This window comes from Phascolarctos cinereus, unplaced genomic scaffold, assembly GCF_003287225.1.
Source record: "Phascolarctos cinereus isolate Bilbo 61053 unplaced genomic scaffold, phaCin_HiC Scaffold_726;HRSCAF=1367, whole genome shotgun sequence".
Lineage (NCBI taxonomy): Eukaryota > Metazoa > Chordata > Mammalia > Diprotodontia > Phascolarctidae > Phascolarctos > Phascolarctos cinereus.
The window spans coordinates 44,135,100-44,423,457 of record NW_027556098.1 but is presented as its reverse complement, the minus strand read 5'-3'; the positions used below and the strand labels follow the sequence as shown (position 1 = coordinate 44,423,457).

The following is a 288,358-nucleotide window of genomic DNA, read 5'->3' as shown; positions in this document are numbered from 1 at the left end:
TTTTCTCTAAAAGAATTTTTCCTCTTTCCTCTGTGAATATAATATTTAATCCCCTCATTTATTTTTAGCTTGATCTACTTAAAGGTATGCCTTTTCCTATGAGATTTCTTTTTCTACTCTCAAGTCCTTCCCTCCCCAATTTGTTACTCCTTTCCTTAGTTTTGGAGTTTTGTTAACTTATTAGTTCCTTATTTTTCCTTCTTTTTAACGTAATTTAGCATCCCCCCCTTTTTTCCTTCTCAGTTGCATAATCAAGTAAAATCCTTCTTATCTCCCCCGCAAATTGTTTTTTTCTTTAGTTTTTAAAAATGTCATTTTCTGTATTTTTTTAAAAATAATTTCTTTCCTTCATTCTTTTCTTTTTTTGTCTTGTCTTTTCCATCCATTCTAGATTTTTATTCTTTGATTCCTAGCCCTTTACTTAATTAGTTGTTCTTTAGTCTCTGTATTCTCCAGGGAATTAAAACTATTACGGTTTCAAGGTTGTTTTTCTTTTGTTTATTTTTTTGTTTGTTTTTGTCTCCTCTTCTAAATAGTTTCTTTGTAAGGCAACATTCTTATAAATCTTGCCTCCTGACCTCCCCTTTTCTGTTGTATCTCCCTCACAGATATAACAATTCTTACATGTGTAAGAGAATATATTGCCCCATTATAGCAACTGTCTTATCTTCCTAATAGTTAAGGTTATCATTAACCCTCATTCACATGACCATGGTTCCCTGCTCCCATTTACCATAAGAGCTCCTTCCTGGGTCCAAGTCCTCCCACTCTTTTGGGTATCAGTTGCCCCAGGAGCTCTGATTGCTATTCTAAGATATGATGAATTCTGTCTAAGTACCAAATCCCAGAAGCATATACATTCCTCATCTCCCTTCATAGAATATCTCTTTTCCTCCATGAAAGTGTTGATCAGTTTTACCCCTCTCAAAAATGAAATAAGATTTCTCTCTCTCTTTTACTTCTCACTCATACTCCAATAGTATCTCTTCTTCCTCAGAGGCTGCAGGAGTTATTTTCCCTTCATTGTTAACCTTTGATTTAATTATACTATCTGCTTCTTTCCATCTCCACTTTAATATGTACTCCCATTCTGTAATTTAATCCTACAAAAAAAAAAACCCTGCTTATAAAGTGTTGTGACATTTAGTCCATAATGTTTTAAGCTCTTACTTTACCATCACATTGTGTTTGCCTTCTGCTTTCACCTTTGTCTCCCTGTGTACTTTTAGAAAGAAAACTTTAATTATGCTGTTGCTTTGTTATTGCTGTCTTTGGTTTCTGTATTTGTTTAACTTTCTTATTTCTGTATCTGGGGTATTTGAGAAGGAAATAATTTGTTTAGTTCTCATTTTTATTCTATGAATTCTTCTAAATAATTTTTAATTGAATGTATTACTTTTTTGATTTTTTTAATACAAGTCTTTTTATTCTAACACCAGTGTTTAATCCACTGCATAACACTGCCTTTATTTAAAACACAGAACAATTGATTTGCAAGTACAGTTATGGCTAACTTTCATAAAACAAATAATAAAATTTTCTTTTCATTTTTAAGTATTTCCCCCCTCTTTGTGTTTTTTTTAAACTGAGAAATGTGGATGTGTTCATGATTGCTGTTCTAGCCCTCTGTTAAATCTTTCCTCAAAAAGCTGAGATTCCCTTTAAAGGTGTCATATGAGGAAACAGAATTGAAGAAACATATACCCTAAAAAGATTGGGCAGTTGAGCTGGCATTGAGTATACTATTGCTTTTCTGTTGTTTGTCATTGAAGAAGAATTTGGTCATCAAAAATGAGACTTTTATTATTATTATTTTTTAATTTTTATATATATATAAAATTATAATTTTAATTTTTAAAAATTTATTTTTAGTTTTCAACATTCACTTCCACAAAATTTTGAATTCCAAATTTTCTCCCCATCTCATCCTTTCCCCCACCCTAAGACAGTATTCAGAGTTGAATACACTTTCCCCTCATCTGCCCTCACTTCTATCTATCCCCCCTTCTATTATCCCCTCCTCCTTCTCTTTTCCTGCAGGGCAGGATTGATTTCTATACCCCATTGCCTGTATATCTTATTTCCCAGTTGCATGTAAAAACAGTTTGTACTATTTGTTTTTAAAACTTTGGGTTCCAAATTCTTTCCCTTCCTCCCTGCCCACCCGCCCTCATTAAGAGGGCAAGCAACTCCAGACACATTATACATGTTTAGTCATGCAAAACACTTCTGTAATTACCATGTTGTGAAAAACTAACTATATTTTCCTTCATCTTATCTCACCCCCATTTATTCTATTCTCTCCTTTGACTCTGTCCCTTCTCAAAAGTATTTGCTTCTCATTACCCCTTCCCCCAATCTGCCTTCCCTTCTATCACCCCCCTTATCACTTTCCCCACTATTTTCCTGTAGGGCAAGACAGATTTCCATACCCAGTTGAGTGTGTATGTTATTCCCCTCCTTAAGCCAAATCCAATGAGAGTAAGATTCATTCAATGCCTCTAATGAATATATCATTTTTTTACAATAATGGTTAAGCCCAGGTTTGCAGGGAATGTTATCTTGGGTTTCATCTTGAGCTATTTTGCTCTTTAGAACACATTATTCCATTTCCTTCTGCCATTCCTGGTGAGTCTTTTGCTATTTGGATTTCCTTTTCTTTGTTTTTCAATTGCTTTCTCAGAACAATTGCAGAATTCTTTTTTTTTTTTGATCAGTAAAATTGTTAGATTTAACCACTAGTTTCCTGTGAACTTATAGCACAGGATTATTTTTTTTTCTGGAGGTGAGCTTTAGATTTTTTTAAAAAATTATCTTATATTCTGAAGTTCTGGATGATTTTTCTGTATTGTTTATTGAATTATGGTGTTTATCTTTTTTGATTTATGTTTTTTTCTGGGAGAATAATCCTAATCTTGTCTGTATGCATCTTATCTTTGAGGTCAATATGTTTTGCTTGTATGGAAATAATCCTTCCAAAATATATATTATTTTTTACTTCTCTTCTTCTAGATTTTCCTTCACTTCTGCTTTTTTTTTTACATCCCCAATCAATAATTTTCACTTTTGTTTTGTTGGTGAAACTTTCCAGCTTGGAAAGAAAATATTTTCTGTTCTGCCATTTGTTACTGCTGTGCAGGCCATAAATTCTGCTTTCACAATATTTAATTCTTTTTTAAATGATTCAGAAACATGCTGCTGTAGTTCTACATTCTCCACAAAACCCATAGGTTCCTCTGCCTTATCAGGTGTTGGTTTGTTTTCCTTTGTCTTGTAATATTTATTCATAGATATCTGAACTTTTACTTGATCTGGAATCCGTGTTCTCCACTGTTTTTAATATCATTCTTGTTCATCTACTTGTGCCAAAGGTCTTTAAATTTTCTTTCTCCTGACAACTTTGGTAATTTTTTTAAATTGTTCGTTTTCTCACTTGTACCTCTTTGTTTGGGATTTCCTTGGGGGCTGTGCTTGAAAGCCTCTCCTAGTATTCTTCCACACTGGGCAAATCATGTTTCACTGGCCTAAGTGACTTGTGGGCACGGGATAGATTTGGCTCCATAGGTATTCTGGGCTCCTATTAAGCTTAGTGGAATGCTACACAACTGCATATATGTGCCCTTCCCAGTTCTCTCTCTTCCTCAATTTTCTGATTGAGTTCTGTTGCAGCACAGAACAATGACACTCTGTTGTTACAGGCAGGACAAAGTTCTTTCTGACTTTTGGTTTTCAATGGCAGTGGGAGGAGGCAGGCAGGTAGGATTGAATTCTGTTGCAGGTCTAGTTCAGCTTGTGTAGCCCTATTTGAGTAAAGTTGTTGCTGAGTGAGAGTAGTAGGGGTTAGGAATTAGTCTTCTTTGATGGTAGTTCATTAGATTATTACCTTATAAAAATTCTTAGTGCCCTAAACCGTGGAAGAAGCTGAAATTGCTTTATCTCTTGTGCATACTTTCTATTTTGGAGAGATTAGAGACACCATGAGTATCAGAAAAAAAGTCTTGTCTTCTATCTTGTTGGTCACATGACCTGGAAGTTCCACATTGCAAAATTTCCATCTGCCCAAAGCTGTCTGAACTTCCCCAGCTCCTGACCTTACTTTCAATCTGAGTAATCCAGCTGTGGGCTTTTGCCTTATTGGAACCTCAGTACTCTTCTGTTGGCCCAGACTCTGTCAGTTAGACAGAAGGCTCTTCAAATTCAAAGCAATAGAATAGTAGGTGTCCCTACCCCTTGAACTCCCTTCCCTACTTCCTCCCTTTCCCCACTCCCTTTCCTACTCACTTAGCTACAGACCTTGGACTGTCCTGAAGATTGAATCTGGGACCTTGTTCTGGGGTCAGAGGCATTCAACTACTGCTCTTCTTTTCCTGCTCCTTGTCCAGTACATAGCCTAGGACCTAGGATGTCTCTTGCTATGATGTAGCCACAAATTGGCCACCTCTATGTTCATTTCTAGTATATGTCAGAGTTAAGACTTAAATCCAAGTCTTCTTGACTCATAAGCTTCATCTCTAGTCATTATTCCATACTGTCATAAAAAAGCAAAATACAATTTAATCTGTCTGATTTCATCTGAATGATTTTGTAACATCACCATAGTTTATTAATAATGCCTGACACTATTTAAAAAGTATATTGTCTATAATATATTTGGGAAAGTAATTAGGTATTATGAAACATCATCCTCATTCATCTTATTCTTGAGCCAATTTTTTTTTCCATATGCTTTTGAGTTGAAAAATTTTCTCCCTTTTTCTCCCCCCCACCCTCCCCAAGACGGCGCACAATCTGACATAGGCTTTATATTTACATACCCATTAAACATATTTTCACATTAGTGAAGTTGTAAGTAAAAATTAAAACCAATAGGAGGAACCATCAGAAAGATCCTCAACAGAAGGTAAAAATAAGTGATAGCGATTCGACTTCCATAGTTCTTTCTTTGAATGTGGACAGCATTTTCCATCCCGAGGCCTCCGGAGATGTCTTAGATCCTCTTAATGCTGAGAAGGGTTCAGTTTAACATTCTTAGTCATTGCATAACATGGCTGCTATTGTGTACAAAGTCTTCTTGGTTCTGCTCACTTCACTCAGCATCAGAACCCATAAGTCTTCCCAGGTTTTTCTGAAGTCAGTCTGTTCATCATTTCTTATAGCACAATAGTATTCCATTACATTCATATACCACAACTTGCTCAGCCATTCCCCAATTGATGGGCATCCTCTCAATTTCCAATTCTTTGCCACCACAAAAAGAGCTGCTATGAATATTTTTGTACATGTGGGTCCTTTTCCCATTTGTTTGATCTCTTTGGGATATAGCCCTAGAAGTGCTATTGCTGGATCAAAGGGTATGCACATTTTTGTAGCCCTTTGGGCATAGTTCCAAATTGTTCTCCAAAATGGTTGGATCATTTCACAACTCCACCAACAATGTATTAGCATTCCAATTTTCCCACATCCTCTCCAACATTTATCATTTTCCTGTTTTGTCATGTTGGCCAATCTGATAGGTGTGATGTGGTACCTCAGAGTTGTTTTGATTTGCATTTCTCTAATCAATTTAGATTTAGAGCATTTTTTCATATGACTATAGATGGCTTTAATTTCTTCATCTGAGAACTGTCTGTTCATATCCTTTGACCATTTATCAATTGGGGAATGGCTTGTGTTCTTATAAATTTGTCTTAATTCTCTATATATTTTAGAAATGAGGCCTTTATCAGAGAGACTGGTTGTAAAAATTCTTTCCCAATTTTCTACCTTCCTTCTAATCTTAGTTGCATTGGCTTTGTTTGTGCAAAAACTTTTCAATTTAATGTAATCAAAATTATCCATTTTGCTTTTCATAATGTTCTCTATCTCCTGTTTGGTCATGAATTCTTCTGTTCTCCATAGATCTGATAGGTAAACTATTCCTTGTTCTCCCAGTTTACTTATGTATCAGCCTTTATATCTAATCATGAACCCATTTTGACTTTATTTTGGTATATGGTGTGAGATTTGGGTCTATGCCTAGTTTCTGCCATACTCTTTTCCAGTTTTCCCAGCAGTTTTTTTCAAAGAGTGGGTTCTTATCCCAGAAGCTGGGGTCTTTGGGTTTATCAAATAATAGATTACTATAGTCATTGACTACTGTGTCTTGCATATTTAACCTATTCCACTGATCCACCTCCCTATTTCTTAGCCAGTACCAAGCAGTTTTGATGACTGCTGCTTTATAATACAAGATCTGGAATTGCTAAGCCACCTTCCCGTGCATTTCTTTTCATTAGTTCCTTTGATATTCTGGACCTTTTGTTTTTCCAAATGAATCTTGTTATTATTTTTTCTAACTCTATAAAATAATTTTTTGATAGTTTGATTGGTATGGCACTGAATAAGTAAATTAGCTTAGGTAGGATTGTCATTTTTATTATATTAGCTCGGCCTACCCATGAGCAACTGATGTTTTTCCAATTATTTAGATCTGATTTTATTTGTGTGAAAAGTGTTTTGTAATTGTGTTCATAGAGTTCCTGGGTTTGTTTTGGGAGGTAGACTCCTAAATATTTTATAATGTCTACAGTAAGTTTAAATGGGATTTCTCTTTCTATCTCTTGCTGTTGGGCTTTGTTGGTAATATATAGAAATGCTGATGATTTATGTGGGTTTATTTTATAGCCTGCAACTTTGCTAAAGTTGTTTATTATTTCAAGTAGTTTTTTACTTGATTCTCTAGGATTCTTAAGTATATCATCATGTCATCTGCAAAGAATGATAGCTTTGTTTCTTCTTTGCCTATTCTAATGCCTTCAATTTCTTTTTTTTCTCTTATTGCTAAAGCTAAGGTTTCCAGTACAATATTGAATAACAGTGGTGATAATGGACATCCTTGTTTCACCCCTGATCTTATTGGAAATGCTTCTAGCCTGTCCCCATTACATATAATGCTTGCTGAAGGTTTTAGATAGATGCTATTTATTATTTTAAGGAAGACTCCATTTATACCTATGCTTTCTAGTGTTTTTAATAGGAATGGGTGTTGTATTTTATCAAAAGCTTTTTCTGCATCTATTGAGATGATCATGTGGTTTCTGTTGTTGTTGATATGCTCAATGATGCTGATAGTTTCCTAATATTGAACCAACCCTGCATTCCTGTATAAATCCTACCTGGTCATAGTGTATTATTCTTGTGATAAGTTGCTGTAATCTACTTGCTAATATTTTAAAATTTTTTGCATCTATATTCATTAGAGAAATTGGTCTATAATTTTCTTTCTCTATTTTGACTCTTCCTGGTTTAGGTATCAACACCATATTTGTATCATAAAAAGAATTTGGTAAGACTCCTTCTTCACCTATTTTCCCAAATAGTCTATATAGTATTGGAATTAATTGTTCTTTAAATGTTTGATAGAATTCGCATGTAAATCCATCTGGCCCTGGAGATTTTTTCCTAGGGAGTTCATCAATGGCTTGTTCAATTTCTTTTTCTGAGATGGGGTTATTTAAGTATTTTACTTCCTCTTCGGTTAATCTGGGCAATTTATATTTTTGTAAATATGTATCCATTTCACTAAGATTGTCAAATTTGTTGGCATATAGTTGGGCAAAATAATTCCTAATTATTGTTTTAATTTCCTCTTCTTTGGTGGTAGCTTGCCCTTTTCATTCTTGATACTAGTAATTTGGTTTTCTTCTTTCTTTTTTTTAATTAAATTAACCAAAGGCTTATCTATTTTATTGTTTTTTCATAAAACCAGCTCTTAGTTTTATTTATTAGTTCAATAGTTTTCTTAATTTCAATTTTTTAATTTTTCCTTTGGTTTTCAATATTTCTAATTTGGTGTTTAGTTGAGGATTTTTAATTTGTTCTTTTTCTAGTTTTTTTAGTTGTATGCCCAATTCATTAATCTCCTCTTTTTCTATTTTATTTATGTAAGCATTTAGAGATATAAAACTTCCCCTAAGAACTGCTTTCGCTGCATCCCATAGGTTTTGGTATGTTGTCTCATTATTGTCATTCTCTTGAATGAAATTATTGATTGTTTCTATGATTTGTTGTTTGACCCAATCATTTTTTAGGATTAGATTATTTAGTTTCCAATTATTTTTTAGTCTATCTTTCCATGGCCCTTTATTACATATAATTTTTATTGCATCATGATCTGAAAAGGATGCATTTAATATTTCTGCCTTTCTGCATTGGATTGTGAGGTTTTTATGCCCTAGTACATGGTCAATTTTTGTGTATGTGCCATGTACTGAGAAAAAAGTATATTCCTTTCTATCCCCATTCAGTTTTCTCCAGAGGTCTATCATACCTAACTTTTCTAATGTTCTATTCACCTCCTTAACTTCTTTCTTGTTTATTTTGTGGTTAGACTTATCTAGTGCAAGAGGGGAGGTTCAGGTCCCCCACTAGTATAGTTTTGCTGTCTATTTCTTCCTGTAACTCCCTGAACTTCTCCTGTAAGAATTTGGATGCTATACCATTTGGTGCATATATGTTTAGTAATGATATTACTTCATTGTCTATGGTGCCTTTTAGCAGGATGTAGTTTCCTTCCTTCTCTCTTTTGATTAGATCTATTTTTGCTTTTGCTTTGTCTGAGATCAGGATTGCTACCCCTGCTTTTTTACTTCAGCTGAGCATAATATATTCTGCTCCAGCCTTTTACCTTTACCCTGTATGTGTCACTCTTTTTCAAATGTGTTTCCTGTAAACAACATATTGTAGGATTATGGTTTTTAATCCATTCTGCAATCCATTTCTGTTTTTATGGGAGAGTTCATCCCATTCACATTCACAGTTATGATTACTATCTGTGTCTTTTTCTCCATCCTTTCCCCCCATTTATGCTTTTCTTTCTCCTTTTTCCTTTCTCCCTTCACTAGTGTTTTGCTTTTGACCACGCCTCCTTCAGTCCCTTCCCCCTTTTATTATCCCTTTCCCTTTTCTTCCCCTTTAGTCTTACTGCTGCTTCCCTCCCTTCTTTCCCCCCTCCCTTTTCTTTCCCCTTTTCCCTCCTACTGCCTATAGGGCAAGTTAGATTTCTATACCTGATTATATTATGCCCTTCTTGAGCCAAATCTGATGAGAGTAAGGTTCAAACAATGCTCCCCCCCTTCTTTCCCTCTGCTGTAATAGGATTTTGTGTCTTTTCCTGTAATGTAATTTACCCTTGTCTGCCTCCTCCTTTCTCAGTACTTTTCTAAGATAAGATTGATCCACTTATTTGGATCCATTTAACCCACTTGATTAGATTTTTTTTTATCATTACATCAAAGTCAACTAATATCCACCCTCTTTATGTATACTCCTTTAACAAGGTGTAATAACAATACAGTTCTCAAGGGTTGCAAGTCTCATATTCCCTTGTAGGGGTTTAAACACCCCCCCCTTATTAACAACATATTGTATCCTTCTGTCCCATTTACCTTTTTAAGTCCTTCTTGAGTCCTGTACTTGAAGATCAAATTTTTTGTTGAGCTCTGGTTTTTATCAGGAAAGTTTGGAAGTCTCCTATTTCGTTGAATATCCACCTCGCCCCTGGAAAAATGATGCTCATTTTTGCTGGGTAATTGATCCTTGGCTGCATTCCAAGCTCCTTTGCCTTACGGAATATCATGTTCCATGCCCTGCGTCTTTTAATGTAGAAGCTGCAAGGTCCTGTGTAATCCTGACTGTGGTTCCATGATATTTAAATTCTTTCTTTCTGGCTGCTTGCAGCACCTTCTCTTTCATCTGGTAATTTTGGAATTTTGCTATTATATTCTTGGCATTGTCAATTTGGGATCTCTTTCAGGTGGTGATCGGTGGATTCTTTCTATGGTTATTTTCCCTTCTGGTTCTAGGACTTCTGGGCAGTTTTCCTTTATGATTTCCTGAAAGATACTGTCCAGGCTCTTTTTTTCATCATGATTTTCAGGTAGTCCAATAATTTTTAAATTGTCTCTCCTGAGTCGATTTTCCAGGTGGTTGTTTTACTGATGAGGTATTTTACATTTTCATCATTTTTTCATTTTTTTGTTTCTGTTTGACTGATTCTTGCTCTCTCATAGAGAAATTAGTTTCCATTTGTCCAATTCTAGTTTTTAACAGATTGTTTTCTTCTGTTAGCTTTTGTACTCCCTTCTTCAATTGACCAATTATGTTTTTGATGGACTTGTTTTCTTCAGCATACTCTTCTGTTAGTTTTTGTACTTCCTTCTTCAACTGGCCAATTGTGTTTTTTAGGGACTTGTTTCTTCAGTGTACTCTTCTGTTAGTTTTTGTCCTTCCTTCTTCAATTGGCCAATTGTGTTTTTTAGGGACTTGTTTTCTTCAGTGTATTTTTTTTCCAACTGGCCAATTGTATTTTTGAAGGACTCTTTTACCTCTCTCATTTGACTATTAAAATCCTTCTTGAGCTCTTCTAAGAAGGCTTTTTGGGCTTCAGACCAGTTCATATTCCCTTTTGTTGTTGCAGATGTGGGTTTGTTGACAATGTTGTCCTCTTCAGAATTTCTGTCTTGATCTTCACTCTTCTCATAATATGAATCTATGGTACATTTCTTTTTACTCATGGTGTTTCTTTATTCCCTGGCCTTTAAAGAGATTGAGCTCTCCTGCTGGGGAACAGAGGGTACTGACCCAAGCTTCTTGTGTTGGGAGCCTAGGTCTTGGTCACTGGCTTTGTGTCTGGGGCCTCTTATGCTGGGAATTGGAGGCTGTAGGTTTCTGGCAGCTTACCTTGTGTTGGGCTGGAATCAGCAAGGCTGGAACTTTCAGGCAATTCTAGGTTGCCTGCTTTTCCTTTCCTTTAGCTTTCTTCAGCTCCTTTTAGATGGCTGCTGCAGGATGTTTATCTGCCTGGGGCCCCCTGCAGTGTTGTCTCCCTCGTTTCTGCTAATGCACCGGGAGATTCCTTTGTGGTGGATTGCCTAGACTCCTGGTGGTTTTCTGAGCTTGTTTCCATCGGTTCCCCCCGCCCTCACTGAGGTACTCAGAGGTCCAGGTGTTGGTGTTTGCTTGCTCTACCACCTTGGCTTCAGGATCTCTTCACAATTGGGGGCTTCAGTGCTCCTACAGCTTACCTGGTGTTGGGTTGGAATCAGCAAGGTCGGGGCTTTAGGAAGCCTTTAGGTTGTTTTCTTCACCTCCTTTCAGATGAATGTGTCAGGGTACTTATCCGCCTGGGGCCCCTTGTTTTTGCTGAGGCACTGGGAAACCCGTTTGCTGGGTTACTGCACTGCTGCTCCTTGTCTTTCTTCTAGTTCAGGTGTTCCAGTGTTTTTTTTTTTCTGGGGTGATATTTTCTGGGTTTTCAGAGGTTGATAGGGGAGAGTGAGAGCGACTACCTTTTCACTCCACCATCTTGGCTCCCGGAAGCGTAACTCCTCTTGAGCCAATTTTTTATAACAGTTACTAGATATATAAAGTTAATACATGCAGATGTTTCATATTGTTTTGTGTTAATCACCTCAGAAGCAGTATTTTTTATATCAAAGAGCTATACTGGAAGAACCCATATTCTAGGAATATCATGCTTACAAAAATTAAATGAGAAATGCTCTACATTTCTAAAAACAGACTGCCATTGACTAGTAAGAGGAGAAATAATAATGGAGGAAGAGGAGCAGTAGAAATCTGCACAAAAATATTAACATGAGAGAACTCAAATAGAAGTTTAATACTTATTAAGCAAACTCTTTATTCAAAGAAGTTATGTACTCAACCATTGAAAAGAATAAAAAGGCAAAATGTCTAATCTATACATGACACAAATTATAATTACAGAAAATGAAATTTAGGAAGATGAGTGCATGCTTTGTTTTCTTCTTTTCTCAAACTATTTAATGGGGAAAATTAGTTTTCTGGAGCCAGTAGTTCAATAATGGCATTCTGGAAATTTAAAACAAAAAATGGTTAGTAAAAGACAGATAGAAATCAAGGATAATAAATTATGAGCACAGGCCCCATTTAAATCTTCTAAGTAGTTTGATTTTTTGAAGACTATAATTATTCTTACATGCAATAAAGCAAAATTTTCTCTTGATGGTTCACTTTCATCAACCAGTTGTTCAGTGACATACATTTTACAGGTGGAATTTAGTCATAGATGAACTATCTAACGAATTTCTGGAGTGCAGTTATGATAATGCCATTTAATTATAGTCATGGTCCCTCCCTCCACCCAGAAAAAGTTTTTTTTAAAAAATAAATAGCCTCTTGTATACTATTTCTGAATTTAAAAAATAAGATGAACAGTAACTTTAAATAGACATGCCCCAATATACATCGAAGAAGAAAAATTGACTGAGGGAGAAATTAATCTGGGGGGTTTGAAGGCAACAGGCATAGTTTCATTATTTCAGATCTAAAACTGTCTACACTTTGCTAAGTTACTAAATTATTAGAGAAATATCTTGTTGTTATACTTAGCTAAGTCAATAATAATGGTAATAACTATTATAATATTAGCTAGTATTTATTGAGTGCTTACTATGTGCCAGGTACTGTGCTAAGTGCTTTATAAATGTCTCATTTAATCCTCACAACAACTCTGGGAGGTATGTACTATTGTTATCCCTATTCTATAGGTCAGGAAAATGAAGCAGACATAGGTTAAGTGTTTTGCTTAAGATCACAGAGCTAATAAGCATCTAAGGCTAAATTTGAGCTTGGATCTTTCTTTCTCTAAGTCCAGTGTTCGATCCAAAACACAGGATAAAACAAGAGAGCACAATATAATATGTATTTGGATGGACTAGTCCATCTACATATCTATCTTGCAGAGACACTTCAACTGTGTGATATACTGGTCCCAGAATTGAACAAGAGGAGGAGTCATGTACTGAGAGGAAGAGATATTTGATGGACAGCACACATACTTTACTGACATGCATAATATGCCAAGATGTCTTAAGTTAAGATCCGCAGAATATTGAGTGGCATTATCCCTATGGAGGATTTATGGGAGGATATGAACAAATCACAAAAGATGCGATGGATTGTAATCTGTGTTTATGGCAGGAGTATTCACATTGAGGAGGCCAATAAAAGTATGGAAACTTCTTTCCTTACAAAAGAAGGTTGGGAGTGAGTATAGCATACAACATATATATATATATATATGTATGTCAGCTACCCTCTGGGAACCCAATATGCCTGTGGGAGTTGGAAAAGTGAAGCTACAAAGCATGATATATGCACATCCAGGGCAATTCAGGATCATTTATATCAGACAAAATCAAAACATCCCTCCCACTGCTATATAAGTCAAATGCCTGTAGGCAGAATTGGCCTCATTGGAAATAATGTTGGGTGATATTTATGTTTTATTTGAAATATGGAATCATAAATTAAGACAAAAATTTAAGCTAACATACCATAGCTTAACCATATAAAAGGTTTCCTTCAAAGAATTCTTTTTGGGAAGTCATCCTAATGCTCATTCCAATGATGTTGCCACTGATTTTTTTCCTTGAGAGTTGCATGTAGAGATATCTTATGAGCCACACACACACACAAAATTGGGTTCTTTGTCTTATAATGAGTCCTTACTATCTTACCTTAATTGTGTGCCTCATTTTAGATTTTGTGAATTGTATTGCCCAGATAAATCACCCACTATACATGAGACTTGGTCAGGATGACTTTTCAATTTTTCCAAAAATCAGATCAACCTTCAAAGGACAATGATTTGTAGCCATTGAGAATATTCAAAAAATTTAGCTGCAGGCATATATTTACATAGGGTTAAAAAAGAACACCAGGATGAATGAATAAGAAAACAAGCAAATACTCTTAGTATAACTGCAGGCATTGGTATCAGTAAAGCACTACTTCCATTCTTCACTAGCCCCAGCCTATCTAGTCAAGTCATTTTGTTAAAACCCTGAGATTTTTAGGTTTGCTTGGTATGTATGCATATACACATATGCATACACACACACATACATACATACATACATACATACATACATACATATATTACCATTTACAGGAAGAGGATGGAAGCACCAGGGTACTCCATGGATCTGATCATCAAAGCAGCATGCACGGGCTTCGCATGTCTCCGAGGATATTCCTGGATACCCACAATTCACTCTTGCCGCTACTTCCATGATACACTTTTCAGATTCTTTGGAAATTTGATTAAAAGAATGATAAAGAAACTTAATTAGATTAGGAATCTATTCGTTTATTCTGGGATCATCCTAGGTTTGGGAAGTTGGAACAAGTCATTATAGCTAAAAGTACTGTCCTTTGTTTCAGAACGTTATACAAATTGTAATTTGTCTTCAATATATTTTTATCTTTCTTAAGGCTATTGTTACTATTTGACAATAAGTGCATTTTCTCATTGCTAGGAGAAAACTAAAGCTGGATTAGGCATCCATAGAGAGATTTTCATTGCCAGGACAGATATAAGATAGAGAGATAGTTATATTCCCTTTGAGAATATAACTGAGGATCTATGAATGTGACTGAGTTGCAAGTACTTCTAACTATAATCATCAAGCATAAATATCTATATCTATATCTATATCTATGTATGTACAATTGGCATAAATTTCATTTGTTCATATTAGCACCAATAAATTGATGATAACCTTCCATCACAAAAATTTTAAGAATAGTAAATTCTAATTTTCCTAATTTATTAAGAATTCAGTTCAACCAAGCCAAGTTATATAATAGTAGTACCATGTAAACTGGTTACATTAACCTTTGGAGGCTTTTCATAATTCATAGAGCTGGATAAGTAACTTTGAGATTTTTTAAAGGGGCAAATAGTAGTAAGTTATTAAGCAAATAAACCCCTAATTGAATGAATCAAAGTTATCTGATATACACATGTTACCTGTGGCACACAATTCTGTTTTGTGAAAATCTGTAAATCAGAGTTTAAAAAATGGAAACCATGCTATGTTCTGAGAACCTGTCTACCTTATGATCAGTTTTTATATATTTCAGCTGAGTGTAAAGAGACATGGCCATGCTTTGTGGGACTATGCGGCTTACTTTCCCTTGGCAGAGGAGTGAAACACCAAGGAACTCCAAAGACCTGAGTATCAAAACAACATCCAGAAGCAAAGCATTCTTCGCTAGAAATTCCTGGAAAACCACAATTCTTTCTGCTCTTTGGTTCCATCCTTGAACACTGGCATGCAGCTGTATGAAACAAAAGTTAAGTTTTCACTCAGCTCTTTGAACTATTTTTGCGTAAATTAAAAAAAAATCAAACTCTAACTTCTATTTGTAGGCTGACTGATGTCTTCATAGATCTTATCAATTTGAAGATAAAATCCATTGCTATAGGAGCTGTCATATTTGCTACAGGAGCTCATAATCCTGACACAATATTCATAGGTTCAGGGTAGTAGATTGTTGGGTTTTTATTTATTAATTTTTTGGTCTTGACTTGTCTATTATACTGCTCCAATGAGTGAACACTCTTTGCCTCCAGTAAGATACGGAGATGTCCCACTATTTAACTTTACTTTTACTTCCTTGCACACTACTTAAATTCTTTTAATGTTTAATTAATGTGAAGAAAAGGAACGATGGAGAAACTCAAGTCAACCAGAGGTTTATTTAGGGCCTTCTTTCTCACCTTCCACTTGGAGTCATCATAGGACATGTGGCTGGAAGCTACATGAGAATGGGTCATGAAAACCATATCTTCCAGTAGCTAGGTAGCCATATCTTAGGATATTTTTCATCAAGGCAGTTTGAATTAACTTCTTAATGTTCATTTCCCCTTCCTTTTAAAAGAGAAACAGGAGTAACAGCCATACAAATTAATAGCACCACAAAAAGGGACCCATTAAAATGCATTTACATGACTTTCAGTCAGTCAGCCCACAAGAACTTATTAAGTAGTCACCACGTACTGGGTCCTATGTTAACCTTTGTTAAAATCAACTTTCTACTTCCATGGCTTTTCCCCTCCAGCCACGGTGCACAAGCCTATGATAAAAAGAATCACCAGGAACCAAGGACTCTGAGGTTCCATCTTAGGTGCTTAGTCTTCACACGCCAAAGGAGAAAGTGGGTCCTGTGACTGTAAATTTCTTGCACATATTTTTTTTAATATATATACAATCTCCCTTGTGTTTGCTCAGGAAGCTCAGATAACCTTATTTCTTTCTCCTACTCCACTAAAGCTAAAATTTCTTTGTTTGAGAATAGAATTCAGATAGGCATGCCTAACAAGACATGGCAATGAGAAACTGAGATCAAAGGCTTTGGTGAAAGTGAAATTTCCTATTTAGGGTGATGAGTCACCAACTAATCATCTAAGCAGCACATAAATTAGTTAAGGAAAAAAAGTGCGATGAAAACATAACAGAATTAAGCCAGTACCAGAGGCAGAAAATTTACACACACGCATAACATAGTATATGTTGTTCAACGCTAGCTAAGAAAAGTTAAACATTTATGATAAAGTTTGGAAAGGGAGGGAAGTTACTTGTTGAAAAAGGCAAGCTGGGGAAAATAGAAAAGGGCAGCTATTTTTAATCTTATTTAATATTTTATTTCCCAATTACATTTTAAAACAATTTTAACATTCTTTTTTTTTTTCAAATTTTGAGTTTCAAATTCTCTCCCTCCCTCCCTTCCCCCTCCCCACTGAGAAGGCAAGCAATTTGACATGTTATACACATGTAGTCATGCAAAACACATTTCCACATAAGTCATTCTGTGAAAGAAAACCAAGAAAGAAAAAGAAAAGAAAAGAAAAATAAAGAAAGTAAAGAAAAAGTATCTTTGATTTGCATTCAGGCTCTGCCAGTTCTTTCTCTGGAGATGGAAAGCACCTTTCATCATAAGTCCTAAAGAATTGTCTTGGATCATTTTATTGCTGAGAATAGCTAAGTTATTCATAGTAGATCATCATACAATGTTGCTGTTACTGTGTACAATGTTCTGGTTCTGCTCATTTCACTGTGCATCACTGCATGTCTCTTTCCATGTTTTTCTGGACCATCCTTCTCATCATTTCTTAAAGCACAATAGTATTCCATCACAATCATGTACAACAGCTTGTTCAGCCATTCCCCAATTGGTGGACATCTCTTCAATTTCTAATTCTTTGCCACCACCAAAAGAGCTGCTATAAATATTTTTTGTACACATAGGTCTTTTTTTCTTTTAATTTTTTTCTTTCTCTTTAGGATACAGACGTAGTAGTGATATTACTTGGTCAAAGGGTATGCATGGTTTTATATACCTTTGGGCATAGTTCTAAATTGCTCTCCAGAATGGTTGAATCAGTATACAATTTAACTAACAGTGCATTAATATCTCAATCTTCCTAAATCCTCTGCAACATTTGTCATTTTCCTTTTCTGTCATATTAGCCAACCTGACAGGTTTAAAGTGGTACCTTAAAATTGTTTTCATTTGCATTTCTCTCATTAATAATGATTACAGCATTTTTTTTCATATGACAATAGATGGCTTTGATTATTTTTTCTGGAAACTGCCTGCTCATATCTTTTGGCCATTTATCAATTGAGAAATGGCTTTTATTTCTAATAATTTGATTCCATTTTCTATATATTTGAGAAATGAAGTCTGTATGAGAGAAACTCACTATAAAAATTTTTTTTCATAGTAATAATTAACAACTGTGTATTTCCCTCCATCTTATTTTCCCTGTTCACCCTACTCTCCTCTCTCTCTCTCTCTCTCTCTCTCTCTCTCTCTCTCTCTCTCTCTTCCCTTTTACCCTGTCCATTCTCAAAAGTGTTTTATTCCTGACATTTACTCCCCCAAATTGCCCTGACTTTTATCAGCTCCCTACCCCCTTCTCTTACCCCCTTTCCTTCCTACTTTCCTATATGGTTACAGATTTCTGCATCCAACTGAGTGTGCATATTATTTTCTCTTTGAGCTAGTTCTAAAGAAAGTAAGATTCATGTGCTACCCTCCCTGCTTCCTCCATTTTCCCTGTACTATAAAATCTCTTTCAGACCTCTTTTATGTCAGATAATTAATTCCATTAATTCCTATAATATTCTTGGGAGATTTCATTATGGGTTCACTTTCAGGAGGTGATTGGTGGATTCTTTCAATGTCTATTTCACTCTCTGGTTCTAGAATATCAGGGAAATCTTCCTTGATAATTTCTTGAAAGATGATGTCTAGGCTCTTTTTTTGATCATGACTTTCAGACAGTAGAATAATTCTTAAATTATCTATTTTCCAGGTTAGTTGTTTTTCCAATGAGATATTTTACATTTTCTTCTATTATTTTCATTCTTCTGATTTTGTTTGACTTATTCTTGATGTCTTATAAAGTCAATAGCTTTTCCCTTCTCCCAGTGCATTCTTCTTTCTCATCATTCAATTTTTTTTTTAGATAATCATATCATCACATTGAACACACACCTCTGCTTTCTGTCTATGTATATGCCTTCTAATTGCCCTAATAATGGAAAAATTTTTAGGAGTTCTAAATATAATTTTCCCATGTAGGAAATAAACAGTTTAACCTTATCAGTTTCCTTTAGATTTCTCTTTTCTATTTACCTTTTTATGCTTCTTTTGCATCTCATATTTGAAAGTCATATTTTCTACTCAGCTCTGATCTTTTTATCAGGAATGCTTGAAAGTCCTCTATTTCATTGTATATTTATTTTTCCCCTAAAGGATTATACTCAGTTTTGCAAGGTAAGTGATTCTTGGTTGTAATGGTAGCTCTTTTGCCTCTCTGAATATCATATTCCAAGCCCTCTATTCCTTTAATGTAGAAGCTGCTAAATCTTTTTTATCTTGACTGTGGCTCCATGATATATGAATTGTTTCTTTTTGGCTGCTTGCAATATATACTCCTTGACTTGGGAGCTCTGGAATTTGCTTATAATATTATTGGGAGATTTCATTTTGGGATCACTTTCAGGAAGTGATTGGTGGATTCTTTTTTTTTTTTGGCAATTGGGTTAAGTGACTTGCCCAGGGTCACACAGCTAGTAAGTGTCAAGTGTTTGATCTGAGTCTGGATTTGAACTCAAGTACTCCTGACTTCAGGGCCAGTGCTCTATCCACTGTGCCACCTAGCTGTCCCCGGTGGATTCTTTCAATATTTATTTTGCTCACTGGTTCTAGAATATCAGGGCAATCTTCCTTGATAATTTCTTGAAAGATGATGTCTAGGCTCTTTTTTTGATCATGACTTTCAGATAGTTGAATAATTCTTAAATTATCTATTTTCCAGGTCAGTTGTTTTTCCAATGAGATATTTTACATTTTCTTCTATTTTTTTTCATTCTTCTGATTTTGTTTGGCTGATTCTTGATGTCTCATAAAGTCAATAGCTTCCACTTGTCCAATTCTAACTTTTAAGGAATTATTTTCTTCAGTGAGCTTTTGTACCTCCTCTTCCATTTGGCCACGTCTACTTTTGAAGGAGTTCTTCTCTTCAGTAAATTTTTGTATATCTTTTTCCATTTGGCCAATTCTGCTTTTAAAGGCATTTTCCTCTTCATTGATTTTTTGTGCCTCTTTTACTATTTGGCTTATTCTGTTTTTTAAGGTGTTATTTAGAATTTTTTTGTTTCTTGTTTACCAAGCTGCTGACTCTTTTTTATTATTTTCTTGCAGTACTATCATTTTTCCTCTACTTCTCTTACTTGATTTTTAAAATCCTATTTTGAGCTCTTCCAAGGCCTGAGACCAATTACATTTTTCTTGGAGGCTTTGGATACAGGAATTTTGACTTTGTTTTCTTCTTCTGAGTGTATGTTTTGATCTTCCTTGATACCACAGAAACTGTCCATGGTCAGAAATCTTTTTCTTATTTGCTCATTTTCCAGCCTATTTCTTGACTTTTAACACTATGCTAAAGTGGGGCTCTACTTCCAAAGTGGAGGTGACAATATCTGAAGCTTCAGGGTTTTTTCTTTGTGCAGCTTTTTTTTTTTAGAGGTAGTTCTGGGGACCTGTATGTTTTCAGTTCTTCCAAGGTGGTATGATCTAGGGAGAGGTGCATCTACTATTCCCCTGTACTGTGCACTGGTTTGTGAGTGACCACAAGCAGTCTTTTAAACCTGGAACTGTGACCAGGGTCCCTGCTCCCCTATGGCTCCAAACTCCATTATGCTAGTGGTTCTCCTCACACTGGGACTAAGACCCAAGACTGCAACTCAGATCCATAGGCAATGCAACATAGTTCTGCCCCTAGTAACAACAAAGGGATTCCCTGTAAATCTTGGAAAGGCCAAGTGTTAATACAAAGAAGGGCAACCCTACTCTGTGCTCACTACGACCCATCCCCATCTTTGGGAATCTTATTCAAAAAACAACAACAGGATTTACACATACTAAGGAGAAACAATAGGGTATATAAGTTTAAAAGTAACCAATTGTGGAGTTAGGAAGAGTACGGTTCAAATCTTGCTTCTGAAACATGTTAGCTGTATGATCTTGGCTATATGACTCAGGCTATATGACTCATTTATCTTTTCCATGTTTATACAAAAGATGTTGATCTACATCAATGGGAGTTTCTATATGAGATCTCCCACATTGATGAAATCCAAGGTCTTGATTTTTTGAAATGAAAAGTCTGCTAATAATCACTGGGAAAAAAGCCAATCTACTAAGAATCATTGGACTATAGGAGGTAGATCTAGTATTAGGAAGGGACTTCAGAAGCCATAAATTCTATCTCACTTACTTTACACATAAAGAAACTGAGGCCCATGGAGGTAGAGTGACTTTCCCATGGCTACATAGGCAGTCTGAAGATGGATCACATGGGAGAATCCCTGTTTTTAGTCCTTACTTTACACATGATATTGTATAGTCTCTAGAACAATCGCTAAATTTCAGTTTCTCCTTCTGCAAAATAAGCATATTGACATCAAATTCAAAGTATAAAGAATGTTGTGAAGTAAAATGAATTTTTGTATGGGGAATCTCTTTTAGTATTGTTGTTACTGAAGCAGCTTTGGTTTTAAGAAAGCACAAATTCTACATTAGCAATTCTTCCCTTTGTGGTAAAAGATACACAATAATTCCTTAATCAGACATTATCAAGGAAAGAAGTTATTCTCATAATTGAAATTTCACATAGCTGAAACCTACCTCCTTTACGTAACTATTTTTTGAAAAGAAACTATTTAATATTTTAATTTCTAGAAGGCAACAAGCTGAAGTGTGTGTTGAATAAAATAAAAAAAGAATGAATAAGGCAGAAATGGCATCAGGTGCAGAGTGAGGAGATGTGAATTTGAGCCCTTTTCTATCACTAACTATCAAGATGAACTTAGGCAAGCCATTTACTTTTGCTTAGCTTCATCTATAAAAAGGAAACAACTGTACTGGCACAAACATATCACAGCATTGTTCTAGTGAAGGAGTTTTGTAAAACACATAACATTATTACATTAATGTTACCTATTATTATTAATGGGAACATTTCAAAGAGCAGATATCAAAAGTTGGAAGTGTTATACATAAAGCAAAAGTATATGAGCAAAGGCCTTGAAGGAAATACAGGCATTTATTTCATAAGGTTTTGATACCCAGAGGCCATTTACACTTGTTTTCTGGGTCTCAACTGTGTCCTAAATAGTGAAGATTGATAGATAAATGACTATCTTAAAAGTAAAATGAAACAACATACCAAAATAATAATGAATCAACATATCAAAATTTAGGGTATGCAGTGAAAGCAGTCTTCAGGGGGAAAGCGTATCTTTATGAACATACATTAAGAAAACAGAAAAAGAAAAGATTAATCAACTGAATATTACTTAAAATAAAAATTACTTATTAAAATACTATTATTAAAATATTACTTTAAATACTTAAAAACCAAAAAGTTAAAACAAATTAAACTAGGACTATAGGGGAGATGTTAAAAATTAGAGGTCAAATAGATAAACTGGAAACTAAAAATACCACAGAAATAATAAATAGAACTAAAACCTGTTTTTTAATTAATTTTTCATTTTCAACAATCACTTCCATAAGCTTTAGTCTTAAATTTTCTCCTTCTCCCTCTTTATTTCTCTCCCCAAGACTGTGTGCAATCTGATATAGATTCTGCATATACATTCCTATTAAACATATTTTTACATTAGTCATGTTGTAAAGAAGAATTAGAACCAATAGGAGGAAACACAAGAAAGAAGAAACAAAACAAAACAGAAGAAAAAAAGAGCAAATAGTATGCTTCAACCTGCATTCAAACTCCGTAGTTCTTTCTCTGAGTGTGGATAGCATTTTCCATCATGAGACTTATGGAGATGTCTTAGATCCTTGCATTGCTGAGAAGAGTTAAGTCTATCAAAGTTAGTCATTACACAATGTGACTGCTACTGTGTACAATTTTCTCCTGGTTCTGCTCACTTCACTCAGCATCAGTCCATACAAGTTTTTCCAGGCTTTTCTGAAATTTGCCTGCTCATCATTTCTTATAGCACAATAGTATTCCATTACATTCATATACCACAACTTGTTCAATCATTCCTCAATTGATGGGTATCTCTTCAATTTCCAATTCTTTGCCACCACAAAAAGAGCTACTGTAAATATTTTTGTACATGTGGGTCCTTTATCCATTTTTATGATCTCTTTGGGATACAGACCTAGAAGTGGTATTGCTGGGTCGAAGGTTATGCACAATTGTATAGCCCTTTGGGCATAGTTCCAAATTGCTGTCCAGATTGGTTTGATCAGTTCACAACTCCAGCAACAATGCATTAATGTTCCAATTTTCCCACATCTTCCCCAACGTTTATCATTTTCCTGTTTTGTCATGTTAGCCAATCTGATTGGTATGAGTTGTTTTAATTTGCACTTCTCTAATCAATAGTGATTAGGAGCATAAAATCTGTTTTCTTCTAAAAGACTAATAAAACTGATAAACATTTAAACCAACTGATTAAAAGGAAGAGGACACAAAATCAGATCAAGTAAATAACAAATGAACAAGGTGAAAGCATAACAAAAACAGATATAATGAAAAGATTTATTCATACAGTTATATGCTAACAAAATTGACAACACAAACTAACTCACACTAATTGAAGTCCAAATAGAACTCTTCAACAATCCAACCTCAATAGCTATATGGGAAATATGAAAGGAAAAACAAAAACTCCTGGTCCTGTTGGATTTACAGAACAATTCTACCAAACTTTTGAAGAACAGTTTACTACTACTTTTCACTGCCAATACTGCACAAATTAATCTCAAAAGTTGAGAAAGTACTGTGCCAGATTCCTTTTATTATGCAAATATAGTTATAGTACATAAACTGAGGAAGGATAAAATATAGAAAGGGACTTCTAGAATAATAATATTAATGAATATCAATTCAAAAGTTTAGAATGAAGCCCCTTCAAACTATAGTAATTCATTTAAAAAAATTCATCATGACCATGACCATGGGGTACAAGGATGATTCAATATTAGGAAAATAATCAACCTAATTAATCATATTAAAAACAAAAATATCCCAAACTATATGATTATATTAAATGAAAAGTTTTTGACAACAATAGCGTTCATTTATACTAAAAATACTACCAAATATAGAAAGAGCTTTTTTAATATCCTAAAAGTATCTATTTAAAGTCAATAGTATCATATGCAATGGAGATATATCAATCAATCAATAAATAAACATTTCTTAATGTTTATATGCCAGGCATTGTGCTAAGCACACGGGACACAAAAAACTTAAAGATATTCCCTGCCCTCAAGGAACTTACAATCTAAGGGGGTAGCATACAAAAAATTCATACAGAGGAAGTCATATACAGAATAAATGGAAAATAATTGACAAAGGGAAGTGACTAGAATTAAGAGGAGTTGGGAAAGGCTTCCTATAAAATATGTCAAACATCATAACTTTTCCCAATAAAAACAGAAATCCTTACTTCTGGATTTCCACTATCCTCACTATAATTTAATGTAATTCTGGAAATAAGTAAGAGTAATTAGATAAGAAAAAAATTAAAGAGTAAATATCAGTAAAGAGGAGATTTAAAACATCCATATTTGCTAATGATAAGAAGGTTTACCTGGAAAATCTATTTTGCTTCATCAAAGTTACAGACTACAAAATAAACCCTCAAAAATTTATATGGTATAAAAATAATTATAATACCTCTTTTTGTTGGAGAAAAGAATTGGAATCTGAGAGAGTAATTGTTGATTGGAGGATAGCTGAACAAGTTATCTTGTATGAAAGAGTGAATGTCATTGTGTTGTATGAAGTGATAAAAGAGATTGTTTTTAGAAAAACCAGGGAAGATTTATATGAATTAATATGAAGTGAAATGAGCAGAAACAGGAAAACAATTTATGCAATGACAATATTATTATAAAAACAAAAACTTTCAAAGACCTAGAAACTTTGATTAACACAATGGAATGAACTACAATTCTAGAGAAGTTGTGAGGAAATATGCTATCCAGCTCCAGATAGTGAGGTAATATGGATTCAGAGTAAAGAGTGATACACACATATGCACCAGGAGAGAGAGACACAGAGAAAGAGAGAGAGAGAGAGAGAGAGAGAGAGAGAGAGAGAGAGAGAGAGAGAGAGAGCACAGTAATGTCGGAATTTGCTTGACTAAACATATTTGTAATGGATTTTACACACGTGTGTGTACATATCACAAAAGCCATTTTATAATAGCTAAGTGATCAAAGGATATGGATGAAAAACATTTCTCAAAGAAAGAGTTAATATTATTAGGAACTTATTAAAGAATGCTCCAGATGATAGTAATTAGATAAATGAAGATGAAACCAATCCTGAGGTTTCAACTCATTTACTGAAAATTGGGAAAGATGACAAAAGATGAGAATACTCAGGGTTGAAGTAGTTAAAGATAGACACACTATTGCATTGTTGCACTTTGGAAAGCAATTTAGAATCTGTAAATAAAATGACTAAAGTTTCCATTCCCTTTGACCCAGAGATTACATTATTAGATTTATACCCCAAGGAGGCAATTGATTGAAAGAAAATCATCATGTACACCAAAATATTTATAGCAGCACTTTTTGTGATAGCAAAGAATTGGAAACAAAGTTGATGCCCATCAATTGAGGAGTGGTTAAACAAGTTTTGATATATGAATTTAGTGGTACAATATTGCTGTGCTGTAAGAAAATAATGAATTCGATGAATACAAAGATGAACTAATTCAGAGTGAGTTAAGCAGAACCAAGAAAATAATAAACAAAAAGTCTGTAATAGATTAAGTGGAAAAAAGACACCAGCAAGAAAAATGTCAAAAATGAATGTTGTAAAACTATAAAGGACAACATAGGAAATGACACTATACTTCCCCCTTTTGTATTAATTGGTTAAGCTGATTCTTCCTTTTTGTCTTTAGAAATATCATTTTTATATAGGATGGCTTAAGGGGGAAGAATACTGGAAAAGTTTATAATTTTTCAAAAAGATGATAATTTTTTATAAAGTAGCCAGTACTAAGAAAAACAAAAGTGGATCTTTAAAATTGAAGTTGGGGGAGGGGGGCGGAGCCAAGATGGTGGAGTGAAAGCAGTGACTTACTTCAGCTCTCCCCCAAACCCCGCCAAATACTCATAAAAAATGGCTCTAAACAAACTCTGAAGCAGCAGAACCCACAAAAAGACAGAGTGAAACAAATTTCCAGCCCAAGACAACCTGAATGATTGATCAGAAAGGTGTATTACATTGGGCTGGGAGCACAGCTCAGCGTGGTGTGGGCGTGCAGGCCTCAGCAAAACTGGAGCAGGCCTCAGAGGACTGAATATCGGGCTGCTGTGGAGGTTTCCAGACTCCTCAATCCACCAATGCCAAAGACAACTTAGAAGGTCAGTGGGAAAAGTCTGTTTCTACAGTGTTGAGAGAGGAAGGTGGAGTTTCAGCTCCATTCCCCAAGAGCATGGCCCTGTTGGGGGGCAGCTGCTTCCCCAGCTTCCAGCCCACAGACTGAGGGGGAATCCAGTGCCTGATCAGAGAGGGATTGCGGGGATCTCTTGCTTTGCCCGTGTTTGGATCTGGGTCACAGTTCTGGGCAGCAGTGATGGGGTGAGGAGGAGCGCTGGAGTGGAGGAGCTTGTAGTGGCTGTGGAGAGTAACCCCTCCTCACAGTTACAGGACAGAAAGGAGTACCTGTGGTCACAGGCCAGGAAAGAAGTAAACACCTCCCCTTATCATACCACCTTGCAAGAACTGAAAATTTACAGGTCCCTACAAGTATCCCTGAAAACAGCTGTACAAACCCCCAAAGCTTGGGACAGTACATTCTCCACATTGGAAGCAGACCTTAACAAAGAGTTTAAAACTGAAGTAATTGGCCGGGATCATGAGCAAGCAGCACAAAAAGAGTCAGACTAAATTATCTTAGTTTGGTGACAAAGAAGATGAAAATAGACAACCAGAAGACAACAGCAAAGTTGGAGCTCCTACATCCAAAGCCTCCAAGAAAAATATGAATCAGTCCCAGGCCTTGGAAGAGCTCAAAATGGATTTTGAGAAGCAAGTAAGGGAAGTAGAGAAAAAACTGGGAAGAGAAATGAGAGTGATGCAAGAAAATCATGAAAAACAAGTCAAGAGCTTGCTAAAGGAGACCCAAAAAAATACTGAAGAGAATAACACCTTAAAAAATAAAAAAAAATTAAAAATTAAAATTAAAATTAAAGATTAAAAAATTAAAAAATTAAATTAAAGTTAGGGGAAAATTCCCATATCCTTGTCTATTGATAGACCAAAAATCTATTAGTGAGACACAACTTCCACTGTCTTAATACCATCTTAGTATTTTCTTCAAATAAGGTGCCCAGTCTACGGAATAAACAACCAACAGCTACAAAAGTTATTCATTAAGTCAATCTTTAAAAATAGAATTATTGATTTGATAGATGCAAGTAAACTATGCTCAAAATGAAAAAAAAATGTATAATGTTTAAATCTGTTGCCTTTAGTCAGTTTTCTTTTTTTTTATTTATTTTATTAATTTATTTTGATTTATCAACAATCACTTCCATATGCTTTTGAATTTAAAATTTTTCTCCCTTCCCCTCCAACCCTCCCCAAGACAGCACACACTCTGGTATAGGCTATACATTTGCCTTCCTATTAAACATATTTTCACATTAGTGAAGTTGTAAGTAAAAATTAAAACCAATAGGAGGAACTATCAGAAAGAGGAAACAAAACTCAACAGAAGAGGGGAAAAAAAAGACAGTGATTCAACTTCCATAGTTCTTCCTTTGGATGTGAATAGCATTTTCCATCACTAGAACTCTAGAGACGTCTTAGATCCAAGAGTGGATTCTTATCCCAGAAGGTGGGATCTTTGAGTTTATCAAATAATAGATAACAACACATTGTAGGATTATGGTTTTTAATCCATTCTGCTATCCGCTTCTGTTTTATGGAAGAGTTCATGCCATTCACACTCACAGTTATGATTACTGTGTCTTTTTCTCCATCCTTTTCCCCCCCCCCGTTTATGCTTTTCTTTCTCCTTCCTCCTTTCCCCCCTCACTAGTATTTTGCTTTTGACCACCGCCTCCTTCAGTCTCTCCTCCCTTCTATTATCCCTTTCCCTTTTCTTACTGCTTCTTCCCTCCCTTTTATCCCCCCTCCCTTTTCTTTCCCCTTTTCCCTCCTACTGCCTATAGGGCAAGTTAGATTTCTATACCTAACTGATTATGTTATTCCCTTCTTGAGCCAAATCTGATGAGAGTAAGATTCAAACAATGCTCACCCTCCTCCCTTCTTTCCCTCTGCTGTAATAGGATTTTCTGTCTTTTCCTCTAATGCAGTTTGCCCTTCTCTGCCTCCTCCTTTTTCAGCACATTTTCTAAGATCAGACTAATCCACTTATTTGGATCCATTTAACCCACTTGATTAGATTTTTTTTTATCATGACATCAAAGTCAATTAATATCCACCCCCTTTATGTACACTCCTTTAACACGGTGTAATAACAATACAGTTCTCAAGAGTTGCAAGTGTCATCTTGACTTGTAGGGATGTAAACAGTCCACCTTTATTAACAACGTTTTGTATCTTTCTGTCCCATTTATCTTTTTATGTCTTTCTTGAATCTTGTACTTGAAGATCAAATTTTTTGTTGAGCTCTGGTCTTTTTATCAGGAAGGTTTGGAAGTCCCCTATTTCATTGAATATCCACCTCCTCCCTTGAAAAATCATGCTCATTTTTGCAGGGTAATTGATCCTTGGCTGCAATCCAGTTCCTTTGCCTTATGGAATATCATGTTCCACACCCTGCAGTCTTTTAATGTAGAAGCTGCAAGGTCCTGTGTAATCCTGACTGTGGTTCCATGATATTTAAATTGTTTCTTTCTGGCTGCTTGCAGCACCTTCTCTTTCATCTGGTAATTTTGGAATTTTGCTATTATATTCCTTGGCATCGTCAATTTGGGATCTCTTTCAGGTGGTGAGCAGTTATATTCTTTCTATGGTTATTTTACCTTCTGGTTCCAGGACTTCCAGGCAGTTTTCCTTTATGATTTCCTGAAAGATACTGTCCACACTCCTTTTTTCATCATGATTTTCAGGTAGTCCAGTGATTTTTAAATTGTCTCTCCTGGATCAATTTTCCAGGTCGGTTGTTTTACCAATGAGGTATTTTACATTTTCATCTACTTTTTCATTTTTTTGTTTCTCTTTGACTGATTCTTGCTCTCTCATAGAGTCATTAGCTTCCATTTGTCCAATTCTAGTTTTTAGCAGATTGTTTTCTTCTGTTAGTTTTTGTACTTCCTTCTCCAATTGGCCAATTGTATTTTTAAGGGATTTGTTTTCTTCAGTGTACTTTTTTTCTAGTTTGTCAATTGTGTTTTTTAGGGACTTGTTTTCTGCAGTGTACTTTTTTTCCAATTGGCCAATTGTATTTTTTGAGGATTCTTCTACCTCTCTCATTAGACTTTTAAAATCCTTCTTGAGCTCTTCTAAGAAGGCTTTTTGGGCTTCAGACGAGTTCATATTCCCTTTTGATGTTGCAGATATGGGTTTGTTGAAAATGTTGTCCTCTTCAGAATTTCACTCTTCTCATAATATGAAGTTATGGTATGTTTATTTTTACTCATGGTTTCTTTATTCCCTGGCTTTTAAAGGGATTGAGCTCTCCTGCTGGGGAAAAGAGGGCACTGACCCAAGCCTCTTGTGTTGGGAGCCTAGGTCTTGGTCACTGGCTTTGTGTGCTGGGGCCTCTTATATTGTCAGTTGGAGGCTGTAGGGTTTTGGCATCTTACCTGGTGTTGGGCTGGAATCAGCAAGGCTGGGACATTCAGGCAATTCTAGGTTGCCTGCTTTTCCTTTCCTTTAGCTTTCTTCAGCTCCTTTTAGATGGGTGCTGCAGGGTGTTTATCTGCCTAGGGCCCCTTGCAATGCTGCCTCCCTCATTTCTGCTAATGTACTGGGAGATTCCTTTGTGGTAGAGTGCTGAGGCACCTGGTAGTTTTCTGAGCTGGCTTCCATCAGTTCCCCCCACACTCACTGAGGCACTCTGAGGTCCAGGTGTTGGTGTTTGCTGGCTTTACCACCTGGGCTTCAGGATCTCCTCCTGGTTGACAGTTGGAGGCTGTAGGGTCCTGACAGCTTACCTGGTGTTGGGTTGGAATCAGCAAGGCTGGAACTTTAGGAAGACTCTAGGTTGCTTTCTTCAACTCCTTTCAGATAAACGCTGCAGTGTGCTTATCCTTCTGGGACCCTTTGCAGTGCTGCTTCCCTTGTTTTTGCTGAGGCACTGGGAGACCGTTTGCTGGGCTGCTGCACTGCTGTTCCCCATCTTTCTTCCAGTTCAGCTGCTCCAGGGTTTTTTTTTTCTTGGGTGATATTTTCTGGGTTTTCAGAGGTTTATAGGGGAGCATGAGAGGGACTCCCTTTTTACTCCACCATCTTGGTTCCTGGAAGCTGAAGTTGTCAATTTTCTCTACTCAGTATGGTCACTTAATATCACACAATTCAACTTAGAATGGTACAGACTAGAAGCCTACTCAGGATAGCATTTGTCAGAGAGGAACTGTTAGCAAATGTATCAATTAGGATTCTGGTTCCATTTCAGGTTCCAACTATAATCAATTGTTTAAATCTTAATCTAGAGATTTTGACCCTTAGTTGTGATTCTCATTATTCTTACATAGTAAGAGAAAAGGTGCTTGAAGTCTCTTCATCCATCTATGCCTCAATTTCCCCACTTTAGAAATGGTGATAACCATGTTTGTTTTACCCCCAAAGAATTCTCCACAATGGCAGCAAGTGGAACAGGGTGCATTCAAGAGTTTGGACACTGAAATAGAAAGAGCTATCATTCAGTATGCTTTAAAAAGAATTGCTCCACTCAGTGGTACTCTCTAGAATGTGTGGTATGGAACTGTTTCTCTGAGTCTCCCCATTATAAAGGGAAAAGGGGGAAGGACACTTTCCACCACCTCCTAGAACTTATGGAAGACACATACACTACCTAGGTTAGTTTGAGCCTTGACCTTGGGCTCTTGCTACCTTCCCCCTTCAAAAAAAAAATCTGAAAATCCAACTATTTTAAAATTTTGATTTAAACACCAAAATAGAAATTCTGAAAAATCAAAGCAATTACAAAAATGAAAGTAAATCATTTAATTAATAAAAACTGAGGGTTCTCTATTTTTGAAGAGAAATGTCTATTATGATCATGGGAAATAAAAAGAGTTCACAACAGATGAAGACAGAATCTTCTGCTTCTGGGAGTGAAGATAGCAGAGTAAGAATTAAGTTGCTCTTACCCTCCCTTACCAACTCTGAAAGCCCAGAAAATAAAGCCCCAGGAAAAGGCACAAAAACCTATTACAGCAGAGGGAAAGAAGGGAGGAAGGCAAGCATTGTTTGAACCTTACTCTCAGCAGATTTGGCTCAAGAAGGGAATAACATAATCAGTTAGGTGTAGAAATCTAACTTGCCCTATAGGCAGTAGGAGGGAAAAGGGGAAAGAAAAGGAAGAGGGGATAGAAAGGAAGGAAAAAGTAGTAAGGGTAAAGGGGAAAACAAGAGAAGGGGTTAATAGAAGGGAGTCAGGACTGAGGGAGGTGGTGGTTAAAAACAAAACACTAGTGAGGAGGGAAAAGGAGAAAAGAAAAAGAAAAGCATAAACTGAGCAGGGGGAAAGGATGGAGAGAAAGACACAGATAGTAATCATAACTGTGAATGTGAATGTGATAAACTCTCCCATAAAACAGAAGCTGAGAGCAGAATAATCCTACAATGTGTTGTTTACAGGAGACATACTTGAAAAAAGAGTGACACACTTAAAGGTAAAATGCTGGAGCAGAATATATTATGCTTCAGCTGAAGTAAAAAAAAAAAAGCACTGATCTCAGGCAAAGCGAAAACAAAAATAGATCTTATCAAAAGAGATAAAAAAGGAAACTACATCCTGCTAAAAAGCACCATAGACAATGAAGTAATGCAATTACTAAACATATATGTGCCAAATGGTATAGCATCCAAATTCTTAGAGTAGAAGTTCAGGGAGCTACAGGAGGAAATAGACAACTAAACTATACTAGTGGGAGACCTTGACCTCCCCCTCTCTGAACTAGGTAAGTTTAACCAAAAAATAAACAAGAAAGAAGTTAAGGAGGTGAATAGAATATTAGAAAAGTTAGATGTGGTAGAACTCTGGAGAAAACTGAATGTGGATAGAAAGGAATATACTTTTTTTCTCAGCAGTACATGGCACATACACAAAAATTGACCATGTACTAGGGCATAAAAACCTCACAATCCAATGCAGAAAGGCAGAAATATTAAATGCATCCTTTTCAGATCATGATGCAATAAAAATTATATGTAATAAAGGGCCATGGAAAGATAGACCAAAAAATAATTGGAAACTAAATAATCTAATCCTAAAAAATGATTAGGTCAAACAACAAATCATAGAAACAATCAATAACTTCATTCAAGAGAATGACAATAATGAGACAACATACCAAAACTTATGGGATGCAGTGAAAGCAGTTCTTAGTGAAAGTTTTATATCTCTAAACGCTTCCATGAATAAAATCATACAACTAAAAAAAACTAGGAAAAAAAAAACAAATTAAAAATCCTCAAGTAGAAATATTGAAAACCAAAGGAAAAATTAAGAAAATAGAAATTAAGAAAACTATTGAACTAATAAATAAAACTAAGAGCTGGTTTTATGAAAAAACAATAAAATAGATAAACCTTTGGTTAATTTAATTAAAAAAAGAAAGAAGAAAACCAAATTACTAGTATCAAGAATGAAAGGGTGAAGCTACCACCAAGGAAGAGGAAATTAAAAAATAATAGGAAATTTTGCCCAACTATATGCCAAGAAATTTGATAATCTTAGTGAAATGGATAAATATTTACAAAAATATAAATTGCTCAGATTGACAGAAGAGGAAGTAAAATACTTAAATAATCCTGTCTCAGAAAAAGAAATTGAACAAGCCATTGATGAACACCCTAGCAAAAAATCTCCAGGGCCAGATGGATTTACATGAATTCTATAAAACATTTAAAGAACAATTAATTCCAATACTATATAGACTATTTGGGAAAATAGGTGAAGAAGGAGTCTTACCAAATTCTTTTTATGATACAAATATGGTGTGATACCTAAACCAGGAAGAGTCAAAACAGAGAAAGAAAATTATAGACCAATTTCTCTAATGAATATAGATGCAAAAATTTTAAAAAAATATTAGCAAATAGATTACAGCAACTTATCACAATAACAATACACTATGACCAGGTAGGATTTATACCAGGAATGCAGGGTTGGTTCAATATTAGGAAAACTATCAGCATCATTGAGCATATCAACACAAAACCAACAGAAACCACATGATCATCTCAATAGATGCAGAAAAAGCTTTTGATAAAATACAACACCCATTCCTATTAAAAACACTAGAAAGCATAGGTATAAATGGAGTCTTCCTTAAAATAATAAATAGCATCTATCTAAAACCTTCAGCAAGCATTATATGTAATGGACAGCTAGAAGCATTTCCAATAAGATCGGGGTGAAACAAGGATGTCCATTATCACCACTGTTATTCAATATTGTACTGGAAATGTTAGCTTTAGCAATAAGAGAAGAAAAAGAAGTTGAAGGCATTAGAATAGGCAAAGAAGACAAAAAGCTATCACTCTTTGCAGATGACATGATGATATACTTAGAGAATCCTAGAGAATCAAGTAAAAACTACTTGAAATAATAAACAACTTTAGCAAAGTTGCAGGCTATAAAATAAACCCACATAAATCATCAGCATTTCTATATATTACCAACAAAGCCCAACAGCAAGAGATAGAAAGAGAAATCCATTTAAACTTACTGTAGACATTATAAAATATTTAGGAGTCTACCTCCCAAAAAAACCCAGGAACTCTATGAACACAATTACAAAATTTTCACACAAATAAAATCAGATCTAAATAATTGGAAAAACATCAGTTGCTCATGGGTAGGCCAGCTAATATAATAAAAATGACAATCCTACCTAAGCTAATTTACTTATTCAGTGCCATACCAATCAAACTACCAAAAATTATTTTATAGAGTTAGAAAAATAATAACAAGATTCATTTGGAAAAAACAAAAGGTCTAGAAATATAAGGAATAATGAAAAGAAATGCAGGGAAGGTGCCTAGCAATTCCAGATCTTAAATTGTATTATAAAGCAGCAATCATCAAAACTGCTTGGTACTGGCTAAGAAATAGAGTGGTGGATCAGTGGAATAGGTTAAATATGCAAGACACAGTAGTCAATGACTATAGTAATCTATTATTTGATAAACCCAAAGACCCCAGCTTCTGGGATAAGAACCCACTCTTTGAAAAAACTGCTGGGAAAACTGGAAAAGAGTATGGCAGAAACTAGGCATAGACAAATCTCACACCTATACCAAAATAAAGTCAAAATGGGTTCATGATTAGATATAAAGGCTGATACCATAAGCAAACTGGGAGAACAAGGAATAGTTTACCTATCAGATCTATGGAGAACAGAAGAATTCATGACCAAAGGAGATAGAGAACATTATGAAAAAAAATGGATAATTTTGATTACATTAAATTGAAAAGTTTTTGCACAAACAAACCAATGCAACTAAGATTAGAAGGAAGGTAGAAAATTGGGAAAGAATTTTTACAACCAGTCTCTCTGATAAGGGCCTCATTTCTAAAATACATAGAGAATTAAGACAAATTTATAAGAACACAAGCCATTCCCCAATTGATAAATGGTCAAAGGATATGAACAGGCAGTTCTCAGATGAAGAAATTAAAGCCATCTATAATCACATGAAAATATGCTCTAAATCATTATTTATTAGATAAATGCAAATCAAAACAACTCTGAGGTACCACCTCACACCTATCAGATTGGCCAACATGAAAAAAGAGGAAAACAATAAATGTTGGAGAAGATGTGGGAAAATTGGAACACTAATTCATTGTTGGTGGAGTTGTGAAATGATTCAATCATTTTGGAGAGCAATTTGGAACTGTGCACAAAGGGCTATGAAAATTTGCATCCCCTTTGACCCAGCCATACCACTTCTAGGGCTATATCCCAAAGAGATCATACAAGTGGGAAAAGGTACCACATGTGTGAAAATATTAATAGCAACTTTTTGTGGTGGCAAAGATTTGGAAATTGAGGGCATGCCCATCAACTGGGGAATGGCTGAACAAGTTGTGGTGTATGAATGTAATGGAATACTATTGTGCTATAAGAAATGGTGAGCAGGCAGACTTCAGAAAAATCTGGAAGGACTTGTATGGTCTGATGCTGAGTGAAGTGAGCAGAGCCAGGAGAATGTTGTACACAGTAACAGCCACGTTGTGCGAGGACTAATATTGATAGATTTAACCCTTTTCAGCAATACAAGGATCTAAGACATCTCCAAAGGCCTCATGATGGAAAATGCTATCCACAAAGAAAAAAGAACTATGGAGTTTGAATGCAGATTGAAACATACTACTTGCTATTTTTTTATTCGATTGTTAATCATTCAAAATAAATTAATTTTAAAAATGAAGACATTAAAATCATTAGAAAATATTTTCCTTAATTACATCTCAATAAAGGACAAAGCGTAAATGAAACGATGAATAATAAGAGAAGTTTAAAATACCCTGGTTACAGAATAAGAAGTACAGAATTTAAATAACCCAATCTCAGAAAAAGAAATTGAATAACCCATAATCTCCCAAAAGAAAAAAATACAACTCCAGGGTTCCAATATTACATAAACTTTTTTTCAGAAAAAAAGAGAGATGAAAAAGACCTATCAATTTCTTTCTATGATATAAATATGGTTTGGGTAACTAATCAGGCCAAGCCAAAAAAAGAGAAATAAAAGAACAGACTAGTACGACAAAAACATTTTTAGGAAAACATTGTTAAAAAGGCTACAACAACATATCACAAAGATTATATGCTATGACCAAGTTGAATTTAAAACAGGAAGACAAGATTGGTTAAATGTTAGGAAAAGTATTGACATAATAGTCAGCATTAGGTATAAATTCAACCAAAAAAACCATATAGCTTTATTAGGAGATGCATAAAAAACTTTTGAAAAGATGTTACATTCATTACAGTTTAAACACTGGAAAAGAGTTATAAATGGACCTGTTGAAAATGTGCTGTGTAGCTTCTGTCTAAAACCGAGACCCAATTTATAATTAATGGGGAAAACTTGAGTCTTTTCAAAAAGTTAAGGGAAGAGGCAAGGATGTTGGTCATCAGCACTGTTATTTGATATATATAGTGCTACAAATATGAGGTAAGGTGAAAAATCAAGGCAAAGAAATTGAGGAAATAAGCTTAGGCAAAGAAGAAATGAAATTTTTGCTTTTTTCACAGAATGATAGTTTACATAGATAGTCCTAGAGAATCAACTAAAATTAATTTTAAAAAATAACTTCATTATTAACATTTCTGTATATTACCAATAAAACCCAGTAAGAAGAGATTTAAAAAAAGAAATTCCATTTAAATTTAATATAGAATGTATTAAATACTTGAGGGTAGGATCCATGCAAGACCTATATGAATATATAAAAACTCTCCTCTTAGAAGCAAAAAAGGGCTTAACAAATGGAGTTTTGTAGTACCCAAACTTAAATATATATGATAAAAAGTAATAATCAAAACAAGTTAGTACATTTGTACATATGTTATGAGAGAGAGAGAGAGAGAGAGAGAGAGAGAGAGAGAGAGAGAGAGAGAGAGAGAAATGGAGGGAGGGAGAGAGGGAAAGAGAGAGAGTCTTTCTAGGCACATAATTGTCTTTCTCTAAGAGAATATAACTTCCTTGAGGACTCTTTTTACTATTTCATTTTTGTATTGTATCCCTGGTATCTAGCATGCAATAAGTACCTAATAAATTAACTTTCCATTGAAATGATATTACTTTATCACCTTGTGAGCTATTGCACAAGTGAGAGTCACACATGCTTCCCTCAGTATGATTAGGCAGAAATTGCCAGTAGGTAAATTGGCTCAGAAGTTTTTCCCTTATAGTAGACTATGGCTATGTAACAGGTCATTGAAACTACTGACACTCATAGGCAACTTATCAATGAGCTGTTGGCTTTGTTAGGCAACTTTATCTCTCCAGTTTAATTTTTTCCACCCATTGACGTCTATGGAGTTGTACATAGTTCAAGGATTGTAGGATTGAGCCTCAGAAGAAAGAATGAGCTAGTCATTTAAAACAACAATCATATCAAACCCTTTCCTACTTTGCTTTATGATTCAGAAAACCTCAGGAGCAAGTCAAGAAATAGTGAACTAAAAAAGTGCTTCTTTTTTTGAAAAATTAATTGTGACCTACCAAAGTTTACTGAAGGAAGAAAGGTAGGAAGTTAGTGAGTTAAGAGGAAGCATCTTGCACAAAATCTTATTCTCTAAAGGAGTAAGATAACTTGAAGAAATAAAAAGACTTGCCTGAAATCATATTGTGAGTTACTGCTCAAAGAATTCAGTTTTAAAGTAAGTGTTTTTTCTACTAAATCGAAGGGTGGGGTGGGGGGGTTATTTCTTATGCATAGAATCTGAGGAAATAATATCTCAAGTGAGGAATAAGGATATTTTGCTCATTATTTTATATTTCTCCTTGATAACAGAGTGGCAGGAGCTTCAGGCTTATACTTAGAGACAGAGTCCTAGTTAACCTTCTCCAGAATCAGGTCTTTTAAGCAGCTGCTACTTACTGTTAGCAAACTGACTGTCTCCTTTCTGCAGCCCACTAATGGTCTCATTCTCCCAAAGAAAAACAGGACACATCTCTTCTCTGCTAAGGCCAAAGATTTTGACCCAGAATCATATTGTGTAGCATGCAAGTTAACATACATGCAATCAGTTGTATGTGTACTATCCTCCTCAAATGCAATACTCTGTTCTGAGCTAACCATAACTGTACCAGCTTCTCCCTGAAAGAAGGGAATTTATCCTCACAAACAGCAAATTGGCAAGAAGACAAAAGATGGAAATAGAAAATATTGTAGGGGTTGTGAAAGCATTGTTGGTGGAGCTGTGGATTAAAATATATATATATAGAAAATAGAAAGAGAGGTAGCATGACTTGGTGGATAGAGAGTCAGCCTCAGAGCCATGAAGGCCTGGGGTTCAAATTCACCTCTGTCACATCCTTGCAATCTTTGGGCAAGCTACTTAATCTTTCTGTGCTCTGACCAATTCTCTAATACTAAAAGTTTAAGAGAAAGTGTTCTCTTGCCTTGGTAAACTTACCTAGAAGATCACTTCAAGAATGATATTAAATTCTGAATTATCCTAATAAAATAACTAAAATACCTATCTCCTTTGAACCAGTGTTCTAGGCACATAACTCAATAAGATCAAGGACAAAAAAATTTTAAGGGGTCCATATATGCTAAAATATTTTCATGGTAACAAGGAACTGGAAATAAAACATGCCTATCATTTGAGGAATGCCTAACCAATTTGTGATACATGAATGTCATGGAATATTACTGTCCTGTAAAAACTGATGAAAATGATGAATACAGAGAATCATGCAACAACTTATAGTAACTGTTGCAAAATGAATTAAGTAGAACCAGTTAAATGGTATATATAACTTCAACAATCTAAGTGGAAAGAATAGGAACAAAACAGTTAAAACTGAATGTTGCAAATCATAATGACCAAGCTTGGCTGCAAAGAAAAGATATGAAAAGTCAATTTCTCCAATTCTGTCACATGAGTTGGCTTCTATGGCTATGGAATATTACAACATCTGACTTTTTCAATATGTTGATTGGTTTTGATGAACTTGTTTCTTTTCTCTTTTTTAAAAATTTTTTGTTATATGTGATGGCTATCTAGGAAGGGAATGAGGAGAGACATAGAAGACATCATTGATATCTATTTGAATTAAAGATTTAAGTGATATCTGTAATACAAATTATTGCTAATTATCTAGGTTAGAAACTGGTGGAATAAAATGAATCTATAGTACCTGTAGGCCATATAAGTGACCTCCTTACCCTTGAGACATTGTATATCAGACTAGATAATCTAGTACCTCTGACAGATCCTGCTAATCTCAACATGGGCCATCTGTTCATAGCTGGTACTTCCTCTGCCCCTTCCCACTCTGAAATCATAAGGATCTATGGACAGTCTAGGATGTGACATTTTTATTCTATGCATACTGATGTTTGGTTGAAAACCATGACTACTCACTGATCTTATATTTTAGAATTTTAGAGGAAAGGATAAATCTAAAGACTTATGATCAGCACACCACTCAACTATGTGAAAATTGAGTAAAGCCTACGGCCTAGTGTTAGCTCAGAAGAGCACAGAGAGAAAAAAAAAAGCAGTATAATGCTTATGTTCACTGTTAGGAACTTTGTGCAGAGACCTTATAGAAAACCATCCCCACATTAAATAGTTAAGAGACCTGGCCCCGTCACAAAGTACCAATCTGGGAACTCAGCCTAGAAAGGAAAAGGAGACAGAAGAAAAAGAAAAAGGAGAAGGAGGAAAGAATGAAAGAGAAAAGAAAAAACAAAAGAAGGAAAAAAATGAGTTATGACGCGATCAGTTAAAAATTACTTGACCACAAAGACTAGAACAGTAGCTAGAAGAAATGATGCAGGCACTTAAAAAGGAAATTAGAATTGGAATAAGAACTTCGGAGGAAAAAATTGGAAAAGGTTGCTGTGAGAATCAAATGAGATATTTATGAAGTGCTTAGCACAGTGCCTGGTATAAAGTAGGTACTTTAATAAATGTTGCTTTTTAACATGGACAATCAAAGATTATATTCTACAACCAACTTGGAATTAAACTAAGAATGCAGTATTGATTTTATTTTAGAAAACCCTAAATAACTAACTAATAATAATAATAATAAATGCAACAAAATATAAATCATATTAATAATTGTATTGATGATAATATTGTTAATATATAATATGCATAATATAATAATTGTATATTGTAAAAATAATTTTAAAAATCATTACCCATTTCTGTTTAAAAACACTAGGAAACACTAATAGATGGACTTTTCCTTAAAATTATTTTTTAAAAATATTGTATATCTGAAACTAAGAACCTGATAGAGTGAAGTAAGCAGAAACAGGACAATTTATACTATACGTCAATATTTTTAAAACTTTTATAAACTGCTGAAGAATACCCCAAGATACTGAATGCATTTGTTACTTTATTTCTTGTTATGTCCATTTTTCCTTTTTTGTTACTAATATATAGAAATTAGCTAATGCATCTTGATACTTCGCTGAAATATTTATTATTGCCACAATTTTATATTGATTCCTTAATCTTTTGTAAATAAAGTCACATTGTTTATAACTACAGGTATCTTAGCCACTTTTCCCCCTAAACTTACTCTTTTTGTTTCTTTTTCTTTTTAAAAAAATTTTATTAATTTATATTGATTTCTCAACAATCACTTCCACATGCTTTTGAGTTGAAAATTTTTCTCCCCCTTCCTTCCCCCCACCCTCCCCAAGATGGCACACAATTTGATATAGATTTTACATTTATATACCCATTAAACATATTTTCACATTAGTGAAGTTGTAAGTAAAAATCAAAACCAATAGGAGGAACCATCAGAAAGATGAAACAAAACTCAACAGAAGCTAAAAATAAGTGATAGCGATTCGACTTCCATAGTTCTTTCTTTGAATGTGGACAGCATTTTCCATCCCGAGGCCTCTGGAGGTGTCTTAGATCCTCTTAATGCTGAGAAGGGTTCAGTTAAACAATTTTAGTCATTGCATAACATGGCTGCTATTGTGTACAAAGTCCTCTTGGTTCTGCTCACTTCACTCGGGCATCAGACCATATAAGTCTTTCCAGGTTTTTCTGAAGTCAGTGTTCATCCTTTCTTATAGCGCAATAGTATTCCATTACACTCATATACCACAACTTGCTCAGCCATTTCCCCAATGGATGGGCAATTTCCAATTCTTTGCCACCACAAAAAGAGCTGCTATGAATATTTTTGTACATGTGGGTCCTTTTCCCATTTGTTTGATCTCTTTGGGATATAGCCCTAGAAGTCCAATTGCTGGATCAAAGGGTATGCACATTTTTGTAGTCCTTTGGGCATAGTTCCAAATTGTTCTCCAAAATGGTTGGATCATTTCACAACTCCACCAACAATGCATTAGTGTTCCAATTTTCCTACATCCTCTCCAACATTTATTATTTTCCTGTTTTGTCATGTTGGCCAATCTGATAGGTGTTTTTTGTTTCTTTTTCAATGAGTTATCTTAGAGTTTTTAGTACTAAGTCAAATACTAACGATGACAAGGATCAAACCTGTTTCTATCCTAATTTTACTGAAAGAGCTGTATAATTTCTCTATTACAACTAACATTTATTTAGTTTAGATCAGAGGTTTTTCATCTCTTTTTTTTGGATGTCATGGACTGTTTTGGCAGTCTGGTGAAATGTATAAACCACTTCTTACAAAAACATTTGAGGCATTTAGGTGGTGCAGTGGATAAAATCCTAGCAAGTCACTTGCCCTCTATGTCCCTCAGTTTCTGCAACCATAAAATGAGGATAACAATAGCACATCCCTCCCCAGGTTGTGGTGAGGATCAAATGAGATTTTATTTGTAAAGTGACTGGCATTTATCTACTAGGGTGGGTGTTATATAAATGCTAGCTGTTAAGATGGTGATGATTTCAACTTCATAAAATACATATGATTATAAAAGAAACTATATTGAAATACAGTAATCATTTTTTGAAGTTCATTGGCCTCAGGTAAAGAACCCCAGTGTTAGATTATTCTAAAAATCGAAGTGATTTTTACAAAAATGTTTTTCAGCATTTATTTTTAATATAAGTAGGTGCCATACTTTATTGAAGGTCACTTGCATTTATTAATATTGCTACATTTTGGCTTTTGTTATTAATTTTATTTATTTTGCTCTTTGGTTTTGTGATGTTACAAAATTTTTACATTCCTTCTATGAATTATATGAATAGTTTTTTGGATGTGTTGTTATAGTTTCTTTGACAGTTCTTTATTTAGTATTATAAAACATATCCATTAATAATATGGGCTAAGAATATCTGTCTCTACATTAATGTTCCCTGAGTTATCAGGAAAATATTTGTCTCATAAAAGAAGCTGGGTTGAATGCCTTCTTTCTCCATCTTTGAAGATAATTTATGTATGATAGGGATTTTTTTAAACATTGGATAAATTAATTTTTAAAACTGTCAGATACTAGAGCATTTTTCAGGGGTAGTTCACTTATGGGTTTCTCGATGTCTTTTTGTGAGATTACATTGTTTTGGTTGTCTGTTTTTTGTGTTGTTAATCTGAGTATTTATGTTACATAGATATATGTCTATTTAACTTATAGATATTCATTAGCATTTAATTGCACATCCCATTCCACAGCAATCCACTTACATAGGCCATCTTCCTAATAGCCTGCCACCACTACTACCTACACACTCCCTCCTTCCCCTTCTGTTTCTTCTCTGGGCAGAGTGATCAGATCAGTGGAATCATTGCTTCTAAAAAGAGCACATTAATTCACTGGCCCATAAATGAACTACAATCATTGTTACTGTCTAGAATAAAATTCTCCCCACAGCCTATAATTCCCCATATATGTTTTTCTCTTTTTTTGGAATGTAAATTAGGGGAAGAATGATTGTTACTTTTATATTTGTATCTCCAGTGCTTCACACAGTGGCTAGCAAGAGTTTAGTAACTTTTTCATGAATTCATTCATTTAAACTTTTCAGGACTTGAGGAATATAATTAGATATAATGGTTTCTAATCATTATGCTGTATGGGTGTTCTCCGTTCATTTTTATTTTCTCTCCTAATTTTTATTGTGGTAATATGGTTTTCCACATTCTCTTTTTATGTTTTTAAAAATAAAATTGACAGGCTATCAATGATGTTCTTTAAGAAGAGATCTTGTTTTATTAATTTAAACTTTTAAAAATTCTATTTATCTCACCTTTAATTCATAAAATTTCCTTTATGAGCTTGTTTTAGAGTAATTAAACTTTTGGTTTACTAGTTTTTAAAAACTACATGCTCAGTTTATTGGTCCACTCTTTCTCTTTTGTTAATAAACACCTAGGGATATAAATTTGCCATCCCAAACTTTTTTTAAAAATCCCATATGTTCTGCCATGTTTTATCATTATTAACATCATAGCTAATAGAATATTGAATTGTTCTATAATTTGGCTTTTGGCCCAATCATTATTTAGGATATAATGCTTTCTTATCCATTTAGATCTGAATCATTTTTTTCATATTTTATTTCTCAATTAGTATTTTTATTGCACTTTGGTCTTTTAAAATGTAGGTAAGATATATAACTTCATTTTGTTGTGAATGTTTTTGTTTTCTCTAATTACCATGATTGGAACTCTTCCCTTTTGGACTCACCTGATATCTAGAAAATTTCATTTTAGCCTCTCATTTTTATCTGTGTAGGTCTTTGTGTTTTAGGGTTGCTTTTTACAAGCAATGGCTTTTGAGTTTTTCTTTTCTTACACAATTTCTGCTTTTTTGTTTTGTTGGATTATTTAATCTATTTCAACTTAAAATTATTAGAATTAGAGTCATATTCTTCCACTTCTATTTTTTTCAAATTAGGATTTTTTTTTCTTCCTTAAAAACAGTATTTGGTCCCTTCAGTTACTTTTACTGCATCTACTTTAAGGCAATGCTATTCCTAAAGGCTCTCAACCCCCTCTCATTTGCTACTCTTTTCCCTAGTTTGGGGGTTTTACCTTACTTTTTAATTCCTTTTGCATTCTTCCCCCTATTTGACACTACTTCTTCTCTCAAATAAGTAAACTACTTTTCCTCTCCCCACTTTTCAACTTCTTTTATTAGTTTTATTTTAATTTTCTGTGCTTTTCCCCTTAAATAAAAGAGATTACTTTCTTTATTAATTAGCTTTCCTTTCTGTCTATTCTAAATTTTTATTCTGTAATTCGTGGCCCTCATCCTTATTTCTTCTTTTTTTAGGCTCTGTGTCTTCATGGGATTAAAGCTCCTAAAGTATCTACATTGAATTTCCTCTTTAAAACTTTTGTTATGTTATTGCCTTTTAAATCTTTCCCTTCCTCCTCAATTCATACAGAATATTGAGAGGATAGAAGTAATGCCTTATGGTAAGTATTTTCCTGTGTCCCTGAATGTTCAGTCCATTTATGGTGAACTAAAACACTCCCTGCCTTCCCCATGATTATTTTCTTTCCCATTTGCAGTGAAATATCTTTCCTGGGTCATGTACTTTCACCCTTTTGGATGTCTGTTACCCCTAGGATCCCTGACTCTTTTCCTCCTGAGACAAGATGGTATCCATGGATGCACAGGTGCAACCCTCTCTCAGAGGTACTGGTATTTCTGGGCACAAAATCCATATTGATTATATCCATTTTAAGGTCCCCATCTCCTGTTATAGGCTGTATCTCTCCCTGTGGGAGTATTCTTTTCTTTTTTTTGGTTAGGCAATGGGGTTAAGTGACTTGCCCAGGGTCACACAGCTAGTAGGTGTTATGTGTCTGAGGCCAGATTTGAACTAAGGTCCTCCTGGATCCAGGGCCAGTGCTCTATCCACTGTGCCACCTAGATGACCCCCTGTGGGAGTATTCTGCAGTAGAACTTCTCATTACTGAGTTAAGATCATCCCTTTTCTCCCCATTTCAATCTCTCTCATTGACATCTTATCCATTCTAACATAGCCCCTCTTGATAGTTATTTTCCCTTCAAAATACTTCTTGTTATTGAGAGTTATTTTCTTTTCATTGTTTACCAATGACTTGATCAGAGCACAGCATAATCCCCCCATCCTTTCTCCCCTTTTATGTGTTCTTCCATTCAGCAGTTTATGATCCCAAAAAAACATTGATTTGCCTATAAGTTAGGGGTGTTGGGAAATTTACTACATGGTGTTTGAACTATGTTCCTCCACAATCACATCTCCTTTTAAGTTCTACTTTCATATTTTTGTATGTTTGAAAAGGAAATACCATAATAGCCCCTCCATTGTTATTTTAAACTTTTAATTTTTTTTTTTACTTTCTAATTTTCCCCTTTTCTTCTGAGGTAATTTATTTCATTACTTGCATTTGGTTTGGTAGCTCTATTTATCTTTTTTTTGTATTTTTGTTGTCTGAGGTGTTTGTAAACAAATAATTTGTTTGCAATCTACTTTTGAATACTTTAAATGACTTTCTTTTGTTGAATGTCCATTTTCCAATGATGACTAGGCTCAGATTTTCAAAGTATGTTACCTTGAATTGTAGCTTGAACTTGTACAATTTTAAAGCTGCCATTCATGATTAAATCTAGTTTAGCATCATTTTGTCACTCAATTTTTTTTTACAGACACTGACATCAGTCACTGCTGCTCAGTGCACATTGCTGTTAATGCCAATGGGAAGCCCAAACCTTATGACCTTTCCAAATTCACAAGGCAAATAAGGAAAATATAACACTTTTTCAGGGCTCACTTCCCCTTCCCCCTGACTGCTGTCTGATATTGTGATTTACCTCCTCAAGTTGCTCTGAAGCTTGCCTAACTTCCTACTTGAATCCTTCCATTTGTATGTGTATGTGTGTGTGTGTGTGTGTGTGTGTGTGCATGTATGTATATACTTGGAGGTTTGTGAAATTCTTTCAACCAATCTGGTTACACTACTTATGTGGTATTATCTGATTCCATTCAATAGCTAAAATATTTCACTCTTCCCAACTGATCAAGGATTTATTTGTGCCTGATTTACACCATGACTCAATTTGAAAGTTTGAGCTCTTGGCTTCCACATTAATTGGAATGGAATAGGCTGCTGAGCCCTTTTCAGGACCACTTCCCATCTTTGGTGTCCACCTGATCCATCTAAGTCTTACCTGTGGCTCCAAGAAACTATAGCATGCACAGCAGTCCCCAGTAAACCATTTTGGCAGATGGGCTAAAACCAGGTTGAAGGAAATCAAACAAATTGGTGATTGGGCGGGGGGGGGGGTGTCTTCCCCAAGCATCTGAAGACTTCCCCTGGTGGAATGGGCAGATAAGAACAATTTGTCCCAACAGCCATGAAGGCAGCTGAAGCAGGTGTTGTGGAGCACTTAGAGCTTGGTTAGACATCAAAGATGCCAAGGTCATCCACTGCATCTTGATCCATCACCAGTTGTCTTTATTCTGTCCTTCCACTGGACTGTGATGACTCTGGAGGAGACAGTGAGGCCAACGACTTCATGCAACTCTGCCTCACTTAAATCCAATCAACACATGAATCAAAGGTTATCACCCATACCATTTTACCTATCTCAAAGTCCTGTGGCAACAGGCAGGTGACAAAGCAGCAGGTGTGACTACACTGGAGCTGTAGTCACAATCACGTACACAGGCAGCCCAGGCCATAGGGTCATTTGTCACCGGAAGCAGTAGTGGGATTAAGCAGCTTCCTGGGTGTCTGAACAGCCTTTTAAGGATCACACTGCTCACCTCCTAGTGTGAGGAAAGGGCTGGAAAATGTGCTCTAAAAATTGTCAGCTTACCTAACCCTGGCCTGATTACCATGGCAGGCAAGGAATCCTGCTCTGTGGTTGAAACACAAAAAAATGTACAAAAATGTCTACAAAGATGATTCCACTCACCATCGGCATGTGCACACACTTCTAAACAACACAAAATCCAATAGACCTGAAAGATGAATAGCTCTTGTTGCAAGAGAACACAGTAGGTATCATATCCAAATAGCAGCCATGAGTGAAACAAGGCTGGCAAATGAAGGTCAGCTTACTGAAATTGGAGCTGGATACATGTTTTTCTAGAGTGGCTGCAGTGAAGGGGAGCACCTTGAAGCCGGTGTGAATTTTGCAATCAAAACTAATTTAGTCGACAAACTTGTATGCCTACCAAAAGGAATCAATGACAGGCTCATGACAACGCAATTGCCACTTGCAGGAAACTGTCATGCCACCATCATCAGTGCCTATGCTCCCACCATGACAAACCTTGATGAGGTTAAAGAAAAATTTTATGAAAACGTGGAGACCCTTATCATCAATGTCCAAAAGAGGACAAGCTTATAATTCTGATGACTTTAAAGCTAGAGTATGATCAGACTGCCAGCAAGCAGTTCTAGGGAGGAATGGAGTTGGCCTCTTACTACTGAAGACTTGTGCATCTTATGACCTTCTTATCACCAATACTGTCTTCCATTTACCTAAATGCTATAAAACTCCATGGATGCACCCTCGCAGCAACCACTGGCATTTAATAGACTATGTGGTTGTAAGGAGAAGAGGCAGATAGGATGTAAGAGTGATGAAGGCAATATGTGGTATAGAGTGCTAGACCAATCATAGACTTATCCTTTCCAAGTTAAATATTTTCATTCAACAAAAGCAGTGTCCCTAAGGCAAAATGACTACCAGAAGAATTAATGTCAATAGATTAGAGCTCTTCTTTGAGTGGAAACAGTTTGTTGGTAACTTGGAGGGAAAGTTGAGCCAACACACAGTTGGCAGCAGTACATCAGAAAAGGAGTGGGAAGCTTTCAGAGATTTGGTGTATAGCACTGCATTTGCTCATCTGGGTCAGAACACTTGCAAACATCAAGACTGGTTTGATGAAAATGATGGGGAAATTCAGAAGCTACTAAATGAAAAATGAGAACTCCACAGGGTTTACCTGCAGGATAATTCATCCATCTCTAAGAAGATAGTATTTAATTCCATCAAAAGTAAAGTACAAGCAAAGTTTAGAGAGATGCAGGATTCTTGGCTCAGGAAGAAGGCAGATGAAATTCAATTTTATGCTGATAGTAACAGTCTAAAGTGCTTTTTTGATGCCCTGAAGGCTATTTATGAGCCATAGACCTGTGGTGTATCTCAACTACTAAGTGCTGATGGAGCCACATTGATCAGTCATAAGGAAAAGATCCTAGAGAGATGGGCTGAACATTTCCATAATGTTCTCAACAGACCATCATCAATCAATGCTGAAGCCATTGACTGTTTACCTGAAGTTGGAGTTAATCTCTCCTTAGCTGAAGTTCCAACCGAAGAAGAGATTTTGAATGCCATTAGGCTCCTTTCTTGTGGCAAAGCAACAGGTGCTCCATCAGCCACCACCACACTATCCATACATGAAACTATCAGTTACAGCAAATGGAGAAGTTTTGAATGCTGTGAATAAGTTCACTTACCTTGATAGTGTACTTTCCAGGGATGTACACATTGATAATGAGGAAGATGCCAGATCTATTGACAGATCTAGCTCAGTGTTCGGGGGGCTCCAAAGGAAAGTATGGGAGAGGAGAGATATTAGACCAACTAACAAGCTGGAGGTCTATGGAGCCATTGTGCTGACCTCGTTATTATATGCCTGTGAAACCTAGACAGTGTACCAGCGCCAAGCCAGGAAATTGAATCACTTCTACCTGAATTGTCTTAGGAAGATTCTGAAGATCACCTGGTAAGATAAGATACCGGACACTGAGGTCCTTTCTTGAACTAAATGGTGGCATTCAAACTCTGCTTCAGAGAGTGCAACCCCAATGGCCTGGCCATGTTGTTCAAAATGTAAAACGCATGTTTGCCAAAAAGACCATTTTATAGAGAACTCACACAGGGCAAGCGTCCACATAGTGGTCAGAAGAAACAATACAAGGACACTCTCAAGGTCTCTCTTAAGAACTTTGGAACTGATTGTGTGACATGGGGGATACTGGCACAGGACCCCTCAGCATGGTGTGCTCACATCAGAAAAGGTGCTGTGCTCTATGAGCAAAGCAGAATTATAATAGCTCAAAAGAAACACAAGATACACAAACTTAGAGAATCTACCTCAAAGGTTCACATGGACTATTTGTGTGTAACCTGTGGTAGAACATTCTGAGCTTGTATTGGTCTGTTCAGCCACAGCTGGACACACTGAAACTTGACTCAACATAGTGATGTCATTTTGGTCCTCTTTGAAAACAAAGGACAACAACAACAACAACAACAGCTTGAACTCCTTTGCTCTTTTGAACATTATTTCGTTCCCTTCTACAACAACTTTTGGGTACAGAGTAGTCTTGCTTTATTTGACTTTCCTTTTTCATGTTGAAACGTCTTTCTCCTGAATGCTTTCAGATTTTGCTATTTATCATTGGAATTGCTAAATTTGTCCACATATGTCTTAAAGCTTGGAGCATAGTTCCTCTCTCCCCTTATCCTTGGAGGTGATTGGTGCATCTTTTTGATTAGAATTTTATTATCAATATTCAGAAGTTCAGGGAAGGGGGTGGAGCCAAAATGGCAGAGTGAAAGAAGTTCAGGGAAGTTTTCATGTGTTAAATCGTGCTGTATGATACTCAGGGTTTTTTTTTTTTAACTCATTATGTTCTTTTGGGAGATCTTTGACTCTTAAGTTGTCTTCACACATCCTGTCTTCAAAAGGAATACATTTACCTATTTATACATCATATTTTCTTTTAACCTCGTTTCTTTTTTATTTCTCTTCTTCAACATTTCTACATATTTGTCTTTCTTATCCATTGTTTTCTCTTTTACTTCTTTGGTGAAATTTTCCTCAATGGATTCAAGTCTGTTCTATTTTGTCAATTATTTCTGTTATGTGTGCCATAAATTCCGTTTCCATAATTCTTATTTGTCTCTTGATCTGAATGGAATATCTTGTTGCATTTACATGGTCTCTTTGAAATCAAGAGGTGCCTCTGTCTTTTCACATGCTGATTGCTTTGTTTTGCAATATTTATTCAGAGATGTTTGAAATGGAATGGAATAAGCACTAATAAGTACCTACTATGTGTCAGGCACTGTGCCAAGTACTTTACAAAATATTTATCTCATTTGATTTGTTCTTGTCTCTATCTGCCCTGGTATTAACAATACACTTTATTTTAATACATCTGCTTGCATTCAAGGTTTTTAAACTGTTATCTTTCTTCTGAGATCTTTGCCAATTTTAATCTTTTTCTCTTTATATTTCTCCACCATTCACATTCTGAATCCTTTACCATAGATGATAGGTTACCAAGACTGTACCTCAAAGCTATCTCTTCCTCTTTCCATGTTATGGAATTCATTTCCACCCTGCCTCCCACTCTATTTTAAATGTTTTTAGGGGTGAATAGAGCAGAACTATCCTCATCTGGGTGCCAGACCCTCTTCCTTCAGGCTTTATGCAGCTATATTCATACTCTGGTATGCCTCTATTCTTTATTTCTCTGTCTAAGAAATGCTATAGCAATGTGCTGCCACTCCAGACAGAATATACTTCTGATTTACTACACTTCCACCTCCTCCTCACACTTTTTTTGGGGTGGGCAGGGTTGATTTCTGCTACTTCTTGTACTACAGAGTGGTAGGCTGAGGGCAAGAGCACTGTAGTAGTAGAGACTATAGTAGAAAAAATGAAATTGCTAAATGGGTTCCAGAGCACAAGCCCGTGATTCCTGTTATGCTGTCCTGACAAAATCTAGGACAATGTTGAGTCAGGCTGTTAGGAATTAGCCTTCTGTGCAATTAATTCATCCAGCTGTTACCTCATGAGACTTGGTATCTTGACCTGTGGAGAGACACTTGCAATTAATTTGCTCCTTGCATATAATTTATATTTGGGGGCTTTTGAGAATTTGAGAGGATTAGAAAAAAATCTAGTCCTTCATTTTGCTGGTCACTTGACCTGGAATTCTAAATATGCCATTTTTAAACATTTTAAGGTCATGCTTCCTCTCCATTTTTCTTCCTGCTTTGTTACCCCTCTCTTTTAAAATTTTCTTCAATATATACTCATTGTACAAAATGTCCTCTACCAGCCAAAGCCAAAGAATAATCCAGAAATGATAAATCCTCACACTCCAACTTTGCTCTGCACTCATTCATTAGCCTATTGATAGGTATGTTTCTAGGGTCATTGCTTCTATCTCCATGAATTTCCTGTTCCATTTTTGTCTTTTTAATCCCTAGAGCCTTGCATGATACCCAAGATTATAAGGGGTGTTTGGTGATTGGTTGAGAACAAATGACATTCATATAGCACTTTAAAACTGATATAACACTTTCCTCATTATAATCCTGTGAGTTAGGTAGCTATTATCCCTGATTTGTGAATGTTTGGACTGAGGCTCGGATAAGTTAAGTGACTTGCCCATTATCATATCACACAGGTACTCAGCATTAGGATTTAATTTTCTTTCCCTTAAGTAAAAGCCTTAGTGTTCAACAAGAAGCAAACTCAAGAGGAAGTCTTTATTTTGAGCAACTAGTGAATAGCATTTAAAATGGGACAGAGGCTAGAGCCAGGAAGCAAAGAACTTGGGCCCAACTCATGGTATATTGAATTTGAAGCAACTGAAAGTAAGAAACAAATTGTGGTGCCCCATGTAAAGGAAAAGAGTTATTGGCCTCAGTTGGAAAAATTGATATTGGCTAGAAAAACTGCAAAATAAATGGTGGCTTTGTATCAATAGCCAATTAAGTATCAATAGCCAATTTTATTAAGTTTCAGAAGTGTTCATCACATTTTAGATTTATACTATTTAGGGCCTTAAAGTTTATGTTATTAGTGCTACCACTTGCTGCTGCTGCTGCTGCTGCTGCTGCTGCTGCTGCTGCTGCTGCTGCTGCTGCTGCTGCTGCTTTATAACCAGCCTGCTCAGCTGAGAAAATCTCATACCATGGGTATACTAGTGCCCTGAGCTTTCTGTCTCCTGCTGAGCATGGTATGTTCCCTGAGGAAATGTTGCTAAAGGCCATACCTTTCATAAGCCCCAAATCAACCACTTCCATCTGTACAGCATAAGGCATCTTCCATCTCCTGCTGTAAGCCCAATCTCCCAGCTGAGATTTAGAGAACCTCCAATGCAAAGAATATCTCCTGTTGTACCTGTCCTTTGAGGGTGGAGAAGTGGTGCCCCAACTCAATGATGAACATTCACATATCTAGTCATACCCTTCTCATCTCAGTGACTCTGATCATTATCTAACCCCTACTGTATACCCCCAACAACCCAATTCCTCATTCCCATCCCTCTCAACCCTCCCACATCAAAGTTTCATCCTAACTCCATCCAGCCCTGCCACTGTGCCTTCTGGAATGCTTATTCCACAGATAACAAACATTCTTCCTCTTAAATCTTTCTGTCTCCCACTCCTTTTGATTACTAACTCTCACTGAAACTTGATTTTCCCTGATGATGCAGCTTCCAGTACTGTTTGCACCTTCATGTATTTTCCTCAGTTTACTGGGAGGCAGAGAAAATTGAATATGCCTTGCTCCCCATTGACATTTCTAGGTTCTCCTATTTCCTTCTTCATTCGGTAACTTCTCTTTCTTAAGATTCATGCTATTCATAACTTTGTTGTTCAGTCATTTCAGTTTTTCCTGACTCTTCATGACCCCATTTGGGGTTTTCTTGGCAAAGATACTGGAGTGATTTGCCATGTTTTTTTCCAGCTCATTTTACAGATGAGGAAACTGAAGGAAAAAGAAAATCACACAAGTGTTCTGACTGGGTCGACTGCAAATTATGGAAGAGGATCCAGCAAAGAGACAATCTCAAATAGGCCTTTACTGTTGCTAGGCAATCCTACTAAATTTCTCTTAACTCATGATCCCACTCTTCACAGAAGCTCTTCCAAACCCTTTCATCTTCCCTCAAGCCTCCCATGGCTCCCCCTTCCCTGTTCCCTCAGCTGAGAACCTTGCCTCATATTTTACAGAAAAAATTGAGGCCATTCACTATGAACCCTCTTCCCCCTCCCTTCTTCATCTCCTGTCACTGAAATACCTTCTGCCATTATTTCTTCCTTCACCCCTGTCCCACATGATTAAATAGCCTTACTCTTCATGAAGGCTAATCCCTCTTTTTATTCAAATGATCTCAATTCATCATGTCTTCTCCAGCAGATCACCCACTCTGTCCTTCCCACTCTTTCACTTATTTTCAATCTCTCCTTCTTTCCTGGCTCAGTTCATATAGTCTCTCCTATTCTGGAAAAAAAAAACCCTCATTTGATCCTTCCATTCTTCTTATCATCCTATTTCTCTTCTGCCTGTCATAGCCAAACTCCTCAAAAAGCCATCTACAATAGGTACCTCCACTTTCTTTCCTCTCACTGTCTTCATAACACCTTACAATCTGGCTTTGGACCTTAGCATTCCACAGAAATTTTTCTCTTCAAAGTTACTAATCAACTTGTAGTTGCTAAATCCAATGGTTTTTTCTCAATACCCATTCTCCTTGACTTCTGCAGCCCTGACACTGTTGATTGCTGTCTTCTCTCCATGATACTCTCTTCTTTCTGGGATTTTGGGACATCAGTCTCTCCTGGTTTTCCTCCTATCTATGTGACCACTCCTTGTCTATCTGGATCCTCTTTCAGATCATGGCCTCTAACCACAGGTGTTCCTCAGAGTTCTGGCCTGTCTGTTCTTCCTCTATACTATTTCACTTAGTGAAGCTCCTGTGGATTTAATTATCATCTCTATGATGATGATTCTCAAATTTACCTTTCTTGCCCCAATTTCTCTTCTGACCTCCAATCTAGCATTTTCAACCACCTTTCAGATACCTCAAACTGGATGTCTAATAGACATCTTAAATTCAATAGGTTCAAAACACAACTCATCTATTTCCCTGAACTGCCTCACTTTCCATATTATTGTAGTGCAGACAACACCATCCTCCCCATAACTCAGGCATGTAACCTAAAAGACACCCTGGATTCTTCACTATTTCTCACTATCTACCCCCCCCCATATCCAAGCTTTTTCTAAGACCTGTCAACAACTTTGCAATATCCTCACATATGTGCCCTTCTCCCCTATGAAACTTCCAACACTCTAGTGCAGGTCCTCATCACTTCAAGCTTTGATTGCTGCAATAGGCTACTGGTGGGTCTACATACCTGAAGTCTCTCTCCACTTCAATCCATACTCCATTTATGAAGCCATGAAGTTGATTTGCCTAAAACCCAGGTCTGATCATATTTCCCAACCCCCATTCAATAATTCCTGGGACTTCCTATTGCTTCTAGGAGCAGATACAAAATATTCTGTCATTCAAAGCCCTTGATAACCTCACCTTCTCCTACCATTCCAGTCTTCTTACACCCTATTCCCCAACACGCATTCTTTGATACAGTGATACTGACCTCCTAGGTGTTTCACCAACAAGATACTTCATCTGCTTGACCTGAGCATTTTCTCTGGCTCTCCCTCAAGCCTGGAACATTATCTTTCATCCAGTCTGGCTATTGACCTTTATGACTTCTTTTAAGTCCCAACCAAAATCCCATCTTCTACAAGAAGCATTCCCCAATCCCTCTTCTTTTTGTTTGTTTTTTTGTTTTGTTTTTTTTAGGCAGTTGGGGTTAAGTGACTTGCCCATGGTCACACAGCTAGTAAGTGTCAAGTGTTTGGTCTGAGGCCAGATTTGAACTCAGGTCCTCCTGACTTCAGGGCCGGTGCTCTATCCACTGCACCACCTAGCTGCCCCCCCAATCCCTCTTAATTCCAGTGTTTTTCCTCTTAAATATTTCCTAGTTTTTTCCCTGTATATAGCTTACTTTGTATATATTTGTTTGCATGTTGTCTCCCCCATTAATTTAAGTTTTTTCAAGTTGAGGACTGTCTTTTGCCTCTTTTCACCTCCCCAACACTTAGCACAGTGCCTGGCACATACCAGGCAATTAACAAGTGTTTATTGAATTAATAAATTATTATAGCTATCTAAAAAAACTGGAGTGCCATTCTGTGTCTACCTCTTTATGGTACCCATCTCAGATCCTATGCTAGGAACCGATTTGAAAATAAATATTAAAATTCTCTATTTCTCAAGAAGTAAAATAATTTTAGATATTTTTAAAGAATTAAAGGACAGCTAGGTGGTGCAGTAGATAGAGCACTGGCCCTGGAGTCAGGAGGACCTGAGTTCAAATCTGGTCTCAGACCAGACATTTGACATTTACTAGCTATGTGACCCTGGGCAAATCACTTTACCCCAATTGCCTCGCAAAAAAAAAAAAAGAAGAAGAAGAAGAAGAAAGAAAGAAAGAATTGAGAAACATTTGTAAAACTTTTAATCTTTTTTTTTTTAATTTTAAGTCCAAATTATATGTTAGCTATCAGAGAAGTATTTGAATAGAAGTGGTGAATTGTGTCACTGAAAATATAAAATTAAAATTGACACACACCCATGACAAAGTTATAGGAAAAAAAAGTTACAGTAAAAGCTACAAACATCTCCCATTGCCATAAAGTAAGGTTTCCACTGGATGAAGCAAGCAAGGTCCTGCAGTAAGAGTTCTTTAAATGACGCATTCTAAAAGACAAAAAATATAATTTTGTTAGTGAAAATAAACATTGTTGCTATTTGGAAAAAACAAAATTATTTCAATGAGGTTTAATTCAAACTTAGTTCTATAAGAACCATTAACTAATTTTCCCCACATTAACAACCAATCTTTCTCCTGAAGCAAAGTAGTTAAAAAGCAAACCAAATGGATGGTTGATCATCTGTCAAAATCGTGTGGTGAAAGTGACTATACAATTGTCTATACCTTTTTACCCAGAAATACCAGTACTACTAAAAATATGAAAGAAACAGGAAAAGGACATACATGTAACAAATATTTATAGCTGCCCTTTTTGTGGTGGCAAAGAATTGGGAAGAAAGAGTTGAACAAGTTATTGTATATGATTGCAATGAAATACTATTGTGCTATAAGAAATTATTGAGGGGGGAGTAGTTTAAGAAAGACTTGGCAAGATCTATGCAAAGTGAAGTGAGGAGAACCAGGAGATCACTGTACATAGCAATATTGTAATGATAATAAACTGTGAAAGACTGATTAATATAATGATCCAAGACAATTCTGAATGGTTCATGATGAAAAATGCTACCCGACTACAGAGAGAGAATTGATAAACTCTGAGTACAAATTGAAGTAGATTTTTTTTCACTTTGTTTTTCTGGCTTTTTTGCAACATGGTTACTATGGAAATAGGCTTTGACTGATTTCACATTTATGATTGCTATCATATTGCTTGCCTTCTCAATAAAAAAAGGGGTGGGAGGAAGGGGAAAAAATTGGAACTCATTTTTTAAAAAGTGTTAAAGATATATAGAAAATTTTGAAAGCTTGTTGAAAAACTTCTATGAAAAGCCAATGATGACCTTTTAGGAAAAACCAGTGACAGAGATCAAAGTACTGAGCACCAGCATGATAAATTGTCTACTCTTTCCAAGTTTGGTTTCTTCCTTCTTTTTAAATTCTGATTCCTGGGCATATCACTGACCACTTTTTAGTTATAGATCACTTTCTCTCAGCACTTATTTGGCTCTTCTATGTAAAAATCTAATCTTTGTGTCAGTAAGGAAAACTTTTATTGCCTAATTACCAATTTCCTATCTTAAATATTTTAATAGATCTACAATTTCATTGGTGTGAATACTTTCTCCATTGATGTAGATTTTTGACCCCTTTATGTGCTAGTAAATATTTTCATGCATTGCCAAAAACATTGATAACCTGGTACCTAAGCTTCTGATGATGAGCCTGTCCCACCTTATTGAGTCTGATCTTTATCCAACAACATGCAAATTATCTCAAAGCTTGTACCAAATCTTTCCAACTTTGTTGTTGTTTCAGTCACATATGACTCTTTGTGACCCCTTTTGGAGTTTTCTTGGCAGAGCTGCTGGAGTGGTTTGCCGTTTCCTTCTCCTGCTCATTTCACAGATGCAGTAACTGAGGCAAACAAGGGTAAGTGACTTGACCAGGGTCATATACCTGGTAAGTGTCTGAGTCCAGATTTGAACTCAGGGCCCAGCACTCTATCCACTGTGCCACCTAGCTGCCCCTTCAAACTTTGTAGGACCTACCAAAGCTTGCACTTCACTGACATAATCTTCCAAAAAGGTATACAAATAGTTTCACCATAGAGAAGAATGAAGATTGTGTGTGGTTGTATGAAGAAACAAACTAGCATAAGGTCATGAATCCTGATATCCTGATAAACCAATGATCAAGTTTTTATTAATTTTGCTGATGGTTAAACAATATTTTTTCAACTTCTTTTTGTTTAGAGATAGTTATATTAACCTAGGATTTATGAAAATTTAAAAAATATTTGATAACTTTATTTTTATGTGGTTGATTTCTTTTTTAATACTAAATGTTTTGTTTTATACATTTAAGATATTATTCTGAAAAGGGTTCCATAACCTTCACCAGACTGCCAAAGGCATCTACAGTACTCAAAAAAATATTAAAAACTCCTGCTTTGGAATATTTTAGGGGAAGTATGTGAGCTGAAATTCTTTGTTAAATTATTTTTATCTAAAAAACTGCAATTTACCTTTCCATTCAATATATTTCCTATCACAGACCCTTTCTCTACCATATGTTATTTATGCTTTAAGTCTTAAATGAAATTTGTTATCTTTCTTTGTATCTAAATATATAATTGTATTCAACTTTGATTTCTAGGATCATCTATGTAATATTGAGATATCAGAGTAGGACTTCATGACAATAGGTTTTCTATCTGAAAAGAAATATTATACATCATGTAATCCAATCTCTTGATTTACTGTAAGCATGAAGTCATTGTAATAACTTTCCAAAGATACATACCGTCTTCAGTATCTGTAGACTGAGGGGAGAAGCACCAAGCAGCTTCTACAATACTGTCATCAAAGCAACAACTTCTTGCTTGACATTCTTCTTTTGTGACACCAGGCCAACCACAATTAACTCTTTGCTTTGCCGCCACATTACATGAATCTGAAAATACGCAAGATAAAATTAAAAGTAAACAAGTCATGTAGCATCAGATAGCTCGATCCATTGAATAATATTCACCCCAGGATATCAGCTAGAAATTATCTCAGAAATGGTCTAGCCAGATCCCCTTTTTTTGGGGGGGGGGGAATAATGAAGTGAGAATCTGGACCTATGACTTCCTCAATGTGGGTAACCCCTAGCATGGAAAATACCTACACTGAAACCACTCAGTAACTCACATCTATTACTTATATTCTTATACAGTGTCCTGTCCAAGTGTTACTTAGAGGTTTAGTGATTTACCCATGGTCATGCAGCCAATATGGTTCAGATGCAGTGTTTGAACTTATTTATTTTCAATGCCAAGTTTGATCCTCTATTTACTAGGGCATGCAGCTTCCTGGTCCAACCCATACTTGAACAAAAATAATAATAACCTTTAAAAATAATTTACATATATTATCTCATTTGATATTCACAACATTCCTGTTAGGCAAGCATTTTTATGCTAATTTTACAAATGAGAAAACTAAGGTTCAAAGAGGTTAAGTGGCAATAATTGTGTACTTAGTGAGTACACCGGAATTAGCCTTGCTTATTTCAAGTTTCATTTTTATTTCCATTATGCTGTTTTTAAACAATAATATTGTCAATGAAATACCCAAATGATCCTTTTCCTAGTGAAAAGAAACCTACAACCTTCTGAAAGCCCTATTTATTTTTGGAGAACTTTAATTATTGGAAGGTTTTCCTCATATTAAAATTATATTTGTCTCTTTGCAACATTCACCATTGTTTCTGGTTCTATCCCCTGAGCCAAGCCAAATGAATGTGATTTCTATTTCACAGTGAAGTATTTCAAGTACTTTAAGACATTTATTCTGAGGTTGGCTGAATCTAAGGAGATTATATTGAATCAGGGTAGAAGTAAAGTTTTTAAATTTTGGCTCAAAATATCAATTTCATAAGGACAAGATAGTAGTGGTTAGATATGTTTGTCTGAAATAGAACAGGTTATTCTATTGAACTGCAGCCTCAATGTGAATCAGCAATACATGAGCCAAAAAAAAGAAAAAAGAAAAAAAAAGCTAATGTATTTTTATGCTGTCTTCAGGCTAAGTCTTTCCTTTAAGCTAAACATCTTCAGTTGATTAAGAAAAGTGCTTCACCATCTTGGTTGTTCAATCTGTTGAAGGAATAATATCCTTCTTTAACCATGGAACTGAGAATTTACTACAATAATACTATGCTTTAACCAAGGAAGAATATAGTAGAATTATCAGCATCTTGTTTCCCAACATTTTGCTTCTTTTAAGTCAGCTTAAGAATACATTTTTTTTTCTGGCTTACATATCATATTGTTAATTCACGTTGAGCTTATAGACCAACAGAATAGGCTGTTCTACTTCAGACAAACTCTTATCTAACAACTCCTCTTCTGTCTCATACTTGTAAAGTAGATATTTTGAGGCCAAATGTAAAAACTATATCTATACCTGTTCAATAATATTTTAGATTCAGCCAAGCCTTTATTGAGATCATTTTTGGACTCTATTTTCAAACATCCCTGATAACTTTATGTCTTCATCAAAATTAATAAACATGCTATTTCATGCCCTTAAATCACTGAGAAAAATATTAAATAGCATAAAGAGAAGATCAGATATTTGAAAGACTAGGCCAGGTACCTCCTTCAAACCGGCATAAAATCACTGAACTATTCTCAGTCAAGTCATTCAACCAGTTCCAAAAGGACCTTCTTGTGGCATTGTCTGTCTCATACCTTTCCATACAAATAATGAGCAACTTGTCAAATTATTTTCTAAAATGAGGATAAGATACATAAAGCATTCTACTGACATGCTTGTCAAAAAAGAAAAGGAACAGAGCTTAGCTTGGCATAGCTGTTGATAAAGAATAGTGTTGGTTCATTGTCTTAATGACAGCTAGGGGCAGATAGGTGGCCCTGTGGATTGAGTATTGGGCCTAGTGTCAGGAAGATCTGAATTCAAATTAAGTCTCAATTACTAGCTGTGCGACCCTGGGCCAGACATTTAACATCTGCCTAAATTCCCTTTACTGTAGAATGGGGATAATACCATTTACCTTTCAGGCTTGCTGTGGTGATCAAATCAGATAATATTGATAAATGCTTAGCACAGTGTACAGCACATAGCAGGTACTTAAATGAATGCTTTCCTTAATGTTTGATAGCCATCCCTTTAATATTTTTTGGAATTTTGCCATTCTATTCCCTGTTTTGAAAACAGGGAAATTTGTTTTCCTGTAATCCTGTAACATCTTTTCTGATCTCCCAGTCACTCATTCATAGATGCCTAGACTTTAAGTTGGAAGGGATCTCAGGAACCCCGGTCCAGTCCCTACCCACATCATGAATATCATCTACAAAATCACCAAGTGATCATCCAGCATCTTATTTTTAATATCTCAATGAAGAGGTCTAATTGCTAGGAAGATTTTCTTAATGTTCATCTGAAATCTATCAGCTTATTATTTTCCTCCATAGTTCCTACTTTTGCCCTCTGGGCTCAACAATATAGCTCTTGCTGTAACTCTTTATGTAACTCTTAGCCAAGCCACTAGGCTTATCAGTGCTCCTTTTGTATCCTATACAAAATATCTTCTCAGAAACATCTTAATTCTCATAGTAGTAGTAGTGGTGGTGGTGGTGGTGGTGGTGATGATGATGATTAATCTACTGCCAGTAATGATTTGGGGGGAAATGTGCTAACAGGAAATTGTATTGTACATTTTTGTGCTATGTGTATTTTGCCTTTTATCTGAGACATTGCCTCCTACCTGCCCCTACCTTACAACTTAAAATGGAGAATAGATTACTTTTCAAAGTGGCAAAACTATGGTATCTACTCTATTACTTCTGGAGCTTCAGCATAGCACACAAAAAATAAGTTTGTCTTACCAGAGACTTCCTCGGTCATCACACTGAGCCCCAGCATCAGAGTGATCATCAGTGTGCAAAACACCTTGTACTCCATTCTAGTTTTCTGTCTTCTTTCTCTGAGGCCAAAAGAAGAATTTGTGTCAAGGATGAGAGTCAGCCTAAATTTTTTATTATATAGACCCAGGTATATTTGCTTAAAGAGTTTTAGATAACATTTACCCAAGGAGGGTCTGGCAGCCCTCAGCTTAAAATAATCTCTGTTGATTAAAAGGTGTTTTTTAAACCTACTAAAAGCCAACTGAGAAGTTTGCTGATAGAGGAAAATGCCATTTTGTGTAGTCATGTTGTTACATGGTTTTACAGTAAAGATAGTCTCCCTTATCCTATGGGAGTATCCCCTGACTTGCCCATGATCCATTTCATATCAGTTAAGGGGCTTTTCTGGAAAGTTAAAACTCTTTTAATAAAAAGTGACTCATAGTAAAAGATGGAGCAAAGAAGGGTGCAGTTGTGTTACTAGTGTTTTCATTGGTTTTCATTTTCTCTTCTATGGTGGGACAAAGAAGATGATTTTAGCTCAGCCGAATGATATGTACTTTCCCCAATTAGTGCCTCCTCAGATTTTGTGGGATTTCAGAATTCATTGAACAGCAACCACAGGGACAGAAATGACTGATCAAGGGTAGGGAACCTGTGGCCTCGAAGCCACATGTGGCCATCTAAGTCCTCAAGTGAGGCTCTTTGATGAAATCCAAACTTCACAGAACAAATCCCCTTAATAAGAGGGATAATAATAAGATAAGAGTCCAAACTTTGGACTCTGTCAAAAGGCCACACCCAAGGACCTAGATGTCCGCATATGGCCTCAAGGCCATAGGTTTCCTGCCCCTGGATTAGATCATAAGTCTACAAGACAAAGTGTCCTTCCAAGAGAATGTTGAAAGTGGGAGGGAGAGTCCCTCCCTGTCCTCCTCCTGACTCACCGCTGTTGGCTCTCACTGAGGGATAAGTCAGTCAGGAAGCCGCTCCACTGCCATGGCATTTAAAGACACCAGCAAAACTCTTGCGGAGCCCGAAGTGGCCATTCACTGGATTCGAAACACCCTCACCAGCCACAATGTGAAATCCCTCAAGAAAGTGTGCTGACCTAATTAGAGGAGCCAAAGAAAAGAACTTGAAAGTGTAGGGACCTGTTCAAATGCCCACTAAGACACTTCGAATCACAACTAGAGAAACTCCTTGCGGTGAAGGTTCAAAGACTTGGGATCAGTTCCAGATGAGAATCCACAATCGCCTTACTGATTTGCACAGTCCTTCGGAAATTGCTAAACAGATCGCTTCCATCAGCATTGAACCAGGTGTAGAAGTTGAAGTCGCCATTGCAGATGCCTAAACAATCATGTCTTTTAATAAATTGATTGCAACTATTAAAAAGAAAGTGGGAGGGAAAAGAATTTCTTTGATCAAATTAATATTTCTTCAAATAGCCATTTCCTTTAGTTCCTATTAGATATCATTATTTTCATCTAATACAACAGTAACTTTGAACTTATATGAGCAAAGCAAAGACAGTTACTTCCTGTCTGATCTTAGCAATAGTTATATAATTGTCATATTATATTGTGGTCACAGTTATATAGTGTTTGCAGAGGAAAGACAGGGACTCACTTGAGCTGTCCTCCAAATCCCTCCAAATACCTATAAAAAAAATGACTGTAAACAAATTCTAGAGCAGCAGAACCCACAAAGACAGAGTGGAAAAAATTTCCAGCCCAAGACAACCTGGAAGGTCAATAGGAAAAGTCTGTTGCACAAGGCTGTGAAAGGAGTGCAGTCCAGTGCAAGGTGCCAGCACAGAGTGGCCCCTAGCAAACCCAGAACAGGCCTCAGGGGACTGAATCACAGGCAGCTATGGCAGTTTCCAGACTTCTCAACTCACAAACATCAATGACAACTTAGAAAGTCAGTAGGAAAGGTCTGTCAAATCTGGGTGAGAAAGGAGCACATTTCAGCCCTAGCACCAGAACAACCCAACAGTGCAGCAGTGGTGGTGGAAGCAGCAGGACAGCAACAGCTGCTTTCAGAACTTTCAGCCCACAGAAAGGAAGGAGATTGAACAACTGATCAGAAGAAGATTACATGGGACTCTTTGCTGGCACTGGGGCAGGATTCTGTTGCTTTGTCCATACTTGGATCTGAGTGACAGTCCTGGGTGATGGTCCTGGGGACAGGAGGAGCACTGGCATAGCAGAACTTGTGGCAGCAGTGCAGAGAGAGCCCTCCTCGCAGTTCCAGGGCAGAAAAGAGAGCTTGTTGTCACTCACAGACCAGAACACAGGTCAGGAGAGGAGCAAACACCTCTCCTTAGATCATACCACCTTGGATGAACTGAAAACTTACAGGTCCCTGAAAACACCTGTACAAAACCCCTAAAGCTTGGGACAGTATGCCCTATACACTGGAAGCAGAGCCCTACCTTAACAATGATTTAAAAAGTCAAATAATTGGCTGGGGAAATGAACAAACAGTGGGAAAAAAAAACTCAGACTATAGAAACTCTTGTAACAAGGAAGATCAAAACATATACCCAGAAGACAACAAAGTCAAAGCTCCTATATCCAAAACCTCCAAGAAAACTATGGTCAAAAAGCATTTTGAAAATTAAATAAGAGGGGTATGGCCAAGATGGTGGAGTAAAAGTAGTGACTTGTTTGAGCTGTCCCCCAAACTCCTCCAAATACCTATAAAAAATGACCCTAAACAAATTCGAGAGCAGCAGAACCCACAAAAAGTCATAGTGAAACAAATTTCCAGCCCAAGACAATATGGATACTTGATGGGATAGGTCTGTTGCACCAGGCTGGGAGAGGAGTGAAGTTTAACGTGGGCCACAAAGGCAAAGTCAGGGACCCATCTAACCTGGAGCAGGCCTCAGGGGACTGAATCACAGGCAGCAATGACGGGTTCCAGACTTCTTAATCCACAAATGCCAAAGAAAACTTAGAACGTCAATGGGAAAGGTCTGTGGGACCCGGGTGAGAGAGAAGTGTGGTCCAGCACCAGCCCTGGCACAGCCCTGGGGTGGCAGTAGCTGCTTCTGGAGCTCTCAGCGCACACACTGTGGGGGTATCGAGTGGCTGATCAGAGGTGGATTGCAGGGATCTCTTTGCTGGCACTGAGTCATAATTCTCTTGCTTCGCCTGTGCTTGGATGTGTGTTGTAGTCCTGGGACACCCAATGGTCCTGGGGCAAAGAGGATCATTGACAGCGATGAAGGGAAAATCCTCCTCACAGTTCCAAGGCAGAAAAGAGTGCTTGTGGTCACTCATAGACCTGAGCACAGGCCAGGAGAGGAGTAAACACCTCTCCTTAGATCATACTGCCTTGGAAGAACTGAAAACTTATAGGTCTCTAGAAATATATCTGAAAACAGCTGCACAAAGCCCCTGAAGCTTGGGACAGTACACCTTCCACATTGGATGCAGATCCTACCTTAACGAAGAGTTAAAAAGTCATCTTCCCAAGGCTAGGAAGATGAGCAAACAATGGAAAAAACTCAGACTATAGAATCTTACTTTGGTGACAAGGAAGATCAAAGCATACAATCAGAAGAAGACAACAAAGTCAAAGCTCCTACATCCAAAGCCTCCAAGAAAAATATGAATTAGTCTCAGGCCATGGAAGATCTCAAAAAGGATTTTGAAAAGCAAGTAAGAGAAGTAGAGGAAAAACAAAAAAGATCTTCTTTTCCTCCTTCCCCCTCCCCCAGTAATATTCTTTTTCCTTTTTGAAGAGAAAATACTCTATGTAGCTGCTTTAGGGTGACGGGGCCCATATTTTTGTTAGGTCCATAGATTCTTATGGTCCATAAGGTCCATTAGTTCAAATAAATAAATATATATTTATTCTGGTGTTGCATTTATTCCGGTATTGCATATGTGTCAATTGGCTTTTAAATGTTCTTCTCTTTCACACTTTCATTTCAAGAAGCCAGCAAATGTCTTAATGTATTCAGCCATAGCTTTTTATTCATACCTTTTTGCTTGATGAGTTTTCCCTGAAGAATATTGGTCATATTTTTATACATTTAGTCTTCTTGACCTCCACATTCAAATCCAAAGTCTTCAGTCTCTATCCTTCTTCTGAATATATTAAGAATTTCAAACTTATTGAGTCCAACTGGCATTTTATATTACTGGTGAAATTCCACAAGGTAAAGAAGTTGTTTGATATTATTTGGAGGAGCCTTACTTGATATCATCCCTGTACATTCAATGATTAACACGATGTTTCGCTATGATTTCTTCATTACATTAGAGGCCATACTCATTTTTATCTTGGGAAGTCTCTAATGGGTTTAAGGCTAGATAGAACCATAAAGAGTGTTAACTGTCTTCCTAGAAAATATATGGCTTTGTAGCAATAATTTACAAAATTAATCTATTATTGCTAGGTTTCTATATAAATGGTCAGCTATGTGGCATAGTAGATAGAGCATCAGGCTTGGAGTCATGAAAACTCATCTTCCTGAGTTCAAATCTGCCCTCAGACACTTACTGGCTGTGTGAACCTGGGCAAGTCATTTAACTCTGTTTGCATGAGTTCCCTCACAGGTAAAATGAGTTGCAAAAGAAAATGGCAAACCACTCCAGTATCCTTGCCAAAAAAGCTCCAAATGGAGTCATGAAGGCTCAGATGTTACTAAAAGCAACTTCTATGAAATATATCAAATGCTCTAACATTATTACCAGACTTGGATGTACTTTATATACAATCTACGAATGTGCACCTGAGCTAAAGATTTTGCAACAATCAATAAAGGTATTATATTGCTAAAATTCAGGAAAAGTTTCTTCCTTTAAAAAAGCCTCAGAAAAAAAATTTAACTAATCAACAAAACTAGTTGAAGGGAAAAAGAAGAAAGAGAATTTTGCTTGCCCACTTAATAGAGAGGGAAGAAAATGAGGGGAAGAATTAAATAACTAGAAAAATAAATTATTTATTAATATTTATCAATGATAATTATATTATAATAATGCATTTATATATTATGAATTAAAATTGAATATATTAATTGTAATATAATTCGTTATTGCTATAATTATTTTTTCTAAAAGTAAGTTAAGCAAAACTAGAATAAGGGGTAAAAAAAAAACTCTATAGTGAGAAGAGCAGATTAAACAAAAATACCAGAAGAGACATAATATTGTACTTCCAGAAGAAGAGAGGGAAAATCCTAATTTGGAAAAAACAATACTACAGACAAATTGAAAAAAATATATGAATTTACCTCATAACTTTAAATGTGAGTGGACTAAACATCTAATCTAAAGAATGACAGATGGAATAAGAAAATAAAACCACATGATCTGTTGCTTATAAGAAACACATCTAAAAATTGAAGGCACACACAAAATTAAAATAACAGACTGGTAAAAATTGTTTTGCTTTATATTAATCTAGAAAACAGTAGTTACAATTATTTCATCAGACAAAACAAAACCAAACATTCACAACATAAAAAGGAATAAACAAGAAAGCTATGCTATTCTGAAAGGAACTATGGACAACAAACTGACAGCAGTATTAAATGTATGCTCCAAATGACTCAGTATCTAAATTGATAAAATAAACATTTACTGAACTACAAGAAGACAACATAGTAGTTGCAAGGATTTAAATATACCTTTCTTAGTTTTTGATAAATCTAAAAGAAAGATAGAGGGAAAAGCATAGAATGAAACAAATCATTGGATAAACTAAAGCTGAAAGGCTTATGGCATCTTCTAAATGGGACTGCTAAAGAACATATGACATAGCATGACATAGAGCTTTTACAAAAATTGACCATGGATTAAGGCACAGAGATACTGCAAACAAATACTTACAAGGCAGAAAAAATAAATATATCAGGGGCAGCTAGGTGACACAGTGGATAGAGCTCTGGCTTTGGAGTCAGGAAGATCTGAATTCAAATCCGGCCTCAGACACTTGATACTTACTGGCTCTGTGATCCTGGACAAGTCACTTAACCTCAATTGCCTTACCGAAAAAGCAAAAATAAATAAATATATATATATCCTTATAGACAAGAGTCATTTAATTGGTTCAATTAATACCAGATTGATGATGAACTATTTTTTATATGCTTACACTTTTTGGCACAAACGTTCTGCAATCAGCTTTGTGTAAAATATATGAATACAAACTTGTCATATATTTGAAGCATCTACTCATCATCTTTACTATTATCATTATTATATTGTTATTATCTTGCTCAGTACGTTTCAGATAGAAACTGTCCTGATATTGTCCTTTTATATTTAATGCTTTAGGGATCCCACACTATCACAGTCTTTAACAATTGAAAAATAGCAACCGGATATCAGTTTAACTGCTATGGCCTTATGGAATCTGAGTGACTTTTTCTTCTTGGACGGTATGAAAAGAATAGGGTTTTTCTATTTCCTTGCAGCAGGGTTTAGTTTCCCTAAAAGGTAATAAAGCTGACTCAGCAACCTGATTTGCCTTGGCTTCTCTTGATGGAGCTTCATAGTCACCAAAGGTTACCAAAAAATCTCATTTGTGTGGAATTGTGTGGAACAGAAATGAAAGGGCTCATGTCTATGGAAGCTACATGCCACTATATGCTTATAGAATATCCTTGCTGTGTTAGAACAAGCCAAATCTTGTTGTTGTTGTTGTTGTTGTTGTTGTTGTTAATTGTTCAATCTCTTACAAGTGTTTCATATCAATCTAAAATCAAACTTTACCTGAGAGGGTAGTGGTGTTAAATCTACCCCTAACAGTTGGTACAATTGATCATTGGAATGAAATGGGATGCATCACGTTTGACACTGTGGTTAAGTTGGGGAAAGTGGTCAGATACCCCCTACCACACAGTGGCATCTAGCAGTAAGAGCCCTTCTGATTGCTTTCTCTGTACTCTAATTTTCTAAGGAGGAGGGTCATTGCTGTGTGAGAGCAGGGGTCAGGCTGCCTTCTCTACCAAGGAGCTGGAGTGATTGCATGAGAATGTTAAGGAGAAATTTGATGATTCATTGGTCAATGAGTCCTTCAGGTGTGATATAATGCAACCAATGCTAAGATACTCTCTGCAGATGACTTTCATATGCTGGAGGAACTCTTTCAGAACTTATTTTTATAGAGTCAGATGTATTTATTGAGATTTCCTATGTGGACCACCTTCTGTCCCCTTTTAGGTGGCTGAGACAGTTATTAAAACCCGGCTCTATAAAGATGAATTCCCACTGTGGCCGATTCCCTGACGGAGAACTGAAAAGAAGGTAAAATTCTTAAAGGAAATCACTTTGATTTATTGGATCCATGCAGCAACCTCTCATCAGTCTGTCATACCTCAAAAACAGCTGGCTTCAATTAGCTCACACCTTTTGTGTAGATCCTTACCAGAATTGCTTCAAATTTTAGGTAGGGATCTCCACTGTTGCAAAACTATACAGGTTTGGATAGGTCAATTAAAGAAATACGAGCGTGAGGTCAAGTCAGCTGTGATTTGGGCAAATAATGCGATCAGTGCAAATAGGCGCTCTGAGAATTGGGTGAGGAGTCACAGAACCAGCTGCCTCCTTGGGCAGAGTCTCATGACACCATTCCCAGGAAGCAGCTTTGGGTGTGGCTCCTGAAATTTAAGGTTCACAAGAAAGCAACTGATGGTCATCCCGAAGGAGTGCTAGTAAAACCATACAGGGAAATTCATCACCAGTAGCCTAAGGGGCTTTCAACCCCACTCAACACTGAGGTATCCTTTAAAACTCCTGTCTCATTTGAATCATTCAAAGGAGAATACAGGGCTGTGGTAGCAAACTAGGGAGGGAAAAGGTATCATTTACCTCATGAGAGTATCTGTGCTGACTTTTTCGGCAATCTTTCTGCATGTTAGTGGATAGGACCAAACAGAAACCATTAGCTTTACCTGAAAGATCCTGCGTAATTAACACTAAACAAAGTCAAGTTAGCAGGGAGGCTAATTAAAGATATGTCTTTTCTAGTGAAGGAGATGGAGAAAGTTGAAATATTTTGTTATACCAGCTCTCCTTTCAATAATACTGGGCTGCCTTTAAGGAAGACATAAGATACCTGGAAGTTTACAGTGGATTACAGAGAGTTGAACAAAGTTATCGTTACAGGTATCCCTGACTTCATCAGTGCTGTGTCCAAGGTAAGTAGTATAAGGCTATTCCTCCCCATTCTGTTCCTGTGATGTAAACTTTTTAGAAGGAGTCTGCTTTTGCCTGAAAAGGAGGCTGCTATAATCTTCATTACCTTTCCCCCGGCCTACCTGAACTCTCCCTCATACTGCCACGTTATAGTGGAAAGAGAGATATAAAAGAGGTCTCACTTCTTGGGGGCACTGATGTACACTATTATATTGATGAAATAAGATTGACCAGACCAATTTAGTACGTTTTGCAGAGGCCCATCATTAGATGATAGCCCACATGAGGGGAAAAAAGTAGAAAATCAGTCCCAAGAAAACCCAGGGTTCAGCCCATTGAGTCAAGTTCTTTAGAATCTAAGAAGAAAGTCTGGAGACTTATCAGATTCTTCAAATTTTGGAGAATCCACATTTTCCACTTCAATATTCTGATGGTTCCCATTTACTAAATCACTCACAAGTTTATCTCTTTCAAGTGGGGACTAAAACAAGCTATTGACATGGAAGCTGTACATTAGTCAACATATCCTACCCTGATAACTGGAAATGGTTACACATGGAGACAAAAGTGCCCACATCTATAGAAGCTCACTGTCACTGTATCATTGATACATATCCTTGCTGCATTAGGTCAAAGTAAACCTCCTTTTATTAACTATTCAAAGACTTACAAATACTTCATATCATTCCAAAATTGAACTTGGACTGATAGAGTGCTTATGCTGGATCAACCCCTAAAAGAGATTTCATGAGATGAAGGTCGTATTTAATATGTTCTTTTTCCCAATGGGGGGAGAGAGAGGGAGAGAAAGAGAGAGACAGAGACAGACAGACAGAGAGAGGCAGAGACAGACAGAGAACTGCAAACACTTTGGGAATTGGTCAGGAATGAGGACCCACAAAAAAGATTCAATTGGCCAGTTACTGAAAGATTCCCAAGATGGCATTTAGGAGGACAGGAAGTATTAGAGCAGGAAGACATCCCAAGAACTTCCTCAACTAGTGAATAGAAGCCATCTGATTGTGTCCTTCCCTACCCACTTCCAAGTCACAGATCCAGGGTGGACTGAAGAAAGACCTATGCCAATGGGTGGCGGAAAAAAGGGATAATAGCCACCATCATGGTCCCCCAACATCTTCTTTCTTGACCTTGCAGTGTATCAAGCAAAGAATAAGTTGAATATAATGGTAGCTGCATGGCTCTGAACCCAGGAATAGGGCAGTGACTCAGTTCTAGCCTCAAGCCCAGGCTAAAGCTTATAATGAAATAATGAGGGCAGGAATCTTGGACCAAAGAGGAGCCTACAGTTCAATCTCTCTTAACCTACAGAGCTTCCTAGTGGTCAGGGGGTAAGTCCAGCAGGAGTCTACTAAAACTTCTGATCAAGGACAAGCCAATAGAGATACCGCTCAAATCCAAACCTGGGTTAGGGATGAGCAGAGCTCAGACTAGCAGGGCAGTGAACAGATTTCACCCTGGGGCATGCCTTTTGAAAGTATTGAAAACTAGCAAGACCCTAGCCTGAGTTGCCTCTGAGATCCTGAAATAGCATAATACTCAATACCCCAAGAAAACAAAAGAAGGACCCAAGAAGATAGAAGTTCAGTTGAGACATTCTCCCAATTTAAACTTGAAAGTCAAGAAGTAGGGTGGAAGAATGAGCAAACAAAGAAACAAAAAATCCCACCATAAAAGAAATTATGCCAATAGGGATGCTCAAGACACAAACCCAGAAAAAGAGAATGCCTCCAAAACATCTACAAGCAAAACTTCAAAGGAGAATGAAGCCTAGTTACAAGTCTAACCAGGATTCCTGAAAGAGATAAAGGAAAAGTTTCTTTAAAGAGAAAAACAGTGATACTAAAAAACAAATGAGAGCAGTAAGGGAAAAATGAGAAAAGAGAGCTAGGAAAACAAAAATATGGAAAGAAAACTAATAGCCGGGAATAAAAGATATAAAATCTTACTCCAAAAAATAACTCTGAAAATTAGAATTGACTGAAGAGAAGCCAATGACTCTCTGAAACATTAAAAAAAAAAGTATTGAAACAAGGTCAAGACACTGAAAAATAGAAGAAAATGTAAAGAATCTTATAGTAAAAACAGCAGCCCTACTGAGGATAGATAAAATCTGAAAGTCATGACTAAAAAAACTAATTAGGGCCAAGACATATTTCAAGAAATCATAAAACTGCCCAGATGTCTTAGAACCAGAGTGGAAATGAGAAATGGAAAGAATAAACCAGTCACCTTCTGAAAGAAAGCTTAAGATGAGAACTCTAAAGAACATTATAGTCAAAATCAAGAGTTTTCAATTTGAAGAAAAATATTACAAAAAGCCAGAAAGAATTAAAATACCAAGGATCCATAGTCAATATCACACACGATATAGCAGTCATTACTGTAAAAGAGTAGAAAGCTAAGAATATGACATTCCAGAAGGCAAAATATCTATGCCAAGAATAATGTCTCAAGCAAAGCTGAATATAATCCTACAGGGGGAAAATTGGAATTTTAATGAAATAGAGGACTTCCAGTCATTGATGATAAAAAGACTAGAACTGTGTAGAAACTTTGAAGTTCAAATATAGGAGTCCATAGATGCATAAAATATAAAATGAGCAAGTAATTAAAAGAGAATAAACAAGAACAAACTCTTCACATGTTTATATAGGAAAAGGTTTCTATCATTACGAAGGGTCATATGAGAATATAATTAAATGGAGGGCCTGGGTGGCTATTATGTTTTGATCATCTTAAAAGAATGGAAATAGATGAAAAGAGGGATCTATTGAGAGGTAGGAAAAGGAAAAATGGGCTTATCTCATGTAATCTGGATGCACAAGTAGAAGGCTATGCAGCAAACAGGAATGGTTAGGGGAAGAGAATGAGACTGACACTCTCATACAGGTTGGGTGGAGGAGGGAATTATACACACATAGAGTTTGGTACAGAAATACATTTCATTCAACAGGGAAATAAGAGTATTAGAATTATTTAAGTATTTAAGCTTCATCTTCAATATTTGACCTTCCAGTGAATAACCTGAATTAATTTCTTTAAGTATTGACTGATCTGATCTCTTTTCTGTCCAAGGGACTCTCAAAAGTCCTCTCCAGAACCACGATTTGAAAGTGTCGTTTTTGAGACACTCAGCTTTCCTTATAGTCCAACTCTCTCAGTCATATATTGCTATTTGAAAAACCATACCTTTGACATTATGGACCTCTGTTGGCAAGGTAATGCCTCTCCTTTGTCGGGGAGGGGTTCCCCAAATGTGTTCAAGTAGGTCCAGCAGTAGAAAATGGAAGTGACACTGTCAATTTATTCTTTTTCAACTGGGTTACATTATGCTGTCACATCCATGGTACAAGGAGAATTTGTGTTATATGCATGCTATGAGGGAACTGGATTCAAGAAAATGGCACAACTGTCCTAAGTGTAATACTCAGAAAAGCACAAAACTTAATATCAGTCTCATGCCTTCTCAATGACTATATCCTCTTACTGCATTGCTCTTAAATCCCCTTACTTGTCTAGCATGGAGAAATACCTGTGTTCTCAAAGGCTATGCTGGTGGAATAGAAGCTGGGTTTGAGTATGGGCTTAGGAGTAGACTATTTGCTGTTAAAGAACCAACCTGACTAGGTTCAAAAAGGCTCATTGCCAGGTTGAACAGAAGGTGATAAATTTTTGGGCCATAGAAACTCTTAATGATTATCTTTGGAGACACAAAAGAATTGTGATCTGAGTCAGTGGAGACAGTACCCATAACAGCAGCAGAAACCTGAAGAAATGTTTCATGGGAGGAAAGAATTATATCCCCATGGTTTGTTTCTGTAAATTTAGGCATGGTGACAAGAACAGCTCTAGGATCTTGAAAGGACAAAATAATTCCTAGTTAGGCCTCTACATATCCCATCAATTACTGTGAAACAATCAACGTACTTCCAAACAACATCACAATCCTCTTAATCAAATATACCATTGTTTAAAAGTGAAGATGATACTGTTGACCCATCACTAAAATAATCTAATACGACCATAGTCTTCTGATTCCCACTTTGATCATTTGGCTTACTAGGTATGCAGTCCATAACCATGACAGGTGTGGGGGGGGGACCAACAAAAATCAAACTAGCTTGAGGTCTAAAGACATCTGTCTCACCCCTCGTGAGTTCAATGGGTGATATTCAGATTCATGAAGCACAGAAGTTAGGTTCTTGACCATAAGTGGTCTGCTTCCTGCCAGAAACTACCAGTACAGCCAAGGAAAACATGCCTTGCCAATATCCAGCATTGACACCAGAGCCAAAGAAAGAACTGTCTGTTATAGCTCACTGAATTGTTGCTCTGGGCAAGGGAATCTTGGCAGCAGATGAGTCCACCAGTAGCTTTGCAAAGCAGCTGCAGTCTGTTGGAACTGAGAACACAGAGAAAAATTGGTGCCTCTGTAGAGGCAGTTAATTCTGACAGCAGATGATTAAGTGAACTCTTGTATTGGAGGTGTTATTCTTTTCCATGAGACACTCTACCAGAAAGCCAATGATGATCATCCCGTCCACAAAGTCATAAAGACAAGGGTGGCATTGTGGACATCAGGATGGATAAAGGTATTGTGCCCCTGGCAGGGATCAATGGTGAGACTATCACCCAAGGTCTGGACGGGCTGAGTGAGTGCTGTGCCTGAGTGGCTGAGTGAAGGATGGGGCTGACTTTGCCAAGTGGCGTTGTATACTAAAGATTGGGGATGATACTCCTTCCCCACTTGCCATCATGGACAATGCCAATGGGTTGGCCTGATATGCCAGTATTTGCCAGCAGACTGACATTGTCCCCATTGTAAAGCCAGAGATCCTCCCTGATGGAGAACACAATCTGAAATGTTGTCAATATGTCGCTAAGAAGGTTCTGGATGCTGTCTACAAAGCTCTGAGTGACCACCAAGTCTATCTGGAGGGGACCTTGCTGAAGACTAACATGGTCACCTCTGGCCATGCCTGTACCCAGAAATATTCACATGAGGAGATTGCAATGGCAACTATGACTACCCCTTCACCAGACTGTGCCTCAGCAGTCACTGGTTATCACCTTCCTGTCTAGTGATCAGAGTGAAGAGGATGCCTCCTTCAATCTGAATGCCATCAACATCTGCCCCTTGCACAAGCCTTGGGCCTGACCTTCTCTTATGACCAATCCCTGCAGGCATCTGTCCTCAAGACCTGGAGTGGAAAGAAGGAAAATGTCTAGGATGCTCAAGAGAAATATATTCAGAGTGCCATGGCTAATAGCCAAGCTGCTCAAGGCAAGTATACTCCAAGTGGAGCCACAGCCAGCAAGTCTCTTTGTCTCTAACCACGCCTACTTACTAAGTCAAGGCCTTCCGCCTGGATATGCCCTAACACTCCAGGCCATCCTTCATGGTCCAGGAAGAGGCTGAGATCCCAGAGCTTTGTGCTGACCTCTCCCATCACTCCTAACTTGTATGGTGTTGTTACTCTCTGGTAAATCTAGCGACACCTCCTCAGCCCACTTTTACCAATAAACAACTATTTAACAAGGAAAAAAAAAATAAAGACCTCTGTCTCACTTGCATAAATCTCTCACCAACTACTTCAATAAATCTGTGATCTTTTGGGGTTGAGAACTCCCTCAAATGGTACTGATCACCAGCTGTCCATGTCTTCTCATACTCAAAGCACAAGCTTTTTAAATATATTCTGACATTTTCCCTAGAGAGTTCAGCCAGTATTAGAAAATATGCACTAAGCATTTTATCATGATATATACACCAGTACATACTCAAGGCATTTATTTCCTTCTTGCTACCTGATCAGTCTGGTTCTTTCTTTTTTTTTAAATCATACTACACATCTTATATTCTGGGTTCCCACACCCGTAATTCTACTTTAACTTCTCTATCAAAGATTATCGATAACCTTCTTGATCTCTGCAGTTTTTGATAATTTGGGCCACTCCTTCCTCCAGAATACTCTCTCATCCCTTGACTTTCATGACATTGATTTTTCCAGGTTCTCCTCTTCCCTGTCTCATTACTCAATCCGCTTTGCTAGATCATAATCTATCTTGATCCCTTAGTATGAATATTCGTTATGGATCTCTCCTGAGCTCTCTTCTCTTCTGTGTCAGTATATACTTTCTTAGAAAACTTACCAGCTTCCATCAGGGTTCAAGTATAATCTCGACACAGATAACTGCCAAATCTGTATGCTCATCCATAATTTAGCTCTACTCACACTCCATTATCAGCCTACTGAATATGCCCTGTAGGCAACTCAAACTCAACAAGTCCCAAACTGAACTCATTACATGACACTCTATATTTCTCTTTGCTTTTAAGAATACTGCTATCATCTCATTCATCCCATGTATTCCCCTCCCCCCCACCCTCAGAGCAATTTGGTGACAAATACTTTTTTTTGAAAGAAAGAAAAAAGTTAGCACAACTGATCAATACACTGAAAAAGTCTGAAATCATGTGCAATGTATAGACTCCATGAATGTATTGGAGATGTCATCTATATTTGAGTACCATTTGATCTATATGGTTTTGTTACATTTACTTTGGATTTTTTTGGTATATTATTATTCTTTCCATTTACATTGTTGCGGTTACTATGTATATTGTTTCCTTGGCTCAGTTTATTTCAATCTGCATCAATTCATATAGATCTTTCTATGTCTCTCTGTATTCACCACACAAATCACAGTAATATTCCATTACATTCATGTACCCCTATTTGTTTAGCCATTCCCCAATTGATAGGCACATAATTCATTTCCAATATTCTTAGCTCTCAAAAAAAGTGCTGCTATAAATATTTCAGAAAATGTAGGGACTTTTTTAATCGATGGCTTCCTTGGAGTATAAAACCAGTAATGGAGTCTCTGGTTCAAAGGGTATAGACATTTTAATCATTTTGTTTGCATAATTCCAAATTACTTTCCAAAATGGTAGTATCATTTCATCAACAATATATTAGTGTGCCTATTTTCCCACAACCTCTCCAACATTGACTGTTGCCATTTTTTGTCATTTTTTATAATTTGCAGGATATGAGGTAGAATCTCAGAGTTGTTTTCATTTGCATTTCTTTTATTATTGGAGATTGGGTACATTTTTTCAAGTGGTTGTAAGTATTTTGCTATTCTTTTGAGAACTGTTTGTTCATATCCTTTGACCATTTTCTATTGGAAAATAGGTATTAGTTGTGTGTGTGTATACATATATGTGTATGTGTGTGAATAATATATGCGTATATTATACATATTACATAATATATACATGCATACATATTATATATACATCATATCACAGACACACACACACACATACAATAATTTGGATATAGTATGGGATTCTAGAAGTCCTGGTTCTGAGTCCTTTACTCTGATCTTTGTGAACGGTGTCACCAAAGGCAAACCACTTTAGCTTTCTGAGTCTCAGTTTCTTCATCTGAAAATAGCGAAGATGATGGCTATAGTATTGTTATACATTCTCATGAAGTTCAAATGAACTCATATACATGAAGGATTTGTAAGCCTTAAAGCACTATATAGTGTCAGGATCAAATGAGATATTTGCAAAGTGCTTAGCACCATGCCAGACACTTAGTAGGTGCTATGTTAATGTTTGTTCCCTTCCCTTTCTTATTTCTTCTATGGGAAAGAGATTCCTATACTTTACTTTTGTGGTTTAATAAATAGTATTGGTTCTAGGAAAAGTTTGTCTTTAGCCTATTTCCCCTTTTACACACTCCTCAAGAAATGCTGCCTCTCAAACTTCTACTTCATCTGACCTCTCTTTGACCACCAGTTCCTCCCTTTTTCTTCCAACACAACTTAAATGTTCTGTCTCTTTCTTTCAAAATCTCACTAAGGGACTGGCTAGCTAATCAGATAAGCTAATTTATGTTAAAGTATTAAATTAATATCCTTAGTGGCTGACAATTACTATCTCATGTAAGATTTATAATCAAGCAAGAAACCTTTAGAGGCACAGTGGGGTGACTTTAATCTTGAAAATTTCTGGGATGCATTAGTTTTTTTTTTAATGTCCTTCAAATTAATCCCACCATAGGATCACTAACTTTGCCTATCCACACAGTGGATTGGAGACAGCATCATATATGGGAATGGCCACTGACTGGTTCTGGATTCAGAGATCATTTCAAATCCCACTTCAGAAGCTTACTTTCTGTATGACTATGAACAAATCATTTGATCTCCTTGCTTATTAGTTTCCTCATCTGCAAAATGAGTGGGTTGGCCACATGGCCTCTGAGATCCTTTACAAGGGTAAGAACAGTTTGCATATGGCAGGTAAATCCCAAACCTGATCTTTGTTTTTGGACTGTCTCTTCCTGATCTCAGGTAAATGAATATTGATCCTTAGTTGGAAGTTTCTAGGCCTGGAATTCACTGTGAGAGTTCAGAAAGTTCATCAACCCTTTGGTCCAAGCTGACAGGTAGCAAATACCCAATAGCAATCCTGCAAAATGTCTAATGTTTAGATAATGTTAAAATATCAACCTCTCAAGAGAATCCAACAGAATTTATTTCTGCTTCTTTTTTAAGACTTTCTTTCAATGTGTGCTTGTGAGTGTTTTATGTTTGCTGTTTATTTTATGTGTAGAAAATAAATGTACATATCCAAAGCAGAAGGACTTTTTAGTGGAAAAGGAAGAGAGGAGGTGTGACCCAGTCCCCAGGCCCAGGAGAGGCTTTTTAGACTTGCATAGCAAACAAGCATTAGGTTTAAAACAATTTCGCTTTCCTTTTAATCTTAAGAGTTTCATTACTTACATCATACACAAAGAATTAAGCTTTTGGTTTCTCAATACTAGCAGACTTCTGAGTATTAATTAATTCACATCAAGATTAAACTAGTTTTCTCCTCAGAGAAAACTAAAAGTTTGAAAACATCAACAGCAGCAATTAATTTTTAATACATGAAAATGATTTATTAATGAATATGATTTTCACATGTAAATAGATCTTTAAAGAAGAAAGTTTTGGTAGTGTCCTGGTTTCTGGTGTAAAGGCATTTAATCCGTAATGACATTTTTCTTTAATTTTATGCAGGGTTTCATTCAAGTGATTATAAAATCCTTTCAGTGTAGTTCCTTCCATTTCTCCAAGATACACTTGGGGAAAGCCAGTGCATTTTGTGTGGCTTCTGCCATTTATAATAGAAACACTTATCAAGTGCTTACTCTGTGCCAGGCACTATAGTCAATATCCAAAATGTTCTTTACATATGAAAAGAAAAATCAAGAAAAGTATTGAAGGCCTCCAATCTCAACAAGAAGCTAAGTTTATCAGTCCAAAGTAAGACAGGACAGCTTTCTGCAGAGTGGGAATTCAAGGTGAGAAAAATAATCCTGTTGCTCATCCACGTAGTCTTCAAGTTTTTAATTCCCTCTAAAAACAGAAACATTGATTAATCTTTTTAAATGTTTAAACTCTTTCTATTCTAGCAATTTTAGCATTCTGTTAAAGTGTCCACTCAGTACTACTGAAACTGTTGGATGCTATTGAAAAATAATTTCAGAGCATACAGCAGGAGTCTGTGGTGTAGTTTATAGAATAATACTGTTAATTCTTTTGTAAAGCATTCCCAATCATCCCATATATATTAGCAGCTTGTTTGCAGTGACATCTGAGACAGCAGCTACATCTTTGAATATCTGAACATAAACGTGATTTCTTTGTGTCTTGAAGATAATGTGTAACTTCCATTAAATCCTTCCATATTTTCCTGTTGGCTATAGAAATTCTTTCTTTAAGCCTTCCAGTAAGCCATATTGACTAACCAAATACTCAGCTCACTTGGAAATGTATTGATAACTAATTAATTTAGTCCTTCCGTTCCACAAACATTTATTAAACACAATGTACATGAGACTGTGATAGGTTCCAGGATTATACTGCTAGATACGACATTGATTCTCTTCTCATGAAACATACACTCTAATGGAGATGTGGTGGAGACTCATGTAACTAAAAGGTTATGACCTGACTTAATATTGATAACAATACTATAAGTATGATAATAGCATAAAATGAATGTGAAGGAAAGATCCAAGCAAAGTTCTTTCTGAGAAATTTGAAGAGAGAGAAATAAATTTCACTGAAGGGTGGAAATGAAGAAAATATCAAGAAAAGCTACACCTGAGTTTGAAGGAAAGGGCTTTGACAGGTAAAGATAGAGGGTGAGTTCATTTAAAGACAATGACAGAGAGAGATGAGCCAATATGGAAGACAGATAGGAAGCAATTCAGTGAGCTCTTCTCCACAATCTCTTCTGAACAAATCCTAGAAAATGCACCAGACTAAATGCTAATGGGGAAATACAGAGAAAGTCACATTCTAGACTCCTCACTGGGCAGTTAAGTAGCACAGTGGATAGAGTGCTGGACCTGGAGTCAGAAAGACCTGAGTTCAAATCTGACCTCAGACGCTTACTAGATGCGACTCTGGGCAAGTCACTTAACCCTGTTTGCCTCAATCTCCTCATCTGTAAAATGAGCTGGAGAAGGAAATGTCAGACCGCTTCAGCATCTTTGCCAAGAAAATCCCAAATGAGGTCATAAAGAGTTGCATATGACTGAAATTACTGAATGACAAGATTCTTCACTATATCTCCACCCCTTTCTTATGTCCCATCTGTTGCCAAGACCTATCACCTTTATAAAATCTCTTGAATATGGGCCCTTCTCTCCTCTAACATTGCCAAGGCCTTCATCATTTCATGCTTAGACAACTGCAATAGGCTGCTGGTGGGTATTTCTACTTCAAGCGTCTCTTTACTCCAATCTGTACTGTATTCAGCCACCAAAGTGATTTTCCTAAAATGTGGGTCTGACTATATCATCCTTCTGCACATTAAACTCCAGTGGCTCCTTAACACCTACAAGATCAAGTATAAAATCCTGTATTTGGGGATCAAAACCTTTTATTACCTTTCCCTCTCTCAGCCTACTGGATTTCTTGGCTTCCTTTAAGTCCCAACTAAAATATCATTTACAGGAAGCCTTTCCTAATCCCTCTTAATTCTAGTGCCTTTCCTCATTTAATTATTTCCTTTTTAACCTACATATAGCTTGTTTGCAAATATTTATTTGCCTGTTGGCTCCTCCGATAAATTGTGATTTCCTTGTGTGTAAGGACTATCTTTTGTCTTTGTTTTTGTTTACTCAGTGCTTAGCATAGTGCCTGGCACATGGTAGATGCTTAATAAATGTTTATGGACTGACTGATTGGGCTCTGTGCAAGGGAAAGAGGAATGTGGCAGTGAAGTAGAAGTAGATTGTATCAGACCTAGAGAACTATGCTAAGTACACATCTTCTCTCTAATCATTCTGTTCTTTATAAAAAGAAGACAGCAAATTGAGTTAAGAAAAAAGTATAAAAAAATAGAATGGAAGGAAATATATAATTAATCATCCTAACTGAGAAAATATATACGATGAACTCAGCCACAAGGCCAATTAGATTAGATCTGGATTAGAAAGCAAAATCGAACAATATCTTGTTCATAACTTACCTAAAACATCTTCATGGAGAATTAAGATAAGGGACTGGAGCAAAAACTATAATAGTTCAGCTGAATTTTAGAAAGGCAGGGGAAGAAATCATGATTTCAGACTAAGAAAAAGCTAGCATATGCTCAATTAAAATAGACAAGATAGGAAAGCTACATTTTTGCTGGAAGATTAGCTAGACAATGAATTTGTAGCAATACCAAACACACATGTACCAAATGATACAACATCTAAATATTTTACAGGAAAGTTTAAATGGAGGAATATATCATGAAATTATAGTAGTGAGGGACCTTAATGTAATACTTTAAGACCTAGATAAGTTGAACCAAAGAAAATAAATAAACAAGAAAGAAGTTAAGGCCCTGAATAGAAATTTGGAAAAGTTAGATGTATTATACTTCTGGAGATTAATGAATGGCAAAAGAAAAGAATGTACATATCACTCAACTGTGCATGTTATTTTTACAAAAATAGACCCTATATTAGTCAGTTTGCTGATGCAGCAGATAGATTGTTATACATGGAGTCAGGAAGAATTGAGTTCAGACACTTAACTGACTGTGTAACCTTAAGCAAGTTACTTAACCTCTGTCTGCATCCGTTTCCCTATCTTATATTATGTGTATAATAATTGCACCTACCTCCCAGGGTTGTTGTAAGGATAAAAATTATATATTTGTACAGTGCTTTGTAAACATTAAAGTGGCATATAAATTCTAGAAGTATTACAAAATCCTCACAAACAAATGAAGAAAGGCAGAAATATGGAACACATCATTTATGGCCCAAAACACAATAAAAATACACTGAAGAAATGCTGACAAATTAATTGGGGACTAAATAACTTATTCCTAAAGAATGTCTGGGTCAAAGAAAAAACTATATAAAGTTAATGACAACAATGGAACAACATACCAGAATTTTTGAGATGTGCCTAAGATAACCTGTAGGAAAAAATTTATATCTCAACATTTTCTTCAATAAAAGAGAGAAAGAACAAATCAATGCATTGGGTATGCTGCTAAAAGAACAAGAAACCAAGAAATCAAACCCCCATAATTAAGTGCCAAAATAGAAATCTCAAAAATCAAAGAGGTTAATGAAATTGAAAGTAAATTACCCATTGGATTAATACATAAAAATAGGAACTGTTTTTAAACAATAAAATAGGTAAACCATTAGCTAATTTGATTTTTAAGGAGAAAGAGGAAAGCCAAATTAATAGTAACAAAAAGTGAAAAAGGTGAATTCACAACCATTTAAAAATATAAAGAAAATAATTTAAAAGAATTTTACCCAATTATATATCAATAAAACTGACTCCAAATCAAACACATGAATATTGGCAAAAATGCAAAGTTTTCAGATTAACGAAACAAGAAACAGAGAATTTAAATAACTCATTCTTGGGGGGGTGAGGCACGGGGATTGAACATGCCATAAGCATGTTCCCAAGGGAAAACAAAACAAAATCCCAGAACAAGAAGTATGTATAAGTAAATTCCAAAACAATTTTGTAGAATAATTCCAATTTAAAAAAAAAGTTTGAAAAGGACTTCTAGGCTCAGATTCTTAAAATCTGACCCACTTACATTAAAGATACAAATGCTTAGATTCCTTAAGAATCTGCCCAATAAACCTTGTCTTTGGCTTGAAGAAGGCTGGGGTCGAATTCTTTCTGGCAGGATGCACGAGTCATGATTTCAGGGTCCCAGAACCTCTAACCTCTAAACCTCAACATTTTGGTGGCCCATTCTGAGAAGCTGCCTTACCCCAAGTTCTTCTCCACCCAAGACTGGAAGGTATGTAAGCCTCCCTCCCTTTCTTACCCTGCAGTTGGGGTTGCTCTCCAATCACCAAAGCTTGGAGGTGCTTCTTGTTTGTTTGCTTGTATTTGTTTTTATTTTTGGCCAGGCAACTGGGGTTAAGTGACTTGCCCAAGGTCACACAGCCAGTGAGTATCATGTGTCTGAGTTCAGATTTAAACTCAGGTCCTCTTGACTCCAGGGCCAGTGCTTTATCTACTGCACCATCTAGTTGCCCCTGGAGGTGTTTTTCAGGCAGACAATTACAAGGCTGTGCTCTCAGGCTCTCAATTCACTGGTTTGGTTCAAGGCCATGGACCTAGATAGACCTTCTGCAGCATATGCCCAATTTTGTCAATTCTCTCAGTGCTGGGGAACTGGGAAGCTGCAGGTGCTTTTTGGTTCCCAGAGGCTTATTTACTCCTTCCCTCTACACCCCTGGATCCTCCCTCATGGAGGCTATAGGGAAAAGTTAGAGCAGCTAAAAACATATTAGCAGATTCTGGAGGTTTTGTGATCAGTCATTAAGGAGTTTTGAAATACCTCCTTACAACCCTGATCACTCCCTTCTCCCACTCCCTTCTCCCACTCCCTTCCCTTGAGTCAAGAGGGTATCTGTTAGTTCTTCTCATAGAAGAGAATTTCACCCTCCCCCTCTCTCCTTTGATTTGACCTCCCCCACCTCCTGAAAAGAAGGAGGGGGGAGGGGCAGCAGCTACAGTGTGGACCCCACTGGCAATGGCCTTGGGCCTTGGGGTAGCATTTGCCTGGAAGCATCACCCAGGTTCAGTATATCCTGCTCAAGGTAAAGAAGCTAGCATCTGTGCTTGGGTAAGCATGCTCTTTTAAAATTGTAGTTTTAACTGTTAATGATGAGATGTTGATTTTCTGTGTAAAGTAATTTGGAAATGCATTTAACAAAATTGAAGTCACTAGATTGGTAATGGGTTTGTTTTAAATTTGAAATTGGTGAACTTTCTGTATCATTAATGTCAAGCAACTTTTCATAATTTGGTTGCCACTAATGCAATTTGGCTAATGGTTATTGTTTTAACGCATAAACTTACTAAAAAAAAAAAAGCTTGTTTGGGTTTTGGCTTGTTGAGAATTTGCAAGTATATAGAAATAATCTCTTGGCTTTTTAAAACAGGACAAATTTAAATTTGAGATGTAAATCCTGGAAAAGTTTTTCATAAGCTATGATTAGCGAAACTTGCTGTCTGAGGTAAAAGCTCATGGGATTTTACTTTGAGTTGTCTGATGGATCATAATAATCCATTAATAATCAATAATCCACCATCTGAAAGAAATCCCACAAGCTACTCAGAGAGAATGTGATACTGGTAGGAAGTCAGCATCAGGAAAAGCTGAAAGGACAATTTTAGCCTCAGTCTAAGATGGGATCCTCCTGGCTCATTTTCCCCCTATGTTCCTTTGAAAGGAATGTTACTCACCTGGCTATCCCTGAGTCTGGCTCTGAGGTGGATTTGATACTGCATGGTTGGAAAACTGAATTATCTGAATCCAAACAGAGCTAAGGATGTTTTATCCTGTCATGTTTGGGCCCTAAATCTAGTCCGTACTTTATCCTTTCATAGCAAATTTTTATAATCAAAGCAAGTGGTCAGTAAAAGTTCGATGCAAGTGTGTGAGATCTCACTGTTTTGACCTGAATGTGTAGTCATTCAATACCCCCAAACAACTGAAATTAAATCAGAAACATCTTTACTTTGGTTTGGGGGGGAGAATTTAAGTGATAATTGAAGTGAAAGTCAGCAACTTCATTTGCATAACTGTGGAACCCAGGGGTGGAAAACTTCTACCTGCAAAAGTGTTCAGATAATCCTACAGGTCAAATATAAATGATTTTAATGGAACTTTTACACTTTTACTTCTCCCTATATCTGGGCCCTGCAGTCTTTTCTGTCAGATTTGTGTCTTCCAGACTACAAGCCATTCATCTACAGTTGGTAGCAAACAATGGGTGCCAACCATTGTCTCCCCATCTTCCCTTGGATGCAACCTGTGCTCAGTTCCAGTCAACCCCTCTAGGACCCCCTCAAGGTACAGGGACAGCTCTATTCCCTTTGCCAGAAGGAAGCAGTTTGAGAAACCAAGACCTTTGTCCCTTAACCCAAAAGAATTTGGGTCCCATTTGTTTGAGGGCGGAACAATAGGGATGGGAACTGAACCCCTAAAAGGAAAAGACTGTGTCTTTGGGATGTGGACCCCAAAAATGAAAAGCCCTGGGCTTTCCCACCTGGCCAAATCTCTATCTTTCACCTGAGGCAATAATCCTATCAGTTAGCCTTTCATTGTGGCTACAACCAATCTCCCAGTTCTGTTCTGTTACTTCCCAATGATCCCTGGCCTCTTGCCACCCTTAGTCCTACCTAGACTTCATTCTCCCTTGGTGACATGGTCCAGGTCCCTGGTTTTCTGTTCATCCCAGCTTACTGACCATTCCCATCCAGATGCTCCTTAGGCCCCTCCTCCAGTCACCCCAAACTTCTTGGCTACTCCGGGATCCCTCCCACAGTCTTTCCGTATATAAAGTCCATCTTGTCTCTCTATTAAGGTGTTCAGATTCTTAAAATCTGGCCCACTTGCATTAATGATACAAATGCTTAGATTCCTTAAGAGTCTGCCCAATATAACAGATGTTCTAATAAACCTTATCTTTGGCGAAAAAAAAAGAATTCTATCAAGTTCCTTTTTGCTACAAATATGGTCCGGATACCTTATGCAGGGAGTGTTTAACAGAGAAAGAAAACTATAAACTAATATGCTAATGAATATCATTGCAAATTTTTTTAATAAAATATTTTCAAGAGGACTTCTAGATTATATCACAAATCTTATACATGATGGCCACATTGGATTTATATCAGGAATACAGAATTGTTTCAATCTTGGAAAACTATAAGCATAATTGATGATGTTAATAATAAAAGCAAGAAAAATAATACAATTTAAGAGGTACAGGAAAATCTTTTACATTATAAAATATTTGATTCTGTTAAAACACTAGAAGGCAGAAGAATAAACAGAATTTTCCTTAGTATAATACATGGTATCCAGCTAAAACCAAAAGCCAGTATTTTTTTTAATATTGGGAATAAACTAAAGGCTTTTCCAGTAAGATTAAGGATTAAGCAAGGATACTCATTATCAGTATTACTATTTGATGTAGCACTAGAAATGCTAGCTATAGTGATTAAATGAGAAGAACAAATGGATAGAATAAGCAAAGAGAAAGCAAAATTATTACTTTTTTGCAGATGATAGGATAGTTCACTTGGAGAACCATTGAGTCAGTAAGAAATTAATTGAAACAATTAGTTGAAATAACTTTAGCAATATCATAGAATATAAAATAAACCCCCCACAAATCATTAACATTTCTTTATATTAGCTGAAAGATATGTCAGGAAGAAATAGAAAAATTCCATTTAAAATAACTATGGAATGTATAAAATATTTGAGAGCCTCCCTGCCAAATCACTTATAAGAAGTGTATAACTATAACTACAAGACACATTTTACACAAATAAAAATTGATGTAAATAATTGGAGGAATATTAAATGTTCATAGGTAGACTGAGTCAATATAATAAAATTGTAGTACTTGTCCTTGACTTCTCTAGGGTCATACAGCTAGTAAGTGTCTGAGGCCATATTTGGACTATACTACAAAGCAGTAATCATCAAAACAAGTTCAAAGTCAAGAAATAGTCTGGGAAAAAAGTGCAAACAAAAAAAAAAACCTTTACAATAAAAAGCTATGATAGTTGCAAAGATCAAAACATAAACTCAGAAGATGACAACATGAAAACAGCTACAATAAAAGCCTCAAAGGAAAAAAATGCTAATTTAAGAGGTACAGGAAAAGCTCAACAAGAATTTCTGGAAGAGTAAAAGAGACAAGAGTGATAAAGGAAAACTTAGGTGGAAAAAGTGACAGTGATACAAGAAAGTTATGAGAAGAGAATTAACAGCTTGGGAAAAGATGCACAAAAAAAAGTACTGAATAAAAGAAGACCTTAACAACAAAAGTGGCCTACTGGGGGGGAAAAAAAGATGCAAAAATTAACTGAAGAACAAAATTCCTTTTAAAAAACAGAATTACCAAAAATGGGGAAAAGACACAAAAGCTCACTGACAAAAATCATCCCTTAACAATTAAAATTAATCAAGTAGAAGCTAATGATTATATGAAACTTCAAAAAGCAATAAAATAAAGTAAAAATATATGTACAAAAGAGAAAAAATGTAAAATTTCTTGTCAGAAAACAATTGACCAGAAGGTATATTGAAAAGAGATCACTTAAAAATTATTGGACTACCTGAAAGACATGATCAAAAAAAGAGCCTAGACATCACATTTCAAGAAATCATCAAGGAAAACTTCCCTGATGTCTTAGATCCAGAGTGTAAAATAGAAATTGAAAGAATCCACCAATCATCTCCTCAAAGAGATCACAAAATGAAAACTCCCAATAATGTTATAGTCAAATTCCAGAGCTCAACAAGAAGGGGAAAATATTGCAAGCATACAGATAGAAACCATTCAAATATTGTGGAGTCACTGTCAGAATCACCCGAGATTTAGTAGCTTCTATGTTAAAGGAGTGAAGGGGCTTGAAATATGATTTTCCAGAAGGCAAAGAATTTAGGATTACAACCAAGAATGACCTACCCAACAAAACTGAGTGTAATCCTCCAGGGGAAAAATGGATATTTAATGAAACAGAGGACTTTCAATTATTCCTGATGAAAAGACCAGAGCTGAATAGAAAATTTGACTTTCAAATACAGGACTCAAGTGGAACATGAAGAGGTAAACAGGAAAGAGAAATCATAAGAGAATAAAGTTAAATTGTTTATATTCCTATTTGAGAAGATAATACATGTGATTCCTTAGAACATTATCATTATTAGGGCAGTTAGAAGGAATCTACATAGACAGAGGGCATGAGTGTTAGCCAATTTATGTTGGAATTTTTTTTTTTAAATGAGGAGGTAAGAAAGAGAGATACACTAGGAAAAGGAAAAGGGAAGAGGTAGAATGGGGAAAATTTTCTCACATAAAGGAAGAGCTTTTACCATGAAGAAGAAAATGGGAGGAGGGCAATGCATGAACCTCAATCTTATAATTATTGCTTCAAAGAGGAAAGAATATATAGACACACTTAGTTGAGTATAAAAATCTATCTTACCCAACAGAGAAATAAGAGAGTAAAATGATAAGAGAAAGAGTAGGGGATGATGGTGAGAGAGACAGAGACAGAGAGAGAGAGAGGACAGAGAGAGAGAAAAATAGGTTGGAGGAAATAAAGTTAATATTCTTAACTCTGAATGTGAATGCGATAAGCTCAACCATAAAACAGAAGCAGATAGCAGAAAGGATTAGAAACTAGCATTGAACAATCTCTTGTTTACAAGAGACATATTTGAAACAGAAAGACACACACGCACACACAGGGCTAAAAATAAATGGGTGTGGCAGCATCTATTATGCTCAGCTCAAATAAAAAGGCATGGGATGGCAGCAAAAACAGACCAAATTAAAAGAGATAATCAGTGAAACTACATTTTCGTAAAATGTACCATAGATAATGAAGTAATGTTTTAAAAAATCATAGGAAATTTCTCTAATAAAAATCTCATTCCTCAACTATACAGGGAACTGAGTCAAATTTATAAAAAATAAGAGCCATTCCCCAACTGATAAATGCTCAAAGGATATAAGCAAGAAGTTTTCAAAAGAAGAAATTAAAGCAATCTATAGTCATATGAAAAATGTTCTAAGTTACTATTAAAGAAGTGTGAATTTGAAAAGAACTCTGAGGTTCCATCTCACACATACAAGAAATGACAAATGCTGAAGAGCATGAGGGAAAATAGATGCACTAATAAATTATTGGTAGAGTTGTGAACTGGTTCATCCATTCTGGAGAACATTTTTGGAACTAGGCCCAAAGGGTGATAATAATATGCAAACCCCGTGACAAAGCAATACTAATACTAGGTCTATACCCCAGAGAAATTAAATAAAAAAGAAAAGGATCTATATGTATAAAAAATATACATAGCAGCTTCTTTTGTGGTGGCAAAGAATTAGAAATTGAGGGAATGCTCATCAATTAATGAATGACTGAACAGGTTTGTGTTATGTGATTTTGATGGAGCATTATTGTGCTATAAGAAATGATAACAGAGATGGTTTCAGAAAAACATGACAAGACCTATGTAAACTAATACAAACTGAAATGAATGGAACTAAGAAATCATTGTACACAGTAACAGCAATATTGTAATGATCAATTGTGAAAGCCTTAGCTGCTGTCAGAAATAAAATGATCCAAGACAATTCCAAAGGACTCCTGAGAAAATGCTATCCACTTTAAGAGAAAATTTATGAATTCTGAATGCAAATGTAAGTATAATTTCCTCACTTTTTTATTCTTCTTCCTTTTTTGCAATATGGCTAATATTGAAATATATTTTGTGCAATGTCACATGTATTATTGATATCATATTGTTTGCCTTCTCAATGGGTGGGTGATGGATGGAAAGGTGAGAATTTGGAACTCAAAAAAAATTGTGTTAAAATAAATAATTAATTCATTTTTCTAAAAAAAAAATTTAATCAAATGTATAGAAAAACTTCCTTGTGATTATAGTCATTCAAATGTAGAGTTATTAAGCTATCTTGGGAGGTAGTTAGTTCCTCTTCACTGGAAAGTTACAAGGAAAGATTAGATGACACTTTTCAGGTATATGGAGAGAAGATTCTTGTTAAGGTATGTAATGGACTATTTGACTTCTAAGGTCCCTTTCAATTCTGAAATTATGGGATTCTAAGATGTAGTACATACAGTTGGAAATATGAGTCTAAAGTCTTGGAGTCTGCACACATATATTTATTTGAGGATTCCTTGCATGTATTATCAAAGGTATTGGGAGTAAATAAGATCATGCAGGATGGAGAGTATAGAGAAATAAGGGTAGAGAACCACAGGCAAAATCTTTAAGGGACGGCTACACTTAAGGAGGAAGAGAATATTAGAAACCATCAAAAAGGAGGAGAATTGTCATGGAAGCCTATAGTAAAAAAAAAAATGAGGTTGTCTTATAATAAATAAAGGGCATTGGACTTAGTGATAAAGAGGCAATTTGTGATCTTAAAGAGAACTGTTTCATTAAATGAGAGGGAATAGAAGCTATACTTCATGGGTTGAAGCGTAAATGGTGACAAAGCAGATGTAGTGAGTGAAGATTTCTCTTTCTAGAAGCTTGACAGTAAAAGAGGGAAAAAAGAGGGAATGGAAGAATTAAAGCAAGGTTTCCCTGTAGTTGTTACTGTTGTTCAAGGCTACACCAAACTGATTGCGTTTATATGCTGAGGAGAAGCGTCCAGAAGAAAAGGCTAAACTGAAAATGTCTAAGTGAGAGAAACTGATTGAATGAACAATGTCACAACATAGAATAAAGAGGTTGTGTGTGTGTGTGTGTGTGTGTGTATTTTTAGCATCAATGGAGAAAAATTCCCTGCTTTCCATACAAACTGAGATATTTGTTTCTTTCTGCTGTGTGGACTATAGTATTTGATAGATAAGATCATTTTATTCAAGTATTTTTGTTATTTTTTTAAGTATCACAGGCTCATAGATTTAAAAATGAAAAAAATCTAACCCCCTCATTTTACAGATGAAAATCGTGAAGCTGAGAGATTACATTATTTGACCCAGGTCATACAGATCAGAGCTGGGATTCAAACCCACATCCTCTGACCTCAAATCTAAAGTTTTTTGTATTACACCATACTTCTGTCTGATTAAATAGCAACTTTACGAGACACACCCAACAATACTGATAGATTTTCTACAAGTTAATCTATGATTATGAGGAGTGCTATGACATTAGTTATCTGTCACTGCTTTGTACATACAAAGCATATCTGTGCACCAACTAGACTCCCATCTATATGACAATTAACTAACCAAATGAAGCAAAGTTTTAGTTTAACTAGGCCAGAGAATTTCATATTAGTCTTTTTTCCATATTAACTTCTATGGAGTTGAATAATTTTGATGAATTTTATATCCTTCAAAAAAGTGTCAAAATCATGCTTAATTTTAATTCATGGATTATTTGACCATTTTTATACAAAATGGCAGCCCACAAAAGTTTTCAAATGAAACATCTTCCGACACTGCAATGTATAAGTTATATGTATCTCAGATCCATTGGGTACATGAAGATAACTTCCTCATGTAGCCTTTCATAAAAATTTAGAGGGAAAAGAAATAATTTTGGGTATTTTAGTTCTTCATTTAATCATTTCCCTTAAGAGAATACTAAAATATCCTGCCACAATCTCAAGGGATGAAATCCCCAGTCATCAAGAGGCAGCATGGTATAGTAGAAAGAACAATGAATTTGGAATCAAAGAATGTGGGTTCTCTGTCATACCTGTGTGATATTGTGGAAGTCACTTCACCTTGCTGGACCTCAGTTTCCTTATCTGTAAAAACAAGGGAGGTTGTACTCTGTAGCCCTCTATGTCCCTTCCAGGTCTAAATCTATGATCCTATTACCTTATAAATAGATAAATATGTATCAAAGCAAATCAACAAATATTTGAGTGGATAATATGCATGTATGTGTGGCTATCCAGGCTCTTACTCTACCTTATTCTAGTTATATACACCTCTCTAGAACGTAATCTTATCTAAAACAATGGCTCATCTTGTGAGACATCTGTCAGGTGAGGGAATAATCTTTAATTATTTTTTTTATAGGAATGAATGGAGTCCCTTTAGTTTGAACCAGAGTTATCTGGAGCTTTAAGTTAGGATAAGATTTCAACATAAATACAGGAAGTGGGTTATAGAGTTGGATACCAACCTCCATCTGTTCATGTATCCAGTCCAGGAAAGAAGTGATACGAGTATAGACTCCTGGTTTATTTACATCAGCACAGCCAATTCCAAAGCTGGTAGCCCCCACCAACTTCCAGATCTTCATCTCTTCACAAACTAAAGGTCCTCCACTATCACCCTTAATGTGAAAACAAAATGAAACAACTATTGATCAACATAGGTACTGTAAAATTAGCCTCATATATTGGGTCACATTGTTGACTGAGCATAGGTAACCAAATAGCAAGGGATGAACATTTCAAGCCTTAGAGGCAATCTCATGAATCTAAGTTTAAGGGCTCTGGATCCCCCTCAGTGGGCACCAGATGCACTATTAAAGGTAGCCCTTACATCTATTACAGGACTTCTTATAGGAAGAGATGACTACCAGTAGGATGATGAACCCAAGCCATGGCCCAGAGAGTTTTGGGTTTGAGGGATTTGGACAGTGCAGGGCCAAAGTAAAAGTGAAATGCCTACTTAGCAGTCATACACAGTATTTCATAGTTTTATGCTTTAAGTCTTATCTGCTCAAGAGAGAATAATAGTTTGCTGCTACTCTTTATTTAAGTGTTTATCAAAGTGTGTTTGTGTGTCTCATGTTAAGCATTTCTTTTGTATGGAAGACATAAATAATTGTCCTACACTTGACTTAAGTTGAACACTGAGTATCCCTCTTTTGGATGAACCCTAGAGATGAACCAAATATGAGTTATATGATTCACCCCCACACTAGATGGGGGGGGGGATGCATGCCAGGAAAGAGCATAATCCTTCTCTTTTTAAGCCAAGCTTTTCCCAGAACTGAATCTAGTCCAGTAAGGTTAAGAGCTGAGAGGGTTTCATTTTGAAGAAGGAGAGGGCAGGGACCCAAGTTCTCTGGCCCCAGAAATAATTATGTATATTGTTACACATAAACACATTTATACCTAGAAATAATAAAATAATGAGGCCTTTTCCACATGTTAAGATATTTGTGTGTTGGAACTTTATTTCCTTCCAGTCTTATAGAATCTGTGTATGATATGTAGAAGCCCAAGGGGAAAAATTATTAACTCCCTCCATCATAGGCCTTTGATTATTATTTTGAGAGAATAATCCAAAGCTCTTGGCTCTGGCCAAAAAAAATTAAGATGTAATTCCTTGGGAAAGATAATAACTATATTACATATCTACTATTCTGAATGCCTATGTAATTTTAATTGTTTCCTATTTTCACCTCTGGAATCAACTGAGAACCAAGTCCCCTAATTATCCCAATTATGATTTCATTTATATGCCCACCTAGACACAAACAGCTCCATAGCACCTGGGATCACAGATAAACCTTCTACATGTCCTTTGTTAGCCTTCCTTGAATAAACTGGAAAGCATTTCAATTCCATGTTTTCATTTGCCCTCTACTATTTATTGAGCTCAAGCATAGAACTGTAAGTAGAGGTAATATATAGCAGCTTACACCTCACCAATCTCGGAACCTCCTCCAAAAAGAATAAGGAATTTTAACACATAGTAGACATGGAACTTTTCTTTTACAAAAAGAGAAATTTGGGAAGCTATCTTGGTACTTGCTACAGGAGTATGCTGGAGCCAGTTTTATAGTGGCTCTGAAGAGTTGATTGTTAAATTTCCAGAGTGAGTATATATACACCTTGTAAAAGAGCAGATGCTAAAAATCAGGCTTGATTTATTGTTTGGTTGATTTTCTATATCAAGGGTCAACACACTGTGGCCCCAGGGCCAAATCTGTCCCATCACCTATTTTTGTCAACTTTCTGTATGACCCTTGAGTTAAGGATAGTTTTTACATTTTTAAATAGAAAACCATTTTCTTTAAAACTGTAAAAAACTATTCTTAGCTTATGGGTCCTATAAAACAGGCAATGACCCAGATTTGGAGAACCACAGAATCCCAATGACATCTCTAGCCAGAAGTAAGGAATAGCTTTTAATAAATTTCATTTGGGGTATGGAAATCTATCTTACCCTACAGGAAAATCGGGGGGGAAGGGAAAGGGGACAAGAGAACAGGGGGATGATAGAGGGGAGGGAAGATTGGGGGAGGGGGCAATCAAAAGCAAACACTTCTGAGGAGGGACAGGGTCAAAAGAGAGAATAGAATAAATGGGGGGCAGAAAAGGATGAAGGGAAATATACTTAGTTTTTCACAACATGACTACTATAGAAGTATTTTGCATGATTATACATGTATAATCTGAATCGGGTAGCTTGCCTTTTCAATGAGGGTGGCTGGGGAGGGAGGAAGGGAGGAAATTTGGAACCCAAAGTTTTAAAAACACACATTTAAAAAATTGCTTTTACATGCAACTGGGAAATAAGAAATACAGGAAATGAGGTATAAACATCTATCCTGCCCTACAGGAAAATAGAAGGGGAAGGGGGATCAGAAAAGGGGGGTGAGATAGAAGGGAGGGCAGATTAGGGGAAGGGGTATACAAATGCATGCCATCTTGGGATGGGGGAAGGGATGAGATGGGGAGAAAATTTGGAATTCAAAATCTTGTGGGAGTGAATGTTGAAAACTAAAAGTAAACAAAAAAATTTTTTAAAAAAAAAATTTCATTTGGACACCTGTCTTGAATGTGGACTATATAGATATAGATATAGATATAGATATAGATATAAGATATAGATATAGATATAGATATAGATATAGATATAGATATAGATATAGATATAGATGTAGATATATCTATCTATATATATATAGAGAGAGAGAGATCTATATCTATATCTATATCTATATATATGTTTTCCTTTTCATTTATCTAATATGGATTTTAATACACCACATAATAATTCATTTGGAGTGGTCTTCAGTGCCAAATGTAGGAATTAAAATGGGTGATAGAAACTGATCATCTCATTTTAAAAATTCTTCAAACTAACACTGAAGACACTCATTCAGATTTCTGCAATGAATATCCCTAATTGAAATAGACACCAAGAAAATCAAGTAAAATCCTCTCAAATTCTTCCTTGGCCATTCTGGAATTCAACATCATCTATAGTACATATGTACTGTTGTTTAAATAGGCCCAGCCAAGCTTCATTTTACTGTCTTGGTATTTTAAGGTCCTTTGAATAAGGTTTAGTGAAGACTCCTTACCTGACAGCTGTCCACACCTCCCTTTAAGTAGCCTGCACAGAGCATTGAAGGAGCAATAATTCCACCATACACATCCTTATGATTACAAACTTTGTTTGAAATTAAAGGAACTGCAGCATGGTTCAAGACTGGTGAGGCATCTCCTGTTTCAAAAATATGTATTGGTATATGTCAGTAGAGACAAATTTCCCTTTCTCACAAGCTGAATTTAGTTAACTGGTTCTTCTGTTCAATAGGGGAAATTAAATATGATATATACAACACAGGGAAAAGGTCTGAGTAAGGAAGCAATATATTTCAGATCAAAATAACATTGGGCAAGCAGAAAATCTTATGAATTGGTCAACTTCCATACAATCAATGTAGGCATATTTGGCTTTATGTGATAGAAATGCTTCACATAAATGATACATATATTTAATTTTTATTAACCAAGCTATACTTCTTATTAAAGGAAACTTTGGTGAATATTTCAATAAAATGAAAAAGGAATCTGTAATTTATCTCTTTATTTCACAAATTCATATTTCAGTATAACATGTTTCCCTAAGTCAAGAAAGCTCCAACATGTAATAAAATATGCCATCTACTTCTACCCTAAAAGATAATAGTAACAATAATAATCATGAACACAGAAAGGGAGTGGTTCATATTGTTCTCTTTGGGTGGATTTCTGAATTGGTACCTCCATTGTATTTGAAATTATCACCAACAATGCACATAGATGGAAAGGAAGGAAATTTTACTCTGTCAAGGGAAATAAATTAATCCAAAGTTTTAAACAAGGTTGCAAGCTTGCCAACAAATAGGCTTCTTGATATCTAAAAAAAACCAAACCTGATTGTCCAGTTCCTTGGCTCATAAACCTATTTCATGACACTCCTAACAGATTAATCTGGGTCAGAAAAATATTCACCTCTCCTACAAAAATATATTGAAGGATTACAGATGATATGCAATGATATCTTCAAGAACATAATACTTTTAGTCATTAAGGCCTGGGACAGGGGAAATTAGTGCTGGGTTAAGAGTAGCTTATGCTATATTTACAACATACAGCATTCAACATACAACATACAACATCCCATAAGAAAATTTAACACGTACGATGGACTCTCATAGTACTAAGTCCATACTAAGCTTTTGATAGATACTTATTGATTGATGGATGGATTGTATTGCGTTGAATTTATCTGTGTGCTGTACAAGCAACAGTGTGGTCATTCTCAGGGCATTTAGGGAAATAACCCTCACTGTCCTCAGAAAACCAAAAGGGAGGAATAGAGAGCCTTTTTTTATGGGAAAGAAACATGATTTCTTTGTCTTGAGCTAAAAGGAGAAATCAAATCCAGAATTTGTTAAAAAGAGGATCCTAGGACCTAAAATTTTTGAGAAGAGAAATAGAATACACTTGAAAATGAAGTTCTGTTGACACAAACAATTCTGAAGAAGAAAAGAAGAATTGTATGAACTGATGGATAAACATAATAAATATACAGATGCACAACCAAGGGAAATAGATACATCTCAAGCTCAGGAACTAAGCTAACCACAAATTTTAAAAATATCAAAATAATGAAAACAGAGGAAACATATATACTTCTATGACATATACATACTGGATACTACCCTTTTGTTCTGATCCTGATATATGTTAGATACACGTGAGGTCCAACTAGGAACTAGCCAAGTTTTTCTAGGACAAAATATTGATCAGCAGCAGCCCATTGTTCTCTCCCCCCTCACCTCAGGAACACATGCTTTTCCCTTATAATCAAAAGTTTACAAGCAACTCAGACATACTTTACAAATTCACTAGTTATGAATACCTAAAACAAAAGTATATATCCAGGTTTGCGTAATCTCTCTGGTTCAATGAATCATTTTGGATATTTTTATGGAAATTTCATCACCCTTCAGCCCATCCCACCCCCTTTGAAAAGAAAGACCAGATATGAATCCAGCTTACATGAAAATGGAACTCATTAATCAATATATATTTTTTAAAGTGGAGGAATACAAAGGAGTAGCATGGTGCTGAAAAAATAATAATAGGAATTTTGAAGCTCAGAACAAACTGTGGTTAGCAATAAAGATTAAAAAACAAAAAAAAGGAGGCTGAGAATGACTTTATTATAAGCTATGAAAGGGGAAAGTCAAAGAAATTATAGGACCCAAACTTGAGATAGATAGCAATAGGATGACAACTGATGGAGACATCAGAATTACTCCACTCTGAAGGACTGGTTGGTTATTGTCCTTTGTCCTCAAAGAGGACCAAAATGACATCACTACATTGGAGTCAAGGTACAGTGTGTCCCATTGTGACTGATCAGACCAATCTGAGTTTGGAAAGTTCTACCACAAGTCGAGGACAAATAATCTGTATGACCATTTGAAGTGGAGATGTCTCTAAAATTGTGCACCTCATGTTTCTTGACACCTTCTTTGATGGGGTCACACCATGCTGAGTGGTCCTGTGCTAGTGTCTCCCATGTCTTCCAATCCCATGTTCTTATATTACTTCTTCTGACCTCCATGTGAGCATTTGCCTTGTATAAGTTCCCCATAACATGGTCTTTTAAGCAAACAAACATTTGTCATTTGGAAAATATGGCCAGCCCATTGGAGTTGCACTCTCTGCAATAAAGTCTGAATGTTTGGAAGTTCAGCTAGAGAAAGGAGCTCAGTGTCCATTACCCTATCTTACCAGGTGATCTTCAAAATCTTCCTAAGACGACTCAAATGGCAGTGGTTCTATTTCCTAGAGTGGCACTCATATACCACCCAGGTTTTACAGGCGTACAAAAATAAGGTCAGCACAAAGGCTCTATAGTCCTTCAGTTTGGTAGGCAGTCTAATACCTCTTTTCTCCCAGATTTTCTTTTGGAGCCTCCCAAACACTGGCAATGTGTTTGTCAACCTCAACGTCTATGTGTGGAAAGTATGCTGTCAAGGTAAATGAGCTTAACCATAGCATTCAAAATTTCTCCATTTGCTGTAACCAATGATTCCATGTGTGGATGGTGTAGTGCTGGCTGGTAAATGACCTCTGTTTTCTTGGTGTTAATTGTTAGGCCAAAATTATCACAAGAAGCAGAGAATTGATCTATAATTTGTTGTATTTCAGTCTCAGTTGTTATATTGAGTGCACAATCATCTGCAAATAAAAAGTTGTGCACCAACTGTCCCAACACTTTTATCTTGGCTTGTAGCTTTTTCAAGTTAAATAATTTACCATCAATGTGGTAGCTGACCTTGATGCCTTTTTCAACCTTGTTAAAGATATCTGACAACATCACAGAAAACATCATGCTAAAAAGAATGAGGGCAAACACACAGCCCTGCTTAATTCCATTGGTCACTGGGAAATTGCAAGAGCACTGTCTATTATCCAGAACCTCGGCAAGCATGCTGTCATGAAATTGATGTATAATACTAATGAACTTCTCTGGGCAACCAAATTTTGCCATAATTTTCCACAAGCCCTCATGACTAATAGTGTTAAAGGCCTTTGTTATATCTGCAAATATGGTATATAAATCTCTATTCTGCTCTTGGCATTTCTTCTGGAGTTGTCAAGCAATAAACACCATATTGACCATTACTCAGCCCTTTCTGAAGCCACATTGGCTCTTGAGTAGATGACCATCTTCCAGGTGAAGGACCAGCCTATTAAAGAGGACTCTGGTGAGAATTTTGGTAGCAATGTCTAAGAGAGAAACTCCCCTATGATTGTCACAGGATAATCTATTTCTTTTACCTTTATAGAGATGATGATGAATTCAGGCATCCTTGAACTCCTCAGGGATATCTCCTCTTGCCATATAACTCAGCAAATTTTAGTCAGATTTTGTATGAGCAGTGGACCCCTTGCCTTGTAAATCTCAGCTGGAATAGAATCAGCAGCAAGTGCTTTGCCACATGAGAGGAACCTAATGACATGCAAAACCTTTTCTTCAGTTGGAAATTTAGCTAGAGAGGGATTGACTTCAACCTGAGCTATATGGTCAATGGCTTCAGCATTGATTGATAATGATCAGTTGAGAACACCATGGAAGTATCGAGTCCAACTCTCTAAGATCATGTCTTTACCATTATCCAATGTGGCTCCATCAGCACTGAGTAGTTGAGATGCACCACAGGTTTTGGGGCCATATATTACCTTCAGGGCATCATAAAAGAGCTTTTAGACTGTTACTGTCAGCATAAAACCAAATTTCATCTGCCTTCTTACTGAGCCAAGAATCTTGCACCTTTCTAAGTTTTGCTTGCCCTTTACTTTTTATGGAGTTAAACGCTGCCTTATTAGAGATGAATGAACTAACCTGTTGTAAAACCTGTGAGTTATAATATTTGAAAAAAACAACTGCAGTGAAAACCAGATAACAGTCTGACAGAAGTTTGGTTTAGAAAAACATCTCAAATCATATATCAAGTAAACCACTAAATGGATGCATGATCTAGATTTTAAAGGTCGTATGGGAGATGAGGGGAAGAGAAAGGAAGGAACTTTTTCTTTATCTTTCAGATCTATTGACAATGAACCATTCATGATCAAATGAGGGATAAAGATAATTACAGAAGATAAAAAGGATGGACTTTATTACCTAACATTGATTTTATATAATCAAGAAACTCATGCAGCTAGGATTAACAGAAAAATAGTTAACTAATGGTGGGGGTACTTTGCAGGAAGATAAAGCTTTCATTCCACATTTGTATATGGAATTTATTCTAATTTATAAGAATAAAAACCATTAAATAATTAATAAATGGATATGAGCAGATAGCTCTCAAGGGAAGAAATAGAAGCTACCTAGATATTGTGTGTGTGTGTGTGTGTGTGTGTGTGTGTGTGTGTGTGTTTGCTCTTTGGTGAGGCAATCAGGGTTAAGTGATTTGCCCAGGGTCACACAACTAGTAAGTATCAAGTGTCTGAGGATGGATTTGAACTCAGGTCCTCCTGACTCCAAGGCTGGAGGCCACCAAGCTGCCCCTAGATATTATATCTTTAATGTCCTTAATCATTAATAATTAGAGAAATGAAAATTTTAAAAAGCTCAGATATTTCACATCAATTAGTCATTTAAGTGTCTACTATATGCAAAGCACTGTGTTAATCAGTGGAAATATAAAGAAAGACGAAAGATAGTCCCTGTTCCGATGGTTTCAGAAAAACCCAAAAGACTTACATAAACTGATGCAAATGAAAGGGAACAGAACCAAGAGAATATTGCACACAGTAACAACAATATCGTATGGTGATCGACTGTGAGTAACTTAGCTCTTCTAAGAAATACAATGATCCAAGACAATTCCAAAAGACTCCTGATGAAAAGTGCTATACACATCCAGATAAAGAACTGATGGAGTCTGAAAGCAGATTGAAGCATACTGTTTTTCACTTTATTTTTGTGGGGGGGTTTTGGTGTCTGTGTCTTCTTTCACAACATAACTAATATGGAAGTATGCTTTGTAAGATTGCACTTGTGTAACCTATACCAAATTGCTTAGCCATCTCAAGGAGGTTGGGAGAGAAGAAGAGAGGGAAAGAATTTGGAATTCAAAATTTTACTAAATAAATGTTTAAAATGTCTTCACATGTAATTGGGAAAAAATAAAATAGTAATTAAAAAGTAACTTACCATATAATGAGGGAGAGAACATGGAAATACCTAAGTACAAACAACCTATAAACCAGATAAATTGGAAATAATCAACAGAAGAAATGCACTAGAATTAAAGGGGATAAGGAAAGTCTTTATTAAACTGGCAAAGTTGACAAAAAGGAAAATAACAAATTCTAGAGGAGTTGTGGAAAAACATACATATTAATGTAGTATTGAGATAGCTGTGAATTGGTATAGCCATCCTGGGAATCACTAAGATATGTAAATGTTTATTGTGAATGTGATTAGTTACATTTTTCTTTCTGATGTAGACAAATGCTTCAATTCTCTATGTACTTATATATATGGCAGCTAGGTGGTTCAGTGGAGAGTGCACTGGGCCTGGAGTCAGGAAGACTTGAATTCAAACCTGGCCTCAGACACTTGCTAGTTGTGTGACCCTGGGCAACTCACTTAACCTCTGTTTACCAGTGGATTGCCACTGGAGAAATGGACAGTAAGTCCACTGGGTCATAAAGAGTTGGATGTGACTAACTGACTGACCAACACAATGAATATTATATTTTAAAGGAAAAAATTTAATTTATTTTTATATTGTGCCTACATAGTAACCCAGGTATGTGTCTATAATAGAAATTCAGTATTTAGTATGTACACAAAGTTATGTAATAAATAACTTTGGTCAATTCTTTTTGTCATATCTACTATGCAACCAAAATAGGTAGACTCACTTCTGTACCACAGAAATAATTGGTTCTGCCTTCATGTATTTTGACTACAATTTGGAGAATATGGTCATTCTCATTATATGTCTATCAAAATAAAGAAAAAAGGCAGATTACTAGTAATCTTGCCCACCATTCTGGTATTATAATAAAACCTCACTACTTTGACTGAAAAAAAATAAAAGAAAATACAGAAAAAACATAATTTTTACATGGGAAGAGTACAGCTACCTGCCTTAGATAAATTCAAGTCATTATACCTAGACATAATATATATCAGAAATTCAGTTTGCTAAAAAAAACTCATAATAATTAAAAATGAGAAACTTCTGGGGCATTTGAACAACAACCTGGGGACTAAACATTCTTCCAGTCACCACTAAGTCTCATAAATCTCAAAAAAAAAAAAGATGTGTAACAGTGATCTGGCCCCCATTTCCTGGAGACCAGGTTTGTTACATTTTGCGCCTCCCCTAGACTTCCCCAATAGGGGTTGTGGTGCTCTGCCAAATGGCTCCAGCTCCCATGATGATATTCCCTCAATTGTAGGAGAGTCCATTTCACCTCAGTTCCATTTAGCCATTTAACATTTTGATGACCTTTTACAAAGGAATATTTTCTTCTGAGATGTAATAACAAATATACAAATATAAATCCCAAGATATGGAACATAATTCCCCACCACAATCTCATATTCTGGAAATTGTGGAAGAGAATTAGGTTCACACCTTAGCTCAGTTCCTATGTAGCACAGTCCTAAGTTCAAAGTCCAGGGCCCTTGTAGGCCTAGGCACCTGGATTTCTTAGGACTTCCCTGCTGGACTGACTAGCTGTACTATCCAGCTTGGAATTCTTCCTCCAAGTCCTCCATGGCTTAATTCTGAGTCTAGTGGGGATTACTACATGCACCTAGAACCTAAAAAAGAACCTAAAACAACCCCCCAGTCCAACTCTTGGGTCTACATGGTCAAAAGGGGGGAAGAGGGAAAGATATCCCTACCCATCACCCAATCAGTTTGTTATGCTCCTACTGTGAGTGAATGTGACTTTGGTTCTTGCTGGATACTACTACTGGAAAGAGTGAGAAAGAAAGAAAGAAAGAAAGAAAGAAAGAAAGAAAGAAAGAAAGAAAGAAAGAAAGAAAGAAAGAAAGAAAGAAAGAAAGAAAGAAAGAAAGAAAGAAAGAAAGAAAGAAAGAAGGAAGGAAGGAAGGAAGGAAGGAAGGAAGGAAGGAAGGAAGGAAGGAAGGAAGGAAGGAAGGAAGGAAGGAAGGAAGGAAGGAAGGAAGGAAGGAAAAGAAAGAAAGACTGTGCTGTCTGGCAGTGTTTTAAAGATACAATTTACTCTGACTATGCAGCCAATCAAAGGAGGCTACTCCCCCCTCCCATATATATTAGTGGAACACAAGATATCTTCTCCAAAAAGCAGGTCCTTCCATATTATTTGACCTGAGCATGCTCTAACACTCTGTTGTAGGTGAATTATTAGCCAGAAGTAGAACAATTAGAACTGAATCCACAGGACACAGGAGAGAACATCAATAATGTAAATGCTTCATGTTTTCATGTGAAAGAATATTAACCTTTAAAGTGCTTCCCAGGGACCTCTTCTCTACTTGTCTTCAAATTAATTAATCTCAAGAAAGCATAAAACAAGAAATTCTAAGATGGTTCAAAGGAAAAAAATGAAATACATGAGAGAATAGAATAGGAAGGAACAAGTATTAGAATTTATACCTCTTAAAGCAGAACTCTGTTAAAAATTCAATTAGGACATTTGAAAAAAATCTATTCATGGTGGAAAATTGATTTAAAGACGTGAAAGAAAGAGTAACTACAGAAGAGAGTGGAATACATATGTGTGTGTATGTGAGTGCATGTATATATATATGTGTATATATATATGTGTGTATGTGTGTGTGTGTGTGTGTGTGTGTGTGTGTGTGTATATATATATATTCTAATAAACCAAAGAGTTCAAGGTAGAAATCAAAATGATATATCCTACAAACCTGAGGGTAGTCACTAAAAAAACAAGCAAGGTAGAATCAAAATGATAGCGTGGTAAGAAGTATAGCCCAACTTCCCCATCACATGTCTTCACAAAGATCTATAAAACACACCAGAACAAACCTTGATTGAGAAATTCAACAAAAAAAAAGTCAGAGATAGTCATTTTTCTGGACCAGGTCAGCACTGGGAGACAAATAGAAGGTAGGCATACACTGGGGCCTGGGTCTGGCTAAGAATGGGGGGCCCCCACTCAAATGCTCCAATGCCCAAGAATGAAAGAAGGTCAGAACTGTATATAAGAACAGAAAACACTAAGGCAGGAAGAAGTCCCAGGAGTTCTCTGAACTAGTGCATCGTGCAGGAACAGGTGCCTTCCCTCATCTATATTTACCACTACCACTAAGTTGTGCTTCCCATAGCTAGGGCTGAAAACCTGCACCTGAAGTGACAGAGATTGGTGATAGTAGTTGTGGTCTTGAGCTCTAACTAAATACTGTGTGAGAAACAAGCTCAGAGGCACACAGTAGTTGTGTGGCTCTGAGCCTAGGAAGGGAGAAGGGGCTCATTTCTAGCCTTAATCCCAGGCTAAGGCCTACAGTGGAACAATGAGGGTAAGACTATCAGAATAAAAGGGAGCCTATTATTCAATCATTCTGAAACTGCAGTGCCTTCCACTTAGTGAACAGAGGCTGACTCCAGCAGCATTCTACTGAAACTTCCAAACTAGGACAAACCAACAGCAGTCTTATCCAGAACCAAACCTGGTTCAAGAACTCACAGAGCTCAGACCAAGAGGACAGGGATCAGATGTTACCCAGGAGCATATTACTTTGGGAGCACCGAATGCTTATAGCTTCCCAGATTAAGCTGTCCCTGAGATCCTAGAATATCACAACACTCAATACCCTCAAGACAGCAAAAAAAGGACCCAAGAAGACAAAAGCTCAAACCAGTCACTCCTTTGAGGAAAGTGTAGAACCCATCCCTAATATAAAGTCCAAGGTCAAGAAGCAAACTGGAAGAATAGAAAGCAAACAAAGAATCTCACCATAAAAAAAAATCATGATGAAAAGTATGCTCAAAACACAAAACCAGAAGAGAATGATGAAAACACATTTACAAGAAAAGCTCAAGGAAATATTAAGTGTTTATATGCATAAAAAGGATGATAATGCATTTATCCCCCTTGAACTCTGTCATCATCAGGGGTCTAATTAGTAGTCTAATTAGACAGAAGTCCTGAAATTGGTTCTGACATGTTTTAATGATCTTAAAAGAAGAATGGAATGGGATTGTACTAGCAAAGGGGAGGATGAAGATAAATGGGGGAAATTATCTCATACAATTTGAGTGTACAAGTAGAACTCTATACAGGAGGAAGGGGTGGGGGAGAAGATAACACTTGAAACTCACTCTCAGTTGGACTGATCAAAGGGGAGAAGAATACACACACACACTCACACACATGTTAGGTTTAAAAGTAAATTTCATTTAACTGAGAAATAGGGGGGGAAGGGATTAAAAGAAAGCAGAGGAATAAAAGTGATAGTGTTCGAGGGAAGGAGAAGTCAGAAGCAAAACAAACTCCTAAAGAGGAGGAGGGAAATGAAAGAAAAGTGTAAGAGAATTAGGATGAAGGGAAATAAACAATCAACAACCATTACTGTGAATATGATTGGGATAAACCCATCCATAAAATGGAACAGGTTGGTAAAATGGATTAGAAACCAAAATCTAACAATATGTAGTTCATAAGAAACACACTTGAAACAAAAAGATACAGATCGAATTAAAATAAGAGGTTAGCGAAGAATCTATCATGCTTTAGGTGATATGTTGGGTTTTCATCTGTTTTTTAGAAAGGACCAATGACATCACAGGGCATGTCTTGACTCGTGTATAAATTCAATTTAAATGAGGAAGAATTGCACAAAGTCATTAGGCTCTCTCTTCCAGTAATGGAAGGTAATGGCCATTGGAACAAATTGTTCTCATCGACACATTTTTCTGGGTAGATTGAAAATGGGTACCCATTTTTCACATGCTTGGGTAAATACCCCCCTAACTCACTGATGGATTTGAGGCCTGAAGGTTACCTTCAACCTGGTTTTAGCCTGTCTTCTGAGACAGTTTACTGGGGTATGATTGCTGTGCTTGTTACAGCTTCTTAGAACCACAGGTGAGAGTTGAGTGCCACTTGAACACCTAGGTGGATTGGCAGCCCTGAAAAGGACTCCGCAAGCACTCATATTAGAGGTGCTAGTCCTCCTAGAGCACCCCATAAACTCCATGCTTTAGTTGAGGCAATAAATAAAGGGGCAGCAATCATGACCTGAGGCAAAGCAACTGAAAAATAAGCTTAATGAAAAGAGAGAAATAGGAAAGCTATATTTTTTAAAGTGTATTATAAAAATGAATTAATATTATTACTAAATATGTATTGTCAAATTACAGATCATCTAAATTATTACAGGAAAAGTTAAATGAGATACAGGGAGAGATAGATAGACAAGTAGATAGATACACATGATAGAGATATAGATACAGATATAATTGTTTAATAATAGATGTCATATATTATATATTAGATAGAAGCTATAATAATAAGAGGCATCAATTTAACACCTCTCACACCTAAATAAATCTAACCAAAAAAAAGCAATAAAAAGTGAAGGACCTAAATAGAATTTTAAGAAAATTAGATATGGTAGCTGTGTGGAGAATATCTTAAATGGAAATAGTAAGAAATTTACATATTTCTTAACTGTGCTTTGCACTTCACAAAAAAATTGACAATATTGTAGGTCATAAAAACCTCAAAAATAGAGAAAAGCAGAAATATTGAATGCATATTTTATGGACTATGATGCAAATATATATATATATATATATATATATATATGTTTGTATGTATGCAATAAAGGGCATCTGAAGAAAAGATTAAAAATTAATTGGAGACTAAATAACTTAATTCTAAAGAATGGGTGGGTCAAAGAACAAATCAGAAGCAATAATTTTATTCAAAACAATAACAATAAAATAGCATAGCAAAAGTTTTGGAATGCAATCAAAGTTATACTTAGGAGAAAATACATATACAAATACTTTCCTCAGTAAAAGAAAGAGAATGTCAATGAACTGGGCATGTGACCAAACCTAACTAGGAAACCAACATTTTTTATATTTTTTCCTTTTTAAATTTTTTTAAATTTTATTTTTAATTTGTGGAACAAAAACAAAATTTCCATAATATAATATATTTTTAAAAGATTTGCAGATTAAACTGCAAATGTATTATGTACAACTTCCTATTCCTTTTAAATATATAAAGATATTATGTAAATTTCTTTTTTTCTTCCCTTTTCCCCATCCTAAAGATGGCTACCATTAAATGCAAATATGTATGTGTGTTTATACACACACACACACACATATATATGTAATGATCATTCTATATATATTTTAAAAATATTTTTAAAAATTAAATACCCAAATAGAAAAACTAAAAATCAATAGAAAAATTTTTTAAAAATCAAAAATTAAGTATTGAATCAATTTAAAAAACAAGAAATTGTTTTTTTAAATAGATAAGGCAAACTTAATGGGGGCCATCTGACTTCTTAGGGATGTTATAGAGAGGATTTTTGAAATTTCTTCTAATTTTGAGATGCTGTGATTAAGCATACATTAATAAGAATGAATTGAATGATGAACAAAACTTAGAGAGGTGGTGTGAACTCATGAAAACTTGATAGTCTAGCTCTGTAACTGGTTTACTTTGTGTTATTTGATCATTTATTGTAATTCAGTTTCTTCAATCATAAAATAATGTAAATTGATTCAAGGCCTAGTATCTTTGTTCTTGGATATATTTGCCTGTGCAGTGGAGTCTGGAACAATGGATTTGATGTACAGAGTAACAAGTGTCATAGCAGTCTCACCTGGTTTATATGTGTAATATGTGTGCATACATACATGTGTGTATGTGTGTGTATCTTATCTTTTCATTTTCATGGCAAAACCCTAAAGATATTGGGGTACTGAAGGGAATTATGTTGCCTCAAACCCACATAGCTCTTATAGTATTTCTTTGGCATATCCCCTTGAAATGGACTTGGGCAGGGGAGCACCAGATTCCCATATGCATTGGGAGTTACAAGGAATGTACAAATCCAAGTTATATAGACCTTTAAACCAATGATATGTATCATAGGAGAAAATAAATTCAAAATGACGGACTAAATATATGACCATAGTCTCTTTTAGATAAAAGGCTATTTTATAAAGTACATGGACTATGTGTGAGGTTCATTTGACCTCTGGGTATTAAGTTAAAAATAAAAGTAGGAAAGAGAAAGCACCTCAGTTCAGAACTTGAAGTCTAGTAGGTGGCAACAAAAAAAGAAGTAGCAACAGAAATGTGACATGAGGTCCAGTTAAGGTTGAGGTTCAACACAAATTCTATTATGACATCCTCAAGCAATAGTCACCACTTTACAATTTTATACATGCAAATTGTCTTCGCATGTTCCCTCTACCTCTACTCTAGATATATTTGTCACTGATATGTGTGCCCATTCACATCTGTGCACTAGACATATGAGCCTCCTATATATATATATATATATATATATATATATATATATATATATATATATATATATATATTCCTTTTGCTTTTAACATTTTGAAACCTTTTACTTTAATGTCTACTTGCCTTGTTCTTCATGACAGGTAAATTTAAGTATAAATATTAACTTTATGTTAAAATAGATCCTAAAGTTGAAAAATAAAAATAAATTTTTGTTAATAATTCAAATTCAGTACAAGAGACATTACCCATTCTTCTAGGTAATGCTTGTGAACCAGAATGTTCAGCATGCAGTTTCTCAGTATAAATGCTTATAAAACAGAGATGTCACTAGCAAACCAAGTATGAGAACATTTTATCAGCTGATTGACATATATTATCTTGCTGCAAATCTTGTGAAGTTTATTAAAGAGAATAATTTTATCATGTATGTAACATTTTCTCTTCTATGAGGGACTCCAGGTTTTTTTTCAGCTTAACATGTACAAAATGTACAAGGAAAATGACATAGTATTTTACTTGTCATCCATTCCATGTGTATGCTTTAGCATGATCCCTTCACTCATCATCTCCTACCAAAGATGGTGTATATATTTCTATTGGGGTATACATGTGTGTCCCAGGTTAATGGTATTAATGTTCAATTGCAAGTTTTTCTTACTATGCTATTTCATGAAACAACTTAATCTGAACTAATTGTGTCTGCTGAAAGATTCATAGAAGTAAACACATTGGTGGGGGATTGTGAGCTATGGTTACAGTAGATAAAAACCAACAGATAAAGACCAACATAAGATCATCCAAAATTACTTAGGGAAAAAATTTCTCCAATTCCTCATAATCCTATGAAAATCTCTGCATTTTAGTAATATCCACATGTTGGCATATCAGGTTCCATAATATTAAATTCTACAGTACTCACCTCCCTCTTCTGTGGCCCCCCACCCTGATGTCCAGCACATTTTTCCATCAGGGAAGTCCTCTTCAGAATTAGGCAGACAAATTGGTTGAATCATATCTGTTTACAAAAGAAATATTTCCTTTTACATTCAACTAAAGAGGAAAGATAGAGTAAAAATTTACTTTCTTTTTACTTTAGCATTATCAGTATGGATAAAATGAAATCATATAGAAAATATGATTTCTTGATAATTTTAAGAGCTATCAATTTATCCTAGGGTTTCTCTCATAACAATAGCCTTAGAATAGACTACAAGTAATATGTCAATGATCAAGTTAACATTTTACATGGAATATTTATTTTCTTTTTCATATACTTTTCTTTCCCTCTCCTTCTCCCTTTTTACAATTACTTAATTTACAATTTGCTATGTATATGTGACTTAGCATACTAGGTCACTTCTGCAGACTCTTTTGCCAGGAATTTGTAACAAGTAAGAAAAAAAAAATGTTATTACAATATCTGTGGGGGGAGGCAGAGTAATTTTCTGTTTTAAACTGAGTCCAAAGAGGGATTTTAGATATGCCTAAAATGTTTCTATTTATTTGCAAGCCTTTGTTAAGTACAATCCAATACGACAACGTCTTCTCTACCTTTATCAAGGATTTATTTATCTCCTTCTTCTCTCATGGAACACACTGAAATGTAATACCATCTAAAGTTGTGAAACTCAACTAAAGAGATAAAGACAGACTATCTTTTCAGAATAGTTCCAGGAGGAGAAAAAATATTATATTGGAAATTTGTATCATCATTTTAATTTAAAAAGCAAGAAAACAAGGAAGCCACACTTTAAATTACCATTGAAAGTGAGAGGTACAACTAGTTTCATTAGAGCAATGTCATTCCCCAGTCTCTTTGGCTTATACTTGCTGTGGTATATGATTTTGTCCACTGAATAAGAAGGAGCTGGTGTGTCTATTAAGGTCACCAAACCTATTTGTATGGTCCATGAACTGGGCATGTACAGGCTGAAATGGAATTAAAGATAGTAAAGGTATAGAAAACAAAAGTGATACAAAACATTCACCCATAAACATTGTGGAAATTAGTGTTGAAGGAGGCTCTAATAAATGTTAGCATTCATGTCATATGTTATGCTCTATTTGGCTTTTTATTCCAAGTAAAGAACTAAGGAGCAACAGTAATAATCACATATAATTTAGCAGTCACCCACTCTAAAGGAGCAGAGAGCTTGGAATACAATATTTCAGAAGGTGAAAAATATAGGCTAACAGCCAAGAAAAACTTACCAAGCAAAATTGAGCATAGTGTTACAGGGAAAATACGGCCCTTAAATGAATAGAGAACACTCCTTATAAGAAAAAAAAAACACCAGAGCTGTGTAGAAACTTTGAAGTTCAAATACAGGAGTTAAGAGAAATATAAAAAGGAAAACCTGAATGAATGATTATAAGGGACTAAATAAGGATAAATTGTTTACATTATAAGACTTGCTGATTTTAAGAGAAGAATGGAAACAGAGGGGGAAAGGAATATACTGCAGGGGATGAAGGAATGAAGGTTAAGGAAAATTATCTAACAATCGTGGTAAATAGAAATCAGTACAAACAAGGGGTGGGGAGGAGTTGGTAACACAAAAATATTCACAATAGCTCTTTTATTTTTGTGGTATCAAAGTATGGGAAACAGAAAGCATGTCCATCATTTGGAGAATGACCAAACAAGTTTTTTTCACGTAGAAATGTGATAGAATGCTATCATGCTTTAAGAAATTATGAAGTGGATGGGTTTATCAGGCACTGTTTATGGAGAAGATAATCAAGGATGTCTGTACTCACTCATAAACACAGTGGGCAGCAGTGACAATCCACACAGGAGTGATGAGAGAACCACCGCAGAGATGATATCCCTGGAACTGGAGGCTAACTTGCCAGGGCCATTGCATAAGGGATGACACGTTTCCACCAACTATGCGTGGGGTATAGCCTATCCTCAGACCACAGGCTGAAGGAGTGAGGAGAAAAAAGTAAAATATTTCTTCAGGCAATGACTGCTCTCTCTGCTCCATGTCTCAGATTGCTGCCAGAGAAGGAGCCATGTTACATACAACCATCAAGTCAGCTGAATTAAAGTAAGGTCAATTCATTCTCTGATTATAATCTCCTTTTTTTACCCTCCTCACTCTTCCTCAGTCCTACTCAGCACTCCACCCCAGTCTCACATCAATTCTGGCTCATCACCCTCTTTTCATTGTCTTAAATCCGTAGCTAGCCAATTCAGTAAGACACTCCCCTTCTCACACTCTAGAATCCATGGTCCCTTCATCTTTTCACTGCTCTTTTAATTCTTGTGTCCTGTTCCAGAGCCATGAAATTTTGCCATAAGCATCCACTACCAATTCATATTCCCTAATTTCCCATCACTTAGCTCCTTCCCCACTATGTACAAATATAGTCAGGCCTCTCCTATCCTTAACTCTGCCATCTTTTCAGGCTGTCATCTTTTCTTTCTCTTTATCTTTCTCCTGCATATCTTCCTACTTGTTTAATTTCTTTTTTAAATTTTTTTTTTATTTTTAGGCAATTGGGGTAAGTGATTTTCCCAGGGTCACATAGCTAGTAAGTGTCAAGGGTTTGGTCTGAGGCCGAATTTGAACTCAGGTCCTTCTGATTTCAGGGCCGATGCTCTATACACTGTGCCACCTACCTGCCCCTTAATTTCTCTTTCTTGGTCATCTTTGCCAGGATCCTCCATCTGCCCCTACCCCATAAGGACCTATGCTAGGCACTCTCCTACTCTATCTCAATATTATTTCCCATAATAATCTACTCTAATTGCACTTCCCATTTCAGGGAGTTATATTAAAGAAAGTATTTTGGAATTCTTAAAAGTGCTATAGAGATCCGATCTATTATCACGTATGGGACTTTTTGCCTTCCTTTGCATTCCCAATGCTTAACACAATGTTTGGCAATAGTAGTTGCTTAAAAATTGCTGTTGATATTACTTGACCTAGTTTGACAAAATAGAACTACCCCCAGTGAATACACAAACAATTTCCTGGTTACTTGTAAGGAAGGAACAACAATCTCCTTCCTAAAACCTTTATTTAAAAACAAATATGATGGAAATACATTCTTCCTAGTACATGAAGGGCATCCATTCTGACTTCCTATCCTAGAAGATATCTGGGATGAACTAACCTTCTTAGACTGAAATAAAATATACACATTTCTTGGCCTCTAATCTAAAAAGATGAGAAACACAGTGGTTTATTGGAGGACGCGAGATTGACAGTCAGAAATACATGTTAGTTCTCTCAAATGAGACTTCTTTCTTTTCTGTTTTCAACTCTTTGATATTCTGAAATACTTACTCACACACTTTAAGGTGATTACACGTCCAGAAGAGCATTTGTCCCTAAAATAGAAATCATTATTAGCTTATTTTTCAAAATACATTTCTCATGAAATATATTTCTTGATTGGTGAGACTATGAGTCTTATTTGATTCTAGGATAATGATTAGCTAAATTTCTCCCATGGTAGAACAAGGAAAATGACATCAACATATTTGAAAAGAGATAACTACAAGATATAAATAACAAAAATTAGAGTAAGGACAACATTAGTGTCTAAGTGCTATATGCCAATAAACAATGAGTTCAAAACACTGAAGCTAGACCAAATCACATACCTCTGGCCAATGAGGGGATATATTTAAAATCCAGAATGAGACATGCATTTTTGGATATGACAAAATTAGGCATCTGTTTTTGTGGACTACACATATTTGTTGCATTTTTTTTAATTTTTCAGTATGTGAGGTGACAGTGGTCAAGTCCAATTGAGCCAACAAGCATTAATGAAGTGTCTACTCTATGCCAAGAATCATGCTAAGTTCTAGGAACACAAAGGGGGAAAGCAAATAAATGAAAACATAGCCCTTGATTATCACAGTCTAATGGAGAAAACTACTATATAAGATTATAAATGTACACATGTCTACGTACATATACATACAAGTATGTGTGTATGCATGTTTGTATTATGAGGAAGCCACACACCATATATATGTATGGTGTATGTGTATATATATTTATTATTATTACAAATTAGAGATAATCTTAGAAGGAAAGCAGTAGCATTAAAGGGTATAAAGAAAGACTTCCTGAAGAAAGTGGAATTTTAACTAGGAGATGAAGGAATCCAGGGAAGATGGGAGAAATAAATGATAATAGATAATTATAGGAATGGGGGAAAGCAAATGAAAATACAAAGTCAGAAGATGGAGTGTTATGTTCAAGGAAGAGCAAGGAGGCTAGTATCATTGGATCACAGAAGAGAGAAATTTAAGAATACTAGGAAGTTAGGAAGGACCCATGTTATGGAGGGTTTCAAAAGCCAAATAGAGGATTTTGCATTTTATATTAATATTTTATATTTTATTTATATTTAATTCTATTAATAATAGAGAACCACTGGAGTTTATTGAATGGAAGTATGACATAATTTAGGAATATCATTTTGACAACTGATTAGAGGATGGACTTGACAGGGAGAAAGATGAGGCAGGTAAACTAACCAGAAGGCTATTGCAATAATGAAGGAATAAGGTGATCATCACCTTATGGGTCTGCCTTAACATGGTGAGAATATAAGAGAAAAGTTCTAAAATTATAATCAACAGGAATTTGTAACAGATTGGATAGGGGAAGTCATAGAATGCAGAGTCAAGAATGACTCATATATTGTGAGCCTGGGTGACTGGAAGGATGCAGACATCCTTGATAGTAATAGAGAAGTTAGAAAGAGTGAAAGGTTAGGTGAAAGATATTGAGTTCAATTTTGGAGCTTTAAGATATTTATGGAACATCCAATTTGAGATACTAATGAGCAATTAGAAATGTGATCCCAAATTTTAAGAGAGAGATTAGGACTATATCAATAAATCTGAGAATCATCTGAATAGAAATGATAGCTGAATTTATGGAGAATAATGAGATCACCAAGCAAAAGATTATAGGGGGAGAATAGATGAATCAGAATGGAGCCTTAAGGGCCACCAGTACTTAGTGAGCATGACCTAGAGATTAAAATATAGCAAAGAAGGCTAAGAGGGAGAGGTCGGAGAGATAATAGGAGAATCAAAAATGAGTAGTGTCACAAAAATCTAGAGAGGAAAACTTATCCAAGGGAAAAGTGATAAATAGTATGCGAGTTTGCAAAGAAGTCAAGAGGATGAGGATTAAGAAAAAGTCATCAGATTTGGAAATAAAAAAAATCATTGGTAACTTTAAAGAGAGCAGTTTTGATTGAATGATGATATAGACAGCCCATTAGTATCTCAAAGAAAGGAACTTGAAGTCCTGATTGTAGGCAGTATTCTCAAGTAGTTAAGCCACAAAAGGGAGAAGAGACACAGGACAACAGCTAAGGGAGATCATCGGATCAAGGCAGGTTTTTTAAAAAGTTTAAAGAGATAGGGAAGCAGCCTATATTTAGGGAGAGATTGAAATGAGAAGTGAAAGAATGGAGGAGAGTCAATAGAGGTTACAATTTGCTGGAGAAAATTGGGTGGAATGGGATCACTTGTACATGAACAGTGATTTGCTTAGGCAAAAAAATTGTGTGAAATAAGGATAAAGGAGGAGATAGTGACAAAATAAATTGGAATGCTATAAGACCAGGAGGAAGGGAGAAGATAGAGTTCTCAGAAAATGCCTTAATTTTTTTTTCAGTGAAATGTCAAGCAATATTTTCATCTGAGATGGGAGAAGGGAGAACCATGAGATGTTTTAGGTGGGATGGAAATTTATGGAAATGCTGCAGAGATGAGATGAGGGGGATCATTAATTAATGAGTTATAAAAGAATTGCCTTAAGTGAGGGTATAATAGATATTATGTAATATAAATTTGTAGTCAACCCATTCAGCAGAGTTTATTGATTTTTGTCCACTTTCATTCAGCAGCACTTGAGTAGGAATAAAGACAGCAGATGGTGAGAGTAATCCAAGGCTAAGGATGGACAGGGCAAGATCAGTGAGAGGATAATGGAGCAATAAATTCAGGAGAAGAGGACAATATAGAATAGAACTGTTTTCAGAAGCAGAGCATAGATAGTGAAGTAGAGGCATCATTTCAGCCAAACTCTCCTAATATTTCCCTCCAAACCAATTTAAAATAATGAATCAAATTGAATTCCTCAGTTCAATAGCCAACAAAAGGTCAGGGTAAGATGTTTTTTTCTAGCCCAAGACAGTTTAGGAGATTAGAAGGAGAGGGCTGTTCCAGAGCATAGCAAAATGGCAACACCAGTCTCAGAAGCTGTAGCAGTGGTGACAGCAGTCATAGCAGCAACAGTTCCAGAACTCTCACCACCAGAGACATTAAGGAGATTCTATAACTGGTCAGAAAGTTATTTAGCACAACCCTATGCAGGCACTTGGTGTACAACTGGACTCTGCTTGGCAACTCCATTACCTATTATCCAGTCCAAAATCACAGTTCCAGGGTGGAGAGGAACACTCATGATCACAAGGGAGCAGGAGTCATGGTAATAGTTCTAAGGTGGAGAGAGATCAGGGGCCCTAGATCCTGTAGCAGTTCTAGGGCAGAGAGAGAATTACTAGTGCTTATGGTCATAAGGGAGGAGAGGTCCTTCCTGGGTAAGGACCAGAATGCAGACCAGAAGAACAGTGACCACCCCTTTCCCCAGATCATACCACCTTGGAAACACTAAAAACTTACAGACTCTCAGAACTAGCTATGAAAACAGCAGGGTACTTCACCTTCTCCCACAGAGGTTAGCAGAGCCGAACTCTGGAAAAGTAAGCAAACAACAGCAACAAAAAATGTACATGACCATAAAAAGCTACTGTGATGACAAAGAAGCTCAAACTCAAACTTAGAAGAAAACAACCACGTGAAAATATCTGCATGTAAATCTTCAAAGAAAATGCAGATTGGACACAAAACCCACCAGAATTCATAGAAGAGTTCAAGAGATTTAAAAACAGCAAAAAAAATTTGAAATTAAATAAGAGTGGTAGATGAAAATTGGTGAAAGAGGGGCAGCTAGGTGGCAAAGTGGATAGAGCACTGACCCTGGAATCAAGAGGACCTGAGTTCAAATCTGGCCTCAGACACATAACACTCACCAGCTGTGTGACTCTGGTCAAATCACTTAACTCCAATCAGCTCACAAAAGAAAAGAAAAGAAATGAGAGCAATGCAAGAAGATCATGAAAAAAGAATTAATATCTTGGTTAAAAGGGGCACAAAAATACTGAAGAAAATAATTCCTTAAAAGGTAGAATTGTCCAAATGGAAAAAGAGACACAAAAACCTCACTAAAGAAAATAATTCCTTAAAAATCAAGGTTAACTGCGTGGAAGCTAATGGCTCTATGAGACATCAAAAATAATAAAACAAAATCAAAAATTTTAAATAGAAAAAAATGCAAAATATTACACTGGAAAAACACATGACTTGGAAAATGAAAGATAATTTGAGGATTATTGAACGACTTCAAAGCTTTATTTTAAGAAAGACCCTAGGCATCATATTTCAAGATACTATGAAGGAAAATGGTCCAGATATCTTAGAACCAGAGGGCAAAATAGAAATTGAAAGAATTCACTGTTCACTTTCAGATCCAAAAGTGAAATCTACCAGAAATATTATAATCAAATTCCAGAATACCCAAACTAGGGAGGAAATACTTCAAATGTCTAGGGAAAAAAATCCATACTGTAGAATCAGGATCATGCAAGGTTTAGCAGCTATCATACAAAGGAACAGAGACCTTGGAATCTGATATTCCAGAAAGCAAAAGGTCTAGGACAACAACTAAGAATAACTTAACCCAGCAAAATTAAGAATAATCTCTCAAAGGAAAATGGATAATTGATGAAATAGAGGGCTTTCAAGAATTCCTGACAAGAAGACTAGAGTTACATAGAAAATCTGACTTAATATGGTTAAATTGTTTACAATCCTACATGAGAAGAAGATATTTATAACTCACAAGAATTGTATCATCATTAGGGAAGATAGAAGAAGTCTACATAGAGGGCATGAGTTTGAGTTGATTATGTTGGAATGAGTCACTCCAAAAGTATGGCATGATGAGAAAAAGGGATGAAATGGGAAAGGGGTATGGGAGAGGAAGAATGGGGAAAATTATCTTTCATACAAGAGACACACAAGGAAGACATTTGATAGTAGTGGAGGTAAAAGGAGAGACTGACAATTCTGGAACTTCATTTTTTTTTTGGCTAGGCAATGGGATTAAGTGACTTGCCTAGGGTCACACAGCTAGCAAGTGTTATGAGGTCAGATTTGAACTTATGTCCTCCTGAGTCCAGGACTGGTGCTCTATCCACTACACTACCTAGCTGCCTCCTTGAACTTCATTTTCATGTAAAATGGTTCAAAGACAGAAGAAATACACACACACACACACACACTTATATGCTGTTCAGTATAGCAATTTATCTTACCAAACAGAGAAGCAGGAGGGGAAAGGGCTAAGAAAAAGAGGGAGGGGCTGATAAGAAGAAGAGCAGATTGAGAGAAGCAAAAATCCAAAGCAAAACAGACTTCTAGGGAGGGATGGGGTGGGGGGGAAGAGGGAGAGAAAAAGATAAACAAAAGCTAATAGAATGCATGGAAATACAAAGTTAATAATCAGAACTGTCAATGTGAATGGGATGAACCCATATTCAGAGCAGAGAGCAGAATGGATTAGAAACCAGAATCCAGCAATATGTTGTTTACAAGAAACACACTTGAAATGGAAAGATGCACACAGAGTTAGCAATTTGAGGGTTCAGCAGAAGCAAAAGAGGCAAAGGTAGCAATCATGATCTCAGAAAAAAACAAAAAAAAAGGAAAGAAAAGAAAAAAATTGACCTAATTAAAAGAATCAGGGGAAAAAATGTTTAAAAGGTGTGATAGTTAAGAAATAATATCAATACTAAACATGCGTGCACCAAATGGCATTGCATTCACATTACTAAAGGAAAAGTTCATGAGTTACAGGAAGAAAGAGACAGTAAAACTATACTTGTAGAGGACTTCAATTTACCCTTCTTGAAACTAGATAAATATAACCACAAAATAAATTAGAAAAAAGTTAAGGAGATGAATGAATTTTTCAAAAGTTAAATAAAATAGACTTCTGGAGAAAATTGAATGGGCATAGAAAGGAATATGCCTTCTTCTCAGTTGTATATAGCACCTTCACAAAAATTAACCACCTATTAGGTAGGGCATGAAAATTTCATGAACAAGTGAGGAAAAGAAAAACATTAAATGCACCCTTTTCAGACCATAATGAAATTACAATTACATTCAGTAAAGACACTTTTAACATAGATTAAAAATTAATTAAGAAGTAAATGAGCTAATCCTAAAAAATGAGTGCCAAAGAACAAATATTAGAAACAATCAATAATTTCATTAAAGCTAATGACAATGAGGAAAGTTACAAAAATTTCACGAGATTCAGCAATGCACTAGTATATCTCTTTCCCAAAGAGGAAACAGAAAAAGGATGTATATGTACAAAAAATTTTATAGTAGCTCTTTTTGTGGTGTCAAAAAATTAGAAATTGAGCGGATGTCCATCAATTGGGGGATGGCTGAACAAGATGTTGCATGTGACTATGTTGTAATACTATTGTATTACAAGAAATTATGAAGATGATAGGTTCAGAGAAACCTGGGAAGAATTATATATACTGGGGCAGAGCCAAGAGGGTGGAGTAAAAGCAGTGACTTGCTTGAGCTCTCCTCCAAACCCCTCCAAATACCTGTAAAAAATGGCTCTAAACAAATTCTAGAGCAGCAACACTCACAAAAAGACAGAGTGAAACAAATTTCCAGCCCTTGACAACCTGGATGGTTGATTAGAAAGAATTATATAAACCAATGCAAAGTGAAGTGAACAGACCCCAGAGGTGATCATACACAGTAGCAGCAATATTGTAATGATGATCAACTGTAGAAGACTTATATAGTCTGATTAATGTAATGATCCAAGATAATTCCAAAGGACCATGATGAAAGATCTTACCTACATACAGAGAGAGAATTGATGAAATACGATTACAAATTGAGGCATTTTTTTTTCATTTTCTTTATCTTTCTTGCTTTTTTGCTTTTGCAACATGGCTAATATGGAAATAATTTTTGATGACTACATTTGTACAATGAGTATCATATTACTTGGCTTTTCAATGAGTGGAGGAAGAGCTGGAGGGAAGAAGAAAATTTGGAACTCAAATTTTTTTTAAAATGAATGTTAAACAATAAATATATTTTTTTAAAAAGTAAACTATTGGGGCAGCTAGGTGGCACAGTGGGCACAGCACCAGTCCTGGATGCAGGAAGACCAGAGTTCAAATCCAACTTCAGACACATAACACTTATTAGCTGTGTGACCCTGGGCAAGTCACTCAACCCCATTGCCTAGTCAAAAAATAAAGTAAACTGGTTACCGAGCGTTCAAGATGGGAAAGGATGGAGTGTACAGACATTGTATGGGGCAATAAGTTGGGAAAGAACTGAGAAATGGAGGCATCAGGTCATAGAGAGGATGAAGAATAGGGTTTGGGGTTGCAAGGCAGAGAGAAAGGTGGAATGACAACAGATTTTGATCATATAAGTGAATTTCAGAGTTTGTGACTATGCTAATGGAACTCATGTGTGATGGCAAGATCAAGGATATGACCAATTCTATGATAAGATGAAGTAGGGTGGATGAGTAGATCATGAGAAACGAGTAAGAAAAGAAACTAGAAGTTTAAGCTGTTTTGGAGTATAAATATGCATGTTGAAATCCTTTAGTAGGAGGGCAAAAGTTAGGGGAAAGATTGAGTCAGTCACTGAATACATTGAGGAAGGAAAAAAAATGTCTTAAAGGCTGTAGATAATAACTACTAGAACCTTGATTGGATTATAAATATGGAATTAATGAATCATAAAGCAAGTCACATAGTGGTAGAGGGAAAGTTTTAAGAGGGCAATGAAGAATGAGGAGTATTTTGCCTTCCCCATCATGACTAGTGAGTTGAGGGTATGAGAGAAAGTGCAACCAGTACTAGAAAGGGTGACCAAGGATGCTGTGTCTTCAAGAAAGAACCAGGTCTTAATGAGTGCAAGAAGATGGAAAGAATTGAGAAGGGAGGAAAAAAGCATAGCAAAAGGTTTAGATAGCTTTAGAGTGGGATATTGGGAAAGTTGGGTTGTGGGAGATGGGAATAAAAGATTGATCAATGGGAGGATGAGAAATTAGATTTGAACAATGACAGCAAAGGTTTGAAAATCACTAGGATGATAAAAGTTGTTTGTCTTTTGTTTCTAAGAGGATGAGTGACATCACAGGGCGACGCCTTAACTCTTGCATGAATTGGATTTCAGTGAGGCAGAGTTGCACAAAGTCAACAACTTCAGTCTCTCTTCCACAGTCATTGAAGTCGAATGGCAAAACAAAAGTCAGGATGACTGGCAATGGCCTGGGATGCAGTTACTGACTTTGGCATCTTAGATAACTGATGAAGCTCTGAGTACTCCACGGTGCCTGCATTGGCTGCCTTCATGGCCATTGGAACAAATTGTTCTCTTCCACTCACTCTGATGGGGGGAAGTTTTCACATGCTTAGGGTCCACTTCCTCCTAAATCATCAAAATGTTTAACAGCTGTCAGTTACCCTCAACCTGGTGTAGCTCATCTACTGAGATGGTTTTACTGGAGTGTGGCTCCTGCACATGCTATAGCTTTTTGGAGCCACAGGTGAAAGTTGGGTAACAGGTGGACACCAAAAGTGGATAAACATTCCTGAAAAAGGCTCAGCAATCCCACACACCAGAGACCCTAGTCCTCTCTAAGCACCCCATATACCCCAATGGTAAGGGTATAATGCAATGGGAGTGTCTTAATCATCAAGGAATGAGTTCAGGTAACATAACTATTGTTATGGTGAGAGGAAGAGATTTTGAAAGAAATGAATCATAAAAAACAAATACATATTATATACCACATTATTTGTAAGTTTTACATACAGTACCTTTTCCATGTAATAAATGTAAATAAGATAGATCTCTTAAACAAGCACTGACATAACACAAACATTTCGGATTGTTCTGCACATAATTTTCTTGCATTTGAGCCCTAGATATACATTGTGTGATTGTTACCTAAATTGTACAAAATTCTTTTTGAGAGACAAAGTAGAGTTGTGGGAAGGACACTAGATTTGGAATAATAAGAACATGTGCTTCTAATTACCAAATAGTCTGCATACAAGCTGTGTGACAATGAGCAAGTCACTTCTATGCTTGCACTATCACGTCATAAGGTTCACAGGAGCACAGATTTAGAGCTGGAAGGAGTCTTAGAGGCCAGCAAGTCCCATCCCTTCATTTAATAGATGAGGAAATTAAGGTCCAAGGTGTTTAAGTGATTTGGCAGGAGTCATACAGCTATTAATTATCCAAAGTGAGATTTGAACCAAGCTCTTCCTGATTCCAGTTCTATGATCTGGTCACTACATGATGCTTCTTCATGTGATTATTGTGAAGAAACTACTTTGTGATTTGAAAAGCATAATAGATGTAAACTGTACTTATTTAGTACTGTTTATATTGAGAAGGAAAAATGCAGTCTTATAACATGAGAAACAGATGTGAAAGTATTTGCATTTTACTCCAACATAAAGATAAAACTACTTATTTGAATCTATTAGAATTGGATCTCAGGATCCTGGAGATGAAATATTTCCTAAAAAGCATCTTTTTTTTTCAAGACATGTTTTCCTTTCACTGTTGTTGTTCAGTTGTTCAGGTGTGTCTGATGCTTAATAGCACCATAGTACATCAGGCCCTTTTGTCCTCATCTGTCTCTCAAAGTCTTTCTAAGTTCATGTTCATTGTTTCCATAACACTAGCATATCCTCTACTATCCCCTTTTCCTTTTGCCTTCAATCTTCCCAACATCAGGGTCTTTTCCAGTGAGTCTTGTCTTCTCATCATGTGGCCAAAGTATTTAAATTTCAGCTTCTGTATTTGACCTTCCAGTGAATATTCAGAATTAATTTCTGTAAGTATTGACTGATTTGATCTCCTTACTGCCCAAGGGACTCTAAAAAGTCTTCTCCAGCCCCACAATTTGAAAGTATCAACAGCACCACAGCTTAAAAGCATCAATTCTAAGGTGCTCAGCTTTCCTTATAGTGCAACTTTCACAGCCATACATTGCTACTGGAAAAAAGATAGCTTTGGTTATACAGACCTTTGTCAACAAGGTTATATCTCTGCTTTTTAGTATGCTGTCTTGATTTGCTATAACTTTTTTCCAAGGAGCAAGTGTCTTTTAATTTCATGGCTGCAGTCACTATTTGTGGTGCAAGCACTATTTGAGCCTAAGAATATAAAATTTGAAACTGCTTCTGTATCTTCTCCCTCTGTTTTCCAGTAAATGATGGGATCAGTCACCAAGATCTTAGGGATTTTTTATATTTGGCTTCAAGCCAGCTTTTACGCTATCCTCTTTCACCATCATCAAGAGACTTCATACTTCCTCAACATTTTCTACCATCAGAGGGGAATCATCTGTATATCTGAGATTGTTGATATTTCTCCCAGCAACCTTAATTCCAGCTTTTGATTTATTCTCTCAGTGAGTGCTTAATATGTTCTTGTTAGTTGATTAGGTGAAAAGTAAACACTGAAGCCTAGCATAATGCCTGGCACATAGTAGGCAATTAATAGATGCTTATTGACTGATTTCTTTCCAGAGAACATTTTGTACCTTTTCCATTTTGCATTGTCTATTTGCTGTATCTATCATTTCATCATGATCACCAATTTTTATTTCTATAACTAAATTATTGGTTGCTTTTACAATTTGTTCTTCTACTCATTGTTTCTTTAGGGTTTAATTATTTAGCCTGCATTTTCTTTCTTCGAAGACTCTCTAATGCTTGTAATTTCAATCACTAAATAACATAACCAAATAAAAAGAAATGTAACAAGCTACCCAGTTTAATGAGATTTGTTGAGGGCCCCATACTTGCCCTTTGAGAATTATTCTCATCCACAATACCAGAAGCCTAAGGATAATGAGGACAGGTATATAAATCTAACAAATTGTCTCTAACAAGGCTAATACAAAAGATTTAAAACAAGGTGAGATATATTCCTGAATATTTTATTCATCATGAGTAAGAAAAGCAGTGAGGATCACTAGTGTTTATTGTTATGGGTTGAGAAACAAAATGCAAAGTAATTTCAGGAAACTGATCCAGAATGAGTAGAGCCAGCTTAAATAATGTGATCTAGGCTTCAGCCACACAGGTAACCTCTAATCTGAGTTCCCAAATCTTCCAGCAATATGTGAGCACCTAGGACATTCTCTAGGGAATGAATTAAATCAAGAGATCTATGGTTTTGTGAATATTTTCAGTATCATCCAAGTTGGAACCTAAATTTCTTTGGATTTCTTTGGATTTCTTTGCTTTTGAGACAATATTATCATTTATCTTTTAATTATGCTAATATCCAACTCCTTCTCATTATCCTGGGTCCTTGAAGGCTACAATAAGCTCTGGTAAATCCAATAAAGCTGGAAAGGCATGACTGTCATCAGAATTCCATTTCATAAAAGACAGACATTAAATGAGATATTTGGGGGTGGGTGGGTAGAGGAAAGGATTCAGCAAGTCATGAAGGCTATTTGTTGAAGCATGGAGGAATTTCATTCTGTGTTAGTGGAGGAATGGCATACATCAATGAAATTATGAACTTACCTTACGTATACTGCATGGTGTAAAGAGGTCACCTTATTTTCTGGTATAAGGTGATTGATGGAAACAAATTCCTCTTGCAACTCCTCCTCAACTGCCTCTACCCTCATGGTGCGTGAACTTATGTAACTACAAACAAATGAAAAATATAAATCACTATCATTACTATTACATTTATTTTTAGAACTCAGATAAATTTGACCTCAATTCATTAGAACACTATCAGAGTTGCTGGGGGGGTAACTATTTTTTATCATCTTTTACAAGTCACGCATATATGGATGAAGAAAAGTGCAAGCTATTAATTTTGAATTAAGATATTCCTCACAGATGTCTGTACAGAGTTAAAATGAGGGCTCTAACAGAATTGATTAGGCCTCAGGCAAAACAAAATTTAAAACCTCGAGGTAGAAGGTACAGCTAGATGGCACAGTGGATAGAGCACCGGCCCTGGATTCAGGAGGACCTGAGTTCAAATCCGGCCTCAGACACATAACACTTGCGAGCTGTGTGACCCTGGGCAAGTCATTTAATCCCCATTGCCCAACCAAAAAAAAAAACCTCAAGGTAGAAATATGAGTCTCAAACAATGCAATGGTAAAAATAGACAAAGTTTAAAGAGATAAGCAGGGAAATTATATTATGTTTACAAACATCAGGTATAATTAAATAGTATCATTATTTACTATATAAAAAGCAGAATAGCACAGTGGATAGAGAGTTGTTTTTGGAGTTAGGAAAACCTAGACTAATGTCTTCCTTTTGATACATACTGGCTCTGTAACCCTAAACGTGTCACTTAGCCCTTCAGGGGTCTGGGCAAATCTCTAGGCCTCAAGTTTTTTAATTTTTGTGTCACAAACTCCTTTAGCAGTGTGGTAAAGCCTATAGACTCTTTCTCAGAAAAATATTTCTAAATGCATGAAATAAAATACTAGGATTACAAAAGAAATTTATTATATTGAATATAGTTATATGTATCTAAACAAGTTTAGATAGCCTAGATTAAGAACTTCTGCTATATAAGCTGAAGACAAGTTAAGAACCTGCACTGGTAGAGAGAGTTTCCTCACCTAGAAGTTCCCTATACCAATGAAATCACAGACCCAGTACCTCTTTATCTCCCTACTTAATACATATACACTAGTATGGTGTATCAACTAAGGTAATGACAGAAATTCAAAGGAAATTTAAAGGAAAAAACTGATTTACAGGGAACAATAGGCAGAAAAACTATAATAGTTGGAGACTTTGATGGGCCTCTTTTAGACTTAGACAAATATGGCAAAAAACAAATAAGGAGGAAATTAAGAACACAAGTAGAAGTTTAGAAAAGTTGGATATGACAGCTTTTGGGCAATTACTAAGGAGGAATTGCAAATAAGTTTAATATTTCATAGCCTGACAAGACAACCTAAAAACCAAACTAACTGGCAAACAAACAAGCAAAAACTTAGTGCAAAAAAGTTCACAAACAAATGTAGAAAAAAATAGAAATATCCTTTACTGACAACCTATGCAAAAATTATTATAACTAAAGGATCACTGAAAAAAGTATTCAAATTTAAATGGATATTAAGTAATTTAATCCTAAACAAGTCAAAGAACAATTTGAAGATAATTTATTTAAGAAATGACAACAATGAAACAAAAAACAAAGACCTTTTGGGATGCAGCTAAGGAACACCTCAGGAAAAATACATGTCCTTAAATATTTTGATTAATAAAATAAAATACAAATCAAAAAATGACCATACAACAAAAAAATTGAAAAACAACAAAACAGAAAATCTAAATCAAACACAAAATTAGAAATTCTGAAAATGAAAGAGAAAAATAAAAAAAATTTAAATTGGATCAACAAAAATAAGAGCTGGTTAAAAAAAAAACCAAATTAACCATTAGCTAACCTGATTTTAAAAAGAGGAAATCAAAAAGCCAGTGGGGGAAAAAAGTGAAAAGGGAGAGTTAACAAGAAATGAAAATAATGCAATTTTTAGAAATAATTTTGCTCCACTATATTCAAATAAAATTGCTGAAGTAGAAGAACAGTTATCAAAATATAACAAACAAACAAAGCAAGAAACAGAGAATTGAAATAATGCAATCTCAGGAAAATAAATTTAAGAAGCCATTAAAAGAACTTTTGAAATGAAAACAAAATAGGACCAGGTGGTTTTATAAGTAAATTCTATGAAATATTCAAATAGCGATTGATTCAAATATCACACAGTTTGCACAAATAGAAAAGGAAGAGATCCTACCAAACTCTTTCTATTGGTCTAATATCTGTATCAGGTAAATCAAAGAAAGAAAAAACATAGACCAAAATATTTAATGACTATTGATTCAACTTTTTTATTTTTAAATTCAGGCTTAACACTAAAATAAAAAAGTATTTTCATGTACAAAATAGATATTATATTTGAAACCACAAATCTTTACTCCATACAGCTAGTTTCTCCTTTTTAACAACACAATAAATTCAATAAGCGGTTTTCAAAAATGTCCTACTTATTTGTTTTCTTCTAAAATTCCTTCTATTGGGGCAGCTAGATGGTGCGGTGGATACAGCACCGTCCCTGAAGCCAGGAGGACCTGAGTTCAAATCCAGCCTCAGACCAAACACTTGACACTTACTAGCTGTGTGAACCTGAGCAAGTCTCTTAACCCCAATTGCCTAAAAAAACCCCCACAAAACCAAAAATAAAATTCCTTCTATTTCCTGCCTTGTTTTAAAAATGCCTCAATGATCCTTTTCCTTTTATTTTATTTTTCCTTTATTTTCACATCTATATTTATACTTTACAAAGGGCTCTTATTTTTTCTTCAGAGGGCAAGGTTGAGGCAGGGAGAGGGGGAATACAATAGTGACTGATACTAAGAAAAAGAAAGAAAAGAATGTCAATAAATCATTAAGAAATAAAACAGAGCAGCAAAAATAAATTTTATAATTGCTCAGAATCTGAATAGATTTGTAGCTACCATGTTAAATTTTATTTTTATAAAAATGATGGAACTTGTACATAGTAAAAAAAGACTGTACTTAACAGAAGTTAACAATTTCATATTCAAGTTCCTTTTATTTTTTTCTTTATATATTGAAATATTCACGTTTGTACATATTGAGTTCATCATAAAAAAAGAGATTTTTAAAATATTCCTGTCAATTTTTTTTATCCAGACACATAACTAGAAAACTCAGTTTTCCCCTCCCCTCGTGTGGGTGTGTGCGCACGCGCGCACAGAGCGTGCGTGTGTGTATGAAAAGTTTTTTAATTTTGTGGTGATTATGTCCTATTTGAAGTAACAGGTCCCATTTATAATTCCTGGCCCTGGTCCTAATTATTATGTTCTTCCCAACCAGAAAGCCAGGGCAACTATATAGGTTTTTCTGGCTGACTCTTCTGTTCTGTGTTTCTTTCTCTGAGTATAAGTAACTAAGCAGTAATACTGAGATTAGTTTTTCTAGCCTTGTTGGCAACTTTGTAATTTCAAGAGACTCCTGGGTTCAAGTATTGGTTGCCCAGTAAGGAGTGATCTCTGAAAAAAGTTTTCAGAGAAGTTAAACGATGTCATAAAAACCATGAATGAGTTGCTTAAACAATATTCTTACAAAGTGCATCACGTTTTAATTATTGATCTCAAAGGCAGCATATAGCAGGAGTTGTGATTTATTGTTACATAACTTGCTTGTCAATACATGCTTTTAATATTTATTTTGTGGTGAAGAAAAATTAGTAGTGAATAAGTAGCTATCCAATCTACTTTATAGATTGAGAATGAGTCTGAAGAAGTTAAGTGACTTGCTCAAACATACAAAGTTAAAAAGAGAATTCAAACAGTTCCTCCTGACTTCAAGTACAACATTCTATCCACTGCACCAACTAGCGGCTTACAGGAAGAATAATATCAGAATATGAGATACTCTAATCAGAGAAGGCCAAAGAGAACTACAGACTAATTCAAATTTTTATATAAAGTGTCAGAAAGATCATAGTAATGAATTCAAAAAATTATTAAAGCTAGATAGCACAGTGAATAGAATTCAGAACATGAAATCAGGAAAACTTTAAGTTTGAATCCTGCCTCAAACATTTGGTAGCTGTGTAATTCTGGGCAAGCCACTCAACCTCTAAATGCCTTAGTTTCTTCATCTGTAAAATGGAGATAATAATAACACCTACCTGCCATAGTAGGTATGAGTAGCAAATGAGTTAACTTATATAAAGCAATTTGCAAACCTTTAATTACTTTGTAAATACTCACTATTATTATGACCAAGTTTGACTTGTGCCAGAGATACAAAGATGGTCCAACAATCAACAATTTAATTAATCATATTTTTAAAATAATCCCAAACCACATGATTATCTCAATAGATATTTAAAAGCATTTTTACAAAACCATTGACAAAGTAAAATATTCATTTACATTTTTAAAAATCCTTCAAAATAAAGGCATAGAGAGATGTTTTTAGTAAAGTAAAAAATGTCTATCTAAAACTAAAAGCATGAATCATATGCAATGAGGATACACTAGAAACTTTTCCAATATGCATATTAGTAAAGCCATGATACAAATTGTCCCCACTATTATTTGATATCATTCTAAAAATGACAGCAATAGCAGTAAAAGAAAAAAATAAATGCATAAATATAGTCAAAGAGAAAACAAAAACAATACCTACATTCTGGTAATATGGCATTAGAAAACACGAGGGAATCAACAAAGAGACAACTGAGATAAGTAATAGCTTCAACAACATTGCAAACTAAAAAAAATCAAGTTTTTCTATGTAACAATGAAATCCAAGAGACAATTATAGAAGGGGAAACCTCGTTCCAAATAACAATAAAGTACACAAAATTTTTGTGGGTCACTCTAACAAAGCAATTACAAAGTACTCCTTAAAGAAATTAAGAACAACTTAAGTTGTAGGAGGACTATGCAATGCTGTTATGGCTAGGGTGTGCCAGTGTAACAAAAATGACAATACTATCAAGGTTAATTTGCAGTTTTAATACTATACCAGTCAAACGATCAAAGTTATACTTTATGCTACTCAATAAAATAATAAAATTCATTTGAAGGAACAAAAGATCTAGAATATCATGAGAAATGATGACAAATGGTAGTAATGAAGGAGCAAAAGCACTTGCAGATGATAAATTATATACAAAATAGTAATCATTAAATCAATTTGGCATTGGTTTAAAAAAATTGAGAAGTCAGTCAATAGAATAGACTAGACAAGGGATTTAGAAATGACAGAACTCAATGTTTGATAAAACTGAAAAATTACTTTTGAATGAGTTCCCTATTTGATAAAACACTACTAGAAAAATTGGAAATCAATCTGACCAGCTTTTTATAGCATACTCCACGATAACTTGAAAATGGATATTTGATCTGAATAGTAACGATCATACCATAATTAGGAAAGAAGGAAATCATAGACTGTCACTGCTATGGGTGGAAGATGTCTTCTTAACCAAACAAGGGAGAGAAGGAATTACAAAAGATAAAATATATGATTTTGATTTCTTAACATAGAAAAACTTCTCCACAAACAAAATCAATGCTTATAGGTTAAGTAGAGAAGATCTCAGAAGGGGAAAAATTTCTATCAGATTTGAGTCTCTGTTACCAAACCCTTGTTTGATATCAAAGATATTCAAACAACCAACAGATCTATCTATCTATCCCCAAAAACCATTTCCCAGTATATAAGTGGTCAAAGGACGCGATTAAACAATTCCCAAAAGAATTCAAATGATTTATAACAACATTTTTAAATGGTCCAAATTACTAATAATAAAAGAAATTCAAATCAAAACAACCTAAAATTTCATCTCACACGTAGCATATTGGCAAAGAAGACAAAAGGTGGATATAATCAATATTGAAGGAGTTGTGGAAATATAGGCACAACCATTTTGGAAAGCAATTTGGAATTTTATAAATAAAAAATGAATTATAAATAGATGGGCATGTAAAATATTCCTAGTCTTTGACTCTGAAATTTTTCTCCTAGATAAATATCCCAAGGATGTCATTGATAAAGAGAATTTCCTTATATACCAAAGTATTTACAGCAGCACTTTTGTACTTTGAATGAATAATGGTTAAGCAAATGATGACAGGTGAATGCAATGGAATATTTCTGTGCTTTAAGAACAGTAAATATGATTAATATAGAGAAGCACAGAAAGATGTACATGGACTGATACAGAGTGAAGTTAACAGAGAGAAGAAAACAGTAGGCACAATGAAAACACCAATATAAATATTTGAAAGCCATGATAAAAAAAAAAAGAGTGTAGACGTCATCTTTCAAGAAATTATCAAGGAAAACTGCCCTGATATTTTAGAACCAGAGGGCAAAATAGAAATTGAAAGAATCCACTGATCTCCTCCTGAAAGAGATACCCACAAGGAAAACTCCTAGGAATATTATAGCCAAATTCCAGACCTCCCAGGTTAAGGAGAAAATATTACAAGCAGCCAGAAAGAAACAATTCAAGTATTGTGGAAACAAAATCAGGATAACACAAGATTTAACAGCTTTTACATTAAGGAACCACAAGGCATGGAATATAATATTCCAGAGGGCAAAGGAACTAGGATTACAAGCAAGAATCACCTACCCAGCAAAACTGAGCATAATCCTTCAAGGGGGGAAATGGTCATTCAGTGAAATAGAGGACTTTCAAGCATTCTTGATGAAAAGACCAAAGCTGAATAGAAAATTTGACTTTCAAACACAAGACTCAAGTGGAAAATGAAGAGGTAAACAGGAAAGAGAAATCATAAGACATGTACTAAGGTTGAACTGCTTACATTCCTGCATGGAAAGATGATATTTGTAACTCATGAGACCTGTGTCAGTATTAGGATAGTTGGAGGGAAAAAAAATACGTGTATGTATAGATAGATAGATAGAAGGCACAGGGTGAGTTGAAGATGAAGGGGGTGATATCTGGAGAAATAAATTAAGGGACGGGAGAGGATTATACTGGGAGGAGAAAGGGAGAGGTAGAATGGGGTAAATTATCTCACAAAAAAAAAGAAAAGAAAAAGTTCTTACAGTGGAGGGGAAATGGGGAAGGTGAGAGGGAATGAGTGAATCTTATTCTCATCAGGTTTGGCTTAAGGAGGGAATAACATACACTCCCAATTGGGTATGGAAATCTATCTTACCCTACAGGAAAATAGTGGGGGAAGACGACAACAGAGCAGGGAGATGATAGAGGGGAGGGCAGACTGGGAGAGGAGGTGATCAGAATCAAACACTTCTGAGGAGGGCCAGGGTCAAAAGAAAGAATAGAATAAATGGGGGGCATAATAGGATTGAGGGAAATAGAGTTAGTTTTTCACAACATGACTACTGTGTTTTGCATAACTGCACATGTATAACCAGTATTAATAGTTGCTTGCCTTCTCAATGAGGGTAGGTGGGGAGGGAGGAAGGGAGAAAATTTGGAATCCAAAGTTTTAAAAACACATGTTAAAAAAAATGTTTTTGCATGCAACTGGGAAGTTTCCTACAGGAAAATAGAAGGAGAAGGGGATAAAGAAGGGTGGAAGAGACAGAAGGGAAGGCAGACTAGGGGAAGGGGTATTCAGAATGCATACCATCTTGGGGTGAAGGGAGGGGTGAGATGGGGTGAAAATTTGGAACTCAAAATCTCATGAAAGTGAATGTTGAAAACTAAAAATAAATAAAATCTGATCAAAAAATAAAAATTATTTCATTTTTTAAAAATGAAATAAAATATATATTAAATAAAATAAAAAGAGGTAAAGAATGTAAATAATCTAAAATAGTATACTGAGAAAATATGGCATAGGCCATCTTATTACATTGTTATATACATACAACTTTGTATAAAGTCTTACAAGAGAAATTCAGTGTTAAACTGAGGCATGTGGGAATAACAAGTATTCAAAGGGGCCTTCTATGGTATCTAAAATGCTTATTGACTCTAGAAAGCCTTTTAAATTCACAATGTGTTATACTGGCTATGTGATACATTAAGACATTAGTACTGGTTTGTTTATCATAAGGATCCACAATCTTTTTTTTAAAAAGAATTTATTTTTCCTGAAAACCTTTTGATACCCAGAGTAAGGGTACTAACAGTGAAATCTGTGAGTAAACTACAGGTTGTGATGTTACTACACATTTCAACTCCTTCCATTCAGGGAATCACAGATAACTTAACGGGGACATGATACTAGCAAACAAGTTAGATATTCACTAGATGAGCCCTCATGATCTACTGGAATATCTTAATTCTTAATCAAATTAATATCTTAATAATTGAAGGTCCACACTTAAAATGAAACAAGGGGGTGTAGTGTGAATCACAGGATTTAGACTGTCTCCTCTATTTATTTCCTGTGTGACATTGAACACTAAATCTCTGAACCTCTTTGAGGTTTTGAACTTTGATGTCTGATTGAGGGAATTGAGGTGATTTGGACAGTAAGTGGTTAATTGTGGGAACTGAGTGAACCACACTAATTCTATCTTGTGACTCAATTCCGGAGCTAGCTCAGGTTCCTTTGTATTCAATTATGGGTCTAGTCCAAATTCTGTCTTGTGAGAAAATTTATCCAATTGTGGGAACTAGGAGAAAACTTAGTGTATTGTTTAAACCTAGCCCTGCCTGTCCAGGAAACTGGACCACCTCTATATGCTGTTTAAAGACCTTTAACTAAGGACCTAGGTTATGCCAACCAGAAATCTAGTCAGACCCAAAGACTGATGCGAGGAGTTTTCTCACAATTGTATATCTCAAGCAACCCATAATTCTTACCTGGAAACTGGCTTCATCGTGATCCATCAGTTATTGTTTCCATGTTCCTATGATTATTTATAGACACTTCAGGGGAATAGGACATCTCTTTTTTCTGAATTCAGGAAATTGCACCTGCTCACTCTCTCCCTCCCAATTTAGAAAATGCCTAATATTTCCTCCAATTAGACATCAGATTACTTAATGTGGTATTGTTTGTTTTAATGTATAAAAGTCTGTATCCCCCTGTGTTCAGGGTCCAGGCTTAAGATGAGGAGGTCTGGTCCAGTTTGTTAGGCAATTACCAAGCATTGCTTAATAAATCTGTATGCTTAGAAGATCAAACCTTTGTTTCCTGAATCATTTCATCTTTCATCTGCCACAGTTTTTTGAGAGATCCAGTATGTTTAGTAGATTGTTTGCCCCAGGGATTGGGTTGATTCCACCCACCATACTTTTCTAGATGTATCTTATAATACAAATAGTATGATCTATAATCTATAATATTATGATAATCAGATCAGCAATACCCTAATGCAATGAGACAGTTCTGATGAGGGAAAGAAAGAAAAATGAAAAGGGACCTAGCAGTCTATCAACCAAGAAGTGAAAGTGGGTATTAGGGCAGAGAGACTGTTGGGGTGGGTAAGCGGGGAATATTTACTTCAAAGTTTTATTTAAGTTCCATGTTTGAGGGTTCTACTATTTTAGAGACATAAAAGACTTGGAGAGATTGGGTTCAAAGGGACACGAAAATGATAAAGAGTAGGACTGATAAAGGAAGAGGAAATTGAAATAACAATGGGGATGTATTTACTTAATGCCATCATATGTACATAAACATAAATAATTAATAAATAAAAAGTTCATTGAAATGGCCTTATTTACATGATACTGAGTAACAGATTTGAATGACTACTTCTTAAAAACTGTTTTTTTTAGGCAATTGGGATTAAGTGACTTGCCCAGGGTCACTCAGCTAGCAAGTGTCAAGTGTTTGGTCTGAGGCTGGATTTGAACTCAGGTCCTCCTGACTCCAGGGCTAGTGCTCTATTCACTATACCATCTAGCTGCCCCAAAAGCTAATTTTAAAAAAAAAGTCCTTTGGTCTCATGTTGTTGTACAGTCTTTTTAGTCCTTTCCTATGCTTTATGTCCACTTTTGGGGTTTTCTTTGCAAAGATACTAGAGTGGTTTTGCCATTTCCCTCTCCAAATCATTTTATAGATAAAGAAACTGAGGCAAATAAGGTTAAGTGGCTTGGCCAGGGGCACTCGGCTACTAAGGGTCTGAGGTTAGATTTTAAATTCAAGTCTTTCTGACTCCAGCCCTAGAGCTCTATCCATTGATCCTCCCAGCTGCCCCTGGTCTCATGTAGATGTAGCCAAAAAGGAAAAGACGATATGTTTGTTTATGTTGATGTTCATGTTTTCTGTTCATAAAACCTGCAACCTTTTAAAGACTTTATACTATTTCCATATATCATAGCATTTGAAAATTCTGATCTGTTGCACTGAACTCTTCAAAACAACAACACATAGATGTAATTTTTTTCCACATCTACCTTGAGAAACCTAATTGTTCACAGGCTATAAGTCCATATTGACCTTTCCAGTCATCTGAACACATAGTTCTCCATGCAGCAGCAACAAAGACCTGAAGCACAGCATTATGGCCACTCACACGGACTGGTAAAAACATATGAAGAAAAATACAGTTAGTTGACACATAACTTTAGGATGAACATGCAAGATTTCATTAGACAATATTATAAACCAAACTACTTTTTTATTTATCAAGTTAGTCGCAATTATTACATTATTTCTCTTCATTATTATTATCCATAACCATTATTATTCATAACCATGTTTGAATCCCCTCTTCTCAATGCTACAATCCACAGTATTCTGTACCCCTGTAACATTTGTATCACTTATGTGGCATGTATGTATGTATATATATATATACACACACACATATATAAATACATATGCATAGATATATATGTATATATAGGTACATACATACATACATACATATATATATATATATGTGTGTGGATAGATAGATAGATAGATAGATAGATAGATAGATAGATAGACTCTCCTCAACTAATTTTTTTGTGGGCAGAGAACAAAACTTACTTTTTCATGTTATTCACATAGCCTAGCACAGGGATAGGCAATTTGGGTCCTTGAAGGCCCTCCAGGTCCTCATGTGCACCCCTTTGACTGAATCCAAACTTCACAGAACAAATCCTCTTAATAAAAGGATTTTTTCTGTGAAGTTTAGATTCACTCAAAGAGCTGCACTTGAAGACCTAGAGGACCACATGTGCCCTCGAGGCCCCAGGTCCCCCTTCCTGTGCTAACACAGGGTCTCAAAAAATAGGCAATTAATATCGACTGATTAATTTATTTTTCACGAAACATGAGTTTGATCTTATTACAGATAAGGAAAAAGAGTAACTGAATTGATTTCCTATCACTTATACCACTAAAAATAATAAAGGAGAAGAATAAATCAAATTACCACATCTGTATTCATCCTCTCCATCTTTACAGTTGTATACACCATCACACCTTGCTGTCAGTTCAATACACTGAAAGGATGATCTGCACCTGTATTTCCCAGAGCAATTGAAGTGTACTAAAGAAATTGGATTAAAAAAAAAAAAGACCCAGAAAGTTAACAAGATTACAGTTTCAAGTCCAAGGAAAACAAATCTCTGTGCTCAAAATACAATAAAAAAAAAAAAAGCAATAGGTAAGTTCTTGCTCAGCCCTGTTTAAGTTAATAATAAAAATTGTAAAAGCTGTATTCTTTTCTGCTGTTCTATCTTTTCTAGTCCCTTTCAGCTTCTATTTCTTACCCCAGGAGATATATAGCTCCCTCTCACAGGGTAGAAACTATCTGAAAGCTTAATCTGAGAAGGGAAATTCCAGCACTTAAAAGTACTGAATGGCTGAGCAAGTTTAGTAAGGGAGCCCTAAACATAGTTTCCTCATTAAGCCTATCTTTTCTTTTTTTCCTCCCTTATTCTGGACAAGGAGCAAATGAATGGTGGCTCCAGAGTGTTGATTGACATATTAAATTATGATTTCAATAAATCCAATTGATAAGCAAATGTTTTTCCTTTTATGACAGACTTTGAAACAATGAATTTTCACTAAAATTGCCTCCAACTTGTTTTTCAAATAAGCAGAAATGTTTGATAAATGAATGAATGGGTTCTTTGTGTATTTGGGTACTCCAGCCAATATTGACACACCTGACACTATTCAATTACAGTATCTCCCTTTGAATGTTTCTCACTGTTTCAGTTTCCTTAGTGACGTAGCCCTGGTTTTTGCCCATAATTTGCTTTAGAAACAGCAGATTGATCTTACCAACAGAACATTTTGCTTCAGTACTTAATTGTATGTGGCAACAAAATAGTAATCTAAAGAGGAAACTCATGAGCATTTAAATGTTTTAATAATTATTTTAAGACCTATTAAATAATAAATTGTACTCACTGCCCAGACCAATGGCCACTGCTATGATTAGTGCAATAATTCCAATGACGATGATTGGGAAAAACTTTAATGGAAGTAAAGAAAGGATCTGCGCAGCTAGTGCATCAGCATCTATAATCCAAATGGAAGAATGAGAATAATAGCCGTAATTGAAAGATTATATTTATCTCTTAACATCCTCTAAATCACTCCCTCCTCATCAGTTTTGTTCTGGGCCATACTCAAGCTAATCCAGGTCATTTACGTTCAAAATTGAAACCAAATGAGACTCTAAAAAACACATTCAAGAGTTAACAAAAAGTCACTTACTTACCATAGCAAGAAAAGGACAGTCAATAAGGACAAGCATGGAAGGACAATCATTCAAGCAAAGCTCTCTTGCCTGAGTTGCCCAGCATAATCCACCAGCCAAATATCAGAAAGTCCATGGAGTTCCTCATAGTTGCTTTCTACTAGTAGGACAACCAGGAAGTGATATCAACAGCCTGAATTCAAGTTTAGTCCCCTGAGCCAATATAGTTCCAAGGATTGCTTTAAATACCTCTGAGGGAGAAAAATATCCTAACTTGAATAGAGGGGGAGGATATTGCTCTCTCTTAGTAGAAGACTTTACCTCCTACTTAACTGAGAAAATAAAGCTCATCAGTCATAATGAAAAACTAGAGGCCACCAGTCATAAGCTCCTCTTTCGCCTCTACCCCACATATCAAAACCCCATGTATATCATTTGCCATTTTCTCCTCTATTTTCAGACAAGTAAGGAGACCTTCTTACAAGGCCAACCCCTCTATTGGTGCCCTGAATCCCAAGGTCCTCCAGGAACTTACCACCTAGATAATTTTCTTTCTTTAACTAACCTTCAATCTTTCCTTAACAACTATCTCCTTCCTTCCTGAGCATACAAACATGCCCAGGTCTCCCCATTCTTTGAAAAAAAATGAAAGTAAAAAATATTTTTAAATCTTCACTGAACTCTTTTGTAACTTTTTTTTCTTTGACAATTAAACTACTAGAAAAAAAATTGCCTTCTCCTGATCTGGAATCAAAGAATGAAAGAGACTTGGGCCAAAAATCATTCTAGACCCCTTCATTTTACAGATTGAAAAACATGCCCAGGTAGGGCAAATTATTTGCCAACAAGTCACACAGATTCTAAGCGGTAAAACCACTATTCAAATGTATGTCACCTGATTCCAAAACTAGTGCTCTTTCTGTTATTACTACTATTACTATGTAGGATAATGAGACATTATTATTGTTACTATTATTACTGTAACAATCTCCTGAAAGTCTAATCTATCACCCTTTCCATGGGGGGTTGGGAGGAGGAAGGGAAGGGTTTTGCTGACTAGAGCGGAGTACATTGAGACTCCAAACATCTGAGGCTTTTAGGATATCTGTGGATTTCTAAAATACTGGTGAATTGGGCTCTGGCAATAACATTTCCTGGGTTAGCACTCACTGAAGTTAGAGTAATAAAACAGCTTCTAAGAGTCAAAGAAATTGGTGGGCAGCATGAATTGCAGACTTACTCTACTCAAAACTGTTCTCATAAGCTAGATATGGAGAAGTTCTCCCTTGTGTCTTGGTCAAATATGGCAAAATACACAAGAACAAATCAGAAATACCAATACCCCATCTGCTGGAAATGCTCCAGTGTGAATAGCATTCCCATCTTTTTGTTTAACACATGATTCTCATTAATGCTGACATGTTCCATGAACAATTCTATGCAGTGGGAGATATCAGCAAAATTCCTCCCATTAGTCCTGATACCAGAAGAAGAGAGCCTTTGATTGTTTGGCTCCATGTTCTCTGGGCTGTGGACCACTCGATCTGACCAAAAAATCAGTGCAGATGAAGATCCTCTTTATCCCAGCCCTCAAGGCTTTCCCACAGGACATCCATAAATATTGGCACTTAGCTCACTGGAAGGACCTACTAGGACCCCCACTCCTTAGGGGAATATTACTAGACCAGTAATTACTTAAGTCCAATTGGAAGATTGGTCCAATTTGGAAAATAAGGAAAAATCCTCTTATAAAATAAGTTTGAGTTTGTTGTTGTTATTGTTATCACCAATGGGTGTTCCCAAGTTTCTTCCTCTCTTCTGCTTTCAATCTCCCATCTCATGGCTCTGACATCAGCAGAATGCAGTGGAACCTCTGGTCAGAGATCATGCCAGGAGCTCCTGGCTGTGACCTGTCAGTGCCCAAGCCCCTTAAAAGGAATTATTTCAATTGTACTGACATCAGTACCATGAACTGCCCCTCAGCATTCATAGTACATTGCTTAAAAGCTGAGAGCTCACTCTCTGGTGGTTGAATGGGCTAGGCCAGTTCACCTTTAGCCTGGCAATTACAGTAGCATTTCATCTTCTGAAAATAAGTCAACAACCAGCAGGGAATATTGGAATTGGCACTTTCTTTCCTTTCCCTAGCAACCCCCTTAGCACTCATGGAGCAATTGCTCCATCTGAAAAGGTACCAGCTACCTGCTTCACTGAGAAACCTCCCTATACATAACCAGAAGGGCCTTACCATCAGATTCCACCCTGCTGAATCCAACCATTTTATCATTCCACCCTCTAAATTTACCAAACTTTTTCCCTACTTCAACCGTGATGTAAGACATTGAGGCCATCTCATCCCAATGATCAAGTACACCAAATATTACAGGTGGACCTGATGCTCACACACTCTTACTTCAGCATCAGTGTTGGGATGAAATGAGGTACTTACAGGTAATTGAAGAGTTAGCTAAAGAAGGTGTATTTAGCCCTAACATAGCAAGGATATACAACAAAGCTTCTATAGTCATGCTTCCTCCTCCCCTCCCAACTCTTATCTCCATCTATTCAGCAGGAGAGAACATGGCAATCCATGTGTTTTTGGGTATCCACCAAGTTGGAAAGGTACTGACCCCATGTAGATGGTATTCTTTCATGCCCATAGGTGATCAGGAAACCACATGAACATAGCTAAAGGCCAAAAAAACCCAAAAACCATAGCTAAAGGCCTCAAGAAGCTGCTTTTAGGGAGGTACAACTTAAGCCTTGACCCACCCCCCAGGCCAATCAAGTCTTGGCTTTTTTTCTCTTTTTAGGGCTGAAGTCATGTTGGGAATGGGAAAGGCCTTTTGTATATTGGTCCTATCACACACACATACATACACATTCACCATGGTATCTAACAGTGGAGCTACATGCCAAGAAGGAAACATACAATTCATTGGTTGGAAAGTTAGTTTGAGAAAGTTCAAGGCACAATTAAGGGAGCATAGACATACACACCGGATTGACATGGATAAATCTTCCAGGAGTGGGACTCTGGTTACAGAGATGGGATATGGATATAGACTCAGGGAGTTCATAAAACTGAGAATTCAAATTTGAGAATTGAGCTGCAGAGAGGAGCAGACTCCAGTAGCTTGGCTGAGCAAACTACCCTAAAGAGATATTGCACGAATTGGATAACTTTGTGAGGAGCAAAAGATCATCATGGACCTAGGATATTAGACTTGTCAGTAGTCTCAGCCACATACATTTGCTACATATATGCTTCATTACCGTTACTCAAATTGTATGTGTTAGTGGAAGAATATTCCAAGGTTTCTAAGGGGTAATTTTTAGCTTTTTAAAATTTATTTTATATTTTTAATTTATGAAATAAAACAAGTATTTGCATATCATAATAGGATTTTTAAAAGATGATTGCATATGAAACTACAAATCTATTATGTATTACTGTTCCTTTTAAATATATAATGAGGTTATCATATAAATTTTTTTTTCTTCCTTTTTCCTTCTCCCCACCCTAGAGATAAATACCATTAGACACAAATATGTGCATATATATATATATATATATATATATATATTTATATATATATATATATGTAAAATCATCCTATACCTACTTGTATTTGTCAGTTCTTTCTCTATATGCAGATAGTGTCTTCCTTCATAGGTCCTTTGTAGTTATAATTTATAAGTCAAAATGACTTAGTTGCTCAAAATTATTCTCACAAGTTCTCATTTATTACTATGATATTACTATATGCAACATTCTCTTCATTCTGTTCACTGCACTGTTCATTATTTTATGCAGGTCCATCCATGTTTTTCTAAAAACAATGAGCTCACCATTTCTCATAGCTCAGTAATATTCCATCACAATCATTTACCACAACTTATTCAGCCATTCCCCAGTTGATGGACATCCCTGGAATTTCTTTGCCACTACCAAGAGAGTTCTATCAATATTTTTGAACATATAGGTTCTTTTCCTTTTTCCCTAATCATCATTGGAAATACACTAGGGGTATTCCTGGGTCAAAAAGCATAGGAAGTTTTACAACTCTTTGGGCATAACTGCTTTCCAAAATGGCTGGATCGGTCCATAGTTCCACCAACAATGAATTAGTATCCCAATTTTTCCATATCCTTTCCAAAGTTTGTTATGTTCCCCTTCAATCATTTTAGATGATCTGATAGGTATAAAATGATATCTCAAGGTTGTTTTAATCTGCCATTCTATAATCAATAATGATTTAGAGCATTTTTTCATATGACTATAAATTATTTTGATTTCTTCATTGGAAAATTATCTGTTCATATCCTTTGACCATTTATCAATCAGAAGATGACACATATTCTTCTAGATTTTACAAGGTTTTTTACATATATTTGAGATATGAGACCTTTATATGAGAAACTATAAAAATTTTATCCAGATTTTCGGCTTTCCTTCTGATCTTGGCTACATTTGTCTTATTTGTACAAAACCTTTTTAATTTAATGTAGTTGAAATTACCCAGTTTACCCCATATTCTGCTATATCTTGTTTATTCATAAATTGTTCGCCTATCCATAAGTCTGATAAGTAATATGTTCCATGTTCTTCAAATGTTCTGGCAATATCTCTCTTTATATCTAGGTCATGTATCTATTTTGGTAAATGGTATAAGATATTGGCCTAAGCCCAATTTTGGCCATACTGCTCTCCACTTTTCCCAAGAATTTTTTTTTTTTACCAAATAATGAATTCTTGCCCCAAAAGCTTAAGTCTTTACACTTGTCAAACGCAAAGTCATTATACTCATTTGCTGTTGTAAAGTGTATGTTTATTCTGTTCCATTGATCTACCTTTCTATTTCTTAGCCAGTACCAGATAATTTTGGTAATTACTGCCATGTAATATAGGTTAAGATCTGGTACTACTAAACTTCCCTCTTTTATATTTTTTTTCATTAGTTCCTCTGATATTCTTGACCTTTAGTTCTTCCAAATGAATTTTGTTATTATTTTTTCTATTTCAGTAAAATAATTTCTGTAATTTAATTGGGATGACATCAAATATATAAATTAGTTTGAGTAAGATTGTCATTTTTATTATATTTGTCTTGACTACCCAGGAACAATTAATATTTCTCCAATTATCTAAATTCTATTGTTTATATGAAAAGGTTTTTTTTTGTAATTTTGTTTATATGGTTCCTGGATTTGTTTTGACAGGTATAATCATAGGTACTTACTGTATAGAGTTAATTTAAGTGGGGTATCTTTTACTATCTCTTCTTGCAGGGTTTTGTTTGTGATATACAGGGATGCTGTTGATTTATATGGATTTACTTTATATCCTGTTGCTTTGCTAAAATTGTTGATTGTTTCAACTAACTTTTTAGTTGGGTCATTGGGATTTCCCAAGTATATCATTATGTTATCTTCAAAAAGAGATAACTTTATTACCTTACTCCCTATTCTGATTCCTTCTATTTCTTTTTCTTCTCTTATTGTTATTGCTAGAATTTCCAATACAATATTGAATATTAATGGTGACAGTTGGCATCCTTGTTTCATACCTGATCTTACTGGAAAGGATTCTAGCTTATCTTAATTACAAATAATGCTTTCTGATGGTTTTAGGTAAATGTTTCATCAACTTAAGGAAAAATCAACTTACACTTATAGAGTGTTTTAATTTATTAAAACATTTTTCTATATCTGTTAATATAATTATATGATTATTTTGCTTATATTTGTGATATAATCAATTATGTTAATAGTTTTCCTTGTGTTAATCTATCCCTGCATTCCTGATATAAATCCCACTTGGTCATAATGTATAATTTTTGTAATATATTGTTGTAATCTTTTAGCTAGTATTGTATACAGGATGTTTACATCCAAAATCATTATTGAAATTGGTTTACAATTTTCCTTTTCTATTCTTACTCTTCCTGGTTTAGGTATCAGTATCATCTTTGTTTCATAAAAGAAGTTTGGTAGGATCCCTTCTTTGCCTATTATTCCAAATAATTCCAAATAATTTATTTAATATTAGAATTAGTTGATCTTTAAGTGTTTGACAGAATTCACTTGTAAGTACATCTGTCCTGGTGTTTTTTTCATAGGAAACTCATTTGTGGCCTGTTCATTTTCTTTTTCTAAAATAGGTCTTTATAGATACTCTATTTCCTCTTCTGCTAATCTAGGCCATTTATATTTTTGTAAATATTCTTCCATCTTACTTAAATTGTTCATTTTTGCCATATAATTAAGCAAAACAACTCCTAGGAATTGGGTGAAATAACTCCTTATAATTTCAGGGTAATGTTTTACAGCTATTATTATTATTATGGCATCTTGATAACTGATTCTCAATGTGAAACATACCAGTTGAGGCCTGTGAGCTAAAATAATGAGAGTGCTGGTACCCACTTAATCCACTAACAGTTGCTCCTCTGGGAACTTGTCCTGCAAGCCTGAGTACCAAAATGGAAAATATCTCAAAGAAGAGCAGCTAAGTGGTGTGACGGATAGAGCACCTGCCCTGGAGTCAAGAGGACCAGAGTTCAAATCCAGACTCTGACATTGCTAGCTATGTGACCCTGAGCAAGTCATTTAACCCTGATTGTCTTCCCCCAAAAAAGAAAGAATCTCAGAGGAGATGCTACACATGAATACCTTCATTGTGCACAAGTGCTTGATTAGAAATAGATGTTACCATTAATATGAAAGCACACTGCTTTTTGTGAAGAGTGATTTCAGCTCCAAATCACATAATAATATTTGCTTATGAGGACAAGGAAATCAAAAAATTCTTAAGCTTATATTATTGTTGAAAAGAGATAAAATCAAAAAGCCACTGAAATCTGAGAAAGGAAGAGGTACAGAACCTAAGAGCATAGAAATTTTCACTTAATGCAAACTCCAAAAATTAAACCCAATAGTGAAACAGATGACAAATATATCAACAATGTTTCTAATGCTGTTGGAAAGGAGGTGGGCATACTTAGGCTGGAATTCCAAATCTCCCTTTTTGGGTTGACATTATAAATCCAACTTGCAAACTAACTATGACAAGCAGAGTAATTTTTTTTAAAAAACCACCTTGTAGCTACTATGACCAACATGAATGAATGCATTCTTCCACAGAATTTTACAGGAAGCATAAAGATATTTAAAGACCTGCACACAGCTGCCCATGAAGTGGTTGTTTTCATGTAAGACCTACGAGATGAGAGGTGGAGAAATATTAACTGTTTAATTAATTTAATTTGCTTTATTTCTCTTCATTCCCCCTAAAAAGAGGAGTCAAATAATTTCATGGGAGAAGTAAAAAAAAAGAGATGCATTGAAGAATTGAAGAAAGGAACTATACAATTATATCCATACCTGGCTGGTACTTGAAGTAGAAAATTGAATGTAATATTTCCCAATTAAAGACAGCAAAAAAGGAAAACAAAAAAGAAAAAGCCCAACAAAAATTCTAGTTGGCCTTAATCATGCAGGGAATGTAAAAAATCAGTGTCTTCAGACTGTGCAATGGGTCAAAGCAACACAAAGAATAAAATAAACAATTCAGTATCAATCTTAAACTTGACTACAGAGGCTTAAGTAGCAAAGAAATAAAAATAAGGCAGATGTACTCAAAGAGAATACAAAGAATTTCTAGTAATCGATGAGGTTATAAGAAGTCCAACAAAACAAAATTACAAATTGGATAAAGTTTGTCCACTGTTAATATGAAGAATAACATAACAGTTACATCAAGGAAGGTAGCAAAAACTCTAGCTTCTCTGCAAAACTAGGAAGCAGTCAAACAAGATAAGGTTCAAGATTATTACGTCAAATACGTCACAATTTCCAGCAAGACATTTTACCAGCTTCCTCTCAGACATAACTTTAATTCAACATTTCTTAACAGAATCACATAACTATTTCCAAGAGGTGAGAATACCAGAGAGGTCTCCCAATTTAGAGCAATTGGTTTTGTTACACTATATGCAAGGCAGTTAATGTCACAAAGATTATCTATAGACAAAAGAAAACAAGGTGATATAATATTGGTTAATTTTACATAGCACTTTAAAGTTTGCAAAGTTTTTAAGGTTTACATATGTTATCTCACTTGGCATTCACAACAGCTCTATGAGGTAGGTGCTGTTGTATCCCCACATTAGAGATGAGGAAACAGAGGATGAAAGAGGTTAAGTGACTTCCCCAGATTCACACAGCTTGTGTCTGAGGCAGGATTTAAATTTTGCAATTCTGATGGATATAAATACAAATTCAAAGTTACTTTCATTTTCATTCAAGAATTATTAACAATGAGAATTTTTTTCATACTTGTTGTTAGCTTGAATTTCTTCCTTGAAAAATGCCAGTTCATAGACTTTGATCATTTTTTATTGGCTCAAAGAGGACAACAAAGAAACCTGAAAAAGTATGCATGAAGTGATTCAGAGAGCACAGAACTAGAAGAACAATGAATGTAATAAGAAGATTATAAAGACAAATGACTTAATATCTCTGATCAATGAAATAAAGTATGATTTCAGAGAACTGGTAATGATCTATTATACCCACCTCTCAAGAGAGAGGCAGTAGATAAAGGATGCTTAATGAAACATACATTTTTGGACTTGGATGATGTGAGAATTTTTGTTTGACTATGCATATGTGTTAAATGGGTTTTCTTTTTCTTTTAAATTGAGGAGTGAAAAAAATAAAATTTAATCCATGTTTATTGAAAAATCAAAAGAAAAATTAACTGGATTTTTTGTGTAAAAAATTAATTTTATGCAATCAAAATTTTTCTTTGTGTCTTCTGTAATACTCTCTATCCCTTGTTTTGTCATTAACTCTTCACATATCCACAGTTGTAAAAGGTAACTTTTTCCTTGATTCTCTAATTTATGTGACCTTTTATAACTAAGTCATGTATCCATTAAGGAGTTTGGGCTATACTGTGAGGTCTTGGTCTGAACCAAATTTCTGCCAGACTTTTTTCCCCCAGTTTTCCCAGCAATTTTTGTCAGTTGGGGAAATCTGATTCCAGTAGTTGGGGTCTTTGGGTTTATTGAAAATGAGTCTAGTAAGTTCTCTGGTTTCTTTACGTTGTGTATCTACTTGGCTCCACTGATAAATCTCCTCATTTTTTTAACCAGTGCTGTCATTTTGATGATTACTGTGATCTAGGACTGAAAGGTCCCTTTAGATCATTTTCCTTGACATACTTGAACTTTTATTCCTCCAGTCAAATTTCATTATTATTTTCACTATATCTGCAAAACAATATTCTGAAAAATTGTTTGTTAGATCACTGAATAAATAAATTAATTTGGGTAGTACCATCATTTTTATTATATTGGCTAAGCCTACCTCCGAACAATTAATATTTCTCCAATTTTTTAGGTCTGTCTTTGTTATAAAGAAAGTTCAATTGTATTCATTATAGTTGTATTTTGGTAGGCAAAATGTATTTTATATGTTCTATAGCAATTTTGAATGAAATACCTCTTCCTATTATTTCTTGGTAGATTTTCTTGGTAATATATAGAAATACTAATGATTTATGTGGATTTATTTTATATTCTCTAACTTTGTTGAAGTCGTTATTTCACTTAATTTTTGGTTGACTATGGATTTATAAGTATGATCTGCAAAAAGCAGTGATTTCATTTCTTTTTTGACTGCCCTCAGTCCTTTAAGTATTTTTTGTTCCATTATTTTAGCTAGAATTTCTAGCACATATTAAAAATGCTAATGTTGATGGATATTCTTGCTTTACCCTTAATCTTATTGGAAAGGTCTCTCATAACCCTACTACCAATAATTATAGACAATGCTGGTTCTCGATTCTAGAAAAATACTATTTGCCATTTTAAGGAAAGTTCCACTTATTCTTTTTTTGTGTGTTTTTAGTAGAAATTTATGTTGTAATTTGTAAAAAAAAAATTGCTGCATGTGATTTTTTTTGTTCTTGTTGTCAATATGGCTTATATTTGTAATATTCTTAATATTGAACCAATCTTGGTTGGCAATCTGGTCATAGCATATAATCTTCCTGATATTTTACTATAGTAGTCTTTTCTACTTCAGCTAGGGAAGGATTCAACCTGAGACAAATGGTCAATGGCCTCAGCATTGATCAATGATGGACCATTGAGAACACTATAGAAGTGTTCAGCCCATTTCTCTAGGATCACACCCTTATCACTAATCAATGTGGCTGAATCAGCACTGAGTAGTTGAGACATACCACAGGTGCATAATAAATAGCCTGCAAGGCATCATAAGAGTACTTTGGATTGTCACTATTGGCATAAAACTGAATTTCATCTGCCTTCTTACTGAGCCAAGAATCCTGTATCTCCCTAAGCTTTGCTTGTACTTTACTTTTGGTGGCATTGAATACTGCCTTCTTATAGATGGATGAACTATCCTGCTGGTAAACCCTGTGGAGTTCTCATTTTTCATTTAGTAGCTTCTGAATTTCCCTATCATTTTCATCAAACCAGTCTTGGCATTTGCAAGTGTTCTGACCCAGATGAGCAAATGCAGTGTTATACACCAAATCTCTGAAAGCTGTCCACTCCTTTTCTGCTCCACTGTTGCCATCTGTGTGTTGGCTCAATTTTCCCTCCAAGTTAGCAACCCTGCTCAGAGAAGAGCTCTAATCTGTTGACATTAATTCTTCTGGTAGTCAGTTTGCCTTGGGGATACTGCTTTTGTTGAATGCAAATATTTAGATTGGAGAGGACAAGTCTGTGATCGGTCCAGCACTCTACACCACATGTTGCCCTCGTCACTCTCACATCCTGTCTGTCTCTTCTCCTTACAATCATACAGTCTATTAAATGCCAATGTTTGCTGCAAGGGTGCATCCACAAAGTTTTATTGTGTTTGGGTAAATGGAAGACAGTGTTGGTGATGAGAAAGTCATGAGGTGCACAAGTCTTCAGCAGTAAATGACCATTGCTGTTGCTGTTTCCAACTCTATTCCTCCCTAGAACTACCTGACAAGTCTGGTAGTCTGAGCCCACTGTAGCATTAAAGTCACTCAGAATTATAAACTTGTCCTCTTTTGGCACATTGATGATAAGGGTCTCCAGGTCTTCATAAAATTTTTCTTTAACCTCATCAGGGTTTGTCATGGTGGGAGCATAGGCACTGATGATGGGGGTGTGACACTTTCCTGCAAGTGGCAATTGCATTGTCATGAGCCTGTCATTGACTCCTTTTGGTAGGCATACAAACTTGTTGACTAGATTAGTTTTGGTTGAAATTTTCATTTTTCATTTCCTTTCTCGAACTAAACTGCCAAGCTTCAGAGAGCACAACTCTGATGGGTTGGCCATGTTGAAAAAAGTATTGTTTTGCTAAAAATGTACACTTGCCAAAAAGACTATTTTATGGAAAACTCACACAGGGCAAGCATTCACATGGTGGTTAGAAAAAGTGATATAAGGACACTTTCAAGATCTCTCTTGAGAACTTTAGAATTCATTGTGTGACATGGGAGACATTGGCACAGGACTGCTCAGCATGGCATGCCCACGTCAGAGAAGGTGCTGTCCTTTACAAGCAAAGCAGAATTGAAACAATTCAAAGGAAACACAGGATCCACAAATTTAGAGAAACCACCCCAAATGATCACACGGTCTATTTGTGCCTGACCTGTGGTAGAGCATTCCAAGTTCATATTTGTCTCATCAGCCACAGTCTGACACAGTGAAACTCGACTCTAGCATAGTGATGTCATTTTGGTCCTCTTCAAGAACAAAAAACAACAACCAACATGAAACTGACAAAAGATTACTTGATGAAGGTAGAAAAAAATAACAAAATGTATCTGAAGGAGCTCACAAAGAAAATAATTTGTTTAAAAAAGGAACTAGGATAGTACTACCACATCTCAATACTACCAAGAAATAGTAATTTGGTACTAATTTAAAAATGCAGAGGTTGATCAGTGAAACAGATTAGAGACACACACAGGTGGCCTAGATTCCCAAAGATCTCAGTTACTGGAATAAAGACTCACTATTTGACAAAAACTATGGTGAAAACTGGAAAGCAGTCCAACAAGAATTAGGTTTAGAACAATACCTCACACCATATATTAAGATAAACTCCAAATCTCCACATCAATACATGCCTTAGATTAAAAAAAAAAGAGCCACATCATAAACAAATTAGAGGAGAAAAGAAGAAATTACCTTTCAGATCTACAGCTAGAGTTCATAATGAAGCAAGAAAAAGAAAATGTCATAAAACATCAAATAAACAATTTTGATTACATAAAATTTGAAAATTTTTTGCGCCAAAAAAAAAACCCTAATGCAGCCAGCATTAGACTGGAAACAGTTAACTAGTAGAAAATCTTTACAGCATCTTTCCAATTCAGATGTATAAGAATTAGTCCTTCTTTCACACCTAAAAAGATCATCACTTTCCCATTGTCATCTTTGCTGACTTCAGCCATAGCATCCTCACTTTCCTCTTTATATTTTTCCTTAACAGCTTCCTCTTCCATGTTTCTTGATAAAAGGTCAAGGATATAAAGAGGTGGCTCTCAAAGTGAAGAAAGTCAAACTATCAATTGCCATATTAAAAAAAAGTTTCCATCTAGGTACTGAAATATGTGGCCTACAATTTACATGCAGCTCACAGCACTCCCAAGTGTAGACTGAACCAGATTAAAATGCATTTGGGAAATATTTAGCAAAATAAAAATACAATAAAAGATAGATAATATTATATTTTAAAACAAAGTCAGTGTACAGCTATAGGGCTCCATATGTACAGTTCAATGGCCCCTGTTTCTATAAATTTGACACCACTGCTCTAAATCACTGATAATTAGAGAAATGCAAACTAAAGCTACTTTGGAATTCCACCTCAACCCCATCAGAGGAAAAAAAAAGAAAATTGCAAATATTTGAAGGGCTGCAGGAAAATAGGCACATTTATTCACCATAAATTGGTCCAGCCATTCTAGAAAGCAATTTGAGCAATACCCCCAAAAGTTACTCAAATATGTATACACTTTGACCTAGTAAAAGCTCTATTAGATCACAGGATAAAAAGATATATATATATATATATATAATATATATATAATATATATTATATATATATATATATATATATATATATATACACATACATACACACACATACATATATATATATATATATATATATCAACAACAACACCAATAGTTAAAATTTATATAGCACTTACTATGTGCCAGGCATTGTGCTAATGCTTTGCAATTATTGTCTCATTTGATCTTCACAACAACTCTGGGAGGTAGGTACAATTATATCCCTATTTTACAGATGAGAAAATGAGGCCAACAGAGATTAAGTTCCTGTTCAGGATCACAGAGCTAGTAAGTATCTGAGGCTGAACTCAGGTCTTCCCAACACTAGGCGTAGAGTTCTGTCTACTAGAATCATCCAGCTGCCTCGTGTACAGAGAAATTATAACAGCTTTTTTAGTAGCAAAGAATTGGAAACTCAGGAGATGATTATCACTAAGGAATTGCTGAACAATTACAGTATATTAGTGAAATTGAAGGCTATTGTGCTGTAAAAAACAAAGAGGATAGTTTCAGAGAAAATTGGGAAAACTTGTATGACCTGATGCAAAGTGAAATGAGCAGAACCAGGACAGCAATTTATATTATAGCAACATTTTTAAAAACAAACAACTTTGAAAGAATGAAGAATTCTGACCCATGAATGAATGACCATAATTCCAAAAGACCAACGATGAAGAATGTTACCACTGCCTGACAGAGAATGCAAAATGTGACATAGTTATGACCAATGTAAGAAGTCATTTTGCTTGACTACAAATATTTGTTACAAGGGTTTTCCTGTTCTTTTTTTTCTTTTTGGGGGGTCAGGAGGGGTGGAGGGAGTGGGAATGTAGAGGTGAGGAGACAAATTAAATGCTTGTTAATTTTAAAAACTACTTAATTTAAAAGGCAAAAAAAAAAGTAAAAGCAGAAGAGTGACATGTTCCATAACCATTTCTATCTGAAAACCTTGAAAAAGATGAAAATGAGATGAAAAGAATAATGACTATAAGAACACTCAGAAATAGTAGTGCATTTTAAATTTTGTAAAGCATTTTAGTAAATTACCTCATTTCATCCTCACAAAAAAACTTTTAAGGTACTTATTAACCCTATTTTACAGGTGAGACAACAATGCTTCAGAAAGAATAAGTGACTTATTCATATGCCACAGCTACTAAGCTTCTGAATCATGATTGGTGCCAAGGTCTTTCTGACTCCAAGAATAGCATTCTATTCTCTATGCCACATTGCTTTTAGCAACAAGTAAAAAAGTTCCCACCGTGAGATGTGCAGCTCTATGTTTCTGTCCTTCGAAATGTATATAGCTCTGACACAATGTTAAATACTCTCTGAGGAAAAGTCATTTATGAACTGTTCCCTGAATTCATCTCACTCTTTTGTGCTTTAATTCATTCCCTCTTCCCTTTTTACACTCTTGTCTCTTTACTCCCTTCCCATCTTTGTTTAAATCCAACTCATTTGCAAGATCCTGCTCATATTCTATTTCTTCCATAACATCTTCCTTTCCCTGACCCAAAATGATATTGATGATGGGAATTTTCATTAGCAATTTGTTTATGTGTCTTCTATGGACTTATCATGTTTTATTTTGTATTCTTGTTCTTTGTATATAAGTTTTTTATCTCCATTGGATCATAGTCAGGAGCTATTTCTTATTTATATTAGCAAATTTTAGTGCCTTGTGAATAGCAGGTACTTAATAATGGTGTAGTAGAAAGAGAAATGCACTTGGAATAAGAAGACTTGGATTTGAATTCTATATTAACTATGTGGTCAAGGGCAAGACACCTCACCTCTCTGAATCTCAGCCTCCTCATCCATAAAATAGGAATAACAGTACATTACCCCTATACTATTACTATAATACTATTACCCCTAAGAGTTTGGGGGGGGTTGCAAGTCAAAATGATATTTAAATGTGAGTTATGCTTAATTTATTATATTGATATGCTGAAATTCAAAAAGCATACAAGCTCAAAGACAAAGAAAGATGTTTGAAAAGAGGAAAACAAAAGAAAATAAGCGAAAGCAGGACAGGAGAAGGAAAAGGAATGGTACATAAAGATAGAATGTCAACAACTTAATGTTCTTACAGAAAGTGAGACAAAAGTTGGACAAAAGTTAATAGGAAAGTTACTTTCATTCTCAATTAAGTAATGATGAAAATGAAGACTGCTTAATAGAAGAATGTGGCAGATTTGAAAGACCTGGAGAAAAACAGAAAAACTCTTTCCCCGTCAGGGCTTCTTAACCTGGAGCCTATATATAGATTGCAAGGGATCTGTAAAATTGCACAGGAAAAATTAAATCTTCAAGAAATCCATATCTTTCTATGTAGATAAATTTATATTATGTGGAAATTTATATCTTTAATAAAATTGGCCTCCTTTGTAATCTTAAGTATTTTATTTTATGCTTTTAAAAACATTATTCAGAGAAGGGGTCCATAGTCTTTGTAAGAATACCAAAGTCCATGATAAAGGACAGATTAACAACCTTAGCTCTAAGTAATAAATGAATGAATTTAAATGTATTACTTCAAGTTAGTGTCTTGTCTTCTTTTTCTGAAGTTGGCATCTTAAGCTACATATTTCATTGTACAAGTTATAGCTTAAAAAAAAACACCTACAGGACTAAAGTTCAAAATGTAAGATCAAAACCACAATATTTTCTTTTCTATGTTAGAAATATTAAATAGGCCCTTGTTTACTTGCTAACAGCTCTCCTATTCATGCAATTAATATCTCCTTCCATCTTCTAAGGGGCCCCAGTGGTTTCACACTGGCAATTAGTGTAGTTACTGTGACCAAAGCCCCTGCTCATTTTTCCATTTCAATGGGAAAAAAAAAACACACTTCAGAAGATATTGTTCTGGTTTATTCCTTCTGAGGTAACTATTTATGCTTCTTTCTAGATCAATAGCCCAGATTGCTTAATAAAGTCAATTAAAGTAGCATCCATTTAATTATTCTTTGAGTCTCGGACCAAATTCTCACATGATCCTTTCTTTCATAGCTATCTTTGTGACTCCCTGAATAAGTGAATCAACAGATTGCTTTGAAAAGTCTTTAAATTATTTCTTACTCTTGCGGTCTACTTCTTGACCTCTTCGGGCCCATACCAAAGATTTTGACTTGAAGGAACTTCTACTATGGGACACTATTCTCCTGGTTGGTGACACATTTTCAGGAAAGCTCCAGCCATGCTTCACTTTGCTTCACTCTCTCCACTTTGGCCACCTCCTTCATAACTTCTGTAGAAGAAACCCTCAAGTATAGAGAGGCCCACATGTAAGGAAAGGACTGTCATGGGTGACCCAAAGGGAGGAAGAATAGATATCTCTAGCCTCTTCTATACCCATCCTTCTCAGGGAGGAGGCAGGGAGTCATTCTTGCCAGCAGAGAAAGCCAGAAGTTAGGGCCAGAAACTTCTCTGCTCTCCTCAGAGAAAGAGGTACTAGACTAGAATTATATGTACTGTTTTAAGTATTTTTAGTCCAGAGGAAATGATCTAAGGGTTCAATCTAACTTCTAATTTCTTTGTCATCATTATCTCAAGCTTTATATCCAAGGCTTGACTCCTTGCCCACCTAATAACAACTCCACAATGAACACATATAACAAATAGCAAGGAAAATCATTTATCCAAATCACAGAATGACAGAAACCAGAGAAGATATACATAGGAGAATATATACCAGACAATACAGAGAGAAGAAGCTCTTCCATTGGGAGTAAGATAACTCAAGAAAGTTTTAGATTTTATCCAAGGGGAAAATCCCTGAAATCTTTAGTGTAATAAGCTGGGATTAGAGACATTATGGAGACTGGTAACTTTACTCATGTCTTCCCAGAGTCTTTTCTTTCAGTAATCTGAAATGGGCTTAACCTCTGCTAAGTTATCCATCAAAGCTGGAAGCCAGAATCATCCAAAGCAACTCAACATTTGAAAAGTACTGGAAAAAAAAAAACTTGAAGCATTAAAAGTCCTGAAGAGGACTAAAGCTTGGAGAGTCACAGCACTGAAGAGTTTCAAAAGGGACTGGTGGAAAACTAAAATTTTCTTGCCTCTCATCAACTCCTCCCTGCCTCTCATGTAATGCAGAGCATTCATCTCCACCAATAAGGAAAGAGTCCCATGAGCCTTGGGATAAGGGTTATACCTCTTTACCAACTATCTTTCCCAGAATACTTTCTTCCCCACTTATCTTCAGGTCTGAAACTATGAACCACTGATGATCTTATCAAACCTGCTATTGCTCCTGGATAAAATGTATCAATTTATTACCCAATGGCCTTCTTCCCAATCTCAGATAATATTTGTGATCCAATACTCTCTCTGGCTGCCACTAAAGGGAGTACGTAGATGATTTTTCCACATTAGAATGCAGGCTCCTTGAGGGTGGAGCTTGTTTTTGCTGTTGTATTTATCTCCTCACTCCCTTAGCATGATCTTGGCACGCAGTAAGCACTTGGTAAATGCTATTTCATTCGTTCATTCATTCATTCATAAATTGATACAGCTTGTCTTTCCCATGCATCAGAGAATAAGGCGCAAAATACATCTTGCTCTTCCTCCTCGCCAGCCTGCTACAAATATTTCTGGAACCTTAAAACCAACCACCTGATTTCACATAAGAAGCAATCTGATCTAAACTGAAGTAGATAAGGGATGATGATTCATTTCTATAAAAGGTCTTAATGAGGGACAGACATATTGTTATGACATATATTATTGTAAATTTATAAAAATAAAAACACTTTGTACAGTGCTTTAAGGTTACAAAGCACTTTCTTCATGAGCATTTTACTAATTTATTTCTCAAACAACTCTGTGAAATATATAGCATGAATTCTATTATACTCATTTTGCTGATGGGAGAATTGAGTCTCAGAGAAGTACCTAAGCTAAGATCGCATAGCTAAGTGTGACACCAGTACTCAAATGTAGGTCTTAAATTTAAATCCAGTGTTCTTTCCTTTACATTATAGTGTCTCTGACACTCTCATACTCCTGGAATACTAATGGAGAAAATGGGCTTAAATTCAAGGAGATTTGATTGGACATAAGAAAGAATTAATGGTATAAGAAAAGCAATGTGTCATAGTGGATAGTTTGCCTCGAAGAAAGGAAGATTTGAGTTCAAGTCTCTTCTCTGACCTAAGCAAGTCATATAATCTTAGGACCCCCTAGAAATTCTGCAAGAAAAGGTACCCATCTGAAATGGTAGAGGAAATTCCTCACAAGAACCTCCCTATAATGATCTGGTCCAAAAAGGGATATAAGGGAGAATTTGCTTGTCATCATAATAAAACCCTGCAACATGCTACTGGGAGGAGCCTTTATCTCTGGAAATCTTCAATGAGGAAATTCAACCATTATCCATTCTGAATACCTAGCTAAAGGTGGCAGAAGTGTTGAACCAATAAATCATTGTTTTTCTTTCTGACTGTAGCATTCTGGGGTCACAAGAAGCTTATGCTCTACCCTCAGGGACAGAAGAACACATGGGGAGATTATTAAGAGATATATTCTATAACATTGACTTTTGAAATGAGAGAAAAAAACTTACCTGGTCCAATATCACCAGGTTCCATTTTTAAATCATCAAAACCAAAAAATGATCTAAAAGAAAAAGGGGCCTCAGCTGTAGACAGTTCAGGATTTGTCCCAGTGACTACTTCAGAATTTCCATGGCTGGTCTCCAACTCTACTTCCACCTCCTTTTCAAGAAAGAGAGAAAAAGAGGGAGAGAGAAAAAAAATCCAAATCTTTGAGGACTCTGTCTTGTGATTACCCTTAGACTATTCTTCATGAGGTGAAGCCTATGACTTTCCAAGAGAGTTATCTGTAGCCTTGCTGTGCAACTACCATAAATTTTAATTCCAAACGCAATTCTAAATATTGCCATTCCTCTACAAAAAAAAAAAAATCAGCCCATTAGACATATGACCTAATTAAGGGTGAGAATAAATGCTGGTGCTGGGTGTCGCCTATGTGCTTTTGTTCTCTTAGCTGCCATTATGTAGCAAAGTCTGAAGGAGCATAGGGCAACTCACTTCCAACAGTTACAACAGGATAGCTTTATGCCCTAATCACGGAATTCCATCAATTCCCCAATGCAAAGGTCAAGAACTTTTACACAGCTATAGTTTACACAAATTTAAAACACGTATGTTAATAGATGTTTGACACTATTCTTCATCATTTTACTTTTGTATTCCTTTTGCTTTAGAAATCTTTCAAAGCAGTTTTTATTAAACTATGCAAATATTAACAAGGGACCCGCGGCTAGTCTTGGACTATTTGGCCAGCCCCCTTCCCTATTACACAATTTAGTCTTTAATCTTTTTTTTTAATTCTCAATTCAAAATAAGAAGAATGTGCTGATATTTTCCCCTCCCCCTCCTTCTTCATTCTGTTAGCTATTTGAAATATCAAATGTAATTCATGAGTTTATGCTTCAGCCATTTTGTTTTTTTATCCCGGCTGGTATCTACAGCTTACTATCAGCATTCAGAAAATTATTTAGAAGAAAGAAAGAAAGAAAGAAAGAAAGAAAGAAAGAAAGAAAGAAAGAAAGAAAGAAAGAAAGAAAGAAAGAGACAGAAGGAAAGAAAAGAAGAAAGGAAGGAAGAAAAGAAGAAAGGAAGGAAGAAAAGAAGAAAAAAGAAAGAAAGGAAAAGTGTGTAAAATGTTTTTTGAAATGTAAGACTTATAAGTAAAGAATTTTCTCTCTCAAACAGGTAATCGAGTATATAGCACACTGAAGAACATGAGGAATTCTTCCTTTCAAAGATGCGTCACCACCCACCCCCATGTTACTCACCATTTCTGGAGAATCCATCATTCAAAACAAAAGAGTTTTCCTTTTTCATCATAAAAATCAACTCAATGAGAAACTAGTCTAACAAATTACTCCACTTTGGAAATATGTTCACCAATTCACTCAGCACTGCAGGCTCAGTAATTGTAGCAAACGACATTATTGCTGTGGTCTGTGAAATTCAAGCTATCTAAAGATATCTGATAGCCCAGATGGCAGGACTACAGAAATGAGGAAGGCAAGAGAAAAAAAGTCTGCCTCTTTTTTAATTAGTGTGAGCAGGTAAGGTAATCAAACCCTTCCAGGGACCTCTCAAAAAAGAATCTTTTGAATAGATTGTTTTCATTTTCATTAAGACTAGCAGAGGAAGCTGGGGTAGTGTGGTGGTAGTTCTCACTAGGGGTGAAGCTAAGCTTTTTTATCCCCCTTTTATTTACCTGGTCCAATAAAAAATAGTGATAAATAATTCAGGAGTTAAAGGATTTAAAATTAAAGGGTTAGAATCTTTACCTGCTACTTACTACTCACACTCTGTGCCTCTGTTCTCTCTTGTGAAAATGAGGCAATTGGACTAAATTATCTTAACAGACCCTTCTATTTCTAAATTCTATTACCTATGAACCACAGTACACATTTAAGGTTGTGTACCATATTTATGGCACTATTGGGCACTAAGACAAAATATAAAATTTCTTCCCTATGATAAAACTAAATTTCTGATCTCAAGAAATTCACAGTCCATTGTAGCAGCTTGTGACTTAATCAAAAATAAGTGAATTAGTGCGGAGGTCTGTCACCCCCTGGCTTGCTCTCAAATGGCATAATTTGGAGAATAGATGTCATATTGGTCCAAATCTGTACCTGTCTGTAAAGATGCAAACCAAAGGAATCATCATTTCATGTCAAAGTTTAATTAAATGTGAAACTTGACAAAGCAAATTACATAGATGTAAGATTCAATCTCTTTCCTTGTAGAGGTTTAAGTTCATCTCCATTTAACTTTCCCTATCTGTGAGCTATATTAGAAAAAGGCAGTGTTTTGTACTGGAAAGAATATCAAATTGAGAATAAAGAGACTCATAATAGCCTGGTGTTCAGCCCTGTTGGATTGTGAAGTGGAGAGGTGGGTCCCTTATGATCATATTCTGTCTGTCTCTTGCCTAGTATGAAGCCTCCCACAGGAAAGAGAAGAAACACCTTTCCATCATCAAGTTTCTAGCCTGATCTGTTGCCTTTGGGAAGGAGAATATCATCACTCCTTCTGTTCCAAGTTTTTATTTCCTCACCTGAAATGCCCATGGCTCTGAAAGGACTTCACCATGAGTTCATAATACCATTGACTCTAAAAATCTCTCCAAATGTTTCACTTAAAGATTGAGTAATAACATTTCTACAGATTGCAGCTTGAAGTCTTCTCTAGTCTTTCTTGAAGTCTCTGTAGGCTTTGATGCTGTCAATCATCCTCTTCTCCTTGATACTTTCTTCTGTCTAGGTTTTCATGGCATTCCTCTTTCCTGGTTCGCCGTTTGATCACTCCTTCTCAGCCTCCTTTGCTCAGTCTTCATCCAGGCCATTTCCAATAACCATAGGTATCACACAGGGCTAAGACCTGGGCCCTCTGTATTAATTCATTTGGTGATCTCATTAGCTCCCATGGATTCAATTATGGTTTCTCTGCTAATGATTGCCCAATTTGTTTTTCCAACCCCAGTCTCTCTGCTGACCCCCAGTCTCACACTTCCTTTCAGATATTTTGAACCATATGTCCAGCAAACATTTTAAACTCATCATGTCCCAAATAGAACTTATATTTTTCCCTATCCCCCTTAAATTCCCTATTACTACTTTGGGTACCACCATTCTCCCAATCCTTCAGGCTCATAACCTTTTTGTCATCCTCATCTCCTAGTCTCTCTCATTCCTCTCCCCACATCTAATCTATTGCCAAGGCCTGTGCATTGCACCTTTGCAGCATCTCTCAAATATACCCTCTTCTCTTCTCCAATACAGCCACCACCCCATTGTAGACCCTCATCTCCTCTTGTCTGGACTATTACAATAGCCAGCTAGTGAGGCTGCCTGCCACAAGTGTCTCCCCACTACAGTTTATCCTCCACTAAGCCACTGATGTGATTTTCCTAAAGCATGGATCAACAAATTCCAGTGGTCAGACTTGCCTTTTAGGAAAAATCATTTTGACACCTGAATGGCCAGGCAGGAGGTGCATAAGGCAGTTTGGCAAGACACTCACATCTCTACTTCCCATTCCTACTGGAGTTCAATCAACCTTCTTCTCCTACTCGTGGACAGTCTGATCTCTCAGGCCAAGTGGAAATCAGTTAGACTTATGATGCCTCCTCTCAGATGTTTTTTCCCCTCATCTGGGTAGGATTCTGAGTGCCCACCATGTAGCAGGTAGTACATTCAAAAATGCTTGTTGATTGATTTATTCCTATCTGTCTTTGTTGCTCATTAAGAGGGATGGTCTTTTTCTTTATCTTGATTTGGTCATTAACCCCTGCCAACTTGGTAACTGGTAACACGGTGATTTTTCATAGAGATTAACTTTCATAATACATTCACATAGTTCTGATGACTATAAAATAGGATAAAATTGGGCTCTTACTTGTTTTTATAGTTACAATTACATGGCAGCTAAAAAATTCATTTCGTATTCATTAACATATCATTATTTTAGTTTACTATTGCAATCAGTAACACATCAGCTACTCCTTTTCTTCCTACAAAAAAATGAAATAAGGATCAAATGCAATATTTGTAAATTGTAAATTGTAGAGTATTTAGTACAGCGCCTTGCTCATAGTAGGTAGTTAATAAATGCCCTTTTCCCTTTCTTCCTTTACTCTTCTCTACCTCTCCTCTTCCCTTCCTTTCCTTTCCCCAGAAGCAACTATGGGGATGAGGCAGCATGGTTTTCACAGCTATAACGTATTCCCTATCCTTCCTGCATTGGTTCATCTACAACCTCTTTAAATCCAGTATAAAGATTTACATATTTAAACACTGTGAGGTGGTAGTTCTTGCTTTAAGAGAGAAAAATTAGAATATAATTCTTTTAATAATAATGACTAGCTGCTTTATAAATATGATCTCATTTTATCCTCACAACAAACCTATGAGATAGATGCCACTTTGATCCCAATTTTACAGATGAAAAAACTGAGCCAGGCAGAGGTTAAAATGTCTTGCTAAGGGTCACACAGCCAACAAATATCTAAAGTTAGATATGAACTCAGGTCAATCCTGACTCCAGCTCTGCTGCTTTATCCACTCTGCCACCTAGTTGCTTAGTGATATTTTATCTGGATGTAATTTACCATGCATGCAAGCTGCAATTGTGGGAGTGGGGGAGGAGTGGGAGCAGCCCAGATGGAAGACTCTCTTCAAGAGATAGACTTCAAGCCAAGGATTTTTCCCTGGCTAGATAAAGGTAAGATCACTTTAACTACTTCCTAAGTTTGTATTTTTGCAATATGGAGAGCAGAAGAGAAACCTGCAAAAAAGCTAAATTTAACAGGATGTAAGATCACCCTCCTGTCTCGTCAAACAACATATTGCCTGGGGGATAGAAACATTTTATGAATTCTATTTACTATGTGTATATTTCAAGGATTTGGGCTTTTATTGTTGTTCAGTGTGTGTGTGTGTGTGTGTGTGTGTGTGTGTGTGTGTGTGTGTGTTGTGTGTGTTTTAAGCTTTACCCACAAAAAGAAGCCTGGAAGAACTAGGACTTAGATTGAAACCTCTACCCCTGAGCACATTTTCTCCTAGATGACAGCTAGCTTTGTACTAGGAACCTTTGGGTTTTCCTCTACCAACCTGGAAGAGGGTAAAGGGAGTAGAGACTTCAAGCAGAAGGTCACACTCTGGCAAGCCACAGTGGCTTCTGATGACAAATATTCTATCAGGGAGATTGTTCAATCTCTTATTGTCATTCATTCATATTTACCTTTTTATTTTTCTCTTCATTCCTATGTTTGAATTTCAAAGATTCTATGCAGCTGTTATCATTTCATCAGGAATGCTTGGAAAACCTCTATTTCATTAAAAATCTATTTTTCCCCTGTAGCATTATGATCAGTTTTTCTGGAAAAGTTGGGTTTGTTATTGTTGTTGTTGTTGTTGTTGTTTTAACTGTGAGTCTATCTCCTTTGCCTCAGAAGGCAAATATCATATTCCAAACTCTTTATTTCTTCATTATGGGGGCTGCAAAATTATATGTGGTCCTGACTGGCTTCTCAGTGTTTAAATTCTTTCTGTTTACTTGCAGTATTTTTTCTTTGAACTAGAAGCTCTGGACTTTGGCTATAATCTTCTTGAGAGTTTTCATTTCGGTATTTCTTTCAGGAAGATTCTTTCTATTTCCACTTTGCCCTCTGGCTCTAAGACATCTGGGCGGTTTTCTTTTGTGATGGGCAGTTTTGGTTTTGGTCATGATGTTCAAATAATCCAATAATTCTTAATTTTTTTCTCCTTAATCTGTTTTCTAGGTATTTGTTTTTGCTCTGATATATGTTAAATAATCTTTTTCTCAGTCTTTTAACTTAGTTTTAATATTTCTTGTTGACTGGCTTCTATTTTGTCCATTCTAATTTTCAGGGAGTTTGTTGCTTGGCTAAGTCTTTGCACTTTTTGTGCCAAGCTGTTAGTTCCCCTTCTGATTCTTTCTTCCATGGAAATATTTTTCCTTCAACTTTGTTGTTTCATTTGTTTAAATTTTTTTTAATTTTTTTAACTCTTGCTTCATCCCCTCTGGTTTAATTTGTGCCCACACTGCTTTTTCTTTGAGGCTTTGCTTGTAGATGATTTAGTCTTTATCTTCTTCTCATTTTGTGTCTGGAGCATCTCTGTCGTTTATGGTGTGATTCTTTTTTGTTTGTTTGTTTATTAATTCTTCCATTCTACTTCCTGACTTTCAACTTGATGTTAAGACTAGGCTCTGCAGCACTTCAAGATCTGTGTTGCTTCTGCTGCTGCTTTCTTTGGCCATTGAATGCTGTGTTATTTCAGGATGTCAGGGAAAGCGCAGGCTGGGTGCTTGCAGACTTTCAGTGCTTCTTAAAGTGGTCTGATCCAGTATGCTGCCCACCCTGGTTTGAGCTTTACAAGTCTTCAAACTGTCTTTAGGTCTGAGAAATAGTAGACGACTATAGAATTCAGCCACTATCATCTAACTGGAAAGCTCTGCTGGTTCAGAGAGGCAGACTTCTCATCTTCTCTGTAGTCTGGGATTCCTGCCCTAGTTAATCTTCTGTGGGTTTCAGATACAGCTAGAATCTGGACCGGAAATACTGCTAAGCTCCTGGGTCCAAGTCACCCAGCTGCTGCTTGCTTCTAAAATTGCTCCTTTTAGAACACAACTTAAGGACTACAAGTGTTTCTTACCCCAGAATACCACCCATGGGTGATATCTTCTCTTCAACCTGCCCTTGATCTTTGACCTGGAACTGTGTAGGAGGTGACAAATTTGCCAGTTAGCACCTGTTTGCACACTCTCCACAGGTTTAGGGCCCTAGATCAGGAGACACTTTTTGACCTGGTGCATTGCCTCTCCCTGTACTAGAACACTCTGTACTTTCTGGTTCTGATCAGATTTTGTCACCAGAGTCCATGGACGTCTGTGTATGTCCTCTGTGCTGCCCTGAGCTATAGAAATGACCCACTGTGACTTTTTCTAGGATTTTCTAATTTAGACTTTGTCTGATGCATTTTCTTGATCTGTTTGAAGGAGTTTGGGGGAGGAGGAAACTCATTTACTTCTTGCTACTCTGCCATCTTGGATCTACTTCAGAATGTTAACTTCTAAGATGATATGCAATATACATAAATTCAATCTCTCTTAAAGGTGAAAGTAATTCATTAAAAAGAAAATATATTTAATAAGAGATTGAATCTCAGACCTCAAATTTGTTTCATGTTGTGAGAAACTGACATTTATTTTCATTCTAGCAAGGCCAATTTAAATCAACTCGCTATGAGATGACTTCCAAAAAAAATAGAAATCACACCATAAACATGCAAGAAAAAAAAAATCTGGAAGTGATTACTACAACCATTCAGTTGTCTTTCTTCCAAATAGGGTTCCCTGGTGTGGGTGTGACTGAACAGCTAGACTCTCTATAGACTTGTTCAAGTAAAAGCATGCAGTAGGAAGGAAAAAAAAAAGAGAGAATTCATATTACTTAAATGCCTAGAGGAAACCACCATCCTGCAAACAGGATGTCAGCTTTGTCAGAGAGATCACAAGTAGATGTAGGGTTTGGTCTTAACCTCAGTCTCTCTTCTCTTATAAAACTAAATATACTGATTTTAGTCTGCCAGGCATATCTATTTACCTTGAGTTAGTAAAGCATGGCTGCTAGAGAAACTCAGCTCTACACAAAGATCTCTAAGAAGCTTAAGGACCAAATTACCTTCCCTTTTTTGGAAGCACTTCTGGCTATGGGGTTCCCAGCACACACAGCGTGAGTACTGTTTTCTAGAAATGTTGTTTTTGATATGCCTGAAAGTTTGCCTTGGAGAACCTGAAACTTTGAGCTCTTTGAAATTCAAGCCATAGGCATCTGTTACTACCACTCTGTCATTCTCGGCTTATATCTCAAGCTTGAAACTCTTCCTCCAGAAGTTTAACTGAATATTAGACTCTTCATTTTCTTTAAAAAGAAAACAACATTCTTTAACTTTTTTGGAGGTAAATATTTTCAATACATACTCTAGGTAGCTCAGAACATTACAGAAATACTTTGGTTAATGAAGATTATCACATGGAAGGTTTGTGTGTCAGGGAGTACTCCATCAATCAATAAACAATAATTTATTGAGTGTCTACTATATGACTCAGCAGTTTTATTAACTACCAAGGTAGAGTAGTAAATGCTAAGTTTTATTAACTACCAAGGCAGAGTAGTAAATCAGTTTGTGTATAGCTATATTTACTTGTGAATGGATCTATCACATGTGTCTTGGGTTCCTCCTTCATTATCTGCCATGTCAATATGCTTTCTGTCAAAAAGTTATACATTATTAACCCCCATTTTGCAGAAAAGAAAACTGAGGCATTGTTATCACCAATAATTCATTATTTATTTGGATACCATGTGATTCATTTAGATTAAGACTTCTGTGTTAAACTGACTTTAGGGTTTGTTAGGAAGAGTATGTTTTCAAATCCATAATTACCAGGATAAAAGTTCTACAAATTTTATCTTTAGGGCACAAGGAAATTTTGAGGTTTTGGTTAGAGACAATTTTTTTAAATTAAATCTTAACATTAAAACAGGGTAAATTAAATGAAATAACCTTTGGTGCTTACACTTCTCTCCCTATACTGAATTATCATCATTATCATTTTGATCATCCAAAAATAGTTTTCTATTTGAGTATGGATCAATGCTAGATGGCTTGCTAAAAGAAGCAATTCATTTCAACAAACATTTCTATAACATTTCTCATTTGGACCACAAATAAGCCTCTCATTTTTCTTTTGGTTGTTAGTTGGGGTAGTGTAATTCGACAAAGAATGGTTTCCAACATGGATGACCTCTTTCTGTACCTCGGTAACAATTATCCTGACATTTGCCTTAGAAAAGCATTTAGAAAACACTTAATAAGCATCTACTAGTACAGAGTTCAAATCGCTTCTTGCAGAAAATATAAAAATAAATATTCAGCATCTCAAACTCAACTTATCCAAAATAAAACTCATCTTTCCCCCAAAACCTACCCCTTTTCTGAAATTTCTTCTTTATGCCAAGGTCACACTATTCTTCTAGGTATCCTTGGTGTTATTCTTTACTCCACATTCATTAGTCCCTACCCTACCCCTTTTACCCCATCTGAATTAATTGCAAAATATTGTCTTTTTGAGCTCCCCAGGGATTCTTACATATACCCTTTATCTCTATTCTCATAGCCACTATCCTAGTTCAGATCCTCATCACCTCCGGCCTAGACTAAAACTAAATTAGTCTCCCTACCTGAAATCTTTCCTCACCCCAATGCATTTTCTACCCAGCTGCCAAAATGATTTTCTGAAAGCACAAGTCTGGCCATGTCACACCCATAATTAATAAACTCCAGAGCCTTTAGAATAAGGCACAGATTTCTCTGATTGGCCTCTAGAGCACTTCACAACCAGAATCCAACCTACCAAGGTTTTCCAACCTTGTATACATTATCCTCCTTCTTTCATTGCATGTTCTAGCCACACTTCAGAAAAACGGATTTGTAATAACCAGAGATTAAGCCATAATTTCCTGGAAACTAAATCCAACCCAAACTCTCCTAGAAGTATGATCTGACATTAGTTCAGAAGGCATCAGTGCCATTCTGGACCAGTGTCTGCACCCATCCCTATGGCTAGAGGAAAATTACACTAATTTTCAAGGATAGAGAAGGCTTTTGTAATTCACTCAGCAACTGAGTTTCCTAAAGAAAAGATTTGAGCCCTTTTTGGAATATTTCTTGGCACAAGCCCTGCTTGCTTTTCAAGAGCTGTTAGGGTCAGATCAAAATGATGTTAATGATAGCTATATGTTGTTATTTGTGAAGCAGTATTCCCTCATTGAACAAAATAATTCTATAGATATAATGAATGTATTTTCAGGAGTTTAAAAAAAAAGGAGTTGGATAGATAAAATCAACCAATACTTGGTATCTTAATTGTATAGACTTTTATAATAATATGCCCACTGTGGAATTTGTAATCTTTATAATAAAAAAATCTTGATTACTTATCATCACTTCCATACCACCTTTACTCTGCCATCTGCCTCATATTTATTACATAAATAAGAACTATACTATATGCATTATAGAACATATGTATAAGGGTAAGGATGGAGCATTTTCATGAGTAATCACAGTGTTCTTTTAACTTATGATTCTCCATTTTGTGCCTCTCAAATTTCTTGTGATATATTTTATAATGCTTATCAATTTGAATTTTTAAGTACTATTTGATGAAATATTAGAATTTCCATGTGATTCCAATAATTAATAGAAATGATTATAGAATATACAAAAGCTAGATTATTCTGGAAAATCCAGAAATATTAACTATCTAAGTCTAAATGTGGTCATAGTTTCCATTTACATCCATCTTATTTTCTGGATTTTTAAATTTAGTTCTTAAAAAAAAAAAACATGCTCGGGGCCTAGATTTGATAAATAAGTGATTTCCCAATTCCATTTTGTTTGTGTCTTTAAAAGATTTAGTGACAACTGAAAAAGATCATTAGGATGTTCCTTATTTTCTTTCTCACTTGTGTGGTTTTAAGTCTTGATCTACATTCTATGTTATGTTTTCCACAGACAAAAAGCACTGGCAGCTACAGGAAGAAGGACAGTAGAAGAGGCATCAGAATGGTGAGTAAATTTGTTTTTTGTGTTGACGTTATGACAATTCAAATTGTTCTTCTCTCCCCCCTCAGAACTCCTATCTTTCAGCATAGTATTATTAAAACCTCAAAACTCTATTCTCATAGCCACTATCCTGGTTCAGGATATGGGGCTAGGCTATGTGTTCAGAGGTAAAAATAAAATTAAGCTATCTATCTACTAAGAGTTAATACATATCAAATAGTAGATAGATTAGAAAAAAAATAAAGTAGCTGGATTGAAAAAAAGAACATAGTCATTTGAATAGCAAAAATTATACTCAACTTTTGTTCTTTAAGGAAAGAAAATGTTAATCTATGTTTCTTTTAGAATAGTTTTTATATCTATAATCATAAGAAAGACATATAGATTAACAGTTTTCTTGCTAGAGTAAATTAACATCAAGAAGAAAATTTATATATTCTAAATTATGTCCCTACTTAGTGACTTTAATCATTTGTGAAAAATTTTCTGTTATTTTTGTTACATCATTTTATTATGATCCAAAGCATATATGTGTGGAGATAGATATAGATATATATATATATATATACCTATATGTATATAGGTATATATGCACACATATATACATATAGGTATATATGCATATATACCTATATGTATATATGTATATATGCACACATATATACATATATACACACATAAATATGCTTTGGATCATAATAAAGAAGGGTACACATATGTTTTATTTATACATACATGTATTATACACATATATGTATATATGTATGTATCTACTCCTTTTTGTGATTTTTTCTTTCTCATTACTATTCTGAAGCTATTAAACAGTTCAAATAGTTCTTTAATTGATTCCCTATGCATTTTGTAAACATGCCATCACATTGCCTGAAAGCAGGAATAATTTTGTCCTTGCTTACCCATGTCTTTATTGAGAAAGCTTCTTGTTTCTAGTATTTTTTTTTATCACAAATAGTGCTAGGAACACAGACATATACATATATATGTGTACATATATTTATATATGTGTGTGATATATACATAAACATTGGTTTATTGATTTTGAAGTAATACATTCAAAAGGATGAGGTTGAAAATTTGCACAGAGTTTATTTGGTATTGTATTATTAATAGCATAATTTCCAAAGGGGAAGTACTAGAAGTTTTCCTACTATGAGCACAGAAAAACAAGGATATTCTCTCTCCTCTCTTTATTAAAAGTTCTAGAAATGTTAGCTATAGTAAAAAAAAAGAGTTGAAATTAAAGTATAAGCATGAGTATGGAGATAAAATTATCTCTATCTAGATAATCAACAAAGAAAATAATTGGCATGATTAATAGATTCAGAATAGTTGCAGAATAAAAAATAAATCCACAAAAATAATCGATATTCATATACAGTATTAATAGTAATCAATTCAAAGAAAAATCAATTCAAAAATACAGTTTATAAAATACTTGGAAATTAATCTATGCAGACATATGAAAGATTTATGTAAGTACAACTTACAGAAATAAAGGAAAACTAAAATAATTGGAGTAACAGCCAATGCTTGTAGTTGATCCATATCAATATCATAAAATGATAATAATATAATACCTAAATTCATTTACAGATTTTTTGCCATACCAATCAAGTTACAGTATAGGATTAGATAAATTGAGAACAAAATTCATTTTTAAGAAAAATAGGTCAAAATTTTAGAGTAGAATAGTGAAAAGTGGGAATGAAGGGAGCATTGCCTTACCAAGCTTCACACTATATTATAAAGTGGTTATCATTAAAACTTGTTGATATTCAGGTTTCAAACTATACTACAAAGTCATAATCGTCAAAACAATTTGGTACTGGGTAAGAAATAGAGACGTTGATCAATGAAATGAATTAGGTACAAAATATATGGAAGTAAATGAGCACAGTAGCCTAGAGTTTGATAAACCCAAAGATGCCAGCTATTGGGACAAGAACCTACTATCTGACAAAACTATTAGAAAAACTAGAAAGCAATCTGGCAGAAACTGGGTATAGACCAACATCTCACAACATATACCAAAGGAAGCTCCACATAGGCATGGGATTTAGTCATATAGGGTGACATCATAAACAAATTAGAGGAGAACGAAGAAATTACTTCTCAGATCTATGGAAATGAGAAAAGTTCATGAACAAATAAAAGACAGAGAGAGTCACAGGAGGTAACATGGATAATTTTGAATACATAACATTAAAAAGTTTTTAGACAAACAGAAATAATTAGAAGAGAAGCAGGAAAAAATCTTTGAAGCAAGTTTATCTAATAAAGGTCTCATTTCTAAGATATACAAGGAACTGACTCAAATTTATAAGAATAAGAGTCATTCTCCAATTAAGAAATGGTCCCAGGATACAAATAGGCAGTTTTTAGAGGAAGAAATACAAGTTATGAATGGCCATATGAAAAATGCTCTAAATCATTTATTATTAGAAAAATAAAAATACCTCTGAGGTACTGCATCATACTCATCAGATTGGTAAAGATGAAAGAAAAGGAAAATGACAAATGCTAAAGGAGCTATGGGAAAACAGGTGTACTAATGTTCTTTTGGTGGAGTTGTGAAATGATCTACCTATTCTGAAAAGTAATTTGTAACTATGCCCCAAATGTTATGAGATGGCACTTACCATTTGACCCAGTTACACTGCTGCTACATCTGTACCCCAAAGAGATGAAAGAAAGAGGAAAAGAAACCATATGTACAAACATATTTATAGCACCTCTTTTGTGGTAGCAAAGAATTGGAAACTAAGTGGTTTCCCCCTAAATAAGGAAATGGTTGAACAAGTTATGATGGGAAGTTGATGAAGTACTCTAATTCTGTAAGAAATGATGAAGTGGATGGCTTCAGAGAAAGCTGGGAATATTTGTATGAAGTGATGAAAGTGAAGTGAGCAGAACCAGGAGAACCCTTTTTGCAATAACAACAATATTATAAAAACAAATTTAAAGGACTTAAGAACTCTTAACACAATGACCAACCATAATTACATAGGCTTTGTAATGAAATATGCTACCCACCTCAGATAGACTCATTGTTCAGATTGTGGAATATACATATGTACATGTACATATATACACACATATATATATCTATGAACATGCAAATGGGAGAATTTGACTATACGTGTATTGGGCTTTGTTTTTCTTGTTTAATCAATAGTTGGAGAGTATAAAAGAGAGAATCCAGAGCTGAAAATAAAATAAAATTAATTTTAAAAATTCAATCCTGTTTTTAAAAAATAGAAAACTCAGGGAACAGACTAGATAAGCAAGAACTGGAGCAGGGGGCGGGGAACGGGAGGGCTTAGAAGACATTTATCCATAGGCTAATAAACTCCAGAATATAATTTATTGAGAAATTTAACTTGAACTTCTGAGCAAAGCAGTTTGGCAAACATTTTATACCATATACCACAACAAGCTCCAAGGAAGTACAACCCTAATATAGATGGTCATATAGTTTTGAAATTAGAAAATAGAAGGAGATATGTTTTGTAGCTTTGGCTAGGGGAAAAATTCTTTTAAAAAATTTAATCACACCAAGGATGAGTTGATCATAAAATAGAAAAACAGAAAAGTTCAATTTTATAAAATTATAAAGCTTTTGCAGAAGCAAAAAGAGAAACTATCAAGTGGAAAAATGATCTTTCAATAAAATCACAGTAATAAAAGACTAATAAGTAAAATAAAAGAGATATAAATATACAACTGAACCTTTCCTCTAATAGATAAGTTGCAAAAAGATATGAAAAAGTTTCAAAAGAATGAATCATTATAGGAAAACAATCTACATATCACTAAGAAAAATGTAAAAAAAAATTCTTAATGTTTGTCACCTCATACAGACCGAAGTCAGTACATTTCATTGATTCAGGCTTGTAGTTAGAATGTAATGAAATACTTTTAGGCCATAAAGTTCAATAAAAACAACTTAATAACAAAGAATCAAAAGGATATAATTTCAAAGTTAAAAAATTTTCAAATAAATGTATATTCCCTTAACCCTCCATATTTACCATGATAATTGGCTACATTAGGTTGGAAAGGCATTCATTCTCACTGGTCACTGGAAATTATACCAAACCTCCAACATTAATGCTCCATAAACTGTCTTTCATGCCTAAAAGAGATAAAAGCAATGATGATTCCAAGAACAGCCTTTATGCCACCTTAAAGTGAAACCAAGTAAGTCTACATGAAACAAATGCTTCTACAATAACCTAGAGCTTGGAAATATGGTCCCAAAAATCTTTAAAGGGACCTTAAAATAATTTTAAAGCAATACTAACATAATGGCGGGCAGCTACGTAGCACAGTACCACTCCTTGAGTCAGGAAGACTCATCTTCCTGAGTTCAAATCTGGCCTCAAGAATTTAGTAGCTGGGTGACCCTGGGCAAGTCACTTAACATTGTTTGCCTCAGTTTCCTCATCTACAAAATGAGCTAAAGAAAGAAATGGCAAATCACTACAGTATCTTTGTCAAGAAAACCCCAATTAGGGTCATGAAGAGTCAGACACAACTGAAAACAATTGAACAATATCAAAAACATAAATAACACTGATGGGAAAAGTAAATAAATTTTAAATAACATTTTAAAAAACCAGAAGCATAAGATAATACGTTCTTCTAAAAAGGTATAACTCACGTGGCAAGGATAATTTGAAAGGCTACATAGAGTAGATGTCCTGCTATTAAAATGAAAATGATGGCAAACAACAGCATCAGGAACATCAGTGATACCTACAACAGCATCACCAGTCCCCATAACAAGTTTGGAAAAGATAATTTCACTTTCTTTTTTTTTTAATATAACTTTATTTATTTTTAGTTTTCAATATTCACTTCCACAAGTTTTTGAGTTCCAAATTTCTCACCCCTCCCCCCAGCCCAAGATGCATGCATTCTGAATACCCCTTCCCCTGTTCTGCCTTCTCTTCTATCTCTCCCCCCTCCCTTCTCTTATCCCCTTCCCCTTCTATTTTCCTGTAGAGCAGGATAGACTTCTGTACCCCATTTCCTGTATTTCTTATTTCCCAGTAGCATGTGAAAACATTTTTTTTAAACATATGTTTTTAAAACTTTAGGTTTAAAATTTTCTCCCTTCCTCCCTCCCCACCCACCCTCATTGAAAAGGCAAGCAACTCAGTATAGGTTGTATACATGCAGTTGTGCAAAACATGTCCATAGTAGACATGTTGTGAAAAACTAACTCTATTTCCCTTAATCCTATCATGCCCTCCCATTTATTCTATTGTTTCTTTTGACCCTGTCCCTCCTCAGAAGTATTTACTTCTGATTACACCCTTTTCCAATCTGCCCTCCTCTCTATCACCCCCCTGCTCTCTTTTTCCCCTTCTCCCCCTATTTTCCTGTAGGGTAAGACAGATTTCCATACCCAATTGAATGTGTATGTTATTCCCTCCTTAAGCCAAATCCTATGAGAATAAGATTCACTCATTCCCTCTTAACCTTCCCTGTTTCCTCTCCACTGTAAGAGAATTTTCTGGTTTTTTTGTGAGATGATTTACCCCATTCTACCTCTCCCTTTCTTCTTCTCCAAGTATCACCCTCTCTCATCCCTTAATTTTATTCTCCAGATAGGACCCCTTAATCTTCAACTCACCCTGTGCCCTCTATCTATCTACATATAATTTTTTCCTCCAACTACCCTAATACTGACAAAGGTCTCATGAGTTATAAATATCATCTTTCCATGCAGGAATGTAAACAGCTCAATCTTAATAAGTCTCTTATGATTTCTCTTTCCTGTTTACCTCTCCATGTTCCACCTGAGTCCTGTATTTGAAAGTCAAATATTCTATTCAGCTCTGGTCTTTTCATCAGGAATGCTTGAAAGTCCTCTATTTCACTGAATGACCATTTTTCCCCTTGAAGGATTATGCTGAGTTTTGCTGGGTAGGTGATTCTTGGTTGTAATCCTATCTCCTTTGCCCTCTGGAATATTATATTCCATGCCCTGCGGTCCTTTAGTGTAAAAGCTGCTAAGTCTTGTGTTATCTTGATTGTGTTTCCACAGTACTTGAACTGTTTCCTTCTGGCAGCTTGTAATATTTTCTCCTTGACCTGGGAACTCTGGAATTTTGCTACAATATTCCTAGGAGTTTTCCTTTGGGGATCTCTTTCAGGAGGAGATCTGTGGATTCTTTCAATTTCTATTTTGCCCTCTGGTTCTAATATATCAGGGCAGTTTTCCTTGATAATTTCTTGAAAGATGATGTCTAGGCTCTTTTTTTGATCATGGCTTTCAGATAGTCCAATAATTTTTAAATTCTCTCTCCTGGATCTATTTTCCAGGTCAGTTGTTTTTCCAATGAGATATTTCACATTGTTTTTAATTTTTCATTCTTTTGGATTTGTTTTACAGTGTCTTATTTCTCATAAAGTCACTAGTCTTCCAATTGCTCTATTCTAATTTTTAAGGAAGTATTTTCTTCAGTAATCTTTTGGACTTCCTTTTCCATTTGGCCAATTTCTTTTTAGGGCATTTTCTCCTATTGGCTTTTTGGACCTCTTTTGCCATTTGGGTTAGGCTATTTTTTAAGGTGTTATTTTCTTCAGTATTTTTTTGGTCTCCTTTAGCAAGCTGTTGACTTGTTTTTCATGATTTTCTTGCATCACCTCTCAGTTTTTCCTCTACTTCTCCTTACTTGCTTCTCAAAATCCCTTTTGAGCTCTTCCAAGGCCTGGGACTGATTCATATTTTTCTTGGAGGCTTTGGATGTAGGAGCTTTGACTTTGTTGTCTTCTTCTGGTTGTATATTTTGATCTTCTTTCACCAAAGTAATATAGTCTGACTCTTTTTGCGCTGCTTGCTCATGATCCTGGCCAATTACTTGAGTTTTAAACTCTTTGTTAAGGTACAAGTCTGCTTCCAATGTGGAGAATGTACTGTCCCAAGCTTCAGGGGTTTGTACAGCTGTTTTCAGAGATACTTGTAGGGACCTGAAAATTTTCAGTTCTTCCAAGGTGGTATGATAAGGGAGGTGTTTACTCCTTTTCTGGCCTGTGACCACAAGTATTCCTTTCTGTCCTGTAACTGTGAGGAGGGGTTCCTCTCTACAGCCACTACAAGCTCCACCATGCCAGTGCTCCTCCTCACCCCAGCACTGCTGCCCAGAACTGTGACCCAGATCCACACACGGGCAAAGCAAGAGATTCCTGCCTCAGCACTGGCAAAAGAGATCCCTGCAGTCCCTCTCTGTTCAGCCACTGGATTCCTCCTCAGTCTATGGGCCACAAGCTTGGGAAGCAGCTGCCCCCCTTCCACAGAGCCACACTTTTGGGGAATGGAGCTGAGACCCCGCCTTCCTGTCTCAGCACTGCAGAAACAGACTTTTCCCACTGACCTTCTAAAGTTGTCTTTGGCATTTGTGGATTGAGGAGTCTGGAAACCACCACAGCTGCCCGATATTCAGTCCTCTGAGGTCTGCTCCAAGTTTGCTGCAGCCTGCACACCCACGCCGTGCTGTGCTGCGCTCCCAGCCCGGCGCGATACACCTTTCTGATCAATCATCCAGTTTGTCTTGGGCTGGAAATTTGTTTCACTCTGTCTTTTTGTGGATTCTGCTGCTTCAGAATTTGTTTAGAGCCATTTTTTAATGAGTATTTGGAGGGGTTTGGGGGAGAGTTCAAGCAAGTCACTGCTTTTACTCCGTCATCTTGTGATAATTTCACTTTCTATACACCTGTAAAAAGCAAAGTGCCACAATAACTCCACCCTTTAACCTTCCCAAAGCTTCCATGAGACTTGTCTAAATCATCTTTGAAGAAAGGAAACCTAGGGGCAGCTAGGTGGCACAGTGGATAGAGCACCAGGCCCAAAGTCAGGAGGACCTGAGTTCAAATCTGACCTCAGACAAAACACTTGACACTTAACTAGCTGTGTGACCCTGGGCAAGTCACTCAGCTCCAATTGCCTAAAACTTAAAAAAAAAAGAAAGGAAACCTGACAATTAAGAGGTAGTGAAACCATTTAAATTGGACATTATAGAGAACATTTTGATCCTACTGGTTACCAATCCTTATCATGAGTGAGGCAGATTTCCCTGTGACACTGCCCACTTAGTCTTCCCTGGCCAATTGAGACCTCCCTTTGAGTACATGGCAGTAAGGGGACAAAATATGAAACCTATCCCCTATGACAGGCCTCTGAGAGACTCCTTCTTTCTTCTGTGAGAGCTGCATAGCTATGTTCAAGTTCACGTCTCTCCTTGTTACCAGAAAGCAAAACTCTCCTAATAATGCCACACTTTGTTCACTTTAAGTCCTCACTGGAGGTTCTGCTGGCAGCAATGTGGAGGGAACAGTCAGTGCTGGATTACAATAAGCAATCACAGACAGTTGGTCTGCCTTTTGTCACTGTCCATATGAGTGCTGATTTTTCTGCTGAGGTGCTATTAGCATTGGGACCAGTTCTGCTCTCTCCTCTCCTGGAGCCTGCTTCTCTCAGAGCCCTCATCTCCACCTGCCAGCCCCTGCTGTGGAGGCCCAGAGCAGACCGGGACCCAATCTTCCAGACTTAACTGCTACTCCTCTGTACCATGGCCCTTAGGCTGTCTTGGGTCCAGCCAGTGTTCCCTTTGAGCCTTTCATACTATGCTGAGGTCAGCTACAGAACAGAATGTCACTAGGACTTGGTAGTCCATAGTTGGAATATATTATGAAGTATGTGGTCTCTTTCTATAATTGGTTGATTCCTCTAAGAACTTTCATTTTAAGGAAAAATGCCTGGCCAAATATACTTTCATTCCTCTCCAGGATCTACTCCCAATTCCTAATCCCGAAAGTGTACTCTACTCCTGGACTTCACACTGGAAGTATATGTCTTCCTGTAGCCCTTTGTTCTGATTGGCTGGTTCCTACCAGAATCTCCATTTTAAGAGAAAAACCCAGGCTCAGCCATGTTATCACTCTACTCTTGACTCTCCAGACTTTCTCTACCGTGACCACATGAGTATCTCTCTCTCTCGGTCTCTCTCTCATACACACACACACACACACACACACACACACACACACACACACTCTTTCAAGGCAAAAAAAGTAACAGTTGGCAGTCATTGGCACCACAGTTTCTCTTGTATGGTAAGTCTTATTTTAAGAAACAGTTAAAAAAATACCTACTGCTATCTGAACCTTAAAACCTCCCCTTACTTTACTAATTTGGAATTCACTTGCCCTTCTGAACTGGAAGTTTGGCTGAATTTGAACTCTGTCCCTGATAAAACATGTAAATGTGATAAAAGAACCTTCCTCATTGCTATTTCTGTACTTCATTTCTTTTGATCTTGGGGTTTTGTGGATTGTAAGCTCAATGTGAATTAACAGTGTGTCATGGCGGTCCAGAATCTGTGATCTTAGGCTACTTTAGCAGAGGCATAATGTCTAGAATGATAGAAGTGTTATTGTGCTATTTTCTGCCCTGGTTAGATCACATCTGAAATGTGGTATTCAGCTCAAAATGCCATGTTTTAGGTTTAGGTTTGATGTTTAAAAAAAGGCACTTCTTAATAATTGGAGTTCTCCAATAATAAAATGGGGTATCTCAGAAGATAGTGGATTCCCCTTAACTTGAGGTTTTCAGGTAGAAGCTGGATTACCTTTTGTTATGGCTACTTTAGTGAGGATTCCTGGCTTGATTAGATGACCTCTCTGAGGCTCTCTTCAGCTGTAGGAGGCACAGTCACATGTCCAGGAGAGATTCTTAATCTTGTTCATATGATTTAGGGGATGATTATTTGCTCATATGTATCTTCTCAAATGAAACTTTTTTTTAGCTCAGTTGTCTCAAATTCACAAAATTAAGTTTACTGTTGTCATCATGTGTGATCAAGAATCAGCCCATCTGGGGCAGCTAGGTGGCACAGTGGATAGAACACAGGCCCTGAAATCAGGAGGACCTGCATTCAAATCTGGCCTCCGACCAAACACTTGACACTTATTAGCTGTGTGACCCTGGGCAAATCACTTAATCCCAATTGCCTAAAGAAAATTTTTTTTAATTTAAAAAAAAAAAGAATCAGCCCATCTATAAAATAGCAAATGAGAGTCCCTTTGGTTAAATGGGAAGAGCCAGAAACACTGAGCCAGGAGTCCTCAAGATTAGTTTCATCACTGCCACTATTAAGTTGCTTTATGGCCTCTATGGGTTTCAGTTTCCTCCTCTGTAAAAATGAGGAGACTGGACTTGGTAGTCTCTAAGGATGCTTCCAGCTTTTAAACGTGTGTATATACTCCCACATTCACTCACAGTGAGTATCTACAAAGAAGAAATCTTGGTCAGGTACAGATTGGGCTGCTGGACCCCTAAAGTGTTTTCTTAGTTCTAAGATTCTCTGTTCCTCTTGCCTTCACCTAGAGCTCTTCTCGATCTTTTCTGCCCACTGAGGCCATTAGTGTTCTGCCACAACTCAAGCAGAGCAGTCCTATAAGTCTGAGTTCTCCTCTCTTTGCAGCACCAGGTTTTTAACTGGACCCTCTTCTGATGACTCTAACCCTTAGCCCTTGCCTCTCTTAGTTAACCCATTTCTGTTTTCTCCCCTATCTTAACGTACAGATCTATCTCCTTACTCCTCCCTATTGATCGACTGGGGCCCCAGTCCTCTTAAGGGAGTCACTAAACTCTTTTTATTCCCAGGACTGTTCAAAGAATGTCATAGAATGTTAAAGCTGGAAAGAACCTTAAATGACATCTGTAGGTGGCCCAGTGGATAGAGCATTGGGCACTTACAAGCTATGCAACTCTGGGCAAGTCACCCAACCTCTGCTTAGAACAAATGTTATTATTCCCATTTCACAGAGGAGCACACTGATGCTTGGAGATATGAAATGACTCATCTAAGATCACATAGTTACTGAAAGTCAGGATACAGTTCCAGGTCTTCTGACTCCAAATCCAGCATGCTTATTGTTGTATCAAGGATGTTGTAGAGAAAGCTTATGGAAGTAAATGTTGAAAACTAAAAATAAATTAATTAATGAATTTTTAAAATTCCTGTTCTAATCTCCAATGATTTACAAATATTTGCTCTAGTAAGGGTCCAATAATGAACTTAATACTTATTGTCTGAAGTCTAATCCTTCTAAATTAAGAAAGGCTCAACACCAGGATGGTAACAAAATGATGAGATCTTGGCTATTACCTCCTGTACACTACTAAATTAAGATTGGGTTGTGATCACTGTGGAATGAAGGATCACACACATTTAAGAAATTAAAGATCTGGGGCAGTGAGGTGGTGGAGTAGATAGAGCACCAGCCTTTGAGTCAGGAGGACCTGAGTTCAAATCCAGCCTCAGACACGTGACACTTACTAATTGTGTGACCTTGGGCAAGTCACTTAACCCCAAATGCCTCACCAAAAGGCAAAAAAACAAAAAATTACAGATCTTTGCAGTACGTATAATATAATTACACTTCCTAGATTTCTTGGTCTTTTTATTTTTAAGTGATAATCTCTATTTCTCAGGATAGAAAATTCAGTAGAGTAATTCAGAAAGAATTTTAATTAATTGACATTTCATATTAAACATAAAGTGGTTAATGGGTTTATGTAGATGTACTATGTACAGAGACAAAACATTAATGTATTTAAAAAAAGGATATTGTAGTGTACATAAATTCATGTTGCAGATGCTATACTAAATTGCTTCTAAGAACCTTCAGAACTCTAAGATCCTATGATTCTATATTTCACACAAAATCATTATTAGAGTTGATTTACACATTTACTTCAGGCAATTATGGGAAGTCCAGTGCAATTCACAAAATTACTGAAACTTTAAATTTTAAAGGATCTCAAAAGTCATAGAATCTTAATCCATGCCTGATTAGGAATTCCTTTTGTGAGCATCCCTGGCAAGTTAGCACTAAAAACCTCTGGCAATGGGTGTCAGTGAGTTAAGAGTGATGTCTACCCCAAGCATGTGAAGACTTTCCCTGGTGGAATGGGTGGATAAGAACAACTTGTTCCAAAAGCCATGAAGGCAGCTGAAGCAGGCACTGTGGAATGCTTAGGGGTTAGTCAGGCATCAAACACGAAGGCCATCCACTGTATCCTGGACCAATGCCAGTCATCCTGCCTTTTGTCTTGCCATTGGACTTCAGTGAGTCAGGAAAAGAAAGTGGGACTGAAACTTTGCCTCACTTAAATCCAATTCATATGCAAGTCAAGACATCACCTGTGATGTCATTGGTCCTCTTCGAAAATGAGAGATGATTTGAATGCAGATCAAAGCATACTATTTGCTATTTTTTTCTTTTGTTGAGTTTTGTTTCATCTTTCTGGTGGTTCCTCCTATTGGTTCTAATTCTTACTTACAACATCGCTAATGTGAAAATATGTCTAATAGTAATGTACATGTATAGCCTATATCAGATTGTGTGCTGTCTTGGGGAAGGTGGTGGGGACTGAGGGGGAGAAAAATTTTAAACTTAAAAGTATATGGAAGTGATTGTTGATAAATCAAAATAAATTAATTAAATAAAAAGAAAAGAAAATGCTGTCCACAAAAAAAAAGAAAGAAAAAAAGAAAATGAAAGATGAAAAACTTTGTCTGATCATCTTAAGAGTGGGATTCCTATTCTGTCAGTGATCATACATACTCTCCAATGCAGAAAATTCTTCTTCCTGCAAGTATGTGGCTCTTGATGTACCAAGGAGCACCTGACATGTGGATGTTGAAAGGATGCTATGGAGACTAGGAATATCTAGCTCAATATTACCCATTTATGGTGTTTTTTTGTGGGGGGGGGGATATTACCCATTTGTGAAACAAAAAGACGCAAAACTAGAGATACCTCTAGGCCAGGGTTGGCAAACTAATACTTGGGGGCCAAATCCTATCCATTACCTATTATTGTATAATCCATGAGCTAAGAATGGCTCATATATTTTAAAATAAAGTTTTATTGGCACATAGCCATGTTAATTCACCTAGCTATTGTTTATTTTGCTTTCCTGATACAATAGTGAAGTTGAGTAGCATAGGTGGTGCTTTCCTCACTTCTCAAGGCTATTTAGCTAATTACAGATTAGAGTGACACAATTATAACTCAACATATTACATGTGTTGTTATACCATAACATTTTAGGTTTTTATTGCCAGTTTATACCGATCATATCAAAACAAGAAAAGAAGAGTAGAAAAGTTCTATTATTTTTTGAGCTCAGGTTCAAGGCTGAAATTTTGGACACTGAATGGTTTTGGAAACTAGCTTTTGCTCCAGACTTGATGTTTCTTAATGAATTTAGTGTAAAATTACAAGGCAAATCAGCACTTATGTGCAAAACTTATACTGCAATAAAGGCAATTCAATGACAATGGTCTTTGAATCATGAGTAATGTTAAGCTGCTTCATACACATCCTTTGATGTAAAAAGTAAAATCAAGAAGCGTGATTTCCATTCCTATACATATCTGCAATGGATATATTTTATGAGGTCAAAATACAGTTCCAAGAATATTTTTTGGACCTTACTCCAAGTAAAATATGTTTTCATATTTCAAAATCCACTAACTGTGCATTTGAGAAACTTCCATCTAACCTTCAATTGGAAGTGATTAATCTGCAATGTAATTACATGCTAAAAGGCAAACATTAAGATAAGAATCTAATACAATTCTATAAATGCCTTCCAAGTAATGAATATGTTCAATTAAAATCATATAAGACATGTTCAAAGATGAAATACATAAAATTTCATTACAGGTAATTTAGCATTAACAGATGAACATTTGCAATCTTTTTTTGATGTTAGGAAATACTAACTTCAATTAAGCAAATGTTATCTCTCCATCCCCTCCACCAAAAAAAGAAAGGAATTCCATTCTTTTCATTAATAGATCTGTTGAAAAAAAGAGTACTAATAATTATTCTTATTCTATTTTGACTTTTGTCAAATTTGTGGATATTTGGTTTTTCTCTGGTTATATGAATATCTATATGATATCTTTAATTTTGTTTCTTGGCCCACAAAACCAAATGAAATATTTACTATATGAGCCTAGTTATTATCTGGTCCTTTACAGAAAAGTTTACTGACTCTTACTCTAGGTTAATACATGCACTCTGTTTATAATGATTTATAATGTGTGAACATTAGCCATTTCTGTTGAAGTAGCGGAGGGCACATAGGACCCAAATCCTAGATGTGCCTTTCACTGGAAGTTCCTGAAATAGAATTGAAAAAAGAGTTCACAGTTCAGAGTGAGTGAATCAGTCAATAAATATTCCTGAGTGCCTACTATGTGTCAGACGCTGGAGTAAGAATGGAAATTTTTTTAAAATATCTTATTTGTTTTAATTAAGCAAAATCTGCTTCTCACCCCGACACACACACCAAACCCTCCCAAATGAGAACTCAAAAAACCTCAAACACATTACATGCTTATCTCATTAATCAAAACAAATTTTGACATTGGTCATGTCAATGTCTTACTGTGAGTCCTTCACTTACTCTATCAGGAGCTGGATATAATGTTTCATCATTAGTCTTCTGAAATCATGGTTGATCATTATGCTAAAAAAAATTCATCATAATAGTATTCCATCACATTTATATACCATAACTTTTTCATTCTCTAATTTATCGACACTCCTCCAGATTTCCATTATTTGCCACTTCAAAAAGAGCTGTAAATATTTTTACATGCTTAGAATTTGTTTTGCGTAGGACTAATCTCCTTTAATCCACCTTTCCTCCTCCCCATCCACATTTCTTCTTTCCATTCAATTTCCCTGTTGAATGAAATGTATTTCTTTACCCAACTTTGTTTGTGCGTGTGTATTCTTCCTTCTTTTGACCAGTTCATATAAGAATGAGATTCAAGTATCAACTACTGCCCCCCCTCCCCTTTTCCTTGTATGTATAGACATCTACTTGTATGCTCTGATTATGTGAGATAATTTTCTCTAACAATTCCTTTCACTTCCATTTCTCTTCCCACCTCCCCACCATGTGTTCTTCTCTTCTCTTTCAATTCTTAATATTGTCAAGACAAAATAGAATTACTCCCTTTGTTCAGTCATTTTCAGTTCTGTCCAACTCTTCATGACCCCATTTTGAGTTTTCTTGGTGAAGGTACTGGAGTGGCTTGCCCTTTCCTTCTTCAGCTTATTTTATAGATAAGAAGACTGAAGCAAACAGCTTTAAGTGACTTGCCCAGGCTTACATAGATAGTAAGTGTCTGAGGCCAGATTTGAGCTTGTGAAGATGAGTCTAACTCACTCCAGGAATAGTGCTCTTATCCACTGCACCACCTAGCTGGCCCTTTGACTTCATTAAGGTTGAACTCCATGAAAACAGGAACAATGTCATAACACATAGTGTGTGCTTTGCAAATGTTTATTGAATTTGTCAATATCAGCTTATTAGGCATAAAATTTCCTAGTGTCCAGTGATGTTATGCTACTTAAATTAACCCCTCAAATCCCTGGGAAAATGCAGTTGCCTTTTGCAGGTAATCTGAGTTGTTGTATCTAGTTTCCAATGCTCAAATACTTAAATGTCATTTAACTGATATAGACGTTCTCTCCAATAACACTGATTATATAGAACTAATAGGAGGAACCACCAGAAAGAGGAAACAAAACACAACAGAAGAAAAAAATAGCAAATAGTACACTTTGATCTGCACTCAAACTCCATAGATCTTTCCGTGGATGTGTATAGCATTTTCCATCGTGAGATTTTTGAAAATGTCTTAGATCCTTGAATTGCTGAGTACGGCTAACTCTATCAAAGTTAATCATTACACAACGTGGTCATTATCATGTACAACATTCTCCTGGTTCTGCTCAAAGAAAGAAACTCAACACACAAATATTCTGAAGATTTGCTAAGAACTGCTGCTGCTCCAACATTTCTATCCTTTTTTTATTTATTCTTAAAATTTCATTTATTTACTTTTAGTTTTCAACATTCACTTCCACAAGATTTTGAGTTCCAAATTTTCTCCCCACCTTGTCCTTCCCCTCCACCCCTAGATGGCATGGATTCTGAATACCCCTTTCCCTAATCTGCCCTCCCTTCTATCTCTCCCTCCATTCTCTTGTCCACTTCCCCTTCAATTTTACTGTAGGGCAGGATAGATGTCTATACCCCATTTAACGTATATTTTATTTCCCAGTTGCATGTGAAAACAATTTTTTTAACATTTGTTTATAAAACATTGGGTTCCAAATTTTCTCCCTTCCTCCCTCCCCACCCACCCTCACTGAGAAGGCAAGCAACTTGATAAAGGTTATATATGTGTAGTCATGCAAAACACTTCCATAGTAGTCATGTTGTAAAAAACTAAGTATACTTCCCTTCAAGCTATCCCACCCCCCATTTATTCTGTTCTCTCTTTTGACCCTGTCCCTCTGCAGAAGTGTTTGCTTCTGACTACCCCCTCCCCCAATCTGCCCTCTCCCGTATCATCCCCCAGATCTCTTGTCCCCTTCCCCCTCCCCCATTTTCCTGTAGGGTAAGATAGATTTCCATATCCAATTGAGTGTGCGTGTTATTCTCTCCTTAAGCCAAATCCTATGAGAATAAAATTCACTTATTCCCTCTCACCTTCCCCCATGTCCCCTCCATTGTAAAAGCCTTTGCTTATCTGTTTTATATTAGATAAATTACCCCATTATACCTCTCCCTTTCTCCTTCCAGTATAATCTTCTCTCACCCCTTAATTTTATTCTCCAGATATCACCCCTTCATCTTCAACTCACCCTGTGCCCTCTATTTATACACACACACACACACACACACACACACACACACACACACACACACATATACATACATTTCATTTTTCCCTCCAACTACCCCAATACTGACAAAGGTCTCATGAGTTACAAATATCATGTTTCCATGCAGGAATATAAACAGTTAAACCTTAATAAGTCCCTTATTATTTCTCTTCCCTGATTACCTCCTCATGTTTCACTTGAATCTTGTATTTGAAAGTCAAATTTTCTATTCAGCTCTGGTCTTTTCATCAGGAGTGCTTAAAAGTCCTCTATTTCACTGAATATCCATTTTTTCCCCTGAAGAATTATATTCAGTTTTGCTGGGTAGGTGATTCTTAGTTGTAATCCTATCTCCTTTCCCCTCTGGAATATTGTATTTCAAGCCCTCTGATCCCTTAATGTAGAAGCTGCTAAATCTTATGTTATCCTGATTGTGTTTCCACAATACTTGAATTGTTTCTTTCTGGCTGCTTGCAATATTTTCTCCTTGACCTGGGAACTCTGGAATTTGGCTACAATATTCCTAGGAGTTTTCCTTTGGGGATCTCTTTCAGGAGGTGATTGGTGGATTCTTTTCATTTCTATTTTACCCTCTGGTTCTAGAATATCAGGGCAATTTTCCTTGATAATTTCTTGAAAGATGATGTCTAGGCTCTTTTTTTTAATCATGGCTTTCATATAGTCCAATCATTTTTAAATTCTCTCTCCTGGATCTATTTTCCAGATCGGTTGTTTTTCCAATGAGATATTTCACATTGTTTTCTATTTTTTCACTCTTTTGGTTTTATTTTACTGCGTCCTAATTTCTCATAAAGTTACTAGCTTCCAATTGCTCCATTCTAATTTTTAAGGAAGTAGTTTCTTCAGTAAGCTTTTGGATTTCCTTTGCCATTTGGTCAATTATGCTTTTTAAGGCATTCTTCTCCTCATTGGCTTTTTGGACCTCTTTTGGTTAGGCTATTTTTGTTTTGGTTTTGGGTTTTTGGGGGTTTTTTTCTAAGCAATGGGGTTAAGTGACTTGCCCAGGATCATACAGCTAGTGAGTGTTATGTGTCTGAGGCCAGATTTGAACTCAGTTTCTCCTGACTCCAGAGCCAGTGCTCTAACTACTGTGCCACCTAGCTGTCCCCCAAGGCTATTTTTAATGTGTTATTTTCTTCAGTATTATTTGGGGGTCTCCTTTAGCAAGCTGTTGACTTGTTTTTCATGATTTTCTTGCATCACTCTCATTTCTCTTCCCAGTTTTTCCTCTAATTCTCTTACTTGATTCTCAAATCCTTTTTGAGCTCTTCCATGGCCAGGGACCCATTCATATTTTTCTTGGAGGCTTTGGATGTAGGAGCTTTGACTTTGCTGTCTTCTGATTGTATGTTTTGATCTTCTTTGTCACCAAAGAAAGATTCTATGGTCTGACTTTTTTGCACAGTTTACTCATAATTCCAGCCAATTACTTGAGTTATAAACTGTTTATTAAGGTAAGGGTCTGCTTCCAATGTGGACAATGTACTGTCCCAAGCTTCAGGGTTTGGGTTTTTTTTTACTTTTTTTTTTTTTTGCTTTTAGGCAATTGGAGTTAAGTGACTTGCCCAGGGTCACACAGCTAGTAAGTGTCAAGTGTTTGGTCTGAGGCCGGATTTGAACTCAGGTCCTCCTGACTTCAGGGCCGGTGCTCTATCCACTGTGCAACCTAGCTGCCCCTCCAAGTTTCAGGGTTTTTGTGCAACTGTTTTCAGAGATACTTGTAGGGACCTGTAAATTTTCAGTTCTTCCAAGATGGTATGATAAGGGGCAAGATGTTTACTCCTTTCCTGGCCTGTGCTCTGATCTATGAGTGATCTTCTCTCTGCCTGGTGCAATATACAAGCACTCTTTTCTGCCTTGGAACTGCAAGAAGGATTTCTCTTCTCCACCACACCAGCACTCCTCCTCACCCCAGGACTGCCACTCAGAACTGTCACCTGGATCCAAGCACAGGCAAAGCAAGAGAATCCTGCACCAGCAAAGAGATCCCTGCAGTTCCCCCTCTCCTCAGCTATTTGATTTCCCCCTCAGTCTGAGGGCTGAAAGCACCAAAAGCAAGCTGCCACCCCAGTTCCACAAGCAGAGACTGGACCTGGGACCAAGCTTCTCTCTCACCACAGTCACAGACTTTTCCTACTGACCTTCTAAGTTGTCTTTGGTGTTCATGGATTCAGAAGTCTGGAAACCACCACAGCTGCCCTCGATTCAGTCCTCTGAGAACAGCTCCAGGTTTGCTGAGGCCTGGTTTGCCTGCCCACGCTGAACTGCCTTCTTCTCTCTGCCTGGTGCAATATTCCTTTCTGATCAAACATCCAGGTTGCCTTGGGCTGGAAATTTGTTTCACTCTGTCTTTTTCGTGGGTTCTGCTGCTTCAGAATTTGTTTAGAGCCATTTTTTACAGGTATTTGGAAGGGTGTGGGGGAGAGCTCAAGCAAGTCATTGCTTTTACTCCACTGTCCTGGCTTCACCCCTCAAATAATTGTTTTTAAAAAGAAGAAGACAAACTTTTCTATACTCTAAAAACAGCTCAGTCCAATGGTTTGGCATCCTGGAGTTCTAAATAAAGAGTGTAGCCCTGAGGGGCTCAAACACTTAGTACTCAGTTTTACTTAATTAGTAATGAGCACTTAAGTATGAGACCTATATTTACTCCAATGATCCTAATGTGTATTTAATCATTTTCTAACTCAAATTATTTGTGTGTACCTTTCTTCAATTCTACTAGATTTTAAACTCTTTATTTTATTCATCTTTGTATTCTCAAAATCATATCCCTAAATTTTTATCTTTTAAATACCAATTATAGGCTATGCTTAGATTTTGTATGAGTTAGATTTGGAGAACAAAGTATGGCTTCAAATAGAGCCAATATGTACAAAAACATTGAGCTTTTTTTTTTAAGAATTATCCTTTCCCTAAGGTTTTTTACCACTGTCAATCATTCGCAGCCATCAGCCAATCAGATAGCAAGCCTGAAATAGTTGGTTCTAGGATGGGAAGATATGAAAAGATTTCCTTCAAAAAGTCAGAGAATGTTAGCATTGGTAAAATGGCTTTCCAAAGTTGCCCACTGAATTCAGAAGACATTTGGAGATGCAGGTGCCAAATTAATCATCATTTTTACGTTTTCTCATAGGACTGCTAAGCAAATCACACACTGACAAATGTTACAGTGTAGAAAACTGACTATGGTAGAGGAAGAGATGAGTTCAAATCCTGCCTCTGACATGTATTGGCTGTCTGAACTTGGGAAAATAATTTCATCTTTTATAAACAAAGAAACTCTCTAAGACTTTAAGTTGAGAAACACTTATTGATTTGCATTGGTAGAGAGGATTTAGGAAACTGAGTTGCTTACACCAATAAAATCAGAAATCCAGGTCAAAAAAGAAATTGGAAGATAGTAGACATTATCCTTTCTAGTCACAGTAGCAGTTTCCTGTTACCTATTGCTTGACTTTTTCATTGCTTGAGGGTAGGGTTGGGCAAAAGTATCTGCCTATCAATATTTGGTTTGCTAACTCACTGTACAAACAGGCAAGTCACTTCATGTGTCTGAAATTTAGTTTCCTTATTTGCCTAATGAGAGGAATGGATTAGATGATCTTTAAAGTCCTACTTCTAAATTATGTGAGCTTACAACATTCCATAGTTATGTAAGCTAATTTGCTCTTTTAGAGGACTGGGTGGGGAAGGTATTAATATCATGCCAAATGTAAAACTCTTAGCCTAGTTTTATGGGAGTTTGCTATCTCTGCTTTGTGAGGGCCATCTTGCCCTGCTCTGGTGACAGATTTATTATTAAAACAAAGAGAAAGAAAGTGTTTTATATTTGAGTCACGAATCAATTTTCAGGGATAAATGAGAAAGCCTGACAAGTACCTGAGTTAAATCTGCTGTAAATGTAAACTCTCAAAGGTAGAAATAAACATGTCTGGATACAGTTCACTTAAAAATAACTTCCACCTGTCACATGAGCAACAAGATGAAAGTGTAGACATTTTCTCTGATTCTCCACAACCTCTCACATTTCTCCAAAACACAAATTTCAGATCAAAGATAAAGCAACTTCAGTTATCTCTATATTCTAAGACAACCAAAATCTAAAAGAAGGTTTTTAAAAAATGAACTGATGTTCACTGACCCTGAGCTTACAATAAAACCCACACATATACCCCAGTCCCTCCTTTTTCTTTCACGTGCAGTGAAGACCCAAGCTATGGAAATTTGCCATGGCCACAACAGACAGGTGACCTTAGCTACTTTAAAGGCAAATGCCAGCTAAAGCTCACAACACTGTAACACCAGTGCTGCAAAGCTCTGAACTTCAGTGTGGGAGCCAAGAAGCCTGTAAAACCAGCAGAGCCTGGAGCCAGGCCAACCACCTTGTAAAGACAAGAGAGCCAGTGCCAGGACAGAAAATCCTGTAGCAAGAGACTGTAAAAGTCTGGATTTCTGGTACTGGGCCAAAGAACTAAGGAATAGTGGGAGTAGGACACGACAACAAGACAGGACATGGGAGTAGGACACGACAACAAGACAGGACATCATGTGTGGGAGGGGCTATGCTGCACTCCATTAAGCCTGAGGGAAAGAGCAGAGCATCCTGCTGGAGCCAGTTCTGATCACCAAAAGTCAAGTGGGGGAAGGACCTGGGCTGGTGAACCTTGAATTACTTAGTGTGAGGGAAAACTAAGGTACTTTGAGATCCAGCTCCCAAAGAAACCACAATTAGAGGGTCAGAAAATGAGTGACAGGAAAAATAAGGAGGAGGATGGGGAGAAATGCTAAAGATATCAGGAAGCAGGGCAGCTAGGTGGCACAGTAGATAGAGCACTGGCCCTAGAATCAGGAGGACTTGAGTTCAAATCTGGCCTCAGACACATAATAATCATTAGCTGTGTGACTCTGGGCAAGTCACTTGACCCCAATTGCCTCACCAAAAAAAAAAAAAGAAGATATCAGGAAGAAGAAAACTCAAAGACTTAAACATAAACAGATAAATCAACAGGAAAAACTGTATTAACAGGGAGGAAATATGGTCTCTAGGTCTAGCAAACCAGTTCAGGCATATATTAATGACATCCACACAATAAAGGAAAATGATTCAAAATTTGATGAGACCCTGTAGAATTTCAGGAAAATATTGAACCACAATGCTGTTCTTTTTTTTTATATATAAATTTATTTATTTTTAGTTTTCAATATTTACTTCCACAAGTTTTTGAGTTCCAAATTTCTCACCCATCCCCCCAGCCCAAGGTGCATGCATTATGAATACTCCTTCCCCTGTTCTGCCTTCTCTTCTATCTCTTCCCCCTCCCTTCTCTTATCCCCTTCCCCTTCTATTTTCCTGTAGAGCAAGATAGACTTCTGTACCCCATTTCCTGTATTTCTTATTTCCCAGTTGCATGTGCAAACTTTTTTTTTAAAAACATGTGTTTTTAAAACTTTGAGTTCCAAATTTTCTCCCTTCCTCCCTCCCCACCCACCCTCATTGAAAAGGCAAGCAACTCAGTATAGGTTGTACATGTGCAGTTATGCAAAACACTTCCTTAGTAGACATGTTGTGAAAAATTAACTCTATTTCCCTTAATCCTATCCTGCCCTCCCATTTATTCTATTCTTTCTTTTGACCCTGTCCCTCCTCAGAAGTATTTGCTTCTGATTACCCCCTTTCCCAATCTGCCCTCCTCTCTATCATACCCCTGCTCTCTTGTCCCCTTCTCCCCCTATTTTCCTGTAGGGTAAGACAGATTTCCATACCCAATTGAATGTGTATGTTATTCTCTCCTTAAACAAAAACCTATGAGAATAAGATTCCCTCATTCCCTCTCACCTTCCCCTCCACTGTGAGAGACTTTCCTTTTCTGTTTTTTTTGTGAGATAATTTACCCCATTCTACCTCTCCCTTTCTTCTCCGAGTATCATCCTCTCTCATCCCTTAATTTTATTCTCCAGATATGACCCCTTAATCTTCAACTCACCCTGTGCCCTTATCTATCTATCTATCTATCTATCTATCTATCTATCTATCTATCTATATACATACATACATACAATTTTTTCCTTCAATTACCCTAATAATGACAAAGTTCTCATGAGTTACAAATATCACCTTTCCATGCAGGAATGTAAACAGTTCAATCTTAATAAGTCTCTTATGATTTCTCTTTCCTGTTTACCTCTTCATGTTCCACTGAGTCCTGTATTTGAAAGTCAAATTTTCTATTTAGCTCTGGTCTTTTCATCAGAAATGCTTGAAAGTCCTCTATTTCACTGAATGACCAATTTTTCCCCTGAAGGATTATACTCAGTTTTGCTGGGTAGGTGATTCTTGGTTGTAATCCTATCTCCTTTGCCCTCTGGAATATTCCATGCCCTATGGTCCTTCAATGTAGAAGCTGCTAAATCTTGTGTTATCCTGATTGTGTTTCCACAATACTTGAATTGTTTCCTTCTGGCAGCTTGTAATATTTTCTCCTTGACCTGGGAACTCTGGAATTTGGCTACAATATTCCTAGGAGTTTTCCTTTGGGGATCTCTTTCAGGAGGAGATCGGTGGATTCTTTCAATTTCTGTTTTGCCTCTGGTTCTAAATATCAGGGCAGTTTTCCTTGATAATTTCTTGAAAGATGATGTCTAGGCTCTTTTTTTGATCATGGCTTTCAGATAGTCCAATAATTTTTAAATTCTCTCTCCTGGATCTATTTTCCAGGTCAGTTGTTTTTCCAATGAGATATTTCACATTGTTTTCTAATTTTTCATTCTTTTGGATTTGTTTTACAGTGTCTTGATTTCTCATAAAGTCACTAGTTCCAATTGCTCTATTCTAATTTTTAAGGAAGTATTTTCTTCAGTAATCTTTTGGACTTCCTTTTCCATTTGGCCAATTTTTCTTTTTAGGGCATTTTTCTCCTCATTGGCTTTTTGGACCTCTTTTGCCATTTGGGTTAGGCTGTTTTTTAAGGTGTTATTTTCTTCAGTATTTTTTTGGGTCTCCTTTAGCAAGCTGTTGACTTGTTTTTCATGATTTTCTTGCATCACTCTCATTTCTCTTCCCAGTTTTTCCTCTACTTCCCTTACTTGCTTCTCAAAATCCCTTTTGAGCTCTTCCAAGGCCTGGTACTGATTCATATTTTTCTTGGAGGCTTTGGATGTAGGAGCTTTGACTTTTGTTGTCTTCTTCTGGTTGTATATTTTGATCTTCTTTTCACCAAAGTAAGATAATATAGTCTGACTTTTTTTGTGCTGCTTGCTCATGATCCCAGCCAATTACTTGAGTTTTAAACTCTTTTTAAGGTAACAGTCTGCTTCTAATGTGGAGAATGTACTGTCCCAAGCTTCAGGGGTTTGTATAGCTGTTTTCAGAGATACTTGTAGGGACCTGTAAATTTTCAGTTCTTCCAAGGTGGTATGATAAGGGGCGAGGTGTTTACTCCTTTCCTGGCCTGTGACCACAAGTATTCCTTTCTGTCCCATAACTGTGAGGGGGGTACAAGCTCCACCACGCCAGCGCTCCTCCTCACCCCATCACTGCCGCCCAGAACTGTGACCCAGATCCACACACGGGCAAAGCAAGAGATTCCTGCCTCAGCACTGGCAGAGAGATCCCTGCAGTCCCTCTCTGATCAGCCACTGGATTCCCCCTCAGTCTGTGAGCCCGAAGCTCGGGAAGCAGCTGCCCCCGCCAGGGCCAAGCTCTTGGGGAATGGAGTTGAAACTCCGCCTTCCTGTCGGTCCATGGACAGAAACAGACTTTTCCCACTGACCTTCTAAGTTGTCTTTGGCATTCGTGGATTGAGGAGTCTGGAAACCTCCACAGCTGCCCTCGATTCAGTCCTCTGAGGTCTGTTCCAGGTTTGCTGCGGCCTGCCTGCCCACGCCACGCTGCGCTGCGCTCTGAGCCCGGCACGATACACCTTTCTGATCAATCATCCAGGTTGTCTTGGGCTGGAAATTTGCTTCACTCTGTCTTTTTGTGGGTTCTGCTGCTTCAGAATTTGTTTAGAGCCATTTTTTATGAGTATTTGGAGGGGTTTGGGGGAGAGCTCAAGCAAATCACTGCTTTCACTCCGCCATCTTGGCTCCGCCCCCACAATGCTGTTCTTGAGAGGTACAAAAGAGAAATGACAATGATAAAAGCAGAATTTATGGCACATACAGCAAAAATAATGGGCAGAATAGAAAAATGAAATCTGCAATGGCACTTCTCACCAAAGAAATAAAAAAGAAAACAATCAATTGTGAACATAAATACATAGAAGTGAAGGACAATCTAGTAGAAAAGCAGTAACATTAAAAGAAAATTTGCTGCCTATGAAAGCACAGAACATAGTGATCTTGAATATAAGATGTGTAGAGACAATCTAAGGTTCATAGGTCTTTCAGAATAACATAACAGACCCATATGTACAAAAATATTTATAACAGCTCTTTTTGTGGTGGCAAAGAATTGGAAATTGAGGGGATGCCCATCAACTGGGGAATGGCTGAACAAGTTATGGCATATGAATGTAATGGAATACTATTGTGCTATAAGAAATGATGAGCAGGCGGACTTCAGAAAAAACTGCAAAGACTTGTATGGACTAATTCTGAGTGAAGTGAGCAGAACCCGGAGAATGTTGTACACAGTAACAGTCACATTCTGTGATGACGAACTTAGACAGACTTAGCTCTTCTCAGCAATGCAAGGATTTAGGACATCAACAAAAATCTCATGATGGAAAATGCTATCCACATCCAGAGAAAGAACTATGGAATTTGAACTCAGATCAAAGCATAGTATTTGCTTTTTTTTCTCTTTTGTTTTGTCTCCTCTTTCTTGTCATTCCTTCTATTGGTTCTAATTCTCCCTTACAACATGACTAATGTGAAAATATGTTTAAACAGAATTCATATGTATAGCCTATATCAGATTGCATGCTATTTTGGGGAGGTGGTGAACAAGGGGATAGGGATGAATGTTTGATGTGCTGGGTTCAAATCAAATGAAGGAAAATATGTCCATAGTCTCAGAAAGAGAAGAGCCTGCCACGGAGTTGTTGAAAAGGAAGGAAGTATTAAAAGAGTGGGAGAAAGGAAAGAGGCCTTGGTGGTGGGAGGGGATTACACTGATGAATCTGTGTGGGTGATCTGTGATCACATATGATCTGTGTAGGGAAATGAGAACCTTACATTGAGTGAGGTCTAAGGAATTTGGTGCTTGAAAAGTTTACTCACCCTATATTGATGGAGGTAGGGATTTCGAACCCCTGGGGGCAACTGACACCTGAGGGAAACGTGAGGGCATGGACCCAGAGGGAAAATTTTGGGGCAAATGTAAAAAAAAAAAAAGAGATAACCCAGAAATGATATAGATCAATGGTGGATTATATAATCAGGGATGTGGTAGAGGAGGTGCCCTGCCATGGAGCAGTGTCCTCTCTAACAGCTTCAATAATTGGCATTATTCTGGGTGTGTCTAAAAATGGAATAGGGAAATCTATAGGGAAAATCCTACAAGGCAGTCACAGAAAGTGCCTAGAGGGAAGAGCTTAGGAGGAATAACTTGAAAGATCTGATTACATTAGGAATGCAGAAAAAAAGAGAGAGAGAGTAGATAATTATAGGGGTCATGATTCAAAGAATGACAGTTTAGAGTAAATAGAAAGAGAGAATGGATAATGTAGACAGTGAAATTCTTTTCTTTAAAGGAGTGCAAAAACTGGATTTTTTTCAGTGTATTCATCAGTTGTGCTGACTTTTTATTTCTTCCAACAACAAACAACAATGTGGGATTGTTCTCTGGGAGAGGGAAGAAGAAAGATGCTTCAGAAAACTATGACAATGTAAGAAACAAAATATCAGCAAAAAAATTTAAAAAAAAAAAACTTCCAAATAGGACCTCATCTGAGGGCCAAGTTTTGCTTTCTTTTCTTTTGATTTTGCATCAAAGTGAGCGAAAAGATTCTCTCTCTCTTTCTGTCTCTTTCTCTGTCTCTGTCTCTCTGTCTCTCTCTCACACTTGTAAATGGCCAAATTATCCAATTCTTCCTTGCAGGTTGCATTTTCATTACAATGACCCTTCTTTAGATGATCCAATCCCTCAAGAATATGCCCTCTACCTATGTCCCACTGGACCTCTACTAGAAAAACTGCAGGAGTTTTGGAGAGAAAGCAAACGCCAGTGTGGCAAGAACAGAGCACATGAAATTTTCCCGCATGTGACACTCTGTGACTTCTTTACGGTAAGACAATTTCCTTTATTTCTTAAAATATAGACTCCCTAACTTGACATTCAAGGCCTTCCATGGTATGTTTTCCAACTTTCTTTTCCTGTGCCTTTTTTCTTACTACTTCCCTTCATATTCTCTCTGTACTAGCCAGTCTGGAATACTAGCAATATTAAATGTTCTATGATTTGTCTTGCTTCCTCCTACCTATATGTATACATTGTCCAACATTCCTAGGAATCCTTCCATACTATCCTTCAAAGACCAGATGAGGTGCCACTTTCTTAATGAAACCTTCTCTAATGAGAAGTGATTCTTTCCCTCCTTAAGTTACTTAGGCCGGTTTGTTAGATCTTTCTTACTCACTAGATCATATTCTAATTTGTGTTACAGTTATTTGTACATTTCCCTGATCTGCACTCTACTCTGATTCAATTGTAACCTCAAGAGCAGTGATTATTACCTGATATTACTTGAACAGAAAAAGAGGAACAGCCACATGGCGAGTGAGCGTGGTCAGGATTATAGTTTTAGTATTCCTTCAGAGTTGACAGGACCACAAATCTCTGTTGATCCCCAACAGGATCGTAACTGGGTTAGGCTTAGGTTAGCTACAGCTTTGTCCCAGTGTGCCGTTATGTAGGGGGTGAACCTCTTCTACAATTGGAAACTTTCCCTGAATCCATGCCTCGGGCTCATCTTTTGGCCATATGCTATGATGTATCACTTCAAATGATACTGACCCTCTCCAAGGGCCCACCTTATATTTTATTCTGAGACTTCTTTCTCAGAGGTTTTGGGTGAAATCAGGGAGCATCATCGATGTGGAAACAGGAGAGGAAAGGCAGGGACCCCTCCATCTGACCATGCTTCTTCCATTGTGTTTTGAGCATCTCCTGCAGGAAGAGAAAGGCTACCAAACTCTCTTGAGTGAGTCCATCACAGAGCCCATCTCCTGCCTGATCCCCAGACTCCCGTAGAAGGCTAATAAAAAAAGGCAATAGGCCTTCCTTTTGGCCATGTGTATTCTATCATGCTGTGTACATCTCCTGTCTGATCTCCAGTCTTCTGAAATTGTGAACTGAAGAAGTACACACCTTAACATAGTACTCACACATATCCTAATCTCCAGCCTCCTATGAGAAGAGAAATACTATTCTAATCGCTTGTGGCTGACATGTTGGGAGAGTCATCATTGCATCAAGTTTGAAGCCTGATCTCCTGCCTTGGAGAAAGAGAGCATCATTTAGGCTATAATACTATTTTTACATGAATTTGTTTTTATTTTGCTACTGAAAAAGGTTTTAAGAAAAAATGTTTTACAGCACTTCTCTTTGTGATACATAGGGTTCAGAGTAGTGGGCAATTAGAAATTGAGAGAAGGGGAGAAAAGCGTCATAGCTTTTGATGTGGGGAAAATGAGTGAGAGTATATGGTAAAATACAACAAATATTTCTAATGTTAAAAACAACATGTAATATTATTTTAGTTCTCTCTGTATTCATTAAGTAGTCACTATAAGTTTAACTATAGTTTAGTGTATAAGCTTGATATGACTGAGGACCTCTTTTATTTCATGTAGTTTTAGTGCCTGTGAGAATTCCATCTGTGGGAAGAAAGGGTTTCTCAGGCTTTTATTGTATGGGCCTCCAAGGAGTAAAAATCATTATCTTAGTTCTAAAGAACATAAATAAAGTCCATGCTTACTAGTATTTGAGCTGATAAGACAGAAGATATAGTGTTTTTACAGGATCTTTGCTGTCGAGGCATAAGATATACTTTTCTCCTTTATACTATAAGCTTTGAAAATCTGTAATGACAAAAGAATAAATACCATTTCCTTCAGACCATTCTGATGTATAGAACCCTACAAATAAATGAAACTATGATTTCCTTTATTTTAATTTGTATAATTAAAATAAGAAAACTAAGGTAAACAAGGTTAAATGACTTGCCCAGAGTCGTAGAGCTGGTGTCTGAAGCTAGATTTGAACTCAGATCTTCCTGACCCCAAACCCTGCACTCTATCTACTATAGCACATACTTGCTCCACCAACATAACTCCATGCCTCTTAATTTCAGCAAGTGTCCAATTTTAGTGGGATATCAAGATCATCTGTTACGAGCTCCCTAAACCTTATTATTCTATATTTTATTCAAAATATTTTACCTCCAATCATCCTCTCATCCCTTACTCCAAATCTGTGGAAGATGTGACCCATCTCTTTGTCAAGGCCAACCTCTCTATTTGTGTCGTTAATTCTATTCACCTCTTTGTCTTCTACTGATTGCTTCTTATCATTTTCCCCTCTATCTTCTGCCTTTAGCACTTCTCTACCTTTCTACTGGTTCCTTTCCCATTGCCTACAAATATTCTCAGATAGAGACCAATCTTAACAACTTTCATTTGGTTCTACCCTCCTCAAGGCATTATCCTACCTGTCTTCTCCCTTTCACTGTGGGCAGCAAGGTGGTGGTAGCTGGGCTAGATGATGCAGGGTCTGGAGTCAGGAAGGACCTCAATTCAAATCCAACTTCAGACACTTACTGGTTGTGTGGCCTTGGGCAAGTTAAAACCCCTATTTGCTTCAATTTCACTATTGGTAAAGCAAGAATAATAATATTTCTTAGGGATCAAATTATATAATATTTCTAAAGGTCTTAGCACCATGCCTGGTACATAATATATAAATGTGAGCTATTATTATGATTTAGATTATGAAGGACATTATTACCTTGAGTACTTCTTTGTAATCTGGGTGAATCTTTGACCCACATAGGTGGAAACTTAGACTCTAAGTTAAATTCAGATATTTCACTAGAATAAGCTTTGGATGAGTCCATAACATGGCAAAAATAAGGCGTTTGGGGGAAAGGGAGTGGAATTAATTCATAAGATTCAACCTTTGATTCAGCACCCTCAGTTAGCTACCAGATCAGTCAGGAAATAGGTATTCATTAAATGATTATTATATTCCAGGCACTAAGCTAAGCACTAAAGATACAAAGGAGAAAACAGTTGCTGCCCTCAAGGAGCTCACAATGGAATAGCCAGAAGAGACCGTGGTCCCACTATCCCAGGACTGTCTATCCTATTACACAACTCCTGTATGATTAGGACTTAATCTGAATGGTCTTCTGGTTGGAACTGTCTGCTGAAAATCTTCTGCAAGCTGTTAATGTGGCATTATTATAATTCACCTTCCTTAGCCCAAGTAGGCCTTCCTAGTTAATTTTTTTTATCCTTCTCCCATTTTGTTACTGGCTTATCCTCCCTGAGCCCATCACTTCCACTATCAATATGACAGCTACCATAAGCAGACTTTTTGTCTGAAAATCCCGTGTAAATCTAGATTCCCAGATATTCTGCACATTTGACCATAGAGCACTTCTCACCACCCCTCTGGGCCATGTTCAACTCTCTACTTCTGGTACTTGCTGTACCTTCCTACGTAGCAGTTGGGTTTGAGTATCAATAAATCATTCTAACCTATCTCAGTGTCACTTTGTGCCTTTCACTTTAACTCTGCCCTAAATTTGCATGACAACATTCTACTGAGGGAGAAAACATGAAAATAACTAGGTACAAACAAGATTCATACGGAGTAGATGGAGAGTAATCTCAAAGAGTAAAGCATCATTAGATGGAGAACTATGAAAACCCATCTACAGAAAGTAGAATTTGATGTGGGTCTTGAAAGAAGCCAGGGAAGCTAAAAGGCTTAAGTAAAGAGACAGAGCACTCTAAGCATGTCACTTAGCCCATACAGTGGCACCAGACAAGATACTGGGTATAATGTTTGAGGAATAGTAAGTAGGCAAATTTAACTGGATCTTAGAGTGTGTAGAAGGGAGTAAAATGCAAGAAGACTGGAAAGAGAGTGTGTGGGACAGCTATCCTTATTTTCTAAATAAAACTCAGAGGTTTCTTGAGGTAGAAAGCAGAAAAGAATTTTTATTACAATCTCACAAGAAAGGGCTGCCTCACACCAAAGACATTTCAGTGTCAGAGCACACTGAACATAGATACAGCAGGTTTTTATAGGTCCCTACCACATTTCCCCTCCCTAACCCCCTTCCCCTTATCCCATTGGCTGGGCTTTCAGGGGGTACAATCTATTCATGGAGATACAAGTTTGCCCAGAGACAAGAAAAAGTGGGAAGCATTTCAAGGGCAAGCAGTCCAGGTTGGGGGCAGGGCTATCCTTTCTGCTAAGTACTTAAAAACAGGGCCTTAGCAGGGAATAGTTTTGAAAGCAACAATCAGGAACTATTAACAAGAACCATTGACTCCCTGAGGAGGCTTCACTTCTGAGAAATCATCTCTCATAAGAGGAACAGATAAAGTTATCCCGAATTTTCAGTACCAAACAGAACACCTCATATTTTATCTTGGAGCTACTAGAGAACTGCCGTACTTTACATAGTGAGATAGTCAGATCTATGCTTTAGGAAAATCACTTTGAGAGCAGAGTAGAGGATGGATTGGAGTGTGCAGAGACTTGAGGTGGAATGACTAATTAGAAGTCTGTTGTAATAGTCCAGGTGATAAGAACCTGAACTAGGGTGATAGTTGAATGGGTGGAGAGAAGGCAAATATAATGTAGCAGATTGATCAAGGAAGTTCTCCAAGCAACCTCCTATGTTTGTTACAGGAAGAAGGAATGCATTTACTCTTTTAGCAGTAAGCTCTGTGAAGACAGGGGTATTTGATTTTTGTCTTGAAACCCCTGAAACCTAGTATAGTGCTTAGTATATATCAGGCATACCACAAGTGCTTGATGAATTGAGTTGAATATATAATAAAGAAATCTTGTCTACAAATTATTTATAAATAGTTGTTTGCATGTTGTCTGCCCCATTAAACTGTGAGCTCCCAGAGAGCAGAGACTGATTTTCATTTGTTTCATTGCTTGTTTTCTTTTTCTCTGTACCTCCAGGGTTTAGCACTGATCCTGGACTATAGTAGACGCTTAATAAATGCTAATTGACTGAATGAGCAATGTGTACCAGGGACTGAGGTCTTCTATTATCATTGTTCTAGCTCAACTTCATTTTGGTGCTAAGCATGGAGGATGTTATTGGCAAAGTGTATTTTGTAGCCCTATTCTCTGTATAGCTCTTATGGCTCTGTTTTATTGGAGTCCATGGAATATTCATGGTTTAGGGGCACAGAATTCCTATTGGGGTTAAACAGGACTTATGAAGAGACTTCTTATCCAAGTCAGATACTTGCTATGGACCATGGACTTTGAATCAGTACTAGGCACAGACAGTGAATTGAATAAACTTAATTGTAGCTGGTAGTACACTGGCTGAATTTTGTTAGCTGCCCTGAGATAGACAAGGGGGCATTTGACCTAAGGTAGGGACTAAAGACTTCTTAGCCTGCCTTTATGAGGGAGAGATTTTCTAGTCACTACAGCAAGGTAGAAGGGAACAAAATCCCAGAAAATTTTCCTGAAGAGCTAAAGCCCATAAGGTGGTAGAAACTTGGCAGTGGAGATACCCAATAAAGACAACAAGAGATGACATAGTCAGTAAGGAACAAAGATAAAACACTGATAATAAATAACAGAAAATAGCATAATGATACCACCAGAAAACATTGGAAGTCCTGAAACATTAGAGGTGTATTACACTGGCAACGCACCCTCATTCTTTTTACATATGTGTCCTCTAGGCATGTTTTATGGTCATATGTGTTCTCTACATGTAAGTTCTTTCCCACTGATGTGGTAACTTGTGGGATAATATACCCAATAAGAAATAGCTTTTCTGGAAGCTAATATGTAAGAAGGAATGCCCCAGGTGCTCCAAATTTAAAAAAAAAAAAAAGGATGCTGACTTGTGTCATAAGGGTAATGGGTGGAAAGGGGAGCAGCTGGTTATACTCCAAACAATTAAATGAATCCACGGGTGGAAGACTATTTCATAAGGATCTCACTTTGAACACCATACCTATCTATGTATTAGTTATACTCAAAGTTTTGTATTATTTCTCTCAGGAACAGTGCATTTTGTATTTGTTTTTTCTTAGTGTGAAGACCAGAAAGTGGAACATTTATATGAAGCCCTGAAGAGAGCTGGTGACAAGATTTTGAGTTCCTTTCCTTCTACTATCCCTTTGAGCCTCCATTCTTCTATCAGTTACCTTGGATTCTTCATTAGTGATAATTCTGCAGATGTTATTCGAGAATTTGCCATGAGTTTTGCAACGGAAGCATCTATATTGGCAGGTAGGTCACCAGTGTCCATTGAAACTATAGAGATTGTTCAATAAGGAAATTATTCATTTGTAATATGAAAATGAACCAAAGCTATAAAAAAGGAATTCTAGTACACAGAGGAAATTCACTTAATGGCACAGGGGAAAGGGGGAATCTAAGGTATAAGTACTTCAGTGCATGTGTGTTGAGGTAAACTGGAGACAGAGGCCATGGGAGCTGATGGCAGTAAAAAACTAGGAGGCCAATGTGTTCAAAGAATAAGAGGATAGGACCAAAAAAAGACAAGTGTCAGACAGGTGCTGAATTTATTTTTGGAGGAGAAAAGGACATGGAGGTCCATAGGTGACAGCAATTAGAATCTGAACAGGATGTCCAGATTTAATTTTAAAGAAGGAAGGTCTGCCAAGTGATGATGGCAGAGGGCATATCTGAATCAGAGAGAAGGTAGAGTTAATCAATTAATATTTTATTTCTGTTTTCTCTACTAAAGAGAATGAATGACCTTTCCATAGGAAATACAAAAATAACTATAGGGAGTCGATACCCAAGATAATTGAGGAGATAACATGAGAACACCAAGTTACCCTAAATGAACTCAAGTCACTTGGCTCAGATAAAGTGCATCATCAGGTACTAAAAGAGCTGGTGAATGTAATGACTTGTTCAGTACTGTTCACATGATTATGGAGAATGGGTGAGGCATGTCATGACTGCAGAAAGGTAAATGTTTTCATGATTTTCAAAAAATGAAAGAGGATAAAATTTGCAAACTATATACTAGTGGGCTTAATTCTGATGCTTAGAAAAATTATGTAATAGATTCTTGAAGAAATGGTTAGTAAGGGCAGCTAGGTGGCACAGTGGATAGAGCACCAGCCCTGGAGTCAGGAGGACCTGAGTTCAAATCTGGATTCAGACACATAACACTCACTAGCTATGTGACTCTGGGCAAGCCACTTAACTCCAATTGCTTCACAAAAAAAAAAAAAGAAAGAAAGAAAAGAAATAGTTAGTGAACATCTAAAAAAGAGCAATCATAATTTCATTAAGAATATATCATACCGGACTAGCCTTACTTCCTCCTTTCGTTTCCTCCTTTCGTAGGTAACTAACCTAGTAAAGTCAAAGCAATGCTCTAGATATAGTTTAACTATGCAATGTATAGCACAAAATATATATGGTAGCATAAATTCCTGATACTATGGATAGGATCAGTTTCAGTCTAGTACAATATTCCATTGCACAGCTACAGTAAAATTCAGTAGTTGCTTGACTCCAACTTCTGCCATTTTCTTAGCAGTAAAAAGAGTAGGCATCAAAATCAAGGAGCTTGCTTTTAAATGCTATCTAAACCAGATTAAAATATAATTGGGAAAGAGATTTATGTGACAGGGTCAGTGTGGCTCAGGGTGTAAGTATGTGAAGGAAACTGAGCATTCTACCTCGTACACGCTGTTATTTGTATGTACTATAAATGATGAAATTGGTGAACACTGAGTCCAGGGAAACTGGGAGCAGACAAGGACAAAGAAGCAAATGTAGCACAAGCAGAGGCTACGAGCCACATCAAACTTGCAGAGATGATTTTGGACCACAACAAAGCTGACTTTGAGGAGAAGGTGAAGCAACTGATTGATATCATAGGCAAAAACAGGATGAATGTATGATTACTTTGCATTACTGTATTGGAGATATCAATAGAACTATCAACGTGCTGCTGAAAGAGAACCCAGCCTTCCCGAGAAATGGTTGGAAAAAAGAAGGAAGTCTGGGGCAGAAGGTGGTGGACAGATGGAAAGAGGAAGGCTAAGATAATCAAGACTGAGACAGAGACCATAGCAGAATTAGCAAGTCACAGAAGTGGGGAAGAGGCATCAGTTATAGATGAGGGTTTTAGGGTCAGGAAAATGGACTGGATAGTGCTGACACCAAAGGCCCAAATAGAAGAGCCACAGAAAGAGGTCAAAGTGGTCACAGATAAGGCACAGGTGGCTCTGATAGGAGGAAAGGATAGTTTTCTGCCCAAGATATGGGAATCTTTAACCCAGCCAATTATGCAGAACCACCACACCAAAAGGCAGCTAGGTGGCACAGTGGATAAAGTGCCAGGCTTGAAGGCAAGAAGACTCATTTTCATGAGTTCAAATCTGGCCTCAGACACTTACTAGCTGTATGACCCTTGGTAAGTAACTTAACCCTGTTTGTCTCAGTTCCTCATTTGTAAAAATGAGTTGTAGAAGGAAATGGCAAACCACTCCAGTATCTTTGCCAAGAAAACCCCAAATGGGATCACAAAGAGTTGGAAATGACTGAAAAATGACTGAACAACAAAAAAACACCAATGAAAACTAACATGGGTAACAATACCGGCAGTTTTGAGCCAAACAATAGGATGAGTGCATGGAGCACTGTGGCAGAGGAATAGGGCACAGAAGATTGCAATGAATATCTTTCTGAGACCAAGATCTTTGCTGCCTCTAATATGCTTTCAGAGTCTCTGCCTGCAGAAAATGTGACAATCACCACTGGTCAGAAGAATAACCTTTCTCTTTTATTAGGGAAGACACCTTCAATGGAAAATGAATCAACTAATCTGGCTCCATCTCAGACTCCTTCCTTTGCCCAGTCCCTGGTGTTCAGTAACCCTGGGTAGAGCACCATATCACAACTACAGCAGAAAGTACTTTCTTCCATTATAGCATGGTGAGCATGCTAGGAAAGGGTTTTGGTATCATCATCAATGTTAAAGTTGGTAGCAGCACAGGCTCTCAATTCTTGGAGAAGTTCAAGACAGCCCAGACTTTGGCCCAGTGAGCAGTTCAGCACCCTCAGTCAGGTGGGAACACTACCACTTCCTCTTGGGACATGGGCTCTACAACATAATCCCATTGCTAATGCAGAATGATTTGAAGAACTCAACATATCCAGCAGTCCACAGCCCTTTTACAAAGCCCTAGGCCTTCACCCCATCTTTAGCCATGATGGAGGTGTTCTTGCAGGAAAAATTATCTGCTATAACTACCTCTATGGTTGCATCTCTGGCACCTTCCTCTCCATTGTGAAGCAAGTCCACCTCAGCTCCACAGATGTCCCCAGGGTCTTGAGACAACCCAAATCTCTAGCCTTCAGCCAGTTCAAAGCCAGCAGAAAAAGAAAAAGGCCACTTTGACTTCAAAGATTTCTGCTCTGGCAGAGGAGATACCTGACTCAATAGATACATCAAGTCTAAACCTGTAGTTTGGGGCATTACAATTTGGGTCAGAGCCTATCTTCTAGTCTACTTCTACCAAGACCACCTCCTCAAGTCAGACTCCAAGCAGACTCTATACTAGCACTGCAAGTCTTTGTCCATAATTTCATCTAACCAGAGTCAGACCTCTGGCTTCTAGAGCAGCCCTATTCAGTAGACAACCCATATCTTCCAAAATAATACTCAGGACCGACTATATGAACAGAGATCCATACAGACTTGGCAGTACCCCAACTCCATCTCTTAATCTCCTCAGAATGACCTGACATGCAGTATTAGGGTAGTTGAAGGAAAAAAATTGTATGTATATATAGATAGATAGATAGATAGATAGAGGGCACAGGGTGAGTTGAAGATTAAGGGGTCATATCTGGAGAATAAAATTAAGGGATGAGAGAGGATGATACTTGGAGAAGAAAGGGAGTGGTAGAATGGGGTAAATTATCTCACAAAAATAAAACAGAAAAGAAAAGTCTCTCACAGTGGAGGGGGGAAACAGGGGAAGGTGAGAGGGAATGAGGGAATCTTATTCTCATAGGATTTGGCTTAAGGAGAAAATAACATACACATTCAATTGGGTATGGAAATCTGTCTTACCCTACAGGAAAATAGGGGGAGAGTGGGACAAGAGAGCAGGGGGGTGATAGAGAGGAGGGCAGATTGGGAAAGAGGGTAATCAGAAGTAAATACTTCTGAGGACGGACAGGGTCAAAAGAAAGAATAGAATAAATGGGAGGGCAGTATAGGATTAAGGGAAATAGAGTTAGCTTTTCACAACATGTCTACTGTGGAAGTGTTTTGCATAACTGCACATGTACAACCTATATTGAGTTGCTTGCCTTTTCAATGAGGGTAGGTGGGGAGGGAGGAAGGGAGAAAATTTGGAACTCAAAGTTTTAAAAACACATGTTTTAAAAAAAAATGTTTTCACATGCTACTGGGAAATAAGAAATACAGGAAATGGGGTACAGAAGTCTATCCTGCTCTACAGGAAAATAGAGAAGGGGAAGGGGATAAGAGAAAGGAGGAGGGAGAGATAGAAGAGAAGGCAGAACAGGGGAAGGAGTATTCAGAATGCATGCCATCTTGGGGTGGGTGGAGAGGTGAGAAATTTGGAACTCAAAAACTTGTGGAAGTGAATATTGAAAACTAAAAATAAATGAACTTATATTAAAAAAAAAAAAAGAATGACCTGACATGAAAAAAAAAAGATTCAGTTCTATGCAGACCACACAGTTACAGATCACACAATTTGTTGAAAGTGCTGCTAGCCTTGCAGTGAAATCTGATTCACTCTCTACTCCCAGCACTTCCCCTCTCAATGACACGATATCTACAGCTTCCTTGCTGACAACAGCCAAACAGCACTCATCTTCACTGGATGACAAATACCACCACCATTCAACACAACAGCACATTATCCGCCCAACAGAATATACTTGTCATTATCATCTTCTGGGCACACTTCAACACCAATTCTTTTGAACACAAGTGTTAAAAGTGAGGTTAGTTGTCATTCTTCCTCTAGCACTTTCTCCACTGCATACAGCAGAGTCTCAGTGCCTCTCACTATGGGAATAGTCAAAAATTCTAACACAAATATTCCACTTTGTCCCCCATGGGTACAAGGATTTTTCTTTAAGAAAAGTCCTAACCTAGGTCTGTTGTTCCACTGTGATGTAATATTATTTTCTATGAACTGAGGAAAATATATTAGCATATGAATCTTTTTCTGGTGTTTCAAAAGGCTTTTTATCCAAGTTGTTTTATTTATTTTTAACATTCATTTTTTTATTTTGATTTCCAAATTCTCTCCCTCCCTCAAACGCCTCCCTCCCTCATTGAGAAGGCAAGCAATATGATACCCATTATACACGTGAAGTCATCAGAAACATATTTCCATTTTACTATGTTGCAAAGAACACAAAAGCAAGAAAAATAAAGTTTAAATATATGCTTCAATCTGCACTCAGAGTTTATGGAGGTAGATAATATTTTTTATCACAAGTGCTTTAGAATGTCTTGGATCATTGTCTTGATTAGAGTAATTAAGTCTTTCACAGTTGATCATCATTACAATATTGCTATTACTGTGTACAATATTCTCCTGGTTCTGCTCACTCACTTCCCTTTACATTAGTTCATGTAAGTCTTCTTAGGTTTTTCTGAAACTATCCTCATCATAGTCTCTTATAGCACAAAAGTATTCCATCACAACTTGTTCAGCTGTTCCCCAATTTATGGTCATTCTTCAATTTCCAATTCTTTGCCACCATTAAAGGAGCTTCTATACATATTATTGTACATTAAAAAAGGTTTTTCCCTTTTTTATCTCTTTGGTATATAGACCTAGTAGTGGTCTTGCTGGGTCAAAGGGTATAAATGGTCAAAAGATATGAACAGCAGTGTTTAGCAGAAGCAGCCAAGAATGCTATAATGAGCTTGGATTTTTTTTTAAAAAATAAGGATTTTCAGAATAAAGCAGTGACAGTTCCACACTATTCCATATCTGGGGTGTTGTATTCAGTCCTAGTTGCCACAGTTTAGGATGAACATTGATGATAATAACAATAACTAATAATGTCTATCATTTATATAGCACCTTAAGTTTGCAAAATGCTTTACAAATATTATCTCATTTTATTCTCACTAAAATCCTGGGTACTATTGCTACCTAGTAATAATACCTAGGTAGTATTATTACCTTCATTCTACAAGTGAAGAAATGGAAGAAGACAGAGGTGAAATGACTTGCTTAGAGTCACATAGCTAGCAGGTGTCTGTGGCTGGAATTGAACTAGTCTTCCTGACTCTAGGTCCAATGCAGTCACTGTGTCATCTAACTACCTGGTAAGCTGAGAACAATCAGGGTGCACTGGTAAATATTTAACAATCAACTCTCCAAAAACACATGAGATACTTTTAAGTTTAACCTACAGTATTAACATTTTCTCCATCAAATTTTAAGTCTAAATAATTTTTTTAAAAAATCAAACCCAAAAGAGGCAAATCTTAGCTTAATATAAGCAAAATTTTCCTAATAATTAGAACTATCCAAAAATGGAGTGGAGGTTAAAGATTCACCCGCATTGGAGAACTTCAAGCAGAAGCTGGATGATCACTTGTGAATGTTGTGGTAGAGATTCTATTTGGATATGACTTAGAATGGATGACCACTGAGATCCCCTCTACTCTAAAATTGTATGATTCTGTGAAAGTGGCAATGGGAATCAAGAAGTTCTATAACCCCTCCTCCTCTTGTATCTGGAGTGTTTTCAAGAACAACATAAGCTACAATGGAAACCAGAAGCTAGAAGGATTGTAAGAGAAAGATATATTGGACCATAGATTTATAGCTAGAAGTGACCTTGGAGTTCATCCAGTCCAATCTTTTATTTTAAATATAAGGAAACTGAGGCTTAGAGAGCTGAAGTGATGTTCCAAGGTCACACAATGGTAGTTTTTGAATTAGATCTTCTAGACCAGTGGTCTTTTTATTTTTTTTTGTATACCTAAGGTTTTTTTTTTAATTGAACACATCCCAATGTTTTTATTTTTATTTATAAATTATATATAAAATAGATGCACTACTGTATTAGGATCATATTAAGGATCATAATAAGCATATAGAAAATAGAAGTCAATATTTTAAAGAAATTTAGTAATATTTTAATAAGAGCAATGTAGGTGAATACGCTTTATTATTTTTTTAAATCTTGGTATAACACTTTGTGTTACAGAGATGTGAAGTTCTGGTTCTAATTTCAGTTTATTGTGATGCTTCCCAAAAGAGGAAGAAGAAGGAAAAATTTCAGCAAAGCTGATCAATACATTGAAAAGCTCTGACATTATGTGTGATACCTTAAATCCATGAAGCCCTCTCCCTGTCCCAACATCTGCAAAGGATTAAGTGGAAGTGTCTTCACATACCTCTTTTGGGGGGCCAAACTTGTTCTTTAAAATGTTATAATATTCATTTACAACATCATATTTTCATGTTTTTTTTTCCTACCTGTACACTACAGCTATAGATATTGTGTACATTGTTTTCCTGGCTCTGCTTATTTCACTTTGCATTCATTCATGTAAGTTATTTTATACTTCTCTGTATTCATCATGTTTGTCATACAGTCATATTCCATTACATTCGTGTTCCACTGTTTGTTCAGAAGCATTTCACTTTTGAACTAGAAGCTTCAGTGTCTTTAGCTTATAAAACCTCATACTTGAAAATTTAAGTATAACTTCCTTCCACAAATGTGAACCAATGGAAAGGACCAATTCTCAAATTTAGTGGTGATGTATTCTTTAAACTTGGAATTTTAGGTTTTTCATGTGTATTTTAAGAACTGATAGACATACTATAAATGCCCAGGAATAGTTGAAAATATATATTCCAAAAGATTATATTTTTGTGTAGGTTCCTGAATAGAAACAAGATTATTTAATGCATCAGACATTGCCTGGCCATATATTTTATCCTGGCATAATCTTCCATATCAGCTACTTAGAGCAGTGTTCCACATTGTTTTATTTTTAATGTTTTTAAAAATAGAAGTCAAGCCTTCTCAATGTGATTTCATATAGGAAATAAAGGGGTAGACCTAGCTGTGGTGCAATGAAATGAGAAGTGAATTTCAAGTCAAAAGACTCACTTGAACTTATCTGTGTGACATCAAGCAAGTCACTTAATTTCTCTGAATCTTAGCTTCCTCATTTGTACAATATGGAAAAATCCTTAAACTACACAAGTTTGTTATGAAATTTTTAAAAATATTTAAGTGCTTGTGATACAGAGGTAAACAATTGCTACTAATAATAAAGTGAATCATCATTTTCTATATAATATGACTGAGATCCTGTGCTTTTCCAAGTTCAGTATAGGGTCTTCTGGATAATCACAATTATGTAAAAACTCCATCATCCAGTGCCTTCTCTACCAAGTAGGAACCACAAAGAAAGTAGCAAAACATAGAATTGGAACAGACTAATAAATAAAAAAACATGAGAAAATCAAGTAGTATAATCATTCTCTGTCTCCCTACGTGAAGAGGTGCTGTATTCCACAGCTGTCCAGACATTTGAGAGGTGGAGGATTTCCCAGATGGTTGATGGCCCAGGGTCATTCTCTCTGCTTTGGTTTCTGTTTTGCTCTGCCTCTGCAGATGCTGTTTCTCTCTGCCTCCCAGTAAGCTGCTGCCACCATCTGCTGCTACCATCGTTTTTCCCCTCAAAAGAAGCGTGTGTGTGTGTGTGTGTGTGTGTGTGTGTGTGTGTGTGTGTGTATGAGAGAAACAGAGACAGAAAGACAGAGACAAAGAGAGATAGAGAAGAGACTGCCCACATGACTAGGAACAAATCAACACCTTTTTATCTCTTTTGTTAATCATTCTTACATCCGTGTTCAGCAGATATTAAAAAAAGCTCCTCATAGACTCTCCAGACCTTTTCTTAACTGCACTTGAGTCCCCTCAACAGAATGTTCCTAACCTCCCACTTGCGATTCTCAGTTAAACTAGACCAAGTGAAATTCCTGTCAGCTTTCCTTATTCCCCTGGATATTGGGCCACAGCCATGCAAATAACCTCAAAACTTCAACAGCCTCCACTACTAAGCCAATGAGATCAAAGAGAAAAAGGATATATATACATATATATATATACACACACATATATACATATACATATATATACACATATATACATATATATACATATATATATACACACACATATATACATATACATATATATACACATATATACATACATGTGTGTTTGTATACCTGTATATGTATATATGAAAAAATATATTTATAACAACTTCTTTTCGTACTAGCCCCCAACTAGAAACAAAAGGGGTGTCCACTTACTGGGGAATAATTTTAAAAATTATTGCATATGATTGTAATGGAATATTATTGGACCATAAGAAATGTCAAAATGGATAGTTTCAAGCTGGGAAGGGTTTTATGAATTAGGTAGAACAATTTATGCAATGAAAACATGATTATAGAGAAAAACAGTTCTGAACAATTTAAGAATTCTGACCAATTCAACGATAAATCACAAGTTCAGAGGATCAAGATAAAACATAACACCCACCTTCTGCCAGAGACATGATAGACTTAAAAAATAGACTTATCTATTCTTGGAGATAACCAATGTGGGAATTTGTTTTTTGGGGGGGCCATACATATTTGTTTTGAGGGTTCCTTATTTTTTTCTATGTTGTTTTTTGCAGGGGAATGAGAGGAAGAACTAATAAGCATTTGTAAAAAATAGATTCCATTTTTAAATGCTACCGATAAAATAATAAAAACAAAAGATCTTTTAGAACAACACACACACACACACACACACACACCCCAAAGTTCAAATAGTCACAAAGAAGCTTTAGTGGCATTTAGCAACACTAGAGGGCAGCTAAGTGACACAGTGGATAGAATTGAGTCAGGAAAATTCATCTTTGTGGGTTCAAACTTAGCTGTGTGACCCTGGGCAAGTCACTTAATTCTGTTTGCCTCAGTTTTCTTATCTCTAAAATGAACTGGAGAAGGAAATGGCAAACCACTCCAGTATCTTTGCCAAGATAGCCCCAAATGGGGTCATGAAGACTCAGACGTGACTGAATAATAACAGTAATACTAGAAGAGTCAGGATAGAGTGGAACTGACCTGCATTGTTGCTATAGCAGTGGTCCACGTTCCCCTTTACAAACAGTGACCTATGACTTTCATTTATGTTTCAAAGGGAAAGATCTCTATTTTTCCTAAGCCTGTTAAACAGGAATCCCAGATCTAGAAGCACTTGTATGCTTGGTTCATACCTCCCAAATTACTACAATGGAGAAAAATTTCTAGTTAAGTTCTGAATTACTTGGTGCAGCTTTCAATGTGAATTCAATGTAATTGGTAATTATTAAACAAAAAAAACATGCTTAAACTATAACTTAGAATGTTAGAGCTCTTTAATCTAAAAAGAATAGTAATAATAGATGTGGTCTTAGACTTCACACATACCCCCAATCCTGATGTATGTTCGCCTCTCACATTCCCTTGTGAGTCTCTTGATCCTGACCTAATTTAGAGTGGATTAGATACTGGGCTTGGTGGCACATAGACCTTATCATCCTTCCACAGGCCTAGAAAGTTGTCACTAAATATTGTTTGTCCTTTGTTTTTGAAGAGAACCATGACATCACAATGTTGGGGTCAGGGTACAGTGTGTTCATCTATGGCTGATCAGTCCAATAAAAGTTCAAAAGGCTCTACCACAGGTTGGACACAAGTAGTCCATTAGAACATTTGGGGTGGAGCTATCTCTGAATTTGCACAGCTCACATTTCCTTTGTGCTACTGCAATTCTGCTTTGTTCTTAGAATACAGAACCTTCTTTGATGAGGGCATGCCATACTGGGCAGTCCTATGCCAGTGTCTCTCATGTCTCACAATCAATATTAAAGTTCTTCAGAGAGACCTTAAGAGTGAGCTTATGCTATTTCTTCTGACCACTGTGATTTCTTGCCTTGTGTGAGTTCTCCATGAAATACTCTTTCAGGTAAACATGCATTTGTTATTTGGTCTACATGGCCAGCCTGTCAGAATTGCATTCTCTGGGATTGAATTTGAATGCTTGGCAATTCAGCTCAAGAGAGGACTTCATGTCCAAGACATTATATTGCTAGGTGATCTTCACAATCTTCCTAAGACAATTCAAGTGGAAATGATTTGGTTATATGGCATAGCTCTGATAGACTGTTGGGGTTTCGCAGACATACAACAATGAAGTCAGAACAACATCTCTGTAGACCTTCACTTTGGTAGACAATCTAAGGCCTTTTTTCTCCCACACTTTCTTTTGGAGCCCCTCAAACTCTGAGCTAGCTCTGGCAATGCCTGCATCAACCTCATCATCTATGTGGATATCTCTAGAAAGTATACTGCCAAAGTAAGTGAACTTATCCACAGCATTCAAAATCTCTCCATTTAATTTTGGCCAATTGTTGCACCATGGATTGTGTGGTGTTGGCTGGTAAATGACTTCTGCTTTCTTGGTGTTGATCGTCAGGCCAAAATTAGCACAAGCAGCAGAGAATTGACTCATATTCTGTTATATCTCCACCTCAGAGGCTGCAATGAATGCACAATCATCTGCAAACAAAAAGTCATGCACCAGCTTCCCCTCCACTTTGGTCTTGGCTTGTAGCCTTTTCAAGTTAAATAGCTTACCAACAGTGCCATAGCTGACCTTAATTCCGTTTTTATCCTCACTGAAAGCATCTGACAGCATTGCAGAAAATAAGCATGGGAGCAAGCACATAGCCCTGTTTTACTCCATTGGTGACTAGGAAAACATGACAGCATTGCCCTTAACACAGAACCTATATGAGCACGCCATCAAGAAACTGGCATACGATACTGATAAACTTCTCCAGGCAACCAAATTTCACCATGATCTTCTATGACTTTCTATGTAGAGGAAATGATTATACTGGTCTTGTCTCTTTCCTAGGTGTGATAGCAATGTAGTCACTGGTTTGTTCATTTGTTTTTTTAATTTAGTTTTTTTATCCTCAGCCTTTATTTTTTTCCAAGAAATTATTTTTTTTTATTTTCAACATTCACTTTTATAAGATTTTGAATTCCAAATTTTTTATCCCTCTCTCTCTTCTCTCCCCACTCCCAAGATAGCAAGCAACCCAATATAGAATACACATGTACAACCACATCATGTTGTGAAAGAAGAATCAGAACAAATGGAAAAAACTCTCAGAAAGAAAAAAATTTTAAAAAGTGAAATAGTATGCTTTGATCTGCACTCAGATTCCATAGTTCTTTCTCTGGATGTGGATAGCACTTTCTATCATGAGTCTTTTGAAATTGTCTGCCATTGCTGTGAAGAGCCAAGTCTATTATAGTCAATCATCACACTATGTTGCTGCCACTTTGTACAATGCCCTCCTGGTTCTGCTCACTTCACTCAGCATCAGTACATGTAAGTCTCTCTAGGTTTTTCCAAAATCTGCCTGCTCATCATTTCTTACAGCACAACAATACTCAACCGCATTCACACACCACAACCTGCTCAGCCATTCCCCAAACAATGGGCATCCCCTCACCTTCCAGATCCTTGCCATCACAAAAAAAGCTGCCATTAAATATCCTTGTACATGTGGGTCCTTTTCCACTCTTTATGAATTCTTTGGGATACAAACCCAGCACTGGTACTGCTGGATCAAAGGGAATGCCCAGCCCCATAACCCCTTGGACACAGCTTCAAATTACTCTCCAGAATGACCAGCCCTCAACTCTACCAACAATACACCAGCATTCCAATTTTCCCACATCCTGTCCAGCATCCACCACTCTCCCCTTCTGTCACATTAACCAATCTTGTAGGTGTGAGGCAGTACCTCAGAGTTGTTTTAACCTGTACTTTTCCAATCAATAGTGATCTAAAGCATTTTTTCACATGACCATAAATAGTCTTAATTTCTTCATCTGAAAACTGAATATTCAAAACCCTTGACCATTTATCAATTGGGGAATGACTCTAATTCTTATAAATTTGACTCAGTTCTCTATACATTTTAGAAATAAGGCCTTTATCAGAAATACTGGCTATAAAAACTATTTCCCAGCTTTCTGCTTTCCTGCCAGTCTTGGATACATTGGCTCTGTCTGTACAAAAGCTCCTCAATTTAATGTAATCAAAATTATCCATTTTGCATTTCACAATGTTCTCTATCTCTTGTTTGGTCATAAATTCTTCCCTTTTCCATAGATCTGACAGGTAAACTATCACTTGCTCTCCTAATTTACTTATGGTGTGACCCTTTGTGTCTAAATCACGTACCCTTTTGACCTTATCTTGGTACATAGTATGAGATGTTGGTCTATGCCTAGTTTCTGCCATACTCTTTTCTAGTCTTCCCAGCAGTTTTTGTCAAGTAGAAAGTTCTTATTCCAGAAGCTGGAATCTTCAGGGTAGTCACTGTTTAAAAGAAGAAAAAGAAAGAAAAGCTTAGCATTGATTCAAAAATCAAAATTTTTTGCTGTAATATGATGACTATAAAGGGAAATCTGGACTTTTCCATGTGTACTTACTTCTAATGTCTTATAGACCTCCAACCTTCATGGTTAATGAATTATCACTTGGAATGTCTTCCAAACCCAGAGCACTACAATGGGTTGTATTTCTCACTTCTAATGGTTCAGAGATTGCTCATAAGTACTTGATATTTTCATGACTGACATTTATAGCATATATATCTGACATATCTATAGTACTGTCTAACCTCTAAGTTGTTTGATTGGATATTACTATCATTCTTACTCCTTTATACTTGGAGATTGATTATGCAGCAAAAAAAAGATGACCTCCATAAGGTCAAAGACTAGCCAACTTAAAAGTAAATGGTGAAATGCTAACTCACTCTCAACACCAAATTCACCCTAATTATCAGGTAAATGGTGCCAACAAGACTTACTTCATTAAAGGACCCTTGTAGGAAACTCTCTTAGGTCTCTTCATGTCAGATATAAAGAGACTTACAGGAGAGGCAGCATGGTATACTAGCTACAGAGCCAGCATCAGGTCAGAAGCAGCTAGGTCCAAGTCCTGCCTCTGATATATTACATTGAAGGGACCAATCCTGCATTGGTAGAAATTTCCTCAACGAGGATTTCAAAATATCAATAAAATTATAAGTACAATATCTATCCCAATCTTTATCACTGTATGTTAACAGGAAGGTAGCATGGTATAGTAGAAATACTGAGGGATTCAGATTCAGACAACCTCGGTTTGAATTAGAACTCTCCCACCTGTGTGACTTTGACCAAGTCACTTAATCTCTATGATGTATGGCAATTTATTCAATTAGCTCCAAAAGCAACAAACATGTACTGAAGCTGCTTCAAAACAGATTCAAACCCATTCTAGCTTTATTAGTATAAAAATACAGAGAATGACCCCTTTCAGCCCAGAGAAGAGCTATGCCCTCACTATTTCCCTCTTAGGCAAAGGAGCCCCCTCTCAACTCTGGACTCATAAACAGAAACAAGACAGGTTTTTGTCCTAGGGGAGCCTGATGTTCAAAGAGAAAGGACACTTTTTCTCTTATTGTTTGTGGCTTTTTATGCCCCTCACCTGAGCCCCAGGGAGAACTATTTACTCTGCGATTTAGCTTATGTGTCTGTTTTCCCCAAAAAACAAGGAGTAGAAAAGTATATAATATTTAAGGCAGATCAGTTTGCACATTCAGCAGTTAGAGATACATATGAATGTGTTTTTCTTTCTTTTTTTAAATATAATTTTACCTAAAAGGCAGGGGGCAGGTTATGAATTTAGTCATAGCACAAATGAAAGGATGCTCTGATCCAAGTAGAACCAGTAGGCTTGCGTAGTTTCTGGCCCAGAGTTCCCACCAAAAAATGATGAGACCAGGGTTATAAAGCAATAGAATGGGAGCAAAAGCATGGATGAGAATTGAGAATAGCTGGTGGTAAAATAGTCTAGTACTTATCCTATTACTGTCTTCTAAGCAATGATGACCTCCACTGGAAGATCAGGTAATGGGAAGAGAAATTTTAGACTGATGTAAAGAGAAAGGTTTAAATAACAACCTACGTTACACAACAGTCATTACTGATTAGTAAGCATGGTTTAATTCTACTGGCTGCAGAGTTCCACCAATTAAATAAGTGTCTCTAATAAAGATCTTATTTCCAAGAAATATAAGAAACTGATTTAAATGTGGAAGAATAAGTCATTCCATATATTTCTGCAAAGATTTCTTCCCAAATATCTGGAAATTACCTTCTAATTAGTAACTCAATAGATATGTTTCTTTTTGTTGTTGCTCAGTCATTTAGTCATGTCTTGACTCTTCATGACTCCATGAACCATAGCAGACCAAACCCTTATATCCTCTGAAGTCTGTCCAAGTTCATGTTTGTTGCTTCCATAATATTATCTATCCATTTCATCTTCTGCCATGCCCCTTTCCTTTCACCTTCAATCTTTCTCAAGATGAGGGTCTTTTCCAATGAGTCACATCTTCTCATTATGTAAAAAAAGTATTTAATCTTCAGCTTCAATATTTGACCTTCCAGTGAATAGGCTGACTTAATTTATTTTAAGTATTGACTGATTTGATCCCCTTGCTGTCAAGGGACTCTCAAAAGTCTTCTCCAGCACCACAATTTGAAAGCATAGATTCTGCAGCTTTCAGCTTTCCTTATAGTCCAACTCTCACAGTCATACATTACTACTGGAAAAATCATAGCTTTGGCTATCCCAGACTTTTGTCAGTAAGGTAATATCTCTGCTTTTTAGTATACTGTCCAAATTTGTCATAGCTTACCTTTCAAGCAACAAGCATCTGTCTGCCATGATCACTGAGCCCAAGAATATAAAATCTGACACTGTTTCCATTTCTTCTCCCTCTGTTTGACAGGAAATGGTGGGACCAGTTGCCAAGAGTGTAGTTTGGCTTTTTTATGTTAAGCTTCAAGCCATCTTTTACACTTTCCTCTTTCACTCTCATCAAGAGGCTTCTTAATTCCTCTTCGCTTTCTTCCATTAGAGTGGTATCACCTGCATATCTTAGATTGTTGATATTTCTCCTGGCAAACTTAATTCCAGCTTTTGAATCATCCAGCCTGGCATTTTGCATGATGTACTCTGCATATAAATTAAATAAATAAGGTGGCAATATACAGCCTTGGCATGCACCTTTTTCAATTGTAAACTAATTAGTTATTCCATGTTTAGTTCTAACTGTTGCTTCTTGGCCCACCTACCAGTTCTTCAAGGGGCAAGTAAAATGACCTGGTACTCCCGTTTCTTTGAGGACTTGCCACATTTTAATGTGAGTCACACAATCAAAGTCTTTAGTGTAGTCAATGAAGCAGCAGATGTATTTTCTGAAATTCCCTTGCTCTCTCCGTAGTCCAATGAATGTTGGCAATTTGGCCTTTATTGATTGTCCAAAAATAGGTTCTATCCCAAGCCTCACTTGCTCATCGTTTGGGTTTTAATGGTACAGAGTGAGTGTAAATAGCAATTGTTTCTATTCTAGCAAGAAACTCTGAGGATCTTCCCCTCCCAGACTGATTCTTTTATGATGGCAAATAAGGTCATCTTTTGCCTCAATTCTTATCCAGCCTTTAATTACTGAATGGGCATTGCCTCAGACAAACTGAGACCTGGGAAAGACCTTAGTATAAAAAGACCAAGGTTTCTCACTGCATCCAGGGCCATTGCCAGTTGTACTGACCTATCTCTTGCCACTGGACTCCTATGATTCTGGGGAACAGAGTGAGGCTGATGACTTTGCGTGACTCTGCCTCACTTAAATAGAATTCATTTCCAAGTCAAGATATCATCCTCCTCATTGGTCCTCTTCAGGAATGAAAGACAAAAAACAACAACAACAACAACAACAAGATGAACTTGTACTCCCATTTCTTTGAACATTTACCACATTCTGTTGTGACCAAAGGCTTTACTGTAGTCAATGAACTAGTAGTTTTTTTTTTTCCTGGAATGCCTTTGCTTTCTCCATAATCCAGTAAATGTTGGCAATTTGGTCTCTACTTCCTCTGCCTCTTAGAAAACCAACTTGCTAAGGAAGAAAGAAAGAAAGAAAGAAAGAAAGAAAGAAAGAAAGAAAGAAAGAAAGAAAGAAAGAAAGAAAGAAAGAAAGAAAGAAAGAAAACCAACTTGCTTGTCTGATAATTCTTGGTTCACATATTGCTAAAGCCTAGCTTGCAGAATCTTAAGCACAATATTATTGACAGGTGAAATAAGTGCAATTGCTATGTAATTTGAACATTCTTTGGCATTGCCTTTCTTTAGGACTAGGCCATAAACTGATCATTTTCAATCTTCTGTATTCTTTAATTTTATCTAATTTTATCTAATCAAAATTGTCCATGTTATTTTCTGTGATTTTCTCTTTCCTATGTCTGGTCATGCGTTCTTCACCTATCCATAGATCTGAAAGGTAATGTCTTCCTTACTCCTTTAATTTGATTGTGATGTTACCTTTTATGTCTATGTATTTGGAGTTTATCTTTTTATATACTATGAGATATTGATCTATGCCTAATTTCTGGCAAACTACTTGCTAGTTTTTTCAAATATTTAACCCTTACTCAGCCACCACCCCACACCAAGAAATGAGGTACTAGAGTTTATAGAACACAACACTATCGTCATCATTTTCTTCTTTATGTTATATATTTAATCTGTCCCACTGATCAGTTTCACTGATTCTTAACTAGTATGAAATCATTTTGATGATTACTGCTTTGTAGTGTCTATCATTTCAGATCAAATACTATAAGGTCCCATTCCTTCCTACTTTTTTTTACATTATTTCCCTTAAGATTCATAAACTTTAATTGCTCCAGGTGAATTTCATTATTATTTTTCTAGTTCTAGAAAATAATGCTTTAGTATGTGGCATTCTAGTTTCTTAAAATAATGATTGGCATTCCATTGAATAAGTAAAATAATTAGGTAGCATTGTCATTTTTATTATATTGATTTGACCTTCTAATGAACAACTAACATTACTCTGATTATTTAGGTCCCCCTTTATTTGCATAAGGAGTGTTCTTTAGTTGTATTCTTACATTCCATATGTGTGTCTTAAGTTACACTGCCCAAGTATTTTATACATTCTGTAGTTATTTTAAATGAAATTTCTTTATCTGCCAGCTTTTATTGGAGATATACATAAATGCTAATGATTTATGTGGGTTTATTTTATATCCTGCAACTTTGCTGAAGTGATCTCAATAACATTTTTATCATCATGTCACATGCCAAAAAGTGACAATTTTGCTATCTTTTTATTTGTCCTTAGGACCTGTACTTTGGCATCATGGAGCAATGAGGATCTTGCCAAGATTGTCACACCTGACATTGTTCTGGATGATCTTTTGGCAACTAATCATTAAATCTCATTTCTAGTTGCTTCTATCCCAAATTTACACCATTTCTATAACACAGCAAGAAAGCTTTACTTAAGGAAACTAAAAATAAAAAATAAAATAAAGCTTGGTAACCTTCCCATATGCCGTGGTGCTAAGGTAATCCCATCAATTACTTTTTCTTGTCATTGCTGTAGCTGGAATTTTAATACTATATCAAAGAGTAATTGTGATCCTACATATCCCAGATTTACCACTTAGTTGATTAGAAAAGTTTTTAGTTAATTCTCATTACATATCATGTTTGTTCTTTATTTTAAATAATGTAATAGCATCTTACAATCTCCTTTTTAGAAAATTAAAAATATTAAGAAATATTTTTCTTCAAAGCCCTTTCCAAATTCCAGGGGGAAAGCCCCTTAGAAAGATAAGGAATAGGTTACAGACAAAAAAGGGGTTTTTTTTCTGAAAGAATTGGATTGAGTAACACCCTAATCTTTAACAAATATTAAGTCTTTTCTTATTTACTTCATAGCCTCCCCACCCACTTGGAGAAAACTGACCCCTCGACCTACCCTTTTCCATTGTGAAAGGACATTGACTTTTATGAAGGGAAGGAAAACCCTTTATTTACTCCGGGAATGAGGGGAGTGGTGGAAGAGGGAATAGGATGATGGCCAACAATTCTGTAACTTCAACCACAATTGTATTTCTACATTTTGGAATCTTTCCCTTGTTCAAGATCCCTATAAATGTTGCTTGAAATAATCTTGGAACAGAGTGTCATGTTGGAGGGCATGGGGAAACTATATCAATTTAGATACTTTTCTCTCTAAGCTAGAAATACATGAATGTTAGATTAATATTAAGTTAAATTAAATTAAATATTAATATTTTCTCTGACAATAGATATTAATCATTTTAAGGAAGGATCTATTTGTTCTTAGGTTTTATAATATGTATTTTTAAAAACAAATTGGTGTTTTATCTTGTCAAATGCTTTTTCTGCATCAATCAATACAGTCATATTTTTGTTTTTTTATCAATATAATCATTTTGATATTTTTCCTAATGTTGAACCAACTCTGAATTCCTGGTCACAATGTAAAATCTTTGTTATATTTTGCTAATATTTTGTTTACTATTTTTCTTTTAATGTTAATTAGAATTTATGATTTTCTTTCTGTGTTTTAACTCTCACTGGTTTGGGTGTTAAGAACAATGTTTACATCAGAGGAGGAGCTTTGTAGTATCATGTCTCTTCCTATTTTTTAAACAAATGTAATGCTGTAATTAATTATTCTTTGAATGCTTGCTATACTTCACTTGTAAATTCATCTGGTCCTACTTTCTTTTTTTTACTTTGAAAGCTCATGGATAGCTTCTTTAATTTCTTTTTCTGAAATAGGATTATACATCTTCTATTTCTTGTACTGTTAATATGAGTATTTTATAAATTCTGTGAATATTCCTGAATTTCATTATTTTCTAATAATTTCCATTACGTCTTCTTTATTTCTTGTGTACTCACTTTCTTTTTCATTTTAAACAACTCATCATTGAGTTGTTCTCTTTTTAACCAAATTAGGCTAATAGTTTCTCTCTTTTATTGGTTTTTGTTTTTTAAAATCACCTCCTACTTTCACTAATTCAATAAGGTTTTTTTCAATTTTGTTAATTATTTTTCAGAATTTCTCTTTTGATACTTAATTGAGAGTTTTAAATGTGTTGATTTTCTGGGGTTTTTTTAGTTGAATCCCAATTCATTAATCAGTTTTTTTCTCTTTTGTTGATGAGCATATTTAGAGAAATAAAATATTCCCTATGAATTGCTTTGGCTATATCCCCAAAATTTTGTTAACATTTCTCGCTATTATCATCTTTAAAGAAATTATCCATTATTTGTATGATTTATTCTTTGACCCATGCACTCTTTAGGATTAAGTTATTTAGTCTCTAATTTTGAATCATTTATTCTATGGCCCTTTATTGAATATAATTGTTACTGCATTGCGGTCTGTAAAAGATTTGTTTAATATTTCTCGTTTCTGCATTTGTTTGGGAGATTCGTATGCCATAATATTGGTGGGAGATCATGGGTGAGGTACTGAGAAGAAACATAAGTATTCAAAGAATCACAAATCAGTCAGCATATTACTCACAAGCATTCAATTGCATGATTTCCCAGCCATTCAATCCCAGAGGCAAGCATGAGGTGGTAACAGAGAAACGTAGTGGGATGCTTACCCAGACTGAGAACACAGAGCTTTAGGTTCCTTTCTTTTTATTTGATTCTTGTTGCTGGGACGATTTGCAGGGACTTAGTGGGAGGAGAATCTTAAGTGGTTAAGAAGGGGAGTCATTTGGCTCCTCCCATTGGTTTTAATTTTTACTTACACCTTCACTAATGTGAAAATATGTTTAATAGGAATGTAAATGTATAGCCTATATCAGATTGTGCACCAGCTTGGGGAGGGTAGTGGGGAGGAAGGGGGAGAAAAATTTTAAACTCAAAAGCATATGGAAGTGATTGTTGACAAATCAAAATAAACTAATAAAATTTTAAAAAATTAAAATAAAATAAAATAAAAAGAAGGGGAGTCATTTGGTGGCCCACACTGAGACCTTCCTTGTCAATTACAAGGGTATTGTGATTAGGAAAGTTTGCTAACTTTGTACACATGGATTAAATGACATTTACTAAAATGATATTTATTAACGTTGTATATATGGATTAAATAAAGTTTGCTAAACTGATTATAAATAGAAGAACCTTGCAGTATTTGGTGAAATAATACTGACTAGTCCAATACTGGATAGATTAAAAACTTCTGTGTATATAGGCAGATCAATCAGTGGTTACACATAAGGTGACTTCTGTTACGGAGGGTCATCAACAGGATAATCCCACAAATATATGGTCAATTTTTATAAATTTGCATGAACAGTTAGGAATATGTATACTCCTTTCAATTCCCACTCAATAATCATCAGCAGTCTATCATGTCAAACTTCTATTGAGGACCTAAGCTTTTTTATAATTTATATTTTATTTAGATTTATCCAAAATGGGTATATTGAAGTCCCCAGAATTACATAGTTTTACTGTAGCCTTTTTTTTTGTATTTTTACTTTGCCCTTTGGTTCTGAGAGAGCCACATAATTTTCTATCATGATTTTTTAAAATATATATATATATCTAGGTTCTTCCTTTGGTTGTGGCTTTCAGTTAGACTACCGATTTCTAAATAATCTCTCTTTGACCTAGTTTGCAGGTCAGTTTTTTATATGAAATATCTTACATTTTCTCCTACTTTTTTAGTATTTAGACTTCATTTTTAACATTTCTTGTTTTCATGGAATTATTAGCATCTATTTGGTCTAACCTGTTTTTCAAGGAATTTGTTGCTTGGGTAAAGTTTTATACTTCTTGTACTAAACCGTTAATTTTATTTTCAAGTCTTTCCTTCATAATTCTCACTTTTTTATACTTTCCTCTAATTTTTCATTTAATTTATAATATCATTTTATATATTTTTATATTTACTTCATTTCTTCAAGGAATTATGACTGAACTTGCATACAAACTATTTTCCTTTAAAGTTTTACTCATCCATGTTTTAGAGTCTTCTTTTTCTGGGTTTGCATCTTGGGTGTCTCTATCAATATTATAACTTTTAATAGTGGAATTCCTTTTTTTTCTACTCATGCTGCCAAATTTAATTTTACTTTGGACTATATGTTGTAGCCACTCCTGAAGAGAATATCTGGCCCTTTTTTGGTCCTGTTTTGCATTCTCTTGTATTTGTATTCTCCTGTTTTGTATCCTACTGCTTTTGAGCTTTTCAGGGATTTCAGGAAAAGCTTAAGCTGGGGACATGAAAACTTCCAGTGTACCCAAAGTGGTTGGATCCAGGGAGAATTCATTGTCTTCCTGACCTAAGCTTTGCAAGCTCTGAGCTTAAGTTTAGGTCTGAGCAACGTAACTATTGGCTTGTCCCTGGTTGAAGCCCCAGTAGTGTGCTGCTGGACCCAATTACTATAAGCTGTCTGAAAGTCTCTGTAGATTCAGAGTGACAAAATTTTAGATTCAATCTTCTTCTGAACTCTTTGTCCTGATTATTCCACTTCAGGTTTCAGAATAATCTGAGAGCTGGATCTGAAATCTCATTCTACTCCCAGAATCAGAGCTGCACAGATGGTGTTTGTTGTATTTTCTGCAAAATTCTTTTCCACTACATTGCCTCTGGCCCATGATCACATCTTGCTTTACTTGGACTTGTTATAGGATTGCTCTCTTTCTCAGAGTATACCTGATGGGCATCTTTTGGTTCAAGAGATTTCTCCACCATATTCAGTATTTACCTTGGTTTATTCATTTCAGTAGCTTCATTGTCTAGGTTTGTGGGAAGAGAAAAGAAAGGGGCAAAGTCTGTGCTTGAATTAAGTTCCACTCTGCACTCCCAAGGTATAAGAGCAGGCCCTGCCTGATTCTCAGTGTAGTGGCCACAACCAGGTCCCTCTTCTCTAGGAACTGTTTGATTTTGTCTCATGCTATGATCAGGCCCAGGTTGTTTGGATGCTAAATTGGGCTGGGGCCAGGAGTCTAAGCAGCCCTCCTTCTGAGGCCTTTTTCTTTTCTTTCTATTTTTCTTGGGGAGGGGGCTGAAACAATTGGGGTTAAGTGACTTGCCCAGAGTCACATAGCTAGTGAGTGTGATGTGTCTGAGGCTGGATTTGAACTCACATCCTCCTGACTCCAGGGCCGGTGCTCTATCCGTTGCACCATCTAGCTGCCCTTTGAGGCTTTTTTCTCTTGCTGCTGTAGGGATTCTTGGTCATATCTAAATAGGGCTCAACCCAAGGGTCCTTTCCTATTTTTGTGGAGCTCAGAATTGTGCCCCTTACTGGGCTCCATAGGGCCTTTCTCCGCTTTGTCATGGGTCTCATGTCTTGACATGAGGCTTCGAGCAACCCTTAAACTAACAGCTGCCTGGAGCCCCTCCCTCACTGCTGGCCTCTTCTGGTTATTTCTCTGTAGTTGCCATGAAGCTGTTTTGAGTTATTCTTTCTACCTACTTGGGCTTGATACTTCAAGGTCCATGCAGAATTCAAGCCATATTTCTGTGCATTGCAGGTCTGGATAGAAGAGTCTACAAGTGTGTCTCCTTATTCATTTTTAAATCGTTCATTTTTAAACTTCACTAGGGTGTTTGCACATGATCTGGGATCCTCTAACATGCTGCCCTCTTCCCATGATCTTTTTTTCTATTTCCATTCAGTTATATCCAGAGATCTATCATATTTAATTTTTCTAAAATTCTATACAGGGCTTTAATTTCTTTGTTGCTTTTTGTTGTTGTTGTTAGATTTATCAAGGGTCAAGGGGGTAAATTGAGGCTCATCATTATTATAGTTCTATTAGCTATTTCTCCTTGTAATTCATTTAATTTTTCCATTAAGTATTTACAAACTATGCCACTGAGAACATACATATTAAGAACTGAAATCAATTTATTGTGTATGTTACCTTTCAGCAAAATGTCATTTCTCCCTTTGGCTCTTTAAATTAAATCTATTTTTCTTGTTGCCTTGTCTGAAATCATAATTGCTACTGTTGCTTTTTATTGCAAAAATAAACAACTTCGTAACCTGTAACAACTGTGATCAATACAATCACCCACCATTCATGATTACAGAGGATGAATGATGAAACATGCTATCCATTACAGAGAGGTAATGAATTTAAGGTGAAGAATGAGACATATGTGGTAGAATTTGCCTTGCTTGATTATGCTTATTTGTTGTAAGAAATTTTTTTTTGGTGAGTGGCAGATGAGAAAGAAAATAGATGTTTGTTAATTTTAAAATAGGTGGGGGTTCTACAGATATAAAATGTTTCAGATGAAGTTACTGTAATATTTGTTTTACTGTGTCATAAGAAACTTCTCACAAAGTAGGAGTAATCTGTAAATGTGTACAATATAAAAACAAAATACATCAAAACTGAAAGTGATCAAAAAAGGAATGTTGCCACTAAGTGGCAGCATATGGCCCCTTTTATATGTAGGCTAAGATAATTTTTCTTTAAGGTGACAAGGAGGATATCTTCAGGATATGTCTGGTTTTGGAGGCTAGGATTTGAACCACTAGTGTTGCTTTTTTTGCTAAATAAGGCATAAAAAAATCCAGCCCAAATGTATAAATATAGAAGAATAGCCTACATTTGAATTAGTAAATAGGAATTATATCCTTTTAATCTTTAATAATATATACATTTATTTTTATTAAATATATTTTTATTAAAGGTATTCAAGAGCATTTCATTGGTTTCCAGTCCCCAGAGTAAATTATTGTACTGGACTGAATTAGGTCTCTCCTAAAACACCTGTAAAATGAAGGCCTTTGACTGGATAATCTCTAATACCCTTTCCACCCCTATATTCTATTAGTCTATGATTCTATGTGCAGTGTGATGTATACTGCAAGGGACACAAATAAGTGTAAGACAGAATTCTTACCCTCAAGAAGTTTACAACTGAACTGACAAGTACGATAAGTGACACTGCAGTTTAAGAATTAAATGACAATGCCATGCTATAATATGAGCTATCATGCCTTATTACTTTTCAAATATAGGAAACTTCTAAAATAACTTTACGCTATTTAAATTTTTTTTATAGATTGCATTATAAAGCCATGTACCAAACAACTCCATCTTACCCTTGCTCATAAATTTTATCCTCATCATCAAAAGACTCTGGAACAGCTAGCAAAATCCATCGACCAAATACAAAGTTGTCAATGGACTGCGGCTCTGTATTCTAGGGATATGCGCTTTGTGCATTACCAGGTAAGATATACATCTCTTCTACATTGGACTTTAATGTTTATGGAAAGACTTTATCATGAATTTATTGGGAGATAGGAAAGAAGAGGGAAGGGTATCATATCGCTTAAGAGAACTCTTATATCAATATGTACATGATGTTCCTGGTGTGAATTCTCATACCATAGTCCCCTGATTAGGGCATGGACCACCCACTCATTTTCTGGTCTAGCTCACTCCCCTCAATGTGCCGTTTCATCGGCAAGTCTCAGTTCCCAGAGAAGGACCACCACCACGGCCATACTCAAAAATCTCTCAGGAAGCTAGGTGAAATATATTCCTTCTATAAATTATTGTAACAGTTGAAAATGCTAGGGGAATATACTCTCCTGATTTATTTCTATTTGAACTCCCATTATAATAGGTCTTGTATGTTTCCATTTACACAAAATCATCTACTCACAATGATGATACTATTATATCTTAAACATAAGCATTTACTTAACAATAAAACAAAATTACTAATAATCAGTACAAAGATACTAATACAAGGAAATGAAGGAATAATTAACTATATAATAATAGTTAACATTTACATAGCACCTAATATGTGCCAGGTGCTATGCTAAGTGCTTTTAGAAATATTATTTCATTTTACACTCACAAAAATCCTGGGAGGTAAGTGCTATTAATGTCCCCATTTTACAGATGAGGAAAGTGAAGCAAACAGAAATTAAATGACTCACCCAAAGTCACACAGCTAGTAAGTATCTGAGGCCAGATTTATGAACAGAAACTTGGGTCCTATCCTCCCACCATGCACTCAGTATCTAGGGGGAGAGAGGACATATTTAAAGAAATGCGAACACAAGTCAAGAAAATCACATGCTCAGAGTAACTCACAACTCTACCCCGCATGCAGGCTTTATTCTCACAAGTTCATTTGGGACATACCACATAAAGCTGCTTCTCCAAGAACTGTTGTCCTTCTAGTCTTCAGAATTCTCTTACTAGGCAAACCCAAAGCGCTTCCATTATGTCATCCTGGCTGCGCCACGTGGGGAATTTGTACCAGTTGAACTTATTGATGCAGTCTATGCATGCACGAGTCCCTCATTACAAAGGCAACATGAACAAGCCCAGTCAGGTCTTTACTCCCCTGGATTATACTTCTTCTAGTCATCTGGCAGTTAGCCTCTTCAACAGTAAATATGCTGCAAAGCTCGTCTTTGCCATTTCTGATTTTTCTCTATTTAACCAGGAAAGTTAGGCAGTAGAAAGCAACAGACATTTGTGGGAAACTTCACCTCTCTCACAGCGTCGTAGATGCCATTAAAGGGTAATTCATCAGTTTTCTAATAAGAATCAAGTTGTCTCCAGCCAATCAGGAAGGAACAGCTGAAGCCTTTATGTCATCTGATCTTCCTACTGCCATTTTCTTCTCACAGTTCTGCAGAAACCTGCTTTTCCCTTCCTGTTCAGCCTTCACTGCCTTGCTTAGCTCTCTTCTGCCCATTCTTGGTCACTGCAGCCAGGTTCTTCACCACCTTCAAAGGCTCAAATCAGTGCCTTCTGCTACTCAGTAACTCATCTTTCCCTTATGAGGCTAAAAAAAATCACTAACATCCCTTTTCTGTTAGTTACAAAAGCAACAATCCTCATTTAATCATCTCATAGTCTTCAATTACCAGATCTGACATTTTTGTGAGTTTTAACCTCTTAAGTCTTAAAAATATTGCACAAAAATGATCTGCAGGAACACAATGACATGCAGCTTCACCTATTTCTCAGTTCTCAAAACAGTCTTCTTAATATTCAATGTCTCTAAACATTTTATTTCTTCACATTTTCATTTTAGAAGTTTTTAGTACATAAAAATTCATTTTCTACCACCTTTCAGCTAGCAAATTGTTTACATAATAAATGATATGAGCTTGCATTCTTTACAAGGATGTAAGAAATAAGTATAGGGGCAGTTAGGTGGCACAGTGGATAGAGCACCAGCCCTGAAGTCAGGAAGACCTGAGTTCAAATCTGGCCTCAGATCAATCACTTGACACTAGCTGTGTGACCCTGGGCAAGTCACTTAACCCCAATTGCCTAAAAAAAAAAGTAAGTATAAAGTAAGCCATTTTATTTATTCAACAGTCCATTTTATGCCTCTTTTGGCAAATAAATTTCTTCCATCTTTTCTTAAAATTATTTGTTTACTCATGGATTTTAGAAATTTTTATTAAACAAGTTTTTTTTTCTGACCCCTTTCAGACACCATACTGTTTATATCCTAGAAAAACCTGACATTCTTCTCAAGTTGGTTTCTTTTTTGTTTATGGAAAAGTATTTTTTTCTTCTCTTGTCAATAACTAAACTGTTCACATTTTAAAGGATCAGTACTTACATTTGTTTCAAGATCCTTCAAGTTGATTCTTTCAAGTGAAAGATTACATTTTCTTCATCTAAATGCAATGAAAACTATTTTGTTTCTTGTGCATTAAGGGTGCTGGGACTTCATATTATATTCATATGTGTCCTGAGGTGGTTGAACTAAAAAGAGAAAGATTTCTGTTATACCAAAAAAAAATGCATTATAAAATGCAATGTTATATGCTAAAGGTTTGAGTACTGATTGGCATCTTGAGAACAATCATGATCTGTGAGCCAGAAGGCAAAATGGAGTCATGGCACAAAGTTTTTAAAGAGTTATAAAATCTGTAAAAGACTGAATGGAATGAGGGAGACCTCAACAGCTGACCCAAAAGGACTTGGTAGCGCAGAGGCAATAGACAAAAGGAAAAGAAAAAGTTTCCTCAACTGTGGCAGAGAAGAAAGAGATTGAGGAGGGCCATTAACCTATACAGAATTTTGGAGTAGAAGACTTGGGTTGAAGCTACTGGTTGTATCCACATCTTCAAGGAATGAGGGAGTTCTAAGAAATAATTATTCTTCCCCTGACTTGCCCTCCCTGCCCATTAATAGATACTGTGACAAACTTTATTTCTTTCTTGATACTAGAATTTTGGATAATCTGAATTTTTGCCTCAATCATCAAGACGCCAGAGGTTAGCTAGAGATAATCACTAAATTCAAATTAGGCAAGGGAGCCACACCTATGTCTAAATATTAGGAATTTTCCTAATGTACTATTTTGATTATACTCTAAATTTTTGTTTAGTATAAACTCTCTAAAGCAGAATAGCAAATGATTATGTCAACCTGATAGTGTTTTATATTGTCTCTAGTTTAAAAGAATAAATAAATAAAGCTAATAATTCTAACAGGGAGTAGCTGATTAAATCTCATCCTGCAATAAATTTTTGTGCACAGTATAGCCTTCAGCACCTTTTTGCCATATGCCAACTGGTTAGAAGGAAAGCATGCTACATAATACAAATGCTGCTAAACTGTGGGATTCAAAAAGACTCAGCAGGAATGAAACTCACTGAGCTGGGTTCTAAATAAATCTGTGACATGACATGCAACATATTTCCTCCAATTTTTATTTAACTGAACAATATATAACTCTAGAACCCCCATTCCTAACATACAGAAATTTCTTGCCTCAGTCTTGGCCAGCTATGTTGATGTTGATATTTATCAGGTACACTCTGTTTGTTTCCTTCTCTCAGTCTCTGGCTACATCTCCTCCTCAGGGCTCTAGAGTACCCTGAGGGGTTGGAGGTTCTCTAATTTCATTGGCTTGAATCTCCACAACTATGCCCTCCCCCATTCTGTTGCCCCAGTTCCATTTAACTAATCAATACCAGTTAGCTGCTAAAAAGGTATTCACTTCAAAGGTATAGAAAGGATAAACATGCAAACATTTCCCCACAACTCCTCAGGGACCCATTCAGCTCAGTTCCGATCTGCCATTGGTATCACCAAGTTCATGTCCACATGTGGCCTGATCACTGGATCAGTTCTTGTTTCAGCTACTCTGGTCTGGGTACTGAGGGTCATTCCCCAAGGGTCACTCCTTGATACCGATGATATCAATGCTGCACTGGTTGCACAACTTGTTAATTTGTGTTTATTTGTTTTTTGCAGTCTTCAGGAATCCTTATGTATGGTTTAGTGGCCCCTATTTCTATTTGAGTTTGACACCACTGATGTACAGCCTGGCATAGTGGAGAGTCAGGAAGACTTAGGTTCACATCTACTTCTGATACCACACTTACAAATAATTTAACAGATTACAAATAATTTAACCTCTCTGAGCCTCAGTTTCCTCACCTGTGAAATGGAGATTAATAATACTTTTGGTCTTAGAGAATTTTGGGGAGATGATTGAAATTATACTATCTCAAAAATATCACATGGGGGGAGCAGCTAGGTGGCTCAGCAGCGCAGACCCTGGAGTCAGGACGACCTGAGTTCAAATCTGGCCTCTGACCAAACACTTGACATTTACTAGCTGTGTCACCCTGGGCAAGTCACTTAACCCCAATTGCCTAAAAAAGAAAAATATCACATAGGCAAAGGGCACTGAGAGGTTAAGTGACCTGACTGGCATCATACAGATGGTTTGTTTCAGACTTCAACCCAGGTCTTCTTGATTCTGAGTCCAATTTTGCATCTACCATGCCGTGCTGCCTCTGGAAGTGGTCATTAAATTATAAATTGCAGAGAAGTGGTCAATCTATATTAGTAGAAGTCTCCTTGCCAGGAATTGATTCCCTTTACCAGTGGTACCACAGATCTAAGTATGAGATTGCTATGAGGATAGAAAGAGATCATATGTGTAAAGTACTCTGGAAATTTTAAAGTACAATATAAATCTTATTTGTTATTATATTCTGTGTATCTTAATAATTTATTATTCTCCATGTCAAGTAGTTGCCAATAGCTGAAAGGTGTCTGAAAATCTAATAATATTTCTAGACATTTCCTATTAGACGGAGGCAGCTGTCAAAATGTGGTTACCAACATTTATTTCGGAACTCCCATTGGAGTTATGATTCATCAGCTATGGAAGGAACATTTTGTTAGATTTTTTGATAGCCCAAGCATGATTTTTGTTTAAATCTTATCCAGATTTTGAAATGATCTTGGAGGGGACAAGCTATATCATAGCGTATAGGAATTCATAGCAGTACTTCATTATTTACTTAAACGGTAATGTTTTTATTCTATACTTAGTAACTAATCATTAATTAAAAAAAGAAACATCCAATAAACATTTTAAAAATTGAAATCATACATAAAACTACAAACTTTGGATTATTTTAAACTAGTTTATAAAGTACATATTAACTTAAACAAAATAATACCAAAACTTCCTGTTTGTTTTCATGGCTCCTTCTGACCTCTTTTTATTATGTGTATTTTTGGTGTGGTTTTGTCGCTTTTTTTCCCCACACAATCATCTATGCAAACATGCAGCACACAACCCTCTGGAGTAGGGCTCAAACTAGATTAAAATGTAATTGGGAAATATTTAGTAAAATAAAAATACAATGAAACATAGACAATATTACATTTTAAAACTAAGTCAAAATGTGGCCTAGGGAGATCCTTATGTGCAGTTTAGTGGCCCCCATTTCCATTTGAATTTGACTTTTGTTTAGTCATTTTCTTAGCTGTGTCCAACACTTCATGACTCCCTTTGGGATTTTCTTGGCAAATCTGTAGCAGATTGCCATTTCCTTCTCCAGCTCATTTTACAGATGAGGAAACTGAGGCAAACAGGATTAAGTGACTTGCCCAGGCTAGTAAGTGTCTGAGGCTGGATTTGAACTCACGAAAATAAGTTTTCTGACTATATACAGGGTGCCACCCAGCTGCCTGTATTTGGAATTTGACACTGCTTATTTATATACCATATTGTTTTGATTCTGGATATAAGAATTTTAAAGAAGTCTTGATTTGTGTATGTTGCAATTATTCCCTAATGCAAACTCTTTTGCAAGTCCTAAAAAGAATTTCCTACTTTTCTAGACACTGAGAGCACTCTTCCAGTATAAACCTCAGAACATGGATGAGCTGATGCTCACTGCAGGCGACTACATCTTTGTTGATCGAACCCAGCAAGCTGAAGCCAGTGAAGGCTGGGTGATTGGGATCTCCCACCGAACAGGCTGCAGGGGCTTCGTGCCTGAGAACTACACAGAGAGAGCCAATGAATCTGATACTTGGGTTAAACACAGGTGAGTGTAAACGTTGCCTTTGAGTGGCAATTACAGCTCAAGTTAGAGTACATTTGTGTATGTTTATGAGAGGGAGAATGTATTCTTTTCTTATTACTTGCATATTATTTGCATCCCCAAAACTGGGCTAAATATATGTGTGTGCGCATGTGTTGGCTTTAGAATAATCTCATTGTTATTAAATTGTTCATTTTTCCTTATTGGTTTGTGTAAGTTTACAGTAAATTCCCTGGTTTGCTCATGAGATTCTGCAGCCATCATTGAAAAATGCAAATTTCGTTGTTCGAAAAATGTCACTACTAAGTTTTATAACCATTAAAGAAAATAATATAAGTGAAAGCACTTAGTAAATTAGAAAATATTATCCAAATTAAAGGTGTTTCTATACTTTAATGCATTTGTGATTTCATCAATGTGAATTTCTTCCAATAATGAAGAATGTCAAGTCTTTGTGTTGCTCTCTCCTTTATGAATCATATGTACCTTCTCATAAATCCTCCTGAGTGGGTCCATCAGAATTTCTAGGGGCCTTTCTCTAATTCTCTTGGCCTTGCTGGAATACCAGTAGTATATGAGGGTTGTGTATCAGTTATGCTTCTATTCTTACCACTTAATTGACCCACCTTCCTTTGCAGTCTTTTTGAATGCATTCTTAATACCACTTCTCTTTAATAAGATTTGGTTAGTAATATGTAGCAGTATATGCCCACCAGTATTGCTCTTTAGTTAACCCTAAATTTTAATTCTTTGAAAATTTTTATATTGCATGATTTGGATTCATAAACCACCATCAGAAAAATATTTTAATTTTTTTTTAAAAGGTGGACTTTTGTTTCAGGGAAAAGTTTGTTTTAGGGTGACTAAGATACTATAAAGTGTCCCAAAGATAATCCTGATCACTGTCTTCTTGTTAAATTTTGGGGCCAGTTAATTGTCCACATGTAGCATCTGTCCAAGCTATACACCCAGTTCCTTCTATAATACTCAAATAGCCTAAGAACACACTTCTCAGTCTTATTCGCAGTTATCAGAGGACATAAGCCTCAAATGTTTCTACGACTTTTTGGAGTTATACTGCTATACATAAAAAAATACGACTCTAGTTCAACAAAATTTCTTCCCAATGTCTATTCATGCCCCCTTATTCATTATGGTTGTCATTCTCTCTCATACCCTCAATCAACCAAGTTCTTTACCTGTGACCACTTGAGAAGCTCCTAAATTCTATCTACTTTGTAACACTTCCCTCAAACATTCACTCTTCACTCACTATTATCAAAGAAAAAAATGTTATGCTCTGATGTAGGCACAAGCCTTTCAGAAACAATTTCTATTGATCTTAGTATATTCTAAATGGAAGCACTTCTCTTTTTAGAGAGAAATGTACAAATTGAGAGTGTTTCCTTGTGCCCTCAAACATCTTTCTAAAACAAATCACTTTAAAATGAAATCAAAAAGGGGACAGCTAGCTGGTGAAGTGGATAGAGCACCTGCCCTGGATTCAGGAGGACCTGAGTTCAAATCCAGCCTCAGACTCAGAACACTTACTAGCTGTGTGACTGTCGGCAAGTCACTTAACCCCACTGCCTAACCAAAAAAAAAAACAACATAAAATGAAGTAACAAGCTATATTATTGTCAAATGAGAAAATTTCACAACACGAAATATAGTTATGGAGAATAGGGTAAGGTAAACATTTAGTTAACAATTTGTGTCACCAAACACAAGAGTCACTTAATTTTTGGCACACTCTGGGAGAATAATTTTTCTAACATTATTCAATCCCCCTTTGACTACACTCTTCAAGGATTTTCCTCTGTAGCTATTCAAAAGTGAAGTATTTCTACTAAATAAAGAAATTAAGAGATTTATTCCATCTAATCATTACCCTAATCCCTTCAGGGCATGAATGAATGAATGAATGAATGAATGAATGAATGAATGAATGAATGAATGAATGAATGAATGAACAAATGAAAGAAGTCTATGTGCTAAGCACTGGGAATAAAAATAGAAAAGGGAGACAGTCACTGATTTCAAGGAGCTCACATTCTAATGGGAGTGATAATACATATGGAAAGTTTCAGCTGCATGTCAGAAAGAAAAGGTCCCATGGTCTCTAGGGCACAAGAGCAAAGCATGTGATAATGCCTTTTCTTTAATGTAGTTTCCACTGATAAAAACATGGTAGTTTTTGATATTGAACCATTTCACAGAGCCAAATTTGTTATCAAGAACTTTCTTTTCTGGGTCTTCAGTAGCACCTGCAGGAAAATATGCCAGGCTATATCTCAAGACCGGCTGCTTCGCTAAATGATGGCTGTGAGTTTCAGGGGGGAGGAGAGGGGGGTGCTGTCATTGTCCAGGGCTCTTGTGCTAAGCATAGGAAAAGGCATACCTTAAAATATTTCTGTTCTGTATCTGATTAGCACCCATAATCCATTTTCTAGGATGTTAGCTTTCTTTTTTTCCCTTAGGAACAGGATTCAATGGAAGGCATTGTTTCCTGAGAATTTGAATAAATACTGATAAGGTTTCCTTTCTTCAGATAAGTCTTTTTAGTTGAATAAAAAAAAGGCTTTTTAGTCAAACCACTTGACTAAATGTTTTTATACCTTTCCTTACCCATATGATAAATACTTTTCTTAGGTATTTACTACATTTGTTCATTGTTGATTGTCTTCAAGGCCCCAGATCAAATATTTTCTCTGTGATAATCTTCCCTGCCTCCCGATGTCTAAATGGAATGGAATTCTCTGTCATCTGAACTCTTATAGTATGTCACATCTCAATGCATTTTCATATTCCTAACCTTGTTTCATGGATTGCTAAGGCCAAAGAATTACTTACTTACTAGTCTAACTACTAGAGAGGAGGTGAGCAAGAAAGTGAACAAAGTCCATCACTAGGACCACGCTTGAAATCCTTTCTAGCTTAGAAAAACCTAGAACGTGCACTCTCATTTCCTAGCCTTGGAGAACTGAGGGTCACTTCCACCTTATAATAAGTCAGTAGAGTAGGACTTTCTACCTTTTATAATAATGATTTTATCAGTAACAATGCTTTATTCTTTTTGTATCCTTCACAGTGCACATAGTAAGCACTTGACAAAATGCCTTGTTGAATGAATTTAGTAATGATAATCTAAGATTTCAAGACAGCAGACTTTATTAAACACCAAACATACAGTTATGTGCAAGCATGCATCACAAATATTTTTTGATGCTAATGATACGTTTAGAATGTTATGATAAGTGCTACTTTCTAAGACACAAACTCCAAACCTCTGACTGACTTTCTCAATATCTCTCTTGCTTCTATATTTCTAACAGAACTTATACATTTAGTCTAGCCATTGGTCTAGACCCCAAGGACAGTGAACACAGTACTACAATGAACTCTAAATTCCATCATTCATTAATGACAACAAAAGCAAGCAAAATACAGGCTTTGAAGGTAATCAAAATTTTCATATTAAAACTACTTATATGTTGACAGCCACACATTTGAATGAAATATTATACTTGTAAGGAAAATTCATGTAAAATGTGCTCTATCAAGTCCGTCTCATTTTTTAACATTGATATATTCTCTGTTTTTTAATATTACCTTAGAAATTGCACTGTATTAGCAATAGAAACTTTACACTGTTGATGAGACATAAAGCCTAATTACCTAATACCCGTCCTGCATCCTTCTGGTCACATTTGAAATGGATCTTCTTTATATTTGGACTTTTTTCCCAAATAATAATACTTGGCATTTTTATACCTGAGCTACTAGTGAGATGAACAAAGATTGTAACAGAGAACTGAATTTGGCATAAGATTGTGTAATTATGGGCTCTTGGCTAGGGAAAGGGTAAATATAAAGTGAGTCACAGAGAATGCTTGGGTGTAAAAGTTCGTTGATCTGATTAAGATGTCTTTAAATTGGAAATGGAAGAAGAAAAAAAGTGTCTCGATATAGACACTTCATAGACACTTGGACACTAAGCCAAATGCATCAGAGAACAGCAGATATAACACAGGAAAAATGGCAGCTCTGCAGAAGTAGAATTCTGAATTGAACTGAACTAACAGAATATTAGTGTTGGAACGAACCTTCTAAGATACTTAGGTCAAACCATACCTGTACGAGAATACAACATTACTAGAGAAGCATTCATTAAGCCTTTTCTTGAAGACTTTTATGGAAAGGGGACTCTCAGAGCCAGCCCAATCAACTTTGAAATCACTGTAATGGTGTAGGAAGATCCTGTCTTCCATGATCTGACCCTCTTGTAAGACTCCATATCTGACTGAAGGATCAATCCACTGCTGAGCTGGGCCCTGAATGCTCCTCAGGGCTGTGTTGGTAGACCTCAAATTCTGGCTTCTGGATTTCTGGTGGTTTAATCTCCTGACTTTTCAAAGTTCACAAGATTGAAACCTAGTATAATACTCCTTCATCTAAGATCAGAAAAGAATAGACACCACAGAGAATTAACAGAAAAACTATGTACACATGGGCCTTGTAGTAGCAGTGCCACTGGTGAGATAAAGACGCAAGGCCTTAGTGCCTTTTGAAGTAATTTTCAATTCTGGTTCAGCAGTCAATAGAAAAACTGTGCTTAGTCATGTGGTAGCAGAATAAAACCAATATTTACACTTGCCCTAAAGTCTGCCCGGAGATTACATTGGCTCATTCGCCAATCAGTTACATTAGGAAATTAGGAAACTGTACCACCTAACTATATATACCAATCAAATTGCTGAGGGAACACTTTTTTAAAAAAATAGAGAAAATAGCAATACAATTGATTTGGAAGAATATAAAAATTAGAAACTGAAAAAGGAGACATCTGGTTAAGATAACAATGTAAAATGTCGCAAAGAAGTCTATTTCTTCCATATTAACCTGAGCAAATATCTGAAAAGGAGCCCAAAAATACCAATTACAAAAAAAAAGAAACAGAAATAAGTTCTTTAATCGAGTCCAGTAATAAACAAAACAATGACCAGAAGCTTGTCAATATTGGTAGGGAATTCAACATCAGGGAAACCTGTGCTCTGGTGAACACAGAAGAGTAAAGAGTTAGGGAGAGGGGTCACACTAGGGAAAGCAGGAATTGCTCCACCAAATAGACCTGAAAGTTAGGCACTGAAAAGGGAAATTGCAAGACAATAAGTAGTTACCTGAAGCCAGATCCTAGCCCCAGACCAGGGGTAGGGATCCTGTGGCCTCAAGGCCACATGTAGCCCTTTGACTGAATTCAAACTTGTTCTGTGAAGTTTGGATTCAGTCAAAGGACTGCACTAGGGGACCTAGAAGGCCACATGTGGCCTTGAGGCTGCAGTTTTCTCACCCCTACCCTAGACTATCAGAAGAGGACAGAACCAGACTCCAAAGGCCTGACATATATACTCCTGGAAGCACTGGGAGCCACAGCAGGAGACAGGGCCAATTCAACAACAAGGAATCAGTACCCCTATAGCTGTGCAGGAGACCTGAGACCAGTAGGATCCTTAATACTGTACTGGAATGAGTCAGGTACCCAGAAGGTCATGCTTTCAACTCCTGATTAGGGATTGTGAAAAGAGAAGACAAAGACCAGCTGACACTAGTACCCTCAGTAGACCACTGGAGATTAAGACCAAAGCCAAGGAATCAGGCACACATTGGGCCCAACACCAGGCACCCTATCTGAAATGGCATCACTAGAGGCAACCAGATGGACTTAAACAAGATTTAATCAACCCATTCAAAAACACCAGAGGAGGCTAGCCCAAGCACAAGATCCCCCCCCCAAAAAAAAAGAATGACAAAAAGCATAAGTAAAAAGAACAAAACAAACAAAATGAAGTGCTAAGCCTTAAAAAAGCCCAAGGTAAAACCCCAATGAGAGAGTAACTCCACAAGAAGTAGTGCCATAGAAAGGAAAAAACACAAAACCTGAAGATTCACAAAAGCACAAAATGAGTTGCTGAAGCATAATTTAATATAATTTATAAAAATTCAGAACATCAGAGGTAGTAATCATGATCTCAGGCAAGGCAACAGTGAAAAAAAAAACATGGTTAAAAGAAATAAGCAGAGAAAGTGTGGTAATACATAAAAGCATCAGAGAAAATTAAATGAAACCAATACTTAATATATAAATGCCAGATAGCATGATATCTAAGCTCTTGGCTTGAATGAAAACTTGACTGAATTGCTGAGAGAAATAGAAAGCAAAACTATAATTGTTGGTGTCCTAAATGTGACCCTTAAAAAACTTTTAGATAAATTCTAACACAGTCAATAGAGGAATGGTCTTTTGAGGAATGATCCTCAAAATGGTCCTTGAAGTAAAGAATTTTCTCTGAGAAAATAAAGGAAAAGAGGCAGAACATGCACAATTCAAAGTCTTGCTAAGAGGCCACAATTTTCAATACTATTTTTAATATTTCCAATTCTTTGGAAGCTGTGAAAAGTAACCTTTGGGAAGTAAAGAAGACCTAAGCAGAATTCACCATAATTATAGAGGAAAAGTCCCTACGAAAGGAAAGTCCTATTTCTTTGTCAGTGTGCTGCAATATTATTAGAAGTAATGACTCTTAGATAAGGCAGTTTGGTTTTAGAAGGGATTTTTTTTAAGGCAATTGGGGTTAAGTTATAGAAAGAATTTAGAAAGAATGTTTGAAATCACAAGACCTGTGTTCAAGTCCTTCTTACTAGTTGTGTGATATTGTGTAAGACACTTAGGTTTTCACTTTGTCTTTTTTCACATTTTTTCACTTTGCACTTTCTCTTCTGTAAAAAGAAGATAACAGTCCTTGTCTCACCTGCCTCACAGAGTGGATTTGAGGACGAAAAATGTAAAAAGCATTTGATAGTCTGTAAAAGCACTACACAAATGTAGGGCTTAAATTACTATAGCAAATGTTTGATGTTGAAATACTATTTTTTTCTTTCTTATTTTCTCAGGTACTGACACATAGAAGAAGCCTTTTGGTGGTGCGTCATGGGGAAAGGGTAGATCAGATCTTTGGGAAGTCTTGGTTGCAGCAATGTTCAACTATAGATGGTAGGTTAAGTCAAACTCTGGATCCAATTAGATTGATATGTTGAAATCAATTCTCCATCTATTACACCAGTTTCTTCATTATTTGGTACACATTGTACATTATATGGCAAGTGCCTCAAATTGGCACCTTTAGATTCTACTTCACTTTAGGTTCAAAATACTTACACAATACTCTGAGTCCTCCTTCCCACTCTGGATACATCATGGTTCCACCCTCGCCTGAAAACAAACAACAACAATAAAAATAACCATGCCATTAATGACACTGTTAACTACACAACATAAAATTATAGTGAAAACAGGAAGAATTTGCTGAATATTACAAGCCTCCTCACCAGGAGCAATGCTTACCATCAACCAGATCTACTTGCTCTTACTCACCGATGATAATGCCCAAAGAGGTGGTTTGTCATTGGGCTAGTGATTGGCTAAGCAGAGCTGCAAACCCAGTTATCTGACTTGCAGTTCATTGTATTTTGTACTACAAGAATGTTCATTTTAATTTATCTTCTGTACAGTGTAATACGGAGAGGAATTTTGGGAACTTAATCCAAGCATCTCAGGTAAAAATCATTATAAAACGTATATTATGTACATGAAACATAGCAGGAAGAGGAATTTTTAGAATTTAGAAATATAGTAATCAGAAGTAATCTGGGCATCTCAGGTGAAGTATGTTCTATTTTGTTGTACATTAAAATCCACAATACACATAAATTCCTTTGAGGAACCTATCATCCCTTTTATCAAGTTAATAAGCATTTGGTAGTAAGTAGGAAACAACTCCAAAAAGAGCTAAAAACACTTCAATTGCTAACTTGCAATTTGTATTATGTAAGACTACAGTGAAATGCTTCTTCAAACAAAAATTCTATGCATTTATTGAGCGCTTACAGTATTCTAGACATTCTGCTAGATACTAAAGGGAGTACAAAGAATAGAGCTTATAGATGGGTAGTGGGATAACAGCTAGGCACACCGTGGAAAAAAAATAACCAGTGAAATTAAAAAGATTGAGGAAAGATCTTGTATATTCTCCTTCCCCCTAGCTACTTTAGTATCTCACACCTATCTAGCCTCCACACAAAATTCAGCTATAATTTATGTTGTTCTAAACATTAAACTCTTCTGGAGAGCTGACTATTTTCTTCGGGCCTCATACTTTAAAAACCACCTAATCAAGAGCAATGTGCAGAAGATTCAGCTTGAAGACAGTTCATGTGAAAAAGGCCTGTAAGTTTCAATGGACTACAAACTCAATACATGCCAGTAGTATCAGGAAGCAATCAAAGAGAGCTACTGTAATCCTAGGCTAAGGAACGTACAGAAAAAAGAAGGTGATAACCCTGCTTTATGTGGTCAGACCACTTCTAGAGTATTGTATCCTGCTATAGTTATCACATTTTAGTAAGGCCATTGAGAAGCTAGAGGACATCAGGAAATATGGTTAGGGGACTCAAAACTAGTTTACTTGAGAATCCACTAAAAGAATTGACATTGTTGAAGAAAAGACTTTAGAAAGATATCACATTGTGTGTGATCCTGGTGCTTAAGACATGTTTGGTTTGATCAACCAATTGAACTATTTCAAAGACTGTCATTTGGGAGAAGAAATAAGCTAATACTGCTTGATCCTAGGAAACAGGACTAGTAACTAACTAATGGGCAAAAGTACACAGAAAATGATTTTCAATTAAATTAATATCAACAAGCAATTTGTCAAATGTCTGCTATGCTAGACACTATGCTAAATGCTAAAGGAATACAAAGACCAAAAAGGAAATAGTCCCTTCAAGGAGCTTACATAACATGTACTCAGATAAGTAAATACATATATACATAGGTGTGTGTATGTATACACATATATAACTAACATTAACACCTTGGGAGATCAGAAAAGACCTTCCATAAGAGGCAGCACTTAAACTAAGTCTTAAGGGGAGCTAGAGATTCCAAAAGCTAGGGCAAAAGAGGGAAAATATTCCAGGTTGGAGGAAAGCCTATGGAAAGGCATGGACAATACAAAAGGAGTGTCACATTTGGGGACTAGTAAGTAGACTAGTTTGGCAGAAATACAAAGTATATGAGGGGAAGTAACATGAAAATAGTCTAGATTCTAGACTCTAGAAAGATAGTTTGGAAGCAGCCTGTGAAGGGTTTTAGTTTGCATTTTTTCCTGTTTGCAGTAGGGAGTAGATGAAATCTCTCGTGCAGGGGAATGGCATAGTCAGACCTGTACTTTAGGAAGATTATTTTGGCACCTATGTAGAAAATAAAGGGAGAAACTAAAGGAAGACCAGGTAGAAGGTTACTGAAGTGGTCCAGTTCAGAGTTGGACTCCCTTAAAGAAAGGGAGTTGGATTCAAGAAATATTGTGGGAAAAGAAATGAAAAAAACTTGATAACTAGTTTGGATAGGGGTAAGTGTGGGAATGGCTAGTGAGATGGAAGAATTGAAGATGGCTCTAGGATTATGAACTAGATGACTGGCAGATGGTCATGCTTTAAACAGAAATATGGAAGCTTTGAGGATGGGAAGATTTTACAGAAAAAACAATTCAATTTATACACATTAATATTGAGTTGCCTTGCATAGCATATAAGGGAAAACATTTACCAATCAGTTGTTGATACAGAAATAGAGCTCAGAGAACTAAAAAGGTAAATTTTGCCATCACCTATGGTATTGATAGAGCAGCTAGGAGATGCAATGGATAGAGCTCTGGGCCTGGATTCAGGAAAACCTGAGTTCAAATCTGGCTTCAGACACTAGTTAGCTGTGTGATGCTAGGCAAGTTACTAATGGAGAAAGAAATGACAAACCAATCCAGTATCCTTGCCAAGAAAACCCCAAGTAGAGTCACGAAGAGTTGGACATGACTGAAATGACTAAACAACAACATTATACTGATACTTTAATTCAAGGGATCTGATAAGATCACCAAGAAAGTGTAAAGAAAGAAAAGGATCTAGGGGAAATGAGATTTACATTCACAGTTAGGAGGTATGGCCTAGCAACAGAGACTGAGAAGAAGAGATTGACTAGTGTGAAAAGAACCAGGAGTGAATAGTGCCATAAAAACCTGAAGCTAGTATCCAGGAGAAGTGGTTGTTTCCAGTGCTGCAGGAATGTCAAAAAAGTTGAATATTTTTTTTAATTTTTTTTTATCTTGGGTAAAATATGCAGAACAAAGTCTACTAGACTTTAATTATTTCCCTCATCCCCTGCAATCTAGTTCTATAGATCAGTAACTGGCTGTGATCAAGTGTACTTTGAGAAGTTATTCAGACCAACTTTGGGACATTACAGAATAGGTTTGTCTGCATTAGAAGGATTCAAGCTTTGCTACAAATATTTAAAAGAAACAATCACTACTTCCCCAGGAATATTATCTTCAGCAGAATTGTAAATGAATGACATCATTCCTATGTCAAGTGCAAGATGGATGGGAAGAAAAGAAAAGTCTAAGATACTCTCTCTCTACATAACAGTGGTCAGCAGGGAAAGCAACTTTGCTCATATGAAAAGGGGAGCTTTAGAATCCTGTAGGAGTCAACACATTCATGTCCCTTGGTTTGATGTTATGGGTTCGTGGAGGTGGTTTCTTTCCTTCCATCATGGGAAGGTCCATCTTAGGTGGGTTGAATGCTGCTGGGTCTTCTGCAATTCTAGTAGCCTGAACCTGAAAGATCTCCATTGGTGATGGCTTCTGAGTACCTCTGTAGGACTGGACACTGAAACCCAAGTGGGATTTATGAAGGGTTCTTGTCTTGGTCCAAAAAGGCTCCATTTTTCAGATGAGGGTTTGTCTCTATCTCCATTCTCAGAGTCCATGCTGCAGATATCTAGTCCAGGTAAGGAAGTAGAAGATCCATGAGTAAACCAGCCTCTAGGCTTTTGCTTGGGAGAAGAATGGGGTGTACTACTTGGAGAAGACTGGGTTGAAGCAGTCAGTCTATCTTCTTTTGCCATTTCTCCATTTTGTAACTTCAATTTATGGACTGCCTCTGCCACACGGTAGTACTTGGTTTCTTCTGTGGTGAGGCCTTTATGGGGAGTGTATCCTGCGTCTGTCAACCCTGCCTGCTGTTCAAAGTGATGGATGCTCTCTTGTGTCTGTTTTGTAATCAGAGAATTCATGATGAGATGCGTAGCTTTGCCTTCACCACTGGGGCCTTGTTCATTTGGTCACTGGAAGCTGAGGGATTAACAGAGAAACTATTTTCTCCTTCCTCAACAGCTGGATTTCTGTGAGGAGAGGGGTGGGATGGAGGAAAGGGGCATGGGAAGAGACCGTCCACAGCCCGAGGCTCTGCCACAGACAGCAACCTGAGCCTAACAAGGCTCCAGGCCCCCGTCACTCCCTAAGCGCCGAAGCACAGGGCGAACCCAGGCCATGAGGCAAGCAGCGCCAAGACCCAAATGGACCTCAGCTAGGAGAAGTACAGTCAAGGCCTGAATATTTTTTTTAAAAGGATGAATATTTGGGGGGAAGGGGGAAGCATTGGATTAAGAGCCTAGACATTATCTTTCAAGAAATTATCAAGGAAAACTGCTGCGTTCTTCTAGAACCATAGGGAAATTGAAAGAATCTACCAATCACCTCCTGAAAGAGATCCCAAAATGAAAAGTCCCAGGAATATTTATAGCCAAATCCCAGGTCAAGGAGAAAATATTGCAAGCGGCCAGAAAGAAATAATTCAAGTATGGTGGAGCCGCAGTAAGGATAACACAAGATTTTGTAACTTCTACATTAAAGGATCAAAGGACTTGGAATATGATATTTGAAGGGCAAAGGAGCTAAGATTACAAGCCAGAATCACCTATCCAGGAAAACTGAGTATAATCCTTCATGAGGTGGGGGGAGGGATGGACATTCAATGAAATAGAGGACTTTCAAGCATTCTTGATGAAAAGATCAGAGCTGAATAAAAAACTGGACTTTTAAATACAAGACTCAAAAGAAGCATAAAAAGGTAAACGGGAAAGGGAAATCATAAAAGACTTAGTAAGGTTAAACTGTTTTCATTCCTATATAGGAAGATGACACTCGTAACTCATAAGAAATTTCTCATTATTAGGGCAGTTAGAAGGAGTATGCATAGACAGAGGGCACAGGTATGAGTTGAATATGAAAGGATGATATCTAAAAAGTAAAATAAAATAAAATTAAGGAGTGAGAGAGAATGAAATGGGAGAAAAAGAAAGGGAGAGATAGAATGAAGTAAATTGTCTCACATAAAAGAAGCAAGAAAAAGCTTTTAAAGTAGAGGAGAAGAGGGAGAGTTGAAGGGGACTGAGTGAACTTTATTCTCATCATAATTGGCTCAAAGGGAATAACATGTATACTCAATGGAGTATAGAAATCTATCTTACCCTACAGGAAAGTAGGAGAGGAAGGGGATAAGAGAAGTGGGGGAGGGGTGATAGAAGGGAGGGCAGATTGGGGGAGGGGTAGTCAGAAGCAAAACACTTTGGAGGAAGGACAGACTGAAAGGACAGAAAATAGAATAAATAAGGGGCAGAGAATAGGATAGAGAGAAGTACAGTTAGCAATCATAACTGTGAAAAAAATTTTGAAGCAGGTTTTTCAGATAAAGGCCTCATTTCTCAACTATATAGAGGCTGAGTCAAATTTATAAAAATAAGAGCCATTCTCCAACTGACAAATGATCAAAAGATATGAACAGTTTTCAGATGAAGTAATCAAAGCTATCTATAGCCATATGAAAAAAATGGTCTAACTCACCATTGATTGAAAAAATGCCAATTAAAGCAATTCTGAGATACTACCTCATGCCTATTAGATTGACTAATAGGACAGAGAAGGAAAGTGACAGGTGTTGGAGGGGATGGGGGGGGGAATGAGACATTAATGCACTGTTGGTGGAGTTGTGAACTGATTCAGCCGTTCCATAGAGCAATTTGGAGCTATCTCCAAAGGACTATAAAACTATGCATACCCTTTGACCTAGCAGTACCACTACTAGCTCTGGATACCAAAAAAGAATTTAAAAAAAAAAAGGAAAGGGACCTATATGTACAAAAATATTTGTAGCAGTTCTTTTCTGATGGAGCAGAGAATTGGAAATTTGAGGGGATGCCCGTCAACTGGGGAGAGGTTGAACAAATTGTGGTATGTGATTATGATGGAATGCTATTGTGCTGTAAGAAATGATGAGCAGGATTCTCTCAGAAAAACCTGGAAAGACTTACATGATCTGATGCAAAGTGAATTGTACTATGTACAAAGTGACAGCAATATTCTAAGATGATCAGCTGTGAATGATTTAGCTATTCTTAGCAGTAAAATTATCCAATACAACTCTGAAGGACTTATGATGAAAAATGCTATCCATCCCCAGAGAAAGAACTGGTGGTGACTGAATATAGATTGAAGCATACTTTTTTTATTTTCTGTATTTTTCTTGAAGTTTTTCATTTTGTTTTTTTTGTTTGGTCTATGTTTTCTTTCACAATATGACTAATATGGAAATATTTTGCATGACTACACACGTATAACCTATATCAAATTGCATACTTTCTCAAAGGGAAGAGGGAGGAAGGGAACTCAAAGTTTTAAAAATGAATGTTAAAAATTTTTTTTACATGTAACTGGGAAAAAATAAAATACTAAATAAATTCCAAAAGGAGAAGAGGTTTAATGACTACATGTTAGTCACATTGTAGAAAAAATTGGCATAAGTTTGATTAGATGACCACTGAAACATCTGGAATCTTGAGCTTAGATAGTAAGATATTTTAAAATACAAATTTTCACCAGTTTAATTAAATTAATTGTAACTAAAACACTAATTTTTACCTTAGGAAAATACTATAGACCAGATATGAACTTTCCTTCTAATCTGCCAGAAAGGAAGAATGGACTCAAAAATTTTGAAAATGATCCACCCTTATCTTCCTGTGGCATTTTCCAGTCCAGACTTACAGGTATGTATCAAATTTTTTCTTTAATGTGGCATTAATACCAAAAATGGAAATTTTAAACTATCTGTATAGAAAGTACAAAGAGGTGAGGAGATTCATCACTTTGTATACAATTGATAATTTTTAAATAAAATTATGCCTCACATTTATTTTTCTTTAGAATCTATTACTTCATTTTTCACCTAGTTTTATATCAGTTCAATGATTTATTGCTTTCAGTTTAGTTAATTTATTTATTTTCAGGATTTCTATATTGGTATTTAATTGAAGTTTGGTTTTTTTTTTAATTGTTGGGTTTGTGGTATTTTTAGTTACATTTCCAATGCAGTGATGGGTTCTTTCTTTTTTTAATCTATTACTTCTTCAATTCAATATTATGTTCAAAATTTTACTTTCTCCATTATAGACTTTTAGGCCTGAGAGGGAGCTTAGAGAATATCAGGTCTGATATCCTTATTTAAAAGATGAGGAAAATTGGTAATTCCAAAGACTAGGAAAGGACTCACATGACCAAAATTCCAAAGAAAAATGGTTAACAGTCTGAAAGATTTAGATCAAGTCCTCACATCATACACCAAGATAAGCACCCAACAGATAAAAGATAAATAGAAAAAGTTGGATCTTAAACAAATTAGAGAAGGAAGAAAGAAATTCATTTTTGGATCTGTGGATATGGAAATATTTCATGTTTAATGAAGTAATAAAGAGAAACATAAAAGGTAAAACAGAAAATTTTTGATAATGTAAAATTTAAAAGTTTTTGCTCAAATAGTTCTAACATAACAAAATTAGAAGGGAAACAGGTAGCTGGGGGGGAAATCTTTGTAGCAAGTTTTCTGATAAAGGTCGCTTTTCCAGAATACATAAGGAACTGATTCAATTTTATAGCACTAAGACCTACTCCCTAATAGGTAAATGGTCAAAGGATATGAAAAGACAGTTTTTAAAAGGAAGACATTTAAGCTATCAACAATTATATGATAAAATAGAACCATTCTGTATTTTATGTATTTTATTTGATGCAATGATATGACTATGAGTCCTGTAACCACAAAAAAAAAAAATCAAAGAGAAAAAGGATCTCTGTGTACAAAAATATTTGTAGCAGTTCTTATTGTGGTTGCCAAAAATTAAAAACTAAGGGGAGTCTACTGTTAGACTACATAGTGGTATATGAATACAATGGAATACCATTGTGCTATACAAAATAATGATATGGACAGTTTCAGAGAAAAGCAGGAAAACCTTTATGAACTGATGAAGAGTGAAGTGGGCAAAACTACAATAATAATTTATACAAGGATGACACCATTCTAGAGAGGGGGAAAAAATTGAAAAGTTTTAGAGCACTGATAAAAGCAATTATAAACCACAATTCCAAAAAAAAACGAAGATGACACATACCATTTACCCCCTGAAAAAAGAGGTGATGAAGTTAAAATACATAAAGAAACATAATTTTTGGACATAGCTAAATACATTTTTGCTGACCTATGCAGTTGTGTATTGAGGACTTTCTATTTTTATTTTCTTTTTTTTATTATCTGCTCAAAGAGGAGAAATGAAAGTAGCAGAAATTAATTAATTTTTCAAAGTTCATTAATTGAAAATTTTTAAATAAGCTTTTTTAAAAGATAAGAAAGATGAGTCACACAAAAATGAAATAACCTGTTACAAGTCATTAAACTAGAACTAGAATCTAGATATCCTTAAATTCAGATAATCTTTCTTTGCAGCACATCAAGCTATTGTTTGACTTCTTTGTGTCTGTACATGTGACTGTGTAGATGAGTGTGTATATGAGCACAAATTTCCACCTACAAATCAGTTTTACTGGCCTATACTCATTCTGTATGTTTTTTGTATTAATGAAAACAAAAATTGTCAAAGGGAGGGAATCTATAGCAAGAGATATCCTGTTTCCATTTTACTGAGAGGGAATTTAGTTAAGTCCATTTCTTTTCCCTATAGATCAATAGAAGGAAAACAACTATAACTCATCCACGGTTAAATTTAGGTTAAAAGGAGGAATTGAATGTCTTTTGTTTTCCAGGAGAAGCTCTACTAAACAGTGGCATCAAAATTAGCTATATGTACTGTTCACCAGCACTTCGATGTATACAGACAGCAAAACACATCCTAGAAGGTAAGTGTTAAATATTTAAATGAGTTTCCATCACTTCATTACAAACATTGTAGGGAGCAGCTAGGTGGCAGCTAGGTGGCACAGTGAATAGAGCACCAGCCCTAAATCAGGAGGACCTGAGTTCAAAATCTGGCCTCAGAACAAACACTTGACACTTACTAGCTGTGTGACCCTGGGCAAGTCACTTAACCCCAATTGCCTAAAAAAAAAATTGTAACGATTATTTACAGAATTTTATAATGGTAGCACTAAAATGAACCTTAGAGTTCATCTAGTCTGATCCCTTCTCTTAACAGTTGAGGAAGTTGAGGCCCAAAGAGGTTAAATTATTTTCTTAGGGTTACATAGCTAATTAAAATAGCTAGTAAATGGTAGACAGGACTAGAGCTTAGGCTTCCTGAATACAGCCCAGTGTTCTTTCCTCTGCCCCACACTACTTCTTTCAATGACAGAAGAGAATCAAACATAACTGAGAATTACCTGTTAATTAATTTAGAGAGATCTCCACACCTACTCTCTGAGAGTAATCAGAATTATATTATTATTATATTATAATTGTAATGTAAAACATTCATCATAAATTATAAAACATACTTCTAAAAACTGTGAGATATCATCCTAATTAAAATTTCTCAATAGAGCAAGACTGTAAGGAAAGTAAGATACTTCCAGTAAAGGAGAAGATAAGCAAAACAAAAAGCTGTTTCATCCTTTACACTTTTGTTAATTGAACATGTGGAGGTCCAAGGCTAACTATTAGTTTTACTGGGATCTTTGGGAACTTCTCTTTAATCCAGGAGTCTCTATGGCCCAATTTTACTAGCCAAGAAAATTACTGTATTCAGTGTTTATCAGAACTGAACTTAGGCAAGCCTGTTGAATTATGGTAAAGAGTATTCCTCTTCACTAGAAATGTTATAATTTTTTTTGAGCCAGCATCTAGTTTAGGCTGTGTAGTGGACAATACCTTTTTTAACTAGAGTCTCCTCAGTAAACTACCCATCAGTTGTTACTACCTGCTCATCAGGGATTCCAATTAACCCTTCTATGAATAATAAATATAGTGAGGATTAATTGTCTTTATTTTTTAAATTTTTATATCTCATTTTTTCAAATCATATGTAAAAATAAATTTTAGCATTCCTTGAATTTCCAAATTCTCTCCCTTCCTCTCACTTCTCCCCATCCTTGAGAAGGCAAGCAATTTGACATAGATTATAGATATGTAGTCATACAAAATATATTTCTATAGAAGCCATGTTGCAAAAAAAAAAAGACCAAAAAACCAAAATTAAATTTTAAAAAGTAAAGTTTTTAAAAAGCATACTTTGATCTGTAGTCAGACTCCATCAGTTCTTTCTCTGGAAATGAACAGCATTTTTTTTTTATCATAAGTCCTTCAGAATTGTCTTAGATCATTATAGTGCTGAGAATAGCTAAGTCATTCACAGTTGTTCATTGTATCATATTAATCTTACTGTATAAAAATGTTCTCCTAATTCTTCTCACTTTACTTTGCATCAGTTCATTTAAGTCTTCCCAGGTTTTTCTGAAACTATTCTGCTCATCATTTCCTATAGCACAATACTATTCCATCGCAATCATACCATGATTTATTCAAACATTCCCCAATTGATGGACATCCCCTCAATTTCCAATTCTTTGCCACCACTAAGAGAGTTGCTACAAATATTTTTGTACGTATAGGCCTTTTTTTTAAAATCTCTTTGGGATATAGAACTGGTAATGGTATTGCTGGGTCAAAGGGTATACACAATTATATAGCTTTTTGGGCATAGTTTCAAATTGCTTTCCAGAATATTTGAATCAGTTCACAATTCCATCAACAATGCAGTAGTATCCCAGTTTTTCTACATTCTCTCCAACATTTGTTATTTTCTTTTTCTGTTATATTAGCCAATCTGATAGGTACAAAGTTGTACCTCAGAGTTATTTTAATTTGAATTTCTCTAATTAACAGTAATTTGGAAGATTTTTTCATATGACTATAGATAGCTTTGATTTCTTCTTCTGAAAACTGCCTATTCACATCCTTTGACCATTTATTAATTCAGCAATGGTTTGTATTCTTATACATCTGACATATTTACCTACATATTTAAGAAATGATTCCTTTACCCAACAGCGAGAGATAGAAGGAGAAATCCCATTTAAACTTACTGTAGACATTACAAAATATTTAGGAGTCTACCTCCCAAAACAAACCCAGGAACTCTATGAACACAATTGCAAAACACTTTTCACACAAATAAAATCAGATCTAAATAACTGGAAAAACATCAGGTGCTCATGGGTAGGCCGAGCTAATATAATAAAAATGACAATCCTACCAAAGCTAATTTTATTATAGTGCCATACAATCAAACTACCAAGAAATATTTATAGAGTTAGAAAAAATAATAACAAGATTCATTTGGAAAAAAAAAGGTTCTAGAATATCAAGGAACTAATGAAAAGAAATGCAGGGGAAGATGGCCTAGCAATTCCAGATCTTAAATTGTATTATAAAGCAGCAATCATCAAAACTGCTTGGTACTGGCTAAGAAATAGGGAGGTGGATCAGTGGAATAGGTTAAATATGCAAGACACAGTAGGCAATGACTATAGTAATCTATTATTTGATAAAAAAGACCAGCTTCTGGGATAAGAACCACTCTTTGAAAAAAAACTGCTGGGAAAACTGGAAAAGAGTATGGCAGAAACTAGGCATAGACCCAAATCTCACACCATATACCAAAATAAAGTCAAAATGGGTTCAGGACTTAGATATAAAGGTTGATACCATAAGTAAACTGGGAGAACAAGGAATAGTTTACCTATCAGATCTATGGAGAACAGAAGAATTCATGACCAAACAGGAGATAGAGAACATTATGAAAAGCAAAATGGATAATTTTGATTACATTAAATTGAAAAGTTTTTGCACAAAGCCAATGCAACTAAGATTAGAAGGAAGGTAGAAAATTGGGAAAGAATTTTTACAATCAGTCTCTCTGATAAAGGCCTCATTTCTAAAATATGTAGACAATTAAGACAAATTTATAAGACTACAAGCCATTCCCCAATTAATAAATAGTCAAAGGATATGAACAGACAGTTCTCAATGAAGAAATTAAAGCCTTCTCTAGTCATATGAAAAAATGCTCTAAATCGTTATTGATTAGAGAAATGCAAATCAAAACAACTGTGAGGTGCCACATCACACCTATCAGATTGGCCAACATGAAAAAACAGGAAAATGATAAATGTTGGAGAAGATGTGGGAAAATTGGAACACTAATGCATTGTTGGTGGAGCTGTGAACTGATCCAACCATTTTGGAGAACAATTTGGAACTATGACCAAAGGGCTACAAAAATGTGCATACCCTTTGATCCAGCAATAGCTCTTCTAGGGGCTATATCCCAAAGAAATCAAACAAATGGGAAAAGGACCCATATGTACAAAATATTCATAGCAGCTCTTTTTGTGGTGGCAAAGAATTGGAAATTGAGAGGATGCCCATCAGTTGGGGAATGGCTGAGCAAGTTGTGGTATATGAATGTAATGGAATACTATTGTGCTATAATAAATGATGAACGGGCTGAATTCAGAAAGACCCAGAAAGACTTATATGGTCTGATGCTGAGTAAAGTGAGCAGAACCAAGAGGACTTTGTACACAATAACAGCCATGTTATGCAATGACTAATATTGTTAAACTGAACCTTTCTCAGCATTAGGAGGATCTAAAACACCTCCAGAAGCCTCAGGATGGAAAATGCTGTCCACATCCAAAGAAAGAACTATGGAAGTTGAATAGCTATCACTTATTTTTACCTTCTGTTGAGTTTTGTTTCATCTTTCTGATGGTTCCTCCTATTGGTTTTAATTTTTACTTACAACTTCACTAATGTGAAAATATGTTTAATGGGTATGAAAATGTAAAGCCTATATCAGATTGTGCACTATCTTGGGGAGCGGGGGGGAAGGCAGAGCAAAATTTTTAACTCAAAAGCATATGGAAGTTATTGTTGATAAATCAAAATAAATAAAATTTAAAAAAATTTAAAAAAAGAAATGAGGCCTTTATTAGAGAAACTTACTGTTAAAATTTTCCTAATTTCTGCTTTCCTTCTAATCTTAGCTGCATTTGGATTTTTTGTGCAATGTAATCAAAATTATCCATTTGTTTCCCATAATGCTCTCTATCTCTTGTTTTGTTATAAATTCTTTTCTTGTCCATTTATTTGACAGTAAAAGTATTCTATGCTCTCCTAAACACCCTTTATGTCTAAATCACCTTACGTGACCTTATCTTGACATACAGTGTAAGATGTTCATGCCTAGTTTCTGCTAAATGCTATTAGATTTTCCCAGAAATGTTTGTCACATAGTGAGTTTTTGTCCTAAAAGCTCTGATTTTTGTGCTTATCAAACTATGATTACTATGGTCATTTACTATGGTGTATTGTTTATCTAATCTGTTCTACTCCATTTCTTAGACAGTACCAGATTGCTTTGATGGTTTTCACTTTGAAATACAATTTGAGATCTGATACTATTAGGCCCCCTTCTTTCACAATTTTTTTCATTGATTCTCTTTATATTTTAATATTTTATTATTTAATATTTCTTTAATGATTATTTGATATTAATAAATAAATGTTTAATATTTCAATATTTTAAAGTTGTTTGGAAGGGAATTTGGGAGAGTTCAGATGAGTCCCTGTCTTTACTCCACAACCTTGGCTCTACATCCAAGTTGATTGTCTTTATAAGGTCCTCAACCATTCTGTGGGGCTATTTAGTAAAAAGGAAAGTTACCCAGTCTCTCAATAATAGGCATCTTCATGATGAATTTTGTTATAATTTTTTTTCTACTCCATAAAATAACTCTTTGATACTATAATAGCATTCTATGGTTGAGTTCTTTTTCTTGTTGTTTGCTCATTATACTAGCCTATTTCTTGACTTTCAATTTTATGTGAAAGTTAGTCTCTGCTCCTGGGGTGAGGGGCACTGTCCCAAGCTTCAGATTTTTTTCTGTTCTGCTATTTTCAGAACTAGTTCTGGGAGTCTGTAAGTTTTCAGTTCTTCCAAGATGTTTTCATCTAAGGAGAGGTTATAGCTCTCCTGGCCTGTGCTCTGGTCTGCAAATGACCACAAGCACTCTTTTCTACCCTGAAATTGTGACCAGAGTCCCCACTTCCCTGGGACCTCATACTCTAGTGTGCTAGTGCTCCTTCTTACCCTTGGACTGGTACTCAGAATGGGGTATGAGCAATGTAACAGAGTACTGCACCCAATGCCAGCAAAGTGTGACCTATAATCTCCTTCTAATTGTCCTTCCCATCTGTGAGCTGAGAGGTCAAGATGCTGCCACTACTGATTCAGTGCCCTGCCCACCTGCCAAAGCATATTTCTCGATTCCCAGGGTGGGCCTGCACTGGACTGCACTCCACTCTTACCCCAGTGAAAAAGACCTTTTCTGCTGACCTTCTAAGTTGTCTTCGGCTAGAAAATTGTTTCACTTCATCTCATAGTCAGTTCTGCCACTCTAGAATTCATTTTGAGGCAATATTTTAAAGTTGTTTGGAAAGTAATTTGGGAGAGCTCAGATGAGTCCCTGCCTTTACACTACCATCTTGCTCTGCATCCAGGTTGTCTTTATAAGGTTCTCAACAAGTCTGTGGGGCTATTTGCTAAAAAGGAAAGTTACTCATTCCCTCAATAATAGGCATGAGATGGTCACAAATCAGATCGACGCCAATTCTGGAATTGTCCAAACACTGTGCATATTATCTCCACTGTTCAACAGGCTCCTAAATTTGGCTAGTCTGTCAATTAACAAGTATTTATTAAATGTTTACTATGTGTCACGCATAAAAGATGTAGAGAATGGCAAAAACATAGTCCCTGTCCTCCAAAAAAATGGGAGGTCATCTCAAAGAGAAAGTACTTAGCATTGAGAAAAGACTATTAGATTTGGTAATTAAGGAATCATTGGTTGGCTAATATGGAAATATGTTTTGCATGATTTCATATGTATATATTGCTTGCTTTCTCAATGAGTGAGGAGGCACTGGAAGGAGAGATAGAATTCGGAACTCAATTGTTTTAGCAAATGTTTATAATAAATGATAATAATTTTTAAAATTAAGATAGAGGAAAAAAGACATCATTGGTAATTTTGGAGAGAGTAGTCTCAATTGAATGATGAGTTTGGAAGCCAGATTCCAGAGGTATTCAAAGTGAGTCAGAAGAAAGGTAGTGGACGCTCCTGATTGTACGTGGTTTTTTTTCAAGGAGGTTAGCCATAAAAGGGAGTAGCTAGCAAGATGGGCAGAGGAAATGGTATCTCTTTGACGTTGCTCTACTCCATAATCCCTATTGTTAGGGCAAGGGTGACCCTCTTCTCTTAGTCCCATGTCAGAGGACCTCTGCTTCTTGCTCTCACAGCAGCAAAGGCAAGAAGGTCCAGCTTTGGAAGTCAAGCCAGCTCCATCAACAGAAAGGGTTGCTTTCTCTCTCAAGTCTATTGAATCACTGTCTGTGGAACATGCTACAGACCTATTAGATCAATATTAAATCTCAATTACCTTGGAACAGCTCTGTCTTGGTTGCTATTCTCCATGTGCCATTGTATTAATCAAATATTCTGTTGCTAAAGAAATTCTGCCCTACAGAGAACTAAGACACTGTCTTGTAGATGACCCACAAATACTGTGGCTAATAGTTGGTCATTTGTACATCACTCAAGTTACATAGTTTCTTAGGTTGGATAATGTTTTATTTCTTCTCTGGACCAATTGTCATCCTTATATCAATGACATTTAGTTTACTGATAAAATTGTACCAATTTCATTTTGCCATGATTCCATTTACACAGTTAACTTCCTGGCTCCTGTGTTGTCTATGATTGTACTAGACTCACTAATGACACTGTTATTTATTGGGTATAAAGTTATGGTAACAAACATAGAGATTATGGGGTCATTCACTACCTTCACAACGATTTGGTTTGTTGTACAGCTGGGTTTTTTCCCCAGCAATATTATCTTGAGAGCATCACTGTTTTCAACTTATTTTGTTTAAAATATGATGTTTGAGCATGTTCACATGCTAATTGTTGGAATCTAAGGTTCAATTACATATAACCCAAATCACCAGAAAACATGTTTTCTTTTGAATCCAGAACTCAAACAGGACAAATCACTGAAAATAAGAGTGGAACCTGGACTCTTTGAATGGACTAAATGGGAAATAGGTGAAACACTCCCTGCCCTCATGACACTGGATGAACTGACCAAAGCAAATTTTAATGTTGATGTTGATTACAGGTATGACAGCCTTATATTTTTTCCCTTTAATTTTCTGTACTCCCATGCTTCACATCATTTAAACTTCAGACAACTCTTCTAAGATTGAGTTAATTAAACACACAAGCACCATAAACACACAGCATAAGCAATGTACTTACTATGTCCTGGGGATACAAAGAACAAAGTGAAACAGTCCATGCTGTCAAGAAATTTACATTCTAACATGTACATCAATTTGTTGTTGTTGTTTTATCAATTAGTCATGTCTGACTCTTCATGACTCCATTTGGGGTTTTCTTGGCAAAGATACTGGAGTGGTTTGCCATTTCCTTCTCCAGCTCATTTTGCAGATGAGGAAACTGAGGCAAACAAGGTTAAGTAATTTTCCCAGCATCACACAGCTAGTAAGTGTTTCAGGCCAAATTTGAACTCAAGTCCTTCTGACTCCAGGGCTGGCACTCTGTCCACTGCACCACCTAGCTGCCTGTGTATATCAATAAGTATGTACAAATATATACATACACACACACACACACACACACACACACACACACACACACACATATATATATATATATATATATATATATATATATATGCACATATGATAAATACAAAGTAACTTTGGAAAGAGAGTTCTAACAGCAATTAAGAGATCAGAAAAGGCCTCATTTAGAAGATTTGAAGAGGGATAAGAATTGTGACCTATGTGTGATATTCACCCTCTGAATGTAACATAAAAGAATATTCAGGAAAGAGAGATTGGAGTTTTAAGGTTGCCATTTTTTCTAGGTATGCAGCCAACCAAAAGAAGCTGCTGCTCTTCAGGTAGCAGAAGAACACAGGATATCTCCTCCTAGAATCAGAATGCCATCATGTTATGAGATCTGGACATGCCCCAAGCTTCCATTGCATTAAGAAGATAATTTTATCAGTTTCATAAATGATAGATTAGAGAGAAATAAGAATGGAGAGAGGAAGACTAATCAGGAGGCGATTGCAATAGTTCAGATGAGAGGTGATGAAAGCCAGACTAGGATGTTGACTGTGTAAGTAGAGGTGGAACAAATATGATATCATGAATGTAGAAGAATGTAGATAAGATTTGGTAACTGATTGGATATGTTGGGTGAGTGAGCATGAGGAGGTAAAGATAGTGTCTTTATGAAGGAAAGTGAATATCTGAAACTAAATTTTCAACTCTTTTTTAATTTGACAAGTCCTAAATAACAGCATTGCATTGTGTAAGATACAAAATAAACAAAAGACATGTTCTGTGCTTTCAAATCAATTCAATACAGAGAAAGGGAAGTTGAAGGGAATGTTAAGTCTAAGATTAAAAATTGAGTGGGGCAGGCTATGAAAGACTTTGAGTGACAGTGGGGTAATATCTGATTCTTTGGGTGGCAAGGAGCCATTGGAGTTTATTGAGTATGGAGGTGACATGGTCAGACCTGAACTTTAGGAGGAACACTTTGGCAGCTGATTGAAGGATGGACTGGAGAGAGGAAAGACTTGAAGTAAAGAAACCAACCAGCAGGCTACTGTATTAGTCCAGGTGTGGAAGGCTTGCACCAGGGTGGTAGCAGTTCAGAGGAGAGAAGGGGGCATATACAAGAGATCTTGCCAAGATAGAAATGATAGAACTTGACAACTGATTGATGGGGGTGAGAGAGAGTAAGGATTTGAGGACGACATACCTACTAGGGGACTGGAATGATGGTGGTATGCTCAATAGTAATAGGAAAGTTAGGAAGAAGAGAGAGTTCAAGGGAAAGATAATAATTCTGTTTGGGATATGTTGATTTTTAAATGTCTACAGGATATCCAGTTTGACATATGTAATGAGGAGTTGGAGACTAGAAGTCAGCAGAGAGGTTAAGGTTGGTCAAGTACTTCTGAAAGTCACCTGCAGAGATGACAATTGAATCAATGAGGGCTGATGAGATCACCAAATTAAATAGTATAAGGGAAGAGAATTGATCAAGCACATATTCATTTATGGTAGGGCCCTCCCATGCGAAATTACATAAAGGGATAGCTTACACCTTCAATTGTATAAGGTTACAGATGTCTCCATACTACTCCTGTTTCATAGACTGCATTGGATGTCCTTCTGCTGCTTACTAATAAACTTCTTGATGCTGCTTCCGTGGTCATTGATGGATACTCCTTGAGACAGCAATCGGACAGAGTAATGGAGTCTCTACTGCCTCCAGTTCTGAATCAAACACAATCTTTGGTTAGGGTATTGAAATGCTCTCTTAGAAAGAACAGAACTCCTTACCTAGCTCTGAGTAGGATGTGATGTGAGAATCACATGGACTGTCTTTTTCTGTCTGCAAGGAGCACAATGAATCAATAGATCTCTCTCTAGGAAATTCAGTGCCTAAAGTTCTCAAATTCAGGAAATCCTAAACTTGAAATTACCTAAAAGGCAGTTTTCTAAGTTGGGGCTATCCCAAAAACTTCCTTCTAGAAGGTTGGATTTTAGAATCATGCTCTTTAGGAAATTGAGAACACGGGAGTCTGGGGTTCAGGAAGTATTGTCTTTGAATCATCTTCTCAGGATACACATGTTTCCTCTGAGCACTTGCTTCTGCCACAAGTTATCATTACTCTTTCCAAATTAATTTTTTAAATTAACAGAAATCTATTTTTTCTGTCTTAACACCTACCTCATTGGGAAAAAAGAAAAACAAGTTACTTGTAATAGGTATCCATAATCAAACAAAATAAATCTGCTCATTTTCTGTGTTCAAAAATATGTCTCATTTTCACCCTAAATCTACTTCTGTGTCAGGAAGTAGACAACATGGTGCATCATTGGTCTGCTGGAATCATGGATAGTCATTGCACCTCAAAATTGATGACTTTTATAAAATATTATAATATTTAGTATGAATAGTTCTTTTTGGTTTGATCACTTCACTCTGTATCAGTTCATACAAGTCTTCTGAAAAACAATTTGAAATTATACTCAGTTACCATACAATGCATATCCCTTGAACCAGATATACCACTGTTAGGCCTATACCCAGAATAGATCAAGGAAAGAAGAAAAGGTCTTGTTCAAAAATGTTAATAGTAGCTCTTTTATGCTGTCAAAAAATGGAAATTAAAAGGATTCCCATAAGCTGAAGAATGGCTAAACAAATCATAGTGTATGAATGTAATGAAATAGTGTTGTACTATAAGAGATATTTTTATTTGTGATTCTGGTGGAGGTCCAGAGAAGAGAGACAGGATTAATCCTTCTCTATTACCCACACTGGAAGAATCACAAGAGAAAAAATGAAAATCATATTTTCAAGAATTTAGAGATTCCTTAAGCATTCAGTCCTTCTTCTGGAGCTGACTCCTCAAGCCAACTCAAACTAAGAACAGTTTGCTTTTCCAAAAAAATGACCAAAGACCTGGTTGATCCTCAGCCGCTGAATCACTAGAAGTTTCTTACATTCCATCAGTTGCCTTCACCCAAGGGCCAGCACCTTGTCACATTATCTGGGTTTTTTTGTTTTTTTTTTGTTTTTTAAGGAAATGGCTTTACACTTTGTTATGTTATTGTTTAGGAAAAAATCCCCAGTTTTTTCTAGAATAGCCCTGATTCACCATGAGATATGACTGTTCCCTTTATTCTCTTTTTTAGATCTGAATTCCCACTTTCCTCCCTGATGCCATCAGAAAGTTATGATGACTATGTAAAAAGGTGTTCTATGACTGTGAAGCAGATTGTTGCTGCCTGCCCAGGTGAAAGCAAATGTTTTTGGCAATGCATGTGACTACTGTCATTTCCTCTACCTTCAGGATCTTGCTTCTATATTAGAAACTAGCCAAGATAACTACTATCTAAATCAGTTAGTGTCTTTTTCCTACAGTAGAATTAGGGCACAGCAACTTTGGGGTTCATTTAATGGATTGATTTAGTGGTTGTCAATCTTTTTGAAGTTCTAGTCTTCTCTTTTTCTCATGCCCTCATTCCCTATATCCAATTCTATCTTAGGTCAGATCAAAGATATTAGAGCAAATACAAGTAAATGTGTCAAATCAAAATCAAATCAGCTTAACATTTTTTTAAATTTAAGAAGAAAAAAATTCAGTAGCCAGTTAATAATGGATATTATGACCAAATTTGGTACGGGAGCCTTCCACTCCTAGGCATGCACTGATTTGCCCATGAACTCCACCATTATGCTAATATACTTCACCACCTCACCATTCCCCAGGTAATCTCAATGTTTTGGGAGAATAAAAAAATACCTTCACTTGGGCTTGTGAAACCCAAATGTTAAATCTTCAGTGTGGGCATTTGCTCACCTTAGAAATGAATAAATACTAAAAATTAGGGTTAATTTGTTGTTTTGTTAAAAAGAAAGTGATAGAGAACATGTTAAGAAGATAGATTAAACTTAAAAGTATTTGGTCATAATACCCATTATTAAGAGTAGCTGCTGAATCTTCTCTTTTTAAGTGCTGTGTTTTCAGAAGGCTGGTTGCTAAGCATTTGTCAGCACATTCCTGACTTTACCCTACAAAATATTTGGGGGACCCTAACCTAAACCTTGGGTAATTTCAGTAGTCATTGCCTTGGTTTTCTTTTCTTTTCCTTTCTTTTTTTCCAGGTGGTGTAATCTCAATTGTAAGCCATGGTTCAGCTCTGGACTCCTGCACTCGACCGCTACTTGACCTCCCACCCAGAGACATCAGTGATTTTGCACAACTAGTCAGAAAGGTATTCTCCAGTAGGAAATTCTATATGGGTGTTGTACTATGTCCTTATGCCTGCCACCAGTTTCAAAGATCAGTGAGTCAGTGAGAAACTAATTCAAGAGGTGGTATAATATGGAAAAAATTAATGAATTGGGAGCTAAGAGAAATCTAGTCTTCAGTACTGAGTCATGTGATCTGGAAGAGATCACTTTACCTCCCTAGAACTTATTCTCTTCATATAAGAAATTAGAGGGTTAAACTGAATGATGACTGAGATACCTTCCAGCTCTAGATGATATGATCCCTTGCCCTTCCTAGCTCTAATGATTTGCTGATTCAATTGGTTTTCTATGGAGGAGAAGGGTCATTAATCTGTCTTCCTTTATGGAAATAAAAATGTAAGAGAGGTTTTTTTTGTTTTGTTTTGTTTGACTCACTCATGTAATGAGTATATATGGTGGCCATAAGTATACAGGGCAGCCCTTGTAGAAAGTATACATTTAGATGTATAAAATCAGAGATGTGTAAAGATCTGTAAAATCTGTATCTGCAGAGGACACTGCTATTTCCACCTTTGGGCAAAGCAGGAGGGCACTTACTATACACTCTATCTTCAAGAAGGATACTGGGCTAAAATTTTATCCATGTCCTACATATCATATATGCAGTCTTTTTTGAAGTCAGAGTAAAAACTGCTTTCCCTGGTCACTCTGGGTGGGAAGTAGTCCTGCCTCAGACTAAAAGGATAATAATTAGCTTACTCAATAATAATTAGCTTAGTTCTCTCTAACCAAAAATGTATTACACACACAACAACAACAACAACAAATAGCTAGCAAACATTTATCTAAGCAAGCATTAGGACAGAAATCAGAGAAGTTATACAGATTAGAATCAGTAAGATTAAACAGATTCTTTGGCTAGGGAATGATGAAAGTCATATGGGGTTGCTAGTGCTGGGAATCAAGGGATATATTTAGGGGCTAGCATTCTCCACATATCCAAAGCTCTGGAGGTACCTATTAGCTATTACAAAGTTCATACTTTCTTTATCTACCCATATTTCTCTCAAATCCCACTTCTCTCTCCTTCAACTGATGGAGTCTGAATGCAGGTTGAAGCATACTTTTTTCTTAATTCTCTATTTTTCTTGGGGTTTTTTTCAGTCTTTCATAACATGACTAATATGGAAATATGTTTTGCATGACTGCACATGTATAACCCATATCAGATTTCTTCCTTTCTCATTGAGGGGCAATGGGAGGGAGAGAGAAAGAGAATTTGAAACTCAAAAAAATTTTAAATGAGTGTTAAAAAAAATTTTTTTACATATAATTGGAAGTAATAAAAAAAAAAGGTGGAGGTAATTACAAGAAAAAAAGCTTAACCTTCAGGCATGTTTCTCCAGGATCTGGGTGGTGGGGACGTTGACAAGAAGAAGGAACTTCAAAAGGGAATATCAAATCTAGGTTGATTAAATCTTAGCAAAATAAAATTAAAATCAATTTTTGATTTTACAATGTGACACTCATATCAATAAAAATTCAGTATATATTCCCAAAATATGTATATATACATATATACAACATGTATATATATATATGTACATATATATAACATGTGTGTGTAATATAATACATTATATACATTACATAACATACATGTAATGGACATTTTGAAGAATCTTATAAACTTTTAAATATTTAAAATTTTTATTTAATAACAATATAAAAACCTTTTTCTTCCACTAAAATATTTTACTCATTATTAATATTAAATAATAATTATTAATACACTAATTTCACAGTGACCAGTATGATTGAATCTGCTTCATTATTTTCTAAACATTCTTGTATATATTCTGGGGAATAGCATAAATGGTTAATTAACATTTGTCTGCTAGCAACTAGTCATTCTGTTTTTTGTTTCTTTATTTTTAGCTCAGCAGGTAAATTACTTTTAATTTTTTTGTGTGTAATACAATAATCAAATAATGGGTCATAACTGTCAGTGAACATAATAGCTTTTCAGGAATTGTGGTTTCCAGTATATAGTTAATCATCATACACAATGCAAAAACAAACATAATTAAATTATCTCTAATCTCAATTCAGCAGAAAGTTTTCAATATAAATCCAAATTACTCCTTTTTTTAATATGGCTTTGCTTAACATGTATTATCATGCCTTAATTTCCTATTAACATTTAGATGTTTCCTTTTTTCAGTAAGACCAGTTTAGCTGGATCAAAGGATTGCAAAAAGGGAAAAAATGCGTAATTAGGAAATAAAGGTTAAGTTGGAAACAGGTTGTGAAGGGCTTTTAAGTTACAAACAGATTTATACTTAATCCTAGAGTCAATAGGGAGCATGTGGAGTGCTGACATGATCAGATGTGTGCTTTAGGAGTATCATTTTTTAGCTGTGTGGAAGATGATTTGGAGGTGGGAGAGACTTGAGGCAGAGACATTAATTAGGAAACCATTGTAATTCTCCAAAAAAGAGGAGATGAAGACCTGAACTAGGGTGATGACATTGTAACTAGAAAGAAAGGGAGAGATGAGAGAATGTTTTACAAATAAAAATGCCAAGATTTGGCAAGAAATTGGATTATGTGGAGTAATCAAAAAATGAGGAGTCCCAGATAACACCAAGATTAACATCCTAAGTGAATGGAGAGGTGGCAGTGCCCTTAACAAAAACAGGGAAATCTGAAAGAAGGGGGAATTTGAGGGGGAAAGTCAATGTAATGAGCTTTGCAATGCAGATCACAACGCACTGATCCTACTATCTTTAAGCAGCTCACTCAGTCCAAAAGAAAAGGGGGAGTGAGGGGATGAATGGAGCTTTTACTCAAAAGTCTAGACTTCAGAATGCAGAGTCCATCCTATATGTCACACCTGATATATCCACATGATAATGGGAGCAGGTATACTGGGGGTGAGTGGGAGGAGAACATATTCCCATTGGCACTTGCTGTGGTTATCCAAGTAATGGTTAGGTTATATATTGTGCCTTAAGAGCACAATATAAGAGTAGGATGAGTTACAAACTTGTACAGTGGGAGAAAGGGAAAAGGATGGAAGAATACTGGATAATATTGAAGGGTAACCCTTCTCAGCAATACAAGGATCTAAGACATCTCCAGAGGCCTCATGATGGAAAATGCTATCCACATCCAAAGAAAGAACTATGGAGTTTTAATGCAGATCGAAGCATATTGTTTGCTATTCTTTTTTCTTCTGTTGTGTTTTGTTTCCTTTTTCTGGTGGTTCCTCCTAATTCTTACTTACAACATCATTAATGTGAAAATATGTTTAATAGGAACGTATATGTACAGCCTATATCAGATTGCATGCTATCTTGGGGATGGAGGGGGAGAAAAATTTAAAACTCAAAAGCTTATGGAAATGATTGTTGATAAATCAAAATAAATTAATTTTTAAAAATATTGAAGGGTAAATATAGCTGTATGAAGATAAGCTCATGATTGACTGTTATTATCATGTCCTGTATGAATTTAAGGTTTTTGCTGAAGTGAGCATATGGGAGTTTGGTGCTGCTCTGCCTTTATTCAGGCAGTCATTTTGGCCAAAAGTCCTCATTAACAAACTATTAAAATCTCTTTTCTAGATCCCTTCACTTGGCATGTGTTTCTGTGAAGAAGTGGAAGAGAACAAATGGCAGCTGAATAACCCACCTGTTAAAACACTAACTCATGGGTCAAATTCAGCATTTAACTGGAGAAATTGGATACAGGATTCTTAAGAGTTCCCTATATTATTCAAAAGACGAAAAATATTTCCTCATGACAGCACTTATAGGACTGTAAAATATTATTTTATATATATATATATATAATGAAGGGTTTTTTGTTTCTCTTGGCATGAGTTGTAAAAGTAAAATCTACACTTTTGGATTGTGGTATATCTGTTAGTCATTTTTTATTCTAGGGAACTCCAATCTAAGAATAAATCAATCTATCAGAGGTCTCATATTGCATTCAGGACCTAAGCATGATTTATATTGGCATGTATCTTTAATGTGTCCTAAGTATTGAAAATGTGAAAATAAAATTTGCTACATTTCATCAAAATGGTGAAGTATGGCAATAATTTCCAGTTACCCAAGTAGAGATACAAACATTTTATTTTATATGCAATGAGTATTCTTTGGCCTCACTCTTTTAGGCTGAGACCAAATACATCTACCCTTCTAGGAAAATACTCCTGAGGTGCTGGGGATAGCTCTTCCCTAATGCTAAAAACTTGAACACCCATTCTGGGTATGTTGTTCCACCCTCAGTAGGTGTCAGTGGCCTCAGTTCCAAATTCATCCAATTCTAATATTGATTAGGTTTTATAAAAAGATATTTACTTTAAAGATATATCAGAAACAGAAGTACAAACATTTTCCCCATAACACCTACAAGGTACATGCTCCCCTCAGTCTCTAGGACAGCGGGCTCAGATTTAGCAGAATTTCTCCATAGGATTGGTCCCACAAGTTGTCCAAATTCAGATCAATAGCAGATTAATCCTGGTCTCAGCTACAATTTAGCTGGGTCCTGAGTATCACTCCTTGCTCACAGGGGCACTGATGCTAGGCTGGCTACAAAATCCAACATGGACTCAACTTGAAGTCACTAGGAATTTGGGAGCTTACCACTCTGACATTTTGAAATTCAAAGATTGTAACCTCCTGGTTAATCTCTTTAAGATAAAACAAATGCTAATGCCAAGAACTGAGATGTCTTTTCATAGAGACACAGGCCTCAGAGAAGAAGAGCTCCTGAAGCCTCTTTCCCTACAACAATTGCCTTTCATGTGATGTTGCCTAGCAGGAAGAAATCAGCTGGAGAGAGGTCAAAGTGAAAGAAAGGGCTGAGGCTAAGTCTTTTTCATCTTCCTCCTCCCTCTAGTTCTGGTTTCTTGGATTCAGCCAATTTAAAGGGTTCTACTCAATATATGATTAGGAGACCAGAACCAATTATAAAACATTTATGCATGTTCCAAAGCTTCCATGAGCCACTTTCATTAAACATCAGGATGACGCTCCCAGATGCAGGTTCCACAGCCTCTTCCATATTTAGAAAATACATCAGTTGTACTTTACATGTGTATAGGTACTAAAGTCATGGGTCAGTCCTCCATTAAATATATTTTTTTCATCTTTTTTCACATATCCATTCTTTAAAACTCTTCTGAGAATGAAATATGATATGATTTGTTTCCTTGCAAGAAAAAAAAGAGAGCAAGATTTAATAAAATGACATCAAAAAAGCACCAAATGTAACAAAATTGTAAAATGTGCATAGTAGCTACCCTTATCTACTGCCAATATTTTTAAAAAGTAATAGGCTAAATTTATTAAGAGTGCTACTTAATATAATGTAAAAATGGTTTAATTTCTATAAGTCATATGCAGCAACCAAGATAAAAAAATTTACGGACCCAGAGATACCCAAGATGCAAATGCAGAAGAAGAGAATTACTCCAGAACTACAAGCAGAGACTCAGGGAGAAAAATTGTTAAGGCACAAGCATTACAAGAGTTCTAAGAAGAAATGAAGAAAGAAGATTTTAAAAGACAAAATCAAAAGGAAAATAAATAGCTTAGTATAGGAGATATAAAGATAGATAGATAGATAGATAGATAGATAGATAGATAGATAGATAGATAGATAGATAGATATAGATAGATAGATAGTATAAGGTCTACCTTACCCAAGTAGTGGACCCCCTTAAAATTACAATGGACAAAATAGAAGTCAAACACTTCAAGAAAGTAAAAGGAATATCAGAACACACTCCAAAGACTGAAAAAAAAAAAGAAAATCCAAGTTATATATTGTCAAAAATAAGTAACCAATAAAATAGGGGAAGAAGAAATAAATTAAGAACCACTAATTTGTATAGCAATCATCTAAAAAAAAAACTGGTTACCATAGTTCAAGAAATCATAAATGAAAAGCATCCAGGTCTATTAGAAGGAAAATGAAAATTTTTTTTTAATCTACTTGTCACATTATAAAAGAAATCCCCAAATGAAAACTTCTAGAAATGTCATAGACAAAATTTAGAGCTTCAAAATTAAAAACAAAATATTGCAAGTAGTCACAATGAAAAAGTTCAAGCACCAAAGAACCACAGGTATAATCACACAAAACTTGGTAGCTACTACCATAAAAAAAAAAAAAGGAGATCCTGGAATAAGGCATTCCAAAAGGTAAAAGATAAAAGCTTACAACCAAGAATAAAAAACTGAGTACAATACTATAGGGGGAAAATAATAGGCTTTTAATGAAATAAAGAATTTCCATGTATTTCTAAAGGAAGCATGAGAGTTGAGCAGAAACTTTGAAATTCAAACACAAGGAGTCAGGAACAATATAGAAAAGTAAATACCTTTGAACAAAAGAAAGAAGCTAAACAATGAAGATTTGCTTACATTCTAATACGGAGAAAAGAGAGGGGAAAAAATCTCTTCATAGCCCTTCCAGGGCTATAAAGGAAGTTAAACAAGACAAAGAGAGGGCTGAGGCACTTTTTTTCTGTTTACATGGCCTAAGAAAGAAAAAAGAGAGAGGATAGATTTCATCAGAGAAGAAGGGGGTGAAATACCATATTTCACAGAATCGAAGTGAATAAGAATATACATAGCAAAGGGTTGGGGAGAAGGTCATCACTTTGATTTCATTTTCACCAAAACTGGACAAAGAAGTATTAAATCCACTCAGAGTTCAAACAGAGATAGGGAGATAAGAGTGGTTAGATGGATGGTAGAACTAGGAAGGAAATAGTCATGAGAAAATCAAACTCCAGAGATGGAACATGAATAGGGGATTGAAGGGAAAATAATGATAAGATTATGTGAAAAAGACCTGGAAAAGTATAGCTGAATGGATGAGAAAGCAGATTCCAATAATATGTTGTTTACAAGAAACACACTTGAAATATAAAGATTCAAAAACACTTAAACCAAGGCATAAAGCAAAATTTGTTATGATTCAGGTCAACTCAGAAAAGCGAGAGTAACAATCCTGAAGGAAGTAATAAAAATATACATAGTTTAAAATGAAGTTATGCATAAAATTGCTATAAACAGTCAATTAATATAAATACTTAACCTATAGTCACAAAAAATGTAGCATCTAAGAATTCAAATGAAAGGTTTAACAAATTATGGAGAGAAATAAATAGTAAAATTATAATAGTGAGGAACCATAGTGTACACCCTTCAGAAATAAATAAATCTAACAAAGACAAATAAAAATATTGAGGACTTGAATTTATTAAATACAAAATTTTAATAACTCTCTGGAAGTTACTGAAAGGAAATAGAAAAGAGTGTGTGTGTCTGTGTGTGTGTGTATGTGTGTGCGTGTATACATATGTATGTATGTATATACATACATACATGCATACATACATATATATGTATATATATATATATGTTTCGCAGTTGTGAATGGTACCTTTAACATTAACTGTGTTTGAGGGTTAAAAATTCTCACAAATTCAGAAAAGCAGAAATATTGTACATATCCTGTGTTGACTGCAATAAAAAGATATAGTCATAGGATGATATAGAGCTGGAAGAGATCTAAGACACTATTTACTCCAACATCATTGCTTTACTTGTGAGGAATCAGAAGCCTTGTTGAAAGCAATCACTTGACCATGGTCACAGGCTATTTAAGTATCATATATGGGATTTTCCTCAAGCCTTCTGAATCCAGACTCAGTCAATATTCAATAAAGGATCTTTGAATACAAGATTCAATATTAGTTGTAGCCTAAATAATTTAATCCTGAAGAGTTGGTAAATAAAAAGACAAATATAGAAGCAAACAATTCTATCAAAATTAATTCTAACAATAGGAAAATATAATAAAAATTTTGGCATACAAAGAAAGCAATCCTTAGATATTTTATATCTTTAAACATTTTCATTAACAAAAGAAAATAACAGATCAATGAATCTGACACACAGCAAAGAAAATAAATCTAGAAAAATCAGTCAAGTAAAAACAACTCTAACTAAATACTAAAATAGAAATTCGCAAAATCAGAGATTACAAAATTGAAAGTAAAAAAAATTTTTTTTAAACATAAGGTCTTTTTTTTTTTAATTCCTATCAGGGCAGCTAGGTGGTACACTGGATAGAGCACCAGCCCTGAATTCAGGAGGACCTGAATTCAAACCTGGCCTTAGACCAAAACACTTGACACTTACTAGCTGTGTGACCCTGGGCAAGTCACTTAACCCCAACTGCCTAAAAAAATTAAAAGAAAAAAAGGAAAAAATTCCTAAAATTTTATATAAGGAGTTACCTAGTCTAACTTGAAAAGAAAGAAGAAAATCAAATTGCTAGCATCAAGCATTTTTAAAAATTCACCAAGAAAATGAATAAAACGTAAAGGAAATTATCATGAAGTATTTTGTAAAAATGTAAGCCAACAAAACTGAAAATTTAAATGAAACTGATGTATATAAACAAAAATATAAAACATGTAGTGTAACAGAATGAGAATTAGAGAATTTAGATAACTAAATTTTACAAAAAGAAATTGAATAAGCAATAAATAAACACTAAAAAGAAAGAAAAATTCCATGACCAGGCAGATCTATGAATGAATTACATCAAAGTTTCAATGAAAAATTGATTCAAATATCTTTTAAACTATATAAGAAAATATGAAAAAAGGAACATTTCCAAACTCCTGTGATACAAATATAGTCTTATATTTTTTACATGTTGTATATGTTTTACAGAATAAATTATTTTATTAAGAGAATTTATTCTGTGAAGTTTGGATTCAGTCAAAGGCATGTGTATATACAGACATATATATGTATATGTGTATTTATGTATATATGGTCCAACTATAGTTGGTATAATATAGTATAGTATTGTATAGTATAGTATAGTATAGTATAGTATAGTATAGTATAGTATAGTATAGTATAGTATAGAGACCAACACCCCTAATGAACAAAATATTAAATAAAGTGTTAGCAAAAGAGCTACAACTGTTAAACAGATTAATCAATTAAACAATTTTTTAAATTGTATGTCATGATTTTGGAGAACAATTTGGAACTATGACCAAAGGGCTACAAAAATGTGCATACCCTTTGATCCAGCAATAGCACTTCTAGGGCTATATACCAAAGAGATCAAACAAATGGGAAAAGGACCCATATGTACAAAAATATACATAGCAGCTCTTTTTGTGGTGGCAAAGAATTGGAAATGGAGAGGATGCCCATCAATTAGGGAATGGCTGAGCAAGTTGTGGTATATGAATGTAATGGAATACTATTATGCTATAAGAAATGATGAACAGGCTGACTTCAGAAAAACCTGGAAAGACTTACATGGTCTGATGCTGAGTGAAGTGAGCAGAACCAAGAGGACTTTGTACACAATAACAGCCACGTTATGCAATAACTAAGATTGTTAAACTGAACCTTTCTCAGCATTATGAGGATCTAAGACATTTCCAGAGGCCTCGGGATGGATAATGCTGTTCACATTCAAAGAAAGAACTATGGAAGTCGAATCACTATCACTTATTTTTACCTTCTGTTCAGTTTTGTTTCCTCTTTCTGATGGTTCCTCCTATTGGTTTTAATTTTCACTTACAACTTCACTAATGTGAAAATATGTTTAATGGGTATGTAAATGTAAAGCCTATATCAGATTGTGCACCGTCTTGGGGAGGGTGGGGGGGAGGAAAAGGGAGAAAAATTTTCAACTCAAAAGCATATGTAAAAAATAAAAAAATTTAAATAAATTATATGTCATGATCAGTTTCATTTAGCTAAGAAAGCAGGGGGAAGTCCAATATAAACTAAAAAAACAGGAATAAAACATATTAAGGAACAAGAATGATAAAATCATACATTTATAGCAATAGATGCACAAAAAGCTTTTGGCAAAATACAACACTCATTTTTTTTCATAGAAAATATTGGAATAAATGGATGTTTCTTAATAAAACAAGCAGTTTCTATCTAAAAACCAGAGCCAGCATCAGATATAACGAATCAATGGTAGAGACCTTTCCAATAAAATCAAAGATAATAAAAGATTCCATTATCACCACTATTATTTAATATAGTAGTACTAGGACTGCTAGCTATAGCAGTACAACAAGAAAAAGCAATTGAGAAAATAAGTATGAGCAAAAAAAAAAGAATAAATCACTTTTTATCAATGGTCTATTTTTAGAACTCTAAAAATTCACAATTAGTTGAAAAAATTGAAACTTTTGAAAAATGGCAGCATATAGAACTAAACCATATAAATCATTAGCTTTTCTATATATTAACACCAATGCCCAGCAAGAAGAGATAGAGAAATTCATTTTTTAAAAACTACATTACAAAAATTTGTGGGATCTACCTATTTAGACACATAAGAATTATACAAGTACAGATACAAAACACAGAAATAAAGACAAATAATTTGAAAAATACTAATTGCATGTGGCTAGTCTATGCTAATATAATAAAAATTATGATATTACCTAAATTAATTTACTCATTTGGGACCATCACAATAAACTACTTTATAGAACTAGAAAAAAATAGTAATGAAATCCATATTGAGGAACAAAAGATTGAGACTCTCTGGAGAAATAATGAAAAAAATGGGGAGGATTAAGGAAGAAAGCTTAGCATTATCAAACTATACTACAAAGTATCAATCATCCATTATCAAACTATACTACAAAGTATCAATCATCAAAATTATTTGACACTAGCTAAAAAATTGAAGTCAATCAGCAAGACAGATTGGGTTCATAATATAATATGATATAGGCACTTACTAGCTGTGTGAATCCAAGTAAGGTTTCCTCATCCATAGGGAAAATAATATCATCAACCTCACAAGGTTGTTGCAAGTAACAAATGAGTTACTTTGAAAACCTTAAAACACTATATAAATGCTAGGTATTGTTATTAATACATAAAAAAGGCAAATTAGAGTAACTTTGAGTTTCTATCTCATACCCATCAGATTAACAAAAATAGCCGAAGAAGAAGAAGAAGAAGAAGAAGAAGAAGAAGAAGAAGAAGAAGTACAAGTACAAGTACAAGTACAAGTAGAAAAGAAGAAGAAGTAGAAGCAGAAGTACAAGTAGAAGAAGAAGTACAAGAAGAAGAAGAAGAAGAAGAAGAAGAAGAAGAAAGAAGAAGAAGAAGAAGAAGAAGAAGAAGAAGAAGAAGAAGAAGAAGGGAAATGATAACTGTTGGAGGATATGTGGGAAGACAGGCACATTAATGGATTGTTGGTTGAATTGTGAAATAGTCTAGCCATTCTGGAAAGCAATTTGCAAGTATATTCAAAAAGATGATGAGAAAAAGAGAGGAAAGGAGATGGGATGGGGATAGAATAAACGTTTATTTGAAATTTACTATGTGCTCTGTACTGGGCTAAAATATATACAAAAATATTTGTAGCAGCACTTTTTCCTGTAGAAAAAGAAAGTGGAAAATAAAGGGGTCCTAATCCATTGTGGAATGGCTGAACAAATTACAGTATATGAATGTAGTGAAATATCATTGTGCTATAAGAAATAGCAAAAACAAGGAATTCAGAAAATCCTTGGAAGAATTTTATGAACTTATTTATAGTGAAGTAAGCAGAACCAGAAAAATTTATAATTTTTAACAAAAAAAAAGCTTTGAAAGACTTCAGATCTCTAATTAATGTAATAACCATAATTTGATGATAAGGCATGATACCTACCTCCTTAGAAACTAGTGATAGACTCAAGGTACAGAATAAAATATACATCTTTTTTTTTCAGATATGGGCAGTATGTGGGGGATTTTTTCCTTTACTATACTAATTTGTCACAAAGAAGGATGTATTTTTTTTAACTTGGGGTTGAGTTTATGGGAGGGAAAAAAGATTAATAAAGCGCTTCTTTAAATGCAACAGACAAAATCTGAAAAGATTTCAGAGGGAGACACTAACAAACAGGAAAACATTGAAACTGGGATTATTAATTCATTATACTTATTTAATTCTTCTTTGTCTTCTGTATTATTTCTGGAATTAAAATTTTCAATGTATCTATATGGTTTCTCTCTTCTAAATAGTTTGGTTATTGCCTTGTACATACTGCCCTCTGGCCCCCTTTTTCTGTTTTGCCTCACTCTTAAAAATTACAATTTCTGCAAATAATAGAGAGGATATTGCCCCATTTTAGATTGTGTCCCTGATTATGCAGTTCATTATTAAACTTTCCCCTCCCATTGGCCATTTTTTCACAGTTGTGTTCAATGTTTTCCCTGGATCCAAGCTCTCTCAGTCTTTTGGGTGCCAATCACCCCCAGGTAATTCCCCTTCTCCTGAGGCAGGATGAACTGTTTCTCTGAAAACCAAATCCTTATGATTTTATATATATGTTTGTGTATGTATGTATATGTATGCGTATGTGTATAACGTATGTATGTTTATGTATATGTATATTACATATAGTATAAGGTCCCTATCTCTTTATACGGAATATTTCTCTTCTCTCATAAAAGTATTTATGAGTATTGCTTTTTCCCACCTTTGAAACAAGATGTCCCCCTTTCTTTCAACCTTTTTTAATCCTTCCCTTTGCCTTCTCACCCATTCTCTCATAGGTTCAACTCCTGAAAGAATGAAGGACTTACGTTCACTATTAGCCATTGACTGAATTACAGTATTGGATTACAATATCACATAATCTCCTCTACCTTTTTCCTCCCCTTTTATTTACCCTCTCATTCTGTTATTTAGCTCCAAAAAAAAATCACATTGATTCATCTGCAGGTGGGATATTGTGAGGTCTTCCCTCTGTGTTTTGGGCCCCTATCAAATAGATAACTTCTATTTGACTTCTACTTTCACCCTTGTCTCCTTGTATATATTTAGAAAGAAATATCTTAATGGTCTATCATTATTTTGTTACTGTTGGCCTTGGTTGCTGTATCTGTTTACCTTCTTTTTTTTCTGTTGTCTAGAATGTTTGAAAAGCAAATAATTCTTTAGGTCTGGTTTTCTTTTCAAGAATGTTTTGAACACCTCTTAATTATTGAGCATCCATCTTTTTTCAGTTACGGTTAGGCTCAGATTTTCAAGGTGAGTCATCGTAGGCTTCATCTTGAGCTCTTACATTGTTTGGGGCACATCATTTCACACCCTCTAGAATTTTCTATTCTGCTAATTATTTTTGCTGTGCCAGTCATAAATTCTGCTCTTATTATTCTGATTTCTCTTTTCAACCTTTCAGGAACAATGTACTGTGGTTCTGAGCTCTTTTCAAAATCCACCAGGTTCCCTAACTGATAAGGAGTTTAATCATTTTCCTTTGTTTTTCAGTATTTATTCATTTACTAGATTTGGAAACTATATTTCCTTCTATTGTTAAGTCTTTCCCATTGGTTTATAGTGAAGTAAGCAGAACCAGAAAAATTCATAATTTTTAACAAAAAAATCTTTGTTATCATCCTCCTGAAATCTTTGATAATTTCAGGTTCCCCCACCCCAACTCTTTTTCCTTATTGGCTCACTTCATGATTCCCTCCCCACTAATGGAGGTTTCCATGAAGGGCATGATCGCAAAGTGCCTTGGCCTCCTCCCACACTGAGTAATTCATAGTTCATTAGCCTAGGTCTCTGTCCCAAGTGACTTCAGGGAGACAGAACTGGTTCCATCTAGATACTAGACTCGTTCCTTCAGGCTTAGTGGAACATCACACAGCCCCATGCACACAAGTACAGCTCTCTCTTCTGTTCCTCAGTCTTATGGCCCAGTGTCACAAAGCACTACCAAGCTGCTATAGAGCACTATTGTTGCTCAGTCATTTCAGTCATGTCTGACTCTGTGATCCCATTTGGGGTTTTCTTGGCAAAGATACTAGAGTGATTTGCCATTTCCCTCTCTAGCTCATTTTACAGTTAAGGAAACTGAGGCAAATGGCCTTAAATGACTTCCCAGGGTCACACAGCTAGTAAGTATCTGAGGCCAGATTTGAATTCAGGAAGATGAGTTTTCCTAACTTCAGACCCAGCACTCAATCCACTGCTCCACCTAGCTGCCCTGGTATGCCTTACAGTCATACCATTCTGAATGCGCCTGATCTCATTTACAGAGAGCTACCATATTGCAATCACAGTCTGGTAAAATTTCTGCCAAGTGGACTTTGAATCTCCATGGAACTGGTAGCAGAGTGTGAATTTGAGCTCTGTTACAAGCGTGGTCATTTATACTGCCCTAGTCCCTCTGTTAATCTAATTGGGCAGAGTTCTGTTGAAGCACAGAATGGTGCCATGCAGCTCGAAGCCTGAGCAAATTTCTACCACTTCTACTTTAGATCTCCTCTCCATTGGGAGGATTTGAAGGAAATGTATGGCTTGTGGAGTTGAGTTCTGTTGCAAGCCTGTAGTCAGACTCATACAGGAAGTGTGGTAGAAACCAAGGGAGAGAAACTTCTCAGTGGTTACTTATTAGAGAATGCTGGCCTTATCTGTTGTTAGGTCATTGAGTTTATATCTCATTTGGGTTATTGGTATCCTAGACCATGGCAACAGCTACATAATTCCTATTTTGGAGAGGTATGAGAGATGGTAAGGATTGCAAATAATGTCTAGTCTCCTATCTTCTTGATCATGTCACATGGAAGTCTTTGTAACAGTTTCTAAGGAGGATTAAATGAGATGATGTGGTACAGAATAAAGGGCATAGAAAAAATTCTATTTTATATTATTTAATCTGTGGTTACTTTACATTCAAATGTCCTTCTTAAATCCCTACTATAAACTTATTTCCTCTAATAATCATCCCTGGCTAAAACAACCCTAGGTTTACTTTTTTAAAAAATATTTATTTGTTTATTTTAACTTTTTTTCTTTTTAAATTTTGAGTTCCAAATTCTATCCATCTCTCCCATCTCCTTCCCCATCCATTAAGAAGGCAAGCAATATGATATCAATTATACATGTAAAATCATGCAAAACATATTTCCATATTAGCCATTGTTTTTAGGAAGTAAAAAAAATTGAGAAAATTATATTTTAATTTGCACTCAGAATTTATCAGTTCTATATCTGGAGGTAGATAACATTTTTTCATTAGCATTTTTCATTTCCTCAGCAATTTGTCCTTAAGGACATAGATTAATTAGCTGGGCCAAGAAAAAGAGCCCATGTTTTTCATCCTAAAGTATGTCTATTATCTCTACTTAATCAATCATCTGGGAGCCAAGGGAATCCTAGAAATACGAACAACATGAAAGAGACGCTAATACTAAGATTTGAACAGGAAGAAACTCAGTATATAGGGCTATACAAATTAGGAAAGAATCTGTGATTACAGATTTAGAGCTGGTAGCAGTGTCAGAGGTAGAGTCTACAACCCTCATTTTACAGATGAAGAAACTGAGGTTTAAAGAGATTAAGTGACTTGCCCAGGGTCAAACAACTAGTAAGTGTCTAAAATGGAATTTTAACCATGGTCTTCCTAAGTAAAATCCAGCATTCTGTCCAATTTTCCATGGTGCCTCTCATAAAGTCTTGAGTGAAAAGGAGATTATGGCAGCCCAGAGTGGGTGGTGTGGAGGGTGGGACATGTGGCCTCTATAGTCTTTAGGCAGATCAACCAGGATACAATAAACCAAAAATAAAATATATTCCTTGAAAAAAAAACACTAAGAGATTGTGACAGACGGTATATGCCACCATATCCTTTTATACTTTGTAGTATATAATCACAGGTTTTCTCCTCCACAGCAGTGCCTTCTTTACAACAACACGAGGAGGAATGGTAGGCAGATAGATGGCAGGCCATGTCATATGACTTTCAGCTACTTGGAGTGCAAGGTTTATCTAAGCCACCAGGTGGTGTCAAATCTTAAACTATTCCAACTCTTCCCTTTGCACAGATGGAACCAGATCCTTCTGGGTCTCCCATCTCCCACATTTTTAGTAGCTTAGAAATCAGTCCTACCGTACCTTGTTTGTTTTAGGGAGGAAAATATGAAGATTATCATAATTTACTTGGCTTACCTGCTGCTATCACCATTAAAATTTAAATGTCCTTCCCATCTTCTAAGAAACCACAAAGGACTAAATGCTCACATTACATATTTACTTAATGGAATTGAAATTAAAAGACTCAGTTTCAAAACACCTGAGCAGCTGAGCGTACCTACTTCTACAGAGGTCTCAGATTGCCAGCTTCTGCAGTGAAGAATGAAGATTTGAATAATTTGCAACTGCGGGGGCAGAGCCAAGATGGCGAGTGAAAGCAGTGACTTGCTTAAGCTGTCCCCCAACCCCTCCAAACACTCATAAAAAATGGCTCTAAACAAATCTGAAGCAGCAGAACCCACAAAAAGACAGAGTGAAACAAATTTCCAGCCCAAGACAACCTGGATGATTGATCAGAAAGGTGTATCGCACAGGGCTGGGACCGCAGCACAGCGTGGGATGCTGCCACAGCGAACCTGGAGCAGGCCTCAGAAGAGTGAATCCTCTGCAGCTGTGGAGGTTTCCAGACTCCTCAACCCAAAGACAACTTAGAAGGTCAATGGGAAAAGTCTGTTTCTGTCAGTGCTGAGAAAGGAAGGCAGGGTCTCAGCTTCATTCCCCAAGAGCACAGTCCTGGGGGTGGCAGCTGCTTCCCATGCTTCTGGCCCACAGACAGAGGGGGAATCCAGTGGCTGATCAGAGAAGGATTGCAGGGATCTCTTTGCCAGTGCTGAGGCAGGAATCTCTTGCTTTGCCCGTGTCTGCTCTGGGTCACAATTCTGGGTGGTGGTGCTGGGGTGAGGAGGAGGGCTGGCATGGAGGAGCTTGCAGTGGCTATGGAGAGGAACCCTTCCTCACAGTCACAGGACAGAAAGGAATACTTGTGCTCACAGGCCAGGACAGGAGTAAACACCTTGCCCCTTATCATACTACCTTGGAAGAACTGAAAATTCACAGGTACCTACAAGTATCTCTGAAAACAGCTGTACAAACCCCTGAAGCTTGGGACAGTACATTCTCCACACTTTAAGCAGATTCATACCTTAACAAAGAGTTTAAAACTCAAATAATTGGTTGGGATCATGAGCAAGAAGCGCAAAAAGAATCAGACTATATTATCTTACTTTGGTGAAAAAGAAGATCAAAATATACAACCAGAAGATGACAACAAAGTCAAAGCTCCTACATCCAAAGCCTCCAAGAAAAATATGAACCAGTCCCAGGCCTTGGAAGAGCTCAAAAGGGATTTTGAGAAGCACGTAAGGGAAGTAGAGGAAAAACTGGGAAGACAAATGAGAGTGATGCAAGAAAATCATGAAAAACAAGTCAACAGCTTGCTAAATGAGACCCAAAAAAATACTGAAGAGATTAACACCTTAAAAAACAGCCTAACCCAAATGGCAAAAGAGGTCCAAAAAGCCAATGAGGAGAAGAATGGCCTAAAAAGAAAAATTGGCCAAATGTAAAAGGAAGTCCAAAAGATTACTGAAGAAAACACTTCCTTAAAAATTAGAATAGAGCAATCGGAAGCTAGTGACTTTATGAGAAATCAAGACACTATAAAACAAATTCAAAAGAATGAAAAATTAGAAAACAATGTGAAATATCTCATTGTAAAAACAACTGACCTGGAAAATAGATCCAGGAGAGAGAATTTAAAAATTATTGGACTATCTGAAAGCCATGATCAAAAAAAGAGCCTAGACATCATCTTTCAAGAAATTATCAAGGAAACCTGCCCTGATATGTTAGAATCAGAAGGCAAAATAGAAATTGAAAGAATCCACAGGGGCAGCTAGGTGGCACAGTGGATAGAGCACCGACCCTGAAGTCAGGAGGACCTCAGTTCAAATCCGGCCTCAGACCAAACACTTGACACTTACTAGCTGTGTGACCCTGGGCAAGTCACTTAATCCCAATTGCCTAAAAGCAAAAAAAAAAAAAACCAAACCCCACAGACCTCCTCCTGAAAGAGATCCCCAAAGGAAAACTCCTAGGAATATAATAGCCAAATTCCAGAGTTCCCAGATCAAGGAGAAAATATTATAAGCTGCCAGAAGGAAACAATTCAAGTAACTGTGGAAACACAATCAGGATAATACAAGATTTAGCAGCTTCTACATTAAAGGACTGCAGGGCATGGAATATAATATTCTGGAGGGCAAAGGAGATAGGATTACAACCAAGAATCACCTACCCAGCAAAACTGAGTATAATACTTCAGGGGAAAAAATGGTCATTCAGTGAAATAGAGGACTTTCAAGCATTTCTGATGAAAAGACCAGAGCTAAACAGAAAATTTGACTTTTAAATACAGGACTCAGGTGGAACATGGAGAGGTAAACAGGAAAGAGAAATCATAAGAGACTTATTAAGATTGAACTGTTTACATTCCTGCATGGAAAGATGATATTTATAACTCATGAGACCTTTGTCAGTATTAGGGTAGTTGGAGGAAAAAAATTATATGTATGTAGATAGATAGACAGATAGATAGATAGATAGACAGAGAGAGACAGACAGACAGACAGACAGATAGATAGATAGATAGATAGATAGATAGATAGATAGATAGATAGATAGATAGATGGCACAGGGTGAGTTGAAGATTAAGGGGGTCATATGTGGAGAATAAAATTAAGCAATGAGGGAGGATTATACTCAGACAAGAAGAAAGGGAGAGGTAGAATGGGGTAAATTATCTCACAAAAAAAAACAGAAAAGTCTCTTACGGTGGAGGGGAAGCAGGGGAAGGTGAGAGGGAATAAGTGAATCTTATTCTCATAGGATTTGGCTTAAGGAGGGAATAACATACACATTCATTGGGTATGGAAATTTGTCTTACCCCACAAGAAAATAGGGGGAGGAGGGGACAAGAGAGCAGGGGAATGATAGAGAGGAGGGCAAACTGGAAAAGGGTGTAATCAGAAGTAAATACTTCTGAGGAGGGACAGGGTCAAAAGAAAGAATAGAATAAATGGGAGGGCAGAATAGGATTAAGGGAAATAGAGTTAATTTTTCACAACATGTCTACTATGGAAGTGCTTTGCATAACTGCACATGTACAACCTATATTGAGTTGCTTGCCTTTTCAATGAGGGTGTGTGGGGAGGGAGGAAGAGAGAAAATTTGAAACCTAAAGTTTTAAAAACATATGTTTAAAAAAAAGTTTTCACATGCTATTGGGAAATAAGAAATACAGGAAATGGGGTACAGAAGTCTATCCTGCCCTACAGGAAAATAGAAGGGGAAGGGGATAAGAGAAGGGGGGAGAGAAAGAAAAGAGGACAGATTAGGGGAAGGGATATTCAGAATGCATGCCATCTTGGGGTGGGTGGAGGGTGTGATGGGTTGAAAATTTGGAACTCAAAAATTTGTGGAAATGAATGTTGAAAACTACAAATAAATAAATTTATATTTTTTAAAAAAGCCAAAAAAAATAATAATTTACAACTGCACTTTTTCTCCAAGGGAACAGATTCTTTTGCAAAGGAAGATTATCAAGTATTTCTCCAATATCAAAGTCATAAAAAGGGAAGAAAGAATTGTTATTACCAAATGGCAGTTTCCCCTTAACTAAGAGTGCATACTCTTTCCCAAAACTTACCAATTTTGTGATGTTTTTTAAACTTATCTCTGAGATTCCTGGAAAGCAAAAGCCAGAAGAGAATCAGTCTAGAGAAACACATGAGTATGGAACAAGGTTAGGGTGTCAGATGGGCATACCTTGGCATGGGGTAGCCTTTCTCCTTAGCCTTGCTGCTATTGCAAAATGGTGACAATCGAAGTTTTGGTCACTGCTGAGAACTGAGAGTGGAAACCAGTAGGACAAATATATGCACTCAGACTCTAACACTTTTTCCTCACATCTCCATGATTATTCCTACCCCTTTATTTGTCTAATTCATTTGAGTTGTCTGTCTTCCCTTTTGGAGAGGAGAAGGAAGAAGAGGAGAAGGAAGAGGAGGAGATTGTTGTTTCAGTCATATCCAACTCTTTAAGACCCCATTTGGGGTTTTCTTGGCAGATAATGCAGTGATTTATCATTTCCTTCTCCATCTCGTTTTATAGATAAGGAAGCACACAAGGTTAAGTGACTTGCCCAAGGTCAAACAGCTAACAAGTATCTGTGACTATGTTGGACCTCAGCAAGATGAATTTTCTGGACTTCAGATCTTCTATCTGCTGTGCCCAGGAAGAGGAGAAGGAGGAGGAGTTAAAATGAGGAGTTGCTGATTCCACCTCCAAAGCCAGCAAGCTGAAGAAGTGTATTTGCTACCCAAATTAATTGTTCTTTCACAGCTCGCTCATTGTTTCATTGTTATTATTTTACTTCTTTTGACAAAAATGAAATTTGGAGAGTAGTATTAATTCTTGTCTTGTGCTGTGTTGGCAGAAGACTGAAGTTTGGGAAGAAGTCCAACCCTTTTTTAGCATAAGGAGGCAAGGGACAAGGATAGACTTGGATCATATTTGGATTTTCCTATAAAAAGGTGTTTTTAAATCATGCACTTCTATTAATACATGCTCCTCATATGAGACAGAATGTATCACACTTGATGTAAAAGTTAGGAAATTTGTGTGTTCTGGGGCCAAAAGACTAGTTTCTACTTTAAATTTTATCCTAGCTGCTGACATTTTAGCTTGAGGTAATTTGGTAGCAGTTTTTATTACTGACCTCAAGCTGAATAGTCAATAAAAGTACAATATAGTTCTCCAACATCATATCAACTCCATGAAATTATATTGAAATTTTCTTTTGATTGTCACCAATAGCACCTCAATGGAACAAATCTTACCTAGCATCAGTTTTAATAGCTATCATACATATGTCATCTAATGAACATCTTAACTGTATCTGTTGCTTCATCCACTAGCACTGCAAAGCATGAAGATTTTAGTTTCTCAAATTAATTGATCTCAAAGCAATTAGCCCCAAAGTTCTATAAATATAGGCAATTCTCCATCCTACCATATTGTTTGCAAGCAGAAGCATTCAAACTGTACCATTTAATTTTGTATACCATGTTTTATATTAATCAAGCATAGTTTCTGCTATACCAGTAGCTGCAAGTATCCTATTGCCTATCAAGTATCCCGTCTCCAATCAAATGAGGCTTTTACCCTTAGCAATATTTTTTTTTTTGGCTAGGCAATGTGGTTGAGTGTCTTGCCCAGGGTCACACAGCTAGTAAGTGTTATGTCTCTGAGGCTGGATTTGAACTCAGGTCCTTCTGAATCCAGGGCCAGTACTCTATCTGCAGCACCACCTAGCTGCCCCCTTCACTTAGCAATCTTGTGTGAGGTAAGCAATCCTTCCAATGTGACAAAAGGGTTTTTTAAAAAGTCTTTTTTTTTAATTAAAAGCATCTAATTTTATATAGAAAAAAATGATTTTTGTCTTGCCAATGTATATCATGCATACCTTCAAAATGTTTCAATTTATTAAGTTACACATTATCTGTAGTTAAAGCATTTGTACAAATAAGCTTTCTTCTTCATCAATAAAAGCCATGATGAATACCAGTGATAAACACATTAAATTGTATTTTCTGGATCTGGGCTTTTTACTTTGATTTCTATATTTCCATTATTTAGTATGATCGTTTTCTTTGCTTACACTAATTTCAGTGGCTCCAGCTGGATTTCTCTTGAAACTGACTATGCATTTGTTCATCACAAAGGAACATTTTACTTCTTAAAAACAAGAAACAATAAAAAAGAATAGAATTTAAATTTAATTATTCACAATTATAAAAATATGTCTATTCTCAAGTTATTTCAATCCTTTGGAAAGTTGCAGGTTTTTAAAACAATCTTACTTTGTTATGTTTACCAAAATGAAAAGCATTAAGATATGTAACAGATACTAGAGAATTTTTTAATTTTCCATACAAAGAATGTTTGAATTTACAAATTGCAAACAGTATGATAGTACAACTTGTCTGTGTTACAGACTGGCAGAGTTGATGGTAGATTGTATCTGCACGGAGATTTGATATGTACCAACAAAAGTTTGACCTTTCTTCTTACTAAAAAAAGAGACGATTTAGGGGGGAAATGATAGCTATATTCAAAGTATTTGAAAGGCTGTCATGTGGAAAAGAGATTAGACTTTTCCTGTGTGGCCCTGGAGAATATGAATAGAGTTGCAGAGAAACAAATTAGGCTTGATGTAAGGGGGGGGAAACTTTACAACTGGATTTTTCCAAAAGTGAAATGGGTTGCCTCAGGGAATAGTAGATTTCCTCTCACTGGAAGTGTTAAAGCACAGGCTGATGACAACTTGTCAAGTACTGTGTAGAGAGAACTCTTTTTAAGGACTAGGTGACTTCTGATGTTGCTTCTAACCCTGAAATTCTGTAAACAGAACAAATTACTCTGGATAAGATCTGACTAGGCCAGAATAAGCAAAACTATATCTTGCTTTCATCTAAACACTATACTTTTTTTAATATAGCCTAAAATCCCAATAATGTAGGCAACTAGGCAGTGCAGTGTATAGCATGCTGGGCCTGGAATCAGAAAAACTCATCTTCATGAGTTCGAATCCTATTTCACATGCTTACTAGCTCTGTGATCCTAGGCAAGTCACTTAATTCTGTTTGCCTCAGTTTCCACATCTGTAAAATGATCTGGAGAAGGAAATACCAAACCATTCCAGTATCTTTGCCAAGAAAATCCCAAATGGGATCATGAAGAGTTAGACATGACTGAAATAACTGAACAACAATAACAACAAAGATCCCAATGAGATGCAGAGTAGTCAAGATGAAGTGTCATACTACAGATAGATCACATTAACAAATGTTATTGCTACTCACAAAGGGAGGAAGATAACATCTACTAACAGGATCAGTGTTGGTGTGCTGCCTCCCAGCCCATAATCAGCAGCATATGGGAGAGAGTTATCCATGCTACAGTGGAAGGCGCAGAGCCCCTCTGGGCTCAAACATTCATCATTTGAGACAAAGAACCATTATGATAACACTGGGAGACTTCCCTGTGAACCACAGGACCAGTAAAGTGACAATATTTTCTAAATTGCCTAATGAGGAACACAGAGCAAGGGAGTAGAAAGAAAGAGCATGAAAGTACTAAATTTAATTCTTATGGTAGCATTCCAGCAAGAACCTGAATGAGGGGGAAGAGGAGGACATGGGGCTGAGCCATACCAGTCAAGCCAGTTTTCATTGGCTCCAACCCAAGAAACTCCTTAAGACTTCAGGTGACAGAGCAGGTGTCAGTCTGCAATGACAGAGGAGTTTCTTATACCAAATTAAATCATAAGTCCTGTTCCTCACCTGAACACACACACACAAAAAAAAAAGAGGGGAAGGGAAGTGAAAAGATCCTGTAAACTTTTTTGCTTGCCATATCATAAGGTGGACTCATTCTGGTCTTAGTGTCAGCTAAAATGCTTAGACAGCTAAGTAACTCTAGTATATAAAAGAATGCTGCGCTAGTGCTAGAAGTCAGGAATAGCTGAGTTAAAAACCAGTCTCAAACATTCACTTTGTGAGTCTGGACAAGTTACTTAACCTCTCTGGGCCTCAATTTCTTCATCTGTAAAATAGGGATAATAATCACCTACCTTAAAAGGTTGTTGTAATGATCAAATGAGACAACACATGTAAAATGCTTGGCAAATCTTAAAGTATTATACAAATGCTAGACATAAGTAGTAATAATAAAAACTTTTCCCCTTCATTAACTGTTATATAACTCATATTTTTTTTCACAATAAAAAAGTCAAAGCTCACAAAGGTGAGGCTACTAACCCAAGATGATACATCTCATTAAGTTGCAGGTTCTGTATTAGATCCTGGATGTTCTCTTCCTAGAAACAGGTTCTTTCCACTGCACCATGTCTGACAAACAATATTACTTTCAAGTTGTCTTCAAACAAAAGCTAGTTTATCACTTGAAAGGGAGGCTGAACTAAATGATCTATGATTATAAATTTTACCCATGGCATGATGTGTATCTCACTTTTTATCACCTAAACCCTAAGTTTTAGCTTCATAGGCATTATTCTCAAGAACTGATTCATTAATTTCTGGTTGGTGGTTGTAAACCCAATAGGCATTTTACCATACCAATACAAGATCAGCATCTAGTGGTGAAAGAAGGTAATTTCAGGCTATTCAGTAACTACACATAAGAACTTCCACTCTGCACATCACTTCAACCAAAGGGGCTAACTACCTTAACCCATACTACATGGTACCCTTTTGTGACTTCTTTTTTCCCCTTAAAGTATTGATATTTTCTTTAGCCTAATTTCACTTGCTACAAAATGCTGGAGGCATTACATTACAGTGTAATTTTCCCTGGGCTCTTCAGCCTTCCAGGAATAGCTCTGGAAGGGGCACATCAAACAGTAATTCTCTAGCCTTTCTCCACACAAAACTGTCGTAGCTGAGCTTCGATTGCTTCTTACTTTGTGTCCTTCCTCAAAAGAAGAATTCTAATTCTCACTCCTATGTGCAAGATCACTGACTTTTACAGCAAGAGGAGGTACCAAAACCAGTGGTTTCCTGACAGTTTCCCCAACCCTGGCTCAGCTTCCTCCCTATGTGCAACCTGGTTGGCCCCAGCTTCTCTGCTGAAAGTTTCCTGGTCTAGGAGCATAAAAGGCCTTATCCTGCTGTAGTAGATGTTTCTCAGACTTGGTGGATGCCTGAGATCATGCTATATCCTGATGACGGACTGACCAGATGTTTCCAAATGGAGATAAGGGCAGCCCTTGGTGAGAGAAGCAAAGTTCCACTGTTTCTTTGTCGTATATTCTTGCTGCATTCGGGCAAAGTAAACCTCCTTTTGTCAAATGTTCAGTGACTTGCAAATGCCTCATTTTGTCCCAACATTGACCCTGAACTAAGAGGGCACCAGATTTAGAGCCATGCCTTCAATAAAGGGACCATCTTGTTTAAGTTCTCACCTTATGGCCATAGACAATTACTTGTGGTAGAACTGGGACAAAAATCCAGGCCTTTCAGCTTCAAGTTCAATGCTCCATGCAGTATACCACACTGCCTCCTCCCATTTAGTGAATATTGAGAAGGATTTTTATTACATCATCCCCTGCTGAGCACTTATTTTTCAGAGTGCATGCACATCTTTCCCTTTTGCCATTTTCCTCCTCTTCTAGAGGCTGCGCAAACAGAATAGAAACACTAGAAATATTTATGTCCCTCCCCTTTTTCTCTTCCTCTTCAAACTCCTTTCTTTGTCCTTCCCTTCGATGCTGATCTAACTCTTCAGTTTCCTCAGAATACTTCTTCTTTAATGCTTCTGTTTATAACTGATGGCAAACAAAAGGTGGGGGGGGGAGGTTGAGAGGCAGGGCTGCTGTGCCATTCAGAATTCTACACATCTTCTAAAATGAGGGTAATTGGACTTCTAAGGTCCCTTCCAACTTAGTATCTATAACACTAAGTTTCCATAGACTGGTCCTCCTGCTGTTACTCATGAAGGTCATTATCTTTCTCTGGCAAATATAAACTGTATCTAAACCATACTCCCACCATCCTCTGTCACCTCCATTTCCTGATATATAAACATATCTGAGTTGTAGCAACAACTTGCAGCTCCTAACTCTACTTCTAAGAAATCACCACGTTCCTCCTTCCCAGCATGTGTACTAACTCACACAGCCGAAGACTATATTAATCCTTAATAACTCTACAAGGAAGGGGAAATTTTTGTAATCATTTTATAGATATGGGAAACTAAGTTTCAGAAAAATTAAGTGAATCCCCTAAGATCACATAGCTAGTAAAACTGGGAGTAAGGCTCAGTTCCCTTGACTCCCAAAGCATATTTGCATAACAATGAGGAAAGCAGACTTGCTGAAGTGGTGGGTTGGTCTTGGATAGTAGGAAAAAATAGAGTGTGAAATCCAAGTTTATCCTGGAGGGTTTTCACTTGTTCAGACTAAAATATCTCAAGTTCCTTCAAACGATCTTCGTGTGCCATGGACTTGAGACTCTATCATCCTGGTTGCCCTCCTCTGGACATGCTTAACCTTATCAATATCCTTCCTTAAATGTACTGTCCGTAATTGAAAACAATAATTGATGGATAAGAAGAGATTATTTTCCCTTATCCCCTTTTGGGCTCTATTTCTGTTACCACTTCCTTCTGGATGGAACCAATTGGGCTGGTGCGTAAATTCATGACGATCGTAAGTATCCCAACTTCTGTTTGGTCAGACACCTCCGACCTTCCTTCCTCCAGTTGTTCCACTGTCTATTTCAGCACCCAGATCAGTGACTAAAAGTGTTTCCTCTGGCTAAGAAGGAAGGTGGCTGAATGAGGTGTGGGGAAAGAAAAAAAGAAGTCATCTCTAGCATCTGCAAGGGATCTATTCACTCTATCCATGTCCATTAAGAACATTTTTAATGCAATGACTATATTGAAAATAGAACCATAGTCATGCGTGTAACAGAATTTTGCCCTTCAGAAGAGCCACTTTCAGTTTAAAACTGGAAACAACTTTTATGTCATTTCTATCTCTTAGTTCTGTATTTGAATGGACTTTAGAGGAACAGCAAGAAACCACGAATAGCTTTAGCGATTCATGACAAGCATGATTGCAATTACTTTTAAAAAGGTTTAAATGCTAAGGAAATCCTAGACCACTCCCCCCCAAAAAAGTGAAGTTTCTTCTAGTAATGACCCTAAAGACAGCAAAGTTTTGAAAAAGCTTCACATGGAATTTATTATTTATTATTAAATTTATTTTAAATATATTTATTAAATTATTTATCATTAAATAATAAATGAAAATGTATTAAAAAGGAAAAACAACCTTACATAACAAAATCCACAGTTTCTTCTTTCTATATGGAAATGTGCTCAGAATAAAAAATAAAATAATGCATTTGGCACAGTGTTATTTCTGTCAAAGGCATAACAATTTATTCCAATCTTCTGGGTCCATAACCTCAACATTAACCTGAAATCCTCACTATCTTTCATCCCATCCATCGACTTAGTTATTACATCTTACCACTTCTACCTTAACAACATCTCATGTGTTGGTAGAGGGCACTTCCACACCTATGAGTTCACTATAGCAATGAAATCATATGTCCAGTCTCTATGACCCATTAAGAGAAAGCTAGTGGATATATAAAAGAATTAAGCCATTCATTAAAGACGAATGTAGACTTGGGAACTCTGTGGGGAAAACTCCTGCCAGGGAGAGATTTCCTTTCCTTCCTCCCTCATCAGCCATATCATCAGAACTACTATGCCAATGAAAAATAATGCATCCATCCAGGAGAAGAGATATATATCCCAAAATGGACACAGATACAGGAAATTCTGAGGGAGGAAGAAGCTTCAAAGAACATGACTGCTAGCATCAAGGAAGAAACTCAAGAAAGGAACAGGGAGCCCAGGTAAGCAATCCAGACAGCAGAGATGCTACACTTAAGTGAAGCTGCATGAGGACTCTTTAAAAAAAAAAAAAAAAGAAGGCCTTTCAGGTCAGGAAGTACCAAGACACATCCTCCCAACCCTCCTCACCCAGCTTTAATTTCTCTGGCTGGTTGGATGAAAGGCATGTGATGGGTGGTCCTTACCTTATGCATAAGCGAGGATAAAAGAGATTAATTTACTGCAAGTGTGAGTGTGTGTCCATTTAACTCATTGCTGGAACACACAAACCAATGGGCTTCAGTTCAGGTGTGTACAGAGACTGGAAACCCAGAGATTAATTCCCCTCTGGGCTCCCTCCCCAGCACCTAACGCATCTAGCAAGGGAAGAAGCAATGACACCCCCTGACAAGCCAAGGGCTTCCTGGAGAAGTCACAAGCAGCTTTTGCCAGGATCCTTCTTTAGCTATTTCTAACACAACTACATTTTAGCCTGGCTCCCCGAATACCAAACCCAGGATTTTCCTTTGGGGTTCCTAGATGAGAGGGGAGTGTAGTGTCTTTAGAAGTCACTTATCCATCTCCACACTTGTGTACCTCACTACCATTGCCTACTCTTCCCGTAGACACTACGTGAACGAGTGGGAGGGTGTGCCTCAGCCTTTTGGGGAAAATGTTTTATACCATCTATTCTTACTATACCACCTTAGTAAATGTCTTTGTTAAAAGTTATTTTACTCTATTGGCCTGTTTTAGTGGGAATCATTCAAGGGCAGGAGTGTCAGTAATAGGAATAGCCACCCCTTGATTTTCAGGGTTACCTCCAGAACCCAAAGTAGCAGTCTCTAAGGCCCCAACCACTAAGAGTGAGTTGGGGGTGCAGTCCAGAGGGAATGCTACACATGTATTTGGATAGAAGAGCTCTACTGATTACTCATTTAATTGGCTGTTCACAGGCATGTCATAATCCGGATAATTGGAATTCTTCAACTATTTTGTTTTTCCTGTCTGAATGGTTAGGCCAGACTCTGGTCGGTGGTTATAAATCTCACTCAGGAAGCTCTGCACCATCCTGGGGGCTTGATGCAACCAGGATGATGTCAGGAGGATCTCATCATGTATACAGGCTCCCTCTTCATCATGGACTCTGTGCACATTCTCTTCTAATTATTATTTATCTAGTCTTTCTTCATCTGCCCTCCTATATCTATCTCCATTCACAGAACATCAGAATCTGTTATTCCCTCCAACAAAAGATAAATTGATTAAAGGGGTCAGGAAATTTAATCTATAGAGTTTCAATTAAAATCTTCCACCTTTCTCCTGATTCTTTAGGTTTCCCTTAAATCTTTAGTGTTTTAGGTCCCTTTCATAACTTGATGGTCCTTCTGTCCTTTCCTTAATAAAATAGATCAATCTTTCTCTTTAAAAAAAAAACTATGAAGGTTTTTTTGGTTACTTAGTCTTCTTGATATTTCTATTTCATGAGTATTCTTATTCTTCTGTTGCTTGAGGTATTTACAAATTGAAAAATATGCTCACCTCTGTGATTTTTTTATTTGTTTTTTAAAATAAGCTTTTTATTGATATTTTCTGTTTCTTCGATCATCATAGGTATCTCAAGTATCACTCCCCCATTTCTCAAAAATAACCATCATAGATGACAAATAGTATTTTTAGAGAGAAAATAAAATCAGCACAACTGATCCAAACATTGAAAAAGTCTGAAAACATGTGCAATATATAACATCTGTAGACCTTCTACCTACCTCCACAAGGGAGTAAGCTAGAGGTGTCTTCTTACATCTCTTCATTCAAGTCCTGCTTGAGCTTTATAATTTTGTTCCATTTACTTTTGATTTTTTAGTGTGTAGTTTTTCCTTACATTTACATTATTGAATTTAATATGTATATTTCTTCTTAGCTCTGTTTACTTCACTCTGCATCAGTTCAGATATATCTTTTCATCCTTCTTTATATTCATCACATCAGGGTTAAATGATTTGCCCCAGGATCACACAGTTAGTAAGTGTCATGTGTTTGAGACTGGTTTGAACTCCTGACTCAAAGGCCAGAGCTCTATCCACTGTGCCACTTAGCTGCCCCTACACATCATTTCTTACAGCACAATAATATTCCATTACATTCTTGTATGACAATTTGTTTAATCATTCCCTAAATGATGAGCATCTGCTTTTTTCCCCCCAAGTCTTTGCTATTACAAAAAATTCCCTTCACTTGGCAAATAAGTCAAGCATTGACTAAGGCTCATTGTCCTCCTAATGGGAACTAATTTATATCAGTTAATTTTCTGTATGATTGTAATTGGTGTCTATTTCCTTTCTTCCTTCAAATTTCATTTTTCATTAACAGTAGCTAATTTAAATAGGTCACATTGGATTATGTTGCATGACATACTTTTCTCATTTGTGTTCCTTAGTCTAAATTTATATTAATTTTCCTCTCTACCAAGTCAGTGGTCTGACCATAATCAGATAGTTAATTTAGGAATAACTCTCACAACAGTGTTAAGTTGTTTCCAATCTGTTAGACAGAATCCAGTTCAATGTTTGTGATGTTATTCAATGATCACCATGTCCAGTGTCTTCTGATTTTTTTTGAAGGGTTAATGATGTAGTTAACATCATTGCTCAAAAGCAATGTATGAAAGAAATAGTTTCAAATGGTGAAAATTATGGAAATAAATAAAACATTATTATTTATGCGACTTGAATGTATGGATCATTAATTGCATCTTCTTTTATTATAGACATATTATGCCTGTTCCATAAGAGATTCAAATAAGATGAAAATTGCTCTTCTAGCATATATGAACCAAATATGATGGCATGTCCTTTATCAATTCTTTTAATGCTGTGACTGTCCAGAAATTCAGGCAGGTAATGATATACCAGTTGAAAACATGAATATTTATTTTGTTGAATCTGCTTCAGTGGACTCCAAGACTCACTCACTATGTGATGGCTCAGCCAGCATGATAATGCATGAAATAAATCAAGAACCAAGATTTCTAGCAGATAATCAGAATGACAACACTTTACCATTGTTGTTTGCATGGGAAAGTGAAAAAGAGAACCATCTAATAATTTGCTTCAGTTTGTATAAAATATATAAGTACAGTTGGTAGTGACAGACTGTAACTTTAGCTTGAATTTAGAGCATTGGGGGAAACATCAATGTGACTCATGCTAGTTTTTTAATGTATTTACAAAAGTAGAATTTGCAAAAATTCAGTATAGTAGGCTAGGATATGGGATGGGAGGGTAGCACTTTTCTGTGTTTCTGTTGGAACAACCTGAGTGCTTGTTTTATGTGACTTTTTATTTACTTTTGAAATAATCAATTAAAGATTACCACATGGCTGCTAAGAGCTCATTTGTAGCTTCTATATGAGACAAAGACATAAGACCAGATCTAGAGTTGGAAGGGACCATGCTCTCCCTCTACTACAACCCTCTTAATTTATATTTGAAGAAACAAAGGCTCCAAGGTTAAATGACTTCCCCAAGGTCACATAGAAAGTAAGTGGTCAAGTCAGGATCAAGTTTAGTGTTGTGATCTGTTTAAAAATAAATGTGTATTGAAACAATTAAGTATTCTAATTAGAAATTCTTATGCTGTTCTCTGGTACCATTTTGATTCTTCCATTTTGGACAAGTAAGCATAAATACATTGAAATTGAATGAATTTCTATTTAAATTAGAATTTCAGCCAAGAATTTTTGCCAATAGGACTGTCTGCCTCTTTAACAGCTATCATAATATTGACTTCAATATTCCACTTATTTTTTTAAAAGTTCCTAGAAAATGACTGATAAAAATTTTATCATTA

General features: G+C 36.1%; 3 protein-coding genes and 4 pseudogenes across 3 annotated transcripts; 5 read left to right on the top strand and 2 right to left on the bottom strand.

Moving 5' to 3' along the window:
* Positions 1-61,269: 61,269 nt before the first annotated feature.
* Positions 61,270-61,627, top strand: LOC110199165 (small ribosomal subunit protein uS10 pseudogene; annotated as a pseudogene).
* An 11,083-nt stretch (positions 61,628-72,710) lies between these two features.
* LOC110199170 (fructose-bisphosphate aldolase A pseudogene) lies at positions 72,711-73,787 on the top strand (annotated as a pseudogene).
* A 3,640-nt stretch (positions 73,788-77,427) lies between these two features.
* On the bottom strand, positions 77,428-155,314 carry TMPRSS3 (transmembrane serine protease 3). The gene is made up of 13 exons (XM_020973878.2): positions 155,112-155,314; positions 153,855-154,005; positions 134,882-134,992; positions 133,896-134,012; positions 132,928-133,051; positions 122,564-122,689; positions 111,127-111,170; positions 109,589-109,754; positions 108,588-108,757; positions 107,748-107,843; positions 93,865-94,007; positions 90,721-90,873; positions 77,428-77,876 (listed from the first exon to the last, which is right to left on the bottom strand). Exons 1-13 carry the CDS (start codon positions 155,130-155,132, stop codon positions 77,859-77,861), a joined length of 1,440 nt encoding a protein of 479 aa, XP_020829537.1. The 5' UTR covers positions 155,133-155,314; the 3' UTR covers positions 77,428-77,858.
* Positions 155,315-161,347: 6,033 nt separating this feature from the next.
* Positions 161,348-261,193, top strand: UBASH3A (ubiquitin associated and SH3 domain containing A). The gene is made up of 14 exons (XM_020973877.2): positions 161,348-161,593; positions 164,442-164,495; positions 191,353-191,539; positions 197,565-197,763; positions 222,635-222,804; positions 228,715-228,923; positions 232,256-232,379; positions 235,872-235,971; positions 242,800-242,922; positions 244,973-245,065; positions 252,263-252,407; positions 256,039-256,139; positions 257,012-257,121; positions 260,731-261,193. The coding sequence occupies exons 1-14, from the start codon at positions 161,481-161,483 to the stop codon at positions 260,863-260,865; spliced, it is 1,863 nt and encodes a 620-aa protein (XP_020829536.1). The 5' UTR covers positions 161,348-161,480; the 3' UTR covers positions 260,866-261,193.
* LOC144454207 (ubiquitin-associated protein 2-like pseudogene) lies at positions 198,445-202,813 on the top strand (annotated as a pseudogene).
* LOC110199150 (ubiquitin-associated protein 2-like pseudogene) lies at positions 200,108-202,813 on the top strand (annotated as a pseudogene).
* Positions 239,346-240,188, bottom strand: LOC110199151 (putative monooxygenase p33MONOX). The gene is given in 3 exon segments (XM_020973880.2): positions 239,346-239,740; positions 239,743-240,131; positions 240,134-240,188. Coding segments are annotated over 3 exon segments (645 nt in total). The 5' UTR covers positions 240,156-240,188; the 3' UTR covers positions 239,346-239,506.
* Positions 261,194-288,358: the final 27,165 nt, after the last annotated feature.

Coding starts and splice junctions, on each gene's coding strand:
- TMPRSS3 (XM_020973878.2), bottom strand. CDS start 155,132: ATGATGGATTCTCCAGAAATG. Junction 122,690..132,927: donor GAACAATTAGGTTTCTCAAG/GTAGATGTGGAA, acceptor ATTTGTTTGTAG/TTACATAAGTTCACGCACCA. Junction 108,758..109,588: donor GCTGCCCACTGTGTTTATGA/GTGAGTACAGAC, acceptor ATTCCATTTCAG/CCTGTACATGCCCAGTTCAT.
- UBASH3A (XM_020973877.2), top strand. CDS start 161,481: ATGGCTGCTAGAGAAACTCAGCTCTACACAAAGATCTCTAAGAAGCTT. Junction 197,764..222,634: donor GGAAGCATCTATATTGGCAG/GTAGGTCACCAG, acceptor TTTTTTTTATAG/ATTGCATTATAAAGCCATGT. Junction 252,408..256,038: donor AATGTTGATGTTGATTACAG/GTATGACAGCCT, acceptor TCTCTTTTTTAG/ATCTGAATTCCCACTTTCCT.